Consider the following 282,589-nt stretch of genomic DNA (forward strand, 5'->3'; position numbering starts at 1 on the left):
GCGTCTTGCATCCACACCCGATGCCCAGAATAATCTAGGCCTTCGCTGGACCCAGTGAGGGCCCTAATTCAGCAGTGAGGGCTGATGCCTTGCGTAGACAAGGAGATGCCAAGGTTTGCACTGATTCACTCCCTCACCACCCACCCCGGCTTCCCCTTGTCTATGCTCGGGAGTCCACCCGGAATTAAAGGCCCCTCAGCTAAGGAGGAGGAACCGCTAAGGCCAGGCTCCATGTGAGTGCGTGGGACGAGGAGAATAACTGGAATAGGAGTGAACTCAAAGGTTTAAAATCAGGGACCCAGAAGGAGACACTGAGCAGAGACCCCTGGACAGGGCCCACCGCTCCTCAAAGGTGTCACAGGAGTCATTGGCCACTGCCCAGAGGGACTCTGCCCAGATTGAACAAGGGAACAGAAATAGACCCTCCAGTCCAGCTTCCTCCTCTTGGAGCCATCTCGGCCAGCATCAGGAGAAGATCTGCGACCCCCCCCTCAATGTGGACACACTTCTGTTGGTTTACGATCCAGATCCAGATTTGGGCTGGGCTGGAGATTCGATTCTGAACTCAAACAGAGCTAGGGGCTGTGGTTAGATGGTGCCATGTTCCCAGGAGCTGTTTCCTTGGGATCTGGTCCTAAAACGTCTCCTCTTGTGAGTTCAGTCCTTGCAAGCCCCATGTGGGTCAGGTTTGTATTATTCCTTCTCTTTCAGGGAGAGGTAGAGAGGAAACTGATCTGGCTGAAGTCACAGCGTGGGTCAGTGGCAGGATGGGGGCAGAAGGCCACGTCCTACCTGGAAGTCCTCTGCTGTGACCCATAGATTGGGCCTCCCTTCTAAGCATTAATCCACTGTCTCTTTTGGGAAGAGGTGTGGAGGGAGATGGAGGGGATTGTGGAAATGAAAGGTTGGGCGATCAGATATCACAGTGATGGGCGGCAATGGGAAACCCGAAGGTGGCTGGAGAGAAACCCCCCACCTGTGCCAGCTGCTAGGCAATGAACAAGTTTAGACAGCAAAATCGATCTGACTCACTCGGAGGACAACAGCACTGGGCTCTCGACTCCCACACTCCCGCCGATTGAAGTCACCCATGGATCATAGAATAGAATCATAGAATACACTGGTCTACAATTTTTGAGAAGTTGTCTGCTTCAGAGATAAAATGTGCTATTTATTATGTATTTTGATGTGCTGAATTCAAATATGACAATTAAAACAACTGATTGGCTACTGTTTCTAAGTTATTTAAGTTTTTACATTTTATGTCTATGTATATTATGTAGATAGTAGAGTTTTAATCATAAATTGTAAACCTAGGTCTTTTCATGTGTTTATGGTTGCTTTACATAATAATATTTCACCTGTCCTGTTTATGTAACACTTTAAAAATCAGCAAAAGGGTTATATATATAAAATGTATTATGAAACAAAAGGCAAAAAACTATTATGTACGTAGTTTAGTCCTATTCAGTGTCTACTCGGCGCTTCTTGGCTTGTCTCTTGTATTCATTAAATGGAGCATCTCTTGTCACTGTCCAGCAATAGTCTGCAAGCATTGATGGGCTCCATTTGCCCTGATAGTGTTTCTCCATTGTTGCAATGTCCTGGTGAAATCGCTCGCCGTGCTCGTCGCTCACTGCTCCACATTTCGGTGGAAAAAAATCTAGATGAGAGTGCAAAAAATGTGGTTTTAGTGACATGTTGCAACCAAGGCTTTTGTATGCCTTGAGGAGGTTTTCCATCAACAACCTGTAGTTGTCTGCCTTGTTGTTTCCGAGAAAATGTATTGCCACTAACTGGAAGGCTTTCCATGCCGTCTTTTCCTTGCCACGCAGTGCATGGTCAAATGCATCATCTCGAAGAAGTTCACAAATCTGAGGACCAACAAAGACACCTTCCTTTATCTTAGCTTCACTTAATCTTGGAAATTTTCCACGGAGGTACTTGAAAGCTGCTTGTGTTTTGTCAATGGCCTTGACAAAGTTCTTCATCAGACCCAGCTTGATGTGTAAGGGTGGTAACAAAATCTTCCTTGATTCAACAAGTGGTGGATGCTGAACACTTTTCCTCCCAGGTTCCAATGACTGTCGGAGTGGCCAATCTTTCTTGATGTAGTGGGAATCTCTTGCACGACTATCACATTCACAGAGAAAACAGCAGTACTTTGTGTATCCAGTCTGCAGACCAAGCAAGAGAGCAACAACCTGCAAATCACCACAAAGCTGCCACTGATGTTGGTCATAGTTTATGCACCTCAAAAGTTGTTTCATGTTGTCATAGATTTCCTTCATATGGACTGCATGACCAACTGGAATTGATGGCAAAACATTGCCATTATGCAGTAAAACAGCTTTAAGACTCGTCTTCAATGAATCAATGAACAGTCTCCACTCATCTGGATTGTGAACGATGTTGAGGGCTGCCATCACACCATCGATGTTGTTGCAGGCTACAAGATCACCTTCCATGAAGAAGAATGGGACAAGATCCTTTTGACGGTCACAGAACATGGAAACCCTAACATCACCTGCCAGGAGATTCCACTGCTGTAGGCTGGAGCCCAACAGCTCTGCCTTACTCTTGGGTAGTTCCAAATCCCTGACAAGGTCATTCAGTTCACCTTGTGTTATGAGGTGTGGTTCAGAGGAGGAGGATGGGAGAAAATGTGGGTCCTGTGACATTGATGGTTCAGGACCAGAAGTTTCATCCTCTTCCTCGTCTGACTCAAGTGAGAATGATTCTGGTGCATCAGGAACCGGCAGTCCTCCTCCGTGGGGTACTGGTCGTATAGCTGATGGAATGTTTGGATAATGCAAAGTCCACTTTTTCTTCTTTGACACACCTTTCCTAACTGGAGGCACCATGCAGAAGTAACAATTGCTGGTATGATCTGTTGGCTCTCTCCAAATCATTATGCCTTTTGCAGTGCCAGATTTCCTTTTCCTGTTCAACCACTGGTGAAGATTTGTTGCACAAGTGTTGCAGCATATGTGTGGGACCCACCTCTTGTCCTGATCTCCAATTTTGCAGCCAAAATAAAGGTGATAGGCTTTCTTAACCATAGTGGTTATACTGCGCTTTTGTGATGCAAAAGTCACTTCACCACAAACATAGCAGAAGTTATCTGCACTGTTCACACAAGTACGAGGCATCTCTGCTCACTTTGGCTAAACAGAAATGTGTCCCTTTGCAAAAATCAAACACTGACAAATAAGAGAGCACGACACTGTATGACTTCTAAACCTCCCCCACTGCAACTTGAGACCATTGCTCCTTGTTCTGCCACCACTGAGAACAGCTGAGCTCCATCCTCTTTGGAACCCCCTTCAGGTAGTTGAAGGCTGCTATCAAATCCCCCCTTACTCTTCTCTTCTGCAGACTAAATAAGCCCAGTTCTCTCAGCCTCTCCTCATAAGTCATCTCTGCTGCTTGCATCTAGTTCAAACCGCTAAGCACGACTTCCAGTTCAGAAATGTCTGAATTTCAAAGCATCCCCTTGTCTGCAGAGGAAAACAACAGCTGGCCGATGAGCAATCAAACCCGCCCACGAAAGGGAGAGCGCTACCAGAACCAGCAAGAGGAACACACACCCTGCACGGCCACAGACACTTGAAACTGGCCTGCTGGCAGGGGGATGATGTGAAAGAGCTGCTAGATGGGGCCAAAACCGGGCCCGTTCTGGTCCACGAGCTGAGGAGTCAACAGCACTGAAGCCAAGTTATCTCCATTGGATACATGCACAGGTGATTACAGGATGATTTAGTTGGGGTTGGTCCTGCTTTGAGCAGGGGGTTGGACTAGATGACCTCCTGAGGTCCCTTCCAACCCTGATATCACTGCTCTACAGCCAAAATGCTTCTGAAATAAATGTAGTCCAACTTTACTAATTCTGGGTCACTGAGAACGAAAATGATGCTTAAAATTGTTGATTGGCTCTAGTTTTCAAGATATGCTATTGGGTCAGTATATATGACCCTTGACTTGGGAATAGCGGAGGATAAGTGAGTTATAAAGGGAAGGGATCTCAATTTAAACCAGAAATGACTAAAATACATCTTTGACTGGATCTATGAATAAATCTATGACTGGGTTTGGACAGTACTTGCTTTTTAGGCAAAACAATGAATGATGCAATCTGAAGCTGGTATTGCGTTGGGGGACCCCTGGTCTAATCTCTCTGAGTAGTTCCATTAAAGTCAAGGGGGGAGATTTCCCAAGGCATAATCAGCGGCTAGGTGGCTCACTCCCTTTGAATTCCGTGTGTATTAGGGACTGACCTGCTGCTGGTTCTCTGGTTGCAGTGTTGTGCTCTTGAAAATCTACTCCAGTGGGTCTGCTCGTGTGCTTCAAATTAAGCACTGTGAACAAGCGTTTGCAGGATCAGGGGCAACTCACTCTCAGCGGAGGATGGTCAGCTTTTCTGCAGGGGGTGTGTGAAAGAAAAGGAAAGAGAGCAGCTGCACAAGTGACTTGAAATTCATTTAAATGAATGCAGGCCATAGGGACAACGTGGACCAACATCTGTGTGTACGCTTGAAAACCTTGTCCCTTTCACCACCAGCAGCTGGTCCAATAAAAGATATTACCTCCCCCACCTTGTGTCTCAATTATCCTGGGACCACCCTGGCTCCAACTATGCTGCAAACCAGAAGCCCCATTAAATCGAAGGGGGAAAGGCCAGGATTCAAACTGCCACCCACAGCTGCCCTCCGAATGAGCATTTTGTACAGTGGAGGAGGTGTGGGTTTTCCTAATGAATTACTGGATTAGGCCTAGCAAGAGAATCAAGTCACTGAAGTGGACGGAGTCCTGGCCCAAAACTGGGACTCTGCATGAGCATGCTCTTTAATGGCTAGATTTTCTTTTCTTGGCTTAATGTTTTCACATAGCAAACAATAGCTGGGCCACTACCGGTGTATAATGGTGATTGGTATGTTGCTGTGAGCTGAGTAGGATCACAAATAGCAAGAGCACAACCCAGAGCGACCGAGGGCGTGGGAGAGAGTGTATAAACCATGTAATGATCTCCCAGCTGGGATTCTGGCTTAGCACGAGGCACAACCTACCAAGTGCCTGCCCCACTCCTGGATCCTGGTTATTTGGGAGCATCTGTAGAGTTTCAGGGGTGGGGCCTCCGAACGAGCAGCTCTCCAAAACCTTTAGGAGTTGGGAGTCACACGGCACATCCCCAAGAAGGTACTTCCACAGCTTGGGGAATATTGTCTGGTGTTAAAGCAGTGGCGTGGGAGGCAGGATTCCTGGGTTTTCTGATTCTCCAGGTGACCTAGCACAAGTGGCATGCTGGGCTACCTGGCTGTATGCTGGCTACAGGTGCAAGCCGGGGCTGAAAGTACATATTAGCCTCTCCTCTGTGGCATGATGCAAAACCTTTAATCTATCACCCACAAATGCGTAACGTGCCGCCCACTGGAATATTTGCTAACAGTGCTGAGGTTGGATTTAAGGTTGTACATGGAGCTCGGTGAGAACTTTTCAACTTTAGTTTTTAAATGAAAAATACCAGCTTTTGTTGGAAAAATGACACTTTTTGCCAGGTTTTTTGTTTTGGTCTTCATTGCAAATATTGCAGAGTGGCTGGACTCTCCAGGGCGAGGCCTGGGGCCAGCCCGCACCCGGCTATGGATTGATGATTTCCCTGTGAAGAGCAGCAGGAGGCTGCAGTGAAGGAGGAGGGGGAATGCTCGGGGTGATCAGAGACTTGCTAGGAGCAAGCAGTGTGGACTGGGACTGGGACTGGGACCGGGACCGGGACAAGGGACTTCATTTTTGGACTGTTTTATTTTGGAGGTTATTGTTCTGTTAATATACCCGGACCTCAAAGAGAAGTATGTGAAGCCTCTGAGTTAAGTTTTATTGAGCAGTCCAAGAGGGGAAACTGAGGCAAGGGGCTGTTTGCAGGGCTTTCCTGGGGCCACCAGAGGGCACTGGGTGATGAAAAAATGGGTTTGAAATAACAAAATGTGTTAAGTTTGCTGAAAGCCAAAACATCTCTCTAGCTTTTTTTAAAGTGAGAAAACTTCCAGTGCACAGTGACAATCTGACACTTTTCATGAGGGAAAAGCTTCATCAAAAGTGGGAACAAATTGTGATGCCAAGATCTTTCGTAGCAAAGAAACATTTTCCTGGCTGGCTCTGGCCATGGATTAGAGCAGGGGTAGGCAACCTATGGCACGCGTGCCGAAGGCAGCACGCGAGCTGATTTTCAGTGGCACTCACACTGCCCGGGGCCTGGCCACCAGTCCGGGGGGCTCTGCGTTTTAATTTAATTTTAAATGAAGCTTCTTAAACATTTTTAAAACCTTATTTACTTTACATACAACAGTTTACTTATATATTATAGACATATAGAAAGAGACCTAAAAACGTTAAAATGTATTACTGGCACGTGAAACCTTAAATTAGAGTGAATAAATGAAGACTCGGCACACCACTTCTGAAAGGTTGCCAACCCCTGGATTAGAGTTTAAGGGAGATAACCGCCGAAGACCCGGACGTGCCGCCCCCTTTGTATTGGCCGCTTCAAGCACCTGCTTCCTTTGCTGGTGCCTGGAGCCGGCCCTGGTTAAGGCCAAGGCCATAGGTCCATGCTTAGAGCCCCAGCTTCCGGAGTCAGGTGATGAATGGAGAAAATTACCTTAAAGAACGTTTCTAGCTTTTATGATTGCAAACAAAAGCTTGAAAATGTGACCTGGGTGTATCTGATGCAGCAGTGCCTACCTGAATTTGAAGAGAGCCTGTACCAATAGCTCTGAGAGGTGTGAATTGCCCCATGCATCTCTAAGGTGTGTGAGCTCTGTAACGCACTGCTGTAGGGGCCCCAGCAGGGAGCTCTATGTGCCAGGAGAGGAGAAGTGTGACAGGCCTGGACCACCGACTCACCCAACAGTTGGGGTTAATATTAGGGTGCCTCCTTACTGCTCCCCCTGCCTCTCATGGTAAGGGAGGGTACTAGAACCCTGCTGCCACCCCAGGAAGGTACCTATTGCTGCTTTAGGGGTGTGGGGGGAGGAGGCCCCATGTATCTCTGGGTGGGTAGAGCCACTTGAGGCAGAGTGCAGGTCCCTGGGCTCCCCAAAGCCAGACTGCTTTAATCCATCCCTGTTTCCATTTGGGGGAGTTGTGGGGAAGAGTTGTCAGCTCTTCACCTGTGTGCTGCACATCACGCTGAGCCGATATGTTGGCCTCCTTTGTTGGAGCAGGATGCTATCAACTTTGTGTTTAAACAGGCAGTGAGCAGTTTCTGCCAGGAGGACCTCCCATCTGTTTCTTTATAATCCCAGATAATCAATTAAATTGAGTTCCTATAGGGTTAGTGATGGACGAAGTCCATAAATCATTGAGAATCTGTTCCGTCACCAGTCGTACATAGGCATGCTGGGCGGCCTCCTTGTTTTTTAAATACGTTGTCTTTGAATAGCAATTTTTGTCTGAAGATCAACTGTGCTTTACAGACATTACACCTCAATTCTCCTGTGGGAGCCTCATGCAACGGATGGGGAAAGGAGAGACTGGGTTACAAAACCCTACTGGGTTGGGCTGCATCAATTGTGTTCCTCATCATTTCAGAGGTTCCTAGGTCTTTCAAGGCCCATTGTGATCACTTTCTCTGACACAGTGTGGAGAATTGCACCTGCCATCCTGCACGGAGCCCAATACCTCATGGTAGAACAAGACCACATCTTGTGGGAAGGCCTCCGGTCTTGATGGGCAGACTCCAAGCGATGGAGAATCCAGCACGTCCTTTGTTACATCGTCCCTATGGTAAATGACCATCACTGTTTGGAAATAAGCTGCAGAGTTTTTTGGGCCATTTTTTAGCTCGAACTGGTCCAGTTTTGACCACCAACCATTGGGCCTTGTTTTGCCTTTGCTAGATGAAGGAGCCCGTTGTCAGAAATATTGTCCCCCTAATGGGTACTTCCTCTTGGGTCACTGTCTGTAAAATGGATATCGGCAGCCTTCCTGTCTCCCAGTTTTTTGTCTGCTTGGATTGCAAGCGGTTTGGGGCAGAGACTTTCTGTGTAGCACCTGGCACAATGGGGCCCTGATCTCAGCTGGGGGCTCTGGGTGCTGATGGCAAAGCCATGCTAATTTATATCAGGAGAGGATCTGACCTGTTAACTCATTGGTCTGTGTATCTCTCTGTTTCTTCTTTTCTTTCTATAGCCTCTTTTCAAGTCTCCCTCTTTTTCCACCTTCCCCATCTCTTGTTCTCTGAAGCACAGATTGTTCCCAGGTGATCTCCCCTCTCATAACGAAACTGTTCAGCCCTCAAGAGCTGCCGAATTAGGGACCTGATCCTCGGTGGTTTCACAGCATTTTCAGCCGCAGCTGCCCGATGGCGTTGGCTCCATCAGAGGAACAGGCATGGCCCCCGTCCGCCCCCTCCGATGTCGCATGGAGCTGCAAAGTCACGTGTGTGCAGGGTGGTGGGGACTGTCAGGTCACCCACATCCCCTGTGTAGATAAGGGAGGCAGCATGGTCTGATAGAACGGGCCCAGGGTTGGTGTTCTGCAGATGGGAGTTCTTTGCCCCATTCTGCTGCCAAGTGATGCTTGTGAAGTACTAAATCCCAAGCTGTCCCAGAAGGGGGCACCACAGGGAATGAAGTCCTAGGCTTGCTCCCAGCCCCAGCAGGAGCTGTCGTAGCATGGAGATTCTGGGTTGCTGCATTTCCAACAGCTCCCAGCTGGAGGTGCTGTAGACACTGGTGCACTAGCTGTCGGGAAGCTCCTGGCTAACCCAGACCCTTGGAAGTGTTAGTTCTAAATATACCCCATCGTGTAACACGTTTAGCACGTTCATCCTCCCCTGCTTGAGATGAGGCCATATAAAATCCATCATCAGCCCATCACGGTCATGCAGAACTGGATGGTGGCAGCGTGGTTAGGACTCAGCCCCTCTTGCTTCGGATGCACAAACCCCTAACACTTGTGTTTAAGGGAGAATCTCCTTGCGCTAACAGTGCAGGGCTTATGACACACAGTGGATCAGCTCTTCAGAAGAGGACAGTGACGCATGCATGCACGTACCTGTTCCAGTTTGATTGCCCCAATTTTACTAATGAAGGAAACTGAGGCATGGAGGGGAAGTGAGTTTCATAAGGCCAGAGACCATGTGGGGGAGGAAGCCAGCTTTGGGACTCAGGCTGAGGAGTGCTGGCTGAGCTCAATCACCCTCCCTTGCTTCTCCGGGGCTGTTGGCTGACTCTGTTAGATTTTCTCTGGGTGCGAGTCCATGTCACACAATGAAAAGGTCTCTGGTAAAGGCCCAGGTGCTGCTGTTAGTTATTAAGACTCTTTAAGAGGCTCCAATTGAATCTCTGCGCCTGGCCCTGGCAGAATGTGTCTGGGGCTCTGGCTGCTCATCTCTGATTCAATTACCGGAGCTGCCCTGAGATGGGAGCCCAGACGAAGGAGCTGGGAAGCAGGTAACTGTTTGAGCCACTGCTGCTTTTCCAGCCCTCTCTAATGATGGTTACACACACCACGGCTCCTGCGTGTGCCACTTCAATCCAATTTGAGCAGAGCGCTTCTGGGCCAGCATCTGGCTGGAGAGCAACCATTACAGAGGCAGAATGGAGCTCTCCTTGGGACGGCTCCTGCCTTCTGCTGAACCCCTAGTGATTCAGGCTTTTAAGTCCTGAAAGGACCCTTATGATCATCCTTTCTGACCTCTTGCATAGCCCAGGCCAGAGAGTCTCACCCAGTGACCAGTGAGTCCAGTTAACACTCAGGGTGTGTCTACTCTAGGGTGGCTGGTTTTTGACCTGAAAGTCCAGTTGAAAAAGGGACCCAACAGTGTCTGGTCAGATCTACTGACCGGACACCCAATGTGCGGTTACTGGGGGCGGGGGAAGCAGGGGGGTGCTGGATCATCACCAGTGCTAGCCCCTACTCAGCCAGGGCTGCCTCCTACCTGTGACGGGTGGTTGCGACTCCCAGCCCTGGCTCCACAGACACGTCCCTCCTGACCTGGGTTGGGGGGGGGGGTGGAAGCAGCGAGCAACAGGGGGGCAAAGGGGGAAGAGGAGTGAGTGGGGCCTCAGGGGAAGAGGTGGGGCCCAGGGGGGGAGAGGCGGGGCAGGGGCGGTTCCGGCACTCCTGGGGGTGTGTCTTTTTACATATTACCGAGTTGGCCACCCTAGTCTACTCAGCTGAAAAAAGATGTGCTGCCCCGGGTCTTGGTACCCAAGTCAACTGACTTGGGCTTGTGTGGCTCCCGCTACCTAGCTGTATAGATGTTTAGGCTCAGGCTGGAGCCCGGGCTCCAAGACCCTCCCGCCTCGCCTGGCCCGAGCCCTAACGTCAGCTATTTTTAGGCGACAAAATGGCAGACGAAATGCAGTGTTGACAATAAATGCCAAGCAATGCACACTGGAAAACACAGTCCCAACTCTGCATACAGAACAACGGGGTCCTAATTAACTGTTGCCGCTCAAGAAAGAGATCTTGGAGTCATTGTGGAGAGTTCTCTGAAAACATCCATCCATGTGCAGCAGCAGTCAGAAAAGTGAACATACTGTTAGGAACCATTAGGAAAGGGATAAATAATAATTCTGCATACAGTTCTGGTCACCCCATCTCAAAAAAGATGTATTAGAACTGGAAAAAGTACAGAGGAGGGTAACAAAAATGAGCAGGGATGAAAGACAAGGATTGTTCATCTTAGAAAAGAGATGACAGGTCTATAAAATCATGAATGGTGTGGAGACAGTGTGGAGACAGTGAAGGAAGTGTTGTTTTCCCCTTCACATAACACCAGAACCAGGGTCACCCAATGAACTTAATAGGCAGCAGGTTTAAAACAAACAGAAGGAAGTACTTCTTCACACAATGCACAGTCAACCTGTGGAACTCATTGCCAGGGGATGTTGTGAAGGTCAAAACTATAACAGGGTTCAAAAAAGAATTAGATACGTTCACGGAGGACAGGTCCATCAATGGCTATTAACCAACATGGTCAGGGACACAACCCCATGCTTTGGGTGTCCCTAAACCTCTGACTGCCAGAAGCTGGGACTGGACGACAGGGGATGGATCACTCAGTAACTGCCCTGTCCTATTCATTCCCTCTGAAGCATCTGGTGCCAGCCACTGTTGGAAGACAGGACACTGGGCTAGGCGGACTGTCAATCTTATCCAGTATGGCCGTTCTTATGTTCTTCATGCTGCTAGGAGTGCAGCCTTGGGAGCTCTCCCTGATATTAGACGTGAGCAGCTCAGACCAGACATGTAAACTCCCAGCGTACTCTGGTCTAGGACCCCTGCCGTGCTGAGCACCCCCATGCTAAAGGACACACAGAAGATCAAGAAGTGCTGAGCTGCCCTAGATGCGATTCCCCCACCAGGCAGAGATCGGGAGTCAGGAGATCCCAGAGGCAGGTTCTGCTTGTGAGCACGTTCCAATCTGTTGTCTGACACGTCGGGGCTCACTGATATTTCCTGATGTCGCCTGTGTCATCTACCCCGAGTGCCATCAGCAGTTGACATTTCGGTTGTATGCACACAGTTTGCTGACCGGCTCTATTGTAACAGTCAATTAACTCCAGCCAACAGCTGTTCGACGGGGCCTATCGCTGGCTGCAGACTGCACGTGGGCATTCTAGCAGGGGCATATGACAGCTATTGATTAGCGCTGCTATGGTAGCCGCATCTGTAGGTGGAATGCACACCAGCCTGTCACTCATGGGGGTCATAGGGTGACCAGACAACAAATGTGAAAAATTGGGATAGGATGGGGGGTAATAGGACCCTAGACAAGAAAAAGACCCAAAAATCAGGACTGTCCCTATAAAATCGGGACATCTGGTCACCCTATGGGGGTCGCCATGGCAGAGCAGACTACTGCTCCAGCCTGCCTCCTGCTGTGTCCCAAACCCTAGATCTCCAAGCACTTTATGAAGGTGGGGCAGGAGATTATCCCTGGTTTACAGCTGGGGAAACTGGGGCATAAAAGGGGAAGGGACTTACCCAAGGCCACACAGGGAGTCCGTAGCAGAAATAGAACCCCAGGAGTCCTGACCCCTCAGTCTCCGTGCTCTAACCCCTAGATCTCTGCTCCCCTCTCAGAGCTGGGGCTAATATGATGATGATTCCTCCGGGCTGTGTGGAACCAGGAAGTAGTCAGTGATTCATAGCTGCCCTCATGGGAGCTCATTTCATTAACCCTCTCCCGTAACAGTTCCGTATCGAATGCCAGCTCAGTGCTTGGCACCGTCGTGAGGCGCAGCACCTGCCTCCCTGGGCAGGGTGGCTTTGGGAAGGGAGGCTGGAGCACTTGCCCTGTCTCGTTTCCTGTGCCTTGAAATGGATCATGATGCGGTTTGTAACCCAAGCGCTTTCCACCCCAGCGCTTTGCAGGCCCCGGGCTGGGGGCTCCGTTCCCTGCACCTTGTGCGGTCGCTTATCTGGGCAAAACCTTCCCGTTCTGATTTGCTGCTGCTGTGTGCAGGTATAAATGACCCCACGAGGTGTGGGGGAACGGAGAACCAGGGCTATGTCTATATGGCACCTTGGGAAGCAAAGTGCTATGGAACAATCAGGAGCTGCTACAAACCGCATCCCAATCTGGCCGCCCTTAAAGAAAAGGGATGGTGCGTACTGTCTGGCCATCCAAAGGAGCATTTGCATCCTTGGTGCCTCTGGAATTTGCTTAAGGAACCTCTCGTCTTTTGGTTTGTCTGATTGAATGGAGAAGCTAACCACGTCCAGGACAGGGAGGCTGGTGTGAGAAAGCCTATACCGCTCCATTTCAGTGTTATCTCTGTGCATGTCTTCACACGGGCGCTGCCTGCCAGAAGTGGGTGACCTGGCCTCTGTGGACATGTTAGTCACAGTGTTGCCAACTTTCATGTCATTTGGAGCTTTTCTTAAAGCCCCAGCTCCCAGAGTCAAGGGATGGTGAGACTCTCCGCTTTCGTTTGTTACAATAAGCAATTTTCTAGCCCCTGGGACTCCTAAAGGCTCAAAAACTAGAAAGAAAATAAAAAGAACCCAAAATGTATTTAAAAAACAAAACCCTCATGATTTCAAAGCTAATCTCATGATTTTGACCGATTTGGCAATCTGTCTTCACTGATGATGTGCTTCCAACATATCCTTATACCTAGTTATTTTCCTGTTTAAAGGGAGAAACTTCAGGTCTTGTCTGCACTAGAGAAATGTACTGTGCTATGTATAATTTGTACCCTAAGGGACAAGCTGCTTAACCACTCAGTGCCTGAGTTTCCCCAGCTATCAGATTGAGATATTTGCCAGATTTTCAGTGGGGGTGGTTGTGAGACTCAGCTAGTTAATATTTCTAAAGTGCTCATAGGTCTTTGAATGAAAAGGTTTATAGATGGACAGGGAGGTATTTTTATGGCTGTCATAAATAATTTTTTGGGTCAGGTGCAGGTCCAAAAAACCAGTAGGGGGAGGGGAAAGTTAGTCACCCTGAAACAAAAATATTTTGAAACTTCAGTGAACCAAAATGTAAAAAAACCCCAAAAACATTTTGATCTAGAGTTTGTTTTTTTTAAATAAAATTGAGGGAAATTCTGAAACAAAAAGTCCAAATGCTTCAGAAATGCCAAAACAAACTATTTCAAACAGGCCTGAACATTTGTTTTTTTTAACCAAAACAATTTGCCAAAATTTGCAAATTGTTTCAGTTGACCCCAATCTTCAATTTTTTGGGCAAAAAAAAAGGTTGTTATGCAAAAAAATTCACACAGCTCAAATTATTACAGCTCCCTCTAGCCCTACATATAGTTATGACCAGTGTGATCCAATTTTGTCCTTCCTCACGTTGAGAGATTTTTCCATTAGGGTGGAGCCAGAAAGCCCTTTCAGAACTGCTATCGATGGGACAGTTACTGACTGTAATGATATCACACTGGGAGCCCATGTTTGACTGATTATCTACCATGACCCCCAACTCTTTTCCAGAGTCACTGCTTCCCAGGATAGAGTCCCCCAGCCTGTAAGTATGGCCTGCAGTCTTTGTTCCTCCATGAATATATTTACATATAGCTGTATTAAAACGGATTATTTGCTTGCACCCGGTTTATCAAGTGATCCAGATCATAGAATCATAGAATATCAGGGTTGGAAGGGACCTCAGGAGATCATCTAGTTTAACCCCCCTGCTCAAAGCAGGACCAACCCCAACTAAATCATTGAGGCCAGGGCTTTGTCAAGCCTGACCTTAAAAACCTCTAAGGAAGGAGATTCCACCAGCTCCCTAGGTAACCCATTCCAGTGCTTCACCACCCTCTTAGTGAAATAGTGTTTCCTAATATCCAACCTAAACCTCCCCCACTGCAACTTGAGACCATTACTCCTTGTTCTGTCATCTTCTACCACTGAGAACAGCTGAGCTCCATCCTCTTTGGAACCCCCTTTCAGGTAGTTGAAGGCTGCTATCAAATCCCCCCTCGCTCTTCTCTTCTGCAGATAAATAAGCCCAGTTCCCTCAGCCTCTCCTCATAAGTCATGTGCCCCAGCCCCCTGATCATTTTTGTTGCCCTCCACTGGACTCTCCAATTTGTCCACATCCTTTCTGTAGTGGGGGGCTCAAAACTGGACACAATACTCCAGATGTGGCCTCACCAATGCCGAATAGAGGGGATCCCTCGATCTGCTGGCAATGTTCCTACTAATGCAGCCCAGTATGTCGTTAGCCTTCTTGGCAACAAGGGCACACTGCTCGCTCATATCCAGCTTCTCGTCCACTGTAACCCCTAGGTCCTTTTCTGCAGAACTGCTGCTTAGCCCCAGCCTGTAGCGGTGCATGGGATTCTTCCATCCTAACAGATCGCTGTGAACCAGTGACCTGTCCTCTTCATTATGTCTGACTCCCCCAATGATTGTGTCAGCTGCAAACTTTATCAGTGATGGTTTTATGTTTTCTTCGAGATTATTGATAAAAATGTTCAATAGCATAGGGCCAAGAACTGATCCCATTGGAAACACACCCACTCAGTGATGATTTCCCCATTTACTGCAGTCAGTCTGTAAAGACAACAAAGAGTCCTTTTGGCACATTAGAGACTAACAAATGTATTTGGGCACAAGCTTTCGTGGGCTAAAACCTACTTCATCAGATACATGGAGTGGAAAATGCATCTGATGAAGTGGGTTTTAGCCCACGAAAGCTTATGCCCAAATAAATGTGTTAGTCTCTAAGGTGCCACAAGGACTCCTCGTTGTTTTTGCTGTTACAGACTAACACAGCTACCACTCTGAAGTCTATAAAGAGTAAAGTGGGGGTGAGTTGTGCCTCTCTGCCTTAAGGAGCAGCCTGCTTTGTCTCTCTCTGTATTTGGTTCTTGCGTGGTGATCTGGATTTTAAACAATAAGAGTTGTTCAGTCCCAACTAACCTTCACTTTTGAAGGAAACTCTCTCTCTCCCCTTTTCTTTTTAGGATGGCACAGGTACAATAACCAGCTCAGAGATGCAGGCTGTACACAAACATCAAGTCTCCTGTACCTTATCCCACCTCACCAAAGGATACATGCAGTGTGAACCCAGCTTTTATCGCACATTAGCAAGGTGTCAGCCTTTCTCTATGTCTAATATTCATGTATCAGCCCTCTCTCTCCATGTATAATTGGTGAGGCAGATGGGACCACTTGCAGGCTGCTAGTGGGAGGGGAATGTGTTTTGTGTGTCATCAGATTGGAATTGGAGAGGATTATGTACAAGCAAGGCAACAATCAAAAGGAAAAAGGGTATTGCCAAGGTGATAAAAATCATGTGTTCAGATAACCCCTTGGCGCATCTCAGACCCTGGGCCTCAGTTCTCCCTCACCCCTGGAATATACCAGCTGAAGGACTCACTCTTCAAATGAGGACTGGGGAAGGTGACGAAAGCTGCTCTAAATTCTCTGCCAGTGGCAGGCCCTGGCATGGGGTAGAGCAGCTCACTTGCTGGTTTAAACTAGAGTAAATGGTGGAGTCTCTGTCACTTGATCTGAGGACGTCAGTCACTCAGCCAGAGGTGAGGGGTCTATTACAGGAGGGGGTGGGCCTGGTTCTGTGGCCTGAGATGTGCAGGAGGTCAGATTAGATCAGGATGATCCCTTCAGGGCTTAAAGTCTATGAAGGAGAGTGGTGCTATGGTTGTTGTAAAGCCCCATGAGTCAGGATACCTGGGTCCCAGCTCCTGCAGCTGACTCTCTGTATGACCTTGGACAAGTCATTTCACACCCTGTGTCAGTTTCCCCATCAGTGAAATGGGGATAATAGTCGTCTGCCTCGCAGAGGAGAGGAGGATGCGGGGGAGGAGAGTTAAAGTGAAATTAAGGTAAAGCGTTGAGATGCTCGACTGATACACTAGAAGGGCCAAGTGTGATTTGTCTAGACTCCGTCTAATACCAGAACGAAAAAGAGTGACAACACTTTAGGTACGTCTACATGGCACATTTCTTTCAGCCGCACGAGTAGCCCCCCTCGCATGGGTATAAAGAGCAGTTTAGACAGGGTGGCACTGCTTAGGGGAGTAGAATTGAGTCACGTGCTGCCTGCAGCCTGTGGGTACGTAGCCGGGTATATACCCTACACAGCTCGCTACTCCTCCAAGCCGTACCTCCCCGTCTACCCCGCTGGTTTTAGCAGTGTCGTGTCCCACTGCCTCTTCCCTTTCCCTGCCGCAGGAAAAGACGACAGGAGCAAGGAAAGGCACTGGGAGCGTCCCAAGGCCTTTCTCTGCAGCCTCCCCCCGCCAGAGCCTTTCACTGACACATGTAGCTACACACACCTCAGTCTGGGCACAGCCTGCTTTTCCCTGTGGTGCTTAGCTACACTGCTGTACAATGCAGACATACCCTGCATGTGTCTATAGCACCACTATGAACCCTGCTTCATACATAGTCAGTGTGCTCTCCATTTTCCAGATGGGGAAACTGAGGCCCAGGCACCCTTCCCCCCCAACCGTTCAGCAAAAGACTACTCATCCAGCCTATCCCAGGGCCTGCTCCTGAGAGGCCTGATCATCTCTCGGGCACTGGGATGGAGAAAGCGAGCATGCTGGGAGTCACAGCCGTACTCTGCAGGCTAAAGGCGCTCGCACTTGTCGATGTCAGCACATTTCCAGCACAAGGGGAGTCACTGGCGCAGCCTCTCCCTGTTTGTGATGCTTTCAGGCACCCCGACGATCTGATTTAACAGGCTGTGGGACATTGGCTTGAGCCCCGCTACGCCTGCTCCAATTGGGGAACACGCTATGTGATATCAGGAACGCCGCCAGCTTTTTTGCTGCCTTAGGTGGCGGAAGGTCCTGCCCCCAAAATACTGCCGATGACCGAGGTGGCTGAAGATCCGGCCGCCGCGGTCGCCGCCCCCCAAATGTTAGTGCCCTAGGCCACCGCCTAGGTCACCTAATGGGTTGCGCCGGCCCTGCATGATGTGTAATGTATGCCGGGTGGGCCGGGGAATGCCAGTCACATCTGCCCATCATCATCCATATTCCGAGCTCTGGAAGTTGGTGGCCAGCTGCCCTGCCTCTCCTGGCGTTCATTCACATTCCCTCCCCAGTGTGAAAGCCCTTGCTGGCTTTTTATTGTTTCTTTTGCAAGCCCCGGCACTTGTTGCTCCGTCCATCTCTTCATGTCCCGCTGACAGATTTTTTCGGTAAGCAGGATTTTCCTTTTCATGTGACGGTGTCTTGTGATGGCGGACCAACTCCGAAAAGCCAGGCCGGCTGGCTGCATTATTATTTAACAGAGCTCAGCCCAATCCTGACCGTAAAGCTACTGGCAATCCTAGAAATGACAGAGGAGGGTGCTTGGCCTCCGGGAAAGAGCTTTGACAAGAATTGACCCAAATGTAAACTTTGTTTCCTTTGGCCATTTTAACGGGAAGGTCAAAGACTCCTCCAGGATCAGACACTGCATTTTCTGGAGGAGACTTGCTTCGGGCTGTGTTGTGTCCAACCTAACCAGCTACACTCAGGCTTGGTCTACACTAAAAAATTGGGTCGACCAACCAACGTCGCTCAGAGGGGTGAAAAATTCCCCCCCACCCCTGAGCGATGTGGTTAAGCCAACCTCACTGCTGGTGTAGACAGTGCTAGGTCAATGGAAGAATTCCTCTGTCGATCTAGCTATCGCCTCTCGGAGCAGAGGCTTAGCTATGCCACCAGGAGAAATCTTCCTGTCCGCATTGGTAGCGTCTACACTTCAAACACTGCAGTGACATGACAGACAGATTTACGTCGGTATAACTACGTCGCTCCAGGGAGGGAGGACTACCGATTGAAGCGCCGACAGCGGGAGAGTTTCTCCTACTGACCTAGCTGCCACCTCTTGCGGAGGTGGAGTAACAAAGCCAACGGGAGACCTCTCTCCTATCTGCTTAGAGCGTCTTCACTCAAGTTCTACAGCGGCGCAGCTGCAGAGATACGTCAGTGCCGATGCAGCGTTTTAACTGTAGCTCCGCCTTGAGTCCAATATGCCACATGGGAATTGGCTGTTTGTGGTTGTTCAAGGTCCCTCTGCGTCATCTGTAAGACTGGGATTAAAGCTGGCGGAAGATTTTCCGATGGAACAGTTTTCTGTGGGAAAATGCTGATTGGACTGGATCTAAACTTTCTGTGGGAATGTCAATTCTGTCCGAACTTCAGATGGAGAGCAGACAGGCTGGGAGGCCAGCAGACAGATGGGCAGCTGGCCTGGCTCCCCAGCAGCCCAGCTTCCAGCTCAGCATTTTCCCCCCCAAAACCGAATGTTTCAAACATTTCTGTTCTGTGCCAAATTTTGCATTTCCAACGTTTTGTTCTGATTCGGAATGAGAGAGATTTGGGAGATGCAGAAATTTCCACTGAACGGAAACTCTGGTTCCCTTGCTGTTCTTATGTCTTGTTTGTATTACGGTGGCATGTATGAACACGTGGCAAAGGCAAAGAGCTTGCCATCTAAGTAATCAGTGGGGAGAAATCCCGGGATCCCGTTCTTCCTCCCCCTGCAGTGTCAGAAACGGTGTTCTTCCGTCTCCAAGCCAGAGGCGCGGATCTTCCCTTCCTTGTACCTTTGCGGTTCCATTGGCGGGGGCAGCCTTAGACTATTGAGGTCAAAACACTGGGACAGGGACCAGCCTCTGAAGCCTGAAACAAGTAGGGTTGATCACCCCACAGGCTGGATGGTTGGTTCCCAGGGGAACTAGTAAATAAGAAATGTTCCTTTACATGCTGAGATGTTCACCCCAGTGTCAGAGTCAGCAGGGGGCGCCCCTGACACTTCAACCCGTAAGGGGTCCTTGTGAAAATCTTCCCCACTATTAGGAGGGGGAGGCCCGGCTTTGGGAATCCTGCTGCGGCTTAGGGGTGACGGTAGGTTAGGTGCCAGGCTGCTCTGTGGTGTCAGGACTGAGACAGGTGCCTAGGGACTTTACCAGTGGGCGCGTAGGGAATTTAAGTCCCTACAGGGTTAAGCAGTACCTGAGCAGGAGCGTTAAGGATAAAATTTTGGACATAGGCGCTTAAAGTGGGTGATAGGCACCTAAATCCCCTTGTGAACCTAGCCCTAGGTGCCTAAATGCCATGCAGAGGGTGAGTCCCTCTGAGTCCCAAGGCCAGAATTTTCAGCCATGCTCCGCTCCCATTGAGGTAGGAGAACAAGCGGCTGGGGTTTCAAATGAGCTCCCGCGCTAGGTGAGGAGCTTTTTGGGAAATCGATCTGGAATAGAGGAAGGATGCTCCAATCCTTAGGGTTTGAGCCTGGGATGCAGGAGCCCTGGGCAAGTCCCATAGGCCCAGATCCTCAAAGGTGTTTAGGCTCCTAACTCCCCTGGATTTCAGTGGATGTTAGGAGTCTAAGTACCATTGTGGATCTGGGCCTTAGCCTCTCTGGGTATGTCTACACTGCACATTAAGCCTGGGCTCTGACTCAGGTTTGAGCCCAAACCCCTATTCTGTCCACACACAAATCAGTCTGGCTCGGGTCAGCAGGCACTCGGGGCCTGGGTCCTAGGACCCTGCTAGGGGGGTGGTTCTGAGCCCAAGACCAGCTGCGACTCGGTTCCAAGCCCTGTCGTTTTGCAGTGTGGACGCAGCTCAAGCTGCAGAGCTGAGTGTGTAGCACTATATGGACGTGTTAGCACGGCTGTGAGACCCGGGCCCAGCCATTGCAAACCCAGGCTTAATGCAGCGTGGATGCTCAAGCGTAGGTGTGGAAATGGAGAGTCCACAAGCCCTGCCTACGCCTTTCCGTACAAAAGGAATTTTTCCCCTTAGGCCTGAACTCCACTCAGCGTAATTGTGTCAGGTTTTTTTTTTTTTTTTACACCAGTACAACCCCCAGTGTGGATGCAGTTGTACTGGTATGAAGGTGTCTTGTACCAGTATTGCTTGTTCCCCTTCCTCTATGGGAATAGTTCTGAGCCCTTGTATACTGGTCTAACTGCATCCACATGGGGGAATTAGTTCTATGGCTTTCCTTGCCCCCCGGTAGTTAAAGCGGTACAACTTGTGCACGGGTTTTGTATCAGTTTTAACCCTCTTGCTTTAGAACCTGATCTCATTTGATCCAATCACCACTGTAAGCTCCGCTGCTTAGAGCTGGGTGGGACAATCTTTCCGGTTCCACATCAGGATGAGAGAGAGGGCAACCTACCCCAGAGGAGCCCCATAGCCTGGTGATGAGGGCTCTCACCTAGAAGTCCCGGGTCCAAGTCTCTACAAATCGGGCAGAGCACTTGGGTCTCCCACATCCTACAGCCTTTGGGGTATTTGGAGGCAGGGCTCTCTTGTCTCTGGGACTGGGAACTCCATCCTGCACTTGAGAAACTTTCCCCTGCTTTCCTGCACCAACCCTTTCCTGCAAAAAGTTTCAGTTTTGACAAACTGGTATTTTCTGGTAGGGGAAAAAAAAGTTTTTGGGGAGGGGGTATTTTAATTCCCAACCACCTCAAGTATCATTATAAACATCTTTAAACCCATATAAAGGCCTCCCCATTGAAAGCAGTATCTTTTTTCCCCTACCCTCGGCAAGACTTTCTCTCAAAGACCCTGAGCCCACAATACCATGTCATATTGCACATTCACAATGTGCTGTTCACATTGATCCGATTGCAAGCTTGGATCCCAGGTCGGCCTGGGGGCTGGAAGAAGCTCTGCATGTTTGCAGTTTCTCGTTTTCTTTCTCTCTAGGATGCTGCTTTATATATTTTTTGCACAAATACGACTGTTTGTACAAGAGCATCCCATCCCTCTCCAGAGCTGCCTGTTTGCTGGTGGAGAATGAACGCAGCCCCTGTTAAAAGTTCATCTGTTTCCAAGTTGCTGAGAGAACAGAGGGGATTTTAATCACTTCTGCTAGCTCAGGGAATGCTGTTAAGTTGAAAATAAATCACAGATCCTTAAACGAATTCCCATCCCAGCATTACAGATAGCTCCACAGATTAAATCTGAAAGAATTTTAAGTATCTCTGCAATTTTTCCCTGTTTATGCTCCCTGACTGTTTCTGCAGTGACAAATGGTCTGGTTAGTTTCACATGTGTGTTACAGGCAGTTTGTCAGTTTCACTTGCAGGTTGTGGATGCTGCAGGGGACTATTGGTCTCCATTAGAAAGATTTAAAAATAAAAATCATGGTGCCATTTCCCAGCTCCTTTGGCTTGGTAAAAGCTGGTTGGTTGTGTTTGTTTTTTAAAGGCAGCATGTTCAAGTGAAAGGGAAAGACTTTTACCTGATGTGTTATCTAGGAAACTCACTGCCTCAAGCCATTAGTATAGCCTGTATCCTAGCAAGATGAAAAAAGGAACTAGCCTTTTATACTGAGCGGGTTTTAAAAACAAACAAAAGGTATACAGGGTATAAAACGCTCGTTCTTCATGAGGTGCTCCCGTAATACAAAGGCTACGCGGTGTCAGGATATTGGACTGGGTGGTTTTGGTGTCTGACCCCAGTTGGTGATTGCTATGGTTACAAAACCTAAAGAGGGGTGGGGTGGGGGGGCAGATTGGACTAGATGGGCATAAACCAAGAATCATGTAGCCCCACAACAAAAGACTTGTAACGCTCCATGTCACCATCTGCAAAACAGTTCCTAACCCCCCGCCTGCCTGCTGATGCCTGTTTAAACACCAGCAGCGCCCCAGCCAAGCAGTGTTTCGGCTCCGGCTTCATTCTCAGGTAGAAGATTCTGGGCTGGATTCTCCTTGCGCTTACCCTGGTGTAAATCAGGAGTAACTCCAGGGAAGTCAGTGGGACTTCCCTCAGCGTCAAGGGAGAGGCGTGAGGTGCAGCTGTGATTCCAAGTGGGTGCAGCAATGGCTAGAGCTTGACAGTTGGGGTTTTTGGGCAGTGGCCACCTGGGATTTTGACTAAGGCCTTGATGCGACTAGACAGATTTGTCTCTCTGGGCAGAGAGCTCCATTGGTTGCAGTGGGATCCAGCTGTGAGTGTCCCCGCCCAGGATCGGGGCCTCACTGATCCGTTTAGGGTGAAATCTCCCCTTGCACTGGATTAAGAGGGGGGCTGCAGGAGTCCCACCCCCATTGACTCCCAGGAAGTCGGGTAGCTGGGGAGTCCCCCACCACACAGCTTAGAAGCCATGAGAGCTATGCAGCTCCCCATATCCCCTGTACTTCAACCTCCATGAGAACTTAATGCAGGGAAAGTGAACATGTGTCCTAGGAAAATGGGGCATTTCCCTAGGGCAGGCAGGTCCCTAGAGCCTTCTTTTATTGAGGTAAATGTTTGCAATTGACTAGTTGCATTAATCTGGTTCCTGAGCAGCATGGAGTCCGGGGCATCAAAGCTCTTCTTTCTAGCCACAGCATCAAACAGCTCTCCTGCTCAAAGAGCATCCGCGATGGCTCTGAAGCAAGAGACTCACCTTCTGAGAGTATAGAGGGAAGTGGCGTGCGACAAACCTTTTGCAAATGCCACTTAAACCATCAGAGAGGAAGCGGGGAGGGAGGGAGGGAAGGCTTGAGAATCTATTATGGTGATATAGCCGGGATTCTGGGTCTTAGACAAGCACTCTTCCTTTGAATTGGCAAAGGTTTTCTACTTACCCTGCAGCCGTGCACAGAGGAAGTGGCCTGTAATGAGATGCAGGGTCAAAGCTGGGAGTATGCTGCATTTTGCTCATGTGCACTCCCCGTAAGATAGTGGAGGGTGAAGGGAAAATGACCCGGGGTGGGGGGGGGAAAGATTTTTAAGCTATAAACAGGTGGTAGTAAGATATCAGCCTCGTTAATGACTGGGGTGGGTGGGCAGAGCCTACTGAAGCAATGGATGGCCCAGCCCCTTCAGGTGAGGGGTCACAGAACCAAGACATCAGCTGAGCACAGGGGACAAAAGATGAACTGAGTGGGGGCGGGGTGGGGAGGTCACAGGGTCAAAAGGTGAGATCCAAAAGGGGACACGAAGCAGAGAATCCCGGACAGAGCCCACCACTCCATGTGAAGTCCAAGCCCAGCCTGGGCAAGCTTCCCTCAGACCTGACCTAGACTAAAGCTCTCTCTGGATGAGAAGGGAAGTTGAGGGGCCATGGGCCACTCTATCCTTTGCCCTTGTGCTGACACTGATGATAAGGGGGCTGGTTGGTGCAAGTTGGTAGCTATTGTGCCGTGGGTACCTGTTCACTGGCACCGACCGAGCCATATCCACAGATGTCAGCGCTGGGCCCAGCTGAGGCACCATCCAGCCCAAGAAGCTGAGATTGTTTCCCACGCACCCCAGGGGAGGGGGGGGGTCAGCATCATTAGCTCCATTTTACAGATCAGGGAAACTGAGGCACTGAGTGAGGACGTTACTTGCTCTGGGTCACATGAGCTGGGGACAGAACCCAGGCACCCTGTACTTTAGTCTGTCCTGCTCAAATTAGGTCACTGCCAATCTGGGCTGGATTTGAACTAGTGACTAGAGGCGAAAAGAGACTAGGCAGTTTCTCCTTTTCAAAGGTGGCCGTATTTAGTAACTGCTTGTAGTTCCGCTAGAGCAGGTCAAAACACAGATTTCCCATTCCGGGCAAATTCTGACACTTTGCAAAAAGATTCCGCCCCTTCCCCCCCTCCCCCTCGATTTGGAACAAAAAGGACAAATTTTGGAAATTTCCCATGGAAAGGAAATTCCCGTGTTTGTTTGGGAAAAATCAGAATGTTTGTGTTCTTCTCCCTGCCCTGCCAAATGGAGCAGCTGGCTCGAGGGGTTTCCCCCCACTTATCCCTGGATGACTCCCAGGACATCGGGGTAGCCTGGGGTATCCTCCGCCACAGAGCTTGGAAGCCCTGAGAGTTCTACAACGCCTTATCTAGTCAGACCTATGCATGCTACGGTGCTTTCCGTTTAAGCACTTCATAGACATTCGCTATTCTTCAGCTGTAGACACGTGTAAGTATTATTATCACTGTTTCTCAGATGGGGAGATGTGTAGTAATTTGCCCATGATTTCTAGCCTGCTGCTTAAGCCAATGGATCATGCCACTTCCCCAAAAGAAGCTCTCCAGACAGCACTTCGAGGGAGATATCTTGTGGGACTCAAGACAGAAGCTGTGCAGAACGGCCCAGGCTAGGTAAGGAGCGCGGAGCCTCTGGCTTGCCCTGCGTGAGGTCTTGGGAAGGCTCGAGAGTGAGAACTGAGATTAGGGTTTAGCCTGTTATCCTCGCCAGCATCCATGAGAACTGCCCAGAGGTGCCAAGAGGTCCCTGCCCTCCTCGCCAGCCACCTTTTAGCATCTAGCAAGAGGGAGCCCCTGGCAGCACGTAGGAGCCGTGGAGGCTGCAGCAAAACACTCGTCTCTGAGTGCAAAACATGTTATTATCAGCTATGGAGAACTGCCTATTATTATTACTCCGCCGTACGTCTGTCAGCATTTCACTGTCGCAGCTCCTTCCCGCGCCCAGGCAGTGAAGGCGAACAGTTTGCTGACGGCAAGCCGGTAACCCTCTTGCTGCTGACAAAACCGTGCCTGGGATTCCAGGAGAAAGGGCCTGATCCGCTGCTGGCCTGCACCTTATGCAGGGGTCATTGACACCTGTTCAACGTGCATTGCAGGCACTCAGCTCCTATCGGCCTGTGAGTGGCTGGGCTGGTGCAGCTGTGTTTTATACCCAATTCGCACCGGTCTGGCCCAGTGTGCACAAGGATGGGAAATCAGGGTGACGGATCCGTTCCCATCCTCTGCCCCTGTTTGTCACTCCGGCATCATACAGAACCAAGAACTCTGCTCCAAGGGCGAACTGGCATGGGCACAACATGAGGGTGCCTTTAGTAGTCCTAGGCTGACCCTCTCACAAGCGGTGGTGCATGAGGCTTATTGGGTTCGGAGCCAGGGACAGGAAGGATAGGGGCTGTAGACAGGAAGGGCAGCTCAGTGGAACTGGGAGCCTGGGTTCTGCTACAGACTCCTTGTTTAGCCTTGATCAAGTCCCTTAATCTTTCTGGGCCTCGCTTCCCTGTATGTACACAGGGACTAATAGCACTGCCCTGCCTCCCAGGGCTGAGTGAGGATAAATACATTACAACCTGTGAGCGATTCCAGTGGTACGGTGCCACAGATAGAGCTGGAGAGCCTGGCTCACAGAGCAGCCCTTGGGAGGCTGCCACATAGTAGAACCCCATTGGGTTTGCTCTAATTTATGCCAGGGGCATTTTGGCTCCCAGAACAGTCTGGAATCCCAAGAATGCAAAGGCAGCTTAAAGCCACCTTTGTCCTTCGCTCCCTTGGGCTGCACTTTCCATGCAAAAGAAGCACAGCCTAAGTCTTTCGTCCAATCTCTCTCTTGCCCCACGTCTCTGCAGCAGCCCGGGGACTCTGTCCGGAGCCCTTAGCACACCTGCTTTGCCCTGACAGAGGTGAAGAAACTAAACCCAGAGAGGCAAATTCTGCTCTCAGCTATGCCAGTCCAGGGCTGGGTTAGCTCCGGTGCTGCTGACAGAGCTGCTGCACTGGTAGGAAGGAGAACAGTCCTGGACTGAGCAGCCCCGCAGAGGTGCCTTCAGTAACTGGTGTCACTCTGTTGCTAATAGGAGCTGGGTGTGGTAAAAAGGAAGCCTGCCTCTGAGTGATTGAGCCCTGGGTCTACACCTAGCTACGTTGCTCCGGGGTCTGAAAAATTCACCCCCTTGAGAGACACAGTTAAGCCAACCTAAGCCGTGGCGTAGACGCTGCCAGGCTGGCGGAAGAATTTTTCCATCTTCCTCTTGAGGGGGGCAAGAGCAAGTGTCTACGCCACACCGGCATAGCTGCCGCTGTAGACTCTGTAGTGTAGACATCCCCTAAGCCAGGGGTGGCCAACCTGAGCCTGAGAAGGAGCCAGAATATACCAGTGTACATTGCCAAAGAGCCACAGTAATACGTCAGCATAGGCGCTGACTCTGTGGGTGCTCCGGGGCTGGAGCACCCACGGAAAAAAACTGGTGGGTGCTCTGCTCCCACCGGCAGCTCCCTGTGGCCCTGCCCCCCGCTCCAGTTCGCCTTCGCCTCCTCCATGAGCACGCCGCTGTGTCCTGCTTCTCCCCCCTCCCTCCCAGCGCTTGCGCCGCAAAACAGCTAATCCCGGGGCAGGGAGGGAGAGGGGAAGAGGGGGAATGCTGCGTGCTGGGGGAAGAGGCGGGGCCAGGGCGGGATTTGGGGAAGGGATCCAATAGGGGCAGGGAGGGGGTGGAGTTAGGGCAGGGACTTTGGGGATGGAGTTGGAATGGGGGCGGGGCCAGGGGTGGGGATGGAGTGGAGTCAGGGCTGGGGCGGGGAAAGGGGTAGGTGGGGCGCAGGCACCCACTGGCACCGCAGAAAGTTGGCACCTATGTACGTCAGCAGCCCTGCCAATCAGCGCCCAGCACCTCCCACCCACCAGCAGCCCTGCCAATCAGCGCCTCCCCCTCCCTCCTGATCAGGTGTTTTGTGGCATGCAGGAGGCTCTGGGGGAAAGGGGGAGCGAGGGCACAGCAGGCTCAGGGGAGGGGTGGAGTGGGGGCAGGGCCTGTGGCAGAGTCAGGGGTTGAGCAGTGGGTACCCCCAGCACATTGGAAAGGTGGCACCTGTAGCTCCAGCCCTGGAGTCGGTGCCTAGACAAGGAGCCGCATGTTAACTTCTGAAAAGCCGTGTGTGGCTCGGGAGCCGCAGGCTGGCCACCCCTGCCCTAAGGACTGACTTACGAAAGCAATATGGGTGGGACTCGGGGGAAAGGGAGCAAGACACGGAGATGGGGGGGGGCTCTAGTGTGGGCAGGGAAAATAGGGTGAAAAATAGGGCAAAGTGAAAAGACACCCCACAGCGAGTGTGACAGGAGGAGAGGATCAGAGAGACCTAGTTCTGATGGTATTTTTCACTGGTAGGTCTCCAAGCATTTTACAAAAGAGATCAATATTTTACAGATGGGGAAACTGAGGCACAGAACAGTGCAGTGACCTGCCCAAGGTTACCCAGTAGGCTAACAGTGGACCCAGGAATTCAAGCCCCTTCCCATTCCCTTCCCCAAGTCTCCCACTGCCCACCGCTGCCTGGTGAGTCCCTCCACTCCACCCCCCTCTTCAGAGGTGCTTGCAGCATCCCTCCTGACCCCAGCACCCCCTCAGGGGAGAGGGGTGGAGGAGAGGAGAGATGTGGAGAGCATGAGCGGTGCGGGGGGGCCTCACGGAGGAGGGGAGAGGAGAGGAGGGACACTGTGACCGGCAGTGGGGCAGGGGCAGGACCTGGGGTGGGGTGTGGGCGGGGCCATGGGTGGAAGAGGCGGGACGGGAAGCTGGGCTCCCCCTGGGGAAGCTTTACCCACTGCCCGTGGTTGGTGGCCTGTGCTATACAGGTGCTCAAACTAATCTAGTGGTCTCTTCTGGCCTGGAACTCCATGACCCTGCAGCTCAGAAACAGAAGGGGTTGGGGGAAGAATCGCAAATGTGTTATTTAAAACCCAGTGGTTTTTGAGTCAGGCTCAGGATGTTTCAGGCCAGGCGTGTGACTGTTGAACACTCGCGTTGGCCATATGGCGCTTTTGCCAGCTGAGGTTCTGACGGAACCAACCAGGCCAGCTCCAAACGTCCAACAATCATGAGTCAGGTCCCCCCGAAATCCTGAGATTGGCTTACGAGGCATGCAATTTTCCATAACAGTGAATGTGGGGTTTGCGTTTTATTTTTTGCCTTCTGGTTTCTGAGCCATTTCCAGATTTTTAGCCACAGCCACAAGGATGAGAAACTTACCAGCCTCCTTCTCCCCCCAAGCTGGGATACTTACTTAATCACAGGGCTCCAGCAGCTGGAGATTTAAGAACCCCCCTCCAAATTAGCACAATTTAATTACCCTGGCAGAGGGAGTGGGATTTAAATCACAGGAGGAAATGTGGCTATAGGGTGGTTTGGCAAACCCAGATCTATTGGGTGAGGTTTGCCCAGCCCAGCAAGGGACTTCAGACTGAACCTAGTGCAGACGGACAGAGCATATTCAGTTGCAGCTAGCCAGCCTTGATCGCACTGCCAGTGGCAGAGATACCACATCCCCAGAGAATTGATAAGGGAAGCAAAGGAACACAAGGAGAGCTCTTTGGTGGGCAGAGTTAAGGACAATAAGGATTTTTTTAAAAAGTACATTGGGAAGAAAAAAATCCTGACAATGGTATTGGTCCATTACTGGAGGAAATGGTAGAATTATCAATGATAATTCAGAAAAGGTGATTGGTGACCAAGGCCAATTTCAATCAGGCTGCTTGATGTTTAGCCTCTCATCCTCCCAGCTCCCTGGGAGAACTGAAATAAAGTGTGTCATTTAAGGAACCACAGAATGGAATTGTGTGTGTATGTGCTTTGAGGACAGGCTTGTATTGGGGGGGGGGACAGACACAGAAAGCCATGTCCTCACGTTTGTGTCTCAGTGCCGTGAGCCCATAATGCTCACAAGTCTTGCAAGGTCAGACCTGTGAAGAAACAGTGCTGGGGCGGGGTTGGGGGTTGGCAAGAGACACTCATCCTTCTCGTTCAGTCTGCCCGACCTCAAGGGAGCTGTGGCGCAGGAGTGGCAAGAGTGGCTCAGTAGGGGGCGCTGTCCCTGCTGAATGCTGACCCCCCCCCCAATGTCCCAGCATGGAACTAGGGGGCGCTGTTGTGCAGGGAACAAGGTGGTGGCTCAGTAGGGGGCAATCTCCTCCTTTAGTATGTGCTGACCCCACTGCCCCGGCGTGGCGCTAGGGGGTGCTGTGCTGATGGAGGGGCTGTATTTTAACTGAGATTGCAAATGAAAGCTCCTTAAAAAGGCTGTGGGGATGTTTGTCAGGGTGTCAGTCCAGCCAAATTCCCAGGTATGCACTTAGGGTCTTCCTAGTTAGAATACCCTCTGCTGAACAATTAGTTCATTGCTTCCTGTCCTAAGCTGTCATGTAGCCTTGCTGTGCTAATTTAATGAGCTGCTACTTTCTGTCCCAGAGGTGATTTTGTGAGGTCCAACTAATTAAATAGAATGCTGTAAGTAGTACAGTCTCTCTCATCTGTGTTAAATTGACGTATCACTGCCCTCTGCTGGAGGGAAGCAAAACTGCTCAACTGTGTGTCATAGGCCCCTATATGGCTATGGGCTTGTGGTGATTCTCCCTTAGCTCAAGTGGATGGAGCCTGGCATACTGTAGCAGGAGGGTCTGCATTGCATCCCTGCTCTCTCCCTGTGTTTGGAGCTGCTATGCTGTGCAGTGTAGGGATGCTTTGTTACCGTATTGTGCTTTTGCACAAAAGAACATACAGCTAGAAACAGACATAACGGCCTGTCTCGGAGACAGACATAACGGCCTGTCTCGGAGACAGCAGGCAAAAGACCTCCCAGGGGTTCATTCCAGGTGAGAGATCCCTGATACGGTGCTGTCGGCCCATGCATTCAGCAGACACGAGTCAGACCTCAGCAATCACGAGACTGGCTTAAAATTTATGAGGGTTTTTTTTGTTTTGTTTTTTTTGGTAAAGGAGGGCTCGTTGTATTCCTCACCTGGTTTTTGAGCAGTTCTGTTGCCTTCAGGTCTCGTTTTCTCTGCAACCACAAGGGCTTGAAATTTGCTTTAAAAAAAAAAAAGCAAGCTGAGATTCTCACGTGACTCCAGGACCTGAGGCTTTAAGAAAAAGATAAACTCCTGTGAGACTTGTGATAACCCCCTCCCCGAGAGTTGGCCCCACGCTAATGGTAGGTGAGACTTCCCCATGGGAACAAGAGGGAGATCTCCATCTGTATAAGCAGAGAGCTGTTGTTGTTGCATAAGAATGTTTCACTACACTGCATTGTAAACCCGGGTCTGTGGACTCTGTTTCTGATCCTACACTTGAGCGTCCACACTGCATTGTAACCCAGGGTTTACAATTGCTGGACCCGGGTCTCAGCTGAGCTAACATGTCCATTCTGCACTACGCAATCCTTCTGACTCAGGTGTGTGGCTTGAGTTGTGTCCACATTGCAAATGACAGGGCTTGGACCCGAACCACACTGGGACTTGGGCTCTGACTCACTCCTCTAGCAGAGTCCTAGGATGTGGGCCCTAAGTGCTTGCTGATCTGAGTCAGTCTGGTTTGTGTGTGGACGGAAGCGGGTCTTGGGCTCAAACCTGAGTCAGAGCCTGGGTTTAGTTAGTGTGCAGTGTAGACGTACATTGAGTGGCTTGCTTGATGCTGTGGAGCGGGGCTTGTCAGTGCTGGGCAGCAAATATTTTAAGAAGGGACTTCTGCAAAAGTTTTGTCTCTTAGCCCGGGAGTGCCAGGATTTCATGTGCCTCTAGGTTGAAATTCCATCCCACCCCTGAGTGGAGGGCCAGCACGCACTGCTTTGAGGCCCACTGAAGTCTTACCTTGCGGCATGTGTGTTCCCAACCCCTCAGTGCCTCACTCACAGAGGATCCGAGTTTGCTGCCCTGAGGGGTCCTGATCCTGCAAAACGCTGAAGCCCGTGCGCTGACTGGGGTTGCTCCTGGGTGCAGAATTAAGCAGAGGCACGGGCGTTAGCGGGATCGGCCCTCATCCTGAGCTGCAGCGGCTCCTGCTTTTAGTTCTGAAGATCCCTGGTCTGACCCAGATGAGCTTTGTTACATCTGTCCCATTTGCAGGGCCGGTGCAACCATTTAGGCGACAGGGCGCTGGGATTTGGGGGGCGCCATTTTCTTCGGCAGTGACCACGGCGGCCAGATCTTCGGCCGCCCTGGTCGCCGCTGGCATTTAGGCGGAGGGAGCTGGGGCAGGGGAGCGTGGAGAGGGCTGCCTGCAGCAAGAAAGGGTGGGGGGCAGCAGGCAGGGGAACTCCCCACCCCAGCTCACCCCTGCCCCGCCTCCTCCCCAAGCACGCCATCGCTGCTTCACTTCTCCTGCCTCCCAGACTTGTGGCGCCAATCAGCTTAGGTGCCACAAGCCAGGGAGGTGGGAGAAGTGAAGCAGCGAGGGCATGCTGGGGTGCTCGTGGGCGGAGCAGGGGTAAGCTGGGGCTGGGGGGGTGGCTTAGGGTGGAGGATGGGGGGTGGGGAGCTGCTGCAAGGGGGGCGCCTCAGGGCGGAGGGGGGGAGCTGCCATGTGGGGGGCACCTCAGGGCGGGGGGGGGAATTGCTGGGGGCGGCAAGGTGGAAGTTTTGCCTAGGGCGCGAAACATCCTTACACCGGCCCTGCTCATTTGAGCCTTATTTTGAGGGCTTTGGAGGCTTTCTGCACAGGGGTAGATTTTTGGCCTGGAATCATGGGCCAGAGCATCAGGCATCAGTGATTGCAGCCGGAAGGATTTTGCACTTATCCATGGCCTGTTGTTACTTATCTTTCCCAGCAGGCTTCAATGCCCTCACTGGAGGTTGCCTGGGTTAATAACTTACATTACAATAGCGCCCAACTGAAATCAGGGGCCCATTGTGCGAGGCACCGCACAGACACGCAGTGAGAGACAGGCCCTGCCCCAAAGAGCTTACGGTAAATAGACAAAGGCGGTGGAGGCGGGGAACCGAGTCACGGAGCGGGGAAGTGACTTGCCCAAGGCCACGCAGAAGAGCTGGGAGGGGAGCCCAGGTGTCCCAATTGCCCTGGCCACGCAATCACGCTGCCCCTCTTTTTCCAATTGCCAGCCCACTTGACCCTGCCGCTGGGCGTTGAGTGGATTTTCCTTTTCATTGCCGCGCTCGCCCGCCCGCCCGCTGGGGATGATTCAGCGCTGCCCACGTGGCTGGCTGGCTCTTGTGTCGCACGGCTCGTGTCTCTCCTGTCCTTTCAGCCCTTCGCTTCACAAAGGCTCTGAGTGCTGCACTGCACAGGTGCTGAAACAATCTGCTCTTCACCAGGGAACAATGGGGGAGAGGGGCGAGGCGGGGGAACTAATGTGGAAAGGGCATCCAGAGCAGATGTGTGTGGGCATCCGTTCAGCTAGCGCTCTTCTTTCCAGGCTCCAATGGCTGCGGGAGCTCATGGAGGATTCTTGTCTTGCCAGGGAGGGAGCCCAGGGCCTTCTCAGCCCAGCCACAATGACTGGAGAGTAGGAAGCATAAGACTACATCAGGCCTCGGCTAGCCCTGTGTTTATCTCCAGCAGCTGCTTTGGAGCAAGGGGCAATTGGAGGGCTGCCCGGGGTCCTTGCGCTGGGGTCTTTGGATCACCCCGTGGCACCTTCCCTGGTGGGGGAGGGAGGATTGAAAGCCAGAGGAGAGTTGAGCTGAGCCCCATGGATAGAAGCTTTCCCCCCCTTTGCACTTACTGTGTGGAAAAGATCCTTTCACCTGAAGGGCTTTGCAAGGGTGGGCTGGCAGCATGGCTGTTTTTTCAGAGGGGGAAACTGAGGCACAGACTTGCCCAAGGTCGCAGGGCATGCGATGGCAGAGCTGGGAATAGAATCCAAGTGTCCTGTCTCCTAGCCTCCTGCCTGAGCCATTAAACCGCATGACTCTTGCACAACAGGGAATAGAACCTGATCCTCCTGCTCTAACCTCTAGACTCCCCTCCCTTCCCAGGGCTGGGACTATGTCTCCAGAGACCAGTATTGTCTCCCTAATTCTTCTAAGCCATCAGCCAGTCACACAATAAAGCCCTTGGCATTTACAATGCACTAAGTCAGCTGGTTTTCCAAACATCCTGCCTCCCTCCCTCCCTCCTGCTTCTCTCTCTTCAAAGTAAATAAGTCAAACTGCTGCTTTATTTTTTGAAAGACAACTATTAAGGGATAAAAAGCTCCCAACTGCACTTAAACGAAAGCATTTCAACTCCAGCCCACAAGATGGTTAAAACATCAAGTTTTGTGAGTCAGGTGGTAAATTGCTACCTTAATTCGACGGCTTTTTGCTCCTGAATCGGAACCAGATACAATTAAAGAGAGCTCATGACTGCTCCAATTTTGTTGTTAAGACTCCCTTGTCTTTCTCCGGAGTTTCAATTTTGCAAACTATTTCGGTGACTTCCCAGTTTGGCCTTTCTCTGGAGTGGATTTAAAATATTTTTTTTAAATTCAGCTGCGCTGCAATACGCCATTTGCCTCAAATGAAATCATTAAAAAAATTGACTTTAATGCTTCAACTGACATGTCTTCTAATCCTGCTAGAATTAAGCAGAGCAGTTCTGTCCCCAGCGATGGCTGCTGCCTGTCTCTGCTCCATTCGCTTCTCATTCCCCTGCCCTTGCATCAATTTGCTTAAAAAGCCTGCTACGGTTTGGGCATCTGTTATGCAGCCAACAGGGGGCAGTGTGTTCTCGTGGCTTAGAGAATGGTGCTGACTGGAGCCCGGCAGTGCTGAGTTTGTAATGAAACAGGTGCTGGGGCCTCGAGCAATTTTTTTTGCTTTCGTAAGTGACGCGGCAAGCCCAGAGGTGCCGGGGCTCTGCACTGTGGAGCTGAGAGGTGCCAGGGTACCTGGGTTCTTTTGCCCATTCTGCATCCCACTTGCAGTGTAAGAACATACATAAGAACAGGAAGGAGGGGAGCGAACAGAACCGGGCAATTTATCAAGCGATCCATCCCCTGTGATCCAGTGCCCATTTCCGGCTGTCAGAGGCGGTGATCTTTGGCTCACCCACACCGAAATACTTTTGAGGATGTGGGCCTCAGAGCCCAATTAGCATCAGGAGTGTGGTTTCTAGTGCTTGGAGCAGTGGACCGGGTGAGAGCCAGGACAGCTAGATTCTAGCCTCGACTGTGCCACTTGCTTGTTGCCAGACCCTGGGTGAGTCAAACCCACGTTGTCGAAAGCGCCCTCTAATTTTGGGTGCCTTAATTTCGGGATTCCTAATTTGAGCCAACCGGGGCCTAATCTGCAGAGCTGCTGAGCAACTACCTCTGCCATTGAATTCATTGGCTGCTTAATTAGGTGCCTAACGATGGATCTGGCACCTTGAGCACCCAAAATCGGAGACATCTATTGAAGGCACTTTGGAGCAATCTCTCTGCACTTTGATCGCTCCACCTGGTAAACTGGGACAAAATATCTATTTCTTGCGGGGCGAGGGGGGGGGTAGCGCTGAGGTTTGCCAAGAGCTCAAATAGCCTGTAATGAAATCACAGATAGTTAGAGGCCAAGATTCTGGATGCCACCATGCCGTTGGGATTTTTGTGGGGTGGGTGGAGCCTGCTTTCCCTAGGGCTGGTGCTCGGCAATTTCTGAACATTAAAGTGTCTGAGGTTGGCCCCCCAAAATCACAAGCCTCTTTTGATAATCTTATATTACAATATCAATGACTAAATTCGAGAGGCCGAGTGTGTGCAATATACCAGCCCTGCAAAATCCCTTCTGTCTGGCAGGGGGACCAAATGTACTGACCCTCTGAGCCACATGCACCAGTCTTCGGAAGTTCACGGGCCGGGGCTTGGGGTTTCAGCCCCGCAGGAGGCACCTGCTGGGGCCGAAGCTCCGAGCCCCAACTAGGTGTACCCCAAGATCCCCTGCTCCACCGGGAAGAAGCCAGAGGTGATGCATGGGGTGGCACGTTTTTTCCAGGGTTTGCTGGCCCCACTCCGTCACATAGTGCCACCAGGCCCCCTCCCTGCCTGGCAGCTGCTGGAGCCAGTGGCCCCTCCCAGCAGTTTGCTGCTGCTAATACCTGGGAGCTGCAGGGTGAGGTAAAGGGGGGGGCATGCCTGGGGGGGTGTGACTCAGGCTGTTGGGGGGGGTGTTGAATCTTTAAATGGTGCCCCCACCCCCAGCAGGGACCAGTCATCTCTGGCAGAAGCCCCTAGCCCCACCACCCTGCTGCAGGGCAGAAGCCCCAAGCCCCGCTCCCCACCACCCCTGGTCTGGTAGGCAGAGAATGCGGGAGGAGTGAGCCGCACTTTAATGATAAAAGAGCCACAGTTTTGCTACCCCGCTAGATAGCATCCCTGATCTGCTGTTTAAAAACCAAGGGCACTGCCTTCTATTAGGTCAGGTGGGAAGGAAAAGTGTCAGGTCTGTATATGAGAAGGGTGAAATTCACCACTGGGCAGAAGGCCAGCATGAAATCGAAGCACCCCTGCAACCTTGGTGCACAAAGTTTTGCATATGGGCCGGATTAGCATCTCGCTGACCCCCGTGTAAATCCAGAGTTAACTCCATTGATGTCAGTGAAGTTACTCTGGATTTCCACCGGCCTACGTGAGACCAGAATCTGGCCCCGGATGGATACGTTTGTCTTTGGATTCTCCAAGCTCTTGAGCAGATTTTATTTAAAGGCCCCACAAGTGGTTATACGCTAGGCATCTATCACATCTCCAGAGTCCTGTCAGGACCATTCTTTATCCTTCCAGAGTGGGATCGAAGGCAGAGTCGCTGCCCTGGGAGCTTCAAAAGCTCTTGTTGCTCATTGATTCTTGGGGTTATTATTGGAGGGAACATACGGTCGATGGCTTCTATTTTGGAGTTGTTTTTCCCTGCTATGTTGAGTGGGTTCTTTCTCCTTTCTGATATATTGACCAGCAGTACCTAGGAGAAGGCAAAGCAGAGTGCATTTGGTTTTGTGGTGGTGGATGTAGGGAGGTGAGATTCATAGATTTAATTCACAGGTTTTAAGGCTAGAAGGGACCTCCTGCATATCACAGGCTGGAGCATTTCAGCCTGTTGCCCCTGGACTGAGCCCAGTGACCTGTGTCTGAATCAAGCCTAGCTTCCAGAAAGCCAGCCACCCTTCATGTGAAAACATAGATGGAGAATCCACCACTCCCGGCTGCGCTACTGGCTAATCACCCTCACTGTTAAAACTTGGTGCCTTAGTTGTAATTTGAAGTTGTCTGGCTTCAACTTCCAGCCACTGGTTCTTGTTCTGCCTTTCCCTGCTAGGTGAAGATCCTTCTGTGAGAGCCGGTGATAAGGTTATTCAGAACATTTGCCTCCCATCCAAGGATCTGCGTGTGATTAACAAATATTAGTTAATTCCACCTCACAGCCCGTCCAACCCTTCGGGTGCGACCTGGGTTCAATTCCTGACTCTGCCACTGGCCGCAAGTCATGCTCTGTGACTCAGTTTCCCCATCTGTAAAATGATATTGCTTTGCAAAGCTCTTTGTGATCCACTGATGACCAGTATTAGATAGACGCTAAGTAGTAATATTAACACCTCTCTCATGAGCTAGTGAATATCATCAAATGAGACAAATCTTACATGGCTCCTGGCCCTGTAACGTTTGAACACCTCACCATCTTTAATGTATTTATCCTCTCAACACCTCTGTGAGCTAGGGCTGTGTTGTTATCCCCATGTACAGATGGGGAAGTGAGGTCACACAGGGAGTCTATAGCAGCCTAGTGTGCTAACCACTGGATCACATCTCCTGGGAAAGCTGAGACCCAGAAAGGTGAGCTCAAGATCGTTTAGTGAGTTTTAGTACAACCCGGGATGGAATAAAGAAGGTATTGCCTCTCAAACTCCACCCACAATCCCAGGCCCCGCCCACAATCCCAAACTAGATGGGTGTTTTTGCAAAAACTGGCCAGTGCTGAAATGATTAACATTGTTGCTATTTAAAATTTCATCAAACAGCTTCAGAATTGAAAGGGACCCACACAGGAAAATAAAACTGTGGTTTTATGATGCTTAAAGAAGACCTAAAAGGCGTTTTAAAAACAATAGTAATTGGCTTGTCTTTCAACATCAGAAAATCATATTTTATCCCTTTTCCTGGAAGGATCTCTGGGCAGCTGGGTTTGACATCAAAACCAGAATTTGGGAGGGAAAGGTGGGGGTTTTTTGGAGGTTCAATCAGGCTTAGCAAAACTCTGTCTTTTGGGTAAGCATTATTTAACTCAAATGCTTGATAAACAGTGAGGAGGAAAGATCTCTTGGTGAAAGATTTGCCAGCCCAACTGCTTGAATATAGGGCTGAGAAAGATTTATCTCTGGCAGAAATAGAGACGGTGGAACCTGCTATTTCTCAAAGGTCAAACAAAAGCAAGCAGGACGATTGTAAACTCTTTGGAGCAGAGGCTGTGTTTGCGTTACAAGCGGGTACAGTGCCGAGCACAGTGCGGCCCCAATCCGGACTGGTGCCTCAAGGTGCTACAGTGATAGAATGCGAATAATCAACTATCTCAGGCCTGGGACAAAAGAGGGCAGAAGCTCAATGTTCTTTTCCTGGAACAGGTCTCCTTTAGCTGAGAGGATGCCTTGCAAACAGCCACGGAGCGCTACAGACAGGAAAAAGGAAATGTCCTCGTCTCGGAGAAACCGCTCACCTGGAACCAACACCTGAGTTCTCAGCCCAGGTATTATAGAGAGGTTTGGGCTTTCATTCAATCAAGTCCAGCGAAGCCTTTTAATGATCGGATTAGCACTTTCCTATTTTCTGAGTCAGTAGCTCCAGCGCCTGGATCCAGAAATTAACAAAATTGGAAGAGGCTGTGCCTCTCTGAACTAATTAATATCTAGCACTCCAGCGAGCACACCTCTGGGATTGTCTGGGCGCCGTGACGGTGCTCCCTAGACCGCAGCTCCCGGCGACGGAGTGGGGAGCTGCACCTGTGAGCCCCCCCTAACTCCCTGTGTGCACTTCTTCCCTGCGTCACGCCGTTGGGGCTTTGCTGAAGGCTTCCGGAGATGGGGCCGTTAATTAGAGTGCATCGGGATCCCCGCCCCCGAAAAAGCGCAACAAAAAGGAATATATTTTCATTTTCCTCTAATTTTTTTTAAATGTTTCAAGATTTTGTCCAACCTCCCCCCCCCAATTCTTAGCTTAAACCCCAGAACATTTAGATTCCACCCCCTGGCCAAATTTGACAAAATAATTTTCCATAAAAATTTCCATTTTGTCCAAAAAGTCACATTCCATCATGGTGAAAACCGTTTGGACAGGACATTTTCGACCAGTTCTGCCCTTAGCCTCGCCGTGCCTCAGTTTCCCTGGTGTAAAAACCCAGGTCAGGTTTGCGAGACTCATCTACTGATTCTTTGTAAAGTGCTTTGAGGTCTTGGGAGGGAAGGAGCCGTGTCATTTTCCAACTGGGAGGCTGAGCGGATGATATTCACTGGGAAAAAATTAACTGAGGAGTGACGAGGATGGAATTAGTAAGACAGACATCTGCATGGACGTTGTGGAGTGGAGCGGTTTAGCGCCAGGAGCCTGGGGACCGACTGGTCGGATCAGACTTGCAGGGAGAAACGCACTCAAGAACTGATTGTGCCCTGGAGAAACGTATCGGAATGCTTGAGAATTGGAGCAAAGGGGACGCTCCCAGCCTGAACGCGGGGCTCTGACCCAGGGGGACTGCAAAATTGCTGGAAACGGATGCCGTGTGAAGGATCGTCTTGAATTAACCATGGAGAGGGAGTGTCGTGAGGGCAGGAGAGAGAGAGAGGTGGGGTGATGCTGTGATTGTCACCTGTGGAAAGAAAGCTCTGAAAGAAGCAGGAGATGGAGAGAAGGAAGTGGAGAGAATGAGAGAAGAAAAAGAAAGAGAGAGACACACAGTACGTGCCTTTGGACATTCAGTTCCCTTCATGTGAGGACCAAGGCCTCCTTGTTAAACACTAGCCTGCCAGTGTAACTAACCCCAGTGCAGCCAGTGAGGGGCACCCTAGAGAGCTGGTCTGGGGGGTGACCAAGGGCTTGTCTACACAGAGACTTAGTGTACAGTAAGCTGAGGTGGAAAAGGGCCTTTGACGTACAGCTCCGAGCGTGCTACGGAACAGACGCTGAGCCATAGCAGGGTCCGCACCGCCGCCTAGCATGCGGGCAGGCTACTGCGCTTTTCCTAGCATGCGCCCTTGCAAGCTGAAGTGGCTGCTCGGCCGGGCAGGGCTCGTCCCGCTTGCCCCTTCAGCCGGCTGGGGCGGGAGTGGCTATGGAGGCAGCACACTCAGTCCTCTAATGGGAAGGAGCGTCTCCCATCGCATCTCAATGTCCCCCTCTCCTAGCGATGCTCTGAGTGGTACTGATGCGCTGGGCCCGCATTTGAGGAAGACAGAGGAAAGACTCCCATTGACTTCAGTGGCCTGTGAACCGGGCAGCGGGCAGGCCACTCCGGTGAGGAGCCCAGGAGGTGGTTTCTCAGTATGTCTCCCTGCGTCAGCTGGGGCAGGGTGTTGGAAAGCGACGGGGGCAGGCTCCGGGGCCTTCTCTCTCCCAGCGCAGGGTGCCGTTCATTCCTGTTTTAAGCCCAACTGGACTCTCAGCTTGTTCTTTCTCTTGAAACAAATGAGATTTATTTGAATCTCACAGCTAGAGAATAGGGGCCCTGGGAGCTGGGTGAGAATCACAAGCCCCTTCTACTGCTGGGGAAACTGAGGCACAGAGCGAGGATGTGACTTGCCCAAGACCATGCAGAAGAACAGTGGCAGAGCCAGGAATAAATGTCCTAGGACCAAACCCCAATCATTGTTCCTGTGATCACACAGCCTCTCTGTTTGCCATTTGCTGTCCCTTGGCCCCCCTCAAGAGCTGTCCTGGCTTCCCTGAAGGTCCATCACCAATCCCAAAGTCAGCAATGCTGCAGGGTCGGGCTTCAACCATCAACCATCCTCTGGGTCCATCAACCCCACCATCTGGCTTGTGTGGTACCTTTCAGTGACAAGTCAAGCTGATGGCACTGGGGGTCGGATTCTGCACTCGCTCATGCTGGGGCGCATCAGAAATGACTCCCCCAAAGTGTTGCCTGGTGCAATTCACCCCCTGTGTAAAAGGCCCGCACCAAATTTGTGCCCCACTGAAGCCCGTACGCTAGATGACAAGTGTATTCGAGAGGCAGTGTGAGCCAAGGAAGGTGAGTGGGACGGGGAGGCTGGAGACCTACTCTGCCACTGACTTACCATGTGACCTTGGCTCTGTTGCCCGGTGATCAAATGAGACATTAGTGGTGTATATAGGCTCTGTGCTGGGGTGAATGCCATCTTCCTTGAGAGCAGAATCAGGTCTCCTGCTGACAGGGCCGGCCCTAGACCAAATGGTGCCCAGGCAAGGAGCGTCTTCATTTGTTAAACTTTTGAAGAACATACAAGCGGTCGCCTGCCCCTAAATCCAGCCCAGCCTGCAGATCCTTCTAGCCTGGACCCTTTCCGCTCGGTGTTCCTTCTCCGTGTGTTCAGAACCCACTCCTGCTTCTCTCCTCTCCCCATTACTGCTAGACTGGTGCAGCAGGGGCCGCCTTTGCTGTATGTCAAACCAGTGCGTGCTTGTAGCGGGCTGGGGCAAGAAGCCTGGGCTGATTGGGGAAGGGAGGCTCAGCTGGCACCTGTAAGAGGCAGTGAGCCAGGGGCCCAGGCAGTCTCCCTTGGGCTGTAGAGGGAGAAGGGCCTGGCTGTAGGGCCTAGAGACAGGGTACCTGAGTAGAGCAGGGCTGGGGAAAGGCAGAGGAGCTGGGGAGCTCCAGCCTGGAAAGCCCCAGGCTGCGGCCTAGCACAAGGCCAACAGGCACTGGGGGTTGCAGAGGGCAGCCCAGGGGCAGGCCAAGGCAGCAGGTCCAAACCCAACCTTGCCAGTGATGAGTGGCTGATACTGCAGTCTGCCCCAGAGCGTGGGAGCTAGACAATGACTGGCAGTAGCCTAATACTGAGGTGAGGTGGGGATAGTGGGTGGGGGTTCCCTGGGGAGGGGAGACCCTGAGAGAAAGGGGTAACTGTCAGGGGGCAGCGCCCCAGCTAACAGGGCACCAGGTCCGAGAGGGACACGGGGGCCAAGTAGTAGCAGGACACCGGCCTGCAGAGGGTGCTAGGCTGGAGAGCTAATTCCTGGAACACCAGCAGGAGGTGCTGCAGGGATGAGCCCTACACCCTTACAGTGCTGTTCTCCTTCATTTGCTTGTCTGCACCATTTCACTGCCTCTGAAAATGAAGAACTCTTCCTGTCAGCGCAAATGCTCAGGGTATTTATCCTCACGACAGCCTGCTAGCGGCGCTGTGGTCAAGGCCCCGGCAGCGCTGAAAATATCCAGTTTCCAGACGTCTTTCACTGTGCCATAATAATTTGTTCCACTTTGAAACTTGGCATAGAAAGTCACTGCGTTGTGCTTTTCTCCTGAAAACCAGCACATTTGGGGAGGGGAACTAACAACAAATAGTTTGGGCCATTTTTATGCTGACGGCAAAACGTATGGATGTGTTCTGAACAATTAGGTTTTTTTTGTGCTTGTATCAGTAAAAAAAACCAAAACCCCAAAAGGTCATTTTTATATACAGAACAGCATTTGAGCTGTGTTTTTCTCTAATTGCCTGTTGTCTGGGCCAAACAAACTGAAAGAGGCCAAAATATTGATGATAGAAAAGGCTCCATTGCACAAGTTTGTCATTTCTTCTAAGAGTTTTAGTGCACACTTTAATTTGTTGTATCGGGCCCTGGTTGGGTACAGGAAGCGAAGCTGAGTTGGTTGAAAAATGCTGTTTCATCAAAGCAGAATCTGTTTCAGTGAAGTTTGAGATGGAGACAGAGACTTCTTCCTTCATAAAGTACATTAACTGCTTTACAGAGGGTGATTTCTAAAGTTAGTTAGTTCTGTTTGCCAGGAGCTGGGAATGGGTGACCGGGGATGGATCATTTGGTGATTCCCTGTTCTGTTCGTTCCCTCTGGGGCACCTGCCATTGGCCACTGTCAGAAGACAGGACATTGGGATAGATGGACCTTTGGTCTGACCCAGTCTGGCTGCTCTTAGTGCTCTGTGCAGATTTCACTGCAGTACTGTAATTAGGAGGATATTGCAAAACTAGCTTGTAAATTCTCTGGGACAGGGACTGGCTTGTGAATAAATATTTATACCACACTTAGAAGAACAGAGCCCTTATCTCTGATGGGGCTCTCTCAGCACTTTCGTAATGCAAATAATCTAAAGCTTAATTAATGTGGTTTGTAAAGGCCTCTGAATGCCTGAAGTGAAAGTTACCCTAGCGGATCAGTATTGTTTATTAGTATGGGCTGCACCTGTGAAACTGTTTGTGTGACATGCGTGTTAGAGTCTTCCTTTAAATGGGGCTCCTTGAAAATCTCTACCTGAATAGCCCCATGGTGTAACATGTTCCCCAAGATCGGTAACATACAACCAAGACCCAAATCCTTCAAGGCCTTCAGGCTCTGAACAGTGAAATCAGTGGAAGTTGGGACCTTTTAAGGATTTGGGCCCACGAGAGGAGGTAAAAACACACTTAACAATGGTGTTGCCCCTAGATGGGGAAACCGAGGCAGGCAAATGGCAAAATTCCTTGCCCAATCCAACCAATCACCCCGATTAGACAATCCCTTCCTGCAAACCAGGAGGGGAAAAACCCCTCCCCTCCGTCCTTCCTTGCTGGGGGGGGGGAGAGGAGAACATGAGGTCTGAAAATATTTCGCTTCTTCCCTCCATAATCCAGCTCCTGCCCACATCCCTAGTGCTGGGCTGGGCACCACGCAGGCAGGTCAGAGCCTCCCAGCGCTGAATCGGGGCCAGGAGCTGGCTCGGGATAGCCCAGGCTCCCGCCGGCGGAGGTGTTGGGGGGGCGGGACCGAGCGTGCTCTGGGGCTGGAGGCTGCAGCTGCTGCGGGTCCCGGGCGGCCGCGCACGTGGGGGGAAGCGGCGGCGGCAGCGGCTGGAGCGGGGCCTGGGTGAGCGCACGCCGGGGTCGGGCCGCTGCCATCGGCTCGGGTGGGTCCCTGCCAGCGGGGAAACAGGCACCAGCCCCCGCACGGTCCCCCACCCTCTCCGGGCCATATACTGTGTATGGGACCCCGAGCCCCGCCCCGTGCACGGGACCCCCTGGCCCCCCGCTCCCTCCATGCCCCACTGAACCCCGCCCCGTGCACGGTCCCCCACCCCCTCCGGGCCATATAGTGTGTATGGGACCCCTAGCCCCACCCCGTGCATGGGACCCCCTGGTCCCCCGCTCCCCCCCTGCCCCTCCGAGCCCTGCCCCGTGCACAGGACTCCCTGCCCCACTGAGCCCTTCCCTGTGTATGGCCCCCTGCTCCCTCCCTGCCATGTAGTGTGCATGGGCCCCCCTGTACCTCCCTCCCGTGCATGGCCCCCGCCCTGCCCCCCTCAGCCCCACCCCGTGCATGGGACTCCCTGTCCCCCCTCCCTGCTCCATTATGCCCCCTCCCTGCTCCATCGGGCCCTGCCCTGGACATGGGCTCCGTGCCCTATCGGGCCCTGCTTGCCCCACTGGGCAACATACTGTGCATGGAACCCCCTGTCCCCTCCCCAGTCCCACTGGGCCATGTGCAGTGCCTGGAACCCCTCCCCTGCTCTGCCAAGCCACATACAGTGTCTGGGACCCCTTTCCCCCTCCCCTACGCCCCCTGCTCTTCACCAGGTCGTATATTCCATAGGGCTCCGTTTGTTAGTGTGATGAGCCCAGCCTGCTGCCTAGGACTCAGGGGCTGTGTAAGTGTATAAGAGTGTTGCTTGACTCGGGGCTACACCTTCAAATTGGATCAGCCTCGCTACATCGCTGTGGGCTGTGCAGAATTTTGAAGAATTATTCTGTTGACCTAGGTACCGGCTCTCGGAGAGGATGGAAAACCCCCTTCCATTGATGTGGGAAGCGACCCCGGTTGGGGTGACGGGCATGAATGAATGAATGAATGATTGATGTGGGAAGCATCTATGGTATAGTTGTGCTGGGTTATGTAGATGTACCCTTAGATTGTCTGCTTCGGGGGGCAGGGACCACCCTTTTGTCCTGTGTTTGTACAGGGCCTTGCACGGTGGGGTCATGGGCCGTGACTGAGCTGCCAGTCGTTACTGCAGTACACGTAATCATACTATTTCTTTGTATGCCGAAGTGTTAAGGAAAATAACGGGCGTCTGTAAAGCTGCTTCTGTGCTATTTCCAAATCCCTTAGCCTCTATCGTTCCTGAATCGGATCCTTTCAAACGAGGCGAACTCTGCGTTCCTCTGAAAGGGCCTTAGCACGGGGTGTACGAACCCTGTGCGGCGGCTGAACAGAGAGGCGGTTTTTCAGAGATTGGAGTGCCATGAAAATTCATGTTCTTAAACTCAGCCTTACGCTTACTTCACTGATCTAACCACCAGTCCTGCTACCCTCTCCCCAGCTCTGCGCTTGAATAACTGAAAAATGGCCAAAAGCTTCCAAAATAAGGTGCCATTCATGCAAACACTGACACGTATGTATTATTATTAGTTGTTATTTATACTGTCCAGCACCCAGGAGCCTCGGTCATGGCCCAGATCGCTGTAAAAATAAGCAGGAGAAATTTTAGACCCCAAATCATTTTTTTTTCTGGGAAGCAAGTTCTAAGCTATTGAAAATAGAGATTTGACACAGAAAGCAGTTTCCTCCCCGACTTTAAAGGGACACAATCAGATTAAAATCGTCGTTGTTTGTTTTTGTATTACAGTTATACAAAGCCCTAACTGAGAACTGGCCCCATTTTACTAGGATGTACACGCACACATCAAGAGACTGAAGAAGTTCAATAAGACAGACACAGGGCGGGAGGGGAAACTGAGGCAAGAGAGGATACGTGACTTGCCCAATCCTTCTGCCTTCCAAAAATTTTGTAACCAATGTCCTATCCTGTCTTATAAATAGGAACAAATTCTTACAAAGAAACCACTTAGAGTATTTAATCTACATTTCATCTTTTAGGTTGTTACCTTTTTTTATTCTTTTGCATGTTAGTCAGTTTGGACAATAGGTTCTCCTTTGTTTCTGGCTGATTTTTGCTTTCTGGCTCCCATGTGCTAGCACAATGCTGCAACGTTTGGGTTGCAGACACTGCAGCGGGAATGCTTCAATCAAAATTCTTCTCAATGGATTTGTTTATATTCAATTTTATTGAACTATTTCGCTAAGTGAGCATGTTTCTTGGGGACTTTCTCCCATTTCTTTCTTTCTTTATTATTATTTACATTTTTGTATCTATTAGGCTGGTGAGAGGTTTCTTTCTTCCTCCCTTTAATAAATTGTGCTTTGATGTTAAAAAAGGTGCTAGCAAAATCATTTGCCAAAAGGGGAAAGTGTATGGGGCTAAAACTCTTCCACATTTTGATGTCTGATTTTCAGACTCGGGTGCCTTAAAATGAGGTATTCAGATCCGTATTTAGACCCTAGTTCTGCAATTGACAATGTGCGGGCAGATTGCTTCGTCTGCATGGAACTCTGCAGAAGACAAGGGTCTGTCCACATGTACATTACAGGATTGGGGTCTTGAATGCACAGATAAGAGTCTTAACCTACCTTGCAATGAAACTGAAGGGAGTCCAGTATCTCTGAAATCAGGCCACTTATTTTGCTACCTAAGACCCTGATCCTGCAAAGAAGTAAGCACATGCTTAATTTTATGCCCTGTGAGTAGCCCCATTGAAGCCAGCTGCCATCGGGCTGTGTTGCCTAGCGAGAACTTGAAATACTTAGAATCTGTTCCTGGCTCTACCAGTGGCCTGCTGGGTGACCTTGGGGAAGTCACGTCGCCTCCCCGTGCCTCAGTTTCCCCATCTGTCGCTGGGGGATAATGATACTGACCTCTTTTGTAAAGCACTTTGAGATCCGTGGATGAAAAGCATTATAGACGAGCTGGGTATTATTATTTACAGGACTGGGGTGCTAAAACAGCTGGAGATGCCTAGCTTTAGGTACACATATTTGAAAATATTGATCTGTTGTAGTTAGGCGACTTAGTGCTCGTTGAATTATTTCCTGTTGTCAGCCATGCTGCGTTGTCCCCAAAAAAGGAGCTTTTCACTTGTAATCAATCTTTATGTATTCTTAAGGCATGGCTTTATGCCCAGAAAGCAGTTTTTGCTTTCTGTAGTCTTTGTTAACCAGTTATTTGCCAAAGTAGCGCTATCCTGCTGCAAGTGTACTTAGGACCCATACCCGCGAAAGTCCATTCTTTACAAGATTGCTATCCCAAATCCAAATGGCCAGGTCATGACCCTGTGTCAGATTGCTTTGACCAAAGCTTGGCTAATGGTTCCTCTCTGGCTCCCCAGACTATATTGACTAAAAGCGTAGCTAATTGGTTTGACTACAATCATGGTTCATTATTAAAAATGTTCAAGAGACCAAATCGCCAAACGTAGGCAAACTTATTGTCTACAGATAAAACAGTACAATACAAAAAGCAGACGTACCCTCCGCCTGCGAAGCAATTCTTATCTTGCAGCATGTTCCCCTGACCCAAAAGGCGTGCTTCTGAAATGTGCATTTAAACTAGCTATATTTATAGTATGGTTTTACAAGTTACATCACGAAAACCCAACCCACCGCTTGGTAGCATTTCCTTAACTGGTGGTTTTATTCTGTATTTTTCTGATCTTCATTTTGAATGCTACATTCCGAAGCAGGTGCCCGTGTCGGTACCTGTATTAAGATATAGAACAAATTGTGTCTTGACTTCGGCAGATTTCATATTTGCTAGCTCCAAAGCTGACTTCAGCTTTGCAAAACGCTCTGGGATACTTAGCCTAAGTGAATAGGAGTAAGCAGAAGACCATGCAAATCTGTGGTGCCATTTATCTGTAATGTAATGTGTAATACATATTCATATGGTGTGCAGTACCTAGAGCAAACACACATTGGCTAACAGATTCAAACAGTTCCTACCGATGTTAAATTGCTGTGGCGCTATCTTGCCCCCAAGTCTAAATGTTGCATTGACAGTCTCAAGAATCCCTTTATAGAGCTGTTACTGAGATGCTGTATTACAGGCAGAGTTTTATTGACTTTTGGAGGAATGTCAGATATGCTCCAGCTGGCGTGAGTTGGCGCGAGGTGTGAATTGGATGCAGCCGTCACTGGGTGAAATGTTATAGCCGGGGTTATGCAGGAGGTCAGATTAGATGATTGTAAAGGTCCTTCTAGCCTTGAAATCTGACTCTTAAGTCTCTGGTATGCATGATTTGGCTCATTGTCTAGGCCCAGGGCCCTGGTACTATTTGGGAACACGGGTAAAACACAGGTGCCATTTAGCGTGGAATAATAGGTTCCCCAGCATAGTTGCTTTTACTGGGATGTTAGGAAGGAGGTGACATACCCGGCTGCTTGGGAGAGGCCTGAGAAATGCCGTGAAAGACACTAAACACTGAGAATTTAAGCCGTAGCGCCTTACGGATATTCAGAGAGAGAGATTTTGCAGAAGCAGCAACGGGGAGTCAGGGGGGACTTAAATCTTTCCCTTATGGGCAAAATCATCTGGGAGGTGATCCAGTTATAATCCTTTTTCCCCAGACTAACCTCTATCCACTGAACTGCCCTACGCTCAGCAGATGGTCTGGGAAGATTCAGCAGTGGGATTACTGGCCTGCTCAGGAGCGGAGCTGCACTGTATGTCAGTTCTACCTCCTTGTGCGCTGAGGGCTCGGCTGGTGGGTTTAGCTTCAGCGGTGGTGGTGTTTTTCATGCAAATGCTGGATGATGATCTCCGGACTCCTAGGAATCGACATGAAGGGATTGAATATTTTGTGATTTGCATTGTAGGTGTGCATTGAGCTGCAGGAGAGGAAAGATGGTCCATTGGGTAGGGTGCTAGCCTGGGACTTGATTTGGGTTTGAACCCCGACTCCGCCACAGACTTCCTGTGTAGCCTCTCTGGGCCTCACTTCCCCTTCTGTACAATGGGGCTACCAGCCCTGCCCTGCTTCACAGAGGTGGGGGAGAATTGTTACTTTAGAACGTGAGGCACTCAGCTGTTAAGTAATGGGAGCCACATACGTACCTGGGCACTGAGCAGAACCCGTGTGCTAAGCACGGTACTAACGTAGAGCAAAAACGTCCTTTGTATTATAGTAGCGCTAGAGATCAGGGCCCCCAGGTGCTGTACATTCACACAGCGAGAGACTGCCCCAGAGGCCTTAGAGTCTCGAGACAAAAGGTGGGTGGGGAAACTGAGACAGGGAGGGGGATGTGACTTGCTCAAAGTCACCGGCAGAGCTGGGATTAGAACCTCGGTCTCCTGACTCCCAGTCCAGTGCTCTGTCCACTAGGTATCCCTGCCTCTTCAAATAGATGGCTTAAACTAATGGATGATACTAAGGAATCTCTCCAAGCCTGTCTAAGTTCTTCCATAGTCCCGTCTCTGTAGTATCTGAGCATCTCGCATACATAAATGGGGTTGCTCTGCTAACACTCCCTGTGCGCTAAGAAAGTGTTCTCCCTGTTTGTGCAGAGGGGGAACTGAGGCACAGAGAGACCCAGGGCCATATTTTCAGAGACACCGAGCACCCGCAGCTCCCCTTAACTGCAGCTAGCTCAGCATATCTGAGAATCAAGGCCTAAGGTGATTTGCCCAAGATCACGCATGCGGTCAGAGGCAGAGCTGGGAGCTTCCTCCCGCCCCCGATTCCCACAAATCTACAGCCTGATTCTGCAGTCTGGTGCTGTACAGATCTCTTGGCAGGGACTGCGAATTCTTCACCTTGTTTTCATTTTAAATGTTTCATTTCTGGGAACAATTATGCAGCTTTGTGCAAGCACACCTTGCTTGTCAGCTCAATAAGGACAAAGAACATATGTTAGATCGTGGGCTGATTGCATGGATCTTCCACAGTGTAGTGTGCATATAGCATCGCAGTTGCGGTTTGCAAGGTGGTGGGACAGCTGTCCTGTCTGTGTGTGTGTTGTAGGGGAAGAAGCGAATAACAGAAGGCGTTGTTGTCTGCATGATAGTAATAACATAACAAGGGGCTTTTGCTTAAACCAGTGTTTTCCAAAATGAGAGCACAAAGGAGACTCTCGGGGGTGTATGGACAGACCTCTCCATTGTTCTCCAGGGTTTCAACTTTTTTTTTTTTAAAGTAAGTCTCTAGTTTTTACACTTGAGATGGAAATCCTCAAGGTGTGAACTGAGTGTAACCGATGCGGAGATGCCTGCCTGAATTTGCAGAGAGCCTGAAACCATTGCTCAGATGTGCGAACTGCCCCATTTGTTCCAGAGGGGACTGACTCAGATGTCAATGGTGATGTGTAAGAAAGGAGAGAAAGGACAGCATGAAGATTTATGCCAGTGGTTCCCCGGGGGGGACGTGAGAGGGTTGCAAGTAGGATGCGATTGGGTTTCATTTCCTTGTTTGGGGCATGGGGAGGACTCAGTTTTCAAAAGTTTGGGAAATACTGGGTTAAACCCCAGGGTCTGAACCTGGGTGGCCCAACAAGTTAGAATAGGGGGTGACCACCCTATCTTTTTGTGGCTAGATGCGGGAGGGTAGTCCTGAAAGTTTTGTTACAGAAGGAAAAGGGTGTGTGTGTGAAACTTTTTTTTTTCTTTTGTAACAGAGCAACTGTATGTTAAAGGACAAGACCCACGGATATTTTTAAAAATCATTTTGAGTGAGTACGCCCCTGCGCCAGATTCTACCCTCGGAGAGTTCTGCCTTTGACTCCCAGGGATTCCTCTCGATTTGCACCTGGGGTAACAGAAAGCGGAAGACGGGGGGTCCAAAGGGTGCAAAGCACAAGGGGTGCAAATGTGAGCAAATAGGACTTGTTTCCACACAGAGGCCAGGCAGGGGTAGACTCTGGGACTCTAAGCTTGGAACTTACAAAGTGTGTGTGTGGGAGAGAATGTTTCAGAAGGTGATGAGCCTGTCTGAACAGGGGCTTAGAATGGAAACTCTTATGCCGCGTTAACTCTGGGCACCGGTGCAGAGCATTCACGCTGTGATACCACGTGCTTCCCGTGGCTGGCTGGCTGGCTGGCAGGAGCCCTTGCTACTGTTTGAGGAAGCAGGATTCTGTCTTTTTACTGGGGAGGCAGCTTGGAATTAGCCACGCGGGAATCTGGCCTGGACACTGGGGTTAACCCCCTGGGCCCCATGACCCCAAATAACCCTGTTCTGTTTTAATGGTATCACAGTAGCCCGTTGCTGAGATCCACTAAGACATGGCCTCCTTGCGCTAGGCACTGCCTCTTGGCGGAGTGAGAAACCGTCCCCGCCCCCGAAGAGTTCGTGCTCCAGATAAACAAGGCCAGGGAAGGTTTATTCATCTCCTGGCCTAGCCCAGGTCTCCTGCATCCCCCTTCAGTGCCCCGGCCACAGGACCTTCCCTCCGCTCTTCAAGCCCTTTGTGGGCATTAGAAAAAGAGGCTGTGATGCCCCGTTGGTGCTAGAGAAGGAGCCTCTTTGCCCTTCTGTCCAGCTCTGCTCCCTGATTGCTTTGCAAAACACCAGCAGGTGCTGTCAGCAGCCAGAACAAATGGGACTTGGAGGGAGTTCAGAGCCAAGCTGCCAAGGGGTTGGCGGGATTGACTTAAGGGTGGTGGTGCTGGTGGGGGGATTATCCCCTACCGGCGCCTGGCTTTCGAGGAGTGCAAACACCAAGAAGGGGTGGGTGCTTAGGGTGTGTAACCCGTAGGAGGGATGGGATGGAACTAGCAATGGGGAGTGTCTGTTAAGCTGTGAAGTTGTATCCCAAGGGGCGGGGTGGTGTCTCTTAAGAGCTAGGAAAATATCCTAAAGGGGAAACTTGCTCTCCTTGTGTTTGACTCTGTAGTCTAGGTATGGGGGTGCTATTGTACATGCCCTGAAGTGCTTACCGTCTACATAGGCAAAGCATAAGGAGAAACTGAGGCACGGCTTGGGGAAGTGACTTGGCCAAGGCCGTACAGTGCATCAGTGGCAGAGCTGGGGATAGAGCCCAGGTGTTCCCCGTCTCAGTCCATCCTCCTGCCTGCTGGGCCGCCCTCTCTTTGTCCTGCCCTTATGTTCCATGGGGTTGGCTTTGGTTGGTGGAGCCGAGCACGGGCTGGGATGCAGCGCGGGGCAGGTTCCCTGCCTCTGTGCTCCAGGTGCCGTTGGCTGGAGACGCAGTTTCCTGGTAGAGATTGGCGTCTCCATGTGAGAGCGAGGAGGGCGTGGGAGGGAAAAGTCAATTGTAATGATATTGGAGCTGAATTACAAGGAGAATAAACTCTTCTCCTCAGGGCTTTGGGCGCATTGGCTGCTGGGTTTTTTTTCCTCTCTGTACAGTAGACGAGCTGCAGAACAATTGATTTCTCAGCCGAGGAGTTAGCCTTTCCCCTCGAGAGGTCTCCGGTTGTGAAAGGAGTTTTCCTTTCACGGGGGATCTGCGGCCCAGCCTTGCCCATCTCCGGCTAAGACCATCTCCCAGGCAGTGAGCCAGAGAGTGCCGCGAATTCAGAGGCTCGAGCCTCCGTGTGTGGGGGGAGTGTGGAGTTGGTGTGATTGCTCGTGCTTGACGGTCTACCTGCAACGGCCACTTAGGGCCATTGTAGGGGTCCCTTGTACAATCCCCCTCTTCACCATAGAGACCTCTGCCTTCCTGGCCTTAATGTGCCTTTGGCCAAGGCGTGGTTTGCCTCACTCTGAAGCATTAGGCGTTGGCCACAGGATTTGGCCAGGCCATTTCATGGACAGCAAAATGTTCATTCCAGGCGATCTCTTCCTGCCTGAGCAGCGCCTGGGTGGCTCTATAGGTTGCAGGCCCGCAGTGTCTGAGAGCAGGGCAGTGCTGTTTGTACAGATGGGAAACTGAGGCACGGATCTAAATGACTCACTCGAGGTCCCCCAGGGCCTCTGTAGCAGAGCTGGCATCCCAGAGTAGCAACCGAACTGCTGGGCTGCCCTTCCTCTCGGTGGTGCTTTGGGCGGGTGAGATTTCTCCGGGTGCCTCCTTGTCTCTCACCCCAGCTGGTGCCCTCTCGTCTGTGTCTTTACAGCTCCCGTCTGCACGCTGTCCTCCGCGGACGCTGCTGCTTCTCCCACCGGGCCCCTGCTCCGAAGAGCCCGCACCCACCTGTGCTTTGAGATCAGGGCAAGCCGTGGCTCTGACTCAGCGGGACGCCGCCGCCCGCCTCCTGCTGGCTGAGGAGAAGTTGCTCCAGAGAAAAGTATGTGATCCCTTGGCGGGAGGGTACCCCGGTAGTGGCACCGCTCTCCCTGCCGAGGCGGGAGGGAGCTGTGACCCGGAGGAGGGGGATAAAGGACACTGAGTGTCACCCCCGTGTATTCAGATGGGACTGGCACTTGGGATCTATTCAGATCAGTGGGAGTCGGAGCAGGAGCGATCCTAGGGGCTGCCAAGGCTCCAGAACCTGCGGTGAGCGTCTGTGTTATTGCAAGAGGCACCACGTGACAGCGAGTGCCGGAAGCCTTCAGTCTCACTAGCTGGATGGGTCCCCAATACAAGGCTCATTCTATTGCAGACGAGGGCTGAGATTTTGCCTAAGGGGTTTAGAGTCCACGTTCCCATTAAAACGAATGGGAATTGACTATCCAAATCCACTCGGCTTGGCAAGCCTCAGTCTTCACACCTAACAACCAGGGCGAGTGGGACCCTCTGAGACCAAAGAGAGGGCAGCACGCTTGCTTGAGCCCTGCCAGGGAATGAATTTCCCTGAGTCAGGCCATTTCCACCCAGAGGGGACAGACGAGTTGTCCCACAACGTCCCGCAGCAGGGAGCCTAGAGTGCCGCCAAGGGTGCTGGCTGATATGAACTATGGGCTACATACCCAGAAGTCTTTGTGGCTGGGTGCAGCGCCGGCATGGACAGGAAACATGCCCGCAGCACACGGAACCCGACTGCAGCTCTGCGGTGGGGTGGCGATCTCTCGAGATCGGGGGTAGCCAGGTGACTCCCCCATGATCAAAGCTAGGCGGCAGTGAAGACCCAGCTGAAGTGACTTAGGAACCTGTCTCCTGGAAAGGCGATGGGGCTGCAAGCTTTTATTTCCCGTGCTGGGGTTTCGGGTGATGGGGTGGGTGGGGGGGTTGGGAGAAACAGGCTTTGTTTCGTCTCTTCCTCAGATGAAGACCCGGCCTTTGGGCTTTGGGGTGAAGCTGGAGATCGTCACCCCTTTTCTGGGCAAGTACCGCCCATTCGTGGGGCGCTGCTGTCAGACCTGCACCCCGAAGAGCTGGGTAAGGAGGGGAGATTGGAAGAAGGAGGGGATCAGCCTGGTGGTGGTTGGTGGCTTCTGCTTTCATAAGGGCTTACCCCTAGAGTTGGTCCCTCCTGGGCAGGGCTAGGGCAGAAGCCTCCAGTCTGGGTCTTCCCAGCTGCCACCTTTCACCAGCACCAAAGCAGATTCTGGCCTCTGGGCAGCACCTCGCGCTGCTGGCAGCTGCAGGGTAAAGAGAGAAGGAACTCGCCCTCCCAATGCTGGCGGGGATGGAGGGTTCCTGGGTTATCCTTGGCAGAGGAGTGAATTCCCAGGGGAGAAGGGGGGGCCCTGCTATTCAGGGTGTGTTTCTACTAATGGCCGTGCCTCTGTCTGCTTTCAGCAATCTTCCTTCCACAAGCACCTTCCCTCTCTGGGCTTTCACAATGTTCTCCAGGTGACCGAGGAAAACACCAGGTGAGTGTTGGAGGGGGCTGGGGAAAGGGTGCGGGGTAGGAGAGGGTTGGAATGGGGCAGTTTTCTGGGCACCACTCTTCTCGTGTTATCTCCATGCTGGAGATGTGGTCTGAGCCCAGCCCTGGCAGCCAGGACTCCTGGGTTCTATCCCCAGCCCTGCACAGATTTGCCGTGGGATCCGGAGCGGGTCTCTTCTCCCTCCGAACAAAAACAAGAATAATATTCATTTCTCTACCTCACTGGAATGATGGGAGGATTCATAAGTTAGCCTCATGCACTAATTAGTCTAATAATTGATTGCTTTAAGGATTGTTTGTAAAGCCTTTTGAAAGCTGCAGGCCTGTCAAGACTAAGTGTTATTAACAGCGGAGAGGAGAGTATTTGATTCATTCCCATCCGCCCACCCACCCCAATTTCATGTAACAGCCACAGCAAAAGGGGACTAGAGATTCAACCAAGTAGTTAGTTGTTACCAAAACATGTAGATTCCCACTCTGGTGTGGAAGGTTGTATTCAGAGATCAGAGTTTTCATTCTGATCCCTTCCCTGGGACCGGTGGTGGTGAAGCACTGGAATGGGTTACCTAGGGAGGTGGTGGAATCTCCTTCCTTAGACGTTTTTAAGGTCAGGCTTGACAAAGCCCTGGCTGGGATGATTTAGTTGGGGATTGGTCCTGCTTTGAGCAGGGGCTTGGACCAGATACCTCCTGAGGTCCCTTCCAACCCTGATATTCAATGATTCTATGAAATGCTTGCAAAGCATTTTGGGTAGGGCTGCCCAAGCTGTTTCTAGCCCTGGCAGTTTGTGTGACAAAGGATGTTAAAAACGAGGTGATTCTGGTTCCTTTCCCCTGGACGTATGCAACATACACATGTCCAGATCCTCAGCTGATGTCAGTCATTGGCTTCCGTGGAGATTGTTGGAGCTCCCCCGATTTACACTGACGGAGGGTTTGTCCCCTGATGTTTAACTCTCTCAATGCTGATTTTGGAGCATGTGGCAGCTCCTGTCAGTTTCTGTGGGATCCATGACCGTTCAGCGCTCTTGCAGGTGGGGTCACCGTGCTTTCCGCTGCTTGAAACCTCACAGCTCCAGCTTTCGAAAGGGTTTAAATAATTCATCTCGTCTCGTAGCATTTCACGAGTTACAGATGCTAAAACCAGGGGGGCGACGGGAACGCAAGATAGTAACCAGACGTGTGTGATGTTTAGTGTCTGATATCTCGTCACAGCCATGGGCAGGTGAGAAACGGAACCTCTGTGTCACTAGGATTCCAGTATTTCTAGTGGGGTTCAGTCTTCATTTCTTGCTCTGGTGGCTTGCAAAACGTTGGGTGTTAATGAAGTCCTTTCATCTCTTAGCATTCCCTGGTACTGATTGAGGACTGAACTCCTGATTGGAGACCTGATGCATTCAGGGATCTTGCCTCAGTCTCGAGTGATATTAACAGGACACTGGCGTGGGTCTTGGTACAGTGAAGTGCAAAGTTCATATCAGGAACGTTTGCCCTTCATGAGATCCGAAGTGAGAGCGGGGAACTGACTTTTCTCTCCTGGCTAATGCAGGAACGTCCTGGATGTTCTCCTTTCCTAGAAGGAAGCTCCGAGACCTGTGGTTTCATGGTCGAGAGAGAGATCCCTAAATCAATACGGTTTTTAGCATGGGAGCGCCACTTCTATACATACGTGCACTTGGTTTTTCTCTAGCGCTTTACCAAGTACCATTAGCCCCATTTTACAGATTGGGAAATTGAGGCGCAGCGGTCACGGTGCCCATAAATGACCAGCAACCTTGGGGCCAGCTCAACTTTTGGGGCCCCCACCTTGAGGCTTGTGAAAGGGGCCTGGTTTTGAAAGCGCGGGTGTTTGGCTCTATGTGACAATCGGGCCCAGAAATGAGGAATCCGCAGTCACAAGTCGGTTTTGAAAACCTTGGCCAGAGAACTGAGCTGACTTCAGCAAGCTAGTGGCAGAGCAGAGACTAGAACCAAGGTCTTCGGTTCCCAGTCCAGCGCGCTATCTGCTCAACCATGCTGCAGTAAAAGTTATCTCAGCTAGCATTTGGCTGGAGGTCTGGCAAGTACCAATGCATTAAGGATTAAATACTGAGATTAGACGCACTCCAACACCCGCTGACCTATGTCAGTCGTTCCCGGAAGGGAGGATGTCGCGAAGGAGGGATGGGCTTGTTAAAAAAATGAAACACTTGAATGAGGGGACATGTCAAGGGACTGATACTACACCATTAAGGAAAAGCTCCGAATGGGTAGGCAGTGTTTCCTAGTGGGTAGAGCAGTGGTCTTGGATGCAGGAAACCTGGCTTTGTTCCCAGCTCTGCCACTGGCCTGCTGTGTGATCTTGGGCAAGTCACGTCCCCTTTCGGTGCCTCAGTTTCCCCGTGGGGATAATGATCCTAACCTCCTGTGAGATCTACATATGAAAAGTGCATATACAAGTGCTTACAAGTATCAGTAGTACCCTGGAAGGGTATACCTGGATTATGGAATGCATGTAATGTATCACATGTCCATGGGTTCTGTAATTACCTAGCAGAGTGTGTGTGTGTGTCTGTCTCTCTCTCTCTCTCTCTCTCTCTCTCTCTCTCTCTCTAGGTACAGGGGCTGGCTGGTAAGAAGACTCTGTTACTTCCTTGCGATCCTCGAGTGGAAAGTTGATTCTGAGACCCCGCGAGATCTCCAGGAGAGAATCTTCCGCAGCAAAAGGTATCGTTCCTTGTGTGAGAGCAACCTGAGGTTATTTACCCTATGGGCTGGCTCTGGAGTTTTGCTCTTATCTCCCCTCCCTTCTCCACTGTGCCTCATGGTATTCCAGCCCTGTGTTGTTTGGATCTTGCCTCCGGGTCTGTGGTGTTCTGACTGTAGCAGTGGCCAGTTGGTTTCGGGTTTTGAACAGGATGATGGGAGAATTTGGCCCAAATCTGTTCTAACCACTAGACCATGTGCCCTTGTCACCTTCAGAATAAAGTAGAACTGAGTGCAGGATCCAATGTCATGGGGCTATGAACCTCAGGACAGGGAGCGCATCTGAGTAAGGACTCCTGGGTTCTATTCCCTACCCAGCAACTTATGCCCTCTCCAGCAGGACACCAGGGCTGTGCTAACTGTTAGGTGGGGCTGGTTTAAAAAATGTTGATCAACATTTTTTTGGATGGAAAATTGGTTTTTTGATTAACTGAATATTAAAAGTGTCTGCTTTCCTTGGAAAAGTTTTATTTTTGCATCAAAAATCTGGATACTCGAAAATTTGAAAAATTTTGCATCTGAAATGTTGCTGTGGTGTACCTCATAGGAGTTGTGGTTCCGTTACCTCATGCTCCTATCCGCCTCCATGGGACAGGCGCTCTGGCTGCACTTCAACTTCCATGATGCACCATGGCAGTGCGACTGCCAGGTTGTCCTGCCTCCAGTCCCCAAGCAGGGACACTGGTGCATCATGGGAAATGTAGTCCAACCAGGGAGCCAGGCCTCTAGAAGAGAATAGGAGTGTGAGGTACCCGAACTGGCCTTTTGTGAGAGCTCTCCAGTCCTTTCTTGACCTATAGCGGGCTTGCTGGTATAGACAATATAATGTTTATTTTTAAGCTTTTTTTTTCCAATTTTTGCAGAGTTAAATTTTCCCAGTTTCTGGAAGTGCAAATGGGAGGAAAATCCTCCGTGTAGAGAAGGCACCCAAGCCAGGTGACCTAGATTCTAGTCCTGGCTCTGTCCTTGGATTGGGCAAGTCACTTCCCTTTGCCTCAGTTTCCCCATCTCAGAAATGGGGAGTCATAGCTCGAAGGGATCAGATACTGCTGTGACGAGCATAGCGTAAGCGCCTGACTGCGGTAGCGGGGCTACGAGTAGGGAAGGAGAGAGGCATCGTCCAGCATGCTTCACTCTGCTGTTATACACCCAGCCCGCAGTCCTGGGCTAGTCTCTGTACCCTGTAGCTATGCTGGGATGACTCCCGTGTTGACACCCTTATTTGGAATACCATGGCCTTGTTTCCGTTCAGCTTATATCACTTTGGGCACGTACGATTTTTCAGTTTTGAGCCCTCTGCTAACCTGAAATAAGTCTATTCTGAACGGGCGTGTCCAATCACGGGAAGTTATGCTGGTGTAACTATACCAGCGTAGCTATTAAAGCCAGAAGGGACCGTTGTGATCATCTCGTTTGATCTCCTGTTTAATACAGGCCAGAGGACTTTTCTGAATTAATTCCTTTTTCAGTGCGAGCCTGTCTTTTAGAAAAATAGGTATTCAGTTGAAAATCGCCAGTGATGGAGAATCTGCCACAACACTTGATAAGTTGTTCCAGTCATTAATAACCCTCGCTGTTCAAAACGTACGACTCCTTTCTAGTCTGAACTTGTGTATGTTCACCTCCCGACCCCTGGTTCTTGTTATCTCTGTCTGTTAGGTTGAAGAGTCCTTTATCAAAGGAATGCTGGTAAATTTTCCCGTGTAGACAAGCCCTTGCCCTGTGCCTCTCTTCCCACATGTACAAGAGAGAATTAATGGGCCAGAGTCTTTCCTGGCGTAACATTAGTGGATCTGTGCTGTTTTACGCCTGCTGAATTTCTGGCCCACTGTTTGTAATGTGTTTTGTGAGCCTCTGATGACAGGCACTGTAGCAGGGGCAAAGAAAGATTGCACTATCTCTGAGGAATATTTTCACAAAGGGCCCTCTGTCTATACTGATGTCCTACTCTCATCTGCATTTATTTAACACCTCTCTGGCATTCTCTCTCCCCCTCCCCCCCCCTGCACTTACTCTGATAAATTATGAGCTGTTTGTCTTGGATGTCAGCCTGAGAGGTTAGATGACTAAAGCAACGGTGCAGAAGTTGAGCTGGTGGGAGCGGTGCGCTGGGAAAGGCACAGAGGCACGTGATAAATTGAGTTTTTTCAGTGTCATCTAGAATAGAATTTATCAGTGATGATATCACAGCTGCACCTAACGGGCCTGACTGAGATCCGGGCCCCATTGTGCTAGGAGCTGTACAGACACAGAACACGAAGATGATCCCTGCCCCAAATTGCCGACAATCTAAGTATAAGACAAGAGAGAACAGGTGGAGACAGACCGTCAGGGAAATACAAGGAAACAGAGACATTAGTGCTCAGTCTGATAGGGCCGTGGTGTGATCATTGTCACGCCATGGGGTTTGAGTGCCTTTCACAGGGATGGTGCTACATCCCCAGCCAGTAGCTGTACCCCTTCCCCTCGCAGGGTGACGGATGGGGACGGGGAGCTCCAGATGGAAACAGCTGTGAAGAAGGAAAATGATACTGAGTGTTTAATAGCAGCAGAACTCTTGGGCACCTGTCAGGTGTGGTTAACTCCCTGCCACAACCTGCTCCAATCTGGCCGCTTAAGAGATGGCGCTGGGCCCAAGCGTGCTGGATTCAACGGGGTCCCCACTGACTTCCAGGGGCTTTGGATCAGGCCTTTCCGGATGGATGCTCCTTTCACAGATGGGCCAGGAAGGAAACGAACCAGCACCAGCGTAGCGACAATTGGCTGAAAGCGTTGATTCAGCCAGGCTGATCCTGAATCCTGTGCTCTGTCTCTCTGGCCTGGTCTACACTACGCGTTTAAACCGAATTTAGCAGCATTAAACCGATTTAACCCTGCACACGTCCACACAATGAGGCCCTTTATATCAATATAAAGGGCTCTTTAAACCGATTTCTGTACTCCTCCCTGACGAGAGGAGTAGCACTGAAATCGGTATTGCCATGTCGGATTAGGGTGAGTGTGGCCGCAAATTGACGGTATTGGCCTCCGGGCGGTATCCCATAGTGCACCATTGTGACCGCTCTGGAAAGCAGTCTGAACTCGGATGCACTGGCCAGGTAGACAGGAAAAGCCCCGCAAACTTTTGAATTTCATTTCCTGTTTGCCCAGCATGGAGCTCTGATCAGCACGGGTGGTGATGCAGTCCCAAATCCAAAAAGAGCTCCAGCATGGACCGTACGAGAGATAGTGGATCTGATCGCTGTATGGGGAGACAAATCTGTTCTATCACAGCTCCGTTACAGAAGACGAAATGACAAAGCATTTGAAAAAATCTCCAGGCTATGATAGACAGAGGCCACAGCAGGGACTCAGCACAGTGCTGCGTGAGAAGCGTAACGGAAAGCCAAAGAATCAAATGGACGCTCATGGAGGGAGGGAGGGGGTACTGAGGACTCCAGCTATCCCACAGTTCCCGCAGTCTCCGAAAAGCATTTGCATTCTTGGCTGGGCTCCAGATGCCTGAAGGGTCAAAAACATTTTTCCGGGTGTTTCAGGGTGTATGTCGTCAATTTACACCCTTCTCTCCCCCCCCCCCCGAAAGAAAAGGGAAAACAATGGTTTCTCCCCTTTTTTCAATGTCACCCTATGTCTACCGCATGCTGCTGGTAGACAGGGTGCTGCAGCGCTGAACACCAGCATCCCCTTCCCGGTGGCAGACAGTACAATATGACTGCTATCCATCGTCATCATCAGCCCGTGAGTGCTCCTTGCTGGCCTCGGTGAGGTCGTCTGGGGGCGCTTGGGTAAAAATAGGAATGACTTCTGGTTATTCCCGGCTGATGGTACAAAAGGCTTGGTAACCGTCCTCATCATAGCAACTGGAGGCTGAGCTCCATCAGCCCCCCCCCCCCTTCATGTCTAAAGAAAAGATTCTGTACTGCCTGGACTATCATAGCAGCGGGAGGCTGCGCTCCTCTCCCCCCCCCCCTTTAATGTCCTGCCTGGACTATCATAGCAGCTGGAGGCTTCCTCCCCCTCATTTTATCTCACTAAAAAGTCAGTGTTTCTTATTCCTGCATTCTTTATTACTTCATCACACCAATGTGGGGGACATTGCCACGGTAGCCCAGGAGGGTTGGGGGAGGAGGGAAGCAACGGGTGGGGTTGTTGCAGGGGCACCCCCTAGAATGGCATGCAGCTAATCATTTCTGCGGGATCTCTGGGGCTCTGACACGGAGCGGCTGTGCTCTCTGGTTCTCTAGTACACTTGCCCATATTCTAGGCAGGACTGACTCTATTTTTAGACAAAACATAAAGAAGGGAATGACCCAAGGAGTCATTCCCATTTTTGTCCATGCGCCCCCGGCCGACCTCAGCAAGGCCAGCCAGGAGCATCCATGACAGCAGCAGACGGTACAAAAGGATTGATAACCGTCATCGCCAATTTCCAAATGCAAACGGTGCAAAATGACTGATAACCATCATCTCATCGCCAATTTACAATGGCAGACAGTGCAATAGGGATGGTAATCGTCTCTACTACCTTGCAAAGGCAAATGAATGCTGCTGTGTAGCACTGCAGAACTGCCTCTGTCAGCAGCATCCAGTACACATATGGTGACAGTGACAAAAGGCAAAACAGGCTCCATGGTTGCCATGCTATGGCGTCTGCCAGGGCAATCCAGGTGAAAAAGGGCACGAAATGATTGTTTGCCGTTGCTTTCACGGAGGAAGGATTGAGTGACGACATTTACCCAGAATCACCCGCAACACTGTTTTTGCCCCATCATGCATTGGGATCTCAACCCAGAATTCCAATGGGCAGGGGAGACTGCGGGAACTATGGGATAGCTACGGGATAGCTACCCACAGTGCAACGCTCCGGAAATCGACGCTAGCCTCGGTACATGGACGAACACCACTGAATTAATGTGCTTAGTGTGGCCGCGTGCACTCGACTTTAAACAATCTGTTTTAAAAAACCGGTTTCTGTAACATCGGAATAATCCCATAGTGTAGACATACCCTCTGTCTGGTCTGCAATACGTCCCCTTCGGGCCTGACGCAGAGCCTATGGGACGACACCCCTGGGCTTTACCTGCCCTTTGGCCGGCAGCGAACTGCAGTCTGTTGTCTGGGGAAAGGCAGACAGGCCTGGGGGGGAGCCCGGTGTGAGCAGAAACCTCGGGGGACGTTTAGGGAGGCAGAATTTAACTGTCTGGGGCTGGAATTTGGCCAGGACATTGGAGTTAGCAGCCCTGCTCTTCGAGAGCTTATTCATTGGGCCTCAGATTTCTCATCTGACAACAATACAGTGCCCCCCTAAATCTGTCCCCGCCTGGACTCGAACCCATATCTCGTTGGTGCCCTTTGCTCTGCCCGCCAGAGACGCTGCAGCTTTCCTGGGCTTCCCACCCCGGCCTTGCTCAGATGCATGAGATCGCAGTGTCTCTCCAGCGTGCAGCGTAACGTGTCCATGATCTCTGCTGGGGTCTCTCCTTGCCGCCCCCGATAACCGTTAATAGGGTGTTGGCGGCTGGCTGTCCTTAGGCTCTGGTTGCTGGGGTGCATTAGGCGCCCTGGATAGCATATTAAATCCTGCGGCTTTGCTTGGCGTTCTTGTTTTTCACCTGCTCTCCCTTTCTCCCCAGGGTGCAGGATGTCATGTCTCTGGAGGTCCCCCAGGCGAGAGGGGCTGGCTCCGTTCTCAGCAAATCCCAGGCACAATGGAGGAGTGAAGTGCTGAGCATCCTGGGCCAGATTCAGTCTCCTCTCTCCCTTTTCTTACTGAGGTATGTCCCCCCTCTCTGCGGAGAGGGCCGGGCAAGGGCTACAGGGGGGTCTGGCACCCATTCTGCTGTGTATATGGAGCAGCAGCAGAATTTTCCGAGGGGGCTGGTAATAGAGACCAGGTTCTCGTCCCAGCTCTGCCATGTACTTGCTGTGTGTAACCTTGGGCAAGCAAGACTCTTGTGCCTCAGTTTTCCTGTCTTCAGGATGGAGAGAGTGACACAAACCTTACTCGGCAAAGCACTCTGAGATCTAGGCCTGCAAAGCAGCAGAGAGGTGATTAGAGTGATGGGTCTGACTCCGTTCCTCTGCACGAAATTAACCCGCCCGGCAGAAAGCAAAGAGTGTGTGAGTGCATTCTGTGCCCGCCTGCCCTGTGGCTTGCTCTCTGAGGTGTCGTGCAGTGACGCAGTGGGTGCGTGGGCGGTGGTGGTGATGGCAAGTCAGATCCCTGCTAGGAGCCTCTGTGTGTGTGTGTTTGTATTTTAAGTTTTTTGCAAAGTCGGGGATGTTTTTCCTGTGTTTCAAACTTAGCTGGTGGTTGGCTGCGGCTGGGGCCCTGGGCTGGCGAAGTGGAATCCCTGGTGAAGAGGGTTTGGGATCGGGTGGTGGTTCAGAGATATGTTCTGGTCAAAAAACAACACACAGCTGTGCTTGATGGTCCCAGGAGAGGTCCAGGACTGGAGTAGCAGGGCGCTGCGGGTCACAATTGAGCGGTACCGATGGAGTTAGTGGGGGAGGGGAGCCCAGGGCTGGGATCACAGGGAGCTAGTGGGGGAGGCTGCTGGTCCTGTATTAAATTGGACAGTCCCCTGCTTGAGAGGTTTGTCCCCTATGCAGGACTGGGAGGAGACCGGATGTGGTTTTGACAAGTAACCAACAGGGATTGCCATTTTTAAGAGCATGCTAATCTTCCCCCTCCAGCGTGACCTCAAGTGCATGGTACACGTGGGGTCATGCCAGCGGGGTTGGGCTCATGCCATGCCTGGCGGTACTGGCACGTCTGGTGTTCTGGGAACGTGTCCATGGCCACCTTAGCTGCAGGTCAGGATTCAGGGGTACTGGCAAAGCTGGCGGGGCAGTGAAACCAGGGCCTGGGGGACCAGGGGATGCGGGTCAGGACTGAGGGGTATTGGCAGAGCTGGGTTTGGAGGAGGGGAGGAAGGGGGGAGGGCCTAGGGGCTGGAGGACCAGGGGATTGCAGGTTGGGATTGAGGGGTACCGGCAGAGCTGGCGGGGGAGGGGAGCCAGGGGCTGGGGGATCAGGGATGCAGGTCAGGACTGAGGGGTTCCAGCAGAGCTGTGCGTGAAGCAGCTCGGGGCTGGAGCAGGGTGGGCTGTGGGTCGGACCTGAGAGGTGTTAGCAGAATTGCAGGTGGGTCGGGATGGAGGGGCATTGGCCGAGCTTCGTGGGGAAGCCCGTACAGCACCTCCGTGTGTTCTCGGTAGCTCCATCCCCTTTTAACGAGTGCAACGTTTCCCATGGAAGTGAACATCAAAGCCTTCACCTAAAAGAAAAGGTGAACTTTTTTTTTTTGATTGTTGAGAAATTGGCAGATAAAGTTTCCATTGAGGCCTAATTGCTTCTCTGATTGAGCTGTAATAAAAGAACCTTTCCGAACAGTCTGAGTATTTAAAGTGGGGAAATTGCCCAAGGGATAAAAGCATTTAGAGACTTCTGGTAAACATCACGCAGGAGCTCGGGGGTGGGGATGGGGGAGATGGGTTCTGGGTATGCACGCTGGGCTTATTTTATTTTTATTGTATTTTTTTCCCTAATCACGCAGGGGCGTTAATTTTTTTGTTGCAAACAGAGCTCCTGTTTATTCATTTACTTTGTGGGAGCTTAAAGACGTGGGTTGAACATTGAAATGTGATGATAATACCTAGCTCATGTAGCGCTTTTCATCTGAGGATCTCAAAGCACTTCACAAAGGTGGGTCGGTGCCATTAGCCCTGTTGTACAGATGGGGAAACCGAGGCACAGAGGGGGACCTGACTTGCCCGAGCTCACCCAACAGGCCAGGGGCAGAGCGAGGAATTGGGCCCGGGTGGCATGAGACCCAGTTTAGTGCTCTAACCACTAGACCACACTGCATTTGAATTAAATCTCAGTCTTAGGGTGGATTTTTCACACCCCTGAAATTAAGCCGACTTAATTTTCTCGTGTAGACTGGGCCTGAGACGCAGCAAGTCTGCATTTTGAGTTTCTCCTCTGTCATTGAGTCACTTGGGTAAGTCATTTAACTCTCCTTGCTTCCATTCCCCATCTGGAAAATGGAGAGTGTAATAGTGTCAGCACTGCAAACCCCAGAAAAACCACAACATTAAAAAAAAAATTGAGGTGGGGGGCTCTCCTTTTGGCTTCTGAGCCACTAGGCTGTGCTGGGGGCCTATTTTCATGCTTTTCTACCTCTACAACAAGGGCTGCTCAATCAAAGACGCTGAGATTCTCACGCATTCCCATGACTCCGGAAGCTGGAGCTTTAAAAAACTCCAGGGAGGTGGAAGAGCTATCGAAGCTCAAGGACCATGTTTGGCCCAAGAGCGAATGGGGATAAACTGGCCATGAGGAAATGTAGGCTGGAAATGAGAGGAAGGTTTCCTAACCACCAACAGGAGTAGTGGGGGGAGAGGGGGAAAACAAGCCGAACTAGTTCTAAAATGGACCTTGATACATTGATAAATGGGATGACATGCCGGGTGGCCTGCGATACCACAGGACTGCTCCTGATGACCTCAGAGGTCCCTTCCACTCCTAGGTTCCTAATATGCCAGTTATTGCAATACTTGCAGTAAAAGCACAAGAGCTGGCAACGCCATGCTTCTCTCTCGTGTGTATGTGCAGCGCCTGGTACAATGAGGTCGTGTGGAGAATGAGTGGGTGCACTGTATAGCGTTGATTTCAGTGGGGGTCTGTTTGGGCCCCAGAGTGCTAGGCCGGATGGGGTTGAACTAGGATGAGTTTCCCAGCAGCCCTCCCATGTACCACGCATTTGAACGGTTGCCCTGGCACCGGCTTATGTTCTGGGTCAGGCCTGGAGGGGGCTTGTTTAAACTCTCAGGCTTCTGTGAAATGAGTCGGGAGGTTCTCAGCCCAGTCCTCCCCATGGGCAAGCGGCAGGGAGGAGCGAGTGAATTCCCAGCCCTGGAGGTGGTGAGCGTGTGCGGCTCGGTGGGGAACGCTGCGGGGAGACGGGGAATTGAAATCCCTAGAACTGGTGGTGACTGACGGGGGTGCCCGCCCGTGTGATGCGCGGCATCGTACCGTAGCTCCTTGGGGCAAATGTCGGGGCTGATGATTAGAAGATGCCAGTAAAGTTTAGAAAGTAGAGTGTATAAAGGTGTGATTCCACCCCTCCTAGCGTAGGGCGCAGAGACTGGGGATGGACACTCCGTGATGGGAAATGAGGTTGGTGAGGGGCCTAACGCAGGATTGCTGCACTTGGAGAAAGGTGGAGGGAGGTATGAACGTGTCCACTGAGAGTTATACGGGCCGGTGGTCCTTTCAAGGATTGTGGCTGCCAGGCGATCGAGCAGGAGGCGAGAGCCTTGGTACGGGATATCAGCAAGCCTTTCTTTCCCTCTCCCCCAGGCTCTGCAGCTGGGCTCTGCTCAGACTCCTCAACCGCATGTTCCTCAACGTGCTGCTCCACAAAGGGCAGCTGGAGATGGTGCGCCGGGCAGCCCAGACGGTAAGGAGCAGTGCCGGGGCTGAGACGGCTCTGCCAAGAGCCCTGTTCCTCGTGTTATCTGCCTAAGGCACTTGGGCGAATCCCGCCACCCTAGTGTCTGAGCTCCCGTAATGCCTTTATCCTCATGCACGGGGGACAGGGCGGGGCTGATATCGCCATTGTACAGGTGGGAAACTGAGGCACCAAGCGGCTAAGAGATTTGCCCAGGGTCACACTGGAGTCTGTGGCAGAGCAGGGATTGGAACCCTAGCCACCGGCCCATCCTTCCGCTTCCTCCTTAGGCAGGGCTCCCGACATCACCGTTACCCTGGCACCTTCGCGCTGATGCTTGTGGTCACCACGTAGTGGGCTCAGCACAGGGCGCAGAGCTGGGTCCCGTTCCCGACGCTGCCTGAATCCTTGTGCAGCCTGGAGGCAAATTGCTTAGGGTCACGTTTTCAGCAGGGCCTAACTGCCTTAGGAGCCTGAATCCCAGAGAGTCAATGGGGCTTAAGTCCCTGAGTCACTCGGCCCTTTTGATCTCAAGCTGGCAGCAGTTGCGTGCCCTGGCCCCTGAGCGCCCCCTGCCAGGCTTAAGCGAAGGCGCTTTACGGATCTGCCCCCAGCCTTGGCCCTGGGCTAGGAAAGGAGCCGTGGCCGGTGGCGGAGGCTGGGGGCTGGTGCAGGGCCAGGAGCGGAGCCGCGCTGAGGCTGAGGACAGTGCCAGGTGCAGGGCTGGGAGCCGGGGACGTGGCTGGGGGCTGGACCAGATCAGAGCTGGGGGCAGGGAGGGGCTGGGTGGCACTCCCTCCCCACCGCTTGTGGGGGCTAGCCCAGGCACCCCTGCATCCCCCGGATGTTCCTCCATGCCTCCCTAGGGGGGTGAGCCCCATAGTTTGGGGACCTCTGCAATAGCGGGTGTGGCAGGGGCTTGGTGTTCGCAGAGTGCTCTGAGAGCTCCTCTGCAGGCAGGGTATGCGGTTTGCTCACAGGGCCGCACATCTGGTTCCTTGGGGCATCAAGCTCCATTGTGCGCCTCCACCAGAGGCCTTTCCAGCTGTCGTCTAGAGCGTGGGACTCGTCTCCGGTCGCCACGGCCCAATTTTCTATTTAAGGGTCTGATCAAATGCTCATTGAAGTGGATGGAAAAATCCCTGTGGGCTTTGGATTGGGCCCCTGGCGTCCGGTGACTTTCCAGGGGGCTGTGTGGGGAGCAGTGCCCAGGATCCTGTAGGAGTGTGCAGTATATTGTCTGCAGTGGGTCCCCCTTTGTGCGCATTGCTCAGCTGGCATGGCGTGGCCTGTGGGTCCCTCTGTAGTATTGATGAGGGCTCTGATGTGGGTTTAAACCCAAATCCTCCTCCCGTCCACACACACGCTTTTCCACCGCTGCTGGGTCCCTGGCCCGTTTCCGGTAGCAGGGCACGTCTCACCGCAGCTGGGGGCACTGGTGGGGTAAGAGCGCTTCTGCACAAGCCTCATGGGGCAGACGGACAGGTTCTGCCACGTTACACCATGAACCCAGCCCTGGAGTGGCCACAGCCAGCCAGGGTCTAAGAGAACCCTGGGAAACTCTCCTGGAAATGCCTGTATGACGATGTGGTTCTGGCGGGACCCAACTGAGGGAAGTCACTGGCTGATGGGGTGGGCTCTCTATGCTAACAGCTATTAGCAAGTCTGTCTTTTCCCAGCCAGGCAGGTAATTTGCATTAACACAAACACTAGTTTTTAACTTCTTAGCTGCTATGGATTCCAAGGCTGGACTCTGTCTTACAGAGATACCACACAAATCCAAAGAGTCTGAGGGTGAGAGTTCGCTTGCTCCCTCCTGCATCCTCAAGCGTTCAGCCATAAAACTGTTCTGCTCTGAAACACCAGTAACCCAATCTGTCCTTAGACCCTGAAGCACAGACTGCTCACTCACAGATTCAGCATGGAGACATTCCTGTTCCAACACCATTGTCTTCCCAACACGCTGGCCACACACAGCCATGTGGTTATAGGGCTGCTTAACTTTCTTAACAGCTCCGATTCCATCTGAGACCTTTTCAAAGCTGCCCACACTGGATCTTTCAAAAGGAAAGTCAGTGGATCCATTCACAACAGAAAATTTCTGGCTGTTAGGAACTAAAACTTTCTTGATTAAATCACTTTCACACCCTTCAGTTGCAGTAAACTGCTTGCACAGATTATGATGAGGATTCCTTTCCCTATGAGCTTTTCTAAGCAGCAGTTCACCCCTCTCAGAAATTCTGCTCTCACCCTCTTCACCTAGGGCTTGCTCTAAAGGAACACTTTCCTGAGCAACAACAGACTCTTTCTGGGTCTCACTTACATTTAGAATCACCTCAGGCCCAACAGGCGGATTTCTACACAATCCCCTTTCAGGCAAACTTATAGACTTTCTCGATAACAGGTTAGAATCATTCTCCTTCCCTTGGCCATGAACAAGTTCAGGAATCTTTTCCTTCTTGCTACAAGTTGTCAAACTGTCAGTAGGTAACACAATTAAATCACCTTCCTGCTCTCCTTGTGCCCTGGCTAGGGTATCACCCTGATCAGACAGAGTTGCTGCACCCTTTTCCAACCACACATTAGCAACTGGCAAACTACAAGCACCAGAATTGTCTGGTCTCTGGGATTTTGCTATGACACTAACTGGATGCAACCTAGTCACAGTGCCATTCTCCCCAGCAGACACAAACTCAGGACCATTCCCTTCCTGGGCTTTAGCTGTATTTACAACCAACTCTGAGACAACTGAATCACCCTCAACCATCACAGGCTGAAAGGCACCTTCTGTCTGCTCCACAGACACAGAAGAGCCGGAGACACATTCTCCTTCTCCAGACACACAGCTTGGGATCTCATTTCCCTTGTCCCAGCACACAGGGCTGTTCACAGACAACTGCTTGGAGACCGAGGTAGCTTCCTCCATAGGCAAGTCAATACCCCTGACAGACACAGGCACATTCCCTCCACTGTCACATTTCTCCACACAGGACACAGGTAAGGGATAGGGACACTTATCTTCCACTATCCCTCCCTTCCCAAACTGCTGACTAGACAAAGCCATCAGCTCACAAGGCTGCCTAGGCTCCTCCAAACTTTCCCTACCAGGCACATTGCCACTCCCAATGGATAAGCTGCTGCTTTTTTCACAACACTGAGCTACTTCCAGCAAATCACAGTTACCCATTTCAGGTTCACTTTTACAAGCTGTACCAGCCAACAATCCATCACCCATCACAAATCTACCCTGTCCTTCCTCAGTTAGGGCTTCCACCTGACCATTTACTTTAATTTGCTCCTGAGAAACATTTTCCTCACCAATGAGATCTTTCTGCTCTTGATCTAACTCCAGATTTCCTTCTGAGACATCAGACAGACATTCAGAAACTCCATTCACAGACACACAGCTATTACCCACCAGGTTAGAATCCCCCTCTCCATGGTCATAGCAAAACTGGTTAAACACAGAAAACTGCCCAGAGTAATACCACATATCAACATAGTTATAAACTGGAATTTCAAGAGGATACAGTTTCTGCTGTTCTTCCATTGCTTTTTTGACTTGGAGCTGGAGTCTAGCCGTCTCCTGTTGCATCAGTCGAGTTTTCTGTTGCATCTTGTGAGTCTCCTGTTGCACCTGTTGAGTTTTCTCCTCAGCAGCCAGCAGCTCCAGACGCCCCTTACGAGCTTTTTCTTCCAGCTGGGCCAAGGCTTGCTCCTCTTCCATTCGAATTTCTGCCAGTTTTTGCTCATGTTCAAACTGCAGGCTGTCCATCAGGGCTTGCAGTTTCATTGCTTTTGCTGATGCTTTCTGGCTCATGGTCACTGATCTTTAACCAACCAAACTCTCAATCCCAAGTTTTGAATTTGGATAGCGTGGGGTTCTGGCCCAAAGCTTAATTGACCTGGTTCTGTGGATCCAAGCACGACTACGCCACTGTGACGAGGCGGTTCTGGCGGGACCCAACTGAGAGTGCCAATTCAGGACCAATTGCTCAAACAGGGCAGTCACAGCCCAAGGCTGGGGTTTTTCCACCCCTAAGGCAAACCAAACCAGCCAGACAAAAAGGACTTCGGTTTCACCCCACTGGCTAACCACAAGTCACACAAGCAATTTCCTTAGGCACTCCAGTCTCCCAGTATCACCACCAGTGCCACTCGTTCTGGGGATGAATGGTTGTGAAAACCAACACCCCAATAAAAGAAAAAGGTTCTCTCGATTCCAAAGAATCAAGCCCCAGACTCAGGTCAATATACAAATCAGATCTTACCCACAAATCACACTGTTGCCAATCCTTTAGAATCTAAAATCTAAAGGTTTATTCATAAAGGGAAAATGGTAGAGATGAGAGCTAGAATTGGTTAAATGGAATCAATTACATACAGTAATGGCAAAGTTCTTAGTTCAGGCTTGTAGTAGTGATGGAGTAAACTGCAGGTTTAAATCAAGTCTCTGGAGTACATCCCCCGCTGGGATGGGTCAATCAGTCCTTTGTGCAGAGCTTCAGTTTGTAGCAAAGTTCCTCCAGAGGTACGAAGCAGGATTGAAGACCAGATGGAGATGAGGCATCAGCCTTATATAGGCTCTTCCAGGTGTAAGAACACTTCTTTGTTTTTACTGTGGAAAATTATAGCAAAATGGAGTCTGGAGTCACATGGGCAAGTCCCTGCACACCCTGCTGAGTTACAAGGCGCATCTGCCTTCTCTCCATGGGTCAATTGTGTAACTGATGTTCCTTAATGGGCCATCAAGCAGGCTAGGCAGAGCTAACACCAACTTGTCTGCGGTGTCTCCCAGAAGCACAGCACAAATTTGAAATACAGACAGTATAGAGCCAATAATTATAACTTCAACTACAAAATGATACAGACATCCAGACAGCATAATCATAACCAGCAACCCATAACCTGGTCTTAGACACCTTATATGACCCCCTTTACCTAAGATTTGGTGCCACTACAGGACCTTGGTTGCAAACCATGTTCTATATGGTCCCAGTTTATATCAATAACGTCACAGCCTGTCCTGTCAGTGCACTGCCAGTGTGGCCGGGCTTGCCTGGTGGATACTCCTCGGCGAACGTGGGAGGCCCGGGCTCGCCTGTGCTGGTACACAGCCTCAGCTGCACCCCTCACACCCCCTGTCGTTTTCTCCTTGCAGCCTGACGTCCCACTGGTTTTCCTCTCGACTCGCAAGTCCCAGATGGATGGGCTGCTGCTCCCCTTCCTCCTGTTTTCTCAGGGCCTGGGGGTGCCCCGAGTGACCTGGGAATACCAGACCTTTACCCCAAGCCTCAGGTAAGGCTTAGAGCCAGGGTTACAGGCATCTGTCTTCTGCGTGGCCGGCTCCCTGAGCGGTGTGACTCCCCTGTTTCTCTCCTCATCTGCCCGTTACTTTCATTCTTCTGGCCTCTCCCTCGGAACCTTTCTCCCGCCGGGGGACCATGGGCAAAGGGGCTGAGAGGGAGAGGTGACCGTCCTGTCTCCCGGGGAGGCCCAGGTGGGCTCTCTGCAGTGTCTGTGTCTGTTTTTGCCTGCAGGGCCCTGCTGAGCCGGCTGGGGGGGGTTTTCCTGCCGCCTGGAGCAGAGCACGCGCCGGATGGCGAATGGGGCACACTCTCCAGGGCCGTCCTCACCTCGGTAAGTGGGGGAGGGGCAGGAGTTCGTGCAGCTGAGCTGTGAGTCAAGGGGTGGCATGGGACCCTACTCTGGGGGAGGGGGGAACGTGGTGAAAGCCTTAGCCAGTGGTTTGGGACTCCTAAAGCACTTGGTTAAGGATTTCATAGCTGACTAGGAGACTTAGACACCCTGCTCCCATTCCCGTCAGTTGGAGCTCGGTGTATGGCTCAGTCCCCTCCCCAGCTTTGCAGGTGCCAGCCGTTGGAGGGGAGGGGTACAGGTCAGAACGACCCCCACCCTGCTTAGATGGACCCTCCGCATGGACGGAGCACCGGTCTGGGAGCCAGGGCCTTCCCGGGTTTCAGTCTCATTCATTTGATGAGCACTGCCCGGGTGCTTAGCTTAATTCCACCTCTGCCACTGACTCACTGTGGGACCTGGGCCGAGTTGCTGCCCCTGCCTCGGTTTCCCCACCTGCTCAATGGGGAGGATGCGGGAGTTGTGTGTGTGAGCCCCAGCATTGTTATTTCGGAAGGTTGTTGGGGGCTTGTCCAGGAACCCTGCTCCTTTGTGAAAAACTGGAGCGAGCCCCCCAGAATAGCGAGCAGCCCAGTAGTTCGGGTGCTCAGCTGGATGGGGGAGACCCAAGTTCAAACCCTCAAGCTGAATCGGGCCGAGCAGGGATTTGAACCTGCCATGCTCATGCCCTGGGCCGTTGGCTATTCCAGGATCTCACTCTGGCTTTTCACAAAACGACGTCTGAAGTTCTCGCTTGGGTCCTGACACGAGACGGGGTCTCTAGACCCCGGTTGGTTTATTCCCTGCTAAATTCCCTAGGATTTATGCGTAAGAAGGCAGGGCCAATCCAATGCCCGTTTTGCTCAGTGCGAGTCTTTCCATTGACTCCATCGCGCTCAGGCACCTTCATGGAGCGTGGCCCGACCTTTGGGCATTGCGCAGATTTTTCGGTCGCTCATGCAGGGCTCTGCGGGCATCAGTCCCGGATCTTGCCCAGGCAGATTTAGGGCCTGGTTCTGGCTAAGAGCCACGAAGGGGGCTGCCCCACGCTTCTGTGGGGTGGAGAGTGAACGTCGCGGGAGGAAATTGGACCTGGATCTCGGGAAGCGCTCCCTGGCTGTGAGATCTGTCGGGCTGTGGGATTATTCCCCTGGGGGAAGGGGCCTTTGGCCCGTGGGAAGAGGGGAGGGATTGGGGGGACCTGAGAAGGAGGGTGGGATGTGATTGGCTGGGGGAGATGTAAGGAATGAGGGTGGGCAGCAGGGGTGAGCCAGATGGGGCCACCCGGGGTGGCGACGGGAGCAGACGATTTTAGGGAGTAACCACCACTTCTCTGCCGCCTGGCTGGGGAGGGGGGAATATTCCCTGCCCCCAGGCTTAGGGCGAAGGGGAGCTTGGCTGCACCCTGTCTCCGATCCCATGAGGTTCCTTTCCCGCCCTCAGTACATAGAGGAGCTGCTGAAGAGCCGGCAGCACCTGGTGATCTTCATGGAGGATCCAGTCTCTGGTGAGCCCCGGCTCTCCGCCCCTGGTGGGGAGTGGCTGGCTCTGGTGCTGGGTGCTGTCCGTGCCGGAGCCGTCCCCGATGTGATGCTAGTGCCCGTGGGCATCGCCTACGACGTGGCCCCCGGTGCGTCCCACGGGGGGCTCTCGGTAAGAACCACTGGCCATTAAGGGGAGTTGTGGCCAGAGCAGAGCAGCCGGGAGCCAGGACTGCTGGGTTCTGTTCCTCGCCAAGGGAGGGGAGTGGGGTCTAGTGGTTAGAACAGGGGGCTGGGAGCCAGGACTGCTGGGTTCTGTTCCTCGCCAAGGGAGGGGAGTGGGGTCTAAGGGTTAGAACAGGGGGCTGGGAGCCGAGATTCCTGGGTCGTGTTCCCGGCTCTAGTGGGGGGTGGGTCTGGCATAGACGCTGACAGCTCTACCCTACGCTCACCCCCTTTCCCTTCACTTGGGTACGTGCTCTGCACCTTGCAGGGGATCCTCCCGAGAAACCCACCTTCTCCCGTCCTCCTGATCGAGGCACCCCACTTGTGGCCATATCAAACCCACCGTCCTGGGCACGCGTCCCTGCTCTAGTCTCTGTCCTGACCCAGATCTCACCCCTTGGCTTCTCCCTCTCTGGTCTGGCTGGGCTATTCCCAACAATCCAGCTCCTCTCTTCGGACACTGGGCACCCAGGGCAGCCGATCTCTCCAGGTCACCAGCCTCTTCTCTCATATTTATTTTTATTTTTTGCCTGCTCCCTGCTTCCAGTATTGGCTGACTGGCTGCTGGCTCTGGGAACCAGGCCACTTGCCTTTTCCAAAGTTCTGGAGAGAGGCACATCCCAAACCTTTGGAAGCTGAGAGCTGTGGTAGCCAGGACTTTCAGTTCTGCAGAGCACCTGAGATCCACGTCTGGGAGCTCCTGTGGAGCTTCCAAACTGAGCAGGGGTGCGGGCACAGGGCAGCTCCCCTCCTGCAGAGCCGGGTCGTTTAGCTTGGGCACCCTGCAGAAGCAAAACTTCACTCCCCGCAACCTTGAGGTGCGGAAAACTGGCATGACCCTGTGAGGGTCGTTCGTTCAGGCCCCCTGATCCAACTCTCCCTGCGGGGTCGGGTGTTGCCTTGTTCTGCCCCTGGAGAACAACGTCCTGAAGACACTTTGCCTGTCCCCGTGTAGCCTCCTGCACCACCACCTGCAGCTCTGCAGTGGAGCAGGCCTGTTCCTCTACCGAGCTAATGTGCCCTCTGACTGATATATAGTGATCACCACCACCAGCGCCCGATTAACAGACTCTGCTCTCCTAGGGCTCAGCTCAGCCTTCGGGTCTCTGGTCCTGTCTCCTGGCCGTTCGCCGAGCCCTGGGCCGGGAGTTTGGCTGTGTCCGGATGGACTTTGCACAGCCTTTCTCCTTGCAGGTATTGGGCAGCCTTCTGGGGGCTTGGCCTAGGGCTTCTGCCTGTTTCGGGCCTGGGGATTTGGCGATTCCTGGCTAGATCTCGGGGAATCTAGTGGCGCAAGATTCTTGGGTGTCATGATCTTGGAGGAATTTGGGGACTAGGGGGATGTCTCCGCTGCAGGTTCGAGCGAACAATTAAACAGTCCTGCAGCCAGAGCCCTGCAGCGCTCCAGTGATGTTTTGAGCATGCAGCTCAAGCCAAGCTAGCGCCAGCTGCTGTGTAGATGTGCCCCAAGTGGCTTGGGATGATTGGCCAGTGGTGCCGTGGGGAATCTGGTCGTCTTGTGTTTGGGGATTGGCCTGAATATATGGGATCCAACGAGCTTGTGGGGGCCCCACTGAGTTTGTAGTTTGGGATCGGGCGGATGGAGGCCTGGGGAATCCGTTGCCTCACTGGCATGGCTTGGAATTAGCTGGATGGGCCACGTAGGATACGCCTACACTACACCTGTGGCTGGCCTGTGCCAAGCGACCTGGGCTCACGGGGCTCGGGCTGCGGGGCTGTTTAATTGCAGTGTAGACGTCCGGGCTCGGGCTGCAGCATGGGGGCTCCTTTAGCCCCACTGCTGCTGATCGGCCTGCAAAGGCCTTGGGAGCCTTTGGCCTCCTGGTGTCTAGCCGGGCCTGTAGCAATTGACCGGGTTGTGTTCCTTGATCCCAGGAGTACACAGCAAACAGCCTCTTCAGACAGAGCTGCTCGCAGAAGTCCCTGGAGGAGCTGCTGCTGCCTGTCATCCTCGGCAAAAGGTAGCCCCAACCCAGATCCCAAAGGGGGCGGGGGGCAAGGAGAGCTGGGGCCTTGGGTTAGAGAAAACCGCAGGGAAGGGGCTGCAGAAAGATCCTCCGGGTCAGGGCCGGCTCCAGGCACCAGCATTCCAAGCTGGTGCTTGGGGCGGCATTCTGCAAGGGGCGGCAGTCCCTGTTGTTTTGCCCCCAAGCAGCGCGCCGAATTGCCTCCGCGGACGGTGGGGGCAGTCTGTGTGCCCTTAGGGCGGCAGGCGCGTTTCCGCGGCGGCGGCAATTCGGCAGCAGCTTCTATGTTTAGCTGTCCGCGGCGGCTTCAGCTAAACATAGAAGCTGCTGCCGAATTGCTGCCGCCGTGGCGGAAACGCGCCTGCCACCCTAAGGGCACACGGACTGCCCCCGCCGCCGCTGTGGCAATTCGGTGCGCTGCTTGGGGCGGCGAAAACTGTAGAGCCGGCCCTGCGCCGGGCGCACCAGGCGTGTCACGAACCCCAGCTAGATTCCCAGCCCGTGTAGCCGGCACTGCGCTAGCTCCCACTAGCAAAGCCCTGCTGGGACCCCGTGCTGTGAGCCAGGTCAGGGTGCCCGCTCTACTGCTGAGCGGTGGCCCTTGTCCCCTGGGGTGACTGACCCTGGCCTTCGGTTTCAGCAGGAGCTCAGTGTGGGGCCGGATGCCCCAGAAGCAAGGGCTTTGGTGATGGACCAGAGCCTTTCACTGCCGCGTTGCTGGCCTTGCTCCGGCTGGCTGGGAAATGAGTATGTTGGGGTTCAGGCCGGTCATTGCAAAACCCACCCGCCTGAACTCCCCTGCCCTCTATCCAACCCCCCCGCCCTGTGCCCCCTTATCGCGCTGCCTGGAGCATCGGTGGCTGGCAGTGCTGGAGCCGGGCCATGCCACCGCCACCACGCAGCACAGAGCCCCAGGTCAGGCCCCAGGAGCTCACAGCCCCCCTGCCCAGAGCATTGCGCTAGTGGCGGGGTGAGCGAGCTGAGGCTGTGGGGGAGGGGGGAGCAGCAGGGGAGGGACTGGGGGCGAGCCTCCCGGGCCAGGAGCTCGGGGGCCAGGCAGGACGGTCCCGCGGGCCGTAGTTTGCCCACCTCTGCTCTACATGCTCAGGTTTAGGGGACCTGCCTCTGAAGACTGGCCACTGCCAAGGGCAGGAGCTGGGCCTTGGTCCAGATTGGCAGTTCTCTTCCTAGCTTGGGCTTGAGCCATGGTGGGCACACCTGGGGGGAGCGTGCGCTGCCACCGCCCATGCTGTGTCATGTAGCTGGAAGAATTGAGCCTCTGGGGCTTCCACCGGCCCTGGGTTCACTGTCCGGGTGTTTGCGTCTCTCCTGTCAGCCAGCGCCTGTAGCTGTTAAGAGCTGCCTGGTCTCACCCTTGTCGTCCCGTTTCCGCAGCCCCGAACTGCTGGACTGGGAGAAGTCAGAGGAGTGGTACCCGGGCCTCGGAGCCGCCGCGGAGCTGAAGGCAGACGAGCGAAGGCTGGTGGGCAGACTTGGCCTGCACTCCCTGAGCGGTAGGCACTAGCTCTGCGCTGATCTCCTGGGTGGCCGGATTTGGGTGGGGGGAGGAGGAGTGGGGAGCCCCCTTCCTCCCCAAGCTCTCTGCCTCTTTCCACCAAGCTGTTGAGCTAAATAACCGAACGTGCCCTGCTGGGAGCCGACGGGTCTGCTCAGCACGGTTCTCTGGCAGAAAAGAGGCTGGAGCAGGACTCCTGTAACCCCGTGTTGGGTCGGCCGCTGGTTGTACAGACTGCGTGTCCTGCCTCCGCTGGCGTGAGTGTCGGGGTCTGGCTCAGCGGAGCAAGGGGGCTCATTGGGAGCAGGCGGGTGTATGAGAACAGCCATGGGCTGGCGTGCTCCAGGGGCAAATGGAGACTGGCCATGGGCACAGGCCCTGCCCTCAGCAGCAGGAGGTTTGTGTAGCGGGCCCTGTACTTGCTGGGGGAGGAATGGGAGGGGCCAAGGAGACACCCTGAGGGGATACTTGCTCCACACTCCCCTTTTAGGTCTCAGCAATGAGCAGGGCCCCTGTGCTCCAGCTGCCCTGGATGGGACCAAGGCCTCTGAGGGAGACCTAGGTACCTAAAGAGATGGTCCTGGAGCCTTCAGGCTGCATTTGCCCCTGCTGGAGGGGGCCTGTCTTGGTGTGACCAGGAACTTGGTGGGGTTCAGTGGAACCCCCCTGCAGGACAGGTGGGATTTGTAAGCTCCATGCAGGGCCAGACCTCCTCTCAGTTGCACTGCGGTTAATCCAGAGTCACTCTGGATTTACACCAGTTGGAGGTCAAAATCTGGCCCACAGATCCCTCCAGGGCAGCCGTTAATGTAACTAGGAGAGAGGCAGAGCCGGGTTCCCAGCTCCTCCCCTTTCTCCATCGTTCTGCTGTTGCGAGGCCTGGGTTGCTGCAGCCATTGCTGGGGCAGGGGGGATCTGTTCCTGGCGCGGCTGTTCAGAGAGGAGAACCGCACGGATCTGAGTCGCAGATTTCAGGAGGAGCCGCCCGGCTGGGGGATCCCGCTACCGCCTGTAACGGCACAGTGACAGGACGCGTGCAGTGGCCTCCCCAAGAATGCAGCCACAGTTCTGGCCTAGATTGTGTGAGCTCCTTGGGGCGGAGGTCTTCCTTGCACGATGTCTGTACAGCATGTGGCACAGAGGGGCCCTGATCCCAGACTGGGGCCTCTCTCGGAGGTCCCGTGGAAGCACATTAGCAGGAATGTCCTAGCGTGCCCAGGGCTGGAGCGCGGAGAACGTCGGATCCTTGCCAGCCCAGCGTCCAGCGGGCGGGTGCCCAGAGGATTTCAGAGCCAGCTGATGCCTTCTGATCTGCATCCCCCACGTCTTTCTTATCCCCGGACTTGGGCTCCGTCATTTCCTTCCGTGTCTAGGCTCCATGGCGAGAGACTCTCCATCGGCCAGGTCCGAAAGCAGATCCCTGTGGGAGGAGGAGAGGCATGACGGGCCGTGGGAGCGCTCTGTGGCAGGGGTGGCTGCCCTGGCTGGGCAGGCAGCTTCCTTGCTGGGGCCGGGGTGGGCTGACCCCAAATCAGAAGCAGAGGGGCCTTCTCAGAGCATTTCCTGGGGTGACTGGCCTTGTCTTATCTGGCCGGCCTGCCGCTGGGTCACCGTGGGTGAGTCACTGCACCGACCGATGGAAAGCGCTAGGTAAGGGCTAGGTATCGAATCACCTGGACAGGCAGGGACCCAGCACTCCTCGATCTAGCTGCACAAACTCTAGATCTCTTGGATCACTCTGAGAATTTTCTCTGCCCTATTCCCTACTCTGACCTGGGCGGCTTTCAGAGCTCGAACGCACAGCTCATCGCTCTTGTGATGGCAGGAGGTCCTGCTGCGGCTAGGCAAACTCGAGCGGAAGAGTTACCCTGCGCTGAGACTGGGAGAGAGGGTGGGCTGAGCTAGCGCATGGAATTAAAACGAGCTTTTCCTGCCCAGCACAAAGCCCGTGAGAAGGGAAGGATCGTTGTCCCCCTGCCGAGATTCCAGGTCTGGTTTTCAGACCTGCTGAGCTACTGTCTAGTCTGAGAATCAGAGAGGGGATTTAAACCCAGATCTCCTGGCTCCCATTCCAGAGCCTTCACCGCAAGACCATCCTTTTTCTCACCCACCTAGAATTAACTTGATTCCCTACGTTCAGCTAGAGAGCAGAAGCCGAAAAGTTCCTCTGAGGGAGGCTGGGGAAAACAATAGGCTTGTTAAATTGCCATCCCGGTCGCCTGGTTACATAAAGGCTGCGTTTCACGTGTCGCGCTTGTGGTTCAGTTTATCCTTCTCTCCCGTGGTGAATGTGACTTTCCAATTATCCGTCATTTGAGTCCAACGCTCCGCACGTGCTAATGTGCTGGGTGTGTGACTGCTCACAGAGAGCAGCCAACTCCGCTGGAAGCGAGAACCCAAACAACAACGCGAAAGGGAGGCAGGGCCGCTGCAAAACAGAGCCACGCCTCGATCGATTTCTTCTGCTGTGCGGAGAGGTGCCCGCAGCGAATCAGTCCCCCATAGGGCTCAGTTCTAGCAGGTTAGCTTTGGTCGCACAGTAAATTTCCAATGGAATTCCAGTGATTATTTTTTTCCCCTCCCTTTCTCCAAACAGCTGTTCTCTCGTGGTATCCACTTCATAGCAATGAAGGAGCGATATCACCCCTCAGTGCTGAACTCCTTGGGGAGGATAACGGCATGATTCGGTTGTAGATCGCACTGCCACCAGATGCCACTGAGGCCAAGAAGCGAGGATTGGATACTTTCCTAGCTAATGAACAACATCTGCGCACACACGTTTCTGTAAAAACCTCATGCTTCAGGGTGCAGACCAGACACTCGTGGACAGAGGTCAGGAAGAAGCTTCCCCTCTGGGCAGGTTGTTCCATCAGTGTCTACTAGGGGGCACTCGTGCCCTTTCCTCTGAAGCAGCTGGTTCTGGTTTCTCTCAGAATGGCTGGTACCCTGCACTGATTCATTCTGGTAATTCCTAGGTTAGCTGCTGCTGCTCCCATAAGAGATTCCTTTTTTAACTCCGGTTGGGTGGCTCTACACTAGGAGCCACAGTCTTTTTGTTCCAGATTCACCAGATCGAGGGACATGATCATTCCTCTCTATTCAGCACCGGTGAGGCTACATCTGGAGTATTGTGTCCAGTTTTGGGCCCCCCACTACAGAAAGGATGTGGACAAATTGGAGAGAGTCCAGTGGAGGGCAATGAAAATGATTAGGGGGCTGGAGCACATGACTTACGCGGAGACGCTGAGGGAACTGGGGTTATTTAGTCTGAAGAAGATAAGAGTGAGGGGGGATTTGATAGCAGCCTTCAACTACCTGAAGGGGGGTTCCAAAGAGGAGGGAGCTCGGCTGTTCTCAGTGGTACCAGATGACAGAACAAGGAGCAATGGTCTCAAGTTGCAGTGGGGGAGGTTTAGGTTGGATATTAGGAAAAACTTTTTCACTAGGAGGGTGGTGAAGCACTGGAATGGGCTCCCTAGGGAGGTGGTGGAATCTCCTTCCTTAGAGGTTTTTAAGGTCAGGCTTGACAAAGCCCTGGCTGGGATGATTTAGTTGGGGTTGGTCCTGCTTTGAGCAGGGGGTTGGACTAGATACCTCCTGAGGTCCCTTCCAACCCTGAGATTCTATGATTCTATCTCCCAGCCCTTCCTGTGGGACACCTTGTGCCGAACGCAGATTGAAAAAGACGCGGAGATGGCGCTGGAGACGCTGCATGGCCGTGTCCTGCATGTAGTGTGCTCTGCCTGGCCTGACGCAGCTCGTGATCCATGCTGATCCCTCTCTCGGCACTGGTCCCGCTGGGGAAGATGAGTTGCTCCATCTCTCTTGCTCCCGTTCTCTCCTTCCTAATGGGTGTCTTCTGTGCTGGGCTGGGTTCTCTGGGGAAAGGGGCTTGCAGGTCAGCTTTCCTCTTGCGTCTGCATTGGTGTCCATGAATGCCACCCACTGAGCGAAATGAGGCTTAGCTGCTCAGAACAACCCGGCGGCCTTTTCATCTGGAGGTCTCCGAGCCTCACAGAGAAGAGCCAGTGTTACCTGTGTTTCACAGCTGGGGAAACTGAGGCATGGACTGGCCAGGCACCTTGCCCCAGGTCACGCAGAGAATCAACAGCAGAGCTGGGGATGCCACCCAGCCCGTCCCAGATCAGTGCTGCATCTGCTGGGCTGTTCTCTCACCTCTCCCCACGTGGGATTCGTGCCCCATCCATGGATGCGGTGCCTTCTCCGGCACTTGGAGGCTGGGGTGTGTTTCTAACAGACCCGCTGTGGCTCAGCTGCAGGTGAGTGGGCCCAGAGATCCCCGGGGGCAAGTCTCTGGCTTGGGATGATCACAACCGGTCTGGCCTTAAAGTCAGCGACTTTTTAATCCATCCATCTCCTTTGCCCTGCCTCCATCTCTGCTCCTACCGCAGCCCCGCTCAGGGTGAGGCCCATCCCACCCACATACATTTCCTGGGGTCACAGAAATGTATTACAGCAGGGCTCGATCCTGCGAGGTGGTTGCTGGGCTCGCCCAGAGGCGCTTGGGCCCTGTCTAAGGGACCCCCCTCCCCCCAAGGGAGGAAGGAGAGCGGGGAGGGGACTGGGCGCTGAGGGGATAACAGGACGCTCTTTGATCCTTTTCCAGCCGGCGTCTCCTGCTCCGGTGTCATGGCCGTGGCAATCATGTCTGCGCTCTTACTGCACAAGCACCGTGAGGTAGGGGGAGGGCCCCGGCCCGGGAAGGAGGGGGAGGGGTCCTGGAGGCAGGTGTGGAAGGGAGCTGCTTGCTTTAGGGGGTGGTCTGAGTGACGAGGGGCAGGTTGGGGATGACCTGCTGGATGGTGGTTTCAGCCCCTGCCCCCTTTATGGAGTCACCAGCTGAATGGAAGTTTCCATTGACGGGGAGGAGGAGGGATTTGTGGTTCTCCTTTTGTGGGGTGAGTCCTTCTACCAGGAGATTTTCTGGCTCGGTGCTGGTTTCAGAGCTTCCTTTCCCTGGGGGAGTGGATTATTCATCTCCCTTTCTCTGTTGCCTGGAGGGGGAGGGGGCGTGTCCTGCTGGCTGGTGGTTTCAAGCCTCCCACCCCCCCACACACTTTTCTTTCTCTTCCCTCCTTCCACCCTGCCAGGGTGTCTTCCTGTCCCGGCTCATGTCCGACTTCTCCTGGCTGGTGGAGGAGACCCTGCTGCGGAACCGCGACGTGGGCTTCTCGGGGCGGCTGCGCGACCTGGTGCTCCACGCCCTCTCCCTGCTGCGGGGCTGCGTCTCCCTGCACCGCCTCTCGCGTGGGGATGTCCTGGTGGCCCCCAGGGAGACGGAGGCGGCGGTGAGGGAGCTGAGCTGGCACAGCGCCGCCCTGCTGCCCGTCTTCATGTGCGAGGCCGTGGGGGGTGAGTGACCCAGCCGGGAGTGGGGTCAGCAGAGAGGGGCTGCCCACAGCTCCTACACTGTGTGTATGGGGTTGGAGGGCAGGTGACCCGGGGCGGGGGTGTGGCTGTCCATGGGCCCCCGCCACGTGTATGGAGGGGTTGGGGGGCAGATGACTTGGGGGGGTGGGACTGCCCATGGACATGTGACCTGGTGGGGCTGCCCATGGCCCCCTGCGCCGTGTGTGTGGGGTTGGGGGATGGGAAGGAGACTGGGCAGTGATGATGCCCCAAGCCCCCTGCAGCCTGCGCCATCAATGCCCTGCTGGTGGAGATGCTGCCCTTCCTGAGCCCTGCCGAGCTGCCTGCGGCCGTGGTGCTGAGCCAGGGGGAGCTGCTCCGCAAGACCCTGACGCTGCTTCAGCTGCTGCCCAGAGACGTCGTCCTGCTCCAGGTAGGGCCCTGCGAGAGGCCGGGGGGGGCCCTGCTGCTGCCACCGCCTGGAGCCTGGCTGGGTCGGGGGAGCCACTCCTGGCTCCGCAGGGCAGCCAGGCTCCATCGCATCACCCCTCTTGAGGGGGTCTCACCCCACCCCCCCCACACTCTCTGTGTCCCACCAAGCCCGTCACCGGTGCTCTGCCCGGGGGCCGCGCTCACTCGTTTGTCTCCTCCCGCAGCCCTGCCAGTCGGTCTCTTGCTACGGCCAGGAGGTGCTGGACAAGCTGATCCAGTGTGGGTTGCTGGTCGCGGAGGAGGTAGGTGAAGGACGCAGGCCATAATGTCCCTGCTGTCCGGGGCCGTGTCCTGCCCCTGGTTCCATCGCCTGCCTGCCCACCCCGAGCCTCCCGGGGCACAGTCGCCCGGCTGCGGCCTGCAGGGGAATCCTCAGTGCTGGGAAAGGTGACCCCTGGGAGACCAAGTCCTTTGGTTAGCGACGGGGCTGAACGACATGCCCCTGTTGGGGGCGATCCCCCCCACTCCCAACGGCCACCCAGTTCGGTCTCCCCTGCCCGCCCGCCGAGGAGGAGGCTGGTTAGCATCTGGGGAGCCGTGGATTGAGAACCCACCAGTGGCCGACTCTGAGGGGAAGATGTGTCCAGGCTCTGACTCAGGGATGGCGTCTGGAGGCAGCACCACCTTGGCAGGAGTGGGGAGCCCTGGGTCTCTCCCCACCCCCCAGGGCGTGCATGCCGGGTGAGCTGCGCCCAGAGGATTGCCAGCCCCCAGCCACTCGGAGTTCCCAGCCCCGAGGGCTCAGGGCAGCCGGTTTCCCCCCTAGACCCCCAGCGAGCGGCTGGCCTGCGACACGGCCCGGAGGCGCTTCTCGCAGAAGCTGCTGTGGAAGGAGATGGAGGACTTCAACGACAGTGACAGCGACTATGACGAGGACACCGGCAAGCGCTGCTTCAAGGTACCGCCCTGCCCCAGCTCCCCTCTTCGTGTTGGCGGGGATCGGGCTGCCTGGCGCCAGCACCGCCTCCATCAGCTTCCTCCTGGGGGAGCAGGAGGCCTTTTCTCCTGCCTCGTGCGGGACCTGAGGGGCCATCCTTCCTACCCGTCTCCAAGGAAACCGCCTGCCCAGATGGTCGTTGCTCAGTGGTTTGAGCATTGGCCTGCTAAACCCAGGGTTGTGAGTTTAATCCTTGAGGAGGCCACTTAGGGATCTGGGGCAAAAATTGGTCCTGCTAGTGAAGGCAGGGGGCTGGACTAGATGACCTTTCAAGGTCCCTTCCAGTTCTAGGAGATTGGTATATCTCCAATTATTATTATTATCTCGCAGCCTGCCCAGGAGGTCACCCTACTGCAGCTGTATAAACTGAGGCACAGCTGCGGGGAAGGGACTCGGCGAGTCGGTGGTAGAGCTGGGACTAGAACCCAGAAGTTCTGAATCCCAGCCCAGTCCTCCCCTTCCGACCATTAGACTCCACTGCATCTCCCAGAGCCAGGGATAGAACCCAGGAGTCCTGACTCCCAGCTTACCCCTCTGCTTTAACCACTAGGCCCCACTTGCCGTCCTCTCCCTGAGATGAGAATTGAACCCAGGAGTCCCTGTCCCCTTCTCTAAGCTCAGTGCTTAGATACCTTGGCAGCATGGCTAATCACTAGGCATGCTCCCCTCTGGCCTGGGCTCTCCAGTCCCTGCGCCCCAGCATCCAGCTACCCCATGACACCCTCGCCCCTGCACAGGGGGCGAGGCCTCTCTGGGCTGTCAGTTCCCTGCTGCTGGGGGAACACGTTCTCCTTTTGGTCTGGCGGCACGTAGGAGGGGATCTGCCGCCCTCCCTCCCCAGCCCCATTGTAAGAGAACATCAAATTATCATATTAATTCCCGCTCCTATTGTTTCCCCCGCGATCGCACGCCGGAGCCCAGGTTCACAACCTGTCTTTTGAAAATGCCAGCTGCGTGGGCTGCTCCTCCAGACGGGAGCAGAGTTCTCTGTAATTCACCAGCAGGCGGGGGGGGGCTGAGAACGGAGCCCTCTGAACTCGGCTCACTTGTGCACAGGCTGCAGGAGCCTGTTGCCAAGCGTCTGGCACTGCAGCACCATCTTCTGGTCAGCTGGAGGCTCTTTCCCGTGTGTGGATCCAGCGTCTTTCCCGACACTGGCAGGTGGTTACGTTCACGCTCAGCGAGTCGTGGTGTTACTGAAAATGCGAGGCTAAGAGCCAGGGCGAGCGGGAACAGGAGCTGCCCCAGCCTGCCACACCCGGGTGACTCCTGCCCTGGGCTCCTCCCAAGCCCTGCCTCTGCCGTCAGGGGTCGGGTGATGCAGACCCTGAGAACAGAACCCCCCAGACAGACAGATGGGGTGGCCCTTGGGGCAAGATTCAGACCAGCCTGAGCTGGGCACATAAGGTAAATAGGGGGTGAGGGTCAATCTTGACCCACAGCCCTGCGCTCCCCATAACCAGCTCTACCAATGCCCCTTAATCCTGACCTGCTGCCACCCAATATCCCAGCTCTGGGCTCCCCCGGAGCTCTGCCAGTGCCCCTCAATCCTGCCCCACAGCCCCCTGCTGTCCCTTCCCTGTTGTGCGTGATGGTGGCAGCTCTCCCCTTGAGAGGGAGTCCAAACTCATTTCAGGTGTGACTAGCAGAACCCAGGTCCAGCCAGGCTGAGCCCATGCATCTCTTCTACCCCCAGATAAGCCAGCTGGACAACTGCCCCGATTTCTTCCTCTTCCTCTGCGGCCTCCTGGGTCCCCTGCTGAAAACCTTTGAGAGAGCAGCTGCCTTCCTGGTGGAGTCTGTCTGCCCTGAGTTAGGTATGACACCCACCTCCCCCCACTGCATTCACCAGTGTGTGTTTAGCGAAGCCAGCTAGGCCTGTAAGAACCAAGGGGAATCACGCTGCGTGGGGTTGAGAGCAGAGACTTGGGGTCCATCCCCCTGGGAACAGCCTGATACCCATCCCCCTGGGAACAGCCTGATACCCAAGGGCAGTGCTGGCAGGGTGTCTGGGGGGTCAGGTCCAGCTGAAGGGGGGCTCACAGCCAGCACTGGGGTCCCCACCGAACCCCTTATGGCTGGACTCTCCTAGCCCTGGGATCTGCCACCAGGGAAACCGAGCCACAGAGCAGGGACATGCCTTGCCCTAGGTCACACAGCAAGGCTCATGACCCACGCCTATGCTGGGAGAACAGCCACCACACTAAGACTCCTTGGGGGCATGCTGCTCCAGGGCGCTTCCTGGCTGGGCCTGTTACATGGAGACGGGGGGGTCTGAGCTGGTGGAGAGGGGACGCCGGTGTATATCAGCGTAGCCCTACTGAGGTGTGAGCTGCCCCAACGTCCCAAGGCTGAGGATCAGACCCAGAACGGTGCAAGGGCCCCTCCCACGCACTCTGCTTGCCTCCCCCAGAGCTGGAGTACGTGGAGAAGCTGCAGCGGTTCCTGGTGAGGAAGGCGAGAGAGGACGGCTCCTTCGGTGAGTCTGGGGCAAACCTACTGAGATCCAGCCTCCCTGTACTGCTGGGGAGATGCTGCCAAGCCCAGTGTCCTCCTGGGCCTAACCCCTTTCTCCCCCCGGCACTCTCACCCTGCTAGGGAGCCTTCAGCCCAGTGCCAGCCTCTTCCTCGGGGGCTCTGTGGCAAATCAGATCAGGGGCAGACTCAGGGTGCTTATCTGCCTGAGCAGGAAGAAGTGGGTGTTGTCTGCCCCCTGCTGGGAGCAGAGGGACCAGCACCAGGAAGTAACAGGCTTCTCTGTGCACTTGTGTCAAGAAATCGCTTTCCCGTCTCCCAGCTCCTCCTGCTGCGAGGATGGAGCTGCTGGTGGGCAAACACGGAGTTGGGCTGTAAACCTGCAGGGGGCAGGAAGGAAGCCCAGTGGACAGGATGGGCCCAGGGTTTGATCAGCTGTGGTGAATCCTGTCTTCCCTCCTGCAGGGGCTTTTCAGGACCACCATGAGGGCAGCTGAAATGGGGTTCTAGTGCTACAGGCTGCACTGTAGGACCCAGAACAGAACTAAAGGAGTAGGAGGGGGCCCAGCCCACAGTGGAAGTGAAACAACTGCAGGAGCTGGGTGTGGTGGCAGGGTTGCTTGGGGCTGGTACACCATGTGCCGTGCCTGTTTGTCCTGCCCCTCACGTTGTTACCGTCTCTCTTTCCAGAGTGTGCGAACAGGAGCCTGGCTCTGAGCTCCATCCGGACCTTCAAGGAGCTGGGGGTGAGTGCACCCCACCTGTCTATACCCTGGTGATCATGGGGAGGTCAGTTCAGCCCGTCACACCCATTTAGGGATGGCAGAGGTGGCTGCTGGGATGCTCTCTCCCTCCCCCATGGAGACATGTGGTCCTGCCTGTAACCTCCCCTCAGCCTGGCTGGAGAGGCAGATGCCCTCTCTCCTTGTGCAGCCCCAACCCCTTCCTGGGTGGAAAGTCAGGGTTCCTCTGTCCTTCTCCTCCCCCAGGTGTTGAGGGAGCAGCCAGGCGCAGCAGGGCCCATTCTCCACCTCTCGGAAACCTTCAGCACCAAAGGGAACCAGGAGCGACTGGAGAAGTTCATGGGGCAGTTCACCTCCAGCTAGAGCCGCTCGGAACTGTCCTGCCACCTGCGGTGACTGTTTCAAAACCCCCACTTCTGCAGGATCCGATTGAGTGTCTCTGGGCAGGGGGTGGGATCCACCCACAGCAGCATGACCTGCATTTAGTTGGAGATCAAAATAAATCTATTCTTGGTGCCTGGGTCTCCAGCTGCTTTTACTGGACAGGCTCATGCCAGCAGTTTCCCTGCCTCTGAAAACCAGCCATGGGGTGCTCAGTGTTGCTTCCCTCTCAATGGTACCACGCCAGCTCTCCTTTCCCTCATGTTACTAGAAAGATCAGTGTGGCAGGGCCCTCCGTCCTGGCCACACCAGACTGGACTGTGAGCCAAGGCGGGTGGCAGAATGGTCTATGCAAATACAGCCCCAGGATGGGGGAGATTCAGTCTGGGGTTGCATATAATAAACACCGCCGCCCTAACTCATTCCCTATCCCCCCTGAGCAGGGCTGGCAAGTGCATGGATTTGCCTTGCTCTGTGTCTAATCCTAGGGGAGCAGCCCTCTGTGTCCCTTATCCCTTTAACAGCAGCTTGGCACCATGATCCCCCCCGCGCTGGCTGTTTGAATGGATTTCACAGCGAGCGTGCTGATGGGTCAGGTCAGCTTCTCGGAGCACAGACTGCACCTGAAGCTCTGTCAGTCGCACAGCAGGACCGGCCCTTCAACGAGAGCTTTATTGCAAAATCCATATGCTGCTGAGTGACATGATTAGCTGAAGGCCATTGAAGTGCTGCACCTGCCAGTGTCCATGATCAGCTCCTGGGCCCCGGGGACTGCGCTGGCCAGGCATCCTCAAACGACCTTGTTTCGGAGGGCTCCCAGCTGGTCAATTTCACACTGCACCACATCTCCTCTCTGCAACGCAGGGTAAGCAGAGTAACATTTCCCTTAGGAGCTACACGCTGCCACTACCAACTAAAGACTGCAGCTCCCCTTTGCCTTCCCGAATCCTTTGAACCAGCCCCTACGGGCAGCACCATGGACCAGGGTAGGATGGCTGATGCCTGATCTTTGTTACCTAGTTACAAGCATCTGAACAGAGCTACAGCAGAACCCCAGGGTTAATGTCTCCCCATCTACCCCCCAGCAGCTCAGACATGCCCCTAGCCTTGCGTACCAGAACACAGGGTGGGACTGACCCGCCCCTTTCATGCCTAGAATAGACAAATTGCAACTACTACACAAAATCCAGCTTTGGGGAGGGGAGAGAGTGTCTGTCACACTCTGAAACCCTGGGAGTTGGATGAGTCACATGCAAAATAATGTACAGAGTGACTGGAGCCTCCAGCAGCTCCTAAGCCCCCCGGGGATGTTTTGACTGTAAGTTAAGGGGCTAAAGCCCGCATTAAAAAAGCAGCCTAAGGGGAACACCCAGTTGCTGTTGCCAATAGCAGTGAGGTGCACCCCCTAGTGGCTGTAGGAGCTCAGACACTTATTCCACAGCCCTAGGACCATGCTGGCTCAAAAGAAGAGGCTAGGCCTGTTCCCATTACTGGAACCTCTGAGCCTGGGGCTGCAATTCCAGCTGCTCAGGCAAGCCCTTGAGTCTGTGCTGAGCGCTCCACCCAGGCACCACAGTCGGTCCATGTGGCTCCAAGGGCAGGACCGGGGTCCACGTGGGACACCAGCTATCTCCCGTCACTGGCCCTCGCTGGGACCCAGCCTAGCCCCTGCAGTAGGGAGTCCGGATCTCTAGGGAGCAGCTTCAGCTCTCACTGCCAACCCCAAGGGGCTGCGATTCCCCAGAACTGACACTCACCTTCAGGAAAACAGGGGGCTTCCGGAAAACTCCAGTGCCAGGGGGGGTCCCGGTGAGGAAGACATCTCCTGGGTACAGCGTGATGAACCTGCCAGGAACAGCCCATCAGCAGGGCATCCCGGCTCAGTGCCTCCACCACACACCCCATTAGGACCACGATTGTTCAGCCGTGCCCAGATACCTGCCAGGGGGCTGTGACTACCCCATGTATAGATCAGCAGTAGGGATCAACCCCACGCCCTCTGGCTCTCAAAGCAGAGCCGCTGCTAAGGACGAGGGCTACCAATGGGAGGCAGCCATGACCCTGCCACTAGAGTGGGGCAGAGAACCACACTGGGTTACCACGGCTCCCAGGGACAGAGTGGTTTGCTGCTGCCAGGGCAGGGGAGGCAGGGGCTGCACCTACTGGGAGACCCACGCGACCAGCGCCTGCGTTTTGAAGATCATCTGGCTGGTGTTGCTGTCCTGGACGAGCTCCCCGTTCACTTTGCAGCGGATTCCCAGCTTGTGAGGGTCTGAGAGAGAGAGAGCAGTCAGGTCTGCAAAATAACTGGGGAGGGTGGGGCGGTTCCCTGTACAGACCTCCTCTGCTGGGCAAGAGGAGAGGCCCTGTTATGCAGAGGAGGAGGTGGGAGAGTGGGGATCCAGGAGAGGAAACCTCAGATCACAGGAAGGATCCCAATTTGTTGGACAAACTCTATCAAGGGGGCTGCCGTTGCTCACTGCTGCACTGCGGCCACCTCTGGGCTGGTATGCAACAGCTGTTTTGACAGCTCACAGCAAGCTTGGAGAACGGGGTGAGCCACAAAGCGAAGGATGGTGGGTCCAGCTGCGGCAGCAGGAGGAAATGTAGGGCGCAGAAGGTAATTGGAATTGGACTGGGAGACCGGGATTCCTGCTGGGAATAGCATCCTGAGCGCATCAATGAGCACAGGGGTCGCCCCCTAGCGCTGTGCTTGGGGAACTGGTTCAGTAATAACTGGGGAAGGACACCACGTACTGAGCCACCCGCCCCAATCCCGGCAGCACCCCGGGATTTAGAGGGCTCCTATGCAAATACTGAGCCAACCCGACCACAGGTGGCCCGTGAGCTCCCTTGTGTGCCCAGGGCAGTACGACTGCAGCGATAGAGCAGGTGGGAGGAATCAGAGATGAAGGCAGTTCATGCATCACCCCAGGAGCCTCTGCAACATGAGGACATCTGTGCGGGCAACCCAGCCCTCCCTGTGTCAACCACAGCCCGGCAGGCGGGAGAGACCGAAGGGCTGGACGTGTACCTGGCACACAGTCCTTGGTGACAATGGCAGGGCCCAAGGGGCAGAAGGTGTCAAAGGATTTCCCCAGGATCCACTGCTTCCCGTTCCTCTTCATCTGCCAGTCCCTGGCGCTGACGTCATGGGCAACCATGAATCCCACAATATGATCCATCGCCACTGACTCCTGGGCAGGGAGGGAAATGGGAGGGGAGTCGCCGCACAGCCACACGCAGGAGCCACTGCTGGAGAGACCACAAACGTGGGGCTGCCCGACTCCTCTGGGCACGACGGTGCAGAATTAACACACACACCACCCCTGACTGAGAGGGACGCCCTCTAGTGGTGAAAAGGGAGCATGCTCAGTTCAGTCACCAGCCGGACGGGGGGCCATTTAGTGCCAGCCGCGGTGGTGGCTTTTGCCGCGTGCCCTGGACTGAAGTCACCAAACAGATGGCCCCGTTCAGCCAGGGCTGGGTTTGAAGTACCAAGACCTGAAGTGGCTCCACAGTCCGTGCCCAGCTCCCTTAGTACCTTGATGTGCGTCCCTTTCTTCCCGATGACAAAGGCCAGCTCCACCTCCCAGTCAACTTCCTAGAGAAGGAAACAGGCAAGTCTGAGTCTCTGCCCCAGTCCAGCAGGGCACAGAGCCAATCAGGGCCAGGGTCCCACAGGGAAAGGCAATTAGAGATGTCCGAGATCACTGTTCCCACACCTGCGAAACGCCACTCATGATATGGCAGGCGGGCAGTACCATCTCAGTGCAGAGACACCCCACCTTATGGCCCAGCGACATGGTAGCTCCCCTAGGCAAGCTATTTGGCTGTAACGTTCGGGACTGTTGGCATCTAGGTGGCTTGTTACTCGACACAGCCAGCAGAAGGCACTTGCACAAATAGATCTCAAGGCAGCTGGCAGCCAGCTCAAATCTGGGCCCACGCTCTACTGCCAGCAGCATTCGCCATGGCCGGAGTGGGCACGCTTGGCTTTTGCTCCCCCAGTTCCTTAGCTGGAGCCATTAACAGATACCATCCTCGGGGGCTGGTGTGCAGATGGGTCTTGGCTGAAAGGTCCCTGCGGGCACGGCAGGAGGAGCGAGGGCTATTTACTTGGCTCTCGGCTGGGTGGATGATCTCATCGTAGGGGCCGGTGACGGAGCTGGGAAACTTGCTGAAGATGATGGGCTCCTCGGGGATTTTCATGTTCTGCTCCCGGCAGTGGTCGGCATAGTTCATCCCCACACAGATCACCTTCCCCGGGTTGGGTATGGGGGCCAGGAGGGTCACCTGAGCGCGTGGCAGGATGTGCTGGCCAGACTCCTGAGCCCTAGAGACAGAGGAGGGAAGGGGCAGCTGAAAGGGATGCTGAGAGAATGGGGGAGGCTCTTCACTGGGGAAGCCAAGGACGGTGGTGTAGTGCTCAAAGCAAGGGACTGGGAGAAGTGGTTTCTACTCCCAGTTCTGGCATGGATTTCCTACGTAGCTGTAAGCAATTCCTTGCCGCCCTGTGCCTCAGTTTCCCTCCTGTAAAATGGGGCTCACACCCACCTCTTGCATAGACAAGGCCTTGAGAATCCTGCACTGAGAATGACCAGTGCGTGGGTCCAGGACTGACTAGGACAATCCCAGCTGTACACTTCCACACCTTTCCTAACCAGCTTCCAAACCCCAAAACAACTGCGCCCCCTAGTGCCCATCAAAGAGCATCTCATCCCTAGCTCTAAAAGCGCTTTAAGAGGAGGAGGTTCATTATCCCCTTGTTTTAGAGCCAGGGAAACTGAGGCATGAGGCAAGGAAACGCCATCCACTGAGTCCATGGCACACCTGGGACTAGAACCCAGGGCCATAGGCGCCAACTTTGTGGATGCACCTGCAGCCCCCTTATCAGTGCATCCCCCCCAGCACCTCCTGCCCACCACGATCAGCTGTTCCAGGGCACGCTGGGGGGCCAGGGCGTGCAGAGATGCTGGGCAGAGGAGGCAGCATTACTGAGAGAATCTTAACTTCTCCATTCCCTGCTTTCTAGTCATTGAAGCCCAGGCTTTCAAAGGTATTTAGGTACTTCACTTTCACTGAAATCATTGGGAGGTAGGTGCCTAAATACCTTTGAGGATCCAGGCTCAACTCTTAATGCTGCCCCAGGCCTCAAGCTGGGTTAATTCACCTCTCGTGCATGGCTCCACTACCCCCTTTGTTTTTTTGTTAAAGCCCCCGTTGGCACAGCCGCTGGCTTTGACTCTCTGCATTCTGATGCTAGTCAACAGCCCTGCAGCAGGTGGGGGAGCCCACAAGGGTGCCAAGCAGCAGGGAACCCAAGCACCAATGCACAGGAAGGGGACAGCCCCTGGATGGGGAGCTTGTTAGCTTGAGGGTCTGCTTGGCCTTTCAGGACAGAAATGGTTTCTAGCACCCCCTGCAGGGTCGCTGGAGATCCCCACTTACCTTCTTGCTACAGCCAGTGCTGCGTCCCCTATCTCCAGGAACTCTCTCATCCTCCTGGGCAGGGAGGGGTCGAAAGCATTTAAATCAATCACGTTGCCTCCATCTTTCTCCTCCAGCCCAATCCTGGGCCCATCTGAGCCGGTTTGAAACTGGACCAGCCTCATAGCCCCAGCTAGATGGGAAACGTTCCTGGACTCTGTCCCGCCCCAGCTCGTGCAGCCGGGCAGCCTCCAGCTCAGTCTCAGACTCACTGGAAGGGCTCTTAGGACGAACACCGGCATCAGATCCTGCGGGAAAGAGATAAACGAGCGTGGACAAGTCATCCGTGCACAAGTCATCCGTGCACTCCAGTTGGGTCTCTGCCCAGCAGGGGTGTCTATTATTTTTTTTTGTCAAGGTCCAAATTCTTGGTCAAAGTATAGTAAACAGAGAAAATAAACTAATGATGATGATAGATAAATAAATAAAAAGATGATGGGGTCCATCCAAAAGTGCCTGGCAGACTGGATTTGGCTCACGGGCTGCCTATTAACTACCCCAATGGACAGTAACCAGAACCTGGGCTCTCCCTCTACCACATGGTGGGGGGGAAGGGTGGGTAATTGGTCACACACAGGGCTCAAACCCTGGGACACCCAGTTGTTCCCCAGGGTCACGCACAGCTGCGTTTGGATTCCCACGGAGCCAGAGGCCCGGGCTGTGACCCCAATGGTGTCATGGGGGTGAGGGGCCCCTCTGTGAGGCTGGAGGGGGGGAGACAAGGGAGGTGGGGGTCATTCTGGGAGGCCTGAAGGGGGCAAGGGAGGTAGGAGGGTCAGTCTGGGAGGGGCCGAGGAGGTGTGGGGTCAGTCTGTGAGACCGGGGTGGGGCGGGCGGGCGAGGAGGTGGGGGTCACTCTGTGAGGCTGGTGGGGGCCGAGGAGGTGGGGTCACTCTGTGAGACCGGGGTGGGCGGGCAAGGAAGGGAGTTGGGGGTCACTCTGGGAGGCCGGGGTGGGGCGGGCGGGCAAGGAGGGAGGTGGGGGTCACTCTGTGAAGCTGGTGGGGGCCGAGGAGGTGGGGGCACTCTGGGAGGCCGGGGGCCCGAGGGAGGTGGGGGTCACTCTGTGAGACCGGGGTGGGGGTCACTCTGTGAGGCCGGGAGGCCGAGGAGGTGGGGGCACTCTGGGAGGCCGGGGGCGAGGAGGTGGGGGTCACTCTGTGAAGCTGGTGGGGGCCGAGGGAGGTGGGGGCACTCTGGGAGGCCGGGGCCTGAGGAGGTGGGGGCACTCTGGGAGGCCGGGGCCCGAGGAGGTGGGGGCACTCTGGGAGGCCGGGGGCCCGAGGGAGGTGGGGGCACTCTGGGAGGCCGGGGGTGGGGTCACTCTGTGAAGCTGGTGGGGGCCGAGGGAGGTGGGGGGTCACTCTGTGAGGCCGAGGGAGGTGGGGGGGCACTCTGTGAAGCTGGTGGGGGCCGAGGGAGGTGGGGGGTCACTCTGTGAGGCCGGGGGGGGCGAGGAGGTGGGGGTCACTCTGGGAGGCCGGGGGCGAGGAGGTGGGGTCACTCTGGGAGACCGGGGGCGAGGGAGGCGGGGTCACTCTGGGGGCGGGCTTGGTGCCGCTGGGCAGGCGCAGGCCGGGGCAGCCCCTGCAGGGCCGGAGCGAGCGGACGCGGGGGGGGGGGTTAACGGGCACTCGACGAGCCCAGCAGGCCCGGGGGGGAGGGGACGCGCCAGGCCGCCCCGCCCCCACCTCCGAGCCTGCCCGCCGGGCTCCTCCCCCGTTACCTGCCCGGCGCCTCTGGGGCGGCTGCTGCCCTGGCTGCCCCTCTTGCGGTCACTCACTGACACCGTCACAAAGCCGAGCCACTCCCCGTCACCGGGCTGTGACGTCATAACAGCCTTCGCCTGTAGGGGAACCAATAAAAACCTACCTCTCCTCCCCTCTCAATGAGTGGGGCGGAGCACCCACCAACCAATCAGAGAGCGTCCAGGGCGGGACTTCACGCGCTACTATCAATAAACAGCTACATAATAAGCCCCGCCCACTCCGCTATTCCCTTAGAGAGCGTGACTGGCTGTCACCATGACACCAAAGGCAAAGCGTGAGACAAGCCTGGCCGGGCGCCATGACACTAGGGGCAAAGTGTGGCGAGAGCCAGGCTAGGCGCCCTAACATCAGGGGCAAAGCGTGGGGCAGGCTGCGGGATGAGCCATCATAACTAGGGCACCAGTTACCTTGCAGAAGCGTTGCCGTGTGGCTCCCCCTGCCCCAGCAGACCCCATGGGCGCCCTCATCTGCAATGCAGAGCAGCTCCCAAATGGTGCCAACGGGCAGCAGCAAATGGGGCTCCAATGTGCTGCACCCCTTTGGCCTGACGTGCCCTGACCCTGCTCATGGGGGTCAGCAGCAGCAGGGCTCGAGAGCGCGGAAGCTTCATCTCTCCCCACTCCCCAACCATGCTCCAGAGAAACCTCCTCCTCCTGCCCCCAATAGTCCTTGCTCCCTACCTCTCTTCTGCCTCATTTCAGCCCCCAGACCTGCCTACCCTCCGCCCCCCCGCCCAAGGCCTCTCCGCCTTCTGTCAACCCCCCCCCCCGTCCTTTCCGGCACAATGGCAGATTAAGAAACCAGCAGCAGTGGAAGGCTTGTTCGTTTAGCACCTAGCATGCATCCATGACTGGGGCTCCTAGGAACCATAATTATAATAATAAATTAATAAACTAGGAGCATGGCGCAGGGTGCTGCAGGCATGTTCCTAGCAAAGCGGGGAGGCACCATGGGTCAGGACTCTCATCAAGGGTGACCCTTTCTAGCACAGAGGCCCATAGGAAAATGCCCGTGGTTTAGCCCTTGCAGGGCTGGGATTCATGCCTTTGGATAAGCTCAGCCATCACCCACTCAGGGCATGATGCGCAGCAGAGTTGTTCCGTACCTCCAAGCTCCAGGGTCTCCAGTACTCACCCTCCATAACATGGCCCATCCCAAGTGCTGCACTGGCATTTTTGTAGCCAACTGGCTACGCAAAGAGAGGCCCAGGAGAGAAAGCAAAAATAGAACCGTGTTCATACTATCAGCTGTGTTTCATGGCACGGGAAGGATTTGGATACAGAAGCAGCTGGGATCTAATGCTAGAGAAGGAAGCAAAATGGATGGGAGCCTCTTTTTTTTTTAAGTTTATTTTATTAAAATATACAGTGACTGAATATCAAGTAGTTACAGAGAACAGGAACCGACGACTGTCTCCCCAGGTTGTGCTGTAAGGGTGGGCGTGAGATTAGGGGCACTGGAGCAAAGGCTACTGCTAGTGAGACATGCGGCCATTCCTTATACTGTACATATGTCAGGAAGTATCGAGTGCAAACTCACAGCCTCCGGGAGAGGGCTTAGGGTAGAGAAGAGGGAGAGACAGACAGAATTCAGAGCCTTTTTGGCAGTGGGAGACAGAAACAGACTTATATGGGCCTTGGGCAGAGAGAGCTAGATGGTTTTTGGGCACTGAGAGAGGTTGAGAGGAAGATGAGGACTGAGTCTGGGTGGTTAAAAGTCTGGATCCTTCTGCTAGTTCAGATCTGGGAAGTGGGGCTGGAGCACTTGGGGGTAGTGGGGGAGAAAGGTGGGTCTGGTTGTATCCAAGGGGAAGGCCTGGGAGAAAGAGGCAGAGCCTGCACTAGCTTAAGCATCAGTGACAACTTCCACCAGGACACCTTCTCTTCCCCAACGTGTTTGGTGGACTCTTCCCCACTGCAGACCCAGGGACTATTTCTTATGCCTGGTGCTCTTCTAACCAGAGATTGTTCCATCCCCAGTGAGGCAGGGTCATTCAATAACCAGACCCATCCAAGGTTACTAAAGGAACTGAAAGGGGAGTCTCTCTAGGGCACCTCATCTAGGGGATTTCTATTGCATTGGAAACAGATAGCCCCACGGCACTGTGACTCTGACACAGTCAACAGGAAATCCCAGTGAGATGGAGCATCCAGCTACTTAGAAAGTTCCTCATTAGAGACTGTACTGACTTATCCCTGACTTGGATCTTGAGGATGACACCCTCTTGGTTGCAGAGCTACCAACCCACCTCCTCTTTTCCCTACCAAACCCAAAGACCGGTGACTTGTCTAGCCCTACGTGTGCTGATTTCCAGCTGGCTTTTCCAACTCTCTGGCCTCTTTCAAGATTTGTTCGCCCAGTGTCAGATCTCATCTCAGTCCTGGAAACAGCATGTGTAATGCCTAAAAATAGTCACTTGTTAAAAAAAAAACCAAACAAAAAAAAACCCCAGTCCCTCAACCCAAACCTTGTAAATGTCCCCCAGGGATAGGTGATATTTCACGCCCTATTTGACTTATGACTTTCAACTGCAGCCTGGAGCTTTGGGCATATTCGTAAGTCACCGCCCGTCAGCTTTCAGTGTCACAGAAGAGACAAGATGGGTGAGGTAATATCTTTTACTGGACCAACGTCTGTTGGTGGAGAGGACAAGTTTGAGCTACACAGAGCTCTTCCTCCGTCTCCATGTACCTCAAAAGCTTTCCCTCTCCACCAACAGAAGTTGGACTTATAATAGGTTGTACCTCACCCACTTTGTCTCTCACACACCCTGGAACCAATGCAGTTAAACAACACTGCCCATCCCACAGAATAACAGTTTTCCAGTGTAACCCTCAACTGCAGTCAACAGATATTTGAGCCAGATCTGATGGAAATGATGGACCGGTGGAAAACAATGGAAAATTTCAGCTCCAGAACACAGCAGCCAGGGCCCGTCTCCTCCTCCAGTTTGGAAGGGCCAGGGTATTTGTGCTTGTACTTCTGCTTCAGGAAATTCAAATCCTGTTTCTTTGTTGCAGATTGCCCCAGTTCCAGTCTCCTGAGTGAAGATACCTCATTCTCCCCTACCATTGCAGGTGGAGGGACATTCATTCTCAATGTGATTGGGGAGAAGGTGTGCTAGCTTCTTCCTTTGCTTCCCTTCTCTGGGGACGCTAGAAGGCCCTGTACGCTCTCTAACATTCGCACATGATGTGGAACCTGCCTTTGAATGGATGCTCTTGTGCTTTTAGAACTGAAGTTCTGGAGATGATTCTCAACAGCCAGTAATGTCTTCTATTCAGATGTCCACAAACCATCCTCTCTCAGCTGAGACACATTCAGGCTCCAGGATCTTGGTCCAGGAGCTTCCTGCACATGGAAAAGTGGGAGCAGGTCCTCAGCTGGTGAAAATTGATGGAGTTCAGTTGAAGTCAGATTTCGCAATGGGGGTATGAAGTCCATGGAGTTATGCCAAATTGTGCCAGCTGAGACCCATTTTTTCTTCAGTAACTGCCTCTCCCTCCTTTTCCTGATGGAACCCAGTAACTGCCCGATTGCCAGGTTTTCACTTGATGCTAGTGAGAAGAACTCCACCTCCCACATGCAAACGTCCTTTCCATCCCGCTACCATGCGAGAAGTGCTGAGCTTAATCCATGAGGGTGGTCTCTTTCCCATAGGTGGTATGTAACGCTGTATAGCGTTCCCTTGCTATATCCTAGGGGAGAGCTAGCCAATCCCTCTGCTAGGTCAGACAAACCCATGAAACCCAATCTCTCTCTGTCTCCTCTTGCCCTTCAAGTGAGAATCCGGTCAGTATTAGGAGCAAACATGAGTACGTCCTCTTTTTTGTTTTTTTTTTTAAATATAAAAAGAGTTTGTTTTTCTTCTCATAAAGATGTGTGTGTGCTTAACAAGAGAGACAGACAGAGGCGTCCGTCTGCGTGCAGGCTGGGAGGCAGCCGCGCTGGGAGAGTCGAGATCGCATTCTAGATCACATTCTCGAACAGCTGCATGGAGCTCATGATGTTCTCGTCCTGGAAGAGGAGGAGAGAGAAAGGTCAGGGCAACGGTTCAGAAACAACACAACCAATGGAGATTTGTGGTTCAGTGAATGAGGAAGCAGCTTGGGAGGCAGAAGATTTGGGTGCTAATCTCAGCCCTGCCACTGACCTGCTGTGACACCTTGGGCAAGTCACCGCCCTCTCTGTGCCTCAGTTTCCCTTCCCCGCTCTTTGGGGTTGTAAACCCTTTGGGGCAGGGACTAACACACATCTGTTCAGTGCCTACCAATGGGCAACTGGTTGGCTGGGGCCTCTTAATCTCTACTGTAATAATAACAATATATCTGACAGAGGTGTGGTCTGTACATTAGACTGGCAGCTGTCAGAACCGGAGTTCTAATACTGGCCTGGTGGGTGAACTTGGGAAAATTGGCACAGAAAGAGGACAGGACTTCCCCATTAGGGATAGTAGGACTGACCTGCTTTGGACAGTGCTTTGAGGTCTGCCGATGAAATTAGCTAAGGATCGTTGCTGAGTCAATGTGCATCATCAAGCACTGTTCATGTGCTACCACACACACGTGGGCATGCTCCGTGAGTTAAATCAACCTGCTCTTAACGGAGCTTGGTCTGGTCTCCTGTCTCCCTACGACAGCTCCATCCCCCCTTCGCTTTTGCAGTAAGTGCTTCCACGGCAGGAATCAACATGTGTAATCCCACAGTGCGTGTTACACAAGAGGAGAGGAGCTGGATGGGGGGAAGCTGCAGTCAAAAGGAATTAGAAATGCTGTGACTGGAATTTGGAGGGTTAGATGAATCAGTGTCCTGGCTGGACAATGCACTGGGCAAATCGGTAAGATGGATTCTAGGAAAGGAAGATGGGTAAGATGGGCTCTGAATCCTATAGAGGGGGCCAGGGATATGGTCAGGAGGAAGAAGAGGAGGGATCTGCAGGATCTGGAGCGCGATGAAGAATCCACAGCAGCGACCCACTCACCTTTTGACAGGTCTCTAAAAACTCCTCGATTGTCACCACGCCGTCCCGATTTCTGTCCATTTTCTGAAACGGAAAAGCGATGCTCAGAAGGTGCATGGGCGGCGGTCCCAGCGAATCTGTGCCTAGGTGCAAGAACACCCCCCACCAACCACACTGCGCCCGCCTGTACCCTAAAAGTCCACCTTCCTGCAATCCTGGCAGGCCTGGGAATGGACTCTCTCTGCCTGCATTCTGCCCAGTGGCTCTGAGCCCCCATCAGGGACACTCCTCCCAACCAGTCCTCCTTCCTCCTAAGGCCTGTAATGGAGCGCCCCCCCGCCCCCGGGACCAGAGTGTGTCTGTGGCTTGTAACCCAATCTCAGAGAATCCACATCAAGAGTCCCTAATGGGGCCCCTGCCTCTGCAGCTACCAGGGTCTGCAGCAGGATTGCCAGCCATGGCCCCCGCCATCTGCCTCCTGCCCGCAGCCGTGTGGGAATCTGCATCTGCTCCTGTGTCGGTGAAACTAGTCCTGTGCCCACACCCTTTCCACCCCGGCATAATTCTACTCATGGGCGCCGACTCCGTGGGGGCTCCGAGGCTCAAGCACCCAGGGAAAAAAAAATAGGGGGTTTTCAGCACCCACCAGCCACACTGGTTCCGGCCCGGGGCTCTCCACTGATCAGCTGTCCGGTGGGTGAAAGCTGTGGGGGGGAGGGAAGGGGGGGAGCAGCTGGTGGGTGAGGGGGGCCTCGGGGGAAAGCGTGGAGTGGGGGAGGGAAAAGGCAGAGAAAAGGCGGGGCCTTGTGGGAAGAGGCGCAGCCTCAAGCAGAGTGGGGCTGGAGCCCCCACCGGGAAAAATACAAGTCAGAACCTGTGATTTCATTGACTTCTGAGACACCACTCCTGAGTTACCCCTAGGGTGACCAGACAGCAAGTGTGAAAAATCGGGACAGGGGTGGGGTGGGGTGGGGTGGGGGTAAAAGGAGCCTATATCAGAAAAATCGGAACATCTGGTCACCCTAGTTACACCAGGATAAGCAAGACCAGAATCAGGCCCTCTGCGCCCAGCTTTTGGAGGAATCAGGCCCATCCGCCCTCTGGCTAACTTGGAACCTATGGGTCTATGGGCCAAGCCTGCTGCCCTGGTTAGCAAAAGGTTTCTACTCCCAGACGCCTGCGAGCTGGCTTACCTGGAAGAACTTCTCCACATGCTCTATGGGGGCATCGTCCCTGACGATCGGGTACGTGTAACGGCCCATCATGTCGTAAATGGACTTCATGATCGCCAGCATCTCCTGGCAGAGAAAGAGAGAGATGCACTGACACGGGGAGGCAGCCCAAACAAAGCCCACCGCCGTCCCCTGGTCTCGGCCAGGTTCAGGTTGGCGTCAGGGCCAACGGAAAATCATGAGGGTGAAACAACGGATTTCCAGGCAGGCCCTATGAGCTGCATCCCCGTGGAGGGGTTAACTCCATCGAGCGAGGCAGTGGGAGAAACCGTCGTGCAGCGGGAGCCTGGGGGTTTTAGGAGTATCCCAGCCACAATACCAGACGTCCCCATTGTCCACCTCCAGGCAAATGGCAGCAGTACAGTCTAGTGGGCAGAACACTGGACTCAGGAGACTGGCCTGCTGGGTGACCTTGGGCAAATCACAGCGCCGCTCTGTGCCTCAGTTTCCCCATCTGTAAATTGGGGAGAACGTTACTGACCTCCTTTGTAAGGGGCTTTGAGATTGACTGAGGATAAGTGCCAGTTGACAGTCACCTATTCTCTTGTGCCGTGACCTTGTCGAGCTAAGCAAGGTTGGTTTGGGTTTTAGATGAGAGACCTCCAGGGAGCACCATGGGGCTGCAGGAAGCGATGCTGAGGACTGAGGAGGGGGTACGTGCATTCAGGGTCCCACAGCGGTGTTAGGGATACAGCAGGTGAGGTCCGCCATGCAGCAAGGGTCCTGTGGAGGTCTGTGCTGTTGGCAGTGCATCAAGACACAGAACCCATGTCCTGACCACTTGTGGTCATTAGTAATCCTGGGGCACTTCTTCCTAAAGCTGGAGTATTCAACTGAGGATGGCTCCTTCACTGAACTAACCCCCAAGGTCTCCTGGCAGGCAGTGCTGCATCCTGCTGAAGCCTCTGGAGATGCAGCCAGTTGAGTCTTTGCCATCTAGAGTCTCCTACAAACCTGAAGAGGGGGAGGCTGCATCTAGATGAGCTGTCCTGCTTTGTTGTGCCATGTGGCGTCATAGGGATTATTGCCTCAAGCCTGTCCTCACATATGGGAGTTGAGTGCACGTCCAAGGGGCAGAATTTTGGCAGTGCTTTTTCAGTGTTGCAAATGTGGCCCCTATTACGGTACCACAGATCATAGCCAGGGACCAAATACTTCCATAACTGGTTCAGTGCATGATGTACTTTGGTAAACAAAGCACAAGGGAGCGGAGCATCCACACAGACAATGCTAGGGCAGGCAGTAGGCTCCAGATGCCTCGACCAGCAGCACCAAAGCAAACCAGTGCTCCTCACCAGGGTGGGGAAGCTAGGCCAGTAGAGTGGGGAGGAAGCGGCTTCCAGAGGCCCACAGTCCTTGTTGCACAGGACCACGTCGTAGACCCAGTGATGTCAACGTGAGTTTAGTCGTTGATTTCAGTGGGGCCAGGATGTGACCCGCAGGAAGTGAGAAGCATCACAGGTTTAATGAGTAAACCAGGTCCATGTCAGGGAGCCATATGGTGCACCACCAAAGAAAGCCACATTTGCTCATAGTTCTCTCCCAGCCTCAGACATATGGTCACAGCCTGGCCTGGTGATTTCAGCTGTTATTCAAGCCCTATGGGCTTCACGAGGGTTCACACGGTGATCTAGGGGAAGGGGAAAAGTTGGGATTTTATGGGCACATGGAAAGAGGCTGTCGCCTTGTTAAAGCCATGGAGGTGGCCCGGTGGGATCTGAGGGCTCACGTATGGCAAAACTCAAGCAGCCACTACCGCCAGCTGGAACAACGCACCTGAACGGCCAGACCTTTTCAACCTCAGGTGCCTAAAATGAGGCACCCTGAAGTGGCCTGATTCATTCTCAGAGGCGCGGAGCGGCCAAAGCTTCCACCACCACCAAAGGCAGCCTCAGGCCAACCCAAGAAACAGTTCCAAGAGCCCAAGGCTAGGCCCCCCAAGACGGAAAATGTCGACCTAAACCAGGACTGGAGCCTGCCACTGCCTGGAGAAATAAATCTACCCCCCATTACTCCCCCCACCTCACTTGTGGAGGGGATCCCTCAAACCCAATTGTACCACTAAAACTTCTGAATCCAATCCATACCCCCAGGGATCCTGCCTCAGGGCCTCCATTTATGCTCCTCACCCAAACTCTCAGCTCCTTCCCATCCCATAGGCTCCAGTTGTGGCGTACGGTCACACAGCAGGCCTGGCTTGCCTGTCTCCAAACCATTCCCACTTCACGAGGTCTCTGATGTTGAACTTTATTCAGATTCCCCCTGGGCCCTAGCTAGCACAGACACACACTCACGCTCCTACTGCCTTTGGAGCTCCCATCGCTGACCCAGACCCTCCATAGATGTAAGTACCACACCTGCTGTGGGCTGTGGTAACTCTCTTTCATTTCCACCTCCAGATGCCCCTGTCTCTGATACAGAGCCCCCACAGATTCACGTGTCTCCTTCCGAACCTCATGCATACCCGCAGCCACATTCCCCTCAGTCCAGCTGCAGGTACCTCCTTGGTGATGTAGCCGTCCTTGTTAATATCATAGAGGTTAAAAGCCCAGTTCAACTTTTCGTGCACAGTCCCACGGAGCAAGATGGAGAGGCCAACGACGAAATCCTGGAACAGAGAATGAAGCAGAGACCTAACAGGACAGGCAAACAACCCAGCACATGGACAACTGCATGCATATAGCAAACAACCCCTCCCCCAACCAACGCCCCAAGAAAAAGAACAGTTTTGCGGCTGGTGCCTGGGAGGCGGCTCTTGACCCTTCAAAGGGTGAAGCGGAAATGTTATCGACCATGAAACTCTCCTGGTATTTTTCCTATCGATCCTGTTTCTGTTCTCTGCTGGATCTATTTTTAGTTGCCTCGCTACCCACCTGAGCCCGAGTGCCCCTCGCTGACAATAATAATACAAAAAAACCCTCCTCTTTGGTTCCTTACTGCTCAGCACGTCTGGCATGGAGCACAAATAACCAAATGAAAATCATTAACTGCCCCCTCCCAGCATAGAAATGAAATAAAAGGCATTTTGGTGGCTGTCTGGCTGGCTGAGAGATTTGTGTTACATCCATTTACTAAATAAAAGAATGGTTTTATATATACATACACACACACACTCATATGAGTGTGATCTTACATTTATATATCGTCTTTATTTAAAACAATCCCACAGTTCTTTGGAAATTTGACTGTTTGGACAATATATATATACACATTGTATATATGAACGATGAGGTAAACAAATGAGAAAAATCAACCCAAGGCTTTTTGATCTTATGATCCGCTAATTTTGACCGACTAACAGAACGGGGCCTAAATTGGTTATATAGGCTTTATGCCCCACAATAAAAATCCTGTCTGACATATTACCCTGTGCACTCTGCTCTCACATAGAGAGCTGAGCTGGCAGGCTATGTCTCAAGCTAAGCAGGCATGCTTAGAACCTCAGAGTAACAAACACCAGCGTTACGAACTGACCAGTCAACCACACACCTCATTTGGAACCAGAATTACCCAACCGGGCAATAGCAGAGACCAAAAAGACCCAGTAAATACAGCACAGTACTGTGTTAGAATCATAGAATATCAATCTAGTCCAACCCCCTACTTAAAGCAGGACCAATCCCCGGACAAGTTTTAGCCCCAGATCCCTAAATGGCCCCCTCCAGGATTGAACTAACAACCCTAGGTTTAGTAGGCCAATGCTCAAACCTCTGAGCTAAATGGTAGAGCTAATGTCATATAACCACAGCAGCAGTGTGGATGTGGGTATACATGTGTACACAGTGTTATATCCATGTCCAACACAACATAAGTGGAACATATGTGAGCATGTACACTGTCTAGTAAGCTTGTGCACTGGTGTAGACATAGCCTAAATAGACAAGATATACATGTAAACTACTAAAATAATAAAGAGAAAACAGCATTTTTCTTCTGCATAGTAAAGTTTCAAAGCTGTATTTAGTCAGCATTCAGCTGTAAACTTTTGAAAGAACCACCAGAACATTGTGTTCAGCGTAATGAACATTTCCAAGTTCCGAACAACCTCCATTCTCCAGGTGTTCGTAACTCTGAGGTTCTACTGTACTTGGAGGGGAGATCGAGGGTGGCAGGACAGGTGCTGGTGACTCAATAGGGGCTTGTGTTCCCGAACCAACGCCTCAATAGTGCTATGGGACACAGCACTTCCACGGGCGGTACCCTCTCTGGACAAAATGTAATGCTGAGGCCCTGACTGCTTGTGACCATTAAAGGTGTGTTGGCACTTTTTGCCTATGTATGAATCACTCCACCCAGCAATGAAATGCAGCCACCTCTGGGGTTGAACGCAGCGGCTGTTTCACAATGTGCAGCAGCCACCGCATAACACTTTAGGACAGGGAGCCAAGAATGAGTGGGCCTGATTTTTCTCTCGCTTAGGCCATTTGCCCCCCACCGATTTGAACAGAGTCATTTCGAATTTACAGCACTGAAAAGCAGAACCAAAAAAAGCAGAACCAGGCCCTCCAAGTCCATCTGAAGTTGGACAAGTTCAGACTGGAAGGATGGCGTCCATTTTTAGCAGGGAGGGTAATTAGCTATGGGAACAATGTACTAAGGGGTGGGGCGGATTCTCCATCATTTATAATTTTGAAGTCAGGTCTGGATGTTTTTCTAACAGATCTGCTCTAGGAATTACTTTGAGGGAAGCTCCCTGGCCTGTGCTGTACAGGGGGTCAGACCAGATAATCACACTGGTCCCTTCTGGCCCTGGCATCTGTGACCCTATGAAAAGTTGCAGAGGGTGGGGGTGGGGGCAGATTTGGGGAGGAAGAATGTGAGTATCCAAGCTGGGAGTCTGAGCAGGACACCAGGGTTAATCCCCCTGCCCTCCTATGGGGAGTGTCCGGTGGGGTCCCCTTTACAAAGCTAAGAAGGGAAAAGATCCACGCAAGCGTCTGGAAATGGGCAGGAAGAGAGACTTTGACCAGCATCCTGGGTAGGGCAGCCTGCCCTGGAGGGGAGGAGAACTCTGATGTGACCCTGGAGCAGAATCAGGAGAGGAGGATGCGACTACCCCTACCCATTGGTCAATTTCTCCAGCAAGCCATCTCCCCTGCTGCCCCCTGTACATGGCAGAGGCCCCCCATGAATATCTGCAAAGCCACCACATTGTCCTCCTTTCTAATCTCCGTTCCCTTGAGTGTCCCCCCTGCCACTCCTACCAGCTCCCTGCTGTATCCACCTGTTGTCTTGCAATTTATTAGGAGCCCAAGTCACGGTTCATGACCAGATGGTGCTAGGAGCTGTACAACAGAAAGTCAGCCCTGGCCCCCAGGAGCTGGCAGTCTCCTGTTACAAACTCTCCAAGGCAGGGATCTGTGTTTGAGCAGCACCTAACACTGTGGGGCCCGGATCAGACCCTCTGGACACTACTGCAATACAAATAAAAACCCAACCACAACGGGGAACATTTTCCAAACTCCCCAGGGGAGTTAGACACCTAAATACCTTTGTGGATGTGGGTTGATTCGTTAGGTTCCTAAATACCTTTTTTAAACACCTGGCCTTTTGAAAAGGGGGAGCTGGGATCTTACCTCGAAGCAGATGGCTCCGTTCCGGTCCACATCAAAGGCGTTGAACAGGAAGTGGGCGTACATGCTGGCGTCTGCGAGAGGAAAAACAAGAGAGACCCAGTGAAAGGGTTGGCACTTTCCTCCCCACCCCCGCCATCCTCGATGGTACTTATCTGAGCACCTCACACTCTTTAAACACATTTACCATCACACTCCCATGAGGCTGGTTCTCCCCATCGTACAGAAGGGAAACTGAGGCACAGACAGGCCCAAGGTCACACAAGAAGTCTGTGGCAGAGCAGGGAATGGAACCCAAGTTGGCCCTAACCATTGGACCGTCCTGCCTCTTAGCTGCTGCCAGTGTGGAAACCCTAGTGGATAAGGGTAATCTCACAGCACAGAGAGGGTGACCAGGGAGCTCGTGTCCTCCGATCCCAGCATGGACTGGGGCAGGTTTAGGATCATTCTTTCACTAGCAATGGGAAATGGCTTGTAAAGCTACAGCTATTTGGGGCGGGGACGATCTCTGCATTATCCAAGCACAATGGATTTCTAGACACTGCAAAACACCAGTGTCTTTAATGCCCCCTGGCTGATTTATCCCCGGCTCAGGCCAGGTGAGGGGCTAGGCACCGTGCTCAGCTGGGTCCTGCGGAGGGTATTTGCCAGCAAAGGAGCCTGGGGCCCAGCCTCAGCAGAAGAACTCGGGAACTTTGCAGACAAGAGTCTTCTCCTCACAATGAGACAATGGCAATGTTGCAACAGGGAATCTGCAGCCTGGGATAAAGGCTCTGGGATCCTGGTGCCTCGCTAGATAATTTAACCCTTTCCCTGCTCTGGGAAGGTCTCGGAGGGGACTGGTGTCAAACTCACCTCCCTGAGGGAAGAACTGAGCATAGATCAGCTTGAAGGTGTCTTCGTCTACCAGGCCGCTGGGGCATTCCTATGGAGGGAAGTCATCGCCAGGAGGTTAGCCCCCTATTGGTCTGACCATCACCCTCCCCACAGATCAGGCACCGAGATGTAGCCAGACTGGCCGGGAACATGACTCCCCTCTCGCCCCATGGCTCTGCCATGCAACAAGCATCTGCCCTGCAATGCACCCAGGACATCCGTCCTCCTAGGGCATACGAACATAAGAACGGCCCTACTGGGTGCATCTAGCCCAGTATCCTGTCTTCTGACAGTGGCCAGTGCCAGTGCCCCAGAGGGAATGAACAGAACAGGTCATCATCAAGTGATCCAGCCCCTGTCGCCCATTCCCAGCTTCTGGCAAACAGAGGCTAGGGACACTGTTCCTGCAACCCTGGCTAATAGCCATTGGTGGACCTATCCTCCATAAACTTATCTAGTTCTTTTTTGAAGCCTGTTATGGGTTGGCCTTCACAACATCCTCTGGCAAGGAGTTCCACAGGTTGACTGTGCGTTGTGTGAAGAAATACTTCCTTTTATTTTTCTCTGCTCTAACGCTCCCTCCTCGAACCCTGACCCCCATGCACCTCGGTATTTGTGGCCCTCTCTCATCCCACTGCACTGCCTCTTCCCAGCGATACGCCCACCCCGTCGCCATGGTGACAGGCATCTCGGCATGTCACTTAATGCACAGCTGGAAGGCACTCAGGAATGACGGTGATGAGTGCGGTAGAAAAACCTACCTTGAAGGAACAGAACCCCCAGCCAAGCACACTCATGTTCCGTGGCTCAGGTCTGTAATACACCTTCCTCCCTCCCCACCATCCACTCCGCTCTCAGCCTGCGCCCCCCAGGGTCTGTCTACGCCGCAGGCAGAGGTGTGATGGCAGCAAGTGCAGACGTCCCCGCGGTAGCTTTGATCGAGCGGAGTAACGATAGCACTGAAGCCACAGCAGGACAGGGGGTGGCTGCCCAAGGACACAACCAGGGAGCGGGCAGGGCAAGCTCGCGTAGCTGCCTGTGCTTTTGCTACTCGATCTCAGCTCGCTGGAGGATATCCCGAATGCAGTGTCCACGTAGCCTGAGTGTTCGCACTTTGCACTAGGAATGCCCTTCACCTCACGCCCCACTCCTCAGCTCAGTGAGCAGGGGATGAACAAGGCGCAGGACAAAAACACTCCATCTCCTATCAGATCCATTAACATCTCACCCTCCATGCTTCAGTAGGACTTAAATAGTGCCTTGGCCTTGTGCGCGCACTCTGCACCGGGATGAATTTCACCCACGTCTCCCTGAGCCTCCCTGAGCCTGCATCTCAGCCAGCTCCCATCTCTCCAGGGTTCAGTTTCCAATCTCGTAGGGGCAGCAGCTGGAGCCCGACAGCGGCCACAAGGCGCAGCAGTTCTTGGGGATCATTTGGCTGGGGGAAGGACCCAACAGACACTCACGTTCTTGAAGCCCCTGTACAGGGACTGCAGCTCCTTCTTGGTGAATTTGGTCAGCTCCTGCAGCTGCTCTAGCCCTTCTGGCTGGTGCCGGACGGACGAAAGTTCGAGGTCGCTGTCGCTGGTGTCTAGAATGACACAAGAGAAACTCTGTGAGTGAGTAGGAAGGGAGACACAGACTCTCAGAGTCCAACCTGTAGTCCTAAGGATGAATCTGCTTGCTTGCATAGGTATATCTTTTCTTATAAGTTTAAGTATTTGCTGTATTGTAATAGGTTTATAGATTTATATTCAAAATAAGTTTGGCTGTAATGCAAGAGACCTACAGGCAGAAAAAGCTGCATGTTAAGCTAAAGCAGGGGTAGGCAACCTATGGCACGTGTGCCAAAGGCGGCACGCAAGCTGATTTTCAGTGGCACTCACACTGCCCGGGTCCTGGCCACCTGTCCGGGCGGCTCTGCATTTTAATTTAATTGAAGCTTCTAAAATATTTTAAAAAGCTTATTTACTTTACATACAACAATAGTTTAGTTATATATTATAGACTTCTAGAAAGAGACCTTCTAAAAACGTTAAAATGTATTACTGGCACGTGAAACCTTAAATCAGAGTGAATAAATGAAGACTCGGCACAGCACTTCGGAAAGGTTGCCGACTCCGAGCTAAAGCAAAGTTAGTATCTCTATATTGGGCCCTTTTACCCAGAAAGTAGAGTTGACCTTTATCTTGTTTATCCTATACCCAAATAGAGAAAGTACCCACGCCAATAACCCTCTAGGTCTAAGCCCTTTACCTAGACCAGTAGACAATGAAGAATGGCGTAGGGGATTTTTCAAAGTTGTATCCACAGACTTAACAAGTGTACATGTACCTGTCATCAATAGGCACATACATATTAGCCTATGGGGTAAGTGTACCCTAACATTTTTGTGGGGGAGGAATGAAACTTGGGCATAAGAAGAAAGATTTTCAGGACTTATTCCTTATAAAAGAGGTCTACAATCTACAATGGCTATTTCACGCTTTTCATTCTATCTTCACTCTTCACTATCTTCATCTTCAACTACGTATTGCTGTTATCCATCTACGATGGCTAGTAACTATTAATAGGCCGTACTTAGCTTCTTTTCAAACTTTAAGTTCAAAAGGGACTAGGCTAAGCTTGGCCTCCCTAAGCTTTATTCTCAGTTTGTGTATTAAGTTTTGTTTTAACTAAGTTAGAGAGTAAATTCTAAAGTAGCTTGGACAGCTCTTCGCATTAGCTTCCTCTGCACACCTCTGCAAAAGGCATGAAACCAGAACTGCCAGAGACGAGGTCCTGTGTCTTTCAGCACCAGGGTATCAAAACAGGGTGTGAGAATTAACCAAAGTTTGCAGCACATAATATTGTATTGCCCTATGTACCTCTTGAATAACAGCAATACAGTTGTAACTTTGTAACTCTGACTCTTTTACCATTTGCTTACTGTTTCATTGATTTTACTAAAAAGTCTTTATGACTCTATCTGTCTGAGTGTGAGCTTCCTGTCATACCCCCGAGGGTCCCCTATAAATTCTGTGGAGCCTGATTCGGGATAAGAACTTTAATCTTCTGATCACATAGATTGGCGAGCCTAAGACCCATATTAATTAATATTTTAAAATTAATGATTAATATTATTAATTAAAACATAATTAAAATAAAATTAAATTAAATCAATAAATTAAATCAACATTACTAACACACCCCAAATCAGGCTACACCCAGCACAGCAGGGAATAAGGAATATTCTTGTGTTGGAGAGGGTTATTGGTTGCTGGCAATCAGGTGTTTGATCTACATATTATTTATTAATTATTATGATTATGATGATTAGATCTATGGGCAATCACAGACCTCACTGAAGCTGCATGCTATCCATCTTTCATTCAGGCTAAATGAGGGAGCAATTAAATACCCATCTGTTTAGTGATAGCTGAAGCAGGCACTGGGCTGCACTGGAAGGCTTGAGCAAGAACTAACTCGGGGAGAAGAAGAGGGGTTCACTGGGGACTGATTGCAAACCCAGCAGCTGGGGCATTAATTTGGTTGCAGCTCTGTGTGTGTATGCATGTAAGGAACCAGAGAAAGCCAGCAGAAAGCAAGAGATGCACTGGCAGTGAGGCCCTGGGAGGAAGCTGAGGGAGAGAGCTTCTTCTGGGCAGAGTGCTGGCTGGAAAGGCAGGCTTGGAAACTGTGAGCAAGGAAACTGCCTGCTGTTGTTTGCTCCTACTGCCTTCAGGGAAACAGGACTTTGTGCTCATTCTTTGAAATAAACAGGTTTGCACCAAAGAAATGCCTGACTCCCATCACCAATTTCTCCTCCTAATGGAAGCAGCTTAGCAAAGCCCCAGATACTGACACACCACTCAGGCCAAAGGACAACAATACACAGACTCACTGTGCACAGGAATCATATAGATCCACCAGTCCAGGGAAGCAGGGGACTCCAGAGAAGCACCCTGTAGGTGAGGGGTAAGCATCAACGCTGCGTAGGGCTGCTAGCCGGTCTCCCCAGCCCAGGAAGGATTCAACACCATGACAAAGTCTCCTGCAACCCCTTCCTTCAGGGCACCATTTATTAATTCAAATAGAAAAATTACAAAGAAAAACAAAGCTATTCCCTTGATTGACACAGGCTGCAGGGCCCAGATGCCTTTCACTCAGCACCTCTCTCTGCTCCAGGGCCAGTCACAGGTGCCACCCTCCCACCTGCAGTTTCTGCTCTCACCTGAGCTCTTTACAGCTGGGTCTGATAATTGAACAGGACTGGTTGGTCCTAGGCCCCTGGTCCTTAAAGAAGAAGACCATCCTCGAAAAATCCATGCCTCTGAGCCCCATAGTGACACCGACCTAACTCCTGGTGCAGATGCAGCAAGCTTGATGGAAGAATGCTTCATAAACCTAGCTACCATTGCTTGGGGAGGTGGTTTTTCTACAGTGATGGAAAATCCCCTTCTGTCGCTGCAGGATGCATCTATACTAGGGGGTGATGCCGGCTTAACTATGCACCATAGCTATGCTGCCACAGCCCTGGTAGGGGAAAAAAGCCTGGAGGGAGACAGGGAAGCAGACCCAGCCTGAGAGCATCGTAATGTGGCCCTGAGATAAAGCTAAGAGAAAAAGCTTTTTGAGCACAGAGTGTTGGCTGGAAATGCAGGCTTGGAACTGCGAACAAAGGAGCCGTCTCCTGTGATTGGATTTGTACTGCATTCAGAGAAACAAGAGTTTCTTGTAAATCAGGCCTGCACAACTCGTAAAGCGGTAAGGGCTATATTACTCCAAAGAAAACAGCTGAGGGCCGAAACCCCCTGGCCCCGCCGAAACACCCCCTCCAGCGCTGCCCAGCCCCCCGAAACACAACCCCCCCAGCACCACCCGCCCTGCGAAAACAACACCCCCCAGTGCCGCCCAGCCCCCCCAAAACAACCCCCCACAAGTGCCGCCTGCCCCGCGGAAACAAATCCTCCTTCCCCTGCGCCGCCCCGCCGAAACAGCGGTATTGAGCCTTGGTAATATGTTATAGGAAGCCCCTAAGGTAGTACAATTAAGGTAAAAGAAAAATGTCTTTTTGCTAGAAGTATTACAAGCTCTTCCCCCCACTTTGTAATCAATTGCCCTGTCGAATGAACGAGGTGTGAATGAGGAAGGCGTGGAAGGCAGCACCTCCAGACAGCTGCAACCCTTGGAGAGGGGATGGGAGCCAGACCAGATCAGTAGAACAAGTCAGCCACCGACTGGTAGCTCCTCTCCTCAGCCCCCCACCCCCAGCGGCTCACCTGCCCCCCCGCCAATGCCTGCCCGCTCGCCTCCTCAGCCCTCCTCCCCTGCCACCAGCTCACCTGCCCCCCCACCACTGCCCGCCCGCTCGCCTCCTCAGACCCCAACTCCCTCGGCTCACCTGCCGCCCCGCTCGCCTTCTCAGCCCCCCCTCCCTCCCCGGCTCACATACTCACCCCCCCGCCACTGCCTGCCCGCTCGCCTCCTCAGCCTCCCACCCTCTGGCCAGTGATGAGCTGCCAAAATCTTAACAACCAGCTCCCTCCTCACCCCACAAGGGGGTCGTGGCCAGCCCCGCCCCGGGACTCCTGCCCCATCCAACCCCCCGCGTTCCTTGCCACACCCACCCGGGACCCCTGCCCCATCCACCCCCCTTCCCAGTCCCCCGACTGCCCCCCGCCACCCCATCCAACCCCTCCTCTCATTCCTGATGGCCCCCCTGGGACTCCTGCTCCATCCATCCACCCCTTCTCCCTGTCCCCTGACCACCCCTGGAACCCCTGCCCCGACTGCTGTTCGCGCGGGAAGCCTAGGAGGGCTGAGAAGCAAGCGGCGGCTTCGCGCTCAGGCCCAGGGAGGCGGAGGCAGAGGAGGAGGTGGAGGGGAGATGAGCTGGAGTGGGGAGCAGTTCCCCTGTGGGCCTCCTCCCCCAGTTACCTGCTGCGGCACGGGCGGCCCCCCCGCCCCAGCTCACCTCGGCTCCATCTCCACCTGGCTGGGCCTCAGTGTGAAGCCGCTGCACCACTTCTCTGACTTTTTTGGCAAAACTGGACATGTGTCCCATTTGCTTTTGCCCACTGATCATCAGCTGGCAAGAGCAAACGGGACCAATGCCTAGTTTTGCCAAAAAAGTGGGGCGCGACCCCTAGCAGGGCACAGAAGAATGTGCAGGGGGTGATGCCAGCCCCATGCGGGGGGCAGAGGGGAGCCTTGGGGTAGCCTCAGGTGGTGTCCCATTCTCCCTTTTGGAAAATATGGTCACCCTAGTACTTAGGCACCTAACTCTGATTTCCTTTGAGGATCTGGGCCTGAGCACCTTTGTGGAACCAGGTGGCTGAAACAATAGCAGCTTGCACCCAAAACATAAGGCACATGTGAGAGTGCTCAGGACCTTGAATTATGTGGGTGAAGGGGCCTTGCTGGGTACTGTTTTAAGCAGAGGGGTGTATGTTTGTGAGACAGAGGGACAAGGAGAAAACAGGCCACAAAGATGGAGCAGAGAGCTAAGGACAAAGCCTGGAGAAGCACTGGGAAACGTGGCTCTAGAGAGGGATCTTTTGGGCAGAGTGCTGGCTGAAAGAAGCTTGGAACTGTGAGCAAGGAAACAATCTCCAGGGAAACAGAACTTTGTACATTTTTTGTAAATAATCAGGACTGAAAGGAGTTGACTGTGACGTTGCACTACATAATGTTTTATGGAAATATGCTTATAAGTGTGAATATAATGTAACTGGAATATGCTTTATGCAAAAGATCTCTTGTAAGGTATCATTACAAAGCTTATAATCTACGGAGTGTGTTCATCCTATTTGTATACATGTATCTTTCTTGTATCTGAAGCTAGAAATATGAAGTATAACTCTGAAGTCCTACTGTAATTATGCCAAGTGTGGGCCATTAATGGTGGTTTATAATCTTGATGGCTCCCATTGACTAGGACAATTGGTTGTAAATGGTTTATTTACCTGCAAGCCTTCCTGTGTGCATGTGGGCCAGCCCGTGGATAATGAAGAATGAGGTCTCACAGGACATGTGAAAATGTTACATGATACTGGAATACCTCTTAAATCTGGTACTTTTCCATTTAGAAGGGGCGGGGGGACTCAGAGAGGCAAAAGATTCCTGCCTTGTGCCAAAGCTATAAAAGGGGGTGGAACAGAGCAAAGGGGGCTGCAGTCATGAGAACACCCCTGCTTTCCACCTAAGATGTCTGCTGGAACTAACAAGAGCTGTACCAGGGGAAAGGATTGGGCCCAGGCCAGGAAGAAATCTAGTCTGTGAAAGAAGCTTATTGGAACATCTCTGGGGGTGAGATTTACCTGTATTCCGTTTCTTAATGTATTAGGCTTAGACTTGTGCATTTTTGCTGTATTTTGCTTAGTAACTTACTTGGTAACTTACTTATTACTTGAAACCACTTAAATCCTACTTTTTATACTTAAAAATCACTTTTGTTTATTAATTAACTCAGAGTAAGTGATTAATACCTGGGGGAGCAAACAGCTGTGCCTATCTCTCTAACAGTGTTATAGAAGGCAGACAATTTATGAGTTTACCTTGTATAAGCTTTATACAGAGTAAAACAGATTTATTTGGGGTTTGAATCCTGTTGGGAACTGGGTGCTGGAGATAGGTGACCTGCTGAGCAGTTTTTGGTTCAAGTCTGTAGCTTTGGGGGCATGGACCAGACCCGGGTCTCTGTTGCAGCAGGCTAGGGTGTCTGGCTCAACAAGGCAGGGTTCTGGAGTCCCAAGCTGTCAAAGAAAATGGGCTCAGAGGTAAATTCAGCACGTCAGGTGAAAGTCCCAAAGGGGTCTCTGTGACCGAACCCGTCACATTGACATCCTTTCCAAAACTCTTGTTTGGAGGCCTGTCCTGCCCGTAAAAGAGCACTGGGTTTGGTGCCTTATGGAAGGGTTACAGCATGTTTGGAAAACAGAATGCACAGAAAATCTCTTGGAAATCTAGAAGAGTGAGATTTCACCATTTCTGGGAAAAAATGGGGGCGTGGGGAGGGGTTTACAGCAAAAAAAACAAAACCACAGAATAATTTGCCAAATTGCCACATGCTTGCTCAAGATAAAAGAACTCTCAGAACTCCTTAAAGTCCTTTGCAGAAGCAACCTGGTTCAAAGACATTAAGGAGGCTATAGGGCTAGCATACAGACATCTTCAAGTCTGCTGCCAAACTAGCTGGGTTGAAGGACTTTTAGAAGTCTACCAGGGCAGTTTGCTGACCTCTTAGGGCTTGGCTACACTTACAAGTTGCAGCGCTGGTGGAGGCTTTCCAGCGCTGCAATTAACACCCCGTCCACACTTGCAGGGCACAACCAGCGCTGCAACTCCCTGGTTGCAGCGCTGGCTGAAAACCCATCCGGGTTGGGGTATAAGAGTGCAGCGCTGGTGACACCAGCGCTGCTCAGCAGGTGTGGACACTCACCAGCGCTTTACCTGTCCTCCAGGGAATAAGGAGCTATCCCAGAATTCCTGTTCAGCCACTCTGCACATCAGTTTGCACTCTACTGCTCTTGCCTCAGGTGACCCGCCCTTTAAATGCCCCGGGAAATTTAAAAATCTCCTTCCTGTTTGCTGCAGCCAGGTGTGGAGTGCAATCAGTTAATCAGTTACAGGTTACAGGTAACCATGCCTCCACGCGGCAAACGAGCCCCAGCATGGAGCACAGGTGAATTGCAGGACCTCATCAGTGTTTGGGGTGAGGCGTCTGTTCAGGCACAGCTGCGCCCGGCAGAGGAATTACGATATCTTTGAGCAGATATCAAGGGACATGCTGGATAGGGGCCATCAACGGACGCACTACAATGCAGGGTGAAAGTTAAAGAGCTGCGGAGTGCCTATTACAAAGCCCGAGAGGGGAATCGCAGATCCGGATCCGCCCCACGACCTGCCGTTTTACGTGGAGATGGACAACATACTTGGGGTGACCCCACTGCCAATCCCAGGGTAACGATGGACACTTCTGAGCAGGCTGGGGACAGGAGGAGGAGGAGGCTGCGGGGGAGAGGAAACCGCGAGTGCAGCTCCTGGGCTGGGGGAAGAAACCGCAGATTCCCTGGAGGCATGCAGCCAGGAGCTCTTCTCAAGCCAGGAGGAAAGTACCCAATCGCAGCAGCAGCCAGCAGTTGCAGAAGGACAGGCAGAGGAGCGGTGTACCGGTAAGCGGCTTTTATTTTCTGGGTGGAAATGTTTCTGGAGAGGAAGGGGGGTTATGGATGCATGCATGGCAGCGTCTAGATGTGGAATAGCCCGTTGATGTGGTCTATCACGTCGCGGTAATCTGCTTCAGTTATCTCAGCAAAAGCTTCATCCAGAGCGTGGGCAATATGCCTGCGCAGGTTTATCGGCCGCGCCACGGTGGCCCTGGTCCCAGGGACGGGGCCGCGTCCGCGCCCCTCTTCGGCCAGGGGGGGGGGGACCATTTCTGAACACAGGCACGCCGCATAGGGTCCCGGGCGGAATCCACATTGCTCTAAAAGAGCCCCCCGCTGTTCCCTAGTGACTCGCAGTAGGGAAACATCTTCCAGGATTAAGTCCTGTGAAAATGTTGGGAGACTCTTTAGTGAAGAGATAGGGAGATAAGATCACCCCTGCATCTGCATCTTCACTCAACCTCTAGCACTCCAGATTACCCAAGCAACCAGCTCCTCTCACTCAAGCCCCACTCCTCACTCACCATTTCGTGGCTTCTGTTGTGTTTTCCTTTGGGATAAAGAATGCAAGTGAGAACTTGCAAGTGAGAACTCGTAACAATTCATGTCTGGAGATAGTGGATACAATGCTGCCCGTGTTAAATGTTGTCATTTCTGTGTGTACAGTGACCTTGACTGGACTGCCCAGATGTTCAACATCACAGAGGCTTCAAAATTTGAGAAAAATCCCGAAAGAGCAAAGAGGACATGCTGAAAACTGTTCTTCAGCACTCTGCTACAGAGAGAAAAGAATTGAAGGAGTGGCGAGAGAAAGAAAGCAGGACCCGCAAGAGAAATGCAGTGGCCAAGAGGAAAAGCACGGAGCGGCTGCTAAGCATCCTGGAGCGCCAAGCGGAGTCTATAGAGTCACTCGTTGCCATGCAAGCAGAGCACTACCGTGCTACTCCCCCACCCGCCCCGTCCTTTGTGCCTTGTGCCCCAATGTCAGCTCCAACCACCTTTCCCCAGCATCCAGGCTCTTACCACCACCAGCTGCCTCCAACACCTGTACGCTCCCAACCAGCCCTGATACCTACCACCACCCTTACCCTCTGCATTCAACCCCATCACCATGCAGTATATGCACCCTGAAGTGCAGGATTCATTAAACAGCAATCCAGACATGGCATATGCAAACTTGTGACTGTACAGTTCACCAACCCACACCCTTGCCCTCTTGTGTTAATGAAATGTTGTGTGTCTGTCTGTCTGTCAAGGAAGTTTTTCTTTTCAATAAAACAATTCTTGGCTTTGAAAACAGTCTTTATTATAGCAGATAGTGAAAGACACCTTAGCCCAGTAAAGAAAGAGGCACTGCAAATCATATTATTATTATGGATAATAGAATAACAGTGTAAGCAGTGCAATTCACTCCCATGCAAGGCAGCAACATTACTGTTGGCTTTCAGCCTCAAATTCTTCCCTCAAGGCATCCCTAATCCTTGAAGCCCTGTGCTGGGCCTCTCTATTAGCCCTGCTCTCTGGCTGTGCATATTCAGCCTCCAGGACTTGAACCTCGGTGGTCCATGCCTCACTGAATGTTTCACCCTTCCCTTCACAAATATTATGGAGGGTACAGCAAGCGCTTATAACCGGGGGATGCTGCTTTCCCCAAGTCTAGCTTCCCATACAAACATCTCCAGCGAGCCTTTAAACGCCCAAAAGCACACTCCACAGTCATTCTGCACCGGCTCAGCCTGTAGTTGAACCGGTCCTTGCTCCTGTCAAGCTTCCCTGTATAGGGTTTCATGAGCCAAGGCAGTAACGGGTATGCGGGGTCCCAAGGATCACAGTGGGCATTTCGACATCCCCTACTGTGATCTTCCTGTCTGGGAAAAAGTCCCTGCCTGCATCTTCCTGAACAGGCCACTGTTCAAAGATGCGTGCATCATGCACCTTTCCAGGCCAGCCTGTGTAAATGTCAATGAAACGCCGCGGTGATCCACAAGCGCCTGGAGAACCATAGAGAAATACCCCTTACGATTAACGCATACTCTGATGCCAGGTGGGGCAGAATAGGAATATGCGCCCATCTATCGCCTCCACAGTTAGGGAAACCCATTTGTGCAAAGCCATCCACAATGTCCTGCACGCTCCCAGAGTCACGGTCTTTCTTAGCAGGATGCGATTAATTGCCTTGCAAACTTGCATCAAAACGATTCCCACGGTCGACTTTCCCACACCAAACTGGTTCCCGACCGACCGGTAGCTGTCTGGATTTGCCATCTTCCAGATTGCAATAGCCACCCGCTTTTCCACCGTCAGGGCAGCTCTCAATCTTGTGTCCTTGCGCCGCAGAGTGGGGCGAGCTCAGCACACAGTCCCATGAAAGTGGCTTTTCTCATACGAAAGTTCTGCAGCCACTGCTCGTCATCCCAGACTTCCATGACGATGTGATCCCACCACTCAGTGCTTGTTTCGAGCCCAAAAGCGCGCTCAACGGTGCTGAGCATTTCCGTGAATGCCGCAAGCACTCTAGTGTCACACGCGCAGACAAATCCATATTGATATCATCGCCGGACTCCTCACTGTCACTTTGGAGCTGAAGGAATAGCTCGACTGCCAAACGTGTTGTGCTGGTGACACTCATCAGCAGAGTCCTCAGCAGATCGGGCTCCATTTGCCACAGAAATCGCGATTCACAGAGAGTAACAGAAAGACACTCACAATGGCGCCAAACGCTGCCGGAATGAATGCTGGGATGTGAAGCGATGCACCACGGGGCGCTGGCAAACAGGAAGCGGAATGACCCGCACACTTCCTTCCCCTTCCCACAATACTCAGCGCCAAAACGGCGCCAAAACGGGACGAGGTGTTCTGTGGGATAGCTGCCCACAATGCACCTCTCAATACAGCGCTGGAAAGTGCTGCAAGTGTGGCCACACTGCAGCGCTGGTAGCTGTCAGTGTGGCCACACTCCAGCGCTGGCCCTTACACAGCTGCATGAGCAGCGCTGTAACTCCCAGCGCTGCAACTTGTAAGTGTAGCCAAGCCCTTAGTCTGGAGCTGAACTGGCTGGGCTGGACGGCATTAAGAAGGCTGCAGAAACTTTGATGCAGTTCTGTCAAGCAGACCAATGTGTGCTAATGAACATAGCTGTCATCTAGAATATGATATAATTTACTTACTTGATGGAGAAGAAGTACTCCCACCCAGCATCGGTGGCTTTTCCTCTATAGCTTTATTTTTAAAAACTAAGGAAATTCCAAACAAATAACCTTGTTCAGATGAAGTTATGATTACAAATTGCTATCATTTTCTGAATGGAGTAACAAGATTTCTCTTAAACATTTTAAAGTTGGGCAATTCTAAGTTAACATTAACCTTCAATAAACAAGATGCATGAGTCTGGAAATGCACATTTACACTTTCGTAAGTGTAACTGACATAACAACACCCATTCTATCCAGCAACTCAACTGGCTCCTCACAACCCCCTTCTGTCATTTCTAACCACTAACCCTCAGCTTTGTTACTCTAAATACAGATCTGCACCCTGCCTGGAACTCAGCACAGATGTGCTCCTGAGCCAGCCACAAACCCTGCTCTTCTTCAGCCACCAACATGTTGAAAATGAGAAACAATGATGCCTTCTTTCTTATTTTTCATATAGATTCCAGAACAATGCGATCTATCTATCCATTCATCCATCCACCCCCATACACACCTATCTATGCATTCATCCATCCACCCCATACATACCCTGTCTCCATTCCTCAGACACCTCATCCTCATCCAGAAACAATGATGCCTTCTTTCTTATTTTTCATATAGATTCCAGAACAATACAATCTATCTATCCATTCATCCATCCACCCCCACACACACCGTCTCCATTCATCCTCAGACACATCTATCCATCCATCTCTCAATCTATCCCCATACAAACCCCTCTATCCATTCATCCTCAGACACATCTATCCATCCATCTCTCAATCCATCCCCAAACACACACCCCTATCTCTCTCCATCCATCCCCATGCATGCCCATCTATCAATTCATCCATCCCTATATACACCCCTCTATCTCCAGCCATCCTCAGACACATCTATCCATCCATCCATCCATCTTTCCATCCATCCCCATACACACCCCTCTATAGCCATCCATCTCTCTATCCATCCCCATACACATCTATCCATCCATTTTATCCTGCCACTCATCACCATATTATCTGAGCCCCTTCCACGTAAAATCGGTAGCAATAGCGAAGTCCTTAGTGGGCTACACGGAGTCTCTGGCATTTCTCCTTTTTGCGGGGTGGTGGTGGTAAAAAGTCTGTGTTTGGGGTAGGGAGTCTGGTTTTGATTTTTTTCATTTTTTGTTTTCTGTAGCTGAGGTTGATTTGTTCCCACGTTGGGTGGGTCTATCTCAGTCCCCCCTCCAGAGGGGATAGTGGCTGTAACACCTTATAATAGTTCCCCTCTTCATCGACTGATAAGGGTTGAGGATTCTGCACCATAAGAGACTTGCCCATGTCCCAAGGCTGAGAACAGCTGGCAGGGTGAAAAGTAGACTCCAGGATTATGATACCACCAGGGCTGCAGTTGGGCAAGACTCAAAGCCCATTGAGGTCAATGGGTTTTGAGTGAGGTGCTAAGTGAGGGATTCATTCCCCATTCAGAGATGTCGCCTCGTACCAGAGTGAACTTCCTCAGTGCAGACAGGGCACCAGACTCATCAGCTCAGTTTGCAAGGACTTTCCACTGGGATTCCAGCCAGCCTTTAATTCCATATCCCCTTTCTGAAAGGAGAGGGATCCCTCCCACGTATGTAGCGCAGCAAAGCACGGTACAGCCCTGGTAGCAGGGAGACCAGCTCATCAGACACTCATAGAGGCTGGAACCGGGACTCCTTCACAACCACCAAAGCCAGAGCCTCAGTCGGGTCAGCATCAAACCTCTGTGAGGGGTTAAGGGCTTTTGGAAGCACCTGCAGTTCACATACATTAAAAAAAGAACAGCCCTGAAGAACTGTGCAAACTTCATGATGCTATCTGCCTTCCCCCCAACCCCAAGAGATTAAGTTAATTCAGCTTTGCCTGGGAGCTGGACACACAGCAGGCAAATGCAGTCTACAATGTCAGGCTCTAAATTCCATTTAGATAACGATTTGGCTGAGCACGTCAGTCATCTGCAGCAGCGGGTGAGAGAATGGGTACCACACCACAGACAGACACATGGGGAAAGGGAAGGAAGGCAGGAACTGCCGGGTACAGTACATGGATATGGAGAAAATGACAGGAGACGAGTCACAGAGCTCAGGCCTCGGGAATGGAGAGATACCACTGGATTCAGACATTGCAGACTAGATTTCAGGAGGATAAAACTGCTGGGTGCCTGGACAAACCCAGCAGGAGTGGGGAATCCATTCAGACAGAGGCTGAAGCAGGTAGTGATGGGAATGGGTTCCCAGCAACAGAGAACGGAACATGAAGAATGAACCTTGCTGAATACAGAGATCTAGAAGACAGGAGCCTGGGTTATATCTATGGTGCTGAAAGTAAGTTTGTATAACCCCCAGCACAATGGAGCCTCTGTGCTGACCGGGGGTCTCGTGGAGCTCCAATATTAACAAGGCTGCAAAATTTAGACTGAATTCCCAACAGCCTGATGTCCAAGTGGCTTTAGAGCTGAGGTCTGAGCCCTTCTCTGAACACAAGTCAGGAGAGCTACTAGGAATGGACAGGTTGATACAGGGACAAATTCAACACCCACTGAATGAAATATAAATATGCAGAGGGAGTTAGGTCATTCTGCTGTGTATTTTCCAGTGGGTCAGGAGAACAGCAAGGATTTCGAGGGCTGGGGGTGAACGCTGGTGAGTTATTGTTAATTAGTATTAACACAGAACAGATGAAGGTGCATGGGCTCTGGACCATCACAGTAACACACAACAACTCCTGAGCTCTTTGTATGAAATTGCCAGATTTTCAGCTGGTATAAACTGGCAAACTTCCAGAGAGGTCAAAGCCAATGTACTCCAGATGGGGAGCTCTCCTTAAATGTACTGGTTAGTCCGCTAGTTGTTTTCAGTGGTGCATTACTCATGCCGGGGCAGAAGGTCAGGAACAAGTCACAAAGTCATTAGGTTAATCAGCACAAGTGGCTGCATCACAGACAAGAATCTGCACCGACTCCTGCTCCATTTGTGAGTGACAGCCCCGTCACAAACGCAGGGAAAGGTTCACGTTCACCTCCTCGATCCATATTCATTACACTTCCTGAGGAGGGGTCAGCCAAGGCTGCACGCCAGCCCAGTTCTGCAAGCAGTGCATGTTTGCAAGGGAGTATTAACCAAACAAAGGTTTTGGGGTGACTATTGGCTGAGATTTGCTTCTGCATGCAGCTCAGGCCTGGGATGTTACCAGGAAAACTTTGGAAATCAGCTTGGGGATTCTCTGGAGATGATGCTGTCCCAAGCGACTCAACTCCTGAGATGCTAGACATCATGTTAATTGCACCATACACTAAATAATTTGGAGTCAATCATACTGAGTGAAATCCACCACGTGAATCCTATTTCAAGGGCTGCTACATTGATTTACACCAGTGGAGGAATCAGCCCTTAAGCCTAGAATTTCCTTTCAGCTAAGAGTGATTAGAACTAGGTGACATTTTTTGGTGGAAGTTTTTTTTGTGTGTGGCAAAAATGCAGATTCAGAGACACTGAACCATTTCAAGACTATGTGTCAATTACGCCAAATTGTTTTGGTCAAAAACCTCTCCCCACCCCCGAAAATCTGACAAAAATCAACATTTTCAAAATGAAACATTTCTATTTTTCGGTTCCAAGTTTCCTTTCATTTTATTCACAGACCCACTTCAAATCCCTGTCAAATAGTTGCAATCCAAACAAAACATCACAATTTTGTCAAAACAAAACATTTCACTTGACTTGAAATGAATTTTTTTCTGACTTTTCGAGGTGCCAAAAATTTAGGAAAAAAAATCATTTCCAGTTGAACCCAAAACTATTTGCTTTTTTGATTTTTTTTCCCCCCGAACGGACAGCGAACCAAAAGGTCTGTTATTCACTCAGCTCTAGTGATGACAACAAACCTGTAGTGTATGGTCAGAAAAGTGCCCGTATAGAATCATAGAATAGAATCATAGAATGTCAGGGTTGGAAGGGACCTCAGGAGGTATCTAGTCCAACCCCCTCCACAAAGCAGGACCAATCCCCAACTCAATCATCTCAGCGAGTATAAGAGTGACTTGTCCTTACCCAGTCAACCTACTAGTTAAGCCAAATTCTGGAGTACCGCCTCCAAAGTCAGCTGGTAACACCAGCGTTCACAGTTATGAATGAGCGCGCAGGACCCATCTGCTGACTTTAGTGACAACAAACTAAGCCTGTACTGCTTTTGATTCCCATGAGCCCCGCAGAGCCAACCTGGCTATGGGACAGTGCGCCAGAGCCTAAACTGTCTGATGCATCGTCAACAGGATTGTTAATTTAGTCCCACTTGCAGGGCCTTTATTGCCGGTAGTGATGCATGAGCCAGAAAGAACACCATGCCTCTCCCAGCGGGAGACTGCACGGCCAGCCAGCCAGAAGTGCTGAGTACCCACAATGGCAACTGAAGTCAATGAGAGCTGCGGCTTTGCAGCCTCTAGATCAGGGGTGGGCAAACTACGGCCCGGGTGCCGCATCTGGCCCTTCAGACGTTTTAATATGGCCCTCGAGCTCCCACTGGGGAGCAGGGTCCAGTGCTTGTCCTGCTCCGGCACTCCAGCCGGGGAGTGGGGTTGGGGACTTGCCGCACGGTTCCTAGAAGCAGGGGCATGTCCCCCCTCCAGCTCCTATGTGTAGGGGCAGCCAGGGGGCTCCGCATGCTGCCCCCATCCCAAGTGCTGTCCCCGCAGATCCCATTGGCCTGGAACCACAGCCAATGGGAGCTGCAGGGGCAGCGCCTGCGGACAGGGCAGCACGCAGAGCCGCCTGGCTACCCCTACACATAGGAGTCGGAGGGGGGACATGCCCCTGCTTCTGGGAGCTGCTTTAGGTAAGTGCAAGCCGGAGCCTGCACCCCTGACCCCCTCCCTCACCCCAACCCCCTGCCCTGATCCCCCCTGCCGCCCTCCAAACCCCTCAGTCCAAGCCTGGAGTACCCTTCTGCACCCCCAAACCATCATCCCCAGCCCCCACCCCAGAGCCCACACTCCCAGCCAGAGCCAGAGCCCCCTCCCACAGCCCAACCCCCTGTCCCAACCCAGAGCCCCCGCCGTCATCCTAAACTCCTCATTAATAGTCCTATACCAGAGCCCGCACCCCCAGCAGGAGCTCTCACCCCTCCAGCACCCCAACCCCCAATTTCATGAGCATTCCTGGCCCACCATACAGTTTCCATACCCAGATGTGGCCCTCGGGCCAAAAAGTTTGTTCACCGCTGCTCTATGGAGATCATGCTACCTTCTTCTTACCTGAAACCCTGAGGGTATTTCAGTGGAGCTACATTGATTTACACCAGCTAACGATCTGGCCCCATGCATTCAGTATGCTCCAAAATGATTGCCATTAAAATGGAGCATCCCGGCTACCCCCAGCAGGACAGACCCACAGCAGAATCACTCTGAATTACACTCTTCAACCCTTTAATCAGGATTGATACGGAGGGTGGTTTTGCAGTTCATGCACTAGCCTGGGATTCAGGAGAGCTGGGGTCAGTTTCTAGCCGTACCGCAGACTTTCTGTGTGACCTTGGGCAAATCACTTAATTTCTCTGGGCCTGTTTCCCCTTCTGGGGTCCATTTAGGGCCTGATCCAAAGCTAGACTTCAACAGGATTTGGACAAAGCCTTTAGACTGCAAAAACTGTATGGGGCAGGGACTGTCTCTTACTATGCGTCTGTGCAGCGCCTGGCACAATGGGCCCTGATCTTGGCCGGAACTTCTAGGCATTTCTGTAAAACAAATAACCTATGCATAACAATAGGTCCAGCCGTTCCCTTTAAGTGCAGGCACCGACTAGGGGATCTTGATTCCTAATTACCTGATTTGTGGATGCAATCAGTTATCTAAAAGGTCAAAATCCCATGAGCAGCACCCACAGTTTAGCTGCACCCACAATTGGCTGGTGCCTGGAAAGTTAGAGGCATTTTTAATTATGTGGCCCCTACAGAGCTAATTATTCTGTATTCAGGCAAATATCCCATGTCATAAAAACTCAGGGTTTGCCACCATAGCCCACAGTTCAGGGTGTTCCACATCCCCCTTTGTGCCTGATCCACTCAGCATGTGACTCTAGAACAGGGAACAGCTAGGGGAGTTACTCCTTTAGCACAAGTAGGAGAAACTCATGTTTTTTAGCTCCGGACGTCCTTAGTTCAATTCCTGGTGATAGCTCAGATGATAGTTGTGTGATGCAGTAGGTTTTTTACTAAACCAGCCCCAAGGAGCGTCTTATCGAGTCAAGCACCAAGAGGCTCCGAAGTGGAGCTCTTATTGGCTTCCTGAGAAGGGAAACTGAGGCAGGGAGCATGTGCAGGCCCACTCTAATTCAGCAGGGGGTGCTGCAGGGCAAGCACACCCTACGATGCTAGCAGTACCTCAGCTGAACTTGAGCGCTAAAGGATGGAGCCCTACTGTCCTGGCCGCCGAGTAATGGAGACACATGAACATTCCCTGGGAGCAACACCACCACAGCCCGGCCTTGCACATCACCAGCACGTCTCCTGTCTGCTGCTGCCCTATAGCTGTAAGGTTGGAGGAAGAGCCTCGTGTTTCCAGAGCCAGCTTTACGCACTGACTATGTGACGGCCTGGAACATGACCTACCCCTGGGAGGCCTGGCTGATGGGCGTCCCCAGGATCACACTGATTGCTTTAGGAAAACAGCCAATGGTGGCCACAACCAGAGGCAGGATACTGGGTCAGCTGGGCCAATGATCTGTTCCATTGCTGCACTGCTCAGCTTCTCTACCGGAGCATCTTCCTTTCCCCCTGGGAGGCAGGGTCTTTGGGGCACCCACTGGCAGAGCAAACAACTCCCGGGGGTCTCTTACCATCCGCTCTGTATCTGCTACAGTCCATCCACCAACCTGTACATGACCACAAACTCGTTCCACTCCAATATAACTGGGTGCAAACCAGAGCTGTCTCCTGCTTTCACACACTCATCCTCCGTCCCAGTGGTTCTCACAACAAAGATCCATCCAGAGCGGCCTTTCTAACGTTACTATCACTGGGGCACTAGGTGACAGCAGTGGGTCTAGGAGACTGTTCTCTCTGCACATTGCTTGCTCCTGCAGTCCAGCCCAATCAACCCTGGTAATACCCTGTCCTGCTTTCTTCTATTTGTAACCATTTGGTATTGATGTAACATGCATCGGACTGTATCAGCTACTGGAACAGGGGCGGGCAAACTTTTTGGCCTGAGGGCCGCATCTGGTTTCGGAAACTGTATGGAGGGCGGGTTAGGGGAGGGGGTCGTGGCCCAGCCCTCACCTCCTATCTGCCCTCCCCCGGACTCCTGCCCCATCCAACCCCCCCCGTTCCCTGACACACACCCCGGAACCCCTGCCCCATCCACATACCCCTTCTCCCTGTCCCCTGACCACCACCGGATCCCCGCCGCCCCATACAACCCCTCCTCTCATTCCTGACGGCCCCTGCAGGACCCCTGCCCCATCCAACCACCCCTTATCCCTGTCCCTTGTTGCCCCCGGAACCCCTGCCCCTGACTATCCCCTGCCACCCCATCCAACCCCGCCTCCTTCCTGATTGACCCCCAGGACCCCTGCCCCCATTAAACCCCTATTCCCCCCGACCCCTATCCACACCCCCACCCCCTGACCACCACCCTGAACTCCCCTGCCCTCTATCCAACCCCCCCTGCTCCATGCCCTCTTACCGCGCTACCTGGAGCATTGGTGGCTGGCAGTGATGGAGCCGGGCCATGCCACCGCCACCACGCAGCACAGAGCACCGGGGCAGGCCCGGCTCTGCAGCTGCATTGCCCCAGGAGCTCACAGCCCCACTGCCCAGAGCACTGCGCCGGTGGCGCAGTGAGCTGAGGCTGCAGAGGAGGGAGGACAGCAGGGGAGAGGCAAGGGGCGAGCCTCCTGGGCCAGGAGCTCAGGGGCTGGGCAGGATGGTCCATATCCGGCCCGCGGGCCGTAGTTTGCCCACCCCTGTACTAGAACGTGGACTCCTATGGGTAATCACAGACACCTCAAGCAGAACCTTCCAAACCCAGTACTCTTGTGCAATTCAAAACCGATATAAGGAAATTTTTTCCTCACAGCACATAATTAGACTGTGGAACTCACTGCCACCAGCTGTTTTGGATGGGCTATAAACCCTCATGCTTCAGGATTTAAGCCAATCGCTAGCAATTAGGGGTCAGCAGGAGACTCACCTAGGGGACAAATTAATCCACTGCAAGGTTTTTTGCCCCTCCCCCTGAAGCAGATGGTACTGGCTACTATCAGAAAAACTGGACTGGATTAGATGGACCTTGAGTCTGATCCAATAGAGCAGTTCCTATAGGCCTAGCAGATTTGGGTTCTGTTCGATGGTCAGACCTTCTCCAGCTCACTTCCTCTCCGTCCCAGGGGGCTAATGATATGATATTTCCCCAGCTCCCAGAGTGCAGTGAGGGTTAATTCACAAAGTCCCTGATTCAGCTAAACACAGCTCATTGGCTTCAGTGGAACTTAGGCATGTCCTTGAGCGTATTGCTGAATCAGGGGCTTCAGTACTTTGAGCTTATCACATTCTCAGAGACCCGGTCCACATCAAAAGCTCCGACCCAAATCATCCCAGACTTTGAGGAAGTTGAATTCTGGGTCAAAATTTCACAGCTCAGTCCTACTTCTGTCTCCGTCACTGTCACGGCTACCAAGAATAAAGCTCAATTTGCAATCGGCCAAACCCAGAGCTCCTCGCTCAGGCTCACGGGAGCAAATGGGAGTTTGGATTCCAGCCAGTTTTAAAGGGACACACATTTCAACTCCCGAGACAGAGCAGACTGTGGAACTCATTGCCACAGGATTATTGTTGAGAATTTAGGCTCAAAGTGGGGCCAGCCATTTCTATGAATAACAAGAATAGCCACAGTTTGAGTAGTTAGTGCAGACAGAGTTTTGGAGGGGACCTAACATCTCATGCTTAAAGCCAATCACTGACATTTAGGGATCTGGAGGAAACCTTCATAGTGATCATCACAGCCTACCACAGGGTTTCTCCTTCCATGGTATGAGGCATCTGGTTCTGGCCACTGTCACAGACAGGATGGGCCATGGATCTGATCCTATATCTCTAAAACACTGTCCCCAGCCAATGTGACAAACACGCCATGGCTCGCAATACTGTTACTTTAGTGCCGGGTGGCTAGTACTGCAGGGGAAAAGCCGTGAAGGGCTTGTTCCCTTTGAAACATCAGGACTGGACAGTAAACCACTCTGCTAGGATGAGCAGCTACAAGATGTTCATAGCAGCAGAAGTCACCGTGGTATTTTGCAGCATGGTAACACACACACCTACAGAGCTAAATTCAGCTCTGTGGTAACTGTGCCTTCCACAGAATTGTGCCCGGGATCCATTTCCATCTGCTATGTCTTTGGTTAGCGTGGTCCAACAGAATAATAGAATCATAAAATATCAGGGTTGGAAGGGACCTCAGGAGGTATCTAGTCCAACCCTCTGCTCAAAGCAGGACCAATCCCCAGAATGGTCCCTTCCCAGCTGAATCTCTCCCATTTACTCTCCTTGTCTCCCATCAGCCACAGCCCAGGGCACTTTTTCAACAGATGGTGCAAATTCAGCCTCCCCGGACAGAATCAAGGCGACACTCATGCAGCAGCAGTCTCAATAGGGGAGTCAAAGACCTAATGCAACCTGCATTCCCTCTGCTCAGATGCTGGGGTGAGCTAATGCTTCCCAGCTGAGCGGATTGGTCTTTCTGCCTCCGAACAGCGCAAATATTAAGCATGCAATTAATAAATAATGCCACGCTACAATCTCCAGTAATGGAGTCCCACGACGGGCTCAGAGCTGAGTCAGGGGCCTACGTCACATTCTCGGTCAATGGGAACTAACCCGCTCCACAGAGAGCCTGAAATTCCATGTCCACCCTCACCCCTCCCTGGGCTTCCTCTGACCCCGCTCCACCACTGCACCTCCACCGTGACCTGGGGGGAAACGCCCACTACTGGCAGGAGAGGGGAACACCGCCGCCACTCACTTCTCCAGCACCCTCTTGCTCTTCTTCCCACCATATGGAGGGGTCAGAAGTCAGTGGAGCTCCCCCCACCAGTTCCACCAGCTGAGGATCTGGCCCTGGGAGTTTTATTTGGTGGGGGCGGGGGGAAGTGGCAAGGTCTTTAAAATTCAGCCTACTTATCACTGTAATCAAAGAGCCAGGGCCACCGCACGAGATTCCCCTAGAGCAAGGTCAGAGCACGGCTGGGACATGACGTGGCCACCGTGCGCCTTTTAAAAATAGGACAAAGCAGCCGCGGCACAAGCGACTCGGGGAGCTGCCAACTCAGCAGGGGGCTGATCTCACTCAGGGTCCTGCTGCTGCCGGGGCGGAGAAGGGGGTTAGGGTGGGCGGGCGAGGTGCTGTATCTTTCGAAGAAGCTTTGGGGTTAGTGAGCATCTGCTTTCCTCTTCCTCCTCCCCACCCGGGCTGGGCTTGTGCCATGGAAATGGTGCAGAGGGAAGACGGCAGGGGTAGCGCTGGAGCTGCAGAAGAAGTGCCCTTGAGGGGTCGGATCCAGTTTCTTGATTTAAGAGTCAAACAAGCAGGTTTCGCTCCTTGGTTAATATTTCATTGGGGCCACGTGACGCCGAGATGGCTGTGTGGTTACTGAGACGCCTGGCTCTGCACTTTGCAGCGGAGGGGGCGGACGTGGAACTACAGAGAGGACCGTCCCAGGGTTGGCGGGGGAGATTGGGTTTGGAAGTGGGAACTCCCAGCCAAGCAGCGAGAGACCCTCCCTGAGGAATGCTTCCCCTGTCACTAGTGCACCAGCATTCACAAGTCACATGCACGTGCATCCCACTGGTGAGTGAGCATTACAGGCCCGCCTCCCCCCGTGCCCAACTCACAGAGGATATGAACCTGTTATAGACCCTGTTAAGGAGCCTTGCTGTTTAGCTCAAACTCCAGCGCCTCCTGCTTTTCACTCTGGAACTCCCTGGTTCAATCCCCAGCCAAGCCGGTGGCCATTGCATGTGTCCATGACATCTCCTCCTGGGGTAAGGAACATGGGACTGCTCAGGAAACAAGTTCCCACTCATCCCAGGTGTGATCCTGAGGGACTTGCACCCAGAGGGAATTTGGCATCCCAAAATATGCGTGGGGTTTTGATAGGACTTTGCTGGAAGTTTGCCTGCCTGGAGCACGCAGGAGGAGTCAGAAGGGGAATGGAAGTGTTGAATTCCTGGCCCCTCCAGGTCAGCTTTAGGCTGTTATCACACTGGGCACAAGTGAGAGGAGCATTCGTGCACCGGGGGTGGGGGCATTCACCCCTGCATGGAGAGTAGCAGCTCTTCCCCCTTCATTTCCAGATCAGGGCCTTTCTTTGGGTGGGCAAAGGGGGCCCTGAATGTGCCTTCAGAGCCTGGTGCAGGTGCCGAGAGCACCTCAGTCAGCAGGAAATTCATGCCCGAGGGGCAGGGCTCCTTTGCAGGAGACTCGCCCGGCATTTCCAGCCAGGGAGAAAAGGATCCTTGGCCCCAGCAGGGCAACCACACAGACTCCTAGTGGAGCCGGGGGCAGCTCAGGGTAGAATTTCCCCTTATCAAACCCCCCCGCTACACACACACACATTGCCCTGAAGTCCCACTGGAGCTAGGGCCCTCAGCTCTCTCAGCTGTAGTGAAAACCTTCCCTCCCACCAGCCTGGCCTGGAGAGGCCACAGAATAGAGAGACGCTTGGGGGAAAGACAGGCTGTTCCCCTGAAAAAACATGGCCCAGACTCTGGCGAAAAGGCCGGTCTCATCTGTACCCCGTCCCCCTCCACTGCCTTGGGGAACAGCACTAGGAAGGAGTTGGTGGCCACTGTCGCTGGATGGTGCTAGACTGAGGGGAGAGCCGTCCTTACCCAGGGCATGGGGTTTAGAAGGACTCAGGGGAGGGGATATTGGGTGCTTGGCTCCAGGAGTAGGGAGAAGGAGAAGCTGGACTGACCCAGGTAGCGGGGTCGGGATGGGGGTGGATCCAGGCTGCCCGGAAATGTACGGTCGGTAGTTACCTTCCATGGACATGGGCTCCAGGATCCCGAACTGTTTGAGGACTGCGATGAAAAGCATAATGACCACGGCCATGGCACAGAGTTCCATCCCCTGGATGCCCATGGCCAGCCAGCGTCCCGCGACAGGCGGCGCAGCACTGGGGGCATGCGACTCACGCCCCCCGGGGCCAGCTCAGCTGGGCCAGCGCCCGGAACCAGAACTGAGGAGCCAGGGAGCAGCCGTGCAGCAGAAAAGAGCCCGTGGTTCCCCACCACCACCAGCACCTCGGCAGCCTCACATCTCCGAGTCCTGGCTGGAGACAGATTGATGAGTAATCTCCTTTGGCTTCCCCCGCGGGGATGGGAAGAGGGGAGATAGGAGCGGTGCCGTTGCCGCCTTGGTAAAGCCTTGAGCGTGAAGGAAGAAAGAAATCAAACTTTCCGAACTTGGCTGGGCAAACTTTCCTAGCAGCAGAATCCCAGCACGACCAGCTCCTGCCAGGGGCCCATGTCGCTTGTCTGCTGCAAACTCCCGTCGCTCTGGTGAGTCTCTGATCGACTCAGCGCTCCGTCAGACCGGGAGGCTGGCTCGCACGGCAGGGTCAGCTGGAGGTTCTGAGGGGCTCCCCCGTGCCTGGTGATGATGCACTGACAGATGGAGCATCCGCCCGGCGCCTCCATCTCGCCTCTCCGCAATGCCATTGGCTGGAGGGTGGCTATAAAATTCCACACACTGCCCTCCCCACCCCACCCCCCCGGGCACACTCACACCCTGAGACCTCGGAAAGGGGGAGGAGGCTGGAGCGGGGCTGGCTGGGTGTCTCTCGTGGCGGGGCGGCATTGATCCAGACGAGAGAAGCGCCGGGCCCCAGCTGCGTCTCCGAGCGACAAGCGGTGCCGGCGGTTGCAGACAAGCCGTTTAGTTGGTTTGTTTGTGTGGAAGCCGCGGCATGTGAGGGCGGCTTGGGAAGCCAGGGTGGAAAGGTGACTCTGCAGTGCTGACACCCTGAGCTCACCGACCTGGGGTAAAGCAGAAACAACTCCCCGGGGGCCAAGGGCGCAATGCTGGAGTAAGGAAGAGCAGAATCCAGGCGGGCACCAGCAGTGGAATGAAAGGCGATCGGGTGCACAAAGCACAAATAAGCCCTGGGGATGCAGGAAGCATCCCAGCCGATTCCTCCCCGCTGCAATACAGTCATGGGGCCGCACTCTCCCTGGGTATAAATGCGGGAGCTTCACGGACTCCACTGGAGTTCTGCCCATTTGCACCCGCTGAGGATCTGGCCCCTGACCTCTTAAAATCTCCCATGCCCTGCAGTGGAGTTCCTACCTTGCAGGGGAATGTTATTCACCAACTGCGAGCTCCTGGAAGACTGACAAATCACTTGCTCTCTCTGCCTGGATTTTAAGGCTGCAGGACTGTACTGCTGCCAGGCCACACCCTACTATTCCACAAACCCAGGAGATAAAACACTCCTAATGTCACACGACGGAGTGCAGTGGGTCTGTCTAGGAGATGGACCCTGGGACATGCTCAGTATTGCACACACACGCCTGCATGCAGGTTGTCCAGATATTCATTAGCTGATGTAGGGGCCCAGACAAATCTGCTAGCCTGTGGCACTGTATAAAACATGCAAAGAGCTTGAATGCTGCATGCACATATGGCCATGTGCCACGTATGTTCACACGTGCTGCAGGAGACAAGGCCAGACAGTGTAATAGAAACCCTCGTGGGACGACAAGGGGAATGGCAGCTTAGCAAGAGGTAAAGGCTAGCGTCCCCAGGGGCATTAGCAGGGAGCTGGGTGGCACGTGAGGGGCCAGGAATCCTCAGGTGCTGCGCTGTGCCAGCTGCACATCTTTAAATATGGCAAGAGACAGTCAATTCTAGCTGGTGCATTTAGGGGAACTACGGTAAGACAGCCAGGTCAGCAATCCCTAAAGCACACACCTGCTTCACAGTTTGCACTGCAGTGGGCCAGATTCCATCCCCCCTTGTGTGACTGGTATTGACTTCAATGGGTCTGTGCGGGCCGAACGGAAACCCACCGTGGTTTTTGCAAGGGAATCCAATCTCCTGATTTGTGGGAGGGGGCCTGACTGATGAGTTTTGAGCCCTCGGGTTTGGCCCTGCTTCATCCTACTGCAGGAAGTGAGGCCACCCCAGGTCTCCTTGCGTATTGGGGCGATGGCGACGCCCTCGGCTCAGCTCTAGGCACTGCGGGACAAGTTCTCCTCCTTGTGCCCAGCTCACTGAGTACCTAGATCTGTTTGCACACCGAGACATTCACCTGCGCGTGGAGAGGCACGGAATTTCTGTGACACGCTGCGTACCCATCCATATAGATGGTCAGGCTGCGGGTTTATGAACCTGTCAGAATTATAACCCCACCCACTAATTCCAGCAGGAAATCAGCAAGATTATGACCCCATGTGTCTTGACTCCGCTTGGGACATGAATGATCTAGCAAAAGTGTTTGTCCCAGGGTATCATTGCCCCAGTCCTCCCCTCCCTACAGGGCTGCACGGTGTTCTGCATCCTCCACCCCAGAGGTGGCTGCATTTCAGTCACTCTGCACAGATCTATAGATTACACATACATGCACTTTATAAGATGGGACACTAGGAAGAAGTGACCAGATCAGACACAAGGTCCATCTAATCCTGTATACGCCCCCGTCAGATGTTTCAGAAGAATCCGTATAATCTTCGTAACACAGAACCATGCAATAATTCTTGCACAGAAGACAGATACTTCCGATCCCCAGCCCCAGCCAGTTAATATCCCTCATGCATTTTTAGCATGTAGCTGTTTTTAAAAAAATCATTTAGGCCCTGATTCCTCCCAGTACTCAAGTAAGCAAATAAGTTGCATTGAAATCAATGACACACACACATGCTTAAAACTAGGCTGAATCAAGGCCAGAAACAATTAACCCCTTTTTGACTTCTTTCCCTCTGACATCCACTGGCAATGAGTTCCACAGGTTAATTATACATGAGGCAGGAAAAAATCCTTTATCAGTTTGTCTTCTAATTTGGTCAGGTCCTTGTGTTGGGAAGGAAGGCAAATAAGAGTGCCTGACTGACCTTCTCTAAACCATTCATTATTTTATATTTGTTTATCGTTTCATCCCTTATTCATCTCCCATCTAAGCTAAATAGTCCTTTCCCATCCCACAGCGTGAGAGCTGCAAACTGCAAATTATTGTTATTGCAGTGAGAAAGCAGCTGAGCTCTCAACACGCATACTCCGTGGCTGGGTATTCACCCCAGTCCTCCACATCCCTCCTCCCAGGAAATCCGCTTGCAAAGGACAAAAGCCCGGAGCAATTCCCCATGAACACGTGGCTATAAACAAGACATTGATCCCTGTTTTCTCATTGTAAAATATTAAAGATGTTTAAATGGATAAAAGCGCCAGCCTCCAATCCTCTCCAAGCCAGTCTGCATTAGCAGCTGCAGCAGACAATTGGTTTAATGGATGGGGCTTGGAGTTGCTCCCCCAAAAATCTTGCCTGCTGGGGACTGCCAGCCAGTTTGGGGTTCGGGTCCTGTTTTTCTGCTGAGACCGAAAGTTTGACTTAGAAACTTTGTCAGAGGCTGGTATTCGTTTGCAGCTGTCGGAACAGGATGGGAGATGCAACCAGTAACGTATAGGAGAGCGAAGAGGACAGATTCTCACTTATGCTAAGGTTGCCTGACAGCAGGCAGCTTTCTGGGAACACTGCTGTGCAGGGGGCTTCCTGGCTGGTGTTAGGGGCTCCCCACCTGCCCTGCTCCCAGTCCCCAGTGTGGCCAGAATGCCCCAACAGAAGGGCCCTGAGAAGCAGAATGCAAGTTAGAGGGGCCTGGTGGCTGCTCTAAATTATGCTGAAGGACAGGCAGGGCTCTGAATAGCCTCAAAACATGGGGAGGCCAAAAGTGGCTAAAAGCCACCCCCCATTCCCTCCCTCCCTGCCCCAAGCACAGGAATGGAGTAAGAGAGAATCAGGCCCATAAGCTCCAGGCCAGGGCACCAGGAAGCGTATTGCTCAGAGAGGCAGTGGTAATTGCTGTCCCTCAGCTGCAAGGCCATCAGACTTCAGGCTTCCCACGTGGGGATGAGTCATTTGGGTGCCAAAGCCCCTCACGGACATAGCTTTAGCGAGAAGCACACTGCAGCCAGGACCGATGCAGCAGTGTGGCCGAGGGCAAGAGGGAATGTTTGCTCCTGCCGGGAGGCTGCTCCTCCCCATCTCCCACCAGCGCCGGGCAAAGGGACACCTTAGCCAAGTGCTGACGCTGCAAAGCTCCCAGTGCACAAGCTAGATGGAGCTGGGGGGTGGTCCCTTTCCTTGGGGTCTCTCACCTCCCTCACCATTCAGTTCCCCTCTGCCAGTGGCTGCAGTGAGCAGCTGGGGAGAGGAAATGCCCTCGTCTCTGGCAGGCAGAGCTGGAGCCATGGGAGGAGGCCAGCAGGATTAGCTGGAGAATGATGGGTGTGGGGAGGACATGGCATAGGTCTGCAGCAAGGGAAATGGGACCAGGGTCTGGGATACAGAGGCATGAAGCCGCCTGCAAAATAATCCTGGATCCCTTCCAAAGGCAGCTGCCAAGAGCTTTACGGAGGGTGTGGTGTGGGGAGGGCAAAGCTGAGCCCCAGAGGTGGTTGGGAAGATGGGGGAGAGTGCTCTGGATTGGGTTGGGGAGGCGATAAAGAACCGCTAGGGCCAGAAGCCCCTGCAGAGAGATGGAGAGGGCAGGGGCAGAGAGCATGATCCCAGGGCCTAGGCCCCGGGGGAACCAGCGCTGTGTGGGCAGGGCCGCTGGATCAGCCAGTGGTGGGAGCGCTTTGGTGGTTTCATTAGGAAGCGTGGGAAGGGGGAAAAGCCATTGTGGAGAGATGGACTCTCACATTCACTCCTCCACTCCTTCCCATGCCACAAGCTGCTGGCAAAGCCCCAGGCCGCGGCATACCCCGCCTCCGGGACCAGCAGCCAGGCCAGAGTCCATCAGGCACTTCCCTGCTACTGTGTTCCCAGCTCTCGCCCTCCCTCTAACCGGTGGGACAGACCCCACGGGAACTCTTCACAGCTTCTCCGCTGGACACTCCCCTCCCCATCCCAAGGGCCCCGTGACCCAAGCAGGTCATTAAAGGAAACTTCCCGGGGTGCATCTACACTGCAAAGAGAAACCTGCGGCCCTGCGGCTCAGAGCCCAGGGCAGGTGACTCAGGCTGTGGGGCCAAAAAGAGCCGTGGTGCCGCTGGTTGGAGCTCAGGCTCTGAAACGTAGCCGGGAGAGGGTCTTGCTATAGAGGGAGGCAGAGGGAATGCGCCCCCCCCCCCCCCAAAAAAAACCACACCAGCAGAGAAGCAGAGCCTGGGATCACAGGTTCAAATCCAGGCAGTGTCCTCTTCTTCCTTCCCTGGGGGGATAAATGGTTCCAGCTGTCAGCATGAGCCTTTCAGTGGAGACCAGGTGCTCCTGCTGGCTGTGTGTGGATGCTAAATACCTCCCCGTACCTCTCCTAAGAGTTGGGGTTTACTCCAGCAGCCTTGGCCAAAATCCCCCTTGCCTGCTGCATCTCTCGTTCCCTGGCTGCTGCCCTCCGGCCCAGAAGTGGCTGCATTTCAGCAGTATTATAGAGCTAGAGACAGCAAAGCACCTTGGGACAAGGAGTCAGAAAAATGCAAGGTGATCCAGCAGATAGAGCACTGGGCTGGGACTCAGGAAATCTAGTTCTATTCCAAGCTCCGCCTCTGGCCTGCTGGGTGACCTTTGGGCAAGTCACTGCACCTCCCTGTGCTTCTTCACTCCTCTCCTCCCCCGGCATCTGGTCTATTTAGACCGTAACTTCCTTGAGGCAGAGACCATCTATCACTACGTGTTTATACAGAGCCTTGCACAATGGGACCCGATCACTAACCACTGCCGTAACGCACATAGAACAGATGATTCACATTCTACTTTAGGCTCCACACTGGGTTCTCAAGTCCCTGGACTCCTTACGTTCCCAACTCCCGGTACCAAGGGGGAAGGTGTCAGCAAAGGTAAGAAAAGCCCTCAACACTAACCTCTTGGCTTTTGCAGTGAGTAGGAGGACCACGTCTGGCTCAGCTGGACACCCCACCCAGCCTCCACCTAAAGGTGCTTGGGGACTGGGACACTAGCATCACCACTCCTGTGTGCGCCAAGTAGGGTGACCAGATGTCCTGATTTTATAGGGACAGTCCCGATTTTGGGGTCTTTTTTTATATAGGCTCCTCTTTCCCGCCACCCCGTCCCGATTTTTCACACTTGCTGCCTGGTCACCCTAGTGCCAAAGGCACGTGAGTGTGGAGTGGGGGAAGACAGAGCCTTGGGCTGCTAATAAGCCAGCGCTCCTGTCTCCCCCCTTATGGCCATGCTGGCTGGGCCCTGCTAAATAGGAAACCTCCACCCACTATTCCCCCAGCCCGGGGATTCTCTAGCACCTGGTCCTCTCTGCACTGGTCAAGGGGACGGGTGGGTCCAGGATGGAACCACTGCTCGAGCCCTTTCCCAGGCCCAGTCCTGGATGCATCATGCACGTGACCTGCCCCTGCGAGGATCCGGGGGAGGTTTGCACACTAAGTGGAGGATGTGACAGCTGGGATTGCTCCCCACCCGCAGCTGAACAGCTTCGCAGCAGGCCCCAGATTTGCTTACATCAGCCCCGCTTAAGTATCCTCCACTCAGGCCTCCGCTCCCTAAGGAATCCCTCCCCTTCACTCCTCAGAGAAGCCAATAGGCTGGATTTTGCCTGATCCCAGACTCAGCTCACCCAATCTGCCACAGCCTGGAAACGCCGGAGGGAATCTCCGAGGTGAAGGGAGGATTCTCAGGAGCTCCCCCCTCCTTTAACACTGCAGAGCCCCCAGCAATCAAGCTACCATCTGCTCCTCGCCACGTGAGAAGCTGGAGACGGGGCTGCGGGGAAGGATGCGCACTGATGGATAGGCCATTAAAAAGCTTGGCGGTTCAGTCTGGATGAGCCGTGAAGGACTCAAATGATTAGCTGAACCGGATCCAAAAACTTTCTCATTCTCTGCCTGTGCACCTGCCCTTCTCCCATTCACCTTCCCCCTCACCTAACAGCCTTCTCTGGATCCCTGCCCCCGTACCTCGGCGAGAACTCCACCGGAAATTCTCTTCCCCTCTCCTCTACCAGCCCTTGGGGACCCCGGCATTGCTGCTCCAGCCAAGTTGCAATGACTCGCCTCTTGGCCACCACTGGGGACCCAGCCCAGGACCGACAGAGCTAAGAACACCAGCTGCAAAGGAACCACCTCCCCTAGCTGATCGCTGTAGCAGGCTCTTGTCCTCAGCGGCTTGGGCACAGAGGGGACTGACACATGATGCACAATGAGCGGTGGGCACAACCCTTTCCTGGCACACACAGTTCCCTGTAATGAACCTGGGTTACAGCCAACTGCAGCGGGCTAATAGGACACAGTCCAGGGCAGGGGTGGCCAACCTGGGGTTCCCCAGCCACATGTGGCTCTTCAGAAGTTAACATGCGGCTCCTTGTATAGGCATCGACTCTGGGGCTGGAGCTACAGGTGCCAACTTTCCAATGTGCCGGGGGGTGCCCACTGCTCAACCTCTGGCTCTGCCATGGGCCTTGCACCCACTCCACCCCTTCTCGCTATAGGCGCCAACTTTCCCCAGTGCCGGTGGGTGCTCATGCCCCACTGCCTCTGGCCCTGCCCCGACTCCACCCTTTCCCTGCCCCGCCCCCATTCCAACCCCTTCCCCAAAGTCCCCGCCCCAACCCTGCCCCCTCCCTGCCCCTATTGGACTCCTCCCCCAAATCCCCACCCCGGCCCCGCCTCTTCCCCGAGTGCACTGCGTTCCCCCTCCTCCCTCCCAGCCACGTGAAACAGCTGTTTCGCGGCACAAGCGCTGGGAGGGAGGGGGAGAAGCAGGACTTGGCGGCGCACTCAGGGGAGGAGGCAGAGGCGAAGTGGAGGTGGGGGGGAACTGGAGGGGGGAGCTGCTGGTGGGTGCTGAGCACCCACCAATTTTCCCCTGTGGGTGCTCCAGCCCCGGAGCACCCATGGAGTCGGCACCTATGCTTCGCACCCCCTCCCCGGAGCCTGCCATGCCCTTACTCCTCCTCCTCCCCCTCTGAGCCTCCTGCACACCATGAAACAGCTGATCAGGAGGTGCATGGAGGGAGGGGGAGGCACTGATTGGCGGGCCTGCCAGTGGGTGGGAGGTGCTGGGAGGCAAAGCAGCTTATAGGGGGCTGCTGACGTATTACTGTGGCTCTTTGGCAAGGAACATTGGTATATTCTGGCTCCTTCTCAGGCTCAGGTTGGCCACCCCTGGTCTAGGGAAAGCTAAGAAGGGAGATGCCACTGAGTCAATGCGTGACCAGTTTCCCCTGCAAACGGGGATGATGCAGTAGGCCTGGCAGATACAGGCGGATATCCTGAGTGGATAAGGCCTCGGGGGCTTCCCCAACAGATGGGACTGTCACGCCGCACATACAGTGTTGTGAAACTTTGGGAATTCCTGTTTGCAACATGCTTTGAGATCCTCCGAGGAAGGGAGCTTAGGGCAGAAGCACTGTGTGCAGGAAGGCAGGTCACAGTGCAGTCTGCATCATCCTCAGCGCGCTCTGCATTCTGCCCTGCAGGACAGCCAGGCATGTGCTGCAGCAGGGGCTGGACTCTGGCTCCCTGGGCTATCACAGAGGCTGGGCATGCTGCAGCCGGCAGAGCTGAGAGGACATCGTCTACAGGGGGGCTAATCTGGAAGCATTCATAGGGCCCCCGTCAGGTCTTCCTTGTCCAGAGAAAGGTCACTGCAGCTCTGGGAGCTTGGGGAACAGGGCGGGCAGACCAGAGCTAGACAAAAAGTGTGGCAGGAGGGAGATTCCCCCCTGCCCTCGACCCCAGTCCCCAGGCCATATATGCTGCTCCAGCAATTTACGAGCGGCTGTGCGGCACTACAACTGGCCAGGGACAATCCCCCAGGGTCAGAGCAGAGTAAAGTGCCATAATCAGTCCTCTGCTGCTTCTCCCCCAATCTCTGGCCCAGCAGCCTTGAGAGGGCATGTCCTTAGCACATGATGCTGCCGAGATTCTGGGCCCCACAAGCAGCTGTAAATTAAAGCCACTCCAAGGCTGCTCTATGTAATTTATGCCAGCACCAATGCAGCTCCTCCCAACAGCCCTGAATCTGGGCAGTGAAGAAGAGGCTTAATCCTTTGGTTCCCTGCACAGAATGGGAGCCAGCCTCCAAACCCGCAGGCTGTTTAGGGACAACTTCCCAAAGTGATAAGCGTCAGAGCCATTTGTGGATGCTTCTCCTAACCTTCAGGCCCTGCTCCCATGGATATTTGTACTCATTCAGAGTGATAGGCTCTAAAGTAACTGTGAGCACTCAGGAAAGAGCCATGGGCTTCGTTATAGACAGCTTAGCGAAGAGCTCTGCAGCAGCGGGGGCAGAGAATAGGAGCAAACAAAGTTTTAGGCTGCCTAAGAAAAGGTATGGACAATAGAAGGCTGCCCTTGTATAAATCAACCAGGGGCAGTAGGGGTCACCCCAGCTTGAACAGGGCACAACAGAGGAGGCTCAGAGATGGAGGACAATTATAAGACACCTGGAAATAATTTCCACCGAAGAGAGACTGAAAAGACCCGGTCTATTTAGTAGGGAGGAGTCACATCAGAAAGGATATGGCAGAGGTCTGTAGCATAATGATTGGGATAATATTCTTATATAGAATTTTTCAGCTGTCGATCTCAACACGCTTTACAAAGGAGGGAAGCACTTTTACAAATGGGGAAACTGAGGCATGGAATGTGGAAGTGACTTACCTAAGGTCACCCAGCAGGCATAAAACCCAACTATCCCAAGCACCCATCCAATGCTCTACCCAGTAGGCCAAGGGCACACCTCTTTTTCCTTTCTCATAATACAAGAATGGTGGAAGGAGAGCGAACGCAATCGAAAGGCGTCAATTTTAATGTTGAGAAAAGCAGCTGCTATTTCGCACAGTTGCATCGTTAACCTGCAGAACTCACCTCCACAAGAGCTCATGCAGGCTAAGAGCTCAGCAAGAATCAAAGAACAAGACTATCCAGCTCATTCGTAGTGCTTTTCGTCAGCAGATGGCAAAGTGCTTTACAAAAGAGGTCAGACACTTCTCTACAAAGGATTAGACACGTCTATATGCTAACGAGCTACACGACGCAGGGAAGGGATATAAACTCTGATGCATCAGGACATAAGCCCCTAGACTGTAAACTCTTGTGATAGGCCTGGCTGGTACCCAGCACAATGAGTCCCTGGCCTCTAGGCACTGCCAGGAGACAAATAAAGAGAAGTCAGCACTTGATTGGTGGGTACAGGAAGCAACTTCCCTATGAGCAAGTTATTCACAGTTATCCCATTCTAAAGTTTCTTGATCGTTGGAGACGGGGCAGTGGGCTGCACCCCCAGGAGAGGATTTTCTATGAAACAAACCCTGTGTTGGCCCCCGTCCCGGGCAGCGTACAGAGACTTGCTGCCCCGCTCCCGCCAAGGGGAGTGCAGAGATTTGCCAGTAAGCAGGGCTAAGGCAGCTCCCTGCCCGCTCTGTCTCCCTCCCTCCGCACCACGTTGCTCCCGGAAACGGCCAGCAAGTCCCTGCGGCCCCTGGGGGGGATGTCTCCACACGCTCCCTCACCCCGACTCTGCAGCTCCCATTGGCCGGGAACTGCAGCCAATGGAAGCTGTGGGGGCAGTGCCTGAAGGCAGCAGCGTGCAGAGACCCCCTGGACTCCCCAGCCTAGGAGCTGCTGCCGGGGGGCGGGGTGTCCTGGTCGCTTTGGGAGCTGCGCTGCCCGAGGTAAGCACCGCCCCCCTGCCCCCATCCCACACCCTAAGCTCCTGCCCCAGCCCAGAGCCCGCACCCAGCACCCAAACTTCCTCCCAGAGCCTGCACCTTTCACCCCCTCCCGCACCCCAATCCCCTGCCCCAATCAAGGTACCTAACTTTATTTTCATTTACTTCCCATTACTTATAATATAGGAGGAGGAGGAAGAAAAAAAGAATGAAAAACGGGGGGAGATAAGAGAGAATGTTCTTTTTCTTGGCTGGGTCCCGGGGGAGTGGGGGGCGGGAAAGATGCGCACAGGGCCTGACTACCTAAATCCGCCACAGTGGACCCCTACTCTGATCCAATCTTGTAGTTCCCCACATTCCTTCCTTCTGCCTGCTATCCATTTCCTCATCAGCCTACTGAAGGGAGCGTGTGGTGGGAACACGCCTTCCCCTGCCAGGACACAGTCTCCGGTGCTCCCTCTTAGCAGGCTAACTCCCCTGTCTTTGTGACACCAGGAATAAAAGCACCAAGCAACGCAGGCAGAGAGCTCCCCTCACCCATGGAGGCTGGGAAGGCCACTGAATGACATTGGTGGAACACAAGCCGTGTGGTGCTTTCCACAGCAATGAGCAGTCAACATGGAGCATGGGGGTAAAACATGAGGATGGGCCCTTTAATAAAGCATTGGGGTCCTGTAGCTCCGCCCACTTGGGAGGAGCCTTTGAGTCCAGGGTAAGAACCATGAAGGACAGATTTCCAACTGGGAGTGAGGAATCTCCCCTCTCCAAACCCTCTTATGGTAAAGGACCTGAAAGGGAAAAAAACTGGGTCTTATCTCGCCTCCCCTCACAGACTCCTTCTAAAAGGGTGGAGTTACTTGCAAGCCCCTCCTCCTCAATTAAAGGGCCAGTCCTATTTTAACCAACTTTCTTCTCCTGGCATCACATGAAACCAAAAGAGACAAAAGACATTTCAGAAGGGAAAGGAGCAGCTGACTGTCAAATTGCATCAGGCCATAAAAAAAAAAGAAAAGGTTGTATTTGATTCCCCCCCACACACACTCATTACCACAGCTTGGATTTCATCAGCAGCTACTCTTTGAGAAAGCCTTTTAACTCAATTAGCTGCGGCTTTCGTTAGTGAGTTGCGTGTTTAAGCGAAACCCGAGCGATGTTTATTTCTGCTCTAACCGTCACTTGCAGGCAGGGCCTGACAAGGATCCAGGGCTAATCATCATCAGCGATGGGGCAGCTAATGAAAGGGGCGGGAGAAAAAGAGGGAAAAACGTGGGACCAAAAAAAAGAGGAGTGTGCAGAGAACGTGATGGATGGAGAGCAGTGGGGAACGGGGGTGGGTGTGTGGAGATGAACTCACTGAGTTGGCATTTTAAAGTTTGCGTTTCTAGACAATTAGCGCCGTGAATTATTAAAGAGCAAAAAGGAAAGAGGTTGTTTTTAATAAAGTATGAGTAAGCAAGTATTGTTCCACTGGGGGCGGGGGGAGCCCGATCGAAGGTAATCAATCAGCTCCCTGCCCCATTCTAATGGCTGCAAATATTTACTTGGTTTTATTGTTGTGTGTTTAGCCGTGTCCCTGGGTCCCGGCCAATCGTGTACTTAACACAGGCGGTCGATAAGTAACACGGGCCAAATTGGGCCTTGGAAATGGGGGGGATGGGGGATCTCAAAGCTGAATGTCATCATGCGTCATCTGCGGCCCCCCTGCTGTTACTATTAGTCTCACCGAGATCGCAGCCCCATTGTGCTAGGCGCTGTACACACACAAAGCAAGAGACCAGCCCTGGGAGCTTGGGCTCTAAACAGACCCAACCAGAGCAAGGAAGGATTTTTAGCCTTTACCCTTTTACAGATGGGGAAACTGAGGCACAGAGTTAGTGACGTGCCCCAACTCACAAAGGGAGACTGCAGCAGAGCCAGGAACAGTTCTCAGGAAAAGTGAGTTCAACTCAAGCACCTTAATCAAAAGATCGTCTTTCCTAGCTGCATGCAAAATCTGAACACAGTCACAGACAGGGGCGGGATGAGGCTGGGAGGGGGCAGAGCAGGGGCAGGACCATGGGGAAGAGGTGGAGCAGGGGCGGGGTCAGCTTTTCTGGGCGGCTCAGCAGGCCGGGGGATCAGACTGGCCGCTGGAGCAGCATGCAGCTGTGTAGGGCATCAGGAAATTTGAGGCAATTTGGTGCCCCAAATTTCCTGGTGCCCTACGCAACTGCATACTTTGCATATGGGTAAGGACAGCCCTGCGCACGCTAAACCAACCATGAAAAAGAGACCAAAGCATCACAGCCTACAGGAGACTAGATTCTTATGTGCCACAGGCAGAGAGCAGGAGGCACTGAGGTTTAAATGAATAAATGAGAGATATCCACATAGTCCTGGCATGTCACCCGCACCTCACGCTGCCGAAGAAGGCAAACCCCGCACCCCGAGGTCACTGCCTGTGGGAAAATTCCTTCCCGACGCTACACTCAGCAATCAAGGAGACCCTGAGAGTGGGAGCAAGAACCAGCCAGCCAGGCACCTGCGAGAGAGAATGCTGGGTACCACCTGTGAGCCCCGGCCCCCCTGCCCAGCATCCCATCTCCAGCCATCCTTGATGCCTCTGAAGGAGATTAAAAACCCCAAATGCATGGTGGGGAGAGTAAATCTGTTCCTGACCCCTGCCAGTAGCCAGCAGAAACGCAGCAGCAGGGGTCAGGAAGGGCTATGTTTTCCCTCGTACTTGACAGCATCTACCAGACTGGGCCACATGTAGATAGCTGCCTTCGAAACATGCTCCTGCCCATCCTGTCTCCGACCCTCTCCAAATCAGTGGGGCTAGAGTTCCAGCAGGCAGCAGAGGGCCTGCTGCAAGATCCCAGGGTGTGGGGCAAGGGGCCAGCTTCAGCAGTGCCCCCAGAAGCAGAGGGGAGTCCACTGCATTTAAGCCAGTGTCACCCCATTGCCAGACTGGCTGCCTCTCTTCAGAAAGTAGGGCTCTACCAAAGTCACAGACCATGTCGGTCAATTTCACGGTCCTAGGAGTTTAAAAATTGTAAATTTCATGATTTCAGCTATTTAAATCTGAACTGTCACAGTGTTGTAATTGCAGGGTCCTGATCCAAAAAGGAGTTGTGGGGGGTTGAAAGATTATTGTAGGGGGGGGGTTGCAGTACTGCTACCCTTACTCCTGCGCTGCTGCTGCCTGCAGAGCTGGCAGCTGAAGAGTGGCAGCTGCTGGCTGGGAGCCCAGCTCTGAAGGCAGAGCCGCCGTCAGCAGCAGCGCAGAAGTAAGGCTGGCCTGGTATGGTATTGCCGCCCTTACTTCTGTGCTGCTGCCTGCAGAGCTGGTCCCTCAGTCAGCAGCCGCCACTCTCCGACCGCCCAGCTCTGAAGGCAGCGTAGAAGTAAGGGTGGCAATACTGTGACCCCCCCCCCTAAAATAACCTTGTGACCCCCCCTGCAACTCCCTTTTGGGTCAGGAGCCCCAATTTGAGAAACGCTGGTCTCCCCCATGAAATCTGTATAGTATAGGGTAAAAGCACACAAAAGACCAGATTTCACAGGGGAAGACCAGATTTCACGGTCCGTGATGTGTTTTTCACAGCAGTGAATTTGGTAGGGCCCAATCTATAAACTACAAAAGAAAGGTCTGATCATGCTCTGCCACTGGCTCAAATGGGAGTAGGATGGAGCCATCGTGCACGTGTCATTCTACAGACATTTTCACTGCTCAGTGCCAGCACCACCAGTGCAAGCATCCTGCAGGAACCTCCGTGCATGAGGTACGAGTCGCTCGTCCTGCTAAGACAGTCAGCTCAACAGTTAGCTCCAGCTCCAGAGTCCCCGGCCAGGAATCCCAGCTGAGAAAGCCTCGGGAGCGGAGAATCTCTGACTGCATCCGACAGGCTGGAAAACACGGTCTGTTACCAGACTGAGCCATGGGGGGATTATTTCCGTCCGATGGCGTTTCCTCTCAGTGTGGGGCTTGGAAAGTGCCGAGCGTTTCGTGGAGGAGCTGCAGCTGATGGGATTTTGCTGGGACTCTTAAAGTTGCTGGGGGCTGCCTGGGAGGAGCTGGTGAACACGGAACAGAAACTGGGGGATGGATTCAGACCCGTGAACTTGAAGGGGTCCCTGAAGCCAGTCTAGTGGTCGGGCCACTAGCCTGGAGATCTGTGTTCTAGTCCCACCGCGGCCGGTGACCTTGAGTAAGTCCCTGTTCATGCAGCTGTAAAATGAAGATGATACAATCAGTGCAGACAAGAGAGAGGCAGGGAACAAGCTCTATGGGGAAGTGCCTGTTTCTCACTACACATGTACAGCACCTAACAGAATTGGGCCCCCACGCTCAGTCACGGCCTGCATGCGCTACTGTACTACAGCCAATCAAGGCTGCTGCAGTTGCTGGCTTCTTGCCTTATATTCAATCCTCTAGACTAGGGGACTAGGCTAGGACAGGGGAGACCCAGCTCAGACTTTGTGAGGGGCCTTGGCCATGTCATTTAGTTTCTCTGCGCCTCAGTTCCTCATCTGTACAATGGGGACAAAGCCCTGCCTCACAGGGGCATTGGGAAATATCAGCTTGGGAGGCACGCAGTATAGCAGAGAGGTACCTAAGACAGCCCGGAGCATAGAAGTCAGGATTATCTTTAACAAGGAAATTTCCCCGGCCGGTGTGGAGATTTAAAAGCGATTTGCTGGCTGCAACCATTCCAAGACCTGCCTATCACGCTGTTTAGCCATTCACTTTAATAAGAACCAGTTTGCCCTCTCTTGTTCAATACAGAAGACACGCAGTACCATAGACGTGTGCTAGAATGCAACAGAGGCACCTTGGGCTAGCGCGGTGAGATCAGAAACCACGTTGCACTTGTGGTTACGGTGACGTCTCAGCAACTATCGGAGTTGCTATAAAGGGAGATGCACTGCACACAGTGAGATGCCGGGAGACAGGGAATTACATCTATCCAGCCCCTCACCTTCTGGCACAAGTTACAGTGGGATGCTAATAAGAGCCTGATACAGAGTTAAGATTTGGCTGTGAAGAATCATGTTAGTGACATTAACAATATTAACCAGACTGGGCACTGCTGCCTCCAGTGGATGGAATCAGAACTGCTCAACGTTGTGTCCTACACTCCGGACTGCATATGGTGATTCTCCTGCCCTTCAGCAGTAGGGGCTTGTGGGTGTGGAGATGGGGTCCATGACATTCCACGTGGCTGCAGAAATGCAGCCTAGAGAAGCTTAAGGTAGTTAGTACATAACTGATGGGGAAATAGAGCCAGTATTATTATTATTAGCTCGCCTTGCAGGGTAAGGGTTAGTGGGCGTTGGCCCCAATCCTGTCAGCTGATCTGCATGGGCTGGAATCAGAGAGGCTGCGTAGAAGGGATCTCCCTTGCATGGGCCATAAAGTGTTCCTGGTGGTACCCTAGCAAGCACAGGCCGATCCTGCTCCCCTCTGAAGCCACTGGAGGTGCTTCTAGGCAGGCGGTAGCAATGGTGAAGGTGGCAACGTAGGCAAAATTCGGGCATTCTCAGTGCTGCCAACCCCCAAAATAGCGAGGCTGGTCCTGGGATTTAAAAAAAAATCATGAGTTTTAAAAAATAGTAAATATTGGGCTTTTTCCATGGGCCTGCTGGTTTCTGAGCCTTGCCAGCGCAGTCTCGCTACATTTCCAATTTTTCTCCACCGCCGTGCAGACCAGATGCTTTTTTAAAATGAAAGCCAAGATGCTCGGGCCATCTCCTGATTCCAGGAACTAAGGATTTAAAAAAAAATTTTTTTTTAAAAGAACCCCAAACATCCGACTCGGCAACTTCTATTCTGTCCTGCCTTCCTCTGGGACTTTTGCCATTCACGGTGATGGGAACAGAGCCCAGGTCTCAAACGAGCCTGCTCTGGAGCCGTTTTTATGCTGCAAATATTCTCTTTGGGGTGAAATTCACCCCTGGCTTGATGGCCAGCACTAGTGCCCCTGTTAAGTCCCACTTAAGCCTGTACCCATATAAGTGCCCAAGATAGGTAGGCCAGTCACTCACTCGCATGGGGCAGATTTCATCCTTTGATAATTAGCAGCAGGGCCCCCTAATGCGAACTAACAGGATGATTCTCACATTTGTAAGGTACCCGTCGCTCTCCAGGCATTTATAACCCACGCCTGCTCGGTTTGGCCCCCTCTCTCTCCCTCTAGTGGTGGCTGGGTCACATATACAGGCTGAGGAGCCTGCGACTGCCTTGGCTAACACAGACGGTTCCTGGTTTTAGCGCCAGAGAATGAACCTGGGATCTCCACCACCAAAGCTACACCCAGGAGATGCTTAAAGTATGTTGACGATCACTACAAGGAAGATCATGGGGTTGGGAGCCAGCAGTGGTCCCCCTCCCCCTCCACACACTTCAAATAGAAGTGAAACTTCAGGGCACTGTGCTCAGCAAAACTGGCGATGCTTTAATGGTTTCGGATCGTTCCAGGTACGGTTGAAGTTTCCTTCAAGTTTGCACTTTTCAGAGCCATCCATCTCACTGCTGCTTTGCCAGCCAGCTATGAAGCGAGACGCTGTCAGCTCATCTCCTGCAAGATGCATGAGCACAAAGACTTGGGGTTCCTGGCGCAGAGGGAGGGGGAAGACCAAGCGCATGTGGATAGACCCAAGAGTTTGGGGGCAGATCTGAAACTCAGCCAGGCTTCTTTGAACTGAGAAATTGGGTCGGGAACGTGGCTAGATCTGGCTTTTCCATTGTCAATGGACTGACAACGGTGGTGGGGCAGGGACCCACTCACTGTGAGGAAGTTGGCAGGGAGAGATCTTCTTAGGGCCATAAAAGCAGGTAAGGGTACACCAGCCATCGAAAGTCAGGGACAGTTAAGTGCAGATCGCCCATGTGGCTTCGTACAGCGCCTAGCGCAACAGGACCCCGCTCTGCTTGAGGCCTCGAGACGCGTGTGAAGTGCTGGCTTGTACCTAGAGCATGGCCACAGCCAGAGTCTCTTTCCAGGCAGTTACGTTTTCCAAACAAACAGTTCCTCAGCCCACCCTGGGCTACAGCTTCAAGGGGATTTTCCCCCTTTGCCTCTCAGTCCCTCCTGCAGGATTCTGCCTTGTTCTTTCAGTAAGCACCATGCTGGACTCTTTTCCCTCAGCAGGTTCCCACTGTGTCCTCTTCCAGGGGACCGACTTCCCGGTCCTGTGGCTTCTGCCGCTCTTCCATTCTGCCAGTTCCTTAGAGAGAAACCCCTGTCCCTTCCTCAGCTGCACCCAATTCTCAGGGCTGGCTGTTATTCAGGGACGGGCCACCCTCTTTACAGCATGACTGTAATATAAAGGTCATAACAGCTAATAGTTTCAGGTTTGGGCCAACTCTGAAATGCAGAGACAGCTGCCTAGTCTCCCAAGTAGGGACGTATCAGCCAGTCCAGACGTAAGCTCCCGCCTGAATCCGCACTAAAAACGCGAGCCGAAATCTGGCGACCGTTCCCAGGAGAGCATGGACTCTCTTTCCTTTCCATGCGTTTCAGGCAGAAATGCCAATCCGCCCAGGAAAACCCTGTTTTCCTGAGATCACGAGCCCTGCTTTGGAGCGAGAGAAACTTCTAGAGCTCTGCAGCGGAGCTGCACTGGGCCCTGGTGCCCTGCCAGGGGATGGTGTGTTCTGAAAGCAGGTGGGTGAAACTGACCTGGAAAGGTGTGCTAGGAGCCAGCCCACAGCCCCAGAGACAGATCACACTGACACCCAACAGGAGAAAACGTATCCTTCTTCCCCTGAGAAGCTGCCAGTGCAGTTATGAACCAAGGATGGGAAGAAATTAACCAGAGGAGGTTCGCCTGAACACCTGGAAAGGTCTCCGAGAAGCGGAGGGGCATCATCTCCCCATGGGAGGGGGTAGGAGCCTCATTACTTGAGACTTTTAAATCTACACCAGACGAGAACACCAGAAAGTGAGTTGTAGGGGACAGTCCTCCCCTGAGAGAGGCAGGGTGGTCTGATCTTAGGGTACCAGCCTAGACCCACATTCAGTCCCCTGCTCTGGCACTGACTCCCTGGGTGATTTTGGGCCACTCACTCAGCCTCTTGGGGCCTCAGTTTCTCTTCTGAAAAATCAGAAAACAGCCCAGCCCTGTTGTAGTAGAGGGGTGTGGTGAGAATCAATGCAGAAAGGTTGAAGATAAGTCCCAGGACATGGGCCTGGTGGGGTCTGACAGCTTTCCTTGTGTCCTCTCAATCCTACGCTTTATAGCAATGATGAACTCTGCCACATGGCCCTTCCCTATACCCTGCACAGGGCTGATTGCTCCTGCAGTGGCTGAGTGTGCTTAGAATCATAGACTATCAGGGTTGGAAGGGACCTCAGGAGGTCATATAGTCCCACCCCCTGCTCAAAGCAGGACTAATCACCAGACAGAATTTTACCTGAGTTCCCTAAATGGCCCCCTCAAGGATTGAACTCGCAACCCTGGGTTTAGCAGGTCAATGCTCAAACCTCTGAGCTACCCCCCCTTAGCACCTTGCAAGAAGGGGCCCACTATGGGGCAGAGTTAACAGCATAGAAAGCAAGACAAAATACAGGCCAGGAACAAGAACAGCAGCTGCTGCAGGAGCCTTAACCCCCACTGTCTGTGCGCAATAGCAGGCTGCCTTCACACGGAGCTGGAATTGGAGAGGACTCCTTGTCCCACAAGGAGACATCAGATCTTGCTGTGCTGGTTGCAATTACAGCAGGGCCAATGAAGGGACTCGCTTCCCCATGCCTTCAGCAGAGGCAAAGCTCCCTGTTGAAAGGTGCAAACCTTCTGCTGTAAACCCCCATGGAGCTGGGGAAAGTCAATACGAATATCAAATGGCCTTTCCAGCACAGCTCCCTTCATCCCCAGGGCTCCCAAAATCCCTGCACAAACTGTTTGGGAATCACTTCAGCTGCTGCAATGCAGCCACCTCTGGGGTGGAACAGGGCAGCTGTGTATCGGAGCAACGGAAGAGTAAGGGAGGGGAAGTATCAGGGAACAGCTGGGGCAATTCAAGGGGAAGGAAGGTAGCTGAATTTAGCCAGGACATAAGGGGTAAAACAATACCCCCTCAATGCTGCAAACAGCAGCCAGCCTGATGCTAGGGGAGCTTTCATGCCAAGCAAGGAAGAGCTGTTTTACATATGCCCAGTAGATGGCGAAACACCACCACGTAGAGCCAAAGCTCAACGCCACCTCAGATGGCCCTGCCGAATCACCAGTACCAGGGAGGGACAGATCATACAGAACAGACCCCCGCCTTTTGGTCTCTCTGCACCTGCTCTGCTGAGCTAGGAGAAGTGGGGGCTACAGGTCAACGGGAGAAGGCAGCACCGTGTCAGTGTCCTGGACGAGCCCCCAAATTGTCGGAGAAAAACTTAGTTCTCACTTTTTGGTTGGGTGCAGCAAAGTCAGATACTTTATTTCTCAAGCAATTGCATAGAGGGAGAGAGTGTGCTAGGACACAGGGTTTCCCCCTCCTAGGCAGGTTTCTCTATTTGTTGCCTGCCTGCCTGGGCCCGATCCTGCTTTTCTCGCTGAACCGTCCCTCCCATGGGCTTGTTCCACTATCAATTTAGCTAGAAGGGTGGGCTTCGCAACTAGCCCCACCCTTCTTGGTCTCTTCCCTTAAACATTCTTACTCACAAGGTTACCCGAGTCCTCCTTTGTGAGGCTTACCACCTGGACAGAACGCACAGCCAATTGGCATTTAACTATTCAATTTCCTCTTCTGGCAAACGCACTGCTGTTACAGCGTATGCTGAGCACAAATGGTTAAATTTTGACAAGTCCCTGAAGGACCGGTACTTGCTTAGCCAGGGCTTCCTTTTCTACCTGGAAGTCCTGTCTCAAGGCCTGCAACTTGCTCTCGGCGTAGGTTTGAGTTGCTGCCTGGTTCATGATCTATGCTCTTAATTGCTCAATTCTAGTTATCAAGTACACATCTCTTCCCTTTTCTCCAACTTCTCTATTGCCCAGTCCTGCTATGACTGGGGTTAGATCCACCTGCCACCCTTCCCGGTCAACCAGGGTGGAGAGAGAAACGCTAAACCCCTCTCCAGTTCTCAGACTTACTGCGGCTGAGAGTGGGCACACCTTTAACCGTGCAATCCTCAACATATAACACCAACAATACCAAGCAAAGCAAACATAAAAATAACAAGGGCAAAACAAATAGATGGTGTGAATTCTGCAGGGCTCCCTCCTTCCTCAATTGCTCACCAAACTGTGAAAAATTTCTGTTACCAATCTATCCCTCGTGTCAGGTGATCAGGCTGACACCGCCGGATCGTTGGGGGAAGATAAAGAAAACACACCATATGACTGAATTTTAAAGCTTCATTAATAAAATAATAAAACAACAACAGAGAGTGTTGGGAACACTCCCACATCACTCAGGAAAAAACATTAATGCTCCAAGCCCTAAGCCACTTTCATACTCACACACGTACATCCAGACTGGCCATGTCTGTGTATAACATTCAGAGAAGGGGGAAAGGTGCGCGGGAGATTATCCTGTATACAGCTTGTCCAGGATTTCCAACATGTTTCTGCTCTTGGGAGGGCTGTTCTTTTACGCCCTGCGGTGTCTCTTTCAGAGATTCCAGTCCAGGTCGGCTGCCTCTGGTTTCTTCAGTGTCACCAAGCCACACCGGCTCCAGGGTCGCAAAGTCAGACTGTTGGATCTCACTGGACAGTTAAGCTTTGCAAATGTAATCTCAGTCCTGTAACTTGTATTGCCTTTGGTTTGCCTCTGTCTATATTTTTCCACAGCCAGCTGGGGCCGAAAGCAGTTTTTCTTTGTACTTAGCATGGTCTGCGTTGATTCTTGGCCTTGAACGCAGAGCAACTTTCTCTTTATCTCTGGGCCAAGCTGAATTTCAAATTAACAGTTCCTTTCCTCAATAGACAAATTGCTCCCACTGTGTGTCAGAGGCTGTTTTTTTGGTGATTAAAAGCTCCTCTGAGATGTATGATCTTATCTAGATTGAAGGTACCTTCTAGTGGGCATTGTTTAGATGGATTTTCACACGTGTAAAGATTCCAATTGTCTAAATACTTGCAGGTTTTAGGACCGTAATGTACGTACATGTAATATGCTGGGATACCCTTAGGGGGTGAGGGAGAATCCTTGGACTGTTCCCCCACCCATTTTCCAATCCCACACAGGGAAAACACCCTGTTCACTAGTGGCTGATAAACTGAGGATCTCACCCTACAGGGCACTCACACAGGAGAGGCACATGGAGAGAAGAAGGGGGAGGGAAGATGGGTTCACACACTCCTAGACCCAGGTAGCTTCCTCGCAGGACGATGCCAGGCCAAGTCAGCCCACCGTGGGTCGGGTCTTCTAAAGATCCTCTAGGTGGAGTTATCAGGCTTGCTTTAGAATAATTCTGGTCACGAGCTTACGCTTCACAGAATACTCTGGGCTCTGAGAGATGCTGGGAGGAAGGGGAAAGCTTTCCTGCTTCCCTTGCATTTCTCCGCTCCACCGACACTGGCTGTGTCTGTCATTTGGGTCACTGCTTCCTCATGCGACTGGCAAGGTCCCAGTGCGGCTCCGACACCTGAGTTGGCTGCTGCGACCGTGGATTGCTCCCCCGTGCAGCCTTTTCTGGTGCAGGCCCCAAAGTTGGGGTCTGCCTTTGCTGGCTGCCACCTTCCCCAGAGCGCCATCTGTCCCACGCCCAATGCCAGGACAGGAAGCAAAGGGAGTCTGACCCCAAGCCATCGGTTACTGGGGGTGGGAATAGGCTGATACTCTGCACTTGGGAAACTGAGGCACAGAGAAGCAGGGGAGCAACTTGCCCAAAGTCACGTAGTGAGTCAGTGGCAGAGGCAGGAATTGAGCCCAGGAATCCTCTCTGCCCCCTGGTCGGAACCCAGGAGTCCTGACACCCAATCCCCCTCTTCTGAATATGAAGCAAACACCCTCCCGGAGCTGGAATTTACAGTTGACCCAGGAGCACAGGACCATGAGGGATCTACTACAACAGGTCCCGACTCCGTTCCCTGCTGTTCTGTTATTTATATCACAGCAGCGCCAAGCCAGTCGGCCCACTGCACTAGGCACTGTACACACACACACAGGAGGACTGTCTGCACAGAAGAGCTTTGCAATCCAGAGACGAGACAGGCCAAGGGTGGGAGGGGAAACTGAGGCACAGAAAAGGGAAGGGACTTTTGCCTAAGGTCACACAGGAGGCCAGTGTGAGAACCAGAAATAAAACGCAGGTCTCCCAAGTATCCAGCCACCACACTGTGCTATAAGCACTCCTTCCTGCATCCTCCTTGCAAAGTCGACTGGGGGGCGGGGAGGGGGGAGAAGGAGTTATTCCCTAACCAAGCATAAAGATCAATAACTATGTTTGTTTCGGTGTTCACACGCCACCCCCCTCTCCAGTGGCTGAGCCACCTTGCTGGCCATCAGCTTTAGAATAACAGTAGATGAGTCACCCCTGTGGATGACTCATGACAATTCCTTTCCCTTCTCCGCACACCAGAGCCTGCCTAGAGCTTGCCAGGATGGGCTTGAATTAAATCAGTGCACTAAACTCGGCAGCAGTTTGTCCTTCCCCTGGAACGCCCTGCCCCCAGGCTGGGAGAGGTCTTATAGCAGGAGCTGACAGAGCTTTAGTAGGGCCGAGATGCTGCCAGGACACGGAAACAGAGGCTGGCTCTCAGGGGGCAGACAAAGATACCTGCACCACACAGCCCTCCCAAATCCCAGGTTTGTGTCCTCACTTCAGGCCTCTGCTATGACCTGGCTGTTTTCAAGGAGTAACAGTCTCAAGTTGCAATGGGGGAGGTCTAGGTTGGATATTAGGAAAAACTTTTTCACTAGGAGGGTGGTGAAGCACTGGAATGGGTTCCCTAGGGAGGTGGTGGAATCTCCATCCTCAGAGGTTTTTAAGGTCAGGCTTGACAAAGCCCTGGCTGGGATGATTTAGTTGGGGGATTGGTCCTGCTTTGGGCAGGGGGTTGGACTAGATACCTCCTGAGGTCCCTTCCAACCCTGATATTCTATGAATCAGTAGAGCCATCTCAGGGCAGTATCATCTCCATCTTATAGATGGGGAAACTGAGGCACAGAGCTGGACCAAGACTGGTCACCCAGCAGGCCAGGGCAGAGTTGTTCTATAACTCAGGTCTCCTGAGGTTCAGTCTGGTGGTGTTTGATTCACTAGGCTGCACTTGATATTGGCCCACATGGGCACTTTAAGATCCAGGGAGGAAAAATGCTACCGCAGAGCTAAGAGGTTTTATTTCCAGAGATGTATATGGGACAACCCCCTGCTTTCCCCACAATTAATGTTACCTCCTAACCCCGCCATGCCTTGCTTTTTATGCAACAGCAGGACAGGGGTGGAGAGAGAGAGAGAGGGTCAGACTAAATTCACCTCGAGGTGCTCCAAGAACAGAAGCAGTTATTGCAGGGGGCAATAATGTCACCCCTTCATTGTTGCAGTCACTGGGGAGATGGCCATTACATACAGTGACCCTTTATATTAACGGTCCCCTTAACCCTTTCTAAGCTGTTTATAAACACATGATTAATAGGTCTTAAAAAATGGTAGAGAGCAGGTGAAAATTTTGCCAAAACGTTTTTGACCTGCTCCCACACGCTGCCAAAAGTGACTTTGAGCTATATAAAAATGTTCAGAAGAGATTCATGGGATTTTTTGTTTTGTTTTGGTTTTTTTGAGGGGGGGACTATTTCTCTCCCCCCATCAAAAGAAAGTCATTTGTTTCCGTTCACTTTTGGTTTTGCCTCCTGGTGGAAAAAGGGAGAGGGGGGAAGAAAAAGGCCGGGGTCGGGGGGAGATAAAAACAAAGAACTTTACATTTTTTGTTTGGATGGGGAAAAAAACAATCAAATTTCTAGGAAATTTTTCAAAGAGAGAGAAACAGTTTTGGATTTTGATAATTTTCAAGAGAAAATAAATCCTTCCCATTTTTCTGCCAGCTCTGACCAATTGTTATAAAAATCGAACAAGTCAACCAGCTGCCGGTTAAGCGCCTATAATACTTCATACACTCATGCCTAACATACTTAGAACAGCTGTCGATCACATCCTAACCCCTTATCACACACATCCTGGGAGTTCAACCCACAAAACACTGTTAGACTGAGGCCAGAGAGAGGGGTTAAGATTGGCATATGGGCCTTTGGCTGACTGGGTTTGATTCTTTCCTGGCTCTGGTATAAGTCAGGAACAAAGACCTATTAAGTCCCATCTAACTCCAACCCAAACAGTACCAGCCACTATTGTGCTGTTTACTAGCATTTTGTGCAGTCCGGCTGCAAATGCCTCAAGTGATTGAGCATCCAGTGCTTCCCTGGGGAGATTTATGTAACAGCCGGGCAGATCTCACTGCCAGGAAATCTGGAATTCAAGGATGAGCTCTTGTAAGGTACTTAGCTTCCTCATAGCCCCTCTCCCCACAAATGGCTCAACTGCATATTTAAGGAACTTGCATGATTGGGTTCTAACTAAAGATGCCTTCTCCATAAGCACTGCCTGGTTATGTTAGAAGAAACAGATATTCATTCATTTTTGGACCACAAGTGTTTTACTTCCATTTTTAGTTGCGCTCCTTCTACTGATAATTTCTGAGCCATATAGCCAGGTTACATCAAACACTAAGTTTCACTACATGCTGACTAGTTTGTGCAGCTCTGCCCTCTACTGGACAAAATCAGAGCTGCTCATCTGTGTGTCATAGGCCCTATACTGTAAATGGGGGCGTCTCCATTACTTCTAGCCCTAGGGGGCTGTGCTTTAGGAGCAGACGGGTGAGAGTTCTACCACTGCTGTCACCTTGAAGCTGTGAGAGGCTCTGGCATGCAGCAGCATAACAAACGTGAGGTCATATATAGCCACAGAAATCTGCAAGTCATTAATGTTCTATGCTTTGGATGCAGATCTAGAGCGTACAGATCATACAAACAAGAGCCAAGGAGTTCTCACTTGAGGAAGTAAGTGGAGACTATATTTAGGATCAGGGGACGGATTTTGTTGTTTTCAAACAGCTCCCAGAAAACATGGGGCTGTCAACCCACCAGCAGCCACTGGCAAAGATTAAGGCAGAATCAGAGCTGCAAAGGGACTCTGTGCATCTCATCGGTTTGATCATCTCTGCCTAACATGCAGCGCTCGGAGTACAGAGACTGTCTAGCAACTGTCAGTGAATCCATGTGGAATCTGAATTTTCAGGTGGACTCAATTAAACTGGAAAAGTTACTTGTGCTTAAAAACACCAACCTGGAGAGATCTAAGTAGATAGTAGCTCTGGCTTTTCAGTGCAGTCCCTGGAGATGCTGAGGTTCATGGGTCTGAAATGTTATTTTTTCCACAGCCTATATAGCAGCACGTAAGTGGCATAGGGTTTCTGATGCAGCTACGGAGAGGCTCTGGCAATGGAAAATAACTTCCAAAATTAGGCTCCCTTCTTGTCTATTTTTGTGTCTTTTGATCATCTACTCCAGGTGTGTCTCTTTCCCTCCCCCGCCCCCAATGCACACCTTTATTTTCATTTCTATGGGTTTAAAATTAATTTGGTGCTAGTGAAAGAAAACAAGTACAGACAGCAGCAGCACCGTAAGCTACTCCAACCAGCTTGACCTTGAAATACCAGGTGTAGCAATAGGAGGGGAGTTTGATCTCCACAGTCCATCAAGCTCTCAGCTTCTCTGCTGAAACTGACTGTATAAGGACCTCTGGTTATTAGCGGAGATCTAACTCATAGCTTGCAATACGACCCTCTGCCACTTGAGCTAAAGTAGGAACTCCAATGGCTGGCAGTAGTAGTAGGCTGTTACCTTCTAGTAGCTGGTGCACATAAAGGACAACACAATGTGTTATAACAGGACCAGTCAGAGCAGTTGGCGCCGGTGGTTTTTGAATTGTTTGCTGTTTCACACAAAGAAATGGAAATGAAAACTTCCAGAAATCTCTCATTTCGGGGCCAGTCCTGCAGCCCTTGCTAAGGCAGTGCCTCCATTGGGGGTTAATGGGAGCTCTGCCTGAGTAAGTACTGCAGGCTTGGGCTCTTAATAACATTTCTAACACTATTAAACTTGTGGAAGGTATGAAACGTGTCCATTTTGCTAGTCATGATCCCATTAGTCAAGGGCAAAAGAGGATCTGAATTCAATAAGATCAGGACAAGGCATCTCACTGGGGTTAATACCTCTGTGTACAGAGCCTAACAGCCACTCTGGGTAAGCAAAGGGGTAACCAGAATCAGAGCATAAAGCAGTGATGGGATTGGAAACAGGGCCCAGGCAGATGTGGTCAGCCCCAGATCCCAACTTCAAAGGCTCAGCTCCACAATAAACAGACTGAATCTTATGGCAAAATGAGCCGTCTCAGTTCTTATTATGCTGTTCTCCCATGGTCACCTCAAACTTCACAGCAAGAGCAGGGCTAGAATTCACAGCCTCCTGCTCTGAAAGCACATGCAACTAACACTTGAGCTAAAGGAGAATCACCATTAGCAGTATGGGGTCCAGGATGCACAGTTTTAGACAAACCAATAGACAGCAGTGAATGGAATTATACACACACACTAAATAATACATGCATTAACAATGAGAGATTGAAAACCTTGTTATCTACTCTAAGTATTGGATCATTATATTACACCTAAGAGTGTAAAGCGTTTCTAATTTTGGGAAAAACTGCTTAAAATATATTTAAAATGGAATATTTAATGCACAGAACGCACTGACTAATAACTGTTCAGGATTTCTCTTTTTCTCTAAATAGGGACAATTAATTAGAGTATTATGAGAATTAATTTATTTATATAAATGCTTTCAATCATGCACCGCTGAAATGCAGCCACCTCTGGGGTGGGGCATGGCCACTGTTTAATAGGATGGAGCAGTGCATGACATCAGATTTTCAGGCGGATTGAAAAAAAACTTCAACTAAGCTACACACAGAGTTTTGGGCAGGCAGGAGATAATTAGCGCTTGACCAAGACATGGCTGTTAACAACCCATTTCTCCAGGAGAAGTGTGATGGGCTATGTTAGAACCACAGAAGGTCAGGACATCATCTCTCATCTAGAAGATGGCAGTTCCAGTACCAGGCTCAGAAGCAGCTGGAGGGAGGTGCACCACCCACTGGCTCTGCAGCGAGAATATTTGGTTATGTACATCCAAGAATACAGCAAGAATATATTTCCATCCCTGATTTTTCACCACCCAGGCCGCGTGTCCTGTGTTTTCTAGCCTAGAGCTCCCAACGTTAGCCAAAGAGTGTTCCAGCTGATCAGTGCCTCTCTTATCTTAGCATCTCAAACGCACTTTTCTAGCCAAAAGGACCCAATTCTGCTGCTTTTACATTGAGTAGCAATTACTATTGAGTAGCCTCTCTGGTTTGGCAGGTCTCTTGAGATTGTACTGGCTAGTCCCTGTAAGGATTGCACAATCAGCCCCTAAATAATTCACCCTTACAGCATCCCTATGAGGTAGGTAAGGTATGTGGCTCCATTCCCCTGCCTCCCTCAAATCACTGATAGGCAGCTACTTCTGGAGCGGAACACAGCCGCTGTTTAACAGTGCCCAGCAACTCTGTATAACAGTTTAAGACAAAGTACAGCAAAATCCAGTTCATTCTTCAGGGGTAATTTCCCCTGATGGAGTTTGGCCACAAAACAGTGTTAGATGCTTACAAAAACAAGGGTTTTAAAGACCACAAAAATCAAGGACCATGGCTTTACATTGCATCCAAAGGAGTCTCTTTGGTGGCTTCTCTATGCTGTTTGTCAACAGAATATGCATCCCTCACACACCATTCATGAATTTATCCTTCTGGAACACCCTGCTAGGATTACTATACCCGTTTCACTGATGGGGAAACTGATGCACAGAGAGATTTAATTGGTGACAGAGGTAGTCTTGGGACACAGCCAGAATTGAACCATCCCAGGCCTGTGCCTTAGCCACAAAACCACCCCTCCTCTCTACCACTATCACCCCAAGAGCTGTGACAAAACCCACCCTGAATTGGAATACCAATGCTGCTTTCATGCCATTTCATTTGCAGTTTGACTGTTCTTCGCTGCCCTCCTCTTCCTCCACCCGTGATCCTGCCCCAGGGACAGCCAGGGCTAAAAGCTGGAGCGGCTTGTTTGAGCTAAAGCTCCCTAGCTAGGGCTGTAACACTCCTATCCTCTTGGATATGGCACAGAAGGATGCTCATAATAACCTCTGATGTGGCTGTATGTTCCCATCTTGCAACTTTAAAACCCCCTCTAGAAAGTCCCAGACGCACAGGTGAGAGACTGAAGATGCCTCAAAGCCCTTAGTCTCCATGCTTGGAGAAGTCACCCTTGGAATACCGCCAGCTCCCTGCTAAATCTAGGGTGGCTAGAACCCCCTCTGAGTAGCTGCAGTGATAGAAGCAACTCTTTGAGGTAGCATTGCCCTGCTACGCAAGGTGATTACAGCGATGCCCGGAGCAGGGCCGATGGATTCCCTGGTTCCAAAGGACGGGAGATCCCGCTCTGCCGAAATGAAAAGCAAGGAGTGAGCAGCATGCTCCAGCCGACTGCTTGATTGAGTTAGCTGATAATCTCTGGAGCCAGGCGGCTGTCTGTGCCCGATTCCAATTAATTAACAGCAGCGCTGGGTTTGGTGTTTAACAAGAGAATCGGCCTCCTCCAGCAAATGTTGGAAGAACAGGCAGTAATAGAGTCCATCAGGCAGCCCGTGGCTGAAGTCTCCCTGCTCTCTCAATCCTCCTTCATGGGAGAGAAGGTTTGATTAGCCAGGAATGTCTGTCTTGGAGCTGGTCCTCTCATCCGGGGGGTTCCCAGCAACCAGAAATCTATGGGCTGCCGTGATGGGGAGATTAAAGAGACGAGGAAACCTGTCCCAGACCTCCCCAATCTCATAGAAAACCAAGCCCAACCAGCATGACCCCGATCATTGGGGAGACTCATCCTGTCAACTCAGGAGACCTCTTCCCAAGTGGCCCCATCCCAACCACTTGGGAGACCTAACCTGGCACATGAAATCCAGCAGTTGCTCTCTCTTTCCTGGCTGTCTAGTGCCACCAAGCTGGATCTGTAAACATAGTTCCTGCTTCCATGTCTGTCCATCCCACATGGTGGCTCCCAGTATCACAGGTACTTCCCCAAAGGATGGGTGCTCACACCAGGGCCCTGCCTCTCAGAAAGGCGCCCTTGCTCCTGGGCATCTCGGTTGCTTGACGGGGGAAAAGAACCTCCAGTCTAGTAGCCCCTTCGCTGTCTGGAACCCAACGAGAATCCATCCAGCTCAGACAGAGCAATGAAGGGTGGGTGGATGGAATTACCTGGTTAAGCAACCACCTAAGCCTTACACCTGTCCATTCTCCAAACCAAGACTCCCACTCCTCTCCTGTCCCTTCGTCACCATGCCAGTCACAACTCCAGCTCCATCTCTTTCCCCATATGGGGGTTCCCCCTTTCCTTACTCCTCCCATTGCTGGCTGCCCCTCACATCTAGCCCTGCAGGGAGCTCCAGGCATCTTCTGAACACAGCCCTCAGTTCCTTCATCACTCCCCACACTGGACGTTCTGCACGTACCCAGCACTCTATCTATTCAACACAGTGTGCAAACATTAACCCTGACCACCCGCTTGGGAGGGAGCCTTTTGCCACCATTTTACAGATGGGGAAACTGAGGCACAGCGAGGGGCCCAAGTAGGTCAGAGGCAGGATTTGAACTCCAGATTCCCTGGCTCCCAGCCACACTCAGCTCCCTCGTCCCCCTACTACAAGCCACCAAAACACCATTGGCCCACACTGACTGCTCCCTTCAAATGCCTCGCAGCCGGGTGTGCCGGGAGCCCCCTGCTGCTGCACGTCTTACCTCTGGACAGATTCCCGGAGATGAAGCGGAAGAAGTAGCTGATCAAATTGCCCAGATGTTTCTTGCAGCTGTAGTCCCAGATCTCAAGGCGCGCTTCCAGGAAGCGCACCGAGGTGGTTGCTTCTTTGGCCTCTTTCGGGGGCATTCTGTCTCGCTCCAGCAGGCCTGAGCACTGCCCCACACCCCTTCCGCTCGCCCTGCCCTGGCTCGCCGCGCCAAGTTGTCTGGGTTTCCTTAAGGTAAGTGCTTTGTTTCTGCTGCTCTCCGCTGCACTGACCTTCTCTCTCCCACTCTACCTGCTCTGACTCCTCCTCCGCCTCTGTGGGTCTCTCCTCCCGCTCTGTGCTGGAATCTCTTGCAAAGTTGTATTTTCTCTAGCTGAGCGCAAGGTATTTCTCCACCTTCCACAGGGTGTTCGGGAATACAGGTGCTTGTCCAGGCCCCTCTGGCAAACACCCAGCAATGCCAGAAGGACACAATGTCATTCTTCTCCTGAATTCAGCAGTCCCAAAGCTCCCCGTCCTCTGTGTATCACCTGCCTTCTCCTCTCCCGCTTCCCACCATGGTACAGTTATTACTCTCTAATCCCTGGATTTTAGTGAGTTTAAGGCAGTGCCGTCCTGTGCTGGTTCAGCCTTTTCTGGCCAAAGCCATGTTGAGTCCCTGAATTTCAGATTGCCTTCCGCCAAGGATATGCATACCACGAGAACTCCAGCTCAACCCACCATCCCCGGGGAGCAGAGGAGAATACTTGCCTTACACGTTAACCCTAGCCACCCTGAGTGCTTTGCAATTCTCTTTGTGCACATCTGTCCCTTTGTCTCAAATGCCCCAGAGTCCCTGCCGCTCCCCGGGCCAGGGACATCTCTCAAAGCCTCACCAACAGCCAGGACCAGCTTTAGGCCTATTCCACTAATTCCCCCGAACTGGGCCCTGCGCCCAGTGAGAATCCCTTCCCTGGCTAGAGGCTCCTTTTTAATTTTTACTCATCCAGCAGCACTCTGGGTCTTCGGCAGCACTTCGACGGTGGGTACTTCGCTTGCTCCGGGTCTTCGGTGGCGGGTATTTCAGTGCCGCCGAAGACCTGGAGTGAGTGAAGGACCCGCCGCCAAAGACTCGGAGCACCACTCGGTGAGTACAAGCCCCACGTGGTTTTTTTGGTTTTTTTTTAAAGTCATCTCTGCCGGGGCCCCGTTGAAACTGTTCGAATTGGGCCCCACACTTCCTAAAGCCGGCCCTGCCAACAGCTGGACAATTTGCTTCTGACTTCTCATTTTGCTTCAGGAGAGGTGCTCATGATTCTCTGGTCATCAGCTGTCCCCACAATCATGGCCTCCACTCCTTAGACAAGATAGACCTTCTAATCCAAAGCCACAGCGCCCTACCCCTTGAGCTACAGGACCCTCTGCAGTCACTGCCCTGATATTAGGGCTTATCTCCTGTTTAAACATCCAGCCAGCAGAGAGGCAGGAGTCACAGCTGTGCAGCTCTGACCTCTCCAATGCAAGGTTACCAACCCGCTCCGCCACTGCATTGCAAATCCCTGCTCCTCCAGTGTACTAAGTACCCCTTGTCCCCACTGAATCAGGACGGAGATCTCCTGGTCTAGAGGTTTTATTCTCCACCACAGCAGAACCTTCTGGCCTCACAGACCCTGTCCCAACAGGCATTAGGGAATGCAGGCACTTTGCCAGAGGGGCCTGGACAACACCCATCAATGCCAATGCAACTTCTTCCTGAGCATCTCAAAGCTCTTTAAGACGGGGGCATCATACCCATTTTACAGACAGGGAAAGTGAGGCAGAGGGAGGTGGGGAAGGGACTTGCTCACGGTGTACAGGAAGTCAGCAGCAAGCAAGGAATAGAACCCAGGAGTCCTGATTCCCAGTCCTGTGCTCTAAATCCTCCAGGGCACTGCATGAGGACATGTTAGCAGGACCCTGTGGTTCGTGTTCCAGGCAGATGTGGCGACCTTGTTTTTAAGCAAGGCCAGGGGGCAGGAGAGGTCCGTCCACATCCCTGGCAGCACTTCCTCCTCTCCCATATTTCGCCTGCATCAAATCCCCCCTGATCTCCACATCTGTGCCCATCCCCCTTGCCTGGTCCAACCCTTAGTGGAGTGGGGAAGTTTGCCCTGAGCAATGAGACACCTGCACTGCCCAGACGAGGCTGCATCCCCACCAAGCAAGCATCTGGGATGGGAACCCGGGCAACATGGGTCAGAACCTCCCCAGGGTGCAGTGGTTCCCAGGAAGGGCGTGCACAGCTCAGTGGGAACCGAGGGCTCCCATCCCCTTCCCTATTTCCATGTCCACAGGAAGCCAATAGGGCCAAGGGGCTCCCTGCTCAAGGGAGGGGGATCAGCTCCTTCCCCCTCCCACCAGGTCTCAGGCTCCCTCTCCCCTTCTGCTTTCCTGACCTTCACTGGGCGAAGACAGCTCCCAGTGTGGAAGCACAGTGCCCAGAATACCGGCAAGGTATTAATAACGGTGCTGAGTGCTGGACAATTCCTGCCTCTCTCAGTGTAATCGGACCCCCAGCCCCTGCGGCAGGGCTGAGGCATCACTTCCTAGCAGTGCCAAGCGTGGCACAGGCCCCCCTCTGTGCTAATCCGCAGAGGATCTGACTGACTGCCCCGCCCCCCGCACCCTCTGGAGCCTTTGCTCTTCAGCTCAAGCCTTTAGCTCTGGAGGTCCCCGGTCGGTTCAATCCCGCGTTGGCCAAGAGGCTGGCTCTCAGAGACCGTAGGCAAGGCCTTGACCCAATCTCTCCTCAGCCACTTCCTTCACTTCAGCCTGCTCCCCCAGTGCCTTAGCTGGATACATCCTCGCACCCGGCACCCCAGGGTGGCAGCTGATCTAGGGTTCACTCCTTCCTGGCTCATTTGGATGAACTGCAGACAGCCAGCAGAGGAGGTTTTACAGCTAAGAGCAGGGGTTCTCAAACTGGGGGTCGGGACCCCTCGGGGGGTTGCGAGGTTATTACATGGGGGTCATGAGTTGTCAGCCTCCACCCCAAACCCTGCTTTGCCTCCAGCATTTATAATGGTGTTAAATATACAAAAAAAGTATTTTTAATTTATAAGAGGGGGTGGCAATCAGACTTGCTGTGTAAAAGGGGTCACCAGTACAAACGTTTGAGAACCGCTGGCTAAGAGATTTCAGCCCCTGCCCTTTGAAGGGGATGTAGTCACTGATTCCAAGGCCAGACGGGACCACTGAGATCTAATCTGACCTTCTGGATGGCACAGGCCATAGGACACCCCCCAGTTCTTTCCTGTCTGAACCAGAGCAGAACTTTGAGAAAAACTTTCACTCTTGGCTTTAAAATTGCCAGACAGAGAATCCACCACAACCCTTGGTAAGCTGTTTACCGTGGTTAATTACCCTCGTTGTTCAGAGTGGAAATAAAGCAGACACTTTTAATTCATCTAGCTTCTACCTCCAGCCACTGGGTGCCGCTTAGTTAGCGAGTTACCAGCTCACACCCCCCTGCAGACAATTCTTTGCATCCCAGGAGCTGCCCAGTCGAGATCAGGGCCACATTGTGCTGGGTGCTGTATATGCTCATAGCCCTGAAGACACTCCCTGCCCCAAAGAGCTCATGATCAGACAGACATTGGGAGGGGGAAACTGAGTCACAGAGGAGCAGTGCCTAAGGTCACTCAGCAGGTCGGGGCAGAGCTGGGAACTGGGTCTCCTGACTCTCTGTCTGCTAGATGCCCCTGCCTCCCACAGAACAGATTCTGCACTAACAAGGCAGGGGAGATGTGCCATGTGCCTCTGCCTTGACCAAGAGGATTAAGGAAAGAGAAAAGTTCAGTCCCTATGGCCCATGCTGTTCTAGGCCTCTCCGCCGATGCTGGTGACAAGCAGCCTGATTCCCTGTTATCCTGCATCTTGGGCCCTCATTCACACTCAGACAAGCGGTCCCAGTTACAGCAGTGGGGTTTTACACTCCCGATTGCAGGGAGAGTCTCTGCCTGCCCTTCACCCTCTCTTGGGGTGAAGCTAAGCTGGGGGTCAGAGGTTCATGGCAGTTCTTGTGGCAGTGAGTTCCAGCTGCTGGGAAAGTGTCCCCGAAACCCACGTTGGTATCAGCCTGGCTCTTTGTTCCCGCTAGTGCCTACATGACATGGAGGCTTAGGAGTACAATGGGAAAGGAATTTTTTTCACCAACTTTTTTTGGTGTTGGAAAATGTGTTTGTCAAAACCAAAATTCTGTAGGAAAGGGGCCATCGTGGCAAATTTCCCATGGGGGGTGGGGAGGGAAGGAAAGTTTCAAAGTTGTTGAAAGCCCCATTTTGCCTTTTTTAAAAAAACAAAAAAAAGAGTTTGTTTTTTGGTTCCAAATGGCTTTTCATTTTGAAATTTTAGCTAATTTCTAGTTAAAAATAGTTGATAAACCTCAAAATCAAACCAGAACACTTCAATTGACTCAATCCAACTGTCCCTAATGGGACAATTTTTCAAGAATTCAAAATCCAGACCTGAATTTGTCTCCCCCCACCCAAAAAACCCCCAAAACCCCTCAAACATTCCCATGGGACAGAAAAGCTATTTTCCACCCTGCTCTATCGCTGAATTTGCTACTAATGAGCTAAAGCAGTGCTTTTTGACCTCTCATTTTTGGACCCCTAAAAAATTTCAAATGGAGGTGGTGACCCCTCTGAAATCTTAAGCATAGTTAGACCACAGGTTGAAAACCACTGAGCTAAAGGATCTGGTCCTTTGCTTCCAGCAGTAGCAGCTCATGCTTTTAGATCCAGGGTTCAGTCCCTGCACATTGACCCTGCAAACGGGACATTATTTACACAGGCTCAGGACTTCCTCTTGCGATGAGATGGTTCCCGAGGAACGCAGCTGTGGTGTTAGGTTATGGAGTGGGGTGGACAGGCTTGGATCCGACTAGAGTTTATCTATTGAGATACTGTCTGATTAGAGTTTAGCCCAGCAGCACATGCATATCACACCTGACCTCCTAGCATCTGATCACAGCCTCACACCAGCAGAGGAAGACATTCCAGCATCTCCTAGTAATGTCTTGGAGACGGGTGAAGCTAAGACAAGCCGAGTACTTGTTTTGGACCATGAGCCATGAACAGGGGAACCGTAGGGGTTCTTCTGCCCTTGGCAAACCAGCAAACATCTCTCCCCACTCCGCTGGGAGTGAGCCAGAGGCACACACACTTGCATCCAGCCTATAGCTTGCAGAGCGGTAGCGGGAATGAATCTCTCCATGCTGCAGAGCACGCAGGCTACCTGCAGAGGGAAACAGAGCTCCACCTAGCACTGAGCTGTTCCCCAGCCAGCTCCATATGCAGAGATGTTCTCCTGCCTCTCAGGAGAAGGGAAAGCCTTGCTCTGCTTGAGTCAGGAAGCAAGTTCTCCGGTGCAGGTGGGTGATCGCAGTGGTTTCCAGGCCGCGGGAGACTGAAGAATTAGCCAGCGGCTGGATCCCATCCACCCCACAATTCAGACTCCTGGGTGATCACACCCATTCCCAGCCCCAGATTTCTTTTACACTAGAAGTGAATTCCAGATCTTGATTCTTCCTCAGTCAGGTGATTCGGCTGCAACATTAACCCTGGAATAGCTACAGATCTATCACTTGCCCCCACACACACTCACAAGCCTACTTCTGCAGCTCCAGAAGTATGCCTGGCATGACCAAAGCCCCCATGGAACCAGGCAACGACGCAGGGTTAGAGCAGACACGCGTTATCCCGCGAGCAGATGCACAGGCCAGAGCACAGCCAGAAGGGACCTGCAGGGAAGCCTCCAGGTACAAGCAACTGCTTGGGGCCCTGTGCTTCTGAGGGCGGGGGCCGGGGACACTTTGCTCAGGGGCCAGCCTGAAGCTGCTTCCATCAGCAGGGATGAAGCTGGAGACAAGTCACTTTCTGGCTACCACGCTGCATCACTGACACCTGTCAGGAGGCAGCAGGGCTGGGCTGGGGGAAGTTGGGGAATCAGGGGGAAGAAGCGGATTCCTCCAAAAGCAGCATGGGGACCTTCCTCCAGGGGGCCACCATTTCCACAAAGGGCACAATATACCCCGAGTCCTGGGGCACGCGTCACTGAAAGAAACCCCAGCAGCACGTTCCATACGGGAACCTGGGAAACCATCACGGTGGCCCAGGCTGAAAGTGTGGGATGGCGTCAAAATAGGCTGGGAGAGGGAGGGGCCTTCCAGGCAAAGAACAGCTCTCCCCAGACCCCTGTGATGGAGGGTCTATAGTGTTCATATGGCTTTATTATGCTTCTCCTCAGCAGCCAGTCGGATGGGACAGCCAGGGGAGGGATGGAGCGAGGGGGCCATGCTGGGGACACAATGAGAATCGGCTGAGGGGATGCTGCACAGAACTCCACATAGGGGATTTTAAGTCCAGACTGTTCTGGATCTCGACAGCTGCTCCCGCTCCAGTGCGGCATTAATCCCCAGAGCGATGTTCTAGGAAGGAGCTGGGGATTATGTGGGATTATGACCGGCCTGGACAGGAGGCGGATAAGAGACTGACCCCCCCCACACACCCATCCCCACCTCCAGGGCAGGTGTCTCAGCAGGGCTGCTCCAGGGAGACTGGTCGGATGGGGCCGCTGGGCAGGGCTGGGCACAAAAGGGAGTGCGCTCTGCCAGCATATGGGGGATTGGTAGCGTTGGCACAGATGTGGAGGCAGATGGATTCTCATTCCCCACCCTCCCTTGCCTGGGTAGGCTGGTCCCAGGTGGAACTTTACAGGCTTGGGGAGTTCTCCGTGTAGCTGGTCTGGAGGGGAGAGATTCCCAGTCCCTTATCCAGAACCTGACACCAAATGGAGACAACCCAGGTCCCAGCCCAGCCCCGGTTCCCAGCCCAATCTCCGTGCTCATTACCTGATCCCTGGGGCGCCGCGCGGGAGAGGATCCGCTTCACCAGACAGCAGTTCAGCAGCGCCTTGCGCGTGAGCCGCGGCTTCTGCCACTTCACGTGCCCCTTCTTCCCCGGGGGAGTGTGACCTGGGTCGCCCAGCAGGCTCCCGTCCGTCTCCTTGGTCTCGTCCTGCAGCGGAACACAGCCCAGGTCAGCACCCAGAGATGGGGAGGTCACATAGGCAACCAGGTTCCTACTCACCACCTGCAATTACCCCTTACGGTGCTCCACCCATGTGGGCATGGCAAGCTAGGCACTGGCCTGAGAGCCATGGACGTATCAATGCAGGACAGCTTCCAGCAGAGCTGGGTCCAAGCCCCAGAGCTCGGATCGCCCCCAAAGTCAGGGGGACACGTTTGACCCTGGGGTTCAGACCCCATCTGTAATAACTGCTGTTCACACACATACGCTGCATCTTCATGCCGGGCATCCTCTCTCATGCCAAGAGGAGGTGACAATCCCCCCGAGTTAATCAACACAAGAGCAGAGGGAGAGGGCGCTGTGGGGCTATGGCAACATCGGCCTGTGGCCCCTCCATGCCAGCCCACAAAGCAGGTACAAGGCCTGTCTGCAGACATGCCCATGTCCCTGCACCACCCCTAAGCACAAGAGGCATTCGGGGGAGCCGGGGGAGCAGAGCAGAGGTGCAGCATGAGCAGGCAGGGACATGGTGGGGTGGACCTGCACCCCAGGCATGCTGCACCCTGAAGCCTCACAGGGGACCCCAAAGCAGGGGCACACCTTGCAGCAGAGCTGCTCCAAGCAGGAGATGCAGAGGAGGCGGCTCTTGCACTGAGCGCAGCAAGGGGCGATGCAGAGACTTGTGCGAGCAAGCAGGGAAGCTGGCACGAGCAGGCCTCCAATTCTGCCCTCCTCTACGCCCCCGCTGGCTTTAGCAGGATAGCAGAGGGTTGGATGTGGCCTGAGTCCGTGAGGTCAGCCAGAGCAGGTCACGGGCAGTTTTGGAACCAGCTCGTGCAGTGACTGGGGAGCAGCATGGGCCGTACAGGGACTGAGGCACTCTGCCTGTGGAGCGGGAGCCTCGGGGGTTTGCAGGGGGAACTGCCCCTCACTGGGGTCAGAGACCAGCAGCAGATGAAGATCAGATGCAAGATGGTCAGGGAGCAGGGCAGGAGCTGCAGAGGAGGCAGCTCTCGAGCCCACAGCGCCAGCAGGAGAATGGTTTCAGCAGACGCCCAGGAAACCGAAAAACCTCTGGCCATCCCCATCCCTTATCTCCAGCCCCTCCCTGCCCTGTGCCATACTCTGCACACTGCACGAAAACTTCCCCAGAGCATTCTGCCTCAGGCCAGGACCATTACGGGTGCATTCCCAGTCCCCATAGCTGTCGGACCCCCCTCCCAACCCCTGCTTTCATCCCAACACCCCCCCCTTCCACCCACTTTAGCCTGCCTGCAGGGGAGGTTCTGAAGAGATGCTGCCACAGGGAGCAGAAGTGAGGACATAATGATGGTTTCCTAAGGCCCGGCCTCTTCCTCTTTCCTAAGGGTATGTCTACACTACGAAATTAGGTCAATTTTATAGAAGTTGATTTTTTAGAAATCGATTTGATACAGTCGATTGTCTGTGTCCCCACTAAGCGCATTAAGTCGGCAGTGTGCGTCCACAGTATCGAGGCTAGCGTTGACTTCCAGAGCATTGCACTGTGGGTAGCTATCCCACGTTTCCCGAAGTCTCCACGGCCCATTGGAATTCTGGGTTGAGCTCCCAATGCCTGACGGGGCAAAAACATTGTTGCAGGTGGTTCTGGGTACATGTTGTCAGGCCCCCCTGCCTCCCTCCCTCCCTCCCTCCTTCCATGAAAGCAACAGCAAAAAATCGTTTCTTGCCTTTTTTCCTGGGTTACCTGTGCAGACTACATACCACGGCAAGCATGGAGCCCAGCTCAGCTCGCTGTCACTGTATGTCTCCTGGGTGCTGCTGGCAGACACGGCACTGCAGTGCTACACAGCAGCATCCCCTTGCCTTGCCTTGCGGATGGCAGACGGTGCAATACAACTGCTAACCGTTGTCATTCCATGGGTGCTCCTGGCCGACCTCAGTTAGGTTGGTCAGGGGCATCTGGGCAGACATGAGTGCTCCTGGCCAGCCTCGGTGAGGTCGGTCGGGGGCACCTGGATATAAATGGGAGAGACTCCAGGTCATTCTCTTCTTTAAGTTTTGTCTAATGGAGATTCAGTCCTGCCTGGAATATCATGCGAGCTGGAGGCTTCTGCCTCAGGCTGCTCTCCCAGCTGGCAGCACCGTGCGATTGCACCTACCCCAGCCTACCCCTTTGCTCCCATGGCTCATGAAGCCTGGACAACAGTAAGCATCAGTTCAGCTATAGGCTGAGCAAGTGCAGAATGGTGGTAGAATGTGCCTTTGGATGTTTAAAATCTCACTGGCGCTGTTTGCTGACTAGGCTGTTTGTGATTAGAAGAGCACAGCAAGGCGCGCTGCGCATCACAGAGGCTTTGAAAACCAGTTTCACGACTGGCCAGGCTTTGGTGTGAGAGCTCACCACGCTGGCCAAACAGGAAAAGAACTTCAAAAGTTCGCGGGGCTCTTCCTGTCTACCTGGCCAGTGCATCTGAGTTGAGAGTGCTGTCCAGAGCGGTCACAATGGAGCACTCTGGGATAGCTCCCGGAGGCCAATACTGTTGAATTGCGTCCACACTATCCCAAATTCGACCCAGCAAGGTCGACTTCAATGCTAATCCCCTTGTCGGGGAGAAGCAAAGAAATCTATTTTAAGAGCCCTTTAAGTTGACAAAAATGGCTTTGTCGTGTGGACGGGTGCAGGGTTAAATCAATCTAACGCTGCTAAATTCGTCCTAAACTCGTTGTGTAGACCGGGGCTAAAAAAGGGGTGGCCTGGAGTTGAGAGTGCTGGACTGGCAACCAGGCGCACCAAGGTCCGATCCTGACGCTGACACACACTCAGGGTAGCCTTGAGCCGGTTCCTTAGTCTTTGTGCCTCAGTTTCCCCTCTGTGAAGCCAGGATGATACTTACAACCCTATTTCACTGGCAGGTCGGGGCATCTGAAGTGTTTTACGAACACTGAGTTCTTCTGATGGAAGGTGCTGCCATTTGTCCAGTGCCCAAATACCACAATGATGGGCACTTAGAAACACATGTAAGGAGTTCAGGCTGGCATAACCCGCAACTCAGCAGGTGCCCAGATTGCGGTTTCTAAACTCCAAGGATCGCATCTGTACAGATAACAGAGCTGAATGTCTACTGAATAATTGATGTTCTTATTCCAGCTCCCACTGAAAAGAGAACCGACCTCAATCCGTCCATCCGTCAGAGCCAGCCTCTCTTTTCATTGCACGCAAGGCGATGCGACAAAGCTTCAGTACGGGGGGTGGGGGGGGCTGCCTGGAAGTGATAACAGCATATCAGTTGCACCTGCGATTGATGGAGCTCAGAGATCTTGACAAGCATTGATTAGCTAGCCAACGTCCCTGGGCAAAGGAAGGTAGACAGGTACCATTATACCGGTTTTACTGAGGGGAAAACTGAGGCACAGAGTGCAAGGCTAATATTTTCCAAAGCATCCACTCCTCTGGGGTCCCAGATTGCTACACTTCAGGTGTCCAGCCATGTAGCCAAAACTGAGGCAGGCCAAAAGCTTTTAGGCAAGTCCCTTACCCGAGACATCCCAGCACGTCAGTGGAAGAGCGAGGAACTCCCAATTCCCTGCTCTGAGCCACTAGATTTCATGCCCTCTGGAAATATTGATCTCCCACTGCTGTCTGAAATTCAGTCTGACAGTAATGAGGACTGTCTCTTTAGTCAGGCCATTCAGTTGTTCATGGCTTCACGCCAGGCACAAAACCAGAGGCTGGCTTTAGCCAATCAAGCCCTAGGACCTCGCCTCACGTTTGAATGGTCTCACGTTAGGCCACGTGAGCCCTTTGCAAGTGGTTCTGCTGCCAGGCCACCGTACAGGGCATATCAGCCACACGAGTGGGTAGGACGTCTCAGGAAAGGGCAGAGTTTGGATTGCAGCTACCTGCCCTCAAGGCACTTTGGAGCCTGGGTGGCTTCCATGTGAATAGGGCTTTAAAGCAACCCTGCTCGCTCCTTCCCCCAGCCTCTGTCCCCTCCCTCTGGCTGCAACCCAGCACTCCAGCAAAACGCCTTTGACTTCCGTGGGCATCATAATGGTGCAAAGGTCACAGTATGGAAGCCTGTGTGGAGACAGCAGCCTCTCTAAGCTCCAGCTGGAACAGCAGCTGGACTTGCCTCCTCCTTCAGCTTTTCCTAGCCTGAGTAGTTTGGTGTGATTGGCCCAAGATGCCAAGGGAGATGCCCAGCTGGTAGGGAAGCAGCTGCCAAGCATGTGCCACTTATCCCATCAGTCATTCCCACCAGCCTGGCTCACCGCTGGCACAGAACCCGTCCCAGCGGACACAGGCACTGGCAAAGTTAAGCCAAGCCACCAAAGTGGGGAGATTCAGCCAGCTCCCATTCACGCCACAGCACGTCTCTATACCGTTCTAGTCACCCCGCTCGCAGACAAGCTGCCACGCTGCACAGAACGTGCATCCTGGATCACAGCAGGCTAGCTGCAGGGAGATGTGACGCATGATTCAACAGAGCAAAGGGGCTCTGTGTTACCGAAGTGATTTGAGTAGTTCGGAGCCAGCTAAGCCCTGCAGACAGATGGCTGCAGAGTCACGTTTTTTAAAGCACATCATAACTACAAACTTGACAAGCTGGATTTTATTTTTAAATTACAGATTTTTCCAGCTAAGCAAAGTCAGGCTCACTTAGGCTCATGGCTCACAACAAATTCACCAGTGTGTCCCTCAGAGGGCTGTGGGGTCGGCTGCTGGAAAGGCAGAGAGGGGGGAAGCTAACAAGTTTCCTGGGCTTCACCCCACAGGCTCCTGCCAAAAAGATATCGGGGCATCTCAGGCTCTGAGAAGAGAGCAGATGTAGCGAAGCCAACAGGTGAATCTGAGAGCCTGGGATAACGGCTAAGACATGTCCCAGCACAGAGGGTCGAATAGAATTCAGAAGAGGGGATTTGGGACTCAGGACCCCTAGCTAAGTGTCTTCTTCATGACTGTGCCACTGATTCAAGCCCAGTGAGCCCACGCTGGGGCAGAGTCAGGAGCCAGAAGGAAGTCACTTATCTTGGTCCGTAGCCATCTCCCCAGCGCTTCCTTTCCACACATCAAGCTATTTTCTAGGTGGACCAGGCTCCACACATCACACCCAATACACCATCTGCAGTGGAGAAAACCAGAGATGTGTACCAAGGGTGGGGGAGGGGGGCAGCTCTGGTTTCTGAGAGCTGGTGAGATGTTGACACATTGCAGCTGCAGAATCACCACTCCTGGCAGATGGTCGCCCCCTCCCCCCGCGCGCACGCGCAGCCGAGCCAGGGGGTGAGATTCTATGGCTGGCAAGTTTTTGGAGGTGGATTTGTGCACACACAGAGCGGAAGGAAAAGCTAAAGTCTTTCCTGCAGGAGAGCGCCCATCAAGCAAGTAAGGCCTGGAAGGATTGGGCAGGGAACAAGACGCAAAGGGACACCAGAGTAGAAGAGAGGAAGTTTGGTGCTGGTCAAGTCCCAGCACCAGGCAGACTAGAGAGGAATCTGCCTGGATCCAGCTCCTCCATCTACTGACCCCATCACAGACTGCTCGTGGGACCCTCTGTCTAGCCTGACTGACGATTTTATGGGGCCCCCAACAACTGGGCCATCAATTGCCTGCTAAGTGGTAGGTGGAGGAGTCAACAGAGGAGGAAACTGACTTTCATGGCTTCACCTCCAGAAGAGAACATAAGAATGGCCATACTGGGTCAGACCAAAGCTCCGTCTAGCTCAGTATCCTGTCTGCCGACAGTGGCCAGTGCTAGGTGCTTCAGAGGGAACGAACAGAACAGGGAATCATCAAGGGATCCATCCCCTGTCGCCCATTCCCAGCTTCTGGCAAAGAAACAAACAAGAGGGGTGGTCGCAGGGCTGCTGAGGTTATGGTTCCCAAACTTTCAGGGTTCCTTCCCATCCCTTGTCTTGCTTTAAGCAGGTTCCTGCTCCACCAGGGTTGAGAAGTGACAGGGAATCTGGGCAGGGGGAGGCATGACCCATATGGTCTGCTCTGTGCCATGCATGGCACCTACAGTGCAGCATCTGTCCCTCCACGTGACGAGTGCCTCATCGCTGCCCATCAATAATGCACAGCACTTCCCCTTTTGTTGTCAGCTTTACCGGCTGGTTCATTATTTATAGGCATGGGCTAATTCCGCCTGACAGGTGCACCTGTTCCTGGGAACCTTAGCCCAGCCAGGTACCACCCAGGTCAGAACTAGACAAAAGGAGACACGGCTCATTGGAGACACATCCCAAGAGCCTCCGCCACAAACGCACACTTCCTAAATGTCTGCTGGGTGTCACGAGTCTGCCGTTCTCATGCACAGAGGCTCTCCAATGCAGGCATTTGTTACACTCATGCCCTGGCATCCAAGTACATTTCTAAGGCCCTGTTGGAACAGATAGATCCCAAAGCACTTCAGCAAAAAGCCAGATTCCTTTCTGGTGCAACTCCATTGGCTTCAGAGAATTTGGCTCAAGCAATCCAGGATTCACTTTGCTCCCCACTGAAATGCAGCCACCTCTGGAGTGGAAGTCGACAGCCATTTAATATAACTTGGTGAATCCACGACGAACCACATGACGAACTGGAGCCATTCCAGAGCAGAGCGCAAAGGACGAGAGATTTGGAGGAGCTGGGCAGGGCCACGCTGCAGAAGGAACGGCTATGGGGAGAACTAGAAATGCAAAAAGGGATGTTCTAAAGACGACAGGGACCAATTATTGTCATTAGTGGCTGAGGACAGAACAAGCAGGGATCGGCTCAGAGCTGCAGCAGGGGAAGTGTAGGGTAAATGTTACACAAAACTCACCAATCCTTTGCCCTTCTCCTAAGCCCGCTTGGCACAGAATCTCCCAGGGCTTTGGCAACATTAACTAGTTAATAACTTCCAGCTCCTCTGCAAGCTGGGTATTCTCCTCATTATACAGATGGGGAAACCGAGGCCCAGAGCTTCAGTGACAAAACTCACCCCGCAGATCAGTGGCAGAGCGGTCAAGAGAACTGTGAGTCCTCACTCCCTGCTCTCCTGTCCTGACCACGCAGGAACTCTCTTCTGAAGCAAGGAACAGAACCCAGGAGTCCTGTCTCCTAGCCCATGCTGTGTTTGCTAGGCAACACTGGCTCCCAGACCGACAGCTGACTTTCCCTCCCCACTTTATCATCTGAGCTGCCTTGAGCCTGTGTCCTTTCGGCTTTCTTCCTTCTGGTCCTGCTTCTCAGAGCCCTATGGAAAATGCTAAGTGGGGAGCAATCGCAAATGTCAGCAAGGGAGAAAGAAATACACGGGGGATTTGGGGAGATTAGGTGCTGGACCTAACAGAGGCTAGCAACTGGGAATATAATTCACCATGCTCTCACCTATTGGATACAAGGGAGACCCTCGCTAGTCAATGGAACAAGCTGCCAAGGGCGGTCCTGAATTCCCAGTCGCCGGAGGCATTCGACCCTCGACTAGCCCCCCTTTTTATCCAGTACTAGGTCGGGCTGGCTTTGTGACACCATGAAGTCCGTCGCTGGCTCTCATGTATGCCAAGCTCGACACTCCCCTCAAATGCTGATGGAGCCCGGCCCACAGCCCATCTCCTTCCCTTAAGGGAGCGATTTGGTTTGGAACCTCAGAACATCCAGCTTTCCGCCGCACAGACAACAGGAAGGGCAGCGGTGAGGCCCGGAGCCAAGACCCCAGGCTCATTGCTAAGGAAACGGGGAGAACATAGATCATAAGAGCGGCCACACTGGGTCAGACCAAAGGTCCATCTAGCCCAGTGTCCTGTCTGCCGACAGTGGCCAATGCCAGGTGCCCCAAGGGGAACGAACAGAATAGGGGATCATCCAGTGATCCATCCCCTGTCGCCCATTCCCAGCTTCTGGCAAACAGAGGCTAGGGAGAAGAGGTTCTGGAAGCAGGCATGCGTCTCCTTGTCTGGCTTCAGTGAATACCGTCGGCTGGGGAAGGCGTTGCAAGATTTCAGCTCCCCAGAGCCTGCAGAGAGCAAGTAGCACGCGCTGCTTCCCAAGGAAGGGGCAGGGATGCGCAGCTGGGTAGAGGGAGGATTCTTACTGGCTGCACTGAGCCGGAACTCACTTCTATCACTGCCACCACAATGCTGGCTATGGCCTCTCACTGGCCAGGACCAAGGGCTCTGGTTTCCCTTCTTCCACAGGCTGTCCAAGCTTCTCTGCACTTGCAAGGCCTCTCTGTAATAACTCCCATCTGCTATTCCCTGACTTCACCTCATCCTAGATCATCTACCCACCCCGTCCCCTCCACCTGGCCATCACTCCTGACTTTCTTCCACCTCCAAAACAACGTCTCAATCCGCTTGATGTCAAGCCGCCCCTGAAACCACCCGTCCCATCATGCATTCTGCCCCCCAACACTCCCCCATCCTTCCAGTTTTGCATCCTGCTGCACCAGCTTGTGCCCACGGACTGTTGCTCATTGGGGCAGGCACCCTGCTGACTTGGCACTGCCTACCTACCGTGCCAGACCACCCCTGCTTGCTTCATATCTAAACAGCTCATAAAATCTCCAGCAGCGTGCAGCTATCCAGCCTATTATCAGGGCAGGAGAGGGAATGGGGCAAGGGGAGGTGGGAACAGGAGCTGTTTACTCATAACTGACAAAGCAATTACAGGAGCTAAAATTAAAAGCTATCTGGAGGAGCCCAGCTGGGATATCAAAAGCAAGCACGGAGGTTGGAAACGGAGCACAGGGGCTTTGCATTAGCACCTGGGTGCGGCATTCTACCTTCTGCTGCAGGTATTTAACCCCATTCACTGTCAGGCTGGGATTTCTTCATGAGATCCACTCAGAGCTCCTTTCTAGAACCACCCCGCAGAGCTCTGAGCACCAGGGTTTTGCAGTGCAATTGCACCATCGGCCTCTAAGCGTGGGTTGTTCGAAAGGTTACCATTCATCTGAACTGGAATCCTAAATCCACCATCCCCACCACTAGATTTGGGATATTCAGATCCTCCAGTGCTGGGTCAGGTCCTAAATAGACCTGTTTTCCACAGCTAGCTTGGATGCAGTCCACGATTGGAAGTCGTCCCACAAAATCAACCTGTGGGATTTTAGGGCACTTGAACGCACGCTTCAAACCCCATTCCAGGTCCACACCCCTCCTCCTCAGTCCTTGTTTGCTAGCCCTGTTAGATCAACCTGGGATTGGGAAGTCAAGACCTTTGCAAAAGGTCTCTGGTAGTAAAGATCTGCCCTCCGTTACCATCCTGCCTTGGACTGGGACAGCTCAGAGTCCGGCTCTTCATTTGGGAGCGTAGTTAACAGTTCTACCAAGTGCTGCTGCAGGCACCCGGCTATTTTTAGGCACTAGCAGGAGCACAGCAAGCATGTATATATCCACCCATACTGGGGATTACACCTCAGCCAGAGTGTAATCACCCCTTAAATCACAGAGCCAGCAGATCTGATGGATACACACAAGGGCAGAGGCCATGGGAGTGCCAAGGTGCTATTTTTGTAGCATGATTTTTACAGGGTGGAACCTGCAATTTAAGTCACTGGGAACTAGGTTAATTCCCCCCTTGTTAGTGATCTCTAACTAGTGTGAAAGTGGGGAGGAGAAGGGACAAAGGAATGGGGGGGTTGCTGAGCTAAGACAGGCTGGGCTGCAGGATCTGAGGCAGGAGGGGAACAAGTCAAGGCAGGTCAGAGTAAAGGAGAAAAAGGACAGGGCAGGATAAAGGGTGTGGTGCAGGGGGGGAATAGGATTTAAAGGAGAGACATTGACTAGAAAGTGAAAGAGAAGGTAGAGTCAGATACTGAGGGGATTGGGTGATATATGAACTTGGCAGCGCAAGTGGAAGAGGGGGTAACCCAGAGAAGGGGAGGGGCAAGCAGGAGGGGGAGCAGGAAGATCAGTACCAGGAGGGTGATAAATAAGTGGAGCGCCCAATCTGCAGTGGGATCCCAGCAATCACCCCAGGAGGCTGCCCTCTGTCTAGAAACAGGAGGGGGTGAGAGCTGGGAGGGTTACAGCAGCACTCGGCAAATACAGCGGGGTCGAGTAGAGCCGGGCAGGGCTGATCACTTGCAAACCACACAGTGCCAGGCTGCAGAGAGCTTTAACTCCACTGGCAAAGTTCCCTGCTCAGGAGCCGCTTCTCTCCCTGCTGGGAACAAGCCTACCTGCAAGAAAGAGACCACGCTTCTCGGCCAGCTGCTAGGCACCAGGTGGCACAAACAGAACCAGGACTCTCCAGCTAAGCTGGAAGGCTGGAAAAGCTCCTAGATGCTGTCTTTTAACAGAGCAACATGAGGGTCAGGTGACCTGTAGGCCTTAAAGTTACACGCACCCCAGGACGGTGATCCATGCCCAAAACAAGGCCCTTTCCTATTTCAAATGGGGCTGCCAGGCATCTTAATATTAATGCTTTAAATATACATATATCCTCTCCCTCGCAGGCTCATCAGCAAACCATCGGGCATGGGGGACCACATTGGAAGGAGCGAGGACAACTAGGAAAATGACCCCAGTTGTCTGCAAAGCATCCTCTTCTACGCCAGTACCTGATCCCCTAGTATGACTGCTAGTGCCAGTGGGACCTACCTTTCAGCACCATAGTGAAGCATGAGCAAGACCACTAGCAGTTAATCCGTGCTTCTCCCTGTGAGAAGGGATCAGTGGCTAACAATCCATTGCCCAGTATAGCCCAATCTTGTTAGGTCACCAGTTTATATCCAGCCCATCAGCAGTGACTGACGGGCATTCAATGGTTGCTCAGTGACCTACATAAAATAAGGTGGAAGGGGTGAAACAAGATTTGGGGCAAAAAGCTATTTTGTGCCAATGTTTTGATGAAAATGTTTCGATCAGCTTGGGGGGGGGCTGTGAGCCCAGTTCCTTGGGGGCGGGTGTATACAGCACTAAGACCACAACTCGGGTACCAATTGCTTCCCCTACCCATTGGAAAGTCTCAGTAGCCAAGGGATGACCAAGCCCTGGAGACCCATCTCCCCTCTGCTCCCTACAAGGCTCTCTCCAGAGCTGAGAGGTGCTGGTGGGGGAATACCCAGGCTGCACCTGTTCTGGAAGGTAACTAGAGGGATTGGGCCCCAGGGCTGCCCCACCATCAGCTAGTGTTGGGTGTGTAAGGACGGGGAAGAAAGGGAATAGGAATTGGAGAGAGAACAGAGGGATGGAGGGAGGGGGATCCAAGATTTGCAGAGAGCCTGGGAAGGTCCCTGCAGTGGGAGGAGAACAGGAGGGGGTCAGAGTAAAGGGGAGGGGTGGGTGGAAAGGGGGAGCTCAGAGCATGGGGGAGGTAAAGAGGGGCAAGTGATCAGTGCTGGTGGGAGGGTGAAGGGGGAGCATGGAACAAGGGAGCGGGGCAGGGGGATAAGGTGGGAAGGTCAAAGTCCAGTGGGTCAGGAGGGGAAAAGGGAAGGGGATGGGGTGGGCAGCTGGATGGAGGTAGGAGAGTGGGCTGAGGCAATGGGACAGGAGGGGAGTCGGAGGCCCCCTGGGATCCTGTCCCTGATCGGTGTCCTGGGCTTCCCCCCTGGACTCCTGCCCCTCTAAGATCCAGCCCCATGGCAGGGTTTCAGTGCTTCTCCCCACAGCGATGGAGGGGGTGATCCTGCCCCCCACACCCCAGAAGAAATGACATGCTAAGGTCCTATGGCAAATCTGGGACCAGAACCCGGTTGTCTCAAGTGAGGGCCACATGCTCTTCCCGGGGTCTCTCCACAGACCCCCGGCCTGGGCACCACCACTGGGCATGGGGCAGGGGATGCACCCCCCCACACACACACTCACAACCCCAGATCCCTCCCCTGCACCCAGCCTCTCCCCCGGCCCCCCACCCCACTTCCCCTGCCTGGCCGCCCCCCGCCCCGTGGGGGGGGGCAAGTGTCCACGGTGCCCGAGCGTCCCCCCTTCCCCGGCCGGGCCATGCCCCCCGCCGCAGCCCGGTGCCAAGCGGCCCCCGCTACCTGCATGGCTCGCTGCTGCTGCGGGGAGCCTGCCCGGGACCGCAGCTCCGAGCCGCCTCCAGCCCCACCGCCAGCGGGACTCAGCGCCGGGACTCCGGGCCAGCGCTCAGCCCCCGCCCAGCGCCGAGCCAGCCCCTTAACCCCCTCGTCCCCGGCCCTCCCAAACCCGCCGGTCCCGGAGCCCCACACAGCCCGCACTGCAGAGTCCGGAGCGAGGGAGAAGGGGAGGATGGAGAGACACGGGTGCCTAGGGCAGGGGAGGTGTGGATGGGGAGGGACGAACAGATAGATCCGTGGGGATGGAGAGACAGATCGGGCCTGAGAGAGGTGTGTATGGGGACGGCGAGATAGAGAGATGGAGCCACAGGGAAGGATAAATGTGCCTGGAGCTTGGCAGGGATAGAGGTGTGTTTGGGGTTAGATAGGTGTGTATGGGGATGGATGGATGAACAGACTATGTGTACGGCGATAGGTAGGTGTATACGAGGAAAGATAGATGCATATGGGGATGGATGGATAAATAGATGTATATGGGGTCCAATGGGGATGCATGGATAGATGGGTGTCTATGAGGATACATAGATGTGTATGGGGATGGACGGATGGATAGATAGGTGTCTATGAGGATACATAGATGTGTATGGGGATGGATGGATAGATAGGTGTCTACAGGGATGTATAGAAAGATGTGTATGGAAATAGGTAGGTGTCTAGGAGGATGGATAGATGTATATGGGGAGGGATGGATATGTGTATGGGGATAGGATAGATGTAGGTATGGGAATGGATAGATGTGTATGGAGATAGGTAGGGATAGATAGATGTGTATAGGGATAGATAGACATATATGGGGGTGGCTGGCTAGATAGGTAGATGTATAAGGGGATAGATCGATGTATATGGGGATGGATGGATAGATGTGTATGGAGATAGGTAGGTGTCTACAGGGATGGATGAATATATGGATAGATGTATATGGGGATGGATGGCTAGATAAGAGATGTGTATGGGGATAGGATAGATGTGTATGGGGATAGATGGGTGGGGATGGATAGATGTGTATGGAGATAGGTAGGTGTCTATAGGGATGGATGGATATATGGATAGATGTATATGGGGATGGATGGCTAGATAAGAGATGTGTATGGGGATGGTTTGATAGATGGATGGGGATGGATAGATGTGTATGGAGATAGGTAGATGTATATGGGGATAGATCTATGTATATGGGGATGACTGGCTAGATAAGAGATGTGTATGGGGATAGATAGATGTGGGGATGGGGATGGATAGATGTGTATGGAGATAGGTAGGTGTCTATAGGGATGGATGGATATATGGATAGATGTATATGGGGATGGATGGCTAGATAAGAGATATGTATGGGGATAGGATAGATGTGTATGGGGTTGGTTTGATAGATGGATGGGGATGGATAGATGTGTATGGAGATAGGTAGATGTATATGGGGATAGATCTATGTATATGGGGATGACTGGCTAGATAAGAGATGCGTATGGGGATAGATAGATGTGGGGATGGGGATGGATAGATGTGTATGGAGATAGGTAGGTGTCTATAGGGATGGATGGATATATGGATAGATGTATATAGGGATGGATGGCTAGATAAGAGATATGTATGGGGATAGGATAAATGTGTATGGGGTTGGTTTGATAGATGGATGGGGATGGATAGATGTGTATGGAGATAGGTAGATGTATATGGGGATAGATCTATGTATATGAGGATGGCTGGCTAGATAAGAGATGCGTATGGGGATAGAAGGATAGATGTATATGGGATAGATAGACAGACGGCGTATCTCAGGCTGTATAATTCACAGGCACCCTCCTGAACCCTTTCACTCATTCCCATCTCTTGCTCACCTCCTTATCCCTTCTATCCCATGGGTCACAATGCTCTTACCTCCACCCCACTCTCAACCCCTCCCTTCTTTCTGCCAGCTCCTGGGTTGCCCTTACCACTTTCCATGCCCCATGGCTCTGCAGAACACACACCCAGAGCATGGGGCATGGCCCCTGTGCTGGCTGCCTCTCCGACCCTTATGCACGTGTTGAGCCAGTGGACAGTCTGTCCTAAGGCAAAGGGGGCAGCGTACAGGGTCATAGTGCTGGAACTAGGGGCACGGTGGGTGCTGCAGCACCCCCCGGCTCGAAGTAATTTCCATCATACACGGGGTTTGCAGTTTGGTTCAGTGGCTCTCAGCACAGTTGCTCCAGCACCCCTGTCTAAGGTGGACACTTTGGGGAGGCAGGGCTGGCTTTGGAGCAGACACTCCCTTCAGGGTACCTGGCCATCAGGTGAATGCCTTTCCTCTCAGGGGAGCGATGGAACTCAGATCCCTACCCCCCTCACGGGATGGGCACGGTGGCCGAGCGCATGGCTCATTCCTTCAGGATGCATGATACTCACTTCTTTCCTTTTGTGGGCAGGAGAAGCAGCATGTTCCATGAAGGCAGGGGCCCTTCCTGTGAGGAGACCAGGACAGGTGCCCCTTCCTTCAGAGCCTGAGATGAGGAGGGAGGTTTGGATGCTGATGGACCTGGAGGGGTCTGAGCTCCCAGGCCGGAGGTGATGGGAACTCAGGAGCAGCATCTTCGGAGAATGCACGAGGCACAATCGACCAAATCCAACGCTCGGCCAAATCCATTGAATTTGGCCCATTATGGCTTGAGCAAGGCTTTAGCCGTGAGCACTGGAGGAGGATTTTTTCCCTCGTTTGCTGCTATAGATTAATGGCGCTCTGTGGCTCCATTCTGCACTTTAAAAGCAGGGCTAACAAACCTTCCTTTCCTTGCCCCCCATGTCTGTATTGTCCACTGAGAACTCTGCAGGGCACGACCACTCTCTCACAATGTGTCTATACAGACCCCAGCATGACAGGGCCTGCAGGTGCTCCTGAAATTCAGTTAACAATAAAGATGCCGAGATCTTTTATATGGTGGGTGCAATTCACCGAGCACCTCCTGGGACTGGAAATACAAGACTTGGCAGGCCGAACCGAGCAGTCAGCGAAGGCACAAAATACCAGTGTTCAAAAAACAGCCCAGGGAATCTTTTGTTCTGCTGACTGCACGTTGTGCAGCCCCGCCTCCCTCATTAATCCACCCATCCCCTCCCCCCCTCTCCATGCCTTCGTTTGCACTGGGTAAACAGCTCCTAATAGCACCTTTGCCCTTTCATTCAAACAATGGCATCTGGGCCCCAGAAGAACGTTGAGAGCCACTGAGGGCCCCTGTTTACTGGTTGCGAGACCGAAATATTACAGCCCTTAAGACAAGCGTGTTCATTTTCCCTTCCCATCCACTCATAACTCCTCAGAGGCAGGCATGAGAGGGTTTTGTGGGCCACATGCTTTGCTGGTGTTAATCAGCGAAGCTCCATTTACATCAATTCCCACCAGCTGTGGAGCTGACCCTGTTTGTTGCTTCATCGCAGCCTTTTGGTTTTGAACCAGGCTGTTGTTGTCGGTTTCGCCCACATCTAAACGTCTCCCAAAACATGTTGCTTTTTGATCCAATTTCACGCAGAGAAAAAGGAAAGGAAGCATTTTGATAACATCCCAATGGCTCGTTTCCACATTTATGGAATGGAACAGCTCCAAAGGGCATTTCAAAAATGAAATTCACTGGGGTTTTTTGAATATCATAAAACAGTTTTTAAGAAGCTCAGAATTGGAACACAGTGGTTAGATTTGATCTCAACAAAAGGACAGGCAATGAATTCCTCTTCCCCCCACGCCCCCAAAATGGGCCTGTTGACTTCCATGGGACTGAAAATTAAGCATGTGCTTCAGTGAACCGGGTCTGAAAACTTTAACCCCAGGGGGATAAATGATAATGAACAATCCAATATAAAAGCCAAGTGGTCTGTAGCAATGTCAGGTCCAGGGGCTGATCTGATGAGTACAATAGAGGCTCAGCACCACGCAGGATTCCACTCATTGCAAACAAAAATCAAACCCTAAGATCTTTGCTCTTTAGAAAATGTTTGGTTTTGTAAAAATTCAAAACTGCAGAATTTCCCATGAGACACAAAATCCAGAGGGAGAGTTTACAATTGGAAGACTCTACAGAGCTAGTCAATGGACTCAGGTGTGGTGTAGTATGTGAACTACAAAACCAAGGGAACGGGGTGCTAGCCCTGCCTCCATTCCAGACCTAATCCAGCTTGGAGGGTGGTATTTGTGGAAGCAAAGTGATGACACGTTGCTTCAGTTTAATATCAGATCATGCAAGTATTTTCTCAATCTGGCCTGAGAGTAGAACAAACTCCCTGACCAACTGTGGTCCTAAATTCATGCACCTCCGAAAGCCTTTAGAAGCACTTAGTGCCAAATTTACAACGGCATTTAGGCGCCTGACCAAAGCACCAGGGTTTTCGAAATCCAGCCCTTCCTACTTTGCCTGCGAGTGCTATGAGATGGATAAAGATACTTCCTCTTCCTTATGTTCTCAGTGTTACATGATGAAAACATATGAGCTCACTGGGATCTGGCTACGCAGAGCTGGCAACCCTATTGTATTTATTTGGAGCAAGAGCTATAATTGCATTCTGAGGCTCCCTCTCTGACAGCAAGTAGCAGCTGTTTGTGATCTGCGTAGGTGTCTGTTGGTGGAGCAGACCTAGGGAAGTGTATCTGTAGGAAAGGAGTCCCGGGTCAGTGCAGTGGGGCTAGGAAGTGAATCTTTATCCCTCTGTTCTGGAGAGAGGGATTAGAATAAGAAATTGAACACAGTCTGCATTAATAGCAAAGCAACTTGGTCTGATAGTAACAGCAAGGACCTCAAAGTGCTTACTAGCCCCATTTTACCAAGGGGGAAATGGAGGCAGGAGAGAAGAAATGACATGCTAAGGTCCTATGGCAAATCTGGGACCAGAACCCAGTTGTCTCAAGTGAGGGCCACACTCATAGGGCTAAGACAGCTTGTAACGCACTAACCTAGATCTGTAATTAATCATTTGCGCTGTCTTGGGGGTCTAGAAAGCAGGGCCCTGTTGTGTTGTGTGCTGTATAGACACACAACAAAGGTCTGGTCTGAAAAGCTGCCAATCTGAGTACAGTTGGAGTACAACAGTTGGATAGACACAGGGGGAGCACAAGGAAACAAGGAAATGACAGTGCCCCGTGGGATAAGTAATGGTCACAACACACCCACTGCCTAATCACTAGCAAACTGTAGCACATTGCTGCTCTTTAGCTTAAGCCATAGTAACTGGTGGTTTTAGTGCTAGAGGTCCTCAGTTCAGCCCCCAGTGTACTGCAGCCGTCGCGTAAGTATTGCCGCAGAGGAAGGCTGGAAGGAGGACAGTAAAATGGCCTTGCTGCGGATACTTACAAGCAACCTTTCCCATGCGTGGAAGAAAGCGTTCTTCCTCTTGATTCGTTTCTTGAAACTGAACAGAACTAGTTGAATTGAGCCAAACTTTGATGGAAAAAAGAAAAGAGGAAAAAAATTCAAGCCCATTTTCCCAATTCCCCCCAGTTTTTTCAAGTAGCTGATTGACATTTTTCAAGTTCACAAATTTCCATCGAAATTTCTAATTTCGTCAGGAAAAAATTTCAGCTCAAATGCCCCAAACTATTTTCATTCCCATTTTTCAATCAGCTCTAACCTTTCATTTGGTCTTTTTCTCCTTCTCCTCTTAGCTATTTTCTCCTTGTCAGGCTGGCGCTTTTGAACTATCTTAGCATCCAAGGCCTTGATTGAGCCAAGCACTTAACTTTAAGTATGTGAATGGGCCTGTCGACCTCGGTGGGAGTGAAAATGAAGCACGTGCTTAAGTGAATTGGGGCTGAAAACTTTAACATAAAGAGGATGAAAGACAGAAAAGCCAGGTGGTCCGTAGCGATTTCAGGTCCAGGCGCTGATCTGATAAGTAGATATGCTCAGAACAGCTCAGCATTCTGCTCATCCCAGATGATGCAAACAAATGTCAGACCCTAAGATCTTTACTCAGCGACACAGCTGGGTTATATTATTCCCGGTGACTAAATTATTGGATGACTTAAGCCCTGTTTTTCTGGTCAAGAACCATTCTCTGGCAGATCAGGATTCCTGTGAATAAATCCAGTATCATTTTGCAGCCACCAAATAGTCCTCACAAACAGACTTTTATCTAGAGGATGTTTGCAACCAGTTGCTCCCTAAGTCACATGATAACCTTCTCTGCTCCCTAACTGAATGACTGAAACTTTTCAAACAGGAAGATAGTGAATGACACCCTTTCCGGTGAGAATTTTTGTTGTCAATACATGAAAGTTTCCGGTTCGGCAATGAACAGACCATGTGCCCGGATACTCAGACACAACAAAAAAACCATATCTCACACTTATATAGCACTCTTCATCAGTAGATCTCAAAATGCTTTACAAAGGAGGTCGGTATCATTGTCCCCTTTTTACAGAAGGGGAAACCGAGGCACGGAGTGGCTAAGTGGCTTGCCCAAGGTCACCCAGCGAGACAATGGCAGGGCCATCTAGATCTGAGTCTCAATCCAGCGCTCTAACCACTGCAGTTACCAGCACAGCTGATTTGCTGCAGCTAATTACAAAGATATTCACCAGCCCATAGTTCAGCCAGATGTACCCAGGCAAAACGCTCAGTGACTGGCAGGGAGAGTTTTGCCTGAGTAGTAAGGACCGGGCAGCATCTGGGTAAAGGAGCTTGGAATTTGGTCCCAGGTGTTAGAATCAGGTTCCTGGGCAGAGATGTCTTAGAGGTAGGCCGGGGAGCTGCTCGCATGCTCAAAGAGATGGTCACAACCCCCCGATGCCTGACCTGCCCCTTTATTGCCATTCTCAGTGCTCTTCAGCGCCGCCTGCTGAAAGTGTTAAAGAGCGACTTTGTGCCCAGCTGGTGCCCAGACGCCAGTCCCAGCTGTGCAACGCTGAGGCATCATTTGGGACAGTTAGCCCGCAGGCTGTCGCCATTTGCTCCTGATCTCAGCCTGCCAAACCCGGGGCAGGGTCTTATTTTTACTTACCCTGTCTTCAAACATCTTCTTATGGGGGACTGATGGATGATTGTCAATCGATGTGCAGCGGAGGCGGGAGTCACTGGACGGCCAGGGGTAGATTGCGGGCAGATCCAGAGTCAGCCACGGCCGTTCAAAGCATCGCTGATGCTGGCTGCAGATCTACAGTTATTCCCATCTGGTTCCTCTTGCCGTGCCACATACGAGATGCAAATAGGGACAGAGAGATCCTGGCAGCTGCTTTTGTCTTTGTTCAAACATCCCCGACAAAGGAACCATCCCTATGCCAAGTTTACCTTTCAGGCCATTATTCCCTCTCTGTGACATGCAACACGGCCAGCCTACGGCTGCTAGTTTCCATGGAAACAGAACCCATAGCATCCGCCTTCCCTCTCGCTCGCTCTTTTTTAAGGAAGCCAATTAACCTAAAATAAAAATCCCTTTAAAAACGGGACTGGAACTAGCCACTTCCTAGCATCCAGGGGAATATTTAAAGGGGAAGTTCTCCACTTCCAGGCACTGGAGGGGGAAAGACCTGGGCTCTGGGGCCCAGGAGAGCCCAGCAAGTCTATTTTAGGTGCTTATCTGCCCCTTTCCCCGTCCCCCCATTGTTGTTTTATCCACACAACACACCTGTGAAGCAAGGAAGTGCTGTTATGCCCATTGTACAGGTGGGGACCTGAGGCACAGAGTCCTGCAGGATGTCTATGGCAGAACAGGGAGTTGAATATGGGTCTTCCACGTATTAGCCCAATGCCCTAATCTTTCCTCTGAAAGAGCCTGGCATGACAGGAGATCCCTGCAAACAGAGCCCTGTGCTTTGGGTGGCTGCATGCATGCTGCCCTAACTGACCCCTGCAAATAGATCCCTGTGCTGTGTCACAGGAGATTCCCACAAACAGATCTCTGGGCTGCGACAAAGGAGATCCCTGGAGGCATTTCTCTTGTTCACTGCATCAGAAGAGATCTCTTGTTTGTTGCATCTTAAGAGAGCCCTGGAGGCAGTTCCCCGTGCTCTGTGCTAGAAGAAAGCCCTAGGAACAGATCCCTATTTTAATCCACTTTCAAAAATTTGCCTAAGGAACAGATTCCTGTTTTCTGCCTTGGAATTAGGGTGACCAGATAGCAAGTGTGAAAAATCGGGACGGGGGTTGGGGGTAATAGGAGCCTATATAAGAAAAAGCCCCAAATATCAGGACTGTCCCTATAAAATCGGGACATCTGGTCACCCTACTTGGAATAAAAAGATTCCCAGGGGCGGGATTCCTGGATAACGCAGATTCACACTGGCTTCACCGAAGCCTTAATTATAATGAACAACAACATGAACTGGGTGGAATCTCACTAGCAAACATTGTAAACAGAGGAGCCAACCTCATGCGCCATTAGACACTGGGGCGGGTGCAGTCTGCTCCTTTCCAAACAAGGTTTCCGTCGAAATTCTGTGCAGCACCGTTTCATGCTGACATCAAAGGCGTGATTACAATAAACAAGCTGGAGCAATCGGGCTGCAGCAATAGACGTCAGGTTCCTTTGAAGAACATCCAAGCAGTACAGCAATTTCTTACCCCTATTAAAGTCAGGATGAGCCCTTATACCGGGCCAGGTGTATGAGGGTCTCAAAGCACCGTACAAAGGCATTATCATTTTCACTATTGTTTAGAGGGGGGAAACTGAGGCACAGAAAGGCCAAGTGACTTGCCCAAAGCCATGCAGTTGGTCAGTAGTAGGAAAACAACCCAGGTGTCCTGACTCCCAGTGCTGCATCCACTAGCTGTGAGTCCTTTCTGTTCTCCAGGCCAAATTCTGCAATGCCCCGTCCCACAATTCAGCTGCTCATTTGAGTAAGGGCTGCAGGATCAGGCTCTAATTTAAGGCCTGATCCTGAAAGGTGCTGGGCATCTTCTCTGTGTACCTTCAATACCCATTGACTTTCGTGGGAGCTGAGAATCCTTAAGGGATCAAGTCCTTAGACTGTCCGCTCTTTATGGCAGGGGCCTTGTTCTTCTCTGTGTCTGTGGGCAGCCATGCACAGCCTGGAGCACCAGGGAGAAATAACAATAGCCACCACTAGAGTGGTTACTTCCCCACGTGGACTGGAAGGAGGGTGAGGCGGGGAGCTGAGTTTGGGTTTTTTGAGGCTAGCCCAGGGTTTGGATCCACACCCCAGTTCAGATCCCCCAGGAGAGCCTGGGCCCCAGTGGAGAAGGCGGGCATCGTGTGTATTTCTTATAAAAATCACGGGCACTTCAGTTAGCCTGCCTGGCTGCACAGAGTCAAAGCAAAGGGAGGAAATGGACAGGAATCGAAACAGCGAGAAGGGGCTACCATAGGCAATACCAAGGGGAAACAACGGGGAAGGTATTAAGTGGGAAATAGCCCCAACCTGGTGCCCACTAGGCAGGCAGAGCTTATCCTTTCCAGGCCAAACCTAGGATCAAAGGGGCTCTGAGAACCTCAGAGGGGGTGTCTACATGGCAGCTGGGAGCGTGCTTCCCAGGGCAAATGGACGGAGGCACTAGCTCTGATCGAGCGTGTTAAAACTAGCCGTGCGGCTGCAGCAACATGGCCTACCCGCCCCAGTCCGACCAGGCCTGAGCCCCCACGTCCTCGGGCAGCCAGCCTGAGCCACTGCGGCCACGCAGCTATTTTTAGTGTCTACCCAGGCTGGGAAGCAACCTCCCAGCTGGAGCACAGAGGTTGCCTGAGAGACGCACGGAAAGAGACACAGAGGCTGCAGTAGCGAGATGGGGGTAACTGGGCAAAGGGAGCTTGCACGGGAAGATTAAGCGGCAATAAGCAAATAGGCCTGTTTAGCTTTTGACCTGCACTCTGCCTGCTTTGCTGAGATGGTGCGGTGTCACTGCAAAGCCTGGTGGATGAGGTTTGCCGGGGCTGAATCCAGTCAGGCCCATCGTGTTTGTATGGGTGAGACATAGGAAGGATTCAGAGTGCGTGTTCCACCCTTAATAGAGGTGAAGGAAGCCAGGTCTGCCACCCACAGACCACACGACTCTAAAGTGCAGGTCAGCCTGTGATCACGACAGCCCCACCAAGTGGAAATCTCAGTGACTCGTAAGACTCCGGCCCCATCTGAGCTGAGGGTGGGCCGTGTTCGGTCCAGCTCCAAAGAGAGACGGGGATTTGAACGTGAGCCCCCTGAAATGCTGAGTTTGGGATGGTGGTTTGGCCTCGTCTCTCCTGACAAGATATACAATGCGCTGAAGGACCAGCAGGCCAATTCGAATGGAAGCAGACAGCTCGAAGGGACCCAGGAGAGGTGCGGAGTCTGCATTTCACAGGGGCTCTGTCGATAGAAAGGCCATTTCAGAAGAGTGAGAGACAGACGACATGCAAAGACGCGTTTGGTCAGCTGGGTCGCATGGTAACTGTGTCTGCTCCCTGACTGGACAAGTGAAATGTTTGCAAATTTGGGTTCTGCTCAGGAAAACATCAGAGACCCTGGGCTCCTTCTCCATATCCCCCTGAGATTGCAAACGGGCCTGGCGATGCCAGGGGAAGCATCGTCCCATCTCGTATTCACACCTGATTTCTGGAGCTCTTTGCCCCAGCTGGGGAGAACAAATTCACCGGTGGGATTTTGGCTTTTGGGATTTTGGCCCAGATGGAAGCGGCAATGCAAGAACAGGGCAGAAAAAGTTATTCTAATGTTTCATCTTGTCTGGGTTGAGTCGTGCAACTAGCAAAGGTTTGGATATATGTGCGTGTCCACATGCTTATGTCCATGTGCATATGTGTCTGAATGTGCATGTCGGAGCCTGCATGTGAAGGAACATCCATATTCCAGTGTGCATGGTCATGTGTACACACACACGCACATCCATTTTGTGTACATTGTCCATGTGTCTGCACATCTATGTTCCTTTCTGAACACTCACGTGTGGATATATGTTTGTGCATCTACCTTGGTGCCCGTCCCCATGTTTGTGTACCTGTCCATGCACATCGATATTCGTTTGCATCTGTCTTTGCATGCATTTACATATGTGCACACATATATGTTCATCTGCACCACGTTCACAGGTACGTATGTTCTGTGTAGGCATCCACCTTCACACATGTATATGTCTGTTGATGTGGTTCATAGTCCATGCCAAGCACGATGGGGTCCTGGTCCATGACTGTGACTCATAGGTGCTATGGTCAGACAAATAATTAATTAATAAATAACTAATAATAATAGTTTGGCCCAGCCCTAGTGACAGGCTATGGGCAGCCTGATATACAGGAGCCAGCTTTCCCTCTCAGACCACCCTCTGCAGCATCCACCACCTTTAGAGCATTGGGCTGTTTTCCAGCTGAATAATGTATAGATGCCAATCCAAGGAGTGAGGACATCTGTCTTCTACTGTCTTCATCTGTCTTCTACAACTGCCCGAGCAACCCACCTCTGCGCGTGGTTTACTTCGCCTGCTTGCTAAGTACAGGCAGCAGGTTTAAACCAAGCAAACAGAAGGAAGTATTTCTCCATACAACACACAGGCAGCCTGTGGAACTCATTGCCACAGGATGCTGTGAAGTCCAAAACTATAAGTGGATTCAGAAAAGAATTAGGTACAATCTTGTGGGACAGGTCCATCAATGGCTATTAGCTAAGATGGTCAGGGACACAACTCCATGCTCTCGGTGTCCCTAAACCTCTGACAGCCAGAAGCTGGGAATAGGCGACAGGAGATGGATCACTTGATAATTGCCCTGTTCTGTTCATTCCCTCTGAAGCACCTGGCACCAGCCACTGTCCTAAGACAGGACATTGAGCTAGATGGACCATTGGTCTGACCCAGGTTGGCCGTGCTGATGTTCTCATCTCTCAGTTCAACAGGCCATAGATCCATTTGGCTCAGGCTCCAAAGGGATCTGCCTCAGGATCAAATGGGAAAATCCTTTTAACTGTAAAAAAAAACCATTTTTTCCTTGGTGGCCAACACTAATGCTGTGTGTGAAGCTGAATGTCATTAGCGAGCTGGGGGAAAGGCGGGAGGGCTGGGGCCAGATCCTTAGCAAGTATAAATTGGTACTGTAGGCAGCAGATTTACTCCAAGCGAGGGACTGGCCCAGACGTCCAAGACTCTGGCAGTTAAAGCTCATTGAGGGTGACTGGAAGCCGGCAGAGAAATGGGCCAGAAGGGGGGCGGAGTCTGATCTCAGTCACACCAGCGAAGGCTCTTGGCTTCATTGGATTTCCACCCTGGTGCCCGTGAGCTCACATTCAGGTCCACACTCCATTTGTACAAAGCACACAGCGGCTCTCTGCTACCCGGAGTGACTGTTCTTAACACTGCTCCCCATTCAGATCTCACAGCACTGTACAAAGACGGGGCACAGGGTCATTTTCACATGGGGAAACTGAGGCATAGCAAGAGCGCAAATGGCTTCTCCCCCCACCCAGGTCACTCAGCAAGCTAACAGCAGAGGCAGGATTAGAACCCACATCTCCTGATTTACAACCTCACTGCCTGCTGGAGTCCAGCATCCGTATCCAGAGAGCTCCGGTCTTTGGCTAAATGGGACTCCAGGGGCAGGGTCTGAAAAGGGCCTGACCGGGGATCAGCGGTGGGCAGTGCTGAGCGCCTCCTAGTGGAGTCAACTCCCTGTGTCACAGACGTTCAAGCCTCTGCAGAGCCCCTGGCAGCATCATTTGGGGTAACATTCAGGGGCGGCTCAAGCACGCACTTGGCGTGCTGGGGTCTGGAGTCGCCCCTGGTGACATTCCACCCCCGCCATGCAGAGGGCCAGCCTAGGCCTCATGCTGGCCCTCTGCCCAGCGGGGAGCTTTATCCAGCATGCTCAGCACCTCTCCTGATTTGACCCTAACTGCAAGACACTGTCCGCTTGCCTGATGGGCTGGGCATCTGCAGTGGACGCTGACGCTGCCTTTCCCTTGAACTGTGTGTCGGGGGTGGGGGGAGGAGAAGACAGAAATGCTTCCCAGCCCCTTGCAAACCAACTCTCCCTAATCCAATTTAATCTCAGCAGCACTGATTAAAACCCACTCTCGCTTTTTAATCTCTGCCTGAGCCTTCCTCACCGCGCCCACCCCCGCACCTTCTCCTCCTGAAGCCAGCTCCAATCTGTCCTTTGTACTGCAGCACACGGCACAGTGCCCCCCTATGGTGCGCACATAACCCCCCCAGAGCCCCTGGTGCTAGCCAGCATTAGCTGCCCCTGCCTTTTCCGTTTTAAATGCATTTGCTCTTAACCACTGTGCAATAGCCAGACACCGGACTGGAGGGGCTTCATCGCTACACAGAGCAAGCAAGTCACGGATCAGAAGGGATCGACTGGATGACCACCTCCAGTGCCCTGCTATTTCAGGCAGCCCTGTCATCGTCCGGTTCATAAACTTATCATGCTCCATCTTCTGCTGTCCCAGACCCTCCATCTGGAGCTGGTTAGGATCCTTCTTGGGCTGGAAAAATTTCACCTGGCTCTGCTTTTTCATAGCCCCTGCTGCCTCTGAGCACAGCAGCCACCAGAATGATTCCAGAGCACAGGGCCCAGAAGGAATGCCTGACCCACCAAGAGGCAGAAGGGGAAATTTACGGACTGGAGGGAATGGCTTAATGCCAGCTGAGCCTCAGGTTTGAATTACACAGATTCCCTGGGACCGTCATTCCTGCCCCGCAGCACTGAGTCAGCCTGACAGCCTGGTGCAGTGCTTACCCTGAGATCCAGTTCAATCCAATCAGAGTGTGCGTGGCCTGCCGGGCAAGCGTGGGAAAAGGGTGTGAAAGAGACGGATCCCCGGGGGGCTCTGTCAGAGGTTCTAGGCCAGTTTATGTTGGCTGAGGACACATGGGCGTGTGTCAGTGTGTGTGTGCGCGCCTGTGTATCCACGAGGACATGTGTACTGCTGGGTCAGTTTACACATGCGGGTTTGCATCAGTGGGTGCATGTGTTCGTGCATCTGTGAGCACACAAGTGCGTGTGCATGGAGCCATGTGTGAATGTGTGCCAGCTGGTGTATGTGTGTGTGTGTGTGTGTGTAAACATGTTTGTGCAAGTGTGGATGTGTGCCTACACATCTGAAGCAGCGTGGCCTAAGGAATCACTGTGTGACCTTGGACCTTCCCTGCCTCAGTTTCCCCAGACGTGCAAAGCAGCTCCCTCCCAGAGGATGGGAAGGCTGAAGCTGTCAGCATCTGTGGGGGGCTTGGAGGAAGCACAAATGGGGAGCGCTGTGACTGCTGTCTCTTTCACTGCTGGGATGAGCATCTCTGCTCAGGCAGAGGAGCCAGCTGGAGGGGCCCTCACTGGCGGACGGGCTGGGGAAGTGCCGGCAGGAGGCGCTCCTTAGCAGAGTGGTTTCCCTGGTAATTGGGGCTGTCAGCTGCTCTCTCCAGTTATCTTCCCCCTGCACGGCTGACTTGAGGGATGACAGAAAGTGAGCAGCTTCTCCCCAGCCCTCCCCAACCATCCCAGCGACGCTCTTGGAGGGGAAGATCCCTGCCACGCTCCCGGGGCCCTTTGACTTTCCTCAAGCATCGCAGCTCCCAGGGAGTCCACAAAGCCTCAGGGCCAAGCGCTGCCTTCTCCCTGCGCCAACCCATCAGGAGCAGTCAGAGGTTAGAGCCGCGGGATGTTAGCGAGAGTCACTGTCCTAGGAGAGTAGGAACAAGACAGGCTGGGGGGTGTCTATCACCACAGACAAAGGCCCAGGTCCTTTAGGTATTTAGGCACCGAACTCCAATGGGCCAACACTCTTTGCACTGATGCAAAGCCTGCAGACGTCAGTGGTAAGACTTGGTCTCCTGTCCCCTCTACAGCCTCTATTCCTGTACTATCCAAGCACCTCCCAAACATCAGTGTTGGCACACGGGACATGGGCAGTCCGGCTTAGTGGGTAGGACCAAGGGTCGGGCCGAATGGTCAGTGCAGGAGCCGGGCCTGGTGGTTGGAGCAGGAGCCAGGGCCAGAAACCGGGGGTAAGCCAAAGGTCTGAACCAGAGTTAGGAATCGGGAGTCTAGTCAGAGATCACAGCCGGAGTTAGGGATCAGGAGTCAAGCCAAGGAACAGAGCCGGGCTCCGAAGCAGGGAACGAGAGCGGGGTCTGTTGTAGCAGCAGGCCGGGTACTGCCAGGTTGCCCAGACAGCTTCCTGGAGCACCCTCCATGGTTAAACAGCATGCTTAGCCCAATCAGGGGCCATGGGGGGGATGTCAATTGTGGGGGAATTTGTCGGTTCACTGGGGACAATTCTGGGAAGGGCACTGGAGATCTGGCAGCACTCAAGTGAGTTTTGCCTGCATCCTCATTGCAGAGTAGTTACGGGTTCCAGCCAGCGCTCTAACCCACCCTCAGAGCTGGATCGGCTAGCCCGGACTTAAAGCACCTCCAAACCCAAGTCAGAGGTACTGTGTGCACAGTAGAGAGTTTGGGCTAAAACCCAGATAAGATCCTGTGACCATCTGAACCCCTCTGTTCACCCCTTTTACAAGACTGTGATACATTTTGTACAAAGTATGCCTTGTGAGATTGAAAACTCGTAATTTGCTGATTATTATTGTCCTGGTAAAATATGTGTGGCAAGTGTATGTAAAATTGTAAGACTCTACTGTGTGATATTACTAAGATATGTCCCAAGTCTGGGGAGCTGTCACAAACCAGTTCCCCAGAGACAAAAGGCTAGTCAAAGCGCTGGCCAGAAATCAAATGGACCATCACCTGGTTAAGTGACCATTCTTTGGCAGGAAAGAGGGTGTGGGTGAAAGAGCAACATCTTGACAAAGAAACAGCTTGGGGTTCCCGTCTACACAGACTTTCTGTCTCCTCAACCTCAGCCAGAGGTGATTCTCAAAGACGAGAAAGAATTATAAGAAGGGAGAGAAGACACCCCAAATTATCTCCCCCTTTCTCTCTACCCATAGCATCGACAACATGTGAAGAACAAGGAAGCAGCACTGGACTGGGGGAGAGCTCCTGACTGAAAGAAATTCAGCCAGTAAGACTGTTGGAACATGGGGGGAGAGAGACTTTGCTTTGAATTCACTTAGCTCATTAAGTTGGCATTTGTTGCATTTTATTTTTATTTTCTTGTAACCAATTCTGACTTTTATGCCTCCCTACTTGCGGTCACTTAAACTCTATCTCTTCATAGTTAATACGTTTGTTTTATTGTTTTATCTAAACCAGTGTTTGGGAAACGCCATTTGAGAGAACAGAATTTGTGCATATCATTTTCTATTAATGAACTGACGGACTTTAGATGAGCTTGTATTGTCCAGGAGGGAGCTGGGCAGTACAAGACACACATTCCTGCGGGAAAGTCCAGGACTGGGAATTTGCTGGTGTTGCTCTGCAGTGTAATTCATGAGTGGCTGCCCCTAGTGCTCAGACACTATAACTAGGAGTAACTTACATGCTGGAGGCTGTGTTTGGGCAGACCAGGAGTGGTAACTCTCACAGCAAAGCAGTGTGAAAGGGTGGAGAACTGAGGGGTCCAGATTGTACCCTGGGTAATGTCACTGATCCTGGGCTAACTGTGCAGTGAAGACATACCCCAAGAGGTGAAGTGAGTTGCCCAAGGTCACACACAGAGCCTATACCAGAGCAGGACACTTGTAGGCTCTCCCCAGACCCAGGCTAGCCTTCCTGTCCAGCCTGGCCCTCTGACGCAGATCCACAAGGATGGATGCCTTGGGAATCCACTGTGTTTCGAGAGAACAGAGAGGATTTATCCCAACCACCACCGCCCCTCACCCATCCCTCCGCTCCGGAACACAGCACCAGAATGGACGCACAAAGCAGCCATGGTTAGAAAAGGGGCCAGTGCTTTAATGGCATCAGCATCCTCCAGCACTGACACCCCTTTGTACCCTAAATCCCAATGCCGGGGCTTTCCAGGATGGGTTAAAATACAACAGGACCTTAGTAGCCTGCCCTTTGGCAGAAAAGTCCAGAGAAGCATGAGGACCCATCTTTACTCCAGAGAGAGCCAGACCAGTTTCCTTTAGGTGCCTAGAGTTGGGGACAGCTGGGGATCAAATTTAGACCCATGTCCTCTCCTCTGGCAGCAGGGGTCCTGCACCACCTGGAGGAGTCCCCAAAGACCCAGGGAGGTTTTCACCCAAGCAACAGTGACAGGACGTTCTGTGAGCCTGGCGCTCCAGAGCCAGGTGGGGACAGCAGACATAGAAGAAAGAGTCCTGGCGGGAGCTCTGACCTGGGGAGCAGAGACGAGCCCCAGCTGCAAAACTGAGATCTGGATTTCACATCCCCCCTCGCCCCGTCTCCTGGGATCTTTGGAGCGGAGGTTTGTGTGTGGCCTATTAGCAAGCCAATGACCAGGGTGCCAGGTTCTGATTCAGATCTGGGTTTTGGCAGCACTGTGGAGCTGGTCCAGGCTCATCTCTAAGGGGAAGAGCCCTGATCAGTCATCGGGTCATATATGCATCCTCTTAACCACCACCAACCTGAATGAGTGAGAGCCCTGGATCCTGGCAGTGCTGCCGGTGGGATACATGGGCTGGGATTGTGCACGGTGGATTTAGCATTACGGCCCAGTGCGTGTGTGTTTGCAGAAGGCCAGGGAGGAAGATGAGCGAGCCAGACAGGCTCACTCACTCACAGATCCTAAGAAAAACTTGCTGGAACCATAAAGCAGCCTGAAGCTGGGAGGACGCCGCAGACATGAATTAATCCGGAAGGTAACATGGGCATCGGTGGGTTTTAATGGCTCCCCTTTGGGATGGCTGGAGATGTCGAACCCTGGAGGGGTGCTGCTATGTGGCAGGAATTTTCCCTTCTGCCTTGCCGTGCTGTGCAAATCCCTCTGGCGCTGCAGTGAGTGGGGGTCACTAGAGGGGGGTGCTTGGGAGAAAGAGCTGAGGAGTGGGGTCATTGCAGGAGTCTCCTTCAGCAGCTCAGAAGCAACATGGGGAAGGTGAGGCAGAGTGGAAGGGAAGTGTCTCTGATGGGGGCGGTTTTGGCACTGGGAGGAATCCAGGCACTTTCCCCAGGAGACCTACAAGTGAATGGACTCATTAGCAGTTACCTGGGGAGATATGGACCCCCCAGAACACCTGTGACGGAAACCTATGGGAGAACTCAGGGGCAGCTTCGACTCAGGGGTGTGGGCGACCTCCAGAAATATTTGCAACATGGCAGCTTGGTATCCACAAAGAGTCCCATGGCACTGAGGTACAGGATCCCCAAGAGAAACCTTGGTTCAGGGGTCCAGGAGCTCTGAAGAGGACCTGCAAAAGAGAAGTCCATGAATGTCCATCCCCAGGTGACATCAAGGTCCCAGAGCCCACCTAGAGCTTGCCTGGGACCAGTGGTCTGTAGTTCCAGGACTCCTGGGGAACCCCAGGACTCTCAGATTTCAGGAGTCCTCCACCACAGAGATACGAGTTCCCAGATTAATTAGTTTCCCCCTTACCTGGAGATGCTGGAGACCCCTTCCTATAGCTTGAGAGCTGTAACGCGGGGGATGTGGAAGGGATAGGTCTCCTCTGAGGCAGTAGAGCTGCAGGTGGTGGGGAAGAAAAGGAGAGAGCATAAGGGAGAAGCCAATATTATCTCTGTTGTCACCTTGCAGCCAGATAAACACCTGCCAGGCTCTGCCCCAGAGGAGGCAGCATTACTCTGGTAGGCAAAATGACCCTCTCTTTGTAGAGAACTTCAGGGGCCATAAGAACATACAGTAACGAGGGGCACATGGGAGAACTCAGTGAGCTGAGCTTGGATAGGCCTGGGGCAGGCTGTGGTTCAGGGCGGTAGTTACCCGTCTGTCCTTAATCTACCTCTGAATTATGCACCGCAATTCCGGGATCTATCCCGGCCTCTCAGGGAACTGAGCCCCGGGCAGAAGAGCTGACAGAGCCGTGTGCCAGTTAACTAACCCCTGTGTGCAATGGGGCATAGACCACACGCAGGTTCACCCTCCGTGTATGGGGACGAGGGCCTATGGGCTCCAGGCATGTTTGAGGGGGAGCCCTTGAGGGTAGTAGGGTGAAGTGTTGGGGGGGAGGGGGTGTTAACCCTTTCTGTTCTCCTGGGCCAACACTCCAAAGGTGGCTGCAGCTAAGAACAGGAAATAAGTGCCCCCTGCAGGCTGCATCAGGCGCTGTCACAGCATTCTGCAAACACGTAAAGTTCTGAGTATGCACAAGATCTTGGACAATGTGTCCAAGAATTCGGGGAGCATACAAAGGGGGACAAGATCCAAGGGATAAGAGATCCACCCACTGGATGGATCCACCCAATGGGCTTACTGGACACAGCATTGCAGGGATCAGAGATCCATCCAGGACTGGATCAAAAGCAAATGGAACTTTATCCGTCTCCCTCTTCGCTTCCTCGACCCCTGATTGTGGCCCTTCACCTCAGTCCATCCAGCCTATAGGTAAATACCCCTCTGTATCGAGGTGCTGCTGGGCTCCTGCCAAACGTCTACATGGAGAGACACCAGAGGACCCTAGGTGGGCATGTGTGCCCAGGGTTCCCACAGCTGGGCCTATTGATGGGGCATTTGCGGGGGTGGCTCAAATGGGGTCCTTCCAGGAGTACGTCTATACAGCAGACAGGAGGTATGATTCCCAGCTAGTGCCCGTACGTCTCTGCCAGCTGGGAACGGCACCCGCCAGCTGCTGCTTGGTGCGTTCCCCTTTCCTGTGGGTCTCTTGCTGTCATGGCATGAGGAGGACGCGGGTGGAGCATAGGTCCCAGCACCCACGGTGCCTGCCACTTACATTAGCCGGTTCCTGATGGGGCGGAAGTGCTTGGTAAGTTTGATGGCGAAGATGATGCTGGGGATGAGGAAGAAGGTGCAGCAGCCCAGGCTGAACCAGAAGGCATTCTGGAAGGACACAACAAACACTCTGATCGGCTCCATTGGGCGGGGCATGGGGGGAAAGAGTGGGGGAGCTGGCCCCTCGATTACTCTGGATACAGACGGAAGCAGGTTGGACAGAGAGCCTCTAACTCTTTGCTCAGGAGCCAGTTTCTTGGCCTGATGAAGTCAATGGGAGTTTGGTCACTGCCCCAATGCCACTAGCTTCTGGTCTGCAGTAGCCACCTTATTCCATAGAGGGACAGCAAGAGGCATGCCCCATGGAGTCCTAACTCAGAGGGATTCACTGGCTGGTAATAGGGAGCCTATGACACACAGTGGAATAGCTCCGATACCATCCAGCAGAGGGCAGTGGCATGCATGTGCTCGCACACACAGTGCATGCTGAGATTTATCATAGATGGTCCCCCTCCTGCTGCCAGATCAGGGAACTGGGAAATCCTGCCATGCAACGAATCTTTGGGTAGCCCTGCTTAGGAGGAGAACACTCTGAATGGTACATAGATGCCCCCAAGCTGGCTGCTTTTGTCCGGCACTGGCCTATCTCAGCAAAGGCTGCATCTTCCCTGGGGCAACTTAGGCTGGTCAGACAAGATTAGGCAGCCTCATTTATCCCCTCTCTGTGTCTATTGGCTCTGGCAGCACCATGAGCAGGCAAGGAGATAGAGATAGGGGTCCCAGGAGACAGGGTGGGGTGGAGGGGCTGATTCCAGTTAGTAACAGCTGTGGGGGATACGGTGTGAGAGGTCAGTCAGGGTGGAGCCCGCGTCTCCTGACATCAACAGGAGCGGATCTGGCTTATGACAGGACCGAGATGGTCGCAGCAAGGACTGTGCTGGCTCCCGGGCTGCATCTCATTTCCTGTTCGATTCACATCCCTTTGGTGGACGCGGCACGGCCTAGTGGGTCGGGTGCTGGATTAGGTGTCGGGAGACCCGGGTGCTCTCCCTCAATCTGTCAGTGACCTCGGGCAACCCACTGTCTGTGCCTCAGTTTCCCCTCCCACCCCATGTCTATTTAGACTGTGAGCTCTAGGGGCAGGGACTGTCTTACTATGTATCTGTGCAGTCCCTCGCACAGTGAGGCCCCAATTTCATGGCACTCCTATAATTCCTATAAAATAATAGACCCCCACAACTACCCCTTTGCACAGAAACTGCTCGCTGAGACGGCCTGCAGCTGCTGGGAGTGCCTCTGCTCCCCCATGCTCTCGATGCCGGGGTGATGGGAGTGGAGACTGGGCATCACTCAGTGCCTGGGGATGGGAGAGCTCTGGGACAGACCAGCTAGTGCTGTCTCCATGGTGCCTGAGAGCTGCCCACTCAACCCTGCCCGGGAACAGATTCCCCGGGGCAGGAAGGAAGGGGGGCTAGCGCCCAAGCAGCGGCAGGGAGTGGAAGGTCCTGCTGGCCTTACCCAGGGCTCGGCGATACGGTCGCAGAGGATCACCCGGCCGTTATCCAGCGCTGTGGCGAGCGGCTGGCAGGAAGCCACGTCCTCAGTCAACTGGAACAAAAGAGGAGAGGGTGAGTTATCCAGGCAGTGACCTGGGTGGAGGCTGACACAGTCACAAACCCAGTTGTGCACAGATACCCAACCAGCTGGCCTCTGCCTTTGCTAGCCAGCCCTGCTGCACTCTCGGGGCTAGGTTCTCCGCAGAGCTGGGCATGGCAGGTGCTGAGCTGGCCAGAGGTGTGACAATGGGAGCCAAGCCCTTGACAGGGCTCACTCAGGTTCACAGCTGGCCTTCGTCACCCTAATCTCTGAGCGCCCCTCAAGGACCTGGAGGTCTATCCCCATGGTGGGAGGCGTTCTGTGGGGAAGCAGTGGAGAGAGCACTGGAGTGGGACTCAGTTTCAAGCTCTGCCACTACTGTGCTGGGTGATTTCAGGCGAGTCATTGTGTTCCCCCATGCCTCAGTTTCTCCTGCTGTAATGCGGAGGGGTAAAGACACAGATGTCCTTTGTAAAATGCTTTGAGATCTATGGATAAAAAGTACTAGGAAAGAGCTTGGGATTGTTATCTCTATTTCAAATCAAGGGAAACCGAGGCACAGAGCAACAACAAGCAGCTTGTTCATGGTCACACAGGGAGGTTGTGTCAGGAATCGAACCCACACTGCAGGCCAGCCCTTTAAGCACAAGACCATCCCCTGGGGTACTTGCATAGCTGCCTTGCTCGGTTACATGCGGCCTTGTAGCATTGGTGAGAGCTTCAAACTAAAAATGCCCTTGGGGAGATCATTCTCTGAGCCCGACACTTCGACCATAACGCTCTTTGCCAGCTCCTTCTCTATCGTACTTAACATCAGATACTTGTCTTCACTGTCCAGGCCCTTCGTGACCAATCTCTGCCCAATCACCTCTCATTCGCTATTCACTCTGGGCAGGCGCTCCCTGGATTCATCCACAAAACTCACTCCCTAGCCTCCTTCAAAGCCCTCCTTCAACCTCTCCTTTGCCTTGATGCCTACAAGAAACTTGCCACCAGTTAGGCTGAGACCCCAGCTGCCTGCCTCCATCTGCTGTCTCTTGTCGTACGGGGGGCTGCACTGAATTCTTCCCCCGACCTCGCTGCCACCACCCAGGGACGTGGATTTCTGGAGAACACCTCCCGTCACTGCTTTAAGCATCTATCCTGAGTGCAGCTGCAGCGTTTCAAGTGAAGACAGCCTTAGATTGTCACCTCTTTGTTCTGTGTCTGTACAGCACCTAGCACAATGGGCTCCTGGTCCAGGACTGGGGCACCGCCCCGCAACGGTAACACAAATAAATCACAACCACAGCAACCCCTGCTCTGACGGGGCTCCTCTGCTGATGTTAGCACCTACCGTGCGTCTCACCCAGTTCAGGTACTGCGAGAAATAGCCCAGTTCTTTCCTTGTGAAGCAGCCGATCTCCTGCAGGAACAGAAGGAAGCCTGAAGGACACACACTGGCTTCCAAAGGGCTCGTGAGGAATTCAGGGCCCCAGTGCGCAGTCTGGCCCAGTGTAGGCTCACACAGGCTTTGGGTTTGCTGGCTGGATCTCCAGCTACCCAGATTCTGCCCCAGTGTAGGTCATGCTGCCTCTGGGTTTGCAGTCCCAGATGCCCCAGCAAGCGTTGGGTTTGTAGGCAGGTCCCATGGAGCTGGTTATCAAGCAGGAGTCCCGTCCCCCGCAAGAATCTCAATGCTACTATGCAGACATCTCTGCGGTTCCCTCCAGCTGACTGCTGCGTCCCAGCTCTGCCCTTCAATGCCCTGTGGGGCTAAGGTCCCCTCCTCACTCACGTGTCTCAGGAGCCGCTGGGCCTGCACCGGCAGCATGGTCTCGATCAGGGCGATCTCAGCCATCGTCTGTTTCAAGAGGGGCTGGTGGGAGAGTGGGGTTGGGAGGAGAGAGGCACCTTAGAGGGCACTGGAGAGCTGAATGGTGCTAGGAATCATGGGGAGGGGGGGGATTGACCACTGAGATGGGGAATTCTGGGAGCGGGGGTTCTAATTAAAGATGGAGCTGTAGGCTTATCATGCAGCAGCATGCATACATGAGCGTTAACTCACTGATCCTCACACCAGCCATGGGAAGGAGGTAAATGTCCCTATCCTCATGTAACAGGTGGGGAAACTGAGGCACACGGTGGGGCAGGGTGGAACTTGCCCAGGATTACTGAGGGGGTTGGAGGTAGGACTAGGACACAGGAATTCCTGGCTTCTGACACCAAGCTCAGACTGCTACATCATACTTAGCTAGGAATGTATCTAGGTTCTTCTATGGCGCCCATCTCCCTGGTATCTGAACACTTCCCAGTGTTTATAAAGTGTGCCCAGAAGCCACTGGGCAGGGTGTGACACACATCCTCTTCTGTGTGTCAGCCACGGGGAACGTGAGCCTGTTACTGCTCATGGCTACAGAAAAGCTTGCCTCTTCAGCTTGGGTTCGGGGGAGGAAGCAGGCCTTGGCTTGATTTTTGGTGTTGCTCAAGGTGGTGCTCACAGAGATATCTTGAGCTATCTCTTCTGCAAGCAGCGGGACTGGGACTATCTCCAGTCTTTGGTTGGGAAGGGGTCACTCTGGTCATAGAAGTGGGTTTTGCATCTAGCTTTGGAGGCACTAGCAAGAGTCTGTGCTGTTGATCTCCTCCAGAACTTCCATCTCAGAAGCTCCCTCCTCCTGCACAAGGAGGTCTCACCCTGGAGGCTGAACAGATCTGTCATGGGAGGTCAGGATCAGATAGGGTGAGATGGTCCCTCAGGCCAGTCCCAGCATTGGCTTGGAAGGGGAAGAGCAAAGCTTTGAGTTTGATCTGGTGTCCAAGGGGAACAGGGGCGGCTCTACAAAGTAGGCTGCCCCAAGCAGCGCGGAGCGCTGCGCCGCCCTTCCCCAGTCCCGCGGCGGGTCCCCTCTTCCCGCGGCTCCGGCATCGTGGGGAGGGCGGCATTTGGCTCCGGTGGAGCTCCCGCCGGCATGCCAGCGGCAGGTCCACCGGAGCCCGGGACGAGCGGACCTGCCGCAGTCATGCCTGCGGGAGCTCAACCGGAGCCGCGGGAAGACGGGACCCGCCGCAGGCATGACTGCGGCAGGTCCGCTCGTCCCAGGCTCCGGTGGACCTGCCGCAGGCATGCCGGCGGGAGCTCCACCGGAGCCAAATGACGCCCTCCCCAGGATGCCGCCCCAAGCGGGCGCTTGGCCCGCTGGTGCCTAGAGCCGCCCCTGAAGGGGAAGCCAATGAGGTGCTGGGCTCTGGCCAGCCTGTGCCACTGGGGAGACAGGCTGACAGATGTCTCTTTCTGGCAGCCGAAGCACCGCAATATGGATTTGCCATGGAGGCTGGGAGGCAGTGAGCATTGTGGGGAATTGACTGAAGGTGGAAGATTCTTTCTCCTGTCATTATACGACAAAATCAGCTGGCTCCTCGTGTGGCTGCTGAGCATGTACCGTAGGGTTAACCCCATGAAACGCCCACCTGGCCCAAGCCACCCTCCGAGTGACAGGGGCTGCAGACGAGCAGCCATCAGGATGGAGAATCACTTTACGCTCCAGCCATTGCCGTGACCCCAGTAGGGTGAGAACCTGAGGCTATCTCATCCCTGCTGGGTTCCTTGCACCTTCTACTGACGCAGCTGGTTCTGGCCACTGCCGGAGATGGGAGTCTGGGCAGGATGGACCTTGGGTCTGATCCAGTGTGACTGGCTTCATACGCCTAAGCAGTATTATTATTACTGAGCTTTGATTGATAGGTCAGGGCTAGGGAACAATGTGTGGGTGGAGCCCAGTACTGAATAAACTCTGAGGGATGAAATGTAGTGGTAGCCTTATTGGTACCTGGATATTAGAGAGAAAAAGTGGGGGAGGTGATATCTTTTATTGGACCGATGTCTGTTGGTGAGAGAGACAAGCCTTCGAGCCACACGTAGCTCTTCTTCAGGTAGCTCATCTCTCTCACCAACAGACGTCGGTCCATTAAGAGATGTGACCTTGCCTACCTTGTCCCTGAGGGATGGGGTTTTCTAAAGCGCCTAAATGACTTGGGGGCCCAACACAAGGGGACTGAATTCTCTCCACTCCCCGGAAGTGGGTGGTCCCTGGCAGTCAGGAGCGGGGAGCAGGGTAGAGGGAAAACCAGGTTTAGGTGAACATAGAGACTAGAAGGCAAATTTCCTTCTCTTCAAGGGCTCGGACTGAGGAAGATTCGTAGAACAAGGAGCCACCCACACTCGTGGGAAGGGGACACACAGAGAGGAAGAGCGTGTCCTTCCCAAGGGTGGGTCACCTCACAAGAGCAGGATCCCTTCAGAGTCAATGGAGGAAGCTCAGTCTAGAATGAATGACCACGGGGACTGAATTCCCCTCTCACCTCAAGAAAAGGAGGGGTCCCTGCAGGTCAGGGTCGGGCCCTGGATGATGTCCATGAAAAGTGGGGAGCGCCTGTGGGGTGTTTTGCATGCACGCCCAGGCTGTTGGGTTGCCCCTCTGAAGGTGCCTTACCTTTGCGCCAGGGGGTTGGGAGCTCCTGGCCATGAAACCACCGCTTGCTCCCCATCTCCCTACAGCAGTGGTAAAGTCCCTGGGCTCCGCTGGGAATGAAGCACCGAGGCCTTGCTCCTTATGGTCACTACAGGGCTGGGCGTTTTGTGCCTGTAACTCCCAAGACCTTGGACCACCACTGCCCACCCCCTTCATGTGGGATTATTCCCCCTCCCAGTGGCCATTCCATCAGGTGGACGGTCTCCCCCGATAACCGTACCTGGAGGTGGGGTGCCATGGCGGATAAGAACTGCACGCTCTCATTCAGCTTCACCTGCAAGGCAAAGGGAGACTCAGATGTGTCCCCTCCACTTCAAGGTGGGGGGGGGGGCTGCAGCCTGGAGCCCAATGGCCTTCTTTGAAGGCAAAGGGCAGTCAGGAGGAGAGCAGCCTTCCCTTCCAACCTCCCACCCATAGGCCTCAGCCCCGGCCCTGCCCCGGGGGGTTTGCTCTTCATGGCCATCCCCTCTGTGAGCTCTCACCAGTGGCTGCCCGGTCGCGTGGGCAGGTTTTGCGTCACCTGCCCAGGAAGAACTGGATCAACGCCAGCACCCCCGCAAATGACACACCCCTATGGAGGCTTCCCGTGATGCCCTTCCCAAGCGGCATGTACCCCAAAGCTCCTGAGCCAAGGACGGGGTCTGGACCTGGCCTGGCCTGGAGGTGACTGCTGCTGGGTCCGTCACACTCACCACAAGGGCCTCCTGGGTGAGCACGGTGTCGTTCTGGATTTTCCACAGGGCCTGGGACTCGTTGGCCAGCCGTCCTGCTATTGTGATGTTGCTCTGTGGGGGACAGCAGGGAGACCAGAGTCACTGATGGCTTTCCTGGTCAGCTGGGAAGCACGGGAGCCCTTGGCATGGGGGAGAGAGGTGGCATCGCTGGGCAGCAGGAGGCAAAGCACAGGCATCTCCCCTCCCTGCCCCTGGGGATCACCCCTTCCTTTCCCTCCAGGTCAACTCTGCACTCACCTGAATTTTTTGGAGGCCCTCGAGGTCCCTGGCTAGGTCTTCCAGGCTCGTCCTCACCACAGGGTTCTGCATCTAGAGAAAGGAGCCAGCCATATGAACAGCCCCATGTCAGCCAAGGGTCCCAAAGTGCGGGGCACACTTTACGAATGCTCCCTGAGCACCAGCGATGAGCCTCCGGCCTGCACGTTACCCCACAAACCACTGACTGGGGCCTGATTTCAGCTACAGCCATGCTCAGGGGTAACCAAGAGCAGAACACGGGCCGAGGGCACAGGGATCCCTTCCCCCACCCTTCCCTTTACAATGAGCCACCGAGAGGGAGTGTTTTCAAATGGTTAGAGTCAGGGAATGGGGGGTCAGGACTCCTGGGTTCTATTCCCAGCTGTGTAACTGACTCCCTGCAAGATCTTGGCCACTCTGTTTAGCTACTTATACGGCCTCCATCACAATCATTAATGGACGTTACCCTCCCAAAGGTAGGGAGGGATTATTATCACCTTACAGGTGGGGAGCTGACGCACAAGGCAGATTATGTGATTTACCCAGAGGAGTCTGTGGTTGACCAAGGACTTGAACTGTGGTCTCCCAAGCCCCCAGTCCAACGCCTTAATCCACTATCCAGTACGCCACCTCTGTATGCCTCAGTTTGCCCATTGGTAAAGCTGGGGAGAAGACTATTTCTCTAGCTCACCCAACGTGCGCAGAGTCTGTCTGAGAGAGCGGGAGCGAGAAAGGATAGGAAGACAGGACGGGGTTGGGGGTGTCTGCCTGGAGGCGATTGCCACCATGAGGTGGAAGGGAGCTGGCTGGAGAACAGGCAAAGGGAGCGGGCGCATATTGACAAGCCTTATCCAGGAGTGGGATGGGCTCAAAGGCAGTAAGAACAGGCAGGGGGTCTGTACATGGGGCAGATGCCTCCGTCAGGGCCAGGGGAGGGTTGGGAGTGGACCCAGGATCTGCAAGGGTGAGAGCCCGGCCGGAGCGGCACGATCAGCCAGTCTCAATTCCCAGACCCGGCAGGAGGAAGGGCTGCTGTAGAGGATGCAAACCGAGAGGGTGACCCCCTGCCTGATGTCACCGCACTGGCAGTAGCTTTGCTCTGACACCTCTCACCTCGGCCTGGAACGTAGGGTAGTCCAGCTGGTCGATCCCGCTCTGCCGGAAGGTCTCCAGGTCCCGTCTCCCAGCCCCGTCGAGGAAGTGGATTTCTTCAAAGTGGAGGTTGAAGTTGTCGAGGCGCTTCTGGAAGTCTCTGGTGTACTGAGGGCAAGGCAGGGCCATGACCGCCAGCCCCACGGGTGCTGGTCCTGGCTAGGGCCCTGACCCACAGCCCAGGGAAGTCCAGGGGAGCCATTCCACTGATTCCTGATTTGGATCTGACCCTAGTTCCTTATAGGCTGGGTGACCCTGCTCCTACCTAGCATCACAGAACCAGTCAACCCAGTAAAGGCAAATCAGATGACCCCCCCAAACCAGTTAACTCAGTAAAGGCAAATCCATGTGCCCCATCCTAGTGCTATAAAAGCAGGACAGCCCCTGTATGATGCTTCACCCAGCATCCGAGAGGTTCCTCCCTCTTAGACACACACTTCATCTCAGACCCAGATTTCCCATTCGTTCCGCTCAGGCCAGCTCACTGCCGGGGGGGTGAATTACTCAGCGCTCTTCAGAAATTCTGAATGTTGAACCTGAGCAGCTAGGGCCCATTTTGCATGCAAAAGAAATTAGCCTCATGCTATTTTGCAGTGTTTAAGAGATGGCCGTTATACTGGGGATTGAACCAGGGAGCCTCCAGGGCTAAAACTTCCTAACTAGGGCTTTGGCTACACTTGCACTTCAAAGCAGTGCTAAGTGTAGTCAAAGCGCCAGCGCTGGGAGAGAGCTCTCCCAGCGCTGTCCGTACTCCACCTCCCTGTGGGGAATAACGTACAGCGCTGGGAGCCGTGCTCCCAGCGCTGGGGCTTTGACCACACTGGCGCTTTGCAGCGCCGCAATTTGCAGTGCTGGAGAGGGTGTGTTTTCACACCCTGCTGCAGCGCTGCAAATTTGCAAGTGTAGCCAAGGCCTTAGACTGTCATAGACTCACACCCTCTGTGGGTTAGGCAGGGAGCTATAACAAACTCAGTGGGTTACACACGCATTCGTATTTTTCCTAGGCCCCGCATTTTGCATCCTGCCCTTTTCACCTCATGCATGAGCCCTCTAGGTAAGGAGTGGCATGGTACTTTATATGCACACAGCTGCAAGGCCAAATTCCCTTCCCACCACAATCTCTCTTGGAAGCCCAGAATGGAGAAAGATGGAAAAGGAAGAGTCTCCCCTTGTGCTAGGACAGATGGTTCCACCACATCTGTGCTGGGAGGGGGAAGTTGGAGGAAACCCGGGACTGGATGGAAAATGGAGACTGGAAAGAGAGGCCAGGGATTGGGTCTCTTGGAGAAGCCCTTGGCTGAATCAATGTAAAGCTAAATCTCCCTTGAAGTGGGCAGATCTGGGGGCAGGGGACAGTGTGAAACTGTATGAACGTGGAGGTTTAATTCCCCTCTTTGCTTAGGGACGCCACAGGGCTGGCGAGAGTTGGAGGGCAGGTGCCCCCCGGGAAGAGCCCCCACTCACCTGGCTGAGGTGGAGGTGATCCTCGAGATTGTAGGCATCTCTGAGCTGCAGAACATCCCAGAGGCCTGCACCCTTCTTGCACTCCCTGGAACAGAGTGGAGGGGGGAGTCAGCGTGGGCGGGAGAGAGGAGAGGAGACTCCCGGGCAGCGCTCCCCGAGGGGATCTGCCTAAAGCCAGCCTGTGCCTTTGGCTCCACATGGCTACTGCAGCCCCACATGCCTCCCTAGCGCCCCAAGTCCAGTTTGGCACCAAGCAGCTCCCAATTCAGTCCACGGGAGGCTTCTCACTGGATCAGATTCTACTAGTCTTCGGATCCCCTTTCCTCCTACTCTACTATCTCCATTAGACATGGTAGGTCATTGCCTTGTGATTACTGGGGCTGGTAACAACAGAAGGTGCCTCAAAAATCTCTGCATCCACTGAACCCTTTCCTGTCCCAGGGACATGGCCAGATGGTGAAGGGCTGAGACTGTCCTTTGGGGGCCAGGATGAATTGCTTCCAGCCAGCCGTGCACATTGGAGCCTGTCTGGTAACAGAAGCGCTGATGGCAGGCTCCGCTACCGTAACCCTAAAGCCAGAGAAGTTGGTAGGTGGCATAAGCAGATCACTGGTGTCAGCAGCAAGGTGAGGAGATTTCAAAGGAGCTTAGAATGGGCCAGGTGGGCTGGAGATCACAGTTCGCTGAACTAACTGTGTGAGGTGTTTTTAGGTCAGCGAGACTAGCCCAGGTTGGCCCTCAGTGGTATGAAGGGCAACCAAAGGTGGAATCTGAGCTGCTGGGTAAATATTCAACTGTTGGACACTTAATACATCTGCGGGCACCTCAGTGACAGGCGTCCTGATGCACCCACAATATGAGCTGGCTGGAAAATGAATATTTCCACCCCCTCCGGAAAACATCAATAAAAACTGAAAACCAAAGCCACGACCTGCTAAAAACCAGAAACATTTTTGGCCTGGGATGAAAATGTCTGATTTTTCGTTGGAAAAAATCCAAACTTTTCGAGGAACGCCGTGGCTGCTTCCTGGGAAAATGCCCATTTAGCCAAAAACCCAATTTTCAGTCGAAAAAGAGTTTTGCTAGAACATTTTTGACCTGCCCCATCCCCAGAGGTCAGTGAGAGCTGGGACTTGGGAAAATCAGGGGTCTAGTTCTGATTTAAGCTCCACCCCCAGTTTGAGACAGTTGGCCTTCGTTTCAAAGAGTTTCCTCATGAGGCCAGTCCGATAGGAAGCAGCCAGACAGCATGAGCAGTGGCATTCAGGATGTGTGTGTGGGGGGGGGTCTCCTTGGCAGCCCCATCGCAGAGTACTCACTGGTAAGCAGAGGTTAGGTTGAGGGTCCTCTTCAGGTTGAGTAGCTGGGTGAGGTTCATGGATGGAGGCAGGTTCCCAGGAATGTCGATAAACTGGGGAGTAGGGGGAGAAATGAGGCATGAAGGGAGGGGGGGAGAGCAGGGTGTGTTGAAGAAGAGAGGGAGCACAGCTGTGCTGGTCCCAACAGCATTTCGGGAGGGAGAAAAGAGCAATGAAGGGATGTGATCCTACTTCTGGGAACTGACTGGAGTAATGTGGGGCTAAAATCACCCCTAGCAGAGAAAGTCACTGACGGGCTTTGGAAAGCAAGAAGGAGAGGATGGGGTTCCACATCCGTACCTTTAGGGATCCCTGTCTCCATGGGCAATTCCCCACCCGAGCACCTGTATCATGGACATTGCCCTCAGACCAGACTTCTCGGGCTGCTTCCCCAACCCTCTGTACTTGGGCACAATCTCAGTGGTTTGAGCCTTGGCCTGCTAAACCCAGGGTTGTGAGTTCAATCCTTGAGGGGGCCACTTAGGGATCTGGGGCAAAATTCTGTCAAGGATGGTACTTGGTCCAGCTGTGAAGGCAGGGGACTGGACTCAATGACTTTTCAAGGTCTCTTCCAGCTCTATGAGATCGGTATATCTCCATATTAAAGCCGCCTCATGGGCTAATCCTAACACTGCTCATATCCCACAAAACCCCAGCATCTCCTCCAAGGGGATTCTTCTTGCATCCACACTGGGCTGATCTCGCTAACATCTGTACCAAAGGTGACCCTTCCCCCCAGACCTGCAGTACTAGGGGCTAATTCACCCCACAGCACCCATACCCTGGTCCCCACATGGCCTGTTCCATAAAGAATGACCCCCGGTGCCACCCCACAGTTCAGCCACTCCCCAAGTCATACACCACAGGCTACACCAACATCCTAACCACCGGCTCTTCTCCCAGCACACACGTCCTGCGTGATTTCCTCTTGCTCCCCACATCTGCACCAGGGGTGAGTCCCCTAATATAGGGGTCAATGGTAAGTGCCCCCCAGTAGCCTCTATCTCATGGGCTGTCTTGGGTTCCATTGGAAACCACTGGTGCACAGTACACGCATAGTACTGCACCCGGGGTACCTTGTACCAACCTAGTACTACCCCCTGGGGTACCCTAATATCACAACACTACCCCCTAGCGAACTCCAATACCACAGAACCGCCCTCTGGGGTACCCCGTCCACCATAGCACTATGCCCTGGAGAATCTATACTACATCCTGGAGTACCCAATACCACCACAACACTACCCCTGACTACCCTAATACTACAGCAATCCCCCCAGGGGTACCCAGTACTTCCATAGCATCACCCCTTGGAGTACTGTGCTCTACCTTAGCACTAGCCCCGGCCCCTCCTCTCCCTGCACTTGTAGTGGCCTTCTTAGGGTTCATCTCGTGGTCACTGCAATGGTCCGTGGCAGGTTGACAGACCTGGAATCCCTCCCTCGGAGCTTCCCTTCTATGCTGCGAGCCCTGGCTCCCTTTAATCCGCATGGGAGACTCAGTCTTTGGGCAGGAAAAGGAGCCCTGCTAGCCCTTCTGCAGCCAGAGCTGTCCAGCCCCTGCCTCTCCAGGCTGGGCAGAGCCCCTGAGTGCATCTCTCCGCTTTCTGAGCTCCAGCTGGGCAACGGTGGCGGGGGGCGGTGTGGGGGGGAGCTGCGGTGACAGTCGGCTTCCAAACAGAGATCAAATGTTAACCACTGTTTGAGGAGCTTTAATTAATTCACTGGAACGATCTGTGCATGCCAACTGTGCCCGGGGTAAAGCAGTGCAAAGGGCCGGGCGTGGGCATAATTGGATCATTCTGCAGCATGCAGCAAGCACGTTATTAGATTACACGCCGGACGCTGCGGAACAGGACGGGGTTTCGGGACGGATCATCTCATCATTGGGTCACGTCATCCCTGGGGGAACTTGGCTGAACGCGGAGGAACTGTGTTTGAATTGATGTACAGTATTTCTGTGTATGCACACAGCTAAATGTATCCATGTACGGCAGCGTGCACCCGTGCAGGTCTGTATGTGACACAATGGGCCAGATCCTCAGCCTGCCCTCCAGCTCCTTACACTGCACCATGTGCGAGGCAGACGGGAAGCCAGTGTAACTGGCCACTGAGAGAGATTCCTCAGCCTCAGGGAGCAAGCTAGAAGCCTGGTGGAGGTAGGGTGACCAGACAGCAAGTGTGAAAAATCAGGACAGAGGTTGAGGGGTAATAGGAGCCTATATAAGAAAAAGCCCCAAAATTGAGACTGTCCCTATAAAATCAGGACATCTGGTCACCCTAGGTGGAGAGAAAGGGGACGTAACCCTGGCTGGACACTGAGTGGGGCAGACACAAGCATGGATCTCTTCCATCACGTCATGTCACAAAGATATTGTCATAACCCATGCACGCTCACACACGCATGCATTGATTGGCGGGCTCGCTCACAGACTGACAAGCCCAGAGCTCGCTCAGGGTACATATGCTCTGCAACCAGAGCCCTTGGCTGCAGTTTATGGAGATATACCTGAGCTAGCTTCTATTTAGATAGCTCAAATCACAGCTGTGAAGCCACAGCAGCCCGAGCTAGCTGCTTGAATATATACCCACGGTCCCGGATGGGCTTGTACAGGCTGCCTGCGCTGCCATGGCTTCACTGCTAATGATATTTAAGCTGGCTAGATCAAAGCTAGCTTAGGTACGCCTCCATGTGCGCCTCTGGCTGCAGTGGAGACGTACCCGAAACGAATTATTCTGGTGATGGAGAAGAGAAGTTTTTACAATGAAGCAAAAAGCTTTCAGTAGAGTCGTCAGTAGCCTGCAGGTTGCTATCTGCCACGTATAGTCATTCATGCCCTGATTCGTACACTTATACACACTTGTGCAAATGGTTGAGTCCCGTGTGTGGGGACTCCAACCCCAGGGCCCCCCACATCCCAGGGACCAGCCCCAGGATTAGATCTGACAGCTTTATGGCCCCAGTATGTCAGGAGAGTATAGCGGCCATAAGGCAATGATAAATGAAGGCCAGAGCGTGCCTTTGTGATTGCGTTAGAGAGCGGGAGTTTGCGATGATGGCCTGGGTCTGCTACAATGAGTGTGTGCGAGAGAGCTGACTGTGTGAGTGTGATATGGCAGCTGCAGGTGTAAGTGTGCAGTAGTGAGCATGGTAATGAGGGTATACATCTGGGGTAGGTGTGTGTGTACTGAGCGAGTACAGGTGGGGGTGGGGATGAGTGTGTGATGGGGTGTGAGTAATAAGAACAGAGTGCACAGGTGTGTGTAGATGGTGTGTGTGCATACAATAATCTGCACAGGAAGCATACGGCAATGAGTGTGTGCGCTGGGCAGCTCTGTCTGGTTAACTCAGCCCAGCCTGAGCTGGTTCTTCTGCCTGGGGAGCTTACAGCACAGCTTGCCAGGCTTGGCACACCAAGAAAGCAGGAACCCACCTTGTAAATCTCCTGATTGGCCCAGTTCTTACACACCAGCGTCTGGACATTGCCCCCAACCAGAAAGGTGGCAAAGACCAAGAGAATCAGGAGCCAGGAGAAGAGGAAGCTAAAGCCAATGCCCCTGCAATAGAGAAGGAGATGGGTTACAGGGAGCGCCCTGCCGGCTAGTCCTCCATCCTAGTGACTCTGCCGGGACAAGCAGGGAAGAGGGCAAGTTAGGAGCTGCCCTGCTTCTCTTCGGAGTCCCTGGCATCTGCACGCATGTCTCCGCAGCTGCACAGAACCATCCCACAACACTGCCACGCCCGCACCAGAAGGCATTGACTGCAGACCTGCTGGGCGGGTTAGAGTCCACTCTCACTATGGGAGAACGCCCCAGGGACCGGGCCAGACGTAGCTGCTGTACAGCTAGCATGGTCCTGGGCCGGGGCAGCAATGCACGCTTCAGCTAACGCCATCCCAACTGCAGCAGGAGAGAGCAGCCCCTCCTGAGGCAGTCTCCAGAAGAAGGAACCTCTCTGGGAGGAGCAGAATCTGAGCCACGCTGGCTCACAGTATGTCTACACTGCAAACAGAGGTGTGACTGCCAGCCACTCAAGGGTCCCGGGTGGGCTTGTATAGCCCATGCTGTTGTGGCTTCACTGCTATTGGTACCAGAACTAGCTAGAGCAAAGCTGGCATGGGTACATGGATCTACATGTGCTGAGGTCACACCTCTGATTAAAGTGTAAACATACCATATGTCTCATGAGGATCCTCAGGCCTGCGGAGTCCCACTGCTCAGAGGGAGTCCAGGCTCCAGCGTGCTTGGCGGTGAATCACAACACGGGGATAGTGAGAAGGACTCTCTCTCATCCCCCAAGTGCACAAACCAAACAAGAAACTCACTAAGGCCATAGATTCATAGATTGTAAGGCCAGAAGGGACTGTCATGATCATCTTGTCTAACCTCCTGCATCACAGAGACCAGAGAATGTCACCCAATGATTCTTGCATCAAGCCTATAACTTCAGTTTGAGCGAGGGCAGATCTTTCAGAAAGGCATCCAGTCTTGTCTGAAAAGACTGCGAGTCATGGACAATACACCCTGCCCTAGGTCACTTGTTCCAATGGTCCTGTGAGACCACATGCCCCAAAGGGGAAACATTTTAAGTAGCACTGGTTGAAAAACATCAATTATTCTTTGTGGGGAAATTTCAGAAGTGTTTCTTTCATTCAAAACTTCTTGGTTTTTCATTGAAAAACTGAGTTTTTACCAACATTTTTCAGTTGTTGGAAAATTTTGACCAAAATAAAGATTTTCCACACAAATTTTTGGTCAGAAAGCCATTTTCCATTGAAAAAACTTTCAGTGAAAAACATTCATACTACGTCTGTACAACTTTAAAACCAACCATCCAAATGTGACGTGAGACATACTATGGTCACGCGAACCACACAAACATAACACGAAATGCAGTATGGACAGATTCACATTAACTGAACAAACTTAAGATGAAACATGTTGTGGTCAGGTGAAGGATTCGTTGTAAAGATCAACCATATTACGTAAAGAGGAGTCCAAACCCAAATGTGAAAGGTGCTAGTATGTTGTGAAGCACATACTGCTGATAAGGAACCTGCTGCTGGTAGCAACCATGCTCAGGGCACCTGGCATCATACGTCCACCAGAAACATTTCAGTGAGAGGTGGAGCTGCCTCTTAGCTATCCCCGAGGAGACCCAAATGGGAAGAGAAGTGAAAAGTGAGTGCCTAGGCAAGCTCCTGCATCTGCTGGGCTTCAGCCTACCACCCAGCCAGAGGACCTCTCCGTTCCCACCCCGGCACACTTTGACTGTAACACGATCCACCTTTTACAGTGCCACATCACCATGGAGGGCCTCCCAGCTGACAGAGGAGGGCTGGACTCCAGTCCACTCCCAATGCCATGTGCCCATCACAGAGTTTCAGGCCAGATGGGACCACCAGATCATGTAGTCTGACCTGTTGTGTAGCACACGCCACCAATGCCACCACATCACAGAGATATTCTCTCCCCATCACCCCCAACTGAGGTGTGAGGGCCCTGAACTCTCCCCTGCCCCGCCCAGTACAGTAATAGTCCCTTACACCAAAAGGAATTTGGCACCAGCTTCTCCTCTGCTTTCATAGTCACTCGGATCCTCCCGCATGGCGAGCCCACAGGCCCCAAGGGACAGCCCCAGGAGGTTACAGGCTACAACCAGCAGAACCACAGAGCACAGTACGATGCCCACAATCCACCTGTGGAGAGAAGAGGTCAGAGGAAGTCAAGAGCCACAATGGCAGTTAAAGAATGAGCCCTCCCCCCACTTCTGGCTCATTCCCCCATCCCCGGTGGCAGGAGGGAGCCTGCACCGTTGCCTGCCATGACTGGGAGCAAACCCTAAATTCAGCCTCAGGCCCGAGCCCACAATCATTGTTAGTCAGCGGAGGCAGGAAGTCAAAAATCACGCTTTGAGAGAAGCAGATGGGAACAATACACCCACTCCTCTACTTCAGCTTTCTACACTAGACTGGATTTGAACTCACTCTGTTGGGATTTCATGACCCTGGCACAACCTGAGAGCCACCCAGGGCCTGCTAGCAAGAAGTCAAGTGATCAGCTGGAAAGTTTTGAGGAGAGCCCTGAACTCCTCAGTGGACTATCAGCAGCGGGGGGCTTCAGTCCAGGAGCAGCTAGGGCTGGTATGATACATTCTGGACCCTCTTAAAGAAGTGTGACACACTGAGAATGCTCATGTGTTCTCTTCTGCTAGCGGTGGTCCACCAGAGGATAAAGCCTACTACTGCCTCTTGCTAATAGAATGGCTCCTTTAGCTCAAATGGTAGAGGGTGGAGGGTAATACAAGGGATTAGCCATTCCCAGACGTTGAACTGAGAAAATTGTTAGCCTGCTTCTGAGTTCACTTCCCCTGGTTTTATACAGGTGTTACCTGCTTGACTTTACTGGAGTGACTCCTGATTCACACTGGTGTGAGCTCAGAATCAGATCCATAGACTCACACAGCTGCAGCCACTCCCCCGTTACCTGTATTTCTCATAGTGTTTCACCTCCTGAAGGTAAGGGCGGCTCTTGTTCTCTGCCTGCATCAGGGCATCATTCAAGAGCTGCGTGTAATCAGAGACTGGGAAGCTGTCTGCAATAGACTGGACCTTCTTGCTGACCTTGTTCACTTCATCCTTTAGATCTGCAAGGTGAGAGTGGGAGACATAGGGGGGACTTAGTGGGAACCCTGAAGCTGGCAGGGATGGGCGTAGGCAAGCACTGGTCCTTCTCTGCAGTCCCAAGGGGCTGGATCTTACAGAACCATTCACAAAATACATCCCTCTTCTGTTCAGGACAGACCCTCTCACCCAGCCTGTGCCAAAGTCCTAGAAGAGTCTGCCCCTTACCTGGTGCAGTAACCACACCCTAACCCTAACCGAACCTCTGCAAAATGACAGGGTTTGGACTCAAGTCTCAGGTACAGACCAAGCTGTCAGGATCAGATGGGTCCTAAGACTCAGGTCCCGAATGCTTGTTGACCTGTGTCAGAGCGATTTGTGCATGGACAGTATGGGGGTTTGGGCTCAAACTTAAGTCTGAGGCTGGGCTTACAATGCAGCCATACCCTCAGAGACTCGTATTACCCCAGTATGAGTCCCCTGTAATGGGTAGGACGCTGGCCTGTGTTTCAGGAGACATAGGTTCTACGCTCAGCTCAGCTCTGCAACTAGGGTTACCAACTTTGGTTGGATGAATTCCTGGAGGTTCCATCACATGACATTGTCTTTAATTAAAGATCCATCTTTAATTCCTGGGAACTCCAGGACAATCTTGGAGGGTTGGCAAATGGTCTGCAACTGATGTGCTGGGTGACCCTGGGCCTGTCACTTACCCTCTCGCTCTTTGTCTGTCCTGTATATTTCGACTGTAAGGTCCTGCAGGGCAAGGCCTGTCTCCTACTGTAACCAAACCAAGCACAGTGGGAGCCTGGTCTCTGCTGTGGCTCTTTGGCTGAGACTTTCACTTCCCTAAGGTTTAGTGCCTTTCAGTATTGCCACTATTCACTCCAGTTTCCAAGGGTTTATGACCCCAATATAAAGATTTTCTTGTTTCTTGCAGTTTCATTGAATACAAGCAGGATCGTTTCCCAGGGGCAGGTATTTTGGTGCCTAACTTCCATTGAAATCAGTGAGAGTTAGGTGGCTAAATCCCGCCGAGGATCTGGGCCCCAGTGTCTGGCAGGTGCATGGATTAAAGGAAACAACAAAATAAGAGGGAACAAAAGTAAAGTCCCCAGAGGAGAGCACAGGGGGTGCGTATCCTAACAGTTTGAAGCCATGCTGGGAACAAAATGGCTGCTGTCTCTGCAGACAGGTTTTTTTCTTAGTAATTTAAAGGGACAGTTCGCAAGAACCAAAGGCATTGTGGTTGCATAGCTCCAGAGTTTGGAAGTGCAACACCCTACTGACCATAAAAAAGTTTTGCTCACCCTGCACAACCTGGGCCATCTTCGCAACAGCTAGGTCTGGCATCGAGTTGAAGGTGCTGTTGCCCTGGAAGAGCAAAAATAGATGTTTTCTCCCCCAAAATCAAACCAGCTTTCACAGTTGCAAACAGGCCCCAGGCCTTGTCAGTCACATACCTGGTCAATCAAGTCTGGGAAGTTAGCTTTGGGGAGACCAGACAGTGTCTTCAAAACCTGTTCCACCGAAGGAACCTGCAGGAAGAAAGCATCATTCCATGAACAGGTGAGTTCCCCTCTACGACTTGGCAGAGTGTCCCTGCTGAGCCAGCGTATGTGCGTGGAGCAGTGTTGCGGGATGTTCCGCACCAAGGGAATGGACACAAAGGTGCCCAAGTGGCAAGAGAGATTCATCCCTCCATCAGACCCATCCCTCTCTCTACGATCCTGTACTCACCCTGCTGTAGTCGGCTCCCGGCTCCAAGCTCTGGGCTTTGCCCAGTGCCCGGGCACAGGACGTGCAGCGCGGACTGTCCAGCAGGGAGACCGTGCTCTCCTTACGATCTCTCAGCGCCAGGCCCAGCTCGTCCTGGAAATGGGTCAGAGTCCGCACGGTCTTGTGGAGAATCTGTAAATGGTGCAGCGAGTTCTGTAGGTCTTAAAGAGAAAACCCAAGGCTAGTTCTGGCGCTCTGCTCTGTCTGTGCCACTTACGCGATTCCCCTCGCCAGCAGGCTGGCCCCCAGGCCCTCCTGCCTTGCTGCTACACAAGTAGCTATGGAGCAGCTCAACAGATGGCCATCTTCAGTGTAGATGCCACCCCCCTGGGCCCCAGCCTCTGGCTAGAGATAGCATGTCTGGTCACCAGAAGAGGGGAGTGGAACAGAGGAAGTTCTAAGGCATCTTCAGGATATGGATGAGGGATGAGATGTGAAGCCAGCCCCCACCCAATGGGGGGCAGAGGGAGGGGCAGGGATCCCAGCATCAGGCAGAGAGGATCTCTGGGAGGTAGAGGTTTGGACCCATCCCCATCCTAGTCTGGCATGAGGAGGCTCCAAGGACTGGTCGAGAGGACTCTAAAGTCATCTCCTTTCATTTCTGACAGTGAAGGACAGTCCCACTCGCAGGAGAAGGTGAGCCTCCATCTTACCTTGTGCTCTGCCCTGAATGGCCTCCAGCACTGAATACACCTGCTCCTTCAGCAGCGAATGGATGGTGAAGCCAATGCTGTGGCTGACATCTGAAAAGCACCAAACCACCCTCTGTGAGCTGCTGCCTCCGCCCTGCACGGAACAGACGCTGCTCTGACTCAGACAAAGCAGTCAGGCTCCATTGCGGCAGAGTCTCATACACATGGGGAGCTGGAATTTGGAGTCTGGAAACCCAGCTTTATAAACACCAGACCTGAGCGAAAGGACACCTCCTACAGCAGGTTGGAGTAGCGTGTCTTTCAGGGGGCTGCAGCCATTAGGTGGCACCGTCTCTCACTAACACACACAAAGCCAGTATGCTGCACAACGCAAACTTCGACTTCCATGACGTTGCACTTATAACTGAGAGCAGGATCTGGCATTATCTCTGCCTTTTCCTCTCCCTCGGGGTGAACCTTGGAGACAGTCACGCTCTCTCCCTGCCCTCGTGGGGTCAGAGACCCGACGTCCACCCAGGCCTGCTCAAAATCTCTGTATAGATTGGACAACCTACGCTGATTTGAACCAACCACGAATAACGACTCCCAGCTCCGCAAAGGGTTCGGGAGAGTCTCCCCCTGCTCGAAAGGGGGCTTTGCTTAGGGTTAGGACGAGGGCTACGGACATGCACGCGAGATGCCCATGAGCGCTTGGGGTAGGTTTAAAGCCAAGCTGCTGAGAAATCGCTCCTTGCCATTTCAGAAGGCTGCTGTGTGGTCCAGTGGGAATTTTTCTCTTGTTGGGCAAGCACTGAGAAAGACCCCGGGCGCCTGGGATAGAGTTTATTTGGGGCAATGGGAGTCCAGATGCTGTGGATACAGTTGGGGCTTAATTACTTGATTCTGCTCCCGTCCAAGTCAACGGGAGCTTTGCCATGACGTCGCTGGGAGCAGGGAATTGTGGAAGGGAGTTGGGGTCATGCAAAGAAACATGTGACAACTGCTCAGAGAGGAGAGCTGGGACCAGAGGTCATGGAGCTGCTTTCCTCTCCCCCAGGTACCAAGCCTCCCAGGAACAGGAGAGACTGCTCTGGCCTAGAAAAGGAAAAGCCAACATGCAGAGAGACACTCACTGTTCAAGTCGCTGATTATTTGCTGTCTGGGCACTGAAAACTGCTCCACGACAGACTGCACCCCCTGCCGGAGAGAGAGAAGCAGAGAAAGGTCTCACTCGGCCCCCTGTAGCCCAACATGGCTTGGGACCCTCCATCGCTTGGGCCCATGAGGCCTGGCTGGGCTCTGCCTCTGAGCTTGGGCACGGTTCATCGTGCTCCTGCCCCCGGACAGGGGTCCCCCGTGTGAGCAGATAGCCCTTGGGTTTTTTCCATTCCATGTAGCCATCCCAGTTTTGCTCAGTTAATTCTCCTGGACCCCAGCACCTGCTGTAAGGCCCCACCCAGTTCTCATGAGGGATCGTCCCACTCAAGCCTCGGCCTACTGCAGAGGATCATGACCATAATGAGCCGAGTCAGCTGCCAAGGACGGGTCATGGTCCCCATCGTGCTGTGGCTAATGGCTGGTCCCAGTGGGGTCTAATCACGAGTAACATCATGACTGGGTCCCCTCTCACCAGGCATGCGTGGCCAGCACCACGGTCGCTAAATCCACTTCTCCCAGGCGTGTTCTAACCACATCCTAGCAAAGACACGGGCTTTCACTGACAGGACGCCACCCAGGCAAGCACACAACTCCCCAAGATCCCCTGCACTGGCTTTTCCATCCACCATCCAGAGGTGGGAACCCTGCTTCCTGGGCAAATCTCCACCCAGACTTAGCAAGTGGCGCCTTCCCTAAATGATAACCTATAAACTCCACGCAACCAGGACACTCTCTCCACTCACACAGCAACTGAAATGCCCGCTTGGCCCTGGGCTCTGTGGCCAGGTGCTGGGGCGGGGACCCAACGCCCTACCCGAGGGCTTCTGGGAGAGATGTAGTTATGGTGCCGTCCTGGGCCTCCCTTCAAACACAGCTCCCAAATCATCGGCTGGCCCCTGCTGAGATCGCCACTGGAGAAGGCTGGATCAAGCCCTGGGCAGCCAGGGGAGCTCACCTCTTTAGCCTGCCCCCATCAGTGCCATGGGGAAAATCCAGGTCCCTGGGCAAAGCCTGAATACATTGGAGAGCTGGGGTGTTTGAAACTCTCCTCCCTACCTCAGCAGCAGGCCCCAGAGCAGCCACACTGCCCCTCACCAGCCTTGGGGATGAAGTACCCTTTGCAGCCCTACGCACAGGGTTATTTGCAGCATCACGCTGGCTTTGCTCCCGCCTACACCCAAACCTCAGCTCTGCAGATCTGCCTTCGGGGCAAGGTGGGGCACAGGGAGTGGGAGGGGCCCCCCAGATCAGTGGGGCCATGCCAGTTCCGCTGAATGGAGGGCCCTGAGGATTTAGCCCTGAGGGAAGGAAAACGCCATTGCATTAGAGCACTGATTATTAAGAGCTGTGCATCTCATTAACCCCACCCTCAAGCCCGTGGCTTTGCCGGTTGCTCCCAGGTATGTACCAGGTCTGAGCCCCCGCCTTGGCTCCATTCGGCTGGACGGGGCTGTGCCACAGTGCAGAATGTAGACTGAGCAAACCGCCTGGCCAGGCAGCAGCGGGGAGGGAACGAAACAGCACTTGGCAATTAAAAATGCATTTTTAATGAAGCTGCAGCACGTTGTGCCCGCTCCAGCAGTGAAACCCAGGCCGGCCCCACCATGCCGGCAGTGCTTGGGCAGCCGCAGGACAGCCAGGAGATAGATGAAGGTCAGAGGCTGGAGCGGGGGGGTGTAGGATGGTATTTTCCCTCTAGGGGAGCCAGATTAGCCCAGGGGCCCAAGGCAGGGAAGCGGAGCCAAGGGTGTTGGGAGAGAGCATGACCCCAATCTACAGAAAGCAGTGGGCACCCTTGAAACCTCCCCGCACTTGCTCCGGCATTGACCCCTACGTCAGCCGTCCACAGCCACTTCCTGTCGCGTCTCAGCCACGCCCAGCCGGGGTGCTGCCCCATGAGGGAGGGTGGGTGCCCAGGAGGATCCGGGCCAAGGGCTCCGTGATGTGGAGCTGCTGAGAACTTGGGCTGAGATCCCTCTGCTCATCTCACATGGAGCTGGAGGAGTCTCCGCCCTGCCTGGAGGATGATCCAGCTCCATCCCCGATGCAGGAGGGTGAGTGAATCCAGCAGCCGTCTCCTGTGCAGCATGAAAAGCATCCATCTGCGCAATTAGCAGGGCAGAGGAAGGGGTCCCCTGTGTGACCGTGGCACAGGATCATAGGAAGGGGACGTGTCCAGTCACGGTGAACTATCCTGCCCCATTGCTAATATTCCCTGGGCCCACAGGAAAGCCAGTGCACAGGGCTCCACCACGCTGCCAGCACCCCAAGGCACAGCACCCCACTGCAGCATCCCATTCCAATGTGCAGCATCCCAGTACCTGGTGCCCCAATGCACAGTGCCCCCAGGCATCCCACTGCTTTGCACAGTGCCCCATGGCACAGTACCCCGTTCTGCTCCACCTCACCACACAATGTACCCAACCCCACTGCAAAATACTCCTCAGCACCCTTCTCCAGTGCTCCAGACCCCACCCGGCTGCCATCACCCCAAAGCACAATCCCCACCCTGCTCCACTATGTAGCACCACACTGCACCCAGCATTGGGCACAGCCCTCTGCTCAACCCCACAATGTACTGTACACTATTGTGCTTCATCCCATCCCACAGGTTACCCCATTCTGCCCTGGATCACCCCTCTGCGCAGCACCCACCCCGCCCTGGATCATCCCTCTAGGCAGCACCCGACCCTCCCTGGATCACCCCTCTGCACAGCACCCAACCCACTGTGCAAGAAGGACACTGGTGCATCTTTGCCCAGCTGGCCAGGCTGAGCATTGCCCTGGCTGGAGGGCCCCTCCTCGGCCTTTCCCCGGCTCAGTGCTTCCCCCAGCACATTGCAGAGGTGACGTGTGTCATCTCCAGGCTCGGGGGAGGTTCATGTTGATTTCCATGCCCTGGATTCGTGGCTGTCTCAGAGGATACCCGCCTGTCTCCTTGCATTAGTCCACCAGCCTTTGAGGAGCCCTGCCACGGCGGTGGCCGGGCAGCACACTCAGCCTGCAGTGGGGGGTTCTGAGCCGACTGGAGCAGAAAACTTTCATGTTTGAGCAAGTGGCTGACGCACCCGCCGTGACAGAGCCTTCTCTTGTGCAGCAGCTGCCGCATACTGAAGGAGACACGGTTCTGAGTCAGCACCCGCAGCATGCGCAGGGGTTGCAAAGCGGATTGGCTCAGACAGGATCAGACCCTCCCTACAGATCCCGGGGCCAAATCTATCCATCCCCATACATACCCCTCTATCGATTCATCCCCATAGACACCCCTCTATCATCTATCTATCCCTATACACCCCCTTTTCTCATGTATCCATCCATCCCCATACACTTCCCTTTATCTATCTATTCACATACACGCCCCACCATCTATTCTTCTCAAGATTTCAATTATCTATCCACCCACCCACCCTTCTTAGGGTATTTCTCTATCTAATGTGCCCATCTCCATGGTATCTGACTGCTCTGGCAGGTCTAAGTGAGTGCAGCTCGTTGATTTCAATGGTTACATCCCCCTGTTTATGCCACATCTGAGAGTATGAAAAAGTGCTGGGAATACATTTGTTTTCTTGATGGTATAGCGCTCTGGGTATGGTACAGGGCTGGGCATGCTGATACCGGAGAAAGGCAGCCCTGGATCAAACCAGGAGGTACCTGTGATGTTTCACTCCATATTCTTTATGAAAGTATGCTTATGATATGAATATGACATAACTGAGAGATACTTTATGCCAGATGGGTCTTGTAGGATATCATTGGAAAGGTTATAATTTACTGCATGTGATTATCCAATTTGTGTGCCTGTATCATTTCTATATCTGAAGTTAGGAATATTGACTCTGTATCTGTATTTGGGCTGTAGCCCATGAAAGCTTATGCTCAAATAAATGTGTTAGTCTCTAAGGTGCCACAAGTACTCCTGTTCTTTTTGCAGATACAGACTAACACGGCTGCTACTCTGAAACCCGCTACTTTGGGTAATGCTCACTGCTAACAGGTCAGGTACAACAATGGAAAAGCCAGAAAAGGCAGTGGCCCATCAGCGAGGACAATGGGCTGTGAAAAGGTTTGGCCTTCCTGCAGACCCTCCATACTGCCATTGACTCATGGACGCTGGGATACTACAGAGTCAGGTGGTCTGTCACCTGATACCTGGGACTTCTTGTAACTTTCCATTGGAAGGGAAGGGGGCGGGGTCAGGTTTGGGAAACAAAGGATTCCCACCTTATGTAAATCCTATTTAAGGGTGGGGAGGAAGACAAAGGGGACTCCTCCTCTCCATGGCCTGTCTGCCTAAGAAGAAGGACTGCTAAAGCCACCTGAAGGGAAGGCGGGGGGGAGTCAAGACTGAGACGGGGGTCCAGTCTGAAAAGGAATATAACTGGAAGTTTGAACCACAGAAACTTTGCAACCTGCCTAAAATAACATTTAGGGTGAGAATTTACATTGTGTAACCTGTTTCTTAAGTCTATTGAGCTTAGCTTGCGTACTTTGGTTTATTTTCTCAGTAATCTGCTTTGTTCTGTCTGTTATCTCTGATATTCACTTAAAATTCACCTTTTGTAGTTAATAAACTTGTTTCTTGTTTATAATATAACCCAGTTTATGTAATTTCTACCTGGGGGTGAGGGGAAAGACATTGCACATATCTCCCTCCACATTGAGGGAGGGGGCGAATTTCATAAAACCTTTGGGTTTGTCCCCCTTAAAGGAAGTGGGCACCAGAGTGTTGGGGGAGCCCCTAAGGCTGAATCTTCCCAGAGCGGGTCTCTGTCTCTGTGCAGCTGGGTGTGGCCCTGCCTGTGAGCTTGGCTGGAAGAGGGTTGTGAGCCTAGCCCAGCAAGGCCAGGTAAAGGGGACCCAGGCTGGCAGAACAGGCTGACTCAGTGGCACCCCAGCACATCAGGTGACACCCCAAAGGGCCCAAACCCGTCACAGTACCAACCTGAGAGAGTCGCTTTTTATCAGCCGTGAGGGCAAGCGACAGAGGGAGAGGGCGGACAGGAGCGAGCAGCAGACAGGGTATTGGGGGGGAAGAGGCAGCGTGGGGGGCAGGGGCGGCAGCGCCCCCTCCCCCTGCACACACACACTTTTAGGGAGCTTCCACTGCTCCTGATCCACAGCCCCTCTCTATCCAAGTCCTGGGCTCCCCACTCCTGCCGATGCACCTCAGTCCTGACCTGGAGCCCCTCCTGCTGTCCCTGGCCTGGGTTCCCTCCAGCATGTGTCTCAATCCCCACCGCAGCCCCTGCTATCCCAGCCTGGGCTCCCTCCCCTCTACCACTGCTCTTTAGTCCTTATCCGCCGGACCCTCTACTGCTGCCGCCGGGGATCCCCTCCCCACTAGCGCTGCATAGCTGGGGCAGAGTCCAGTTCTGCCGTTGCCCATCAGTCCCGTCCCCAGCCAGCAGGCAGAAGATGCCCATCTTGCCAAAGTCTGTGTAAGCAGCGGGGACTCAGAAGGAGACTTAGGGCCTAAACAGGAATCCAGAGGCAAGTGGGATGCCACAGCTCCCCTGATATGCAGCATTGGCTACTGGGCCCCATACCTGCATGCCTCTCCTTCTCCAGCACAGACACACCCCGAGATCCCTGCGCGGCTGCTCTTCTCTCTCCTGGCCCTGCGGGCTGACAGCCAACAGGCAAGGCAGCTCCGGCTTACCTGTGGGATGCTGTCAATGTTCTTCCTCAAAGTGTGTAAAGTGGCTGGCACGGCTCGGGCCCCGGGCTCCATCTGCTCCTTCACCCACTGGTTGGCAAGGAAAGCACAGATAACGCCAGCCCTGCAGGAGATGAGGCCAAAGCGGGTCACCTATGCCTAGTGATCCAAAGAGTGACCAAATCGCCTATTGTCCCACAGTCCTCTGACATGCCATGGACCAGAAGCAACCCCAAAGGTTGGGACGGGGTCTTCAGATCCAGCTCTGGGCTCCATGGCTGCTCCAAACTCAGTCCCCAGGTCTATGCAAATGACCCCAGACCTTGTCCCGGTTCAGAGTCTCATCCCAACTCTGTATCTCAGCTGTTCTCGGTGCTCTCGAGCGGGACAGAGGTGAAGGGGAAGAGGGAGCCAGGGGCAGGTCAGTGGGGGATGACAGGGTGAGAACAGGGGGAACATGTCACTGGGAGTTGCTGGGCTGAGGGGAAAAGGGGGGGTTCATCCTAAATGGGCTGAAAATTCAGGGTTTCAGGCCATGTTTTTCATATGCAGCCTCTGATTTGGGGTGCCTCCATTTCTGGGTGTCCTATGGGACCCCGTACATCTCCCCCTGCCCTAACCCCAGATCCTCTCCTGCATGGAGGGCCCCTAATGCCCCTTTTCCCTCAGCCCCTGATGTGCCAGCCCCAGTGCCCAGGAAATGCCCAAGGGGAGATTAGCCCCCAGTGGCACCCGCCCTACGTGGAAAGACCAGCCCTGCCCCCATGTGGTGCCCTACGATGCATTGTCCCATCGTGGTACCCCCTGGACTAGCTCCCGCATCCCATCCCCAGTGAGCGGCTCGTCCGCCGTCTCCGCTCCCCTCCATCCATCATACACGTGCCTGACCCCCGCACTCCCCCAGCCCGGCGCTGGCCCTCACTCACAGTAGGATGGCGGTAGTGAGGGAGAGGCAGAACGTGAGGAGATTGCGCTGGCAGGTGAGGGAGCGGCGGTCGGCCTTGATGTGTCCCCCACAGCGCCGGCGGCGCCGGCAGCAGCAGAAGCACAGACCCGTCGCTGGCACCGCCACAAAGAAGAGCACAGCAATCGCAGCGCAGATGACATAGCCAGCCTGGTAGCGCACCACCTGGGGGAGCGAGCAAGGGCCTCCTCAGGGGAGGTGCCGCTCATCGCTCCCACCCATCCCCCATACCCTTCCCCTGCCCCTGCTCCTCCCTCCCACCCCTGCCCTCCCATGCCCACCCCCACGCCCTTGCCTCGCTCCCAGCCATTCCCCCTGCTCCCCCACCCACCCCTGCTCTACCACGTCAACCTCCACACCCCTTGCCCTGACCCCACCCATCCCCTCTGCTCCCCCACCCACCCCTGCCCTCCCACGCTCACCCTTTGCCCTGCACCCACTTCCACAGCCTCTTGCCCCGTCCCCACTAGTCCCCCATGCCCTCCCCTTGCCCTGCCTCCCATCCATCCCCTGCTCCTCTCTCCCACCCCGCCTCCCACACCCACATCCACACCCCTTGCCCTGCTCCCCCACCAGTTCCCCACTCCTTCCTCTTGCCCTTCCCTCCACCAGTCCCCCACACTCTTCCCTTGCCTTGCCCCCCACTTACTCCTTGCCCCTAACCTTTCTCCCATTCACCCATGCCTTCCCTTTGCCCCATCCCTCCCATGCTCTCCACCTCACCCTTCTGACACCACCCCATACATCTCCCCCTGTCCTGCATTTCACTCAGCCAGCCCAATGTGTACTTGCCCTCGGGCCCATCCTTCACCTGCCCTTCTCCCCCCCGCCATAATCCAAGGAAATCCTGGTGTCCGCAGTGCCACAGGTGGGTCCCCAGAGGAGTGAGTGAAGCGGGGCCACCCAGGACAGGTACGAACCCCACCCCTGCTCACCTGAGAGGTTCTGACTGATGATGGCTCATTCAGGGCCACACGGAGAAGCTCTGTTAAAACAAAACCAATGTCCCGTCGAACTCCCGAACCCAGCCGCCTTTCCCCCTCCTCGCCTTCCCCCTGCTACCACTGCCCCGTCAGGATGCGCCAAACTGCCCGTGAGGATGCTCTTCCCCTCCATCTTGTGCCCAGCGGTGGGGCCAGGTTTCCTTGGAGGCCAGCAGGGATCACAAGCCACCGTCAGGGCCACAATTTCAGGTACATGCAGTCCCAGAGCAGGGCGAGATTTTTGACCGCTCATCTGTGTGGACACTGTGTATGCCTCTTACTCTGGCACTGGGGGGTTCCCCAAGTTGCCCCAGGGCTCTCTGCCCCCCCCCATCTGGCTCACCTGTGGGGAAAGGGTTCTGCTGGACCACATCCAGGTAGCGCCGGACAACGCCATAGAGCGGATCCAGCGAGCTCGGGACCCGGTGCTGGGCGGGGACCCGCTGGTCAGCGCCTATCTCCATGAACTGGTGGACGAGGAGGGGGTTTCCAGGTGGACATTGCTGGGAGCGAACTGGATCCAGGAGAACCCAGGCTAAGGCCAGAGACACGTGCAGAGGCAGAGCGGAGGCTGTGCCCCAGACACCTCTGGGCTGAGGGGCCTGCATTGGTCCAGAAACAGCCCGGGGGGCGGGGAAGGGGGCTTTATCACCTGGATTGCAATGGAGCTCCAAGGAGACCCAGCCCTTGAGGCAGAGAATTCCCTCCTGCGGGGGCTATGCCTGGAAGCCGCTGTGCCGGGTGGTCTCCTTGGAGGTGCCCAGACCCCCTCAGTGCTCCCAGCTCCCGCACACAACGCAGGGCGCACGGAGAGGCATCCCTGACTCTGGCGCTCCCTCCTCTTCAGCTGATTGTGTCTGCAGCTGGAGTGCCTCAGAAACTGGCCCGACTGGTTTGATGCCTCCTGAGGGCCCAGGCGCTGCTACTGCGGCTCGGCTCGCTTCCCTCTGCTCCAGGGATGGGGCAGGGTGGGGCGAGGCGCTTCTCCCAGCAGCTGTTCCAGGCCCCTTTCACAATCCACTCTGCTGTCCCGAGCCACTGAGTGCTTCGGTGCCAGTGCTCCCTCTCCACAAGGGTGGCCTGGAAAGACCAGCAGGCCCAAGGGGGCGGGAGAGGAGACAGGGGCTGTGCGGTCCCCTCACTCCCCACCCCCAGGGAACTGGCAGTGCAGCCCCTCATGCCTAATCAAGGAGCTGATGGCATTAAGTAGCCAATTCCCTAAGGAGAAGTTTAAAGTGACTTTAATCTCCATACTCCAGGGGGCATGCAGGGTCTGGTCTGGTCCCTCAGTGTAAATCACAGCAGCCTCAGGGCTGCTCTAACTTATGCTCTGCTTCCCATGGCCCCAGGGAATGATAGCATAGCTGTAGTGCCATGCGCTCTGGACATGACCCTGACACACCACCTTCAATGAGGATACGTAGAGTCAAAAAAAACAGCTCTGCTCCAGTCAGGGAAGGCGTCTGAGCCAGGGGTTATATGTCCGGGGCTGTTTTCTCCCACTTTCAGTTCTCATTACACAGCCAGGGAATGTTGAACTGTTTGGTTTTCATTGCTAATCAGAACAAAACCTGACCAGAGGCCTCAGTGAAATGGCAGGGAAGCGCAGCATGCTGGGTAATGCAGTGGGAGATGGGAGCAGAGAAAAGCTGACCTGCAAGTCATGAAGGTGAGTTGGCTAAACATGTAATTTTAAACCTAATGGATGTGGAATGGAAGCTGACTAGAGCCGAACAACTTCGGCTTAGCAATGATTAGTGCTCTGCTCAAAGACTAGTACTGCAAAAATGGAAATCCAAAAAGCGACCAACAGCTGAAGACTGGAGCTGTGACATCATGAGCTTGGCCACCAGGACAAGAATTATAAGAGAAATACCCAAGAAAAAATCAGAGATATGGGATACTTTCCTGGAGGTATCTGAATGCTCCTATTAAAGTATGCCCCCCCTCATGTTTCCCTCTTCGAGGGGGGCCAGACATCTGATATACCAGCTTGTTACTCTTCATCGCCCCTGCCCTACCCAGATTTTTCACACTTGCTATCTGGTCACCCTACCATCTTCTCTACCCACTTTTTTCCTGTCTTTATTCCCCTCCTCCTAATGTTGCTTCTATTCTTTATCTTATTTTAATAATTTTTCTTAAACTAGTTGGATTTTGATAAGCAACATTGGTTCATTTATGCAAAGAATTGATTTCTATTGTAACCATTCATATTATAGAGAATTAAACATTTAAAAATATAGCTAAGGCTGGGCAGCAAATGGTTCATATATTCCGAGAAGTTCATGTATTCTGAGACGGTCATGTGTATTTTGTTATGTTTGTTTTTTCTACAAGAAAAGCAAAGCCAAACCTCAGCTCTGCCTGGGAAACACACAGCAGAAGGCACAAAAGCAGAGAGGCCTGAGAATAACCAAGCTGCACAAGGGAAATAGAGTCACAACGGGGCATGGAGCTGTGTCAAAAGCAACCCAGCCGCATACAGGTGCCGATTCCCTCCAGGAATTGCTGCCCAGGCGAGGGCACAGAGAACATTGCTCCGTGGAGCTGACAAACTGACTCTCTTGCCAGCAATCTGGGAAAGATACTTCAATGCCAAGGCTTGACTCAGGAGGGGATCTGAGAGACCCTCTGTGTGGCACTGACCCACCTCTGGGTGACCAGCCAGAGCACCCACTGTCCTGGGGTTCAGGAACAATATGGCAGAGGGAGGACAGAGTAAGCCAGAATCTGACCTGGGCCCAGCTGCTACCGTGTAGTGGAAAGCCTGGTACATGGCCAGCAGGTGGGCAGAAGGGAGGAGAAAGCAGTGGGGCGGAGAGAGATACGAACGGGCTCTAGGCGTGACTCTGGCGTTCCCACTCTGGGGGCCAGCACAGACTTGCCGACTAGGTGCTTACTCACCAACAAGCCTGGGGCAGGGTGCTTGCTCAGGCAGCTTCCCATGGAGGAGGAGGGACAGAGCTGCCTTCCCCTGCCCTGTGCATGGTCTGGGCCTGCTGGACCTGCAGGGGTGACATTTCCAGTTCAGATGCCAAAGGTTTCTCTGCCAGAGGGAGGTGTCTGTACACACCCCACCTCAAGGCTCAGCCCATTGCGCTTGCTGCCATATGGTGTAGGGACTGGTGAAGTGTGAAAGAAGTAACTGCTGGTGATTACAGGCTTACCCTCAACACATCTGAGGGTTAGAGCTCAGGGCAGGGAATCAGGACTCCTGGGTTCTCTCTCAACTCCGCCACCGACTCTTTTTGGGTACATCATTTATTGCCTACTGCTGATAGGTGGTGGGCACTCTCAGCACCTGCTGATTTCAGTGAGAGCTGCAGGTCCTTGGCACCTCTGGAAAAACCAGGCGGCTAACCTCTCTGTGCCTCAGTTTCCCCATACATACAATGGTGATAATAATGTTGGCCTGTCTCCCAGGGCTGCTGTGGGGCTGAATGAGTTAGTGTTTTGGAAGGTGCTTAGAGATCCTTGCATGAAAGACACTACAGTGATGTAAAGTATTGTTCATCAACCTTTTGGTTTTGGATCTGTCTATCACCACACGTACATACTTTATCATCCATCTATCTAATGCTCATCATGGTGTGAGCTTCTAGTTTTAACCAACATTAAACAGAAATCCGAAGGGCCATAAGCTGCAGTGTTATCGCCCACCGATTTGCTATTTCTTTGGCATAAAAAAAACCAGCACTGGGATTTCCAGCTTGTTTTTGGAGACAACCTCAAAAGACCTTTTTTGGAAATGGAATTTCTTTTCCTCTAGCTCGTTGGTGCCCTCGGATGGTGAGAGTCCCACACTACAAGAAGGATGTGGAAAAATTGGAAAGAGTCCAGTGGAGAGCAACAAAACTGATTAAAAGGCTGAAGCACATGACTTATGAGGAGAGGCTGAGGGAACTGCAATTGTTTAGTCTGCAGAAGAGAAGAATGAGGGGGAATTTGATAGCTGCTTTCAACTACCTGAAAGGGGGTTCCAAAGAGGATGTATCTAGACTGTTCTCAGTGGTACCAGATGACAGAACAAGGAGTAATGGTCTCAAGTTGCAGTGGGGGAGGTTTAGGTTGGATATTAGGAAAAACTTTTTCACTAGGAGGGTGGTGAAGCACTGGAATGGGTTACCTAGGGAGGTGGTGGAATCTCCTTCCTTAGAGGTTTTTAAGGTCAGGCTTGACAAAGCTCTGGCTGGGATGATTTAGTTGGGGATTGGTCCTGCTTTGAGCAGGGGATTGGACTAGATACCTCCTGAGGTCCCTTCCAACCCTGATAGTTTATGATTCTATTAATTGGAAGCAACCTGGGAGCAATACAGCCCCAGTCCTGAAAGGTGAACAGGTAGAGAGCTGAGCAAATAATTGATTTTTTTTGGTTCAGTGGCTGAACCAAAAATCTATTAGTATTGAACCGAAACTGAATCTTTTGATTTCCCTCAATGAGATGAAAAAAACAAAGAGATTTTAAATGAAACATTTCAACTGCTGATTCAAATTGAAAAAAAAATTTCAGGTTTTTTTCAGCTGGAACTATTTGCCAAATTCAACCTGAATCTGTGCTCCCCAAAATGAATGTATTGGCCAGTTTACTGTTGATACTAAAATGGATTAACTCTGCCATGTGATTATGGTCGTAAAGCCAGTGGTAAGTATCTTAGGTCTGACTAAACTCAAGTGTCTTACAACTGAGTGCCTGATCACAGGTCACTCACCACTTGACTAGTGAGAGTTAGTTGCTAGAAAAATAAAACACAAACCCAGCTTTAAAACAGAGGCACAGGCGATTGTAATGACATGACTGAAAAGGACAACCAGTAGCAGGTGCAGATGCACACAGCTATTGTGGCTTGCTATTTGGTTAACTTTCTTCTGCTCTGCTACTGAGCCAAGACAAGAAAAAATAGCTAAGTCATTTCTGCCTTTTGTGTGGATTGAGCCTTAGAGCACCGAAGAAGAAGACGGGAAAGCTGCAAATGATCAGCGAGACAAAAATGGAGACTTCTAGAAAGGACCGTCAGCCTAGAGACGGAGGCTTGCAAGAGTGACCAAGGAGATGGATACCACCCAACTGAGGGCTTCAAGGGTCTTCCACAAACACTCCCAAGGTGCCCTTGGCAGGTATCCAACCACACCTTCACTACTAAGGTCTGTAAATAAGAACCAAGGAAAAGCCCATAATGAGTTTCACATGAAGTTGATGAGTCTTGAGCTCTGGTGGCTACAGGTAAAACTCTAAGGGAGTCTGTAACAGGGTTGGCACCCATGCAGTTCGTGGAATGGGGTGGCATTCACCTCTCACAAGTGCCCCCCTCCGTGGTCAATGGTTTCTTCAATGGGTGCTCAGTGACTCAGCCCTCTGTCTGTCTGTAGGTGGAACAGAACAAATCCCTTCTAGGGTATACAGTCTTTACTTTCGCCTGGCCCTGGAATGGGGCCATACCCCCAGGGCTTCCTCCCTGGAGATACTGTCTTCTTGCAGCCCTCCCTGGGCTCAGTCCCAGCAACCAGCCAGGATCTCCTTCTTAGCTCCCCAGGTCCCTGCCCGCACTGAGCTGTCAGTGGTTCTGCTGCTCTTTCAGTCAGCTAGGAACCCAGTCCTCTCTTCCAGATCCAGGCAGCAACTGACTGACTCTGGCTCTGCTGCTGCTTTTTATATGGCCCTCCTGGCCACTGATTGGCTGCTCCTGCAGCCCCTCTGATTGGCTGCTTCACCTGCAGCCACTCTAGACCACTTGGGGGACTTCTCTTCTGCTCCTCTTTGGGATGGGGTGTGGCAGGACCCTGAGGCCTCCAGCAAGGGGCTTCTGGGCCTAGTCTACCTCTTCCCAGAGACATTCTTTTCATTTTATTGGATGATGAAAAGGTGACCACTCAGGGGAAGAAGATTAGGGTTGGACAATCACAATTCCTCATGAGAGATGGGGACTGTGGCATGACTGGCTGGGCCAGATTTGCAAAAATGAAAAATTGCCATCAGACAGCCCACCAAAGTTCTTATTAGAGAAGACTCCATCAGCCATCAAAACCCTGTTCTTCCACATCCAGGACACTGGGACACCAGAATGCCAAGAAAAGCAGGACTTTGTTGACTGGCCTCTGGGTAGCACCTCCTGCAGGTAACTATCAATTACTTGCTACAAGCAAACTCTGAGATGACTCTTTATTAACTCTTTCTACTTGACATCCTCAGGAAGGAAACCCACAGCGATACTGGGAAAGAACTGGATTGCAGCTGTTCATCATCTCAAGTGAACAACTCCCAAACTGACTTGCATCTTCTACGCATCTACCTCTAGAGACACCATCATCATGAATTGGTAAATTGATCAGTAACAAAGAAACTTCTCTCCTACGCATACTATGTTCTGTGTCAGTGATATGGATCTGTATTAATCTAAATACTAATATGGTGTGTACTTGATTTATAACGTTTGGGAATGTTATCAGAGTGAAATATATTTGTACTTTGCCATCAAGAATGTTTGTCAGTAAATATCTAGAAATAATATTCTCACTAAGTGACCGAAATGTGCTGAGACTGAATAACTTGCTACACTAGTTAACTATAGGATGATTCTAACGGGAGGTGAGTTTATCTACATTACCTGAAGTAATACCTTAACACCTAAAGTAAATGGCGCCTGGACACATGATTTGTGATCATCAACAAGTGAGACAGTTCCTTAAAGAGATACAGAAACTTGAAGTGATGTTTAGAGTAGCAGATTTACTAGTGTTGAGCTTTTGCCATAGAAATTAAAGTTTTTATAGTATATTAAGAATAGGATTGCAGGTTACCAATATGCTGATACTCGAAGGGTAAGAGAAATTAAAATAACTTTCATTTAGCAGCAGCCTAGGGTGGGTTCGTTGTGTTCTCTCAGAGTATGATATTAGTACATTTAAGGTGAAGGTTCTGTCCATGACATAATTTCGTTACACCCTTTCTGTCATTCAGCAATTACACAATTGTCTAATTCTCCACATTGTAATGGGAGCATTATTATGGGGTATACAGTCTCACACATTGCCAATTGGAACATCTTTTGATGGTACTTAATCTAAGTAGTGTTAAAGTTGTGTGGCATATAACTGGACTGGCAAGTGAAGGATCTATATTGAGGATGAGAACATAAGAACCTAAGAATGGCCATACTGGGTCAGACCAATGGTCCATCTTGTCCCGTATCCTGTCTTTGACAGTGGCCTGTGCCAGATGCTTCAGAGGGAATGAACAGAACAGGGCAATTTCAAGTGATCCATCCTGTGTTGTCTAGTCCCACTTTTGGGCAATTGGAGATTTAGGGACATCCAAAGCATGGGATGCATCCCTGCCTGTCTTGGCTAATAGCCATTGATGGACCTATCCTCCATGAAATTATCTAATTATTTTTTAACCCGATTATACATTTACACTTCACAACATCCTCTGGCAACGAGTTCCACAGACTGACTGTGTGTTGTGTAAAGAAGTACTTCCTTCTGCTTGTTTTAAACCTGCTGCCTATTCATTACATCAGGTGATCCCTAATTCCTATGTTATGTGAAGGGGTAAATAACACTTCCCTATTCACTTTCTTCCTTGGATACATAAGTCTCTGTTGGCACCAAAAATGCCTACTCAGAGAGTAGAAAATTAGTGTAATACCACTATTGTGTAATTAACTGAGGATGTAATGTTAGCATTAAGTTTACCCCGCAGATGACATTTGGTGATAATTTCACCACTGTGTGATTAGATTTGAGGAATGAGAGCTTAGTTTGCAGTGACTGGCTCTTTCTTTCCTGAGAAGTGTTAACATTCTGTGTTAAACTCAGTCTTTTCAACTTTATTACAGTGTCATGAAACTGTCTCCATTCGAGTTTCCATAACGTCCCGTTTTCATTTTGAGAAATAAAATGGATCAAATTCCTAAGGAATCTTAAATCTCTAGTTTAGCGCCACAACAGGACATCAAAAGAGCTAGCAAGAGACATCGCAAGGGCAATTCATTCATATACTTGCTTGACTGAAATTTAAAAAGGAATGTAGGGGAAGGATGGAAAGTCAGTGGTCGGCAGGGGGCATGGGAATATGGGGGGAAGAGAACAATGGGAATTGAGTTCGGAGCAGGGGGATCGATGGAAGAGGACTCATGGGGAGGGGAACCTCGAAAATTTCAATCGGAGTGGGATGCAAGGGAGGTAGAAGGTGGAGAGGTAGATGCAAAGGAAGTGGGTGGAGGGAACAGTGAACAATATAAGGGGGAATTGGTGAAATGGTAATCCCAACTCTCCTCTTCGGCTGTGAGACTTGGGTGACCTACAGAAAACTCCTGAAAAACCAGCACTTTCTCCGGAAGATCCTCAACATAAAGCAGGAGGATCAACGCACTAACGTCAGTGTCCTCCTGGAGGCCAACACCTTCAGTGTTGAGGCCCTGATTACCCAGCACCAGCTGAGGTGGAGCAGGCACTGTGGGCGCATGTATGATGCACGCCTACCAAAACAACTGCTATATGCACAGCTCACCAAAGGAGAAAGGAGCGGGGAGGCCAAATAAATGCTTTAAAGACATCCTCAAGATAAACATCAAGAGATATGGCATTGATACCACGCACTGGGAGACAGCAGCCCAGGACAGGGCTAGGTGACGAAGACTTGTCAGAGGAAGAACACTCACTTTTGAGGAAAATCGCCTTGCCCTGGTCGCAGAAAAACTCCAGAAAAGAAAGTACAGACGACTGACATGCAGCAATCATGACCCAACCCTGCCTTCCAAAATCACCTGCAATGTCTGTCAATGAGTTTGCAGCTCAAGGTATCGGACTCCTCAGTCACCAAAGGACCCATAGTTGGTCACCAGCTCCTTGATTCTTACGATGGCTGCATCATGTCGAGGTACCCGTGTCCATACTGAATCTTTGTCCACTCACATCCTAATAGTTTGATTGACTGATCAAGAGATTGAATATATTTAGATGTGACTATCTTTTGCCTTTTCAGCGTGGGGTCACAGACAATGAGAGGTCCTCAAGTTTCCTGTGTATGGTACTGCAGTGCACCACAATTTCATGTTCTTAATAATTCTAGATTTACTTCCCTGGCCCCTTTCTAGCAGGCAGAGGAGGTTATGGTCATGACCTGCCACAGCTTCCACCATGCTGTCTCCATGTCTGTACACCAGAATGTCTTCAGCGATGACACTGATCCCTGCAAGTCCTGTTAGCATGTCTTGTTGATATTCTTCCACTGCAGGTTTGATCCCAAACGGCATTCTCAGCCATCTGTATCTACCGGCTGGTGCCCAGAATGTGGTGAGGTAACTGCTTTCCTTATCCAATAACACTTGCCAATAGCCATCTTGGGCATCAAGTACTGAGAATAGTTTTGCTTTTGCTAAGTCAGGTAATATTTCTTCAGCTGTAGGCATCGGATACTGAGCTCTTTATACTGCTATGTTTAAGCTGATTGGGTCTACGTAAATGCACAGCTTGCTTGTTTTCTCAATGGCTGCCATGTGGCTTATCCAACTTGTGGACTCTGTCACTTTAGCAGCAATTCCTCTCTCTTTCCATTTGCTTTATTTCTACCATTATTTGTTCTCTTAATGCAGTGGGTACTCTGGGAGCCAGCTGATGTACTGGCTGAATTGTTTTCTCTATTTCTAGGTATAACATGCCTAGAAGACAGCCCGGTCCTTCAAAAATCTCATGGTAATCTTTTAACAGCTTTACTGCAGGAATGCCACAGTATATTGTCTGCTCTGGATATGATTTTTGCATTGCTTGTGTGTCTATTGTATGAATTGTTTGTCTCAGATTGTCATGCATGCATTTGAGGTGTTTGAGGTTTTAGAGGTTTTTAAGGTCAGGCTTGACAAAGCCCTGGCTGGGATGATTTAGTTGGGGATTGGTCCTGCTTTGAGCAGGGGGTTGGACTAGATACCTCCTGAGGTCCCTTCCAGCCCTGATATTCTATGATTCTATAATTCTATTATTTGTTTTAGTAGAAAACGGTAGCTTCTGTTTCGCCTGTACTATCTGAAATTTCAGCCTCAGTACTCTTCCTTGGTATTCTGCTTGTAACTGACATGGTCCGAGTGGTATTCTGATTGTGCCCACTATCCAATTTTAATTTAGCTTTGCTCGGTGGCGGTTTCACTTTCTTCTCTCACATAATGTCGAGGAAGCCATTGTAACCTGGCACGTTCCCTGATAACCCACCACCTATTTGGCATTCAATTTCCTGTTTGTTTGTGTGCCGCCGCCTTGTCTTTGCTAGTCGGAGCGTTTAAGCCTTGGGGTTTTTGCTGTTTTGCTCCTGCGTCTTTCATCCCGACTCCTAATCTGCCACGAGTTAGGTTCATCTTTTAATAATCACTTGAGTTGGCCATTTTGCATAATGTAAATTGTTTTTCCAGATTCTGGATGACACTAGTTGAAAAGATCTTGTTCAGATTGGACATGTTTTGTGGGCTGAAAACGCGTCGGGCGCACATCTAGGATTTTACATGGGTTGTCCAGCTCTGCTGCTGCCATGCCCAGATGCTGTTGGCGCAGGTCGCTGCCTTTGTCCATTACAGCTAATAGCCTGGCTGCTCTTATGTTGTTTTCTTTTTTAGCCAGACCTGTTGCAATTTCACAGCTTTCCCGCTGTGATCTAAGGAATGCCCAATTGCTAAACACATCCCATCCATGTCCATCTGCTTGGGAACAGGAATCTGCTATAGCGCTAGGATGATGCTTTTCTCTTCGGTTTCACGATATTCTTGGTGTCTGATTTCACGTCCCCACAGAGCAGACTCACTTCTGACACCATGTGTCAGCATCCAGAGATAGAGTCAAGAGAATGCAACATTATGTACTGTCCTCTCTCAACTAACAGGTCATGAAAGTACAGTTCTCTACACTCTTAGACATGCTCAGGCTGCAAACTCGTGCTTTGGGCTCTGAAGGCCCCAGATCCCTCCCCGGTGGGGGTGTCACACACAGGCACAGGATTCTGAGCAGGACCTGGGGGCAGAGCCTGGTGCAGTGGGTGTGTCCAGAGCAGCTTCACTGAGGGATTTGGATCCCAGGGGCTGGTGGAATCTGGGCAGGGGGTTCCCCTGGGGATGCCCTAGAATATTGGGGCCACTGGGAAGCATTTCCAGCCCAGCCAGCTCAAGCTCCCTCTCCCTCCTGGGGAGACTTGAGATTTCGCCGGCCACTCATTGGGAACCTCCATCTCCCAGGGAAACTGAGTCAAACAGGAAGTGGGGTTGAGACACTCTGTTCACAATCACGTCTCATCTCTATCGTCATAGCAGGGCAAAGTTCAATATATGGCCAAGGTTGTCCACTTGAGAAATCTCACTGACAATCTACAGAATAATTCCACCAGATGTTGCCTCCAGAAGATGCTTTCACATCTGTTCAACCCTCCCTTAAGGGTTTGCTGTCTACAAGCAAAGACAGGAGCTTGTTAGCTGTACTGTCACGTCCTTGGGGACACCGTACAAATTATCCTCTTTCAAAATCATTTGCTCTGCAGGTCAGATCCTCAGCTAGTATAAATCCCATTAGCGCTGTTGACTTCAGGGGAGCAGTGCTGATTTACACCTGCCGAGGATTTGGCCCGATGGAGTCAAAATGGTGTTAAACTGGAGTAAAGCAGTGGTGAATTAAGCCAAATAACTCCAATTTTGGAGTAACTCCACTGAATGACCAATCTTGATTGGGGCCTCTAGGAGCTACAGTAATACAGTTAGAAAATGATCATCATAATTAATCGGCCAAGCAAAGCGAGGGCTTACACTCAGTTGAGTGGCATTTTAGTTTGTCAGTCTGTCTGCAACCCGAAAACTTGAAAACTGAATCTGAGTAATTCCAAAATGTTAAGGACTGTGCTTGGTCTCAATGGGCCAAACCCTGTTGATTTTGATGAAAATCAAAGAAGCAGGAAGGCCTGATTTCCACTAATCTAAGTGTTCTGATTATAAGGCTCTGGATGCAGGGGTCAGGCAATGATCTCAGGCTTAGGTCTAGGTTAGGGTTGGGGCTGGGGATTTGAATTTGGGTGGCAAGAGCTTCCTCTGCCCACAGCACCAAATGGGCATGGTATGGGCCTGATTTTAATGGAAATGAGGCTGCTGGAAGCATCTCACACCTTCTCTGGCCAGCCCCCCAGACAGGACCCATGCCCTCACTCTACCTACCCCCCAACCTCATCCCTGGGGGAGGGTGCTGGCCATAGTGGGTGTGAGGGGTCTGGCTGGGTGTACAGCTCGGTCTACGTAAGCAACAAAGTATGCAACTCCCTATTAATATTAAAAATAATTAATGATAGGAAAGTCTTTTATTCTGTCAGTGTCCAATGAGTCACTACTGTGACAAATGTGGAGCTACCTGTAATAATTTATGAATACTAATGTTCTCTATATTTATCTGACTGTCGTAAGGGGAGGTTTACTGTATCTTGCCCGGGATTAGTGGGATGTCTAGTATATTCTTATATGGAGGGAATTCAATAGCAGGATGGTCAGGCAATGCACCCAGGAAGGGTGGGAGGTGGAACGAGACAGACGCTTCCCAGCAAACCCTCAAGAGACAATGCAAGAGCTGTTCACTTTGGATGCCTGGGAGCTCACCAGACTGGCTTGGGGCAGCATGTCCAAGGGTGTGAGCTGAGGAAGCAAAGAACTCGGGCTGGAGCTAAAGACCAGCCCTCGAGGACAGGGGCAGAGAGAGCTAAGGGGAACAGACTGAGATCCTGGGGTAAGTTAGGCCTGTCTGGAACCCTAGATAGACATGCATGTAAACTTGATGTTGTTTTAAAAATTCTTTTCTCTTATGCTATGCTTTCTTCCTGCTGTTAAGATTAAACAATCCTTTATTTTAAGAAGGCTGCCTGGTCACTATAGTCACTGCTGGCCAGAAGCTCGTGAAGGTAAGAACTGCAGTTATCCAAATCCTGCAGGGTAAGCCTGGTTGATAAACAGGGTCCTGTACCCTAGGACCTAAGAGAGGGAAAATCATGGGATTTCACCTGTAGAGGGGTGAAGGCCCAGGGGGCAACACCTGCAGGGGCGGCTCTAGGAATTTTGCCACCCCAAGCACGGCAGGCAGGGAGGTCCTCCAAAGCCACGGGACCAGCGGACCCTCCGCAGGCAAGCCGAGGAGGGCAGCCTGCCTCCCGCCCTCGCGGCACCGGCAGAGCGCCCCCCGCGGCTTGCCACCCAAGCATGCGTTTGGCGTGCTGGGTCCTGGAGCTGCCCCTGGATACCTGAGGAGGGCACGCACTGGGTACATCTACACTGCAGCTGGGGTGCTATTGTAGTTCATGTAGATGTACCTGCACTTGCTTTAATCTTGTGAGCTCACTAAAAATAGCAGTGAGGACGCAGCAGAGCAGGCTGCAGACTGCCTGATCCCCTTGGGCGGGCAATCGCTTGCACAGCCCTGACCGCTGCAGCCTCATGTCTGTTTTTAGGGTACAGCTGACGTGTGTACATCTACACAAGCTGCCATTCGCACTGCCCAGCTGCAGTGTAGGTGGATGGACCCGCAGAGAGACCAAGAAAGGGGACAATGGTGCAGCTGGCCCTATAACCATGACAGCTACATTTTAAATGTCCGGCAGTTAAACTGAGTGGCTGTATAACAACTGTTAGAAGCCAAATGATCATGCAACTTTGTAGTTGGAGAAGCAGAAAAAATACAGCAGCATTATGGGATCACTCCCACGCTTTTTACTCAGCAGAAATCCCACTGGACGGGATTCTGACCTCGCTCAGCTTTTATATCAGTGCAGCCACATTGAGTTCTTCCAGTGGGCTTATTTCTCTCTCATTTACACTGGTGCAAATCACGAGTAACTGCAAAATAAAGACAACGCCAGGGAGATCAGAATCAGGCCCTTGGTCAGTTTTAATTTGGTGCAAAGCAAGGTGGTGTCTGGAAACTGATGAGCTTTGCAAATGAGCTTTGCATCTCTGTGTCAGGGTGAATTCCTGCACCATCTGAGTCAATTGGGGTCTTGGTATTGATTTCAGTGTGTGTGTGTGTGGTGGGGGGGGTCACTCTCTTAACCCTTGGTGGTCTGATTCTTCTCTCCCCTACATTGGTGTAAATCAGGAGTATCCCCACTCAAGTCAATAGTTACATTGGTATAAAACTAGTGGAAATGAGAAGAGAATCAGGGGCTTGAATGTTTAAACAGTGGCCCAGGCACCACTTTATTTCTATCAGGAGAGCTTCCATAGAACTAAAGTGGAGCCTGGGCCTTGGGCTGACTCTTTGCACAGAGGTGGATTCACCCATAAGGTGCCCATGAATTATGTGGGGCAGACCCGTGTTTAAAATGTGTCCGAAAATGTGAAATTTCCGTCTGACTGAACTGTAGACAGAGAAACAAGAATGGCCTAGAATTTTAATACAGGACTATGAATAAATAGAAATATACACCGCAAAGAAATGGCTTCCAGCTCACGGAAGAGATCGGGACGCTACAGACACCCGAACTCCATGGCTATGGCCGTATCTTCCACTCTCCCTATAGAGAATTCAAGGCCAAGATGAGAGTGGGCAACAACTGAAGAAGGGTCTGGTCGGTATGGCTAGCAGAAGGGGAAATCGCAGCGCTATATACAGAGGTCAAATGTAGCCAAACTCCTCCGCTATCGTCAGGTCTCTCTCTCTTTCCACAAAAAATTGTCTCTTCCCCAGGGCCGTGTACTGGGCAGCGAGCTCCCTCTCCTTCTGCGCTCTCCTCTTCATCGCATCCCGCTCCCCTCTCTGCTCCGGGGGGATGGGCAGCGACACTTCCAGCTCCTGGAGGGGCCGGCTCTTCAGAATGGCAGGAGTGGGCTGGGTTCCCCCTCCAGGACGCCAGGCGGGCGTGGAGGTGAGAGAAGGAAGCGGAGTGCGCTCGTGGGACGGAGGCAGGTCCTTCCCAAAGGAGGGCTTGGTGGGAGGCGCTCGGCTGCTGCCCTGCTTCAGAGCGACACATCTAGGTGATGCTAAAGCAACTGGCCTTGTATTTCCTGGGGCACGACAGAGTTTGCCAGTGACTTCCCATTGTCCATCCCTCCTACCACCACAGGTTGATTTTGGGTCCTCAGGAGGCCCCGGGGCTCTCTTGAGACCCAGCAGTGGCTTTGGCCAGACACTGGAAGAGCTTCCTTCAGCCTTGTTGGACTGCAGAGCTGGAGCTCCTCGAGCAGGGCCCAGTGGAATCAGTTTCTTTCCCAACGGGTGGAAAACCTGGATAGACTCCAGCATGTGTAGCCCCAGGTGGCTCCGGGGCATTTTAAAAGGCTCTCGTTCCGGCTGGAAGATTTTCCCACCCTCTTGACTTCCAGGTTGTTTATCCTCCGGTTTTAATTTTCCTCTGCCTTGATTTGTACTTTTCCCCTTATCATTCCCTGAGCTGCTTAGTCTTTTGTGCTGCCGCTCTTCAGTCTTAGAAACATCTGCCTGGTCCACCGGTTTCCTCGGAGGCTGCCTATTGAGGTCAGTTGTCCTCTGTTTCGAGTCAGCGCATGGACTCTCTCGCCCGTCCCCTAAGGCGGTTACACTTCTGGTGTCAGTGGTGTTCTCGGCAGGGTGACGGTTCTCCAGATTCCCTTCCCATGGATCTTCAGGGAGATGATCCCCTGATGCTGTCTCCTTCTCATCTCCAAGCCTCTTAGTGCCCGTTGTTTGGTCCTCTTCAGAGGGCTGAGCTGGTTCAGTAGCTGTTGGCATCTCAGAAAGATTTGCTCCTAATTTCTGGGGATCAGCGAGTCTGAGTCCATGCTCAGCAGAAGGCTTGTCAGACCCCACTGGGGGCGCAGTGGCAGGAAGTGCAGAGGGTTCTGCCTGCTTTGAAGCTTCCCTGGGTGATTTGCCCTTCCCAGGTGCGGGACACGAGGCTCCGTCCTGGGATTCAGTGGCGAGTGGAGGTTTGATGATATTCTTTTCCCCAACACTCTCCTGAGAAATGTGTTTCCCTAGAAGCATCTGTTGGAGGGGGTCACCTCCTGTCACCTGCCTGGGACCAACGAGCCTGTCGCTGTGTGACAAGGAGTTAGTTGCCTGAACAGACTCAATGCAGGCCATTAGCTGGTTAATATCAGGGATTTCTAAGGGGAACAGTGGTGGCCCTTGTGATCCCTGAGGCATTTGAGACCCATCCAGGGCCTCAGGAAGCATCTCTGGGCTGACTGTTTTCACTCCGCCTCCTTGCGGAGCTGAGCCTGATTGTAGGTAGAAGGTCCTGGGCTCATGCAGCGTTCCAGGCAAGGGGTCCGCCCCTGAAAGGAAAGAATCAGGAAAAGTCAGTGACACGTGAAGCAGAAGCTGTTGTGTTTGGGCCCGGCAGGGCGACAACAGCGTCCAACACACTGTACTAAGGGTGAAATTCCACTCTGTGCAGAGGGGCAGCATAAGGTTTGTGGGCCACTAAAGTCTCACTGTGGGGCTTCAGTTAGACTCAAGCGCTGGATCAACCTATAGGTTCGTTGTTGTGTTATTGTATTTGGTTTCAGAGTCGTACTTTGTTATAATATCAATAGTCTGGGGGAGTAGAGCTCAGTAAGGAGTGGCTCTACAATAGTGAACTCTGTGGCAGAATTAGCATATCCATAATAACAAGATCCAGCTATCTGTTGCCCATTACGGAATACGTATTAGCAAACTGGAATGTTGCTACACCTCCGTTACCACAGTTTAGTGCTTGATGATGAAAGCTGTCCGAATTCGCAATTTTTTTTCCAGTTCATTGGCCGAACCAAAAACCATGGGAAAAACATTCTTTTCATTTCTGATTTTTTTTTAACCCATTTTTTTTTCATCCAAAAATGAAGGCTATTTTGAGATGAAATGTCATTTGGAAGAGAAAAAATGAAATGTTTCCAAAACTTCAAAATGAAACATTTCATTCATTCTGAATTTTTTTTCCCAGGTGAAACAATTTGGCAAATTGGACATGAATTCATTAGTTATTTTGGTTGCCCTAAATTTGCATTTTTGTCCAAAAATGTTCAACCAAAAAATTTCACCTGGCTCGATTTATGACAGTATTACAATGAGCTGGCTAGTGCCCTCTGGTGGATATACTCAGAATGGCTGAAATGTGTGTCATAGGCCCCCATACCGCTAACGGCTAGTAGAAATTTGCTCTAGCAGTGGAGCTCCATAAGAGCAGGAGGATCTGAGTTCTGTCTCTAATGTTGTCAGCAACTATCTACTTGGTCAGGAAGCAGAAGGGTTTCTCTTCCTGCCATTATAAACTCCCTTTATGCACTGTCAGCTCAGGGCATTTGAGCCTGATTCATTTCAAACATAGCGTGAGCGAAGCCAAACTATATGTAGAAACCATTTTCAAGTCCAATTGCCTGAGACATCCTCAGCTTCGGAAGAGTCTGGCCCCATATCCATTGTCCAGCCAACCTATCTTTCCAGCCTGAATTATCCTTAATCATTTTAAAACCAGGCTTAAAAATTATTCAGGGAACACAGTTCCCAGCCCCATCTGAATGGATGCTCCATCTTCACCTCTAATCGCTCAGGACCTGATCCAAAGCCCAAGGAAGTCAATGGAAAATCTCCCAGTAAATTCAACAACCTTTAGTTCAGGTCTCAAGACAATGGAGCAATTGAGGTATGAAAGATTCACCACCCAGCAACAGGGGCTGGGGGCATCATCCCAGAATGAGAAAGTACGTTATATTAGCAGACAAGGTCCCCCATTATAAGTACTCCCAAAGAACCTCTTAGTTTGACTATTAATACTCTGCCCATGGATTCATTAATGGTCTAATCCAAAGCCTTTCTGAGCCCATGGAAAGACTCCCCTTGACTTCAGTATGCTTTAGATTAGACCCTCCCTTAATTACTTCATCATGAGTCCTACCAGCAAATGGTCCATTCTCCCTACACCTTAGATGAAGGTTTTAACCCCACTCACCTGCTGTGCTTAGATACTTTGATAAGTAATGTGCATTGTGCATATACCAAAGACAGGGACATAGACAGAATGGGCAACTGAATATTCCTTTAATCAGCTCACTGCTCACCTTTGAACCCTGGATCGATGGCCTGGGAATCCCTGGGCTGGGCTGAAACTGGATAGTACAAACTGGCCGAAGAGGAAGGGCGGGTGCCCATTGGCTGGATGGCTTTCAAGACCAGAACCATTTCACTCTGGGTGTTGGCTGGCACTTTAATGACCCTGCCTCTTTGCACAATGGAGCCCATCTCTCCTGACTCCTGACCCCTCATGTCACGGTTGTAAAGGTAGGCTCCTCTCCAGTCCTGCAAAGGAACTTGCTGGCCATGGCCTTGGCTTTGATGAGCCTGCACTGATGTAGTCGGGGGCTGAATCTGCATGAGGCGGGCCTTTGCGGAAGGCTGAATACACCCGTACAGGTGGCCCATGGGGTTGACTCTGCTGGCGTTGTTAAACGGAGGTGGTGCAGAGGGAGCAGGGCTGGGCACTTCCTGGGCTACGAGCGTTACAGGGAAGTGTGCAGAGATCGCTGCAGCTCCATAGGAATGACCCTTCACTCCCCATTCATAGACGGTGGGGTACGGAGCAGCTGAACTGGAGACCTGTATCTGTGCCCCAGTGCCACATACCTCTGGCCATAGGCCTGTTTCTGATGGCTGATATGTAAAAGCATTGGTGTTTCCTGAATTAGCTTGAATGGGCTGGCTTGAGCCGGAAGGGACAAGCCAAGCTGAGCCGGCAGCTGGTACAGATGGCCTGGAGAAATTATGAAGTCCTCCTCCCATTGAAAGACTGTCAGTCACTTCAGGGAAGCTCAGATGATCAGGGTCTGGGTCTTCTGAGGATAGAGAGTTGTAGTTGTCTGCACAGAAAAACAAACAGATGAACCTAACATCTCCCAAGCTACCATAGCAACCACCAGCCTTAGATAAAGGACTGGAAAATGACCCCAAACTCTGCCTTGAGAACTGGAGACCCAGCAGTAGCTACCGCAAACCTACAGCCCAACCTGCTATTAAATCCTGGGGATGGGAAGCTTGTTCGGCCCATCCATCCACTCGCCAGACTAGCCTGAGGCTTCTCTCTCTCACCAAAGTCAGTGAAGTCACCGCGGATTTACACGGGTGTTACTGAGAGCTGAATTGGGCTCCCACTGCTGTCATAAAATGGTTTGTCAAGATTTTTATAACTCAGGAGAGAATTTTGTGTCCATGTTGCAGTTTCCCTGCACAGTCAGTTAAGGGTCCCCTAGTGTTGTCTGTGTGGGTCTCTCGTGCCATAATAGAGGAGAGAAAAACAATTATAAACAGGAAATTGAGATTGCCTCTGCTTTCACAATGCCAGAGTGACTCAGGAGCAGGGACATAAGAACATAAGAACAGCCACACTGGGTCAGACCAAAGGTCCATCTAGCCCAGTATCCTGTCTTCCGACAGTGGCCAGTGCCAGGTGCCCCAGAGGGAATGAACAGAACAGGGAATCATCAAGTGATCCATCCCCTGTCGCCCATTCCCAGCTTCTGGTAAACAGAGGCTGGAGACACCATCCCTGCCCCTCCTGGCTAATAGCCATTGATGGACCTATCCTCCATGAATGTATCTAGTTCTTTTTTGAACCCTGTTATAGTCTTGGCTTTCACAACATCCTCTGGCAGGAAGTTCCACAGGTTGACTGTGCATTGTGTGAAGAAGAACTTCCTTTTGTTTGCTGTAACTATGGTTAGTGCCTTCGTTTTTAAATGAAGACCTTTCAAGTTTTCTGTGTCTCTTACGCTTGAGACCGACAACCCATTCCTGGTAAGTGGCTGCCTCCCACTAGCCCCACTCCCCACACCCATCTCTTTTGTAAACCAATTACATGAAAACGCTAAGTAAACATATCCTGTATCTTTGGTACCCCAGGTGCTCTCTTCTCCTCATCCCCACCATCTATTGCTATCACTTGTCCAGAACCCCCAGCGTGTCACAAGTTCCCCAACATGGTCTTCCTAGCTCCATGCCTAGCTTGACCTGTCCAGCTTGGAGAAGGGAGAGTGGTACTGCTGTGGAAGCAGCTTGGCCCTTCCACATGGGCATGAGGGAACTGTGCTTACAAATACTCCCCTCTACCTATGAATCATGGGGACCCAATCTGGCCCTCTGGACAATATGTATACCCTACCTGCCATGACTGAGGGGAAATGATTAGCGCTGTATCTATTTCAATGTTCCTTGGAGGGACCAACTCTCCCCCCCGCAGTCAACCAGAGCACCCTTCCGGTAGAGAATGCTCTGTTACATTGTGAGGATACAAATTTGTTTAGTGGTAAGCCCCACGGTAACCCTGAAGATTCTAACATGTCATTGAAGATTGTGAGGGGAGGGGAAGGGCAGAGAATCTTACGATGAAAGATGAGGTCATAACGTGGGGGCAGTTTATTGGGGAAAGGGGTGTCAGGGTTGCCACCAAGAAGGCAATAGTGAATTAGCAAAGAAGGAAAATGATCCGGCCATGGGGTAAAGCCTCAGCGAGACCACAAGTAGGATAACTCAACCTCATTGCACTATACAAACATCAGTGAATGACTCCTCACAGCTGTCCTTGGCATTGCGTGACACCATCCCCCATGTACAGTTGGGAAAACTGAGGTTGAGAGGATGCGGCCCAAATTTTCAAAAGTCAGCCCTGATTTTGAGGGTACCTCTACACTGCAATCAAGAGGCCTGGTTGCAGCGTGTGTAGCTAGATTTGATCAAGATCTGCCTACCCAGGACCCTGAGTCCATATTTGAGCAGCCACCCTCCATGCTGCCATGGCTTCACTGCTATTGTTATCCAAGCCAGCTTTGCTCTAGCTCAGTCAAAATTGGCTCGGGTATGTCTACACAGGAAGCAACCACGCCTCCCAGCTGCAGCGTAGATATACCTATAGTATCAATTTCAAGCAGTATTGCCAACCTGAAGCATCCAAAAATCATGAATCAGCCACCCCCCACACACAAAAAAATCACTGGACTGGCTTAAAAATCAAGAGATTTAACAAATAATACAGTTGGAATTAAATCCTGGTCCCATTCCCATTGTCTTCAATTGAGAGTCTTTTTCATTTACCATCCGGCTTTTGAAGCATTTGGTTTCATGGTTTTAAGCTTTTCCCTGTAACCACGAGGACTAGAATCTTACTTTTCCTATCAAACAAAAGCTGAGATTCTGTTGTATTCACACCAGATTCTATTGCTTTAAAAAATATACCACAATATTGCAAGACTCATGATCAAATTAAAAGACTCCTGGCCACCCTGACTGAACGCCCAGCGATTTCAATGGTTGCTGTGAATTCTCAGCTAATCAGAACATTGGACAGGTTCTCTTCAGGTGCCTAACTTCAGGCTTCTGAATTTGAACACGTTGGCCAATACCTCATCTCCCTTCTCCCATTCAACTTTTTCATCAATGATCTGGAAGTAAATATAAAATCCTGGCTGAAAAAATGGGCGGATGATTGGCTGAGTGGTGAACAATGATGAAAACAAGGCAGGGCAGTCAGACAGAGTGATTGTACCGCTTGGTAAGCTGATCCCATTCACCAAAATGCATTTTAATGCATGCAGCCAAATGCAAAGTTATCATCTAAGCACAAAGAAGGCAGGCTGTACCTACAGAATTGCAGGAGGATGCGGGATGGGACACTGTGTCCTGGAAAGCAGTGACTCTGACAAGGATTTAAGAGTCACAGTGGACCAGCAACTTAACATGAGCTTTCAGTGTGATGCTTTGGCAAAAAGGGCTAATGCGATCCTTGGATGTAGAAACAGGGGAATAGGCAGAAGGAGTAGGGAGGTGGTTTTACCACTGTATATGGCAGGGGTCGGCAACCTTTCAGAAGTGGTGTGCTGAGTTTTCATTTATTCGCTCTAATTTAAGGTTCTGCGTGCCGGTAATACATTTTAATGTTTTTAGAAGGTCTCTTTCTATAAGTCTATAATATATAACTAAACTATTTTTGTATGTAAAGTAAATAAGGATTTTAAAATGGTTAAGAAGCTTCATTTAAAATTACATTAAAATGAATAGCCCCCCGGACCGGTGGCCAGGACCCAGGCAGTGTGAGTGCCACTGAAAATCAGCTCGTGTGCTGCCTTCGGCACACGTGCCATAGGTTGCCTACCCCTGGTATATGGCATTGGGGAGACTGATACTGGAATGCTGCTACACTTCTGATGTCCACATATTTTAAAAGGATGTGAAAAAGCTAGAGAGGGTGCAGAAGTGATCTGAAGGCTGGAGAAAATGCCTGAGAGTGAGAGACTTAAAGTGTTTATCAAGATGAAGAGTGAGAGGTGACTTGCTTACAGTGTATAAACACCTTCATGTAGGGTGACCAGATGTTCTGATTTTATAGAGACAGTCCTGATTTTTGGGTCTTTTTTCTTATATAGGCTCCTATTACCCCCCACCCCTTGTCCCGATTTTTCACATTTGCTGTCTGGTCACCCTACCTTCATGGGAAGAAAATAGCAGGTAATAAAGGGCTCTTTAATTTAGCAGAGAAAGGGAGAACAAGACCCAATGGCTGGAATTTGAAGCCAGACAAATTCAAAGGTGAAATAAAGCACAATTTTTTAACAGTGAGGATGGCTAATCACTGGAATAAACTACATAGGGAAGTGGTGGATTCTCCATCTCCTGATGTCTTCAGATCCAGACTGGATGCCTTTCTGGAAGAAACGTATTAGCCAAACAGAAGTTATTAGGCTCAGTACAGGGGTAACTGGGTGAAACAGAGGCCTGGTCTACACTACGTGTTTAAACCGATTTTAGGAGCGTTAAACCGATTTAACGCCGCACCTGTCCACACTAAGAAGCCCTTTATATCGATATAAAGGGCTCTTTAAACCGGTTTCTGTACTCCTCCCCGACGAGAGGAGTAGCGCTAATATCGGTATTACCATATCGGATTAGGGTTAGTGTGGCGGCAAATCGACGGTATTGGCCTCCGGGCGGTATCCCACAGTGCACCACTGTGACCGCTCTGGACAGCAATCTGAACTCGGTTGCACTGGCCAGGTACACAGGAAAAGCCCCGCGAACTTTTGAAATTCATTTCCTGCTTGCCCAGCGTGGAGAGCTCATCAGCACAGGTGACCACGCACAGCTCATCTGCACAGGTAACAATGCAGTCTCCTGAGAATCGAAAAAGAGTTCCAGCATGGACTGCATGGGAGGTACTGGATCTGATCGCTGTATGGGGAGAGGATTCAGTGCTAACAGAACTGCGTTCCAAAAGACTAAATGAAAAAGTATTTGAAAGAATTTCCAAGGCTATGATGGAAAAAGGCCACAGCAGGGACTCAGTGCAGTGCAGAGTGAAAGTTAAGGAGCTCAGACAAGCCTACCAGAAAACCAAAGAAGCAAACGGAAGGTCCGGTGCAGGGCCAAAAACATGCTGCTTCTATGCTGAGCTGCATGCAATTTTAGGGGGCTGCGCCACAACTACCTCACCCCTGTCCGTGGATTCCGAGGTGGGGGTTGTAATCTCAGCCATGGCTGAGGATTCTGCGGACGGGGAAGATGACAATGAAGAAGAGGAGGACGAGCTTGCAGAGAGCACACAGCACTCCGTTAGCCCCAACAGCCAGGAGCTTTTTCTGACCCAGACGGAATTACCCTCCCAGCCTCCTAAGCCACTATCCCAGACAATGAAGCCATGGAAGGGACCTCTGGTGAGTGTACCTTTGTAAATATAAAACATAGTTTAAAAGCAAGCGTTTTTTAATGATTGATTTGCCCTGAGGACTTGGGATGCATTCGCGGCCAGTAAAGTTACTTAGAAAAGTTTGTTAACATGTCTAGGGATTGAGCGGAAATCCTCCAGCGACATCTCCATGAAGCGCTCCTGGATGTACTCCAAAAGCCTTTGCAGAAGGTTTCTGGGCAAGGCAGCCTTGTTCCATCCACCATGGTAGGACACTTTACAATGCCATGCATGTAGCAAGTAATCGGGTATCATTGCGTGGCAAAGCATAGCAGCGTATGGTCCCGGTGATTGCTGGCATTCAAGAAACATCCGTTCTTTATCTCGCTGTGTTATCCTCAGCAGAGTGATATCATTCAGGGTAACCTGGTTGAAAATCAGGAATTTAATTAAGGGGACAGAGATGCCCATTTTCCTACTGGGTTTGTGGCCTGCTGCTTAAAAAAAATCCTTCCTTGCACATAGCCAAGCGGGGGGAGGGGAGAAGTGAAATAGCGATGAGCTTTTTTGTGTTTGGCTAGCAGGGATCTTCCCAGCTACCAGCCACGTGGTGGGGGAGAGGAAGGGGGGTGATTAGCAGTGAGCTTTCATGATACCAGCCATGCAGTGGGGAGAGGGGTAAAGCACTGTATATATGAAGGCTGCAGAAGCCGAAAGACAGTGGCTTACCATGGCCGCATGCAAGCTGAATTCCGATGCCCGGACCTGCGTCTGTGAGATCTGTAACACCAGAGCCGCAGGCACTCAATATTAAGATGCAAAATGCGACCTTGTAGTGAAATCACATGTGCTATGTAAGGTGAATAGTGCTGTTCACTGTGAAAGAGTATAACCATTGTTCTGTAAAATGTATCTTTTTTAATACTTCTCTCCCTTTTTTCCCTCCCTCATGCAGCTGCAAATTTTTCAAGCATCCCTACTCCATCCCGAAGGCTATCTCAGATAAGGCGTCGGAAAAAAAAGACGCGAGAAGAAATGTTTTCCAAAATCATGGAAGTGACCCGCAATGAAAAAGTGCATCTGAATGAGTGGAAGGACGTGGTAGCAAAGTACAGAAAAGATGCCAGTGACCGTGAGGACAGGAGGGACCAACGTGAGGATAGGAGGGACGAACGTGAAGACAGGAGACACGCTCGAGATGAGAGGAGAGATTCTCGAGATGAGAGGTGGCGGCACGAAGATCAGCGGTGGCGGGATGCAACTCTGGGGCTGCTGCGTGATCAAACTGACATGCTCCGGCGTCTGGTGGAGCTTCAGGAACGGCAGCAGGATCACAGAGTGCCGCTGCAGCCCCTGTATAACCACCCTCACCCCTCACCATGTTCCACATCCTCCTCACCCAGTTGTGTAAGAACGCGTGGGGGGAGGCTCCATGCACTCGCCCACTCCACCCCCGTGAACAGCCCAACCAAAAGGCTGTCATTACTGTGAAATTTTTTTAGTGGCCTTTTCCTTCCCTCCTATCCCCCTCCCAAACCACACCTGGGCTACCTTCTCAGTTCTCTTCCTCTTTTTATAATGAATTAATAAAGAATACATGATTTTTAAACAATAGTGACTTTATTTCCTTAAGCAAGCTGTAATTGAAGGGGTAGGGTGGGTTGCTTACAGGGAATGAGTCAATCAAGGTGGGGGGTTCATCAAGGGGAAACAAACACAGCAGTCACACCCTACCCTGGCCAGTCATGAAACTGGTTTTCAAAGCTTCTCTGATGCGCACCGCTTCCTGGTATGCTCTTCTAATCGCCCTGGTGTCTGGCTGTGCGTAATCAGCAGCCAGGTGATTTGCCTCAGCCTCCCACCCCGCCATAAAGGTCTCCCCCTTACTCTCACAGAAATTGTGGAGCACACAGCAAGCAGCAATAACAATGGGGACATTGGTTTGGCTGAGGTCTGAGTGAGTCAGTAATGTGCGCCAGCACGCCTTTAAACGGCCAAAGGCACATTCTACCACCATTCTGCACTTGCTCAGCCTGTAGTTGAACAGTTCCTGACCACTGTCCAGGCTGCCTGTGTATGGCTTCATGAGCCATGGCATCAAGGGGTAGGCTGGGTCCCCCAGGATAACGGCAGGCATTTCAACATCCCCAACTGTTATTTTCTGGTCTGGGAAGTAATTCCCTTGCTGCAGCCGTTTAAACAGAGCAGTGCTTCTGAAGACGCGAGCGTCATGAACCCTTCCCGGCCATCCCACGTGGATGTTGGTGAAACGTTCCTTGTGATCCACCAGTGCTTGCAGCACCATGGAAAAGTACCCCTTGTGGTTTACGTACTGGGTGCCCTGGTGCTCCGGTGCCAAGATAGGGATATGGGTTCCATCTACCGCCCCCCCACAGTTAGGGAATCCCATTGCAGCAAAGCCATCCACTATGGCCTGCACGTTTCCCAGAGTCACAACCTTTCGTAGCAGCAGCTTAATGATTGCTTTGGCTACTTGCATCACAGCAGCCCCCACAGTAGATTTTCCAACTCCAAATTGATTCCCGACTGACCGGTAGCTGTCTGGCGTTGCAAGCTTCCACAGGGCTATTGCCACTCGCTTCTCCACTGTGAGGGCTGATCTCATCTTAGTATTATGGCGTTTCAGGGCAGGGGAAAGCAAGTCACAAAGTTCCATGAAAGTGCCCTTATGTATGCGAAAGTTTCGCAGCCACTGCGAATCGTCCCACACCTGCAAAACTATGCGGTCCCACCAGTCTGTGCTTGTTTCCCAGGCCCAAAATCGGCGTTCAATGGCTAGAACCTGCCCCATTACCATCAGGATCTCCAAAGCGCAGGGGCCCACGGTTTGAGAGAATTCTGTGTCCATGTCCTCATCACTCTCATCGCCGCGCTGCCGTAGCCACCTCCTCCTCGCCTGGCTTTGCAGGTCCTGGTTCAGCATAGACTGCACGAGAATGTGCGAGGTGTTTACAACGTCCAAGATTGCGGTATTGAGCTGAGCAGGGTCCATGCTTGCTGTGCTATGGCGTCTGCACAGTTCACCCAGGAAAAAAGGCGCGAAACGGTTGTCTGCTGCTTTCACGGAGGGAGGGGTGAGGCTGTACCCAGAATCACCCGCGACAATGATTTTTGCCTATCAGGCACTGGTACCTCAACCCAGAATTCCAAGGGGCAGGGGAGACTGCAGGAACTATGGGATAGCTACGGGATAGCTACCCACAGTGCAACGTTCCGGAAATCGACACTAGCCTCAGACCATGGACACACAGCGCCGAATTAATGTGCGTTGTGTGGCCGCGTGCACTCGACTTTATACAATCTGTTTTACAAAACCGGTTTCTGTAAAATCGGAATAATCCTGTAGTGTAAACGTACCCTGAACGGGCTGTGTGGTACAGTAGGTCAGACCCAATGATCTAAGGACCCTTCTGGCCTTTAACTCCATGAATCTATGAATATACCAGGGACATTTCCTGAGCCAAGCCTAACATCTACATGGAGGTACTGTCGTCCTGTGTAATTTGACTGACAAAGGCTACAATGTTATCTAGCTCATTTGACCTCTGGAAGGGTTTTGCTAGAAACCATAGGTGAATTTGCAATGAGGCTCTTATCTTCCTCTGTTTCCCTTTAACACTGAGGCAAAGGACTTTATTCTGATACCCCAGGGCAAATCTGGAGCAGCAACATTTGTGTTAGTCATGCCTACAGGACCCAACCGAGATCAGAGCCCCATTGTGCTAGGTGCTGTACACATATTACTCATAATGTACACCAAGGTGAGAGCAGAATCGGGCCTGTACAGCTCAGCTCCATACCCCAATCTTCTCAAAATTCAGGGCTGCTCCAATCTGGGATTTTGGTTTGGGTCAGATGGGATAGATGTGAGGGTTGGACCTAGAATTGAATTCTCCTGTAGATAAGAGGTGTTTGGACCAGCCCCCATCTCTTACGGGCACCCTTGTTTCTTACCGTGACTGGGGTGAGCTGAGCTTCCCCATATCTCCTGCCACCCCTTGTCGCCTTTCCTGAAAGGTAAATCCCTTCTCTCTGTCTGCCAAGAGGCGTGGTGCGTGGGGGACTGAGCTCTTTGTCTCCTTCTCTGCCTCTCCTGCACTCTCTCCTTCCTCTTGTCTTCTCCTTTCTCCTGGTGATCTCCAAACCCATATGGTCTCCTCCCTCCTCTCCTCATCCTAGCTGTCTCCCCTCTCTCCACCCCATTGTCCCATTGGCTCTCTCCCTTCCATTTCTCCGGCACCCAATACATCACACTACTTTTACCTCCTTATCCCTCCCTGTTAATGTTCTGTCTAATCCACTCATTTCCCCTGGACAGTCCCTTGCTACAGGGCAGGAATCAGTGGCCCAGATTAAATGCACTAGCAGCACCAGGTTGGGAGCTAGGTCATAGAGGGGTTCTTGAATTTTCATCCGTTGCCAAACTCTTGCCCTCTCTGCATGTAGCAGAGCAAGAAGCATCTCCTTCCTTTGTATTACACACCCCGGTATGGAATGTAGCTTTAAAGCTGCAATCCACTAGCTCTGTCTATACCTGACTGTCACAACATGCCCAGATACCAGGTTTATTAGGTTTCTTTTCCAAAACCAATCCTGCTTTCCCTCTGCACTAATCCCTCAGTCCCTATTCTGCCCATCACTGCTGGGTATATCCCTTATCTCTAGCTGTCTCTACGGGGGAGTGGGTGAAATCCCCGTCTCTTTCACCCACTCATCCCCATTTCCCTTAGGCCAGGAACTCACCAGGACATTTAGGCCCCTGCAATCACTGCTATAATGTCAGCTCTCATTTATTTCTCACACTTGGCAAACAATATGGGAATCCTTTCTCCTGCGCCCCAGATTCTGCCTGAGGCACCCCACCTCAGATTCTGCCTGAGGCACCCCCCCAGCCGCTGTTCCTCTCTATCCCTTTGAATGCAACTGCTGTTTCCCAACTGCCATGGAACCGTCCACTGTCTCTTCATCAGGACATTATTTGGCTGCTGTTGCCACCCGGTCTGGCTCCAGCAAAGGACATCGCTCCTTGCAGAGGGACACACCATTCCTCTGTGTTGCACTGGACTGTGTGTGCACATTTGGGAGTAGGAGTGGTTTATGCTGCTTGATATTTGGGATGAGTGGGAACACTGTGCAGGAATCATCCTTCTGGATCAGGCTCATTAGATGATCAATTTCCTGCGAGAGACAAGGTAGGTGAGGTAATATATTTTATGGGACCAACTTCTGTTGGTGAGAGAGACAAGCTTGGAAGTGTGTCTCTCTCAACAATAGAAGCTGGCCCAATAAAAGATATTACCCTAATATCCTGGAACCAACATGGCTACAACACCTCAGAAAGACAGACAAAGCTGGCCATCAGAGACTCTCAAAAGACTTAACAGATACCCTACGGGGTCATTAGTCTGAGACGTGCTGAGTCCCCTCCACTCCGACTGACTTGACAACACCCCTAGTGCCTTTTCTAAAGATGGGTACAACATTTGGTACCCTCCAGTCATCCAGTATAGCAGCTTTTTTAAAAATGCTGCAGCCCAACCTCTGGGATCCTCCCACTTTGCAGGGTCTACAGCCAGGGATCCAGCCCAAGGCCCAAAAATCTACACCGCAATTAAACAGCCCCTTAAACCCAACCCGAACAGCCTGAATCAGCTGCAGGACTCTAACTGCAGTGTACAGGAGACGTATCCTTAGAACCTACTGCTAGAGTTAGGTAGGCATCTGGGAATCAGCGTAAGAGAGACTGGGGTGCTGGGGTTGGGCTGGGTCCCAGGGGATTGTGGGTAACAGAGAACAGGACATTGGGGCTTGGCCTGGAGGATTCGGGGTAACAGACAAGAGGGGGCTAGGCTGGGTCAGGGGGATTGTGGGTCACAGAGGAGGAGGTGCCAGGGCTGGGCCCCAGGGGGATTGTGGGTAAAGGCTGGGCCGGCCCCTACTGCGCGGGGTCGAGGCTCCGCGCGCCGCAACCCGCGGCTTTCCTAAGGGGCAGGGCTAGCTGAATGGGCGGGGCAAAGGGGCCAAAAGGCGGGAGGGGCGCGGCGGGGCCGGCCGTGATGTCAGAATGGGCGGGGCACGCTGGCGGGGTCGGCCGTGCGCGTGGCGGGGTCACGTCCCCTGCGTGAGGTCGTGGGAACCGGAAGCGCCGAGCGCCGGCTGGGTTCTGCGGGGCCCCGAGCTGGGAGCGTCTCTGGCGGCGCGCCGCGGCCTGGGTATCGGGTGGGCGGCGCTGGGCGGCGGGGCGGGGCCGGGGCCTCGCTGGGGGAGCCGGGGCGGAGCCGGAGCCATGCCGGGGAGCGGCAAGACCCGCCTGCCGGACAGGTGAGACCAGCTCCCCCAGCCGGGGCCCTTCCCCTCTGCGCCGGCGCGAGACTCCTGCGGGCCCCGGGGCCTGGCGGGCGGGGGTCGGTGTTACCTGGAGCCCCTCCCCCGCCTCTTTCCAAATGGTGCCACGTTGAAAGCAACCGCCTCCCCCTCCCCCCGACCAGGGAGCTCTTGGTGGCGCCTCGCTTTCCAGGGGAGATCAGGGACTTGAAATCCCCCGTTCCCCGAATCCACTGAGCCGAGAGCTTCTGGGATCCTGCCCTATCCGGGGTGGGGCGGCGGCTGAGACCCTTCAGGTTCATCCCCCCTGCTATCCAGAGTGTCTGGGGCTGCGTGTAGCGGGCTGGACACAACAGTAACGGAGCCTTTGTCCGCATGTTTCCTTTGGGAGGGTCTCTGTAAATTGTATGAAATCATTGGCAGACTGCTATGAAATCAGGACACCAGTAAGTTTTACTCTCACGTTTATCACATGTAACCCTGCGTTGAGTGCAAAACGCTGTCTGAACTGTGGCTAGTGATTTGCATTTCTGATGACTATTTTACTACTTGTACATGTGCCCAATAGAATGTGGGGAAGGGGGGTTGAAATAAGTGTGACTTGGCCTGTTCTAGGTTTTTCCCTTGGCAATAAAATGATTTTGCAATATACAGCAAGGGGGTTGCAGCACTAATTTCAATAGCTGGGCCTTAATTATTTTTTAAAGGGCTCCATCAGTGATGTTAACTGATCTGGATTAGTTGACACAGAGGGTATGGCTACACTTACGGTTTGCAGCGCTGGTAGTTTGCAGCGCTGGTCATCCAGCTGTGCAGGGCTAGCGCTGGTGTGTGGCCACACTCACAGCTACCAGCGCTGCAGTGTGGCCACATTTGCAGTATTTGCAGCGCTGTTGGGAGTGCTGCATTATGGGCAGCTATCCCAGCGTTCAAATGGCAGCAATGGTGCTTTTCAAAAGAGGGGGGTGGAGTGGGGTCTAGTGTGACAGGGAGCGGGGGGAAAGAGAGAGGGGATTTTTGGAGCCAACACTGTGTGTTTAGCTTCCTGCATTGAAAAATCAGAACATGTTTCCGACCCCTTAGTCTTAACTCTTAATTGCAAACAGCCTGCAGCCAACACGACACCCCACTGTTTCACTCCCTCCCTGCCTGCCTCTCATTTGATTGTTTACAGCCAGGTACAGATGATCACAGCAAACAGGAGCTCGTTCATAACAAAACAAAGAGAGGCTGCATAACAAAACAAAGAGAGTAATTTATAAAAGCATTCTGGGATACATCCTTATACCCTGGAGGCCAATCACAGCGCTGGTGTGTGGCCACACTTGATGACCAGCGCTGCAGCACCAGCGCTGGAATCCTTATTCCCCATGCTGAGTGAGGTGTACGGCCAGCGCTGCAGCCAGGGAGTTGCAGCGCTGGAAGTGCCCTGCAGGTGTGGCCACTTACTAATTGCAGCGCTGGTGGAGGCTTTCCAGCGCTGCAACTCGCCAGTGTAGCCATACCCAGAGAAATTGGGATTTGGTAATACATCTGTATTAGTTTGTAAGAAGCTTTGCCAGCAGGAAGGAAATAAGGCCCAGTAATAGGGAGGCATGGAATGAAGATAGAATGTAAAAGGCAAGGCTTTGTCTACAGTACACAGCTTTTAGAATAGTCAGCGTGCGTAAACGCTCTTTGTCAGTACTTTGTCAGCACGGCAGATACTTCCAGCCCTGCGAGCGGCGTTCACTTTGTCAGCAGGAGAGCGCTTCTGCCGACACAAACTGCATTCACACTGCCATTTTCATCAGCAAAACTTTTGTCTTTCGTGGGGGGGCTTTTTTAAGTACCTGTGAAATACAAGTTTTATCAACAACTTTGCATTGTAGACATTCCCCAAGATTCCACCTATGGGAAGTTGTGGCATTAATCATCACATCTCTCTTCTAGATGGACAGACTATCTCCCACTTGGACAAAGAATGCCGGGTACTAGGTTCATCGCTTTCAAAGTTCCTTTAAAAAAGGTAAGTGAAAGATTATTGAGTTTGGGCTCTTTTGGGGTTGTTTCGGATCTGCAGTTTTTAACTAACAGAAAACATGGATTTAGTGATCTCAGAGCAGGGATTTTTCAAAGATGTTCAGGTTGGATGTGTTGAGGGGAGAACTTTATTCCAATGTTTGCACTCTTTGAGAGGAACTTATCTGAACATTCAGGCGATTCAGACCAGGTCTACGCCACAGTATTCTTTCAGAGAATCACATCTCTTTACACCCCATCACCAAGAACTGGCCAACAGAAGTCTTTTGTGTAGATGCAATTATACCAACTACACTTCTATTGGTATAGCTTGTTTCACTTGTGTGATGCAGTTTTATGATATCATTACAAAGCACAGCTTTGCCAGTATAACTGCATCCACACAAGGAATGCTTTGTCCATGTGGTATACTGTTATTCCCATACTGGTAAAGTACTCCTGGTGTAGACGTGGCCTAAATTTTATTTATGCTAAATGAAAACATAAAGGAAAATTTGGAGATTATAACTTTTTGGGATAGAAAATAAAAGCCTGATGGGACCATCACCCTTTAAAACTTTAGAAGAAGTAAACTGAGTTAAAGCTACTGCAGTATCCTTTATTTTGCTACCATTGTGCTTTAAGTAACAGCTCCTGGAGATTTCTCACCAAGCTTGTTGAACATGAGTGGCCAGATGTTTAGAGGTGGTAGTCACCCATGGCTCTGAAAACTTGAGCCATAGGTGATTTTATGTGGCCTCTCTAGGCACAGTGGGGCTGGTTTTTTTTGGAATCCTTCTGCTATAAAGTATTGTGGGATAGTGAGTTCCACATATGGAGCATCATACCATGGGAACTGTCATTCAAATGAATTTCATGTATCATTTTGATGGGCATCAGAGAGCTTCTTATTAAAAAAAAAAAAACTGACAAAAATGTGGTAATCTGCATCCAAGCAAATTGTGCCACCATCACTTCAGCTGGAGTTTGGAAATTAAAAATAGATCATGACGTATTTGCTTTGTGATAAATTTAGCCGTTTGTGACAATAATGTTGTTGAAAGATCTTTTTCCACTATAAAGATACATGTGTCTAATCACTCCTTTAAATATGCAGAACTGACTTGGTCTGTAATCTAGTACATTTGATCCAGCAATCTGTCTCCCTTGATCTTTCTACTAGTCCCAATACTTTCAAATTAATAGCCAGTGAATTATATGAAGGCTACTGCTGCTGGCCCACCTCATTCACCTGGAGTACCCAGCTACTAAGGTGTTTGTCCTTTTTATCCATATAAGTAGTAGCTGTTATTCCTTTATCAGAAGTATCTAGATGATTCTGCTTTTAAGACCCTTGTTGCCTCCTTGTGTTAATATCACAGTTGCTATGCTGAGATTTTCATCTGTTTATTTCTTTACCATGCTTGCGTATTTAAAAATGCATAGGATGGTAAGCTTGTGAATACTGACAGATGGCCATATGCCTGGCACCAGCAGCAATGTTTGAAGGTGAACCTCCACCTCTTTAGATGCATTTCTCTGCCATTTGTGTATCCTCTTGGATTACTGTCAGATGTGTCTACATGTAGAGAGCTCCAATCACTATAGTATGTGGGATTCTTGGAACACAGCTGAGCAATCTGATGCCCTAATGTCAGGGAGAAGATGCTCTCAATAGATCAATATCAAGGCACTTCAATATTTAATGTATCTGCTTATGCCCGAGGCCTCTTCCTGTTTGGTACCTAGATTCTGACACACCTACCTTTTTAGGGGGTACACCATTGGGCTGTGGGTTGGTGGGTGGGTGATTTAAGTCTTTACTATTGTGGTCCCTAGAGTGCATGGGAACTCTCCCTCCCAAAGCTGTTGTGAGGTGTTATATTTGTAAAGTGCCTTGTGATTCTTGGATAGGGTGCTGCAATTGTGCACGATATACTACTAAATATTAATATTTCTCGCCAGAGTTTTGAATGGAGACTTGACCCAAAAGACAGATTTTCTCCTTTTGACCTCATTAAGAAAATTAGAGAACAGAAAGAAGAACTTGGCATGATCATTGATCTAACATACACAACGCGCTATTATGGACCGGAGGTAAGTTAGGATGTAACAACTATCCTAGGCCCCAATACTTCTGCTCCCTGACAGATTTTTCTGTGGGACATTGAGCATGTTGGTTAGCCTCCCTGTGCCTCAGTTTCCCATCTCAGAGGCATTGGGAGGATTAATCCATTGAAAATTGTGAGACTCGCATACTATAGTAATGGGGGTTGGGGAAAGATTGTGCCTGTGTGGATCTGAAAGCAGGATCAGGACTAAAAATCCCCTCACTATGCCCAAGTGAATGAAGTGGACTTCAGTTTTTCTATGAATATGGTGGACTCTGTAAGTGACTACATGTTACCATGTTCTGTTGTTTCACTCTCACAGCAACACTAAACAAAGGCTTCTGAATTCCAGTTCAAACTGTTATTTATTGTTGGCAATAATTACACGGAAACAATTGTTTAAAATACTCCCCTAGCCCTTCTGCTACATGCACTTTGTGTTTGTAAAAGACAGATGGGAAGGAAACCTGGGACAAATAAACAATAGCAAAGGAATGTATTGGTCAAAAATATTTTTGTTGGTACCTCAGTTGTCACTAGGAGGACCAAGTATCAGAGGGGTAGCCGTGTTAGTCTGGATCTGTAAAAAGCGACAAAGTCCTGTGGCACCTGTGGAAGCTAGTAAATAATTAACAAGGATTTGAAGAGATTTTAATGAATGTTAGTTAGCAAGAGTCAGGCCATACTGTAACCTTAATGACGTAAGACTTGTAGGAGCAAAGATAGTGCGAGGCGACAGGACAGGAACTGTGTACAAAGTTATTATGACCTTGCAATCACTAACCAAAATGCAGGCTTGCTTTTCTTAGGATTGAGACAAATAAGATAAGCCTTTTTGCTGTGTATAAACAAAATGTAGTTGTTGCTTTTTACTGTCTGTATTATTGTTAGAAATTGTCTGTAAAAGGTATAAAGGCTTGCTGTGATTGTTTACCAGTTGAGAGACCTGTCCAGGACCCTGTGTCCTATGGCACTCTCTCCCTCCATGGTAATTACTGGAGAAATAATAAAGTATTTAATTTTGCTGCACCCAAACAAAAAAGCGAGAACTGAGTTTTTCTTCGACACACCTTATAGACTAACAAACTCTTTGTTGCTATCAGATTTTGCATCTTGGTAGTCACTTGTGAATCACTTGTGAATCACTGTTACTAAATATGGGCTGTAAAGTCTCCATAATAGTCTAGTGTAAAACTACTCTAGTTCAGAACTCTTTATGGTGTGTGTTTTATTAGAGCCCTTGCATCAGTTCTGGTTCACTGTAAGAATTGTTTCAGGCAAATTTCACTCCATGTGTTTATACATAATTGTATTTAAGCACTTCTGGGAGATGCATGGTATATCTGACAATATGGTGCTGTTGTAACTTACCTGAGTTATTGTGGAGGATTTCACTTACCAGACTAAAATCTCACAGGCGCCCTTTCAGATTTAGTTTTTAAACTATAGAAGGATTTGCTTTCTATAAAGCACGTGGACCCTTTCAGTGATAGAAATGTTTGGTTTTTATGGTCCATACAAAAATGTGTTGGATTCCCCTTTGTTTTTTGTAGGAGCTACCAGAGACACTGTGCTACTCCAAGATCTTGACAGTTGGACATGAAGTACCAGATAACGAAACAATTTTTAAATTTAAATGTGCCGTGAGAGAGTTTTTACGGGAGAACAGAGATAACGGTGAGCATAGATGGCCTTTAATTCTTATCCGCTTCCCTTGATTAAAAACTCCATTGTAATTAAAATGTCTCGAGCTATAATGAACACAATCTCTTGTAGATTTCAGTGTGCTAGGGAAGTTCTCGTATAATCTTGTGTACAATTAGTTCCCTGCCTTTGGTAGCCCATGTGGGTTTTGTCTCATCTTGGCATGTGAAGATCCAAGAGGATGGCAAGGCAACAATGCCAGTTGCCTTTGGCAGTAGCAGTAACATTGGATTCATGGTTAAGTGAACACTGAGTTCAAAAAAGAACTAGACAAGTTTATGGAGGATAGGTCCATCAGTGGCTATTAGCCAGGAATGGCAGGGATGGTGTCCCTAGCCTCTGTTTGCCAGAAGCTGGAATGGGCGACAGGGGATGGATCACTTGAGGATTCCCTGTTCTGTTCATTCCCTCTGGGGCACCTGGCATTGGCCACTGTCGGAAGACAGGACACTGGGCTAGATAGACCTTTGGTCTAACCCAGTATGACCATTCTTATGTTCTTATTAGTATAGTCAAGCACCGTGAGGTTTCATCTAGCACTAAATGAATTTTTGGACAAATTTATTTGACAAAAAGTGCAGTTTCGGTCAACTTAACTGTTTGTGAATAAGGCTAAGATTTAGTCCTGGGTATTTTTGGTAAAAGTCATGGAAAGGTCATGGGCAATAAATAAAAAGTCATGGCCTGTGACCTGTCCATGACTTTAACTAAAAATATCCATGGATAAATCTTTACTTCTGGGGCCCTGCTGCTCCAGGGCTGGGGGTTGACTGCCCCCGAGCCGCTGCTCTCCAGACAGACTCCAAGTGCTCCTGGGACTGCTGCTCCAGCGCCCCTTCTCTCCCCCCAGACTGCTGGTGCTTAGGCGGTCCCCAGGGTACTCCCAGGACCGCTGCTTGGGTGCTCCCTGGAGCCAGCTGCCCAGGGCCGTCCAAAGCAGCAGCTGGTTCAGCTGGCTCCAGAGCACTCCCCAGGACCACTGCGCAGGTGGTTTGTGAGACCAGCCTCACCGGCTGCTGCTCAGGTGGTCCCCAGAGCCAGCTGCCTCCCAAGCAGCGGCTGGTACAGCTGGTCTTGTGGACCTTTGGGCCAGCTGCTAGAACAGCTCTGAAGTCAGCTGCTGCCTGGAGAGGCTGCGGAAAGTCCTGGAATCTGTGATTTCTGTGACCTCCGTTAAAGAATCGCAGACTTATTTGTGAATTTCACACCAGTAGTTTTGTCCATTTCTAAAATGGTTGGAAGGAGGTGGTGGTGGAGCTGCTGCTGCTGCTTCTAGCCCCTTAAACCTTTAACCACTGTGCTAGGGCACTCACCTGGGGTGTGGGAGACCCTGGTTTGAATCCTGGCTGTTAAACAGTCCGTTGCAGGTCTGAGTTTCACCAAAAAAATCTGGTAGAGATGTTAATTTGTTTACGTTGGCGTAATCGGTGAATGACTAACAAATGTAATCAGAATTGCTTCCTTTTCCTTTCTGATGCCCACTGCCTGCCTGAAAATGAGCACTCTATTAAAAAGCGTAACTTGAATTTCCTGTCTCATAGATAAACTCATTGGAGTTCACTGCACGCATGGCTTAAACAGAACTGGTTACCTTGTTTGTAGGTGAGATATCTCAAACTCTTGTAGCTAAGCTGTGCTAGATGGGTATTTCTCTAGTAGCACAAGGGATGGGAAAATTACTTATCCAATGTCTGCCTCACTATAGCTAATCCTGGACTCTAATGTAAAGTGCACTGGTCAAGGGCCCAGTGACCATATAAAATCTTGGCTTTCATGAACAGACCAGGATTAGAAGTTCTCTGGGCAGATAAGTACAGATGCTCCCAGGGCATGCAAGTTTTTTGCGAATGAGCCTTGGTATAGCAATCAGAAATTTACCTCTGCTGTAAAAGCTGTAAGTACTTTGATAGCCCATCATGGCCTGTAAATACATAATCTAAAAAAAGCATCCAGAGAGAGAGAGGTTTGTCTTTCATTCTTGAGCATTATTCCCGTAATTAGAGCTCATGTATTACGTTGCTCTATTCAGGTACCTAATTGATGTTGAAGGCATGGAACCGAATGTTGCTATAGAGCGTAAGTATAAGGAGATCACTGTTTTTCCTGTTTCTTTTATGGGGCAAAACACTGGCTAATAGCTTGCATTCAAAAGGCTCTAGGAGAGCTAGGAGGTTGGCTCTAGGAGAAGAGCACAGAGGGAGAACTTGTAAGATCAGTTTTGCACTATAGGAAAATGTAATATTGGAAGAGTGGATGGATAATAGAAAATGGGAGGGCAAAGAGGAAGAGGTTTATTGTGACGATGGATTGATTTTTGCTACAGTGCCCTTGGAATCCATCTTAAGCCAGACTGATGTCAGTGAATCCAACCCAGGTGACTTATGGGTGGGAATGCAAAATAAATTGAGCAATGTTCCGCTCCATTACCAGACCATCTCATTGCGTCTCTTACAGTAGAACCTCAGAGTTATGAACCCCTCGGGTTATGGAGGTTGTTCATAACTCTCAACAAAATGTCACGGTTGTTCTTTCAAAAGTTTACAGCTGAACATTGACTTAATACAGCTTTGAAACTTTACTATGCAGAAGAAAAATGCTGCTTTTAACCATGTTAATTTAAATGAAACAAGCACAGTTTCCTTGCCTTGTCAAATCATTCTTAAACTTTCCCTTTATTATTTTAGTAGTTTATGGTTAACACTGTACTGTATTTGCTATTTTGGGGGGTGGGAGGGTCTTTGCTGCTGCCTGATTGTGTACTTCTGATTCCAAATGAGGTATGTGGTTGACTGATCAGTTCATAACTCTGGTGTTCATAGCTCTGTGGTTCTTCTTTATAAACAAGAGAAGACCTGCTCCGCCCAATGGGTCATTCATGCAACCATGAGCTGTCATCAAAGAGGCATTATGTAGAAATGGAGTTGCACCTTGATGTCTTAAATGGCGTCCCTTCGTTCCAGTCTGCATCTCTCTTCTGCACCTTAAAGGACATCTGCCTAATATCCAACCCTCCGATACCTATATGCTTAACCTGTGCTCATATGACCCTAACTGAATTATTGGTAATAAGTTGGGGTGTGCTCAGTGTCAAAACCAAGGAGTTAAAATCATTCTGAGTTCTTTATTACTGCTTATACGGGGTGTGTCTTCAGTGCTTTGCCAACACATGATCTATCCCCTGTCCTGAGTAGCCTAGTGTAAAATATCTATGTAACTTAACTCTTCCCTCCTCGTAGTGTTCAACAGGTCGCGAGGGCATTCTATAGAGAGGAAGAACTATATTGAGGACCTTCAGAAGGGCCCCATGAGAATGTAAGTCACTGTTTCGATATCTGTGTCTGAGTGCTAGAATGGAGAATAATGAGCTCATGTCAGCTATTTAATGGACCTGAGTTTAGCTTTTTAGCTCCTGTTAGCTGATGAAGAAGCAGGGATCAGTGGATAGGGAAAAGGACTGGAAGCCAGGAGATCTGGGCTGTGTTCCACGTTCTGCTGGTGACCTTGGGCAAGTCACTCTGCCTCCCAGTACCTCAGTTTCCCCATCTTTAAAATGGGAATCTCACCCACCTCTTAAAGTGGTTTGAGGTGCAGTTATCACTGAGACTGTAAAGAGAATAAAAACTTCCCTGCAGCTTCAGCAAGATGTCTTCCCCTTTTCGTAGGAGTCAGGCTTTGGAACTGGGGCATCACAAACCACATCAGTTCCAGCCACATACCTTCCAAATGCCCAAAACTCCCCAACAGAGAACCTGAGCAGACACTTCTCTGCAAACCATGCGTGGGAGTTACTCAGCTCTATCCTGAGCTAGATGTTCACTTAGTAGGGAACACCTCAATGGGATCTCTTCATGTCCCAAATGAACAGGAAGCTTCACTTGTATTTCTCCAGAGGAGCTATAGGTCACAGCTTCCAGGACCATGCGCTCCTGTTGTCATGGACAGACAATCTCAGATATGCCTTTTCTCCCATTCCCTTGTTACCACAGGTCTTGAGAAACATCCCTCAGAGGGATAGCTCAGTGGTTTGAGCATTGGCCTGGTAAACCCAGGGTTGTGAGTTCAATCCTTGAGGGGGTCATTTAGGCCGTAGGGGCAAAAATCTGTCTGGGGATTTGGTTTTGCTTTGAGCAAGGGGTTGGACTAGATACCTCCTGAGGTCCCTTCCAACCCTGATATTCTATGATTCATTGAGTGATTCTGTAGATTTGGGCTGAGCTAATGGAACATTTTTGTTTCAGGAACCATGCTGCAGATGGACTAGCATTTGATTTAATCAAAGGACAAAGCAGCACAGCACCAAATTTGGATTTCCAATTAGCTGGATATCATCCGTATTCACAGCAGCTCCCGCTGGCAGACGGCAGGTTGGTATTTAGTTTTCTTTGCTAACGTCGGGTCTGGTAGAGTGGATTGGATCACGGGAAAAGGTATATTTGTGAAAGTGACAAAGGTAAACAGGAGCGCAAGATTGCAAGCCAGGCACTCAAGTTTGAATCTTGGTCCCAAAACTCACTTTTGTCTAGGAACTGAGTTTAAATTCAGTTGCTAAGACTGTTTCAACCATAGTCTGGACAAGACCTATCGATCTGGTTGCTTCTGTGGCAATTATTTACATTTTGCACTGTGCCTAGATACATTGTGGCAGGTGCATAATAAATGAATGTAGAGGTAATGAAATAGTTTTACTACTCTAGGATACTTTAGCACAAAGAAGGGCCCTACCCTATGATTCAGACTTCAGTGACTCTTGTGCAGAATTGCCTTTGTCATAATAAGGCTGTAACTCTTCTTCTCCTGCTCTTAGGCTCTTCCCTTCTTGGCGAGGAAAGGGAGGAAGAAGAGAACAAAGGTAAATGGCTTCCTCTTTACTCCTGGGATGGAAGTGCAAATGCCAAGTGTCATGATATGATACCACATCTGCAGCTCCCACCTCTTAAGTAACCCTCTCTGGTCCTTGCTTCATGGATGTGTGGGTGAAGTTCCTCTTCCTAAATCTTAGATTATTGGGCTGAATTTAATTCTTCCATAGTTCACGATTTGGGGGTTACAAACATATCTGGTTGGCTTTTGTAAGTTGAAAGAGATAAAAGTACAAGAATGCTCCTTGAGAGTTAATCTGTTACACTGGAAGGTTCAGTTCTGTATTATGTATGGTTGACAATCAAACCCAAGTGGCCAAGGGAATGTTTCATAACCTTTTATAACTTCTTCTGGGCCAAAATATGGGGGGCAGGAGGGGTTATTCCTCCTGTTAGGACAAACTGGAAGGGGTGGGAGGCAAGGGAATACTTCTGTGAAGACTTCTTGTGCTGCAGTTGACTTGCGTACAAGAGGTAAGCAGTAGTAATACTTGACCACCACTTTAGGGTACTGTAAAGCTTCATGTTTGTAAAAGATCTTAGCATTTTTCCCTCTGAGGATCTATGTAAATGCAAAGTATTAAGAGACTGAGAGTCTTAACATGATTAATAAGGCCTGTCAAAGTACAATTGATGCCTCGCTAGTGCAGTTGATCTCTGGTGTAGCTTAGGAGCTTCAAGAGTTGAGCTCTCATGAACATCTCGTCCATCCAGGTAAATGACCTTGATCTTTCTCTTTCAGAGCCCTGTACCCTGTCAGGAATTTCCATGGGGTTTACGACAATGGGAGATCTGCTTATTACAAGGAATGTGTCCCTACAGCCAACCTGGCCCAGCAAACACCCCCTTACAACTTGGGACCTGTCAACTACCCTGTTCCCCTACCTTATAACAAACAGTATAGTGGTTACAATGGACCATACTTTCCAGTGCAAAATCCTCATTATATACAACAGGAAACATATGAAATGAAAACGTTCAGCAGACCCAAAAGGAGTCACTATCCATATTAATGTGAGGAGCTCATCTGGTGGAAGAACTTGATAGTGTGCTATATGGTATCCACTCTGTGCAGTTTTTTTTTAATCTAGAAGCTTTATTCGAGAATGAGTCTTTTATTCATTCTAATTCCTTTGCTGTGGTGCCCATCGCTGGCCAATTGCCAGTCAGGAAACACAAAGGAAGGAATCATTAATTTTAACATTGAGACTGTTTTTAAAAGTTTTATTTTTCCTAACCACCTTCATAACAAACCCTCACCCTTTTACTGTATTGAAATATTGTGACATCCATGTTAAAAGGACTTATCGAGTTCTAAATGGACACCCAGGATAAATATGGACCCAAACTGACTAGGTGGTTTCCATGAGAAACGTTGTGTGCATTGTTTAAACTCTTAAGGGAATTGTGTTTTAAACGAATGCCTTCCCCTGCAGTTGTTTATAACCAAAGCATAGCATGGCAATACCTGGAAAGGTAACCAAAGTGAAATTGAATAGTAGAGCGGGCCAGAGATCAGCCTTTCCATCCCGTGAAAAAATCTCAAATTTTTGAGAACTTTCACCCCAATGATCAAATTAAAAAAGCTCCATGGGAAGGATAGACTGAAAAAATCCCACTTGATTGATTTCCCACAGAATTCTTTGGCTTGCTGCCCAGCTCCCTATGAAGTCTGATTTCTGGTTGCCTGTTTTCCATCACAAGATCTGTCTAAATTGATAGGTTTCTACAGAATGTTTCAATTTTGATGATTGGCATTGTGCCAAAGAAAAACCTTCAGCTGGAAAACTTTGGACCAGTTCTATTTAATAGCCTAATTTTTCCATTCTTCAAGAGGAGCAAAATCTAGCGTGATCATTTTCATTTTACATTGTTTTAAACATGTTTTTAACCTTAGTATTCTCCTAAATGTAACAGGTGAGGGACTGGGTGGCTCTAGGAAGCCTAAAGGTTGGTTATTCAGATTGAAATTGAATGTCAGCAAGGTCATTGCTCCTTATCCACTACCCATGAGACAGGTGATTGTTGCAGACCACCATGGTTATCAGTCTATGTGGCAGTCTCACAGAGGCCGAGGATGGAAGCAGAGACTACCTCCTTACTGCAGAGCTCAGCATGGAGACATGTTGTCATTTATGTCCAGGAGACTTGTATTAACTGTTCCTGCTCTGTGGGGAAATGGAGACTGATCTCCAGGGCTTTCAGCCTGGCACTTCATTTTACCAGCACTAAAACAAGGATGTTCAAAACAAGTTGCTTGTGCCCATTTAGTGAGGCTAACATCATGGTCCTAGTTCTGTGAGAACGTGGAAAGGATAGTGTCATTCAAGCTTTGTCTTCACTGCTTAAAAAGAGGATTGCTTTGCAGCAAGATGATAAATGCAGGGCAGTTCTTACTGTAACATCCTAAAGTGGAGACAAGGCACTTGTGTTTTCTGTGAGGTGGCCAGGCAAGGTCTGCACCGTACTTCTACCTGGAATTGACCACATCGAGTTTCTCACAGTAAAACTGAAGCGCCTTGTTTTTTGCAGCAGAATTGTAATCCATGTTATCCTATGAGAAAAACAACTGTGTGTCAGTGAAGACAAACCCTGAGTGTGGGTTTGCTCTGTGAATTAATAGCCAGCGTGTCCTCTACCAGCAACAGGATTCTGAACCTGGCATGATTGATTCTTGATTAGGATAACTTTGCTGATGCACACTGAAAGCTACTCTAAATTAAAGTGTGTTCATTCCAGGGCCATAGTCCTTGAATAAGAGAAATCAAGTTTTCTCCCTAACCTGAGAGCTTCAGGTGGACAGGATTGCATGTGCCTTGGCATCATAATTTCATTCCTTGTTCAGTTGCTGGCTGGCTTATGCAGTAAAGCTCCTCACACTTAGGCTATCTGAGAGCAAGAATTGACCAGTGGTGTGGAAGGTAAGTCAGCAGTCTGCAGCTTCCTCAGGAATATCAATTCTTGTATTTAAGTTATTCACATCTCTGTGGAGGTATTGTTTGCAGTCAGTGAAAGTTTGTTTTAAATTGGAAGTAAAGTTTAAGCTTAATAAACTGTATTAATGAGCTGCTCCTGAAGTACTTCATAAACTTCTTGTGCATTTTATAAATGACTCTAGCTATCCCTTGCTTGGCAGCAGCTTGTAATAAAATGTGGTTTGATTTAGGAGGTCGATATCTTTCCTCACTGGTGTGGTTTCTATTCTTGGCTCTTTCTGATTTGCTGTTTGACTTTATATTTAACTTGCCTGTGCCTCATTTTCCTCATCTGTAAAATTGGGGTATTTCCCCACACCCATCTTTGTAACATTATTTTAAGATCATTGGATGAAAGGAGTTAAGCAGCTAGCTCAGGCCTCATGGTTTTTGTGCAGGATGTTGGCATTTGGAGTTTACGGTGCAGGACAAATGGGATTGTTGTGAGAGCATGATGCAAAAAAAAATTTTTCTTTAAAATGTAAGGAAAACACAGGGCTCATGAGCTTTAACCCATTGTGGCAGATAGTGCCCACTCGAGCAAAGAATGGCATTTATGGTACAACTCAAGTATGCATTTGCAGATCTCTTATGTATGATGTTTTACTGACCTGTAGGACAAAGTCCTTTTATGTACTGAATATGGTGCTAACAGGTCCTCTTTCAACATGTCATGCAGCCTGGAGAGCCTGGTTTGGGCACAGAGTTTAGCCCTTGCCCTTGTACAGGGCCCTGGGGGGCTGGAATTGAACCCCAGGTCTTTGGCACCAGCCCCTGCTGCTCCCTGAGCCCTCAGGGGAGCCCGAGGCCTGTGACGTTTTTGCAGTCAGGGGCGCAACAACGAGGGCAGCCCCTGTCCAGGCAGGGCCAAGCCCCTACTACACCCCCACCTTATTCCTCTGACAGGCGGCGGCCCCTTTAAGAGGCGACTCCCCTCTCTTCTCTCCCCCCCCCGCTCTCATGACAGGCATGATTTCAGTTCCTGTCCCCCTGCCTATACCAAGATGGCCGCCTCCCACGACTTCCGGCTGCTGCTCCGCCCTTTCCCTTCCCGGATCGGAGAGGCTAAAAGACAAGAGACGCCAGACCGGATATCGGAGGTGCCGTGAGACGACCCGGATGCGGAGGAGCTGTCTGGTTGGCTGTTGAGAGCGAGGCTGACCCGCCTGCGCTAGGCCCGAATAGAGCTCATTCAGACGGGGCGTGGCCCGTAGCCCAGACCGAGGCTGAGGGAATCCCAGCCACCCGGAAGTGGGACTGGCTCTGGGCTGCTGGCGCCGCACCCCCCCCCCCACCCCGGTTTGGGCTGACGGGACCCGCGGCGCATCGAGGTGCAGGTCAGGCCCTGTCCGCGGCGGGGGCTCCGGGGTGAGGCCTGGGGGCGCCCGGGGAGGGGCGCCGAGCAGACCCCGGCCCCGCCCCATCTCTGGGCTGCGGGAGGTGTGAGACCCCCTCGCCCTGTCCCCACTGCCCAGGAGATGGGACCGGCCACCTTGCGACTGGCGGGGTCGTTGCTGAGCCCTCAGAGCCCCTGCCCCCCCCCATCGTGCTGACTTGCAGGGGAGGGGGCGTGGCCCCCACCACCCCGGGGCGAGGGTGTGGGCGAGTCTGAGAGCGGCCGGGCCCCCAAACAGGGCTGCCACCAAAAGACAACACTGGGGTAGCCTGGGTGATCCATAGCCCCCCCACTGGCCGGCTGGCGGTGTGTGCTGAGCACCCTTTCAGGTTTCCCAGGGCGGCTGCCTCAAAAAAAGGGGTGATCCTGGGAAAACCAGGACAGAGGGCGACTCTGCCCCCAAAACGTGGGTGCTTGTCCTGAAGGCTGCCCCTGCCCTGCGTCTTATGCCAGTGCTGAGCAAGCTGTGTCTTACTGGGCTGCGAAACACCACGCTCTCTGTTAGTGGTGGCTCGCTGAATGGCTCCAGAGTTGTAGTTAAGTGGAAGGGAAGGTGGTATGTTATGTACTGGCAAGTATACAGGTGCTTGCTGCTATAAAGGCGTATTCGTCTTACTCTATACAGAGGATTGGACTGAAACTCCCTTTATAGCAAAGTTGGATGAAAGCCCTGAATAATCAGTGGGTTTGCAAGGTGCAGATTGGAATTTGACCGCCAGGGCAGATATGTGGGAGAAATTATTTCACTATAAGCCTGGTTCTGCAGGCACTGAGCAGGGGCGGGAGTTCAACTCTGCGTCTGAACAGTGGTTTCCCTTGTTCTTGTGTGATGGAGCTCAGTATTGTGCAGCCTTAGGTCATGAAAGTGGAGTCCACTGTCTTATGTTTATAAGAAGAACAGAGTATAAGATGTTTATTAAGGGTCAAATCCTACAGCCCTTGTTTAGGAAAAATTCCCATTGAGTTCAGCAGGCATATTGGCAGAGTGAGGATGAAGAACTGCAGGATTTGAGGCCTTCAAAAGGGGCTCTTGCATGAAAGTAAATCTGGAAATGATACTACTTTTGCCTGTAGCCCTTCACATCCCCAGGGCCCTGTTGTCTCTGATCAAGACCTTTCCCCTTGTTTAGTGGGAGGATGCAAGAAATCATAACGCAGTGATGGTTGGTAGCAGTCATGTGGCTGGGGGATTTACAGGATGTTACAGTTCCAGCACTGTGATTTCACCAAAGGCTTAACCCATAAACTGTCTAGTTCCCAGTAAGTGATACTTGGAAACTCTCTGCTTTTAGGAGTTCAGGTGGCTAGCACCCGTCGGGGAGCAGAGAGGGCAGTCTCCATCAACAAGGCAGTGACACAGGTAAGGATTCTTGTGTGAAAGCGTTCCATTCTGCGGTGCTTCCTGAACGCTTTGCAGTGCTTTCTGCCTGCAGCCTGCCTCAGGCTCCTGAAATTATCATTGGGAACCAGAAAGGAGGTGGATGGTCACTCAGGAACATGTTTGAAGGGGCCCTGAAGGGAGGAGAGGGTGGAATCTGGCATTGCTGGGTGAAGAGGGTGTTTACAGGAGCCAGGTGGGATCAGGAGCAGGGCAGGTTGGATGGGGTACTGTGCTTTCTGGTTGTTAAAGGGAGATATTGCGGATTCTTGCTGTTGTTTAGGTATCCTATATTCTGTGGCAGCGATTGCCATGGAATCAGAAAACTGTATGAGAATGTATCACTTACCCGTAGTTAGGGTGACCAGACAGCAAATGTGAAAAATGAGGATGGGGGTAAGGGATAATAGGAGCCTATATAAGAAAAAGACCCAAAACTCGGGACTGTCCCTATAAAATCGGGACATCTGGTCACCCTACCTGTAGCAGACACGCCATAACCTAGTTTCTTACAGCGAGTGGGGGTAGGCGACTGATTCTTCCTCAATTGTCTTGAGACACGATTGTTTACGAGGAAATGCTTGTTTAAAGAGGTGTCTTGCAAAACACCCAGTGGTGGACACTGGTGAGATTCAGGCTCAGTCTGATCTCCCCTGAAAACTTGAATCTGGGTAATTGAGGCTCAGGTAATCCCGAATGAATTTCTGCCCCCAAATAAAAAATGCATATATCTGAAAAGCTGAGCGCTGAAGAAAGCTTGGATGTTCCTAGGGTTCCTCCTGCAGGATTGCTCAGCCCACACGCTATATCCTCTTTCCTAGGAAAGCCGCTCCCACCTCCCTTGTGTCCCGGTGAGGATATGTCCCTGATAAATTTGGATATAGAGAATATGCTGGGATAATGTCTATTTCCATACATTATGTTCATTCTCTCTCTAGCCTGTTGGCCTTCATGCCTGACCACACGGATGTTAGCCTCCTTCCGGAGGAGCGAGTCAGGAGGCTGATCCAGATGGGGAGCTCCGTGGAGGTGAATGAGGATGTCCCGCCACGGCGGTATTACCGCTCCGGGCTCGAAATCATCCGTATGGCAACGATTTATTCTGAGGAAGGCAACATTGAGCGCGCCTTCATACTGTACAACAAGTATATCACGTAAGGGCTCCTTTGCCTTTCATGGGGATAACTTACCGTAAGCTCTTTGGGGCTCTTGTCTTGTCTTGGATGTCATGCACCATATGTTACAAGCCAGGAGAGACTAGGAGTCAGGAGAGCTGGGGCCTGTTCCAGGCTCTGCTGCTTGCTCCCTGTGTGACCTTGGGCAAGTCACGTCCCTGCTCTGTGCCTCAGTTTCCCCATCTGTAAAATGGGGATGATGACTCTTACCCGCCTCTTCACAATGAATGAAAAGCACTGCATAGGTGCCAAGTCTTGCTACCATTGAATGGCTAGACCAAGGGGTCAGCTTTAAAGTCCAACATCCCCCAAACCATCCAGGCCAGAAACATTCTCTCTACCACGGGGAAGCTTAAGTTAACCCTTAAAGAACTGAACAAGTATATGGTCGCTTTATCTCTCGTCCTCTTTGCCACTCTCAGCTGTTTCCTCCTCTTCACGCAATGCCAGGCCCCTATCTCTGACAAGAGCCCCTTACCCTAGAGCAGTTCTCTCCTGCTGCCCTGCCCAGCTTAATGCACTTCTCATTCTCATCCTCCTTGGGTGTGCATTCTCATCTGACCTGGCATTTACTGGCCAATGAGTAGAAACCAGCAACAGATCTTGTGGTCTGGGCTTTGGGACAGGGTTGGATGTTGAGGCTTCCTTCATTGGACTGCAGGGTGAATAGCACTCAAGATCTTAACTTGCCTCTTCTCTGACTGCTAGCATAGCTCTCCCTGGTGCACCAGCACAACCTTAGCTGTGATGGGAGCCAAGATGTATTGCTGTCCCAGGCAAACTGGGAAATGCCCTCGCCTCGTCACTCGATCGCTAAATATTCTACTGCTGAGTCCCCTGTCCGGCTGGTACTGTCAGCCTTTGCTCCTCCTGCTGCCAGGTGACTGCAGCATTTTGTAAGGGTCTGGGAGCAGGGGCCTTTCCCAATCTGTTTAGAAACAGTCCACTAATGGCGAACAGTCAGTTTACCACTTCCTGGGGTTTGCTTTTGTTGGCAAAGAAATTAACAATCAAACTTTATCTCAAGCAACTTCCCTGGCTTGCCTGCAGCTCCAGTTCCTCCTTCAGGACTGCTCAGCCCGCATGCAAGATCCCTTCTCCACTATATTGAGGTGGGGATCACGAGTCCTCTGCCTCAGTGAACCCATTTCTCCCTTTCAACGCCTGCTAATAAGGCAGAGCATGTCTGGCAAAGGCCGTGAGCCTGTTACAGGGTTAAAATGCTCCCTTTAAAGTCACAGGTTAGACTTATTCATAGATTCTAGGACTGGAAGGGACCTCGAGAGGTCATCGAGTCCAATCCCCTGCCCTCATGGCAGGACCAAATACTGTCTAGACCATCCCTGATAGACATTTATCTAACTACTCTTAAATATCTCCAGAGATAGAGATTCCACAACCTCCCTAGGCAATTTATTCCAGTGTTTAACCACCCTGACAGTTAGGAACTTTTTCCTAATGTCCAACCTAAACCTCCCTTGCTGCAGTTTAAGCCAATTGCTTCTTGCTCTATCCTTAGAGGCTAAGGTGAACAAGTTTTCTCTCTCCTCCTCATGACACCCTTTTAGATACCTGAAAACTGCTATCATGTCCCCTCTCAGTCTTCTCTTTTCCAAACTAAACAAACCCAATTCTTTCAGCCTTCCTTTATAGATCATGTTCTCAAGACCTTTAATCATTCTTGTTGCTCTTCTGTGACCCTCTCCAATTTCTCCACATCTTTCTTGAAATGCGATGCCCAGAACTGGACACAATACTCCAGCTGAGGCCTAACCAGCGCAGAGTAGAGCGGGAAGAATGACTTCTCATGTCTTGCTCACAACACACCTGTTAATGCATCCCAGAATCACGTTTGCTTTTTTTGCAACAGCATCACACGGTTGACTCATATTTAGCTTGTGGTCCACTATAACGCCTAGATCCCTTTCTGCCGTACTCCTTCCTAGACAGTCTCTTCCGATTCTGTATGTGTGAAACTGACTGTTCCTTCCTAAGTGGAGCACTTTGCATTTGTCTTTGTTAAACTCCATCCTGTTTACCTCAGACCATTTCTCCAATTTGTCTAGATCGTTTTGAATTATGACCCTGTCTCCAAAGCTGTTGCAATCCCTCCCAGTTTGGTATCATCTGCAAACTTAATAAGTGTACTTTCTATGCCAATATCTAAGTCGTTGATGAAGACATTGAACAGAGCCAGTCCCAAAACAGACCCCTGCGGAACCCCACTTGTTATACCTTTCCAGCAGGATTGGGAGCCATTAATAACTACTCTGAGTACGGTTATCCAGCCAGTTATGCACCCACCTTATAGTAGCCCCATCTAAGTTGTATTTGCCTAGTTTATCGATAAAAATATAATGCGAGACCATATCAAATGCCTTACTAAAATCTAGGTATACGACATCCATCGCTTCTCCCTTATCCACAAGACTCATTATCTTATCAAAGAAAGCTATCAGATTGGTTTGACATGATTTGTTCTTTACAAATCCATGCTGGCTATTCCCTATCACCTAAGCACCTTCCAAGTGTTTGCAGATGATTTCCTTAATTACTTGCTCCATTATCTTCCCTGGCACAGAAGTTAAACTAATTGGTCTGTAGTTTCCTGGGTTGTTTTTATTTCCCTTTTTTATAGATGGGCACTATATTTGCCCTTTTCCAGTCTTCTGGAATCTCTCCCATCTCCCATGATTTTCCAAAGATAATAGCTAGAGGCTCAGATACCTCCTCTGTTCGCTCCTTGAGTATTCTAGGATGCATTTCATCAGGCCCTGGTGACTTGCAGTTATCTAACTTTTCTAAGTGATTTTTAACTTGTTCTTTTATTTTCTCTTCTAAACCTACCCATTAGCATTCACTATGTTAGCCATTCCTTCAGACTTCTCGGTGAAGAATGAAACAAAGTCATTAAGCATCTCTGCCATTTCCAAGTTTCCTATTACTGTATCTCCCTCCTCACTAAGCAGTGGGCCTACCCTGTCCTTGGCCTTCCTCTTGCTTCTAATGTATTGATAAAAAGTCGTCTTGTTTTTTTATTTATTTTTTTATTCCCGTAGCCAGTTTGAGCTCATTTTGTGCCTTTGCCTTTCTAATCTTGCCCCTGCATTCCTGTGCTGTTTGCCTATATTCATCCTTTGTAATCTGTCCTAGTTTCCATTTTTTATGAGACTCCTTTTTATTTTTTAGATCATGCAAGATCTCGTGGTTAAGCCAAGGTGGTCTTTTGCCACATTTTTTATCTTTCCTACCCAGCGGAATAGCTTGCTTTTGGGCCCTTAATAGTGTCCCTTTGAAAAACTGCCAACTCTCCTCAGTTGTTTTTCCCCTCAGTCTTGATTCCCATGGGACCTTACCTATCCGCTCTCCGAGCTTACCAAAATCCGCCTTCCTGAAATCCATTGTCTCTATTTTGCTGTACTCCCGTCTACCCTTCCTTGATTATGCCTTTGACCTATAAAGACTGTCCTCTGCACTGCAGCTGTATGGTGTGAAGCCCAACAGTGTCTCCTCAGGGTGGTCTTTGCAACCCTATTTTGAATCTGATGCATTGTGATCCTTATTCTCTGCTCTGGATTGGCAGGGAGAGACTCTTCCTTGTCACCAGCTCCTCTCTTGCTGCCTGGCTGTACATAGGGGCAATGGTCATATCTCTATAGAGTGTCATGCCATGGAGGTTTCCAAATGTAACTATGTTGGGTGATTGCTTTGCCCAGCACAGAAATGCACCCACCCCGGGGTGAAACCTGACAGCTGCTTAGCCCCAGGCTGTGAATAATACCTTCTTGGAGTGCCTGGGATTTTTACCAAGGGTCAGAGGCTCATTTGAAAGGCTGCTTTGAGGACACTGGTTCAGTATGGGAGTGTGTTAAGTGCTTGATCCTGAGAGGCCATTATTGACGCTCACCCATCTTCATGAGTGCTCAGCACCGTCTGGAACCTAGCTGTGAATTGCCCTCACCTACTCCCGCAGATCTGTGGCTGCTTCTTCGAGATCTCCCATCTAATTGCTAACCTAGCCAGGCATTGCTTAGCCTTTATGTTCTGTCAGGCTGGGATCTCAAGCTGTAAAAGGTTGAACTGCGTAGGCTGCTCTCTTTAATGCATTAACATTGGGATTCTCACAGGTGCCTAAGGGAGTTAGATGCCTGAGTCCCAATGAACATCACACTCCCTTAGGCTCATTTGCAAACTCCAGCTTCAATTTATTTTATGCACTTTCCCTGGATCTAATCAGGAACTTAAAAAAAGAGGGCCCACTCCCCAAAGTATGATGGTTACCCACAATGCCATTCAGTTCCTGCTGGCACTTGCTTTTCCAGGGCGTCGGTACAGTTTTCCTCACCTGACCTTGTTAAATTCAATACATTTTTCTCTGATTAGCTTGGACTCCAGCCTCTCTTCCCCCCCTGCCACTTCCTGGGCTTTTATGGACATTGCTCTGGGCTCTGTGGGAGGCTGGTAAGTGTAAAACCAAGTGGAATCTTTCCAGCTCCTTTCCTCACACGCTGCTGCGTAAACCTCCTTTAGCTAAACAAATGTTCTAATCGCTTCTCCATGCTGATGGTAACAGATGGTGGTGGGTTCCCTCTCCAGGAGCTGTGGCACGTACATTTCCCTGCAAGCTATGTGGTCTGGGCGGGGAGACCTGGGTCCCGGCACTTTGCTGGTAAATTGAAATTAGCCTTTCATTCTACCTAGATTTGATTTACTCGGTAGGTTATTTTATTTAGTTCCCCTCGTCCAGAATTGGTGTCACCTACTTTGGCGCTAACCTGAAATGGCTCCATTGACTTCAGTGGAGTTACTCTGGACTTGTGTCGCTGTAAAGGAGGCCCGAATCTAGCCCTCTGCATTTGCTCCTCTGTCATCTAAAACAGGAGACAAAGGCAGAACGAGATCCGGGTTGGAGGCTGAAGGTAGACGCATTCAGACTAACGATAAGGTGCCCGTTTGTAACAGTCAGAGTAATTAGCCACTGGAACAATGTACCTAGTTGTGGTGGATTTGCCATCGCTCAGAGGTTTAGGACAAGACTGTGAAAAGATCTGTTCTAGCCCAAGCAGGCATCATGGGCTTGATGGAACAGTCACGAGGTGACGTTTCTCTGGCCTGTGTAATGCACAGAGTAAAGGATCATAATGGTCCCTTCTGGCCTTGTACCCTATGAATCTTCCCTGCTCGCCCCTTTCCAGCTATAGGACCAGACTCCCCTGTTCCATCAGTGTAACGCCAAAGGCACGTCAGTGGTCGTTACCCTGAATTGGCTTGGTTGGGCGATTAAGAGTTTGTCCCGTAACAAACGGGTGGGTGGGTGTGGCTACGTGCTGTAGCCAGGTACCGCACAGCAGTGTGTTATGCATCGGCTGGACTTGATTTCTCTAATTACACAAATACATTTCTGGCCCCAAACTGCCCTCAGCCCTCCTTAGGCAGCTGGACGAAGCT

General features: G+C 51.9%; 7 protein-coding genes across 19 annotated transcripts in view; 3 read left to right on the forward strand and 4 right to left on the reverse strand.

Moving 5' to 3' along the window:
- The first annotated feature begins 42,624 nt into the window (after positions 1-42,624).
- GPAT2 (glycerol-3-phosphate acyltransferase 2, mitochondrial) lies at positions 42,625-87,174 on the forward strand. Of its 2 annotated transcripts, XM_039525680.1 has the most exons (23): positions 42,903-42,939; positions 49,533-49,586; positions 51,937-52,107; positions 53,025-53,138; positions 53,502-53,575; positions 56,187-56,297; positions 61,970-62,110; positions 65,704-65,803; positions 70,956-71,092; positions 71,335-71,434; positions 72,875-73,084; positions 74,221-74,331; positions 75,034-75,119; positions 76,521-76,639; positions 81,269-81,339; positions 81,753-82,014; positions 82,296-82,444; positions 82,668-82,745; positions 83,270-83,401; positions 85,137-85,257; positions 85,854-85,919; positions 86,606-86,661; positions 86,905-87,174. In XM_039525680.1, the coding sequence occupies exons 4-23, from the start codon at positions 53,025-53,027 to the stop codon at positions 87,019-87,021; spliced, it is 2,355 nt and encodes a 784-aa protein (XP_039381614.1). In that variant the 5' UTR covers positions 42,903-42,939; positions 49,533-49,586; positions 51,937-52,107; the 3' UTR covers positions 87,022-87,174. The 2 variants fall into 2 exon arrangements, with proteins under 2 accessions (XP_039381613.1, XP_039381614.1); XM_039525679.1 differs by lacking the exons at positions 42,903-42,939; positions 49,533-49,586 and adding an exon at positions 42,625-42,712.
- A 494-nt stretch (positions 87,175-87,668) lies between these two features.
- Positions 87,669-94,398, reverse strand: FAHD2A (fumarylacetoacetate hydrolase domain containing 2A). Of its 2 annotated transcripts, none has more exons than XM_039525681.1 (8): positions 94,256-94,398; positions 92,491-92,777; positions 91,159-91,375; positions 90,584-90,643; positions 90,074-90,236; positions 89,203-89,311; positions 88,797-88,884; positions 87,669-87,892 (listed from the first exon to the last, which is right to left on the reverse strand). In XM_039525681.1, exons 1-8 carry the CDS (start codon positions 94,361-94,363, stop codon positions 87,830-87,832), a joined length of 1,095 nt encoding a protein of 364 aa, XP_039381615.1. In that variant the 5' UTR covers positions 94,364-94,398; the 3' UTR covers positions 87,669-87,829. The 2 variants fall into 2 exon arrangements, with proteins under 2 accessions (XP_039381615.1, XP_039381616.1); XM_039525682.1 differs by lacking the exon at positions 94,256-94,398 and adding an exon at positions 94,221-94,244.
- Positions 94,399-96,485: 2,087 nt separating this feature from the next.
- On the reverse strand, positions 96,486-188,290 carry KCNIP3 (potassium voltage-gated channel interacting protein 3). Of its 5 annotated transcripts, none has more exons than XM_039527573.1 (9): positions 188,023-188,290; positions 168,898-169,063; positions 108,406-108,530; positions 106,919-106,988; positions 106,067-106,137; positions 102,991-103,098; positions 100,452-100,556; positions 99,280-99,342; positions 96,486-98,315 (listed from the first exon to the last, which is right to left on the reverse strand). In XM_039527573.1, the coding sequence occupies exons 1-9, from the start codon at positions 188,035-188,037 to the stop codon at positions 98,268-98,270; spliced, it is 771 nt and encodes a 256-aa protein (XP_039383507.1). In that variant the 5' UTR covers positions 188,038-188,290; the 3' UTR covers positions 96,486-98,267. The 5 variants fall into 5 exon arrangements, with proteins under 5 accessions (XP_039383507.1, XP_039383508.1, XP_039383509.1 ...); XM_039527574.1 differs by lacking the exon at positions 188,023-188,290 and adding an exon at positions 181,012-181,103; XM_039527575.1 differs by lacking the exons at positions 168,898-169,063; positions 188,023-188,290 and adding an exon at positions 131,333-131,444.
- Positions 188,291-198,155: 9,865 nt separating this feature from the next.
- Positions 198,156-230,450, reverse strand: PROM2 (prominin 2). The gene is made up of 24 exons (XM_039521702.1): positions 229,915-230,450; positions 229,524-229,573; positions 228,551-228,753; positions 227,628-227,748; positions 221,944-222,007; positions 220,832-220,921; positions 220,140-220,339; positions 219,863-219,937; positions 219,710-219,773; positions 218,263-218,422; positions 217,323-217,475; positions 215,211-215,334; positions 211,739-211,830; positions 210,420-210,504; positions 208,917-209,063; positions 207,804-207,875; positions 207,525-207,617; positions 207,053-207,106; positions 204,099-204,179; positions 203,658-203,726; positions 202,244-202,333; positions 200,727-200,833; positions 199,415-199,501; positions 198,156-199,229 (listed from the first exon to the last, which is right to left on the reverse strand). Exons 1-23 carry the CDS (start codon positions 230,177-230,179, stop codon positions 199,438-199,440), a joined length of 2,523 nt encoding a protein of 840 aa, XP_039377636.1. The 5' UTR covers positions 230,180-230,450; the 3' UTR covers positions 198,156-199,229; positions 199,415-199,437.
- A 13,499-nt stretch (positions 230,451-243,949) lies between these two features.
- On the reverse strand, positions 243,950-259,110 carry C2H2orf78 (chromosome 2 C2orf78 homolog). 3 transcript variants are annotated; one of them, XM_039524191.1, is made up of 4 exons: positions 258,920-259,110; positions 257,962-258,396; positions 247,592-248,386; positions 243,950-245,827 (listed from the first exon to the last, which is right to left on the reverse strand). In XM_039524191.1, the coding sequence occupies exons 3-4, from the start codon at positions 248,307-248,309 to the stop codon at positions 244,188-244,190; spliced, it is 2,358 nt and encodes a 785-aa protein (XP_039380125.1). In that variant the 5' UTR covers positions 248,310-248,386; positions 257,962-258,396; positions 258,920-259,110; the 3' UTR covers positions 243,950-244,187. The 3 variants fall into 3 exon arrangements, with proteins under 3 accessions (XP_039380125.1, XP_039380123.1, XP_039380124.1); XM_039524189.1 differs by lacking the exons at positions 257,962-258,396; positions 258,920-259,110 and adding an exon at positions 257,173-257,948; XM_039524190.1 differs by lacking the exons at positions 257,962-258,396; positions 258,920-259,110 and adding an exon at positions 249,685-249,823.
- On the forward strand, positions 258,182-273,391 carry DUSP11 (dual specificity phosphatase 11). 3 transcript variants are annotated; one of them, XM_039524197.1, is made up of 10 exons: positions 258,182-258,410; positions 261,475-261,550; positions 263,509-263,640; positions 265,208-265,331; positions 266,900-266,960; positions 267,388-267,434; positions 268,595-268,670; positions 269,597-269,722; positions 270,163-270,207; positions 270,960-273,391. In XM_039524197.1, exons 1-10 carry the CDS (start codon positions 258,385-258,387, stop codon positions 271,228-271,230), a joined length of 984 nt encoding a protein of 327 aa, XP_039380131.1. In that variant the 5' UTR covers positions 258,182-258,384; the 3' UTR covers positions 271,231-273,391. The 3 variants fall into 3 exon arrangements, with proteins under 3 accessions (XP_039380131.1, XP_039380130.1, XP_039380132.1); XM_039524196.1 differs by lacking the exon at positions 258,182-258,410 and adding an exon at positions 259,360-259,539; XM_039524198.1 differs by lacking the exon at positions 258,182-258,410 and adding an exon at positions 259,957-259,988.
- Positions 273,392-274,231: 840 nt separating this feature from the next.
- LOC120397761 (STAM binding protein) overlaps positions 274,232-282,589 on the forward strand; it is a 25,638-nt gene continuing 17,280 nt past the window's right edge. The window contains exons 1-3 of one of the 3 annotated variants that reach the window (XM_039524195.1): positions 274,232-274,292; positions 275,881-275,948; positions 276,905-277,120. In XM_039524195.1, the coding sequence (XP_039380129.1) occupies positions 276,918-277,120 (203 nt within the window). In that variant the 5' untranslated portion in view covers positions 274,232-274,292; positions 275,881-275,948; positions 276,905-276,917. The other 2 variants (XM_039524193.1, XM_039524192.1) reach the window with 2 other exon arrangements.

The sequence above is a fragment of the Mauremys reevesii genome, linkage group 2 (assembly GCF_016161935.1).
Source record: "Mauremys reevesii isolate NIE-2019 linkage group 2, ASM1616193v1, whole genome shotgun sequence".
NCBI classification, from domain to species: Eukaryota; Metazoa; Chordata; order Testudines; family Geoemydidae; genus Mauremys; species Mauremys reevesii.

Coding starts and splice junctions, on each gene's coding strand:
- GPAT2 (XM_039525679.1), top strand. CDS start 42,626: ATGAGGTCTGAAAATATTTCGCTTCTTCCCTCCATAATCCAGCTCCTG. Junction 53,139..53,501: donor CCTGCACCCCGAAGAGCTGG/GTAAGGAGGGGA, acceptor GTCTGCTTTCAG/CAATCTTCCTTCCACAAGCA. Junction 76,640..81,268: donor TGGCCTGCACTCCCTGAGCG/GTAGGCACTAGC, acceptor ATCCTTTTCCAG/CCGGCGTCTCCTGCTCCGGT.
- FAHD2A (XM_039525681.1), bottom strand. CDS start 94,363: ATGACGTCACAGCCCGGTGACGGGGAGTGGCTCGGCTTTGTGACGGTG. Junction 90,644..91,158: donor TCCACCCAGCCGAGAGCCAA/GTAAATAGCCCT, acceptor TTCCTTCTCTAG/GAAGTTGACTGGGAGGTGGA. Junction 87,893..88,796: donor AGCCCCCTGTTTTCCTGAAG/GTGAGTGTCAGT, acceptor CCTGCGTTGCAG/AGAGGAGATGTGGTGCAGTG.
- KCNIP3 (XM_039527573.1), bottom strand. Junction 100,557..102,990: donor ACGGCTACATCACCAAGGAG/GTACCTGCAGCT, acceptor TTTCTCTGCCAG/GAGATGCTGGCGATCATGAA. Junction 98,316..99,279: donor TTTTAGAGACCTGTCAAAAG/GTGAGTGGGTCG, acceptor CTCCTCTTCCAG/GACGAGAACATCATGAGCTC.
- PROM2 (XM_039521702.1), bottom strand. CDS start 230,179: ATGCAGGCCCCTCAGCCCAGAGGTGTCTGGGGCACAGCCTCCGCTCTG. Junction 209,064..210,419: donor ATCACCTCCACCTCAGCCAG/GTGAGTGGGGGC, acceptor CCTTGCCCTCAG/TACACCAGAGACTTCCAGAA. Junction 207,107..207,524: donor TCACCCAGGAGGCCCTTGTG/GTGAGTGTGACG, acceptor TTTGCCTTGCAG/GTGAAGCTGAATGAGAGCGT.
- C2H2orf78 (XM_039524189.1), bottom strand. CDS start 257,467: ATGTATTGGGTGCCGGAGAAATGGAAGGGAGAGAGCCAATGGGACAAT. Junction 248,387..257,172: donor CTCAGCTCACCCCAGTCACG/GTAAGAAACAAG, acceptor TTTTCTGTGCAG/ACAACTACAACTCTCTATCC. Junction 245,828..247,591: donor CATCGATCCAGGGTTCAAAG/GTGAGCAGTGAG, acceptor CTTTCCTTTCAG/GGGCGGACCCCTTGCCTGGA.
- DUSP11 (XM_039524196.1), top strand. CDS start 259,505: ATGCCGGGGAGCGGCAAGACCCGCCTGCCGGACAG. Junction 266,961..267,387: donor ACTGGTTACCTTGTTTGTAG/GTGAGATATCTC, acceptor TGCTCTATTCAG/GTACCTAATTGATGTTGAAG. Junction 269,723..270,162: donor CTCCCGCTGGCAGACGGCAG/GTTGGTATTTAG, acceptor TCCTGCTCTTAG/GCTCTTCCCTTCTTGGCGAG.